Below are 288,358 nucleotides of genomic sequence, written 5' to 3' on the forward strand. Positions count from 1 at the left end.
GTCATCTTTCACTTCATGATATTTTAAATGACAATAGCGATGCATCTCGCATTTTTAAATTCATCAAAGCCATTGGTTTTTATGACAAATTATAGTTTTTAAAATTTATGTCATTGTTTTACGTTTCATGTTCCGTTTTATATGTTTTAGTTTTTTGACATGACAGAAGGACATTTTTCTCATTTTTATGTCTTGCTTTGGCGCAGTTTGACCAAATTGGTCCTTGCGCCAAAAAATTCAAAATCCAATCCAAGCCAGTGATGTTTTAACTGTATCATTAGGTCTCGTATGGCCGATCCATCGTTTAGGAATGCGATTGTTCAAAAGTTCTCGAACGTCCGAGCTCCAGTGTGGTGGTACCCAGTCTTGCTGGAAAATGAAGTCATCTGGATCGGTTTCCAACTGTGGGAAAAGCCAAACACTGAAGTGGCGGCCGAAGGAAGAGCGTTAGCGCTACCTGTCGGCAACTGCGTGAATCTCGAGATTTCCCTCTTTCTACCTATACATCATTCGATCAAAATAGATTAAAAGCCGAATAATTACGATTTTTTAAATGGGGTGATTCTTTTTGAAACACCCCGTATTATGATGACTATAAATAATTCAACTAAAATTCAATCTCATATATTTTTGTCATTTCTGACATTTAATTTTTTTAGTGCAACACACTATACCTTTTTATTTTCCACCCGTTCGCAACTTTTGTCATATTGGGAAATTCCTTTGGCGATATCTATTTACGGCCTCTATTTTGCGTACTTTTCTCAATGAAATATGGCCAGCTTAATATTTATATATGTTCTTTCTCTGTGAAAATCTTATTTTTACGGACGTTAATTGAGAAAGCAAATAAAAAAGGGGGAAGGAAGAACCGTTTAAACACACTCCTCAAACGTCACGAGATGAGGAAAATGAGCAAAAAGCAGGCAACACATAGCGACTCAACTCCCATCACGCGCGCACACACGTTACTTCTATTCTATGGAACGAACGTGGAAGCTGTGCCAGAAAATTCTTTTCTCTCTTCCAAGAACAACAAACCAAACAAATGTGTAAAGACAGAACGAATGCAATTAGAGAGAAAGACGTTCAACTTTCGATAGCGTGCAATAAAAATTTAAATTGCTTTTTGCTTTTTGGTCCTCCCGTTTCGTTCCGAATCAAATTGATCTGACACTAGTGGGCGTCGCAAAATGCAAACGAGGAGCATTTTTCTCATTTTATTCATAGCGTGGATAACAACGATCTTCTTCGCCTCTGCAAGGTACGTCTCCTTTCCTCATGTCATTTTTAGTCGCTCCCGAATTACGTTAATTGGATTTCCTTCAACTTATTCTTTCAAACTTGAGCAAGGTACGACGAATTCATGGGAACACTTCGCGTGATGAAGGTAATGCGATCCTGTGTTTTCTGCCACAAAATGTACCATTAGAAATCCTTCGTACATCATGCCCTGTTTTGTCACCTGAATTTTTTTTTTTAACTCTTTGAAAGGGTTTTTTTCTTTCCTTATTTTTTTAGAAGTTGAAGGAAAAAAAAAGCTTAACAAAAAATTAATCAAAACAACAAAACCTTTTTTGAATGTCCGTCTCTTGTTCCTCACAGAGAATTTTTTTTATTTTTTCTTATATTTACCTCTACACGGTGCCCCTTAACTCATAGGCCCACCTGGGCCTCAAGTGCAGGGAGACCGTCAGGCCCCAAATCGTAATATTTTGCATTCTTCTGCAGCGAGCTGCCGGCTGACTGGAAATGTTCTTGCAGTAGAAATTACCATATAAAAGTGCTTCTTCACTACACTTTTCTCAAAATTCTTCCACATTGTTCTGTGACGTACGTCGCAGATTTCTGCACATTCTGCTTTGGGGCCGTCAGGATAACGAGATCTGGACGCAAATTTTCGAGAGCTAGTATCTAAGTTGGTAGGCAGGTATCTCTAGCTAGGTAGAAGGTTTTCAGAAAATTCTCTTTGCTTGAAAGCCTGTGATGCTCGACGGCCTTGCCTCTATAAAGCAGGCCACGTTCTCCAAAATCTGTGGAGTCACATAGGTTTACGGTATGTCTCCAAGGATTGAGGTAAAATTGTAGGGATTTATTTGAAAAATCAACGATTTTTCTAATCTCTTCTATTCACAGGAGTGTAATCAGACTATTTGATCGTAATAAACGTGACAATATTATTAACCGATAATTCAACAGAAATAATAATATATTTAAAAAAACGATTCAGTTATCAAAAAATGGTGTAAATATTTAATTTCGGTATTACCGCTGGTATTGGTAAAGTTGGCAGCTTTTGATGGGCAGCAGTTTTTGGTAGTTTATGTTTGAAAAAAAGGGGAGGTTTAACGGACACAAATTTTAAAATTCCGCATAAGTTTGTTTACATTAATTGGATTCGAAGACCACGACATCCGGAAATATTTTCTTATTTCAAGTGAATTATTTTTTTCAAAAATGCAGTTGTTAAGAAATAACTCCAGGATGGAGATCTTTTGCTGGATAAGTGTTGATTTTTCCTGGGATGAAAAAAATATTTCGTATACTATCACGCTTCGAGACTAATTTTCTCATTAAAACATTCATGTGAATTTCTGTAACCCGAACGGGGGGGGGGGAAATCAAATATTTACCAAAAATTGAAGACCACATAACTCAATAGTTGTAGAAAGTTTTTTGGCATTCGGTTCTTCCGTAAGTTTGAATCGATTTAGAATGAAAAAAGGTTTCGCAAAAGGACGCTTCGCAAAGGAGCAAACAGGGCCCATTTCAAAGAGAAGTTTTTTTTTTTTTTTGACGGCGTGGCAGTTTCTTTTGATGGGTTCAGCCAAAGAATTGTGTTTCAAAGCATTGAACCAAATTTCTGTAATACAGAAGGGGGTGCAGTATCCACGCATGATGGGCTGCATGCCCTTTCTCGAACACCTGAAACCACGGGTAGTAAGGAACAGCTTCTGTGGTCTGAGACATTGGGTAAATTGCCGCCCCCCACACAACTTTAAAATTAGATAATTATATGACAACATTCCGCGCTATGAGTTCCTTCGGTATGTCCATAGGCATCGGATATGGTGAGCGAACCCACGAACGCATTCAGCAATCAACTGACATCCACCTTTCGTTTCCTCTGGACTCAGTAAGTAGTAAGTTATACGTTGAAAATTGGCAGAAAGGAAGATGTTCCGATTTCTACCAAACTTGTTCCGATTCTACCAAAGTGAGGCTACGGAAAGAAGGCCTAACTCAATAGGAAATTACCCGAAAAGCAAGATGTTCTCAAGCAAGTGTAAGTAAAATTTTCAGCAATGGTAGTTTTCAGAATAATCGTGGTTATAGTGGTCGTTACCCAGCGACTGCAAATCGTCAAGATAAACTGTTGAAAAAAATCGGGAAGAAAAACCACTTCAGATGTTTGCGACTTATTCACAGAGAGTGGAAAGAGGTAGTAGGCCCTATGGGTAGTATTCAATATTCGGGTAGATTCAGTATATCAAGCTGAGCTGCTCGCTATATTTGCAGCAGCTCTGGATGCAGCTACCAAAAGGACGCAGGCTGTAATGAGATCGGATAGTCGTTCAAGTATCCATGCCTTCTAAACCCGCTCTCTGAAAACGCCGCTGTGGTGGTCGAGTGGTTATAGTGACGGACTCGCGATGCGAGGATCCGTGTTCGAACCCCACCGTGGTGGTCGGCTGAAGTTGGTTTTTTGTGGTTCCCAACTTCAAGGTGCGAATGCGAGCCGATCTTCCTGTTAAAAAGTCTCGCCACAGAGAGCAACAGACCTACAACGTTACAAATATTCATCATTACACTTCGCTCACAATTTGAAGTATAGATGGCAGCACTGGAATATGATACACAACACTAGCTACACACTCAGACTGTTGGGTGCACACACTCACTTTGTTCCAGACTCTGCCACGAAGCTGGGCTGGAAGAGATCTCGGCAACGGGATAAGTCCGGTGGCAGAGACCCTGGCATTCATTCATTCATGCTCTCTGAAAACGCAATGGTCAGAAGGATCAGGAGTATACTTTTATCTCACCCATCAATACCCGTCTCCTGGGTAAAAGCCCACAACTGTCAGTGGGGAAACGAGCTAGCGCATGCGACTGCCAAAGAAGCGACCAATACTGAAGTCTTTTGCGACAAACTCTTATATCCAGCTTCTCACGCCAAGTCACTCCTCTGGATGGACATGATAGCAAATTGGCGACTGGATTGGGATATGCCGGAGGCGTCAGGAAGATCAACTCATCAAGTCATAAAGAAAGTAGATACTAGGAGCAGGGGCTACTACTTTACACGCGCCTCTGCTCTACGCCCCATGCTGTCCAGAAACGACGCCCTTTCACTTCCGTTCACCGGCTGCCCATCTGCACAGACCATGGGTGCTTGGCATACTATGTCGATAGGAATAATAAAAAAAAAAAAAATTTTGAAATTTCTTGAGGAACATCCTGAGAAGATAAGGGATCCGTTTCCTCCAGCTCCTATTACTTCGGTACCATCGCCTCCGTTAAGGAGATAGCCGCGTCTTCACCCTGACAGTGCGCTAGTGGCACTGTTTGTAAGCGAGGATCAAGATGAATCCCAAATCTAATGAAGTCCCGGAGAAATTTTAAAGATCTTCAAAAGTTATCAAAAGTGAATTAGATTGGGTGTATAAACTGCCTGAGCGCAATGGGGTGCTCTGCCGTTCTGTCATACAAATACAACGCCATAACAGGCGAGATGCCTAACGAGGAAGGCTGAGAAAAAGATGCCCATAACAAATATGGATATCGTGGATCAAAAAATCCTTGATCAATCAAACTTCTGATTGCTCCTTTTGCGATATGATTTTATACAACTTTCTGTGATTGTTTATTATCGGTATGCCGTCGATATGTGTCGGTGCCTGTTGCACTTTGACTTCTATTTGATTGATTTGATTTTTCGATTTACACAATTTTCAATTACCTTGCACTACATATGATCTTCGACGTATCAATAAATTTTTGTTTTGCCGGAGATTCCCTGATCCCCCGGGGGAGGGGAGCCGAAGTGCTTACGTTGCTATTGCGACAGATCCTGGGTGTCTCGTGGTTTCTCCAGACCATTTCAAGCTACCATCATCCGAAGACTTATTTGAATACAATTTCACTTTCCAATAAGATTCTGCATCTAGTCATACTTCAAAGACGACAAAGAATTGGCTGAGAACAAATAAAGGGCTTCCCGTCCTTCAAACTCACCCGATTTAAACCCAATGGAAAATCTGTAGGCCATCATGAAGAGACGCCTGCAGCAATTCGCCCCAAAGAACAAAAAAAAGACCTTTTGTCTACCTTGAAATCCGTATAGGCCATTATCTCTAGCGATGACTGTAAAAAACTTGTTAATAATATGCCAAATCGTTTACGAGATGTTATTAGGGCAAACGGGGAATGCCACCAAGTATCGAAGGTTTCTGAATTGTTTGTTTCGAAAAATCTATGCTCTTTCTTTCCAGTTTATTGTAATTTTTTGAATCAAATACTAAAGTATTATAATTTTATGATTTTTCGGAAAAATGCATTTCGTTTTTATTTTTTAATGTACAATTTTTCTTTTGTGATACATTCTTCTACAAACTATATAGAATCTGTTCTACTTGTTTGAAATTTGTAAAATGATGTCTTCGTTGAAATATAATACAAATTCGAAATCAAATTTTACGTTTTTCTCGGTATTCTAATTTTTTGAATGGGAGTTGCATATGATATAATTTTTGTTTTATACTATCTTCCATAACAAAAAATTTAAATATTAATTAATTTATCTTCTAATTCTTTTCCTACAGTTTTTGCAAATAAAATGAGGAAAATCTGCTAAATAAACACCTGTATTCCAACTTTATTATAAATAGACTGTTAGAAATGATGATTGCTTTTCAACAACCGAAACGAAACACATGGTGTTTTCATATTTTGGTTATGTGTAAAAAAAAAAGGAAACTGCTGTGAGAAAAGGTTTTTTTTTCACTTGTTTTCTGACTAAACAAAAGGGAACAGAACTCGGGAGATTTTTTTGTATGCTTTTAATAAATGATTCATAAATGAGCATTCATTTTCATTCCGCATACAGATGTCGGGTGCTTTTTTTGGGGAGGTTGCTTTACTTTCTGATTCCTTAAAGTAAGTTAGAATACTAGTTTTTAGTAGAGCTAGTTCGAATCGTTAATCGCGGTAAAAAGTTTTCGATCGGTTAATCGACTGAAATTCGTTGAAATGCGTTTGTCAAAACACGTACATCGAAACTCCTCTAAGACAGCCACTCGGCGTTCCGCAGAAAAGTGACCGCCGAATAGAGGGTGTATGACGGGAAAACACATTTGAGGGAGAGAGAGGTGTGTCAAAATAACGTTTTTCAATGTCACAAAAAATCTTACGCTGAACTTATTTACAATGCCTGAAAAACAGCTATATATACATTGAATAAATGTATCACTCCCTAAAACGATACTCGATATAACGGTAAATCCTCCTACAACGGTATTTTTTCAAAGGATACTTTTTGTATGATACACAAAAGAGTATTGAGATAAACCCCTTTACACAGGGACCACCTGAAATTTCGTGTATCAGCTAATCAATAAAATATTTTGCAGCGAATTAATGCTCAAAGCGTATTTTTTGGGGGGTACTAACCGATTTATATAAAAGTTCCCAACAGCAATTCAACACGTGATGATAAGGTGGTACCTCCCAATAATTCCTCTGTAAAGATGGATTTTCTTGGTCTGGTATCGTTATCCTTATGTATATCGAGGTTTCGTTGTATTTTATATTCAGAACTTTAAATACCAAATCATCCGATCAATTCCTTAATCTGTATTGCCCGGGATCTGGTCTTTCTTTATGGCAAGTACTGTACATGTGTTCTTTCCTCTAATTTATTTTACTCCCTCATGGTTGTTCTACTGAATCTCTTTGTGCTAAAATCTGAAGAAAGCATCCGCAAAACCAAAACATCCTTCATCTATTTAGTAAAGATCATAGGTCATTTGTCCGGTTTACCCTGTCATCCCGGGAGAAAATTTTTAAACTGTCTTATCAGCTTGCAGCAACCATAAAGCATTTAGCCGCGCGTCGTCATGCTATTTACAAATGTTTCCAACTTGATAGTGTTACACGTAATCAGAAAATCCGATTGATCCGAAAAGGTATTTATGCTGACATATAAAGATTATAAGGTTACCCAAAGAGAACTATCAGCTTTGAATGCATTGGGAAGGAAGAAAAAGTTTATCCGGGGAATAGAGGTGGCCGCCTATGGAAGTTCCAATATATTTTCAATTTTTGAATTTTTACAGTACTTTGAAATTTTCTGCGTCCAACCGTGTTTGAATCAATTCAAATCAATCCAACAGTTCAATCTGTACCATAAGCATTTCTAATATAATCCAAAAGTTCTTCAAAAACTATTTTTAAATCTACATACACTATGTTTCCAATAGTCTGCATCTTTTTTTGGAGTTTAAACGTTTTTCTCAAATTTCTAGAAAAATACTGAACGAATCGTTCTGAAATTTTGCTCATATATATATACCGTTTATTAGTACTCAAGATTTCCACTGAAAATTTGGTCACGAGAGCATTTTGTAACCGACAAGGAATTAAATAAGAAAAAAGAGGTTTTTGACCAACCCTGTATCAGAAAAAGCTGTTAATGACTTGCAAGTTTGAAAAAAAAATATTCTACTTATTTCGTGAAATACTTCTGTGCATCTTCGTGCGGTGAGCACGTACATTCACGAAAATATAAATGTTTTCTATAAAAATAGCATGATTTTTCATTGCATGATTTTCGCTTATTACTATTATTATTCCTATGTATAGATGCATAGGAATGGCGTCGTTTTTTCTGTATGTTTCGTGAAAATTGGTTGGAAAGAGTCGACACATCATAATGTTTACTGATAAAAGAAGAGTGTTCAAGAAAGCGATAAGGGATGGTAAAAAGGAGAAGTTGAATCTAGGTTGGCAGATAACATTGGCTCTGACCCAAAATCATTTTTTCGATACGTCAACAACGGATGTAAGGGGACAGTTGGCCCTCTCTCGATAGGAGACTCTAGGTTAGAGAGCAATGCAGGCATGTGTAGTGCTTTCAATGACTTTTTCGCGTCGGTTTTTAATGGAGATAATGATATTCGATATACGGGTGTTGCATGGGGTAATAAAACCCTCAACGATATTCAAGTAGAAGGCATGGAAGTCCTAAATCTTCTAAAAAATGTATGTGGAAGCAAAGCACCAGGACCAGATGATATCTATCCCAGGGTCCTCAGGGAATGTGCTAATGAATTGTTGGGGCCAGCCGCACAGATATACAGGAGTAGTGTTGCTGAGGGGATCGTCCCAAGGGATTGGAAACTTGCTAATGTTGTTCCGATATTTAAGGAGGGTAGTAGAGAAGCTGTGTCCAATTATCGTCTAGTGAGTTTGACGAACTCCCTCTCGAAAATTTTGGAAATTATCATCAATTTTGGAAATTATCATCAATTTTGGAAATTATCATCAATTTTGGAAATTATCAACTTAAACAGGATTGCAGCATGGGCAAATGAATGGAGCATGACGTTTAGCGTCGATAAGGGTATGGTCGCTCATTTTGGTTCGAACAACTCATGGTTCTCTTACGAGTTGAATGGTGTCACTATCCCAGATGCAACTAGGTTCACCGATTTGGGCATTCTCATTGACAGCTTAGGTTATCTGAACATTGCTCAGCGGTGGTCAAAAAAGCGAATAGAATGCTTGGTCTCATTTTCAAAAAGGTCTCTTCGCGTTCTCCTAAAGTCATTCTTCCAGTTTTCCGAGGCTTAGTTCGTCCTGGACTGGAGTATGCTGTAAGGTTTTAGAGACCATACCTACAGAGGGACATAGAAGGGCTTGAGTTATGAAAAGAGACTTCATTTTTTGAATATGTTTACATTGGATGAACGTAGGTGTCGAGGAGATATGATCGAAGTGTTCAAAATTTTCAATGGGATGGATAAGATGGACCTAGAACTTTTAGTACACCGGCAATCGACTGCTTTTACAAGGGGACACCAGTATCGATTGGTGAGGGACAATGCAAGGCTATGGTGTCGCAGGGAATATTTCTCTAATAGGGTTGTTAATAAATGGATTAGCTTACCCCGGAGGTAAATTGTAACACAATTAACACGTTTAGAAAGACATACGATAAACATATTGGGGTAAATCGAGAAGCTATCCATTCTTAGAATAAGACAACCATAAATATTCTTTATGGGCATTGTATAATATTTTATGTATATATTGTTTATAATTTGTGTTAATTGCATTTTTAATTTGGTTTCTGTATTTTTGAAATATATGACATCCAAATTTTTATGGGCATCTTTTTCTCAGCCACCTCGTTGGGCATTTTGCCTGTTGTGGCGTTGTATTTGTATTTGTATAAGCAAAAATCATGCGATGAAAAATCATTCCTATACAGTATGTATAGTAATTTAAATTGCGAGAAACTATTACTCAATGAGGCAGAGATTTTAAGTAAATTATTATTAATTGCGCATGGGCAAGATATATAAATTTTATTTTCCATAATTTGATTGCCAGATATATAGTGCAACTTAAGTAAAAATTCCATCTGAACGTCGTGAAAATTTCAGAAACATATACACAAGCTGTGATTTGAAAATTTGTTGAAAGTAACTGGGATTTTCCACCGTCATTTGATTATTTCGAGAATAAGTTCACCGCATTATACGAATGAGCAAAGACACGTGTCTGTGAGAAAAGTGTTTAACACGCGTTTAATGCCAAAATAAACAAGTTAAATTCAAAAATGAGATAACAGACAATAATCATATACTAATTTATGGAAAGTCCTTTATTCTTTTACTACTTTCAGCTAGTTTCAAAATTACAGCTCACAATACCACGCTTATCTGAATTTTCATGACATTCATCTAGAGTTTTTATATAAGTTGCAGTATGTATCTGAAAATCCAATTATGAAAATAAAATTCACATTTGTTGGGCATGAGTAATTAATAATTTCATTTACTAAAAATACTCATAACTCATTGAATAATGATTTTTCACATTTCAAATATCTATACATACGTCACGTATGGCGTCATGTTTTCTGTACGTTTCGCAAAAATTGCTTGAAAACTCGGCATCTTATAAGCGAAAATCATGCGATGAAAAAAAATTGGATTTTTTATAGAAAAAAAATTATATTTTCGTGAATGTGTACAAATACAACGCCACAACAGGCAAATTGCCCAACGATGTGACTGACTTAAGAACGTCATGGATTCCCGAGCCATTTTTTGGAGGCCCTACCTACTACTGCTACACCACACATGCAACCCCCCCCCCCCGCGGAACCCCCCAACGAATCGGTACATGCGGGAATGTGCGTGTACGTGTAGTGCAACCTGACGTAAAGTTTGTTTCTGTGTAATGCTTGTTATGTGTAGTGCTGCCATCTGCCACCAGTTTTTCTAACTGTGAGTGAAGTGTTATGGTTGAACGATTTATCGTTGTAGGACTGTTGCTCTCTGTGGCGAGACTTTTTAACGGGGAGATCGGCTCGCATTTGCACCTTGAAGTTGGGAACCACAGAAAACCAACTTCAGCCGACCACCACTGTGGGGTTCGAACCCGGATCCTCGCATCGCGAGTCCGTCACTATAAACGTGCTATTCTCACGAAAATGTATAAAAGTATTGTAAAAAATCAGTACAATATTTTTTCAAACTTTAAAGTCATTTGCAGCTTTTTTCAAAACTTTTTTATTTAAGTTCTTATCTGTCTCCTAAATGCTCTCGTGACCAAATTTAGACTGGAAAGAGTGATATATATATATAGGGTATATACACCCTATAGGGTATATATATATATAGGGTGTATGACCAACATTTCAGAACGATTCGCCGAGTATATTTTTAGATATTCGAGAAAAAGTGTAAACTACACGAAAAGAACACAGACTTTTGGAAATACAGTGCATATAAAGTAACAAGTCCTCTGACTGCCTGACTTTCCGAACACGGCCAGCTTCGGTCGCTTGCACAATTTAAGCACATTGCTCCGGAGGGCGTGGCCGTGTCGGAAAAATTTTATTCATTCTCTCAATTTACAAATAGCAAAGATATACACAAATAAGTTACATAAAGTCAAGAACATTTGCTGCAAAATGATATGAATCATCTTGACATGTGCAGACGAGTCGACTAATGAAAAAAATTAAGATAGTGTACAGTCAAATTGCTTGTTAAATCAAATTTGGGTGGGGGACCATGAACACAGTTAACCTTTGACAGTAATCAATGCTCGATTCTGCAGAACTTCTGCTAGTCAGAAGGCGAGTCCTCAGCAAGAAGGAGCTGTCGTTTTCCCCCTCAGTCTGGCCAATCGTCTAAGCTCTACCGGAATGATGCTGTCCCCCTCCTCGTCTAGATCCGGTTCGTTCATCTTTGCTTTCTCCGGGTTATTTTCTAGATATTTCACCATTTTTTCGCAGGCAATTTTCCGGGGTTTCCTTCATCTTACACAATTCATTATCATCGAACAGTATAAAGGCAACCATCGCCATCCGATCTAAGGAAATATTTTCTTTTTTAGATGTTCGCAACACTGACTACAACTTGGTCACTGCACACATTTCAATAGAAGGTACAGATTTCTCTCCTCTCTCTTGCTTTATTATTTTTAGCAAGCTGAACACTCCGGAGATATCAGTAAACTTTCTTCAACTCTCTAGAGCAGTAGTTTCCAACCTTTTTCAGTCCGCGTATCCCCAGCTGGCTCGGTTCCTTTCCGCATACCCCCAACCCCGAATCCTCCGGACACCCCCCCCCCCAAAATCTGTTTCACCCATTACAGTTTTCGGAAAACTTTAAGAAAAAAGGTACATGTTGAATTAAATTAAATGGTCTATTTTTTTCATTATTTAGCTTTTTTTATTTTTCAAGTAAGCAAACAAAGATTGCAAACACAAAGATTGGGGAAAAAATTAATGTGATGTTTGGGACTGTATTGAATTACAAAGTTTTGAAAAATTAAGCTCAAAAGAGGATAAATACAAACTCACAAATCGCGTTCAATTTGCTTCTATATTTATTTTTCATGTAAAAGTTATATGAAGAAAACTCCCGTTCAACAAGCTCTGTGCTAACGGGAACGAAAATATTATGGCTTTTCTAGAAAGTTCAACGTATTCGTCACCGCGGCAAGCCCAAAAACTGACCAGGTTCACCATCCCGTCATTGAAAGGATGTTCAGAGGGGTATCTCATTGGAGCTCTAGCAATTTATCCTTTTCTGGAATCGACAATCAAAAGCCGGTTCAAAATACTCTTCTTTGAAAGGATTAGATGTCCACCGATCACCTACTTCCGGCTCTGAAAAATATTTTTCAAACGAGGATTTTAATCCGTCCAAGTGGCCGACTGTTAAGTTTAGCTCGGCTTGTGAAAAGAAATCGTGAAGTGTTTTAAACACTTCCTAAAAAAGGGCTACCTCGTTTCGAAGTTCGAACAGCAACATCAGGACTTAACCCCGAGACAGCCACGTAACTTCTGTGTACAAAAAGCAAAGCGTTGTGAGGGATGTCTATGTCTTCCCACAACCAGGGCCGTCTTAAGAGCATCATGGGGCCCCCGGGCCAAGTGGTTTTTCTGAAGCCCTACCAGGTATATTCTGGAAAATTTCAACCAGATCTCCTTTTTGTGAGGCCCCTCTTCTCTTGAAACCCCGCGCCGTGCGTTAAGACGGGACTGCCCACAACAATTTAAACAACTTGTAGTTGATAGGATTCACCTTGACAAAGTTGAAAACCTTGATCGCTTCATCAAGAACGTTTTGCAAATTTGGAAGCAACGGTTTCGTTGCAGGGCCGTGAATATATCAGTGAGTCCATTTCGTTTTGGGGGCGACTTCTGCCACGCGTGCACGACGGCCTGAGTAGCAACCTTCCGTGGATTTTCCTCCATCTGTTGTGAGCCCAATGCATTTTGACCATTGAATTCTTTTTCAACGAAATAATGATCAATTGCTTCAAATAAGTCTTTAACAGTCGTACGACCCCTTCAATGGGTGACAAATAAAAAGATTTACTTCGAATTCTCTTTCAAGTGCTTAGCAATTACAAGTAGCACAGAACATTGCGCACAACGTCTATACTTTCGTCGACTTGAATAGAAAAAAAATTCACAACCTTTGACGTGACTTATGACTGTGCTCTCAACATCGTCTGACATGCCCTGTATTCTTCGAGACACCGTATTATTTGATAGAGGCATTAAACTCATTATAAGAGCACTTTCCTCTGCAGACATGCATCTGACATCATATTTTTACCAATAGTGTGATTTTTTTTTTCTCGTCTCGCAATACGATAACTGATGTAGTTGGAGGTTTCGGTAGCTTTGGCAGAATCACTTTTGGAAGATGCAAAATGTTTTCACGTGTACAGGTACTCGGTATTTCATTTTGGTGTTTCAGTCAACTTCCGCGCAGATCTAGTTTTTAGCCACTGATTCATAGCGCAAATCGCATGAGCAGTAGGTGCTTGGTAGAAAAGTTGACGCGGAAAATTTTGGGAATAACACGCACACGCCTTAATACAAACGTCCACAACAAAAGTTAAACACAACACGAATTAATTCTTCACTTTTATGCACAGCCAGGCATGTGTCAACAATCAAATCTAAAACACCGAAGAAAAGTGAGTCGAGAGGAAGGAGTTCACGAATTCCGATCATAGGTTGGGGGCGGGAGAAGGGAAGGCCGAATCTTCCAGCAGACTCAACCCCTCTGTTATAGAAGATTTTATTGATACAGAAGGCCAATATATTACATCTGGCAATATTAGTAAAAACCTCTACCTACTTTTAAAAATTCTTTTTAATGTTTTTTAATTATTTTGTTCTTTTTTAGATGGATGGCCGCCATTACCATTTTCTTTTCGCGTACCCCCGGTTCTCAACCTTTTTTTGTCCATGGCCCCCTTTCAACAAATTCTCATTCCTATGCCCCCCCCCCCTATTGCGAACATGAATAATTTTCTACACCCTCCCCCCCCCCCCTGTTTTTCCATTAGAAGATGGTTATTCAAAAATTGTCTGAAGTATATAAATATGTTTGAATTTAATTTGATTAATTTTTAATTTATGAAAATGACGAAAGAGCAAAATAAACGTAATAGAATAGAGTAAAAAAAAAATAGAATAAATTATTTTCAATCAATTTCAATTCTGTGTTTGAAGACGACATAATGTCATCAAGTTACTGTAAATACAAATAAATACAAATACAACGCCACAACAGGCAAAATACCCAACGAGGTGGCTGAGAAAAAGATGCCCATAAAAATACCGATGTCATATATTTCAAAAATACAGAAACCCAATTAAAAATGCAATTAACAAAAATTATAAACAATATATACATAAAATATTATACAATGCCCATAAAGAATACCTATGGTTGTCTTATTCTAGGAATGGATAGCTTCTCGATTTACCCCAATATGTTTATCGTATGTCTTTCTAAACGTGTTAATTGTGTTACAATTTACTACCTCCCGGGGTAAGCTATTCCATTTATTAACAACCCTATTAGAGAAAAATTCCCTGCGACACCATAGCCTTGCATTGTCCCTCACCAATCGATACTGGTGTCCCCTTGTAAAAGCAGTCGATTGCCGGTGTACTAAAAGTTCATGGTCCATCCTATCCATCCCATTGAAAATTTTGAATACTTCGATCATATCTCTTCGACACCTGTGTTCATCCAATGTAAACATATTCAAAAAATGAAGTCTCTCTTCATAACTCAAACCCCGTGTGCCAATCAGGACACGCGTAGCTCTTCTCTGCGCCCCTTCAACCAAGTCTACGTCCCTGTGCAGGTATGGTCTCCAAAACCTTACAGCATACTTCAGTCCAGAACGAACTAAGCCTCGAAAAAGCGGAAGAATGACTTTAGGAGAACGCGAAGAGACTTTTTTGAAAAATGAAACTAAGCATTCTATTCGATTTTTTGACCACCGCTGAATATTTTTCAGAAAACCTAAGCCACTCGTCAATGAGAATTCGCAAATCGGTGACCCAAGTTGCATCCGGGATAGTGACACCATTTACCTCGTAAGAGAACCGTGGGTTGTTCGAACCAAAATGAGCGACCATGCACTTATCAACGCTAAACGTCATGCTCCATTCATTTGTCCATTCTGCAATCCTGTTTAAGTTGGTCTGGAGCAACTCCCTATCGCATTGATTTCCGATTACCCGCATTAGCTTCACATTATCTGCGACTTTACTAGTAATCTCATCGATAAAAAGTGAAAAAAGTATGGGGCCAAGGATACTTCCTTGAGGAACTCCATTTGTGACACCTGTGCAACCGGAGAATTCCCCGTTCACCATAACTAGTTGCGACCTATCTCTTAACCACGATTCTTTTATCCAATTCAGCAAGTTGCCCAAATTCCAATCTCGTGTAAACGCTTCAAGAGGACCATGTCCATGTTGGACTCGATCGAATGCCTTCTGGAAATCAAGGTAGACAACATCTACATTTTTGCTCTTACCCAAAGCCTTAGCCACGTGATCATAGAAGCAAAGGAGGTAAGTTACACATGACTTCCCCTTCCTGAACCCATACTGATTATCCGACAATACTCGTCTCAATTCTCAACAATACTCGACAATTCTCGTTTATCCACTTCACAAACTGCCTTTTGATGATAATTTCCAAAATTTTCGAGAGGGAGCTCGTCAAACTCACTGGACTATAATTGAACACAGCTTCTCTACTACCCTTAAATATCGGAACAACATTAGCAAGTTTCCAATCCCTTGGGACGATACTCTCAGCAACATTGCTCCTATATATCTGTGCGACTGGCCCCAACAATTTATTAGCACATACCCTGGGATAGATATCATCTGGTCCTGGTGCTTTGCTTGCACATACATTTCTTAGAAGATTTATTACCTCCACGTCTTCTACTTGAATATTGTTGAGGGTTTTATTACTCCATGCAACACCCGTATATCGAATATCATTATCTCCATTAAAAACCGACGCGAAAAAGTCATTGAAAGCACTACACATGCCTACATTGCTGTCCAACCTAGAGCTTCCTGTCGAGAGTGGGGGCTAACCGTCCCCTTACATCCATTATTGACGTATCGAAAAAATGATTTTGGGTCAGAGCCAATGTTATCTGCCAACCTAGATTCAACTTCCTTTTTACTATCCCTTATCGCTTTCTTCAACACTCTTCTTTTATCAGTAAACAATGATAGGTCACGTTGTCCACTTTTATACTCTCTGAATGCTCTTTTCTTTTCAAGATAAAGGTTACGCACGCTATCCGTGAACCATAGAGGGTGCGATGTACAAACACGCCCTTTTCGAACAAAGGGTATAACGTCGTGCACAACAGAGGACATCTTCGTACTAAATTCTTCCCATTGACTTACCACCCCTACTGATTCCAACCGGTCTTTGAAAACTTCCGCTAACCTTCCTCTCAAAACATCAAAGTTAGTTCTTCGAAAACAAGGAACCAGTCTTTTGTTATCAACCTTACCCAAGGAAAAGTTAGTAAAAACCTCTACCTACTTTTAAAAATTCTTTTTAATGTTTTTTAATTATTTTGTTCTTTTTTAGATGGATGGCCGCCATTACCATTTTCTTTTCGCGTACCCCCGGTTCTCAACCTTTTTTTGTCCATGGCCCCCTTTCAACAAATTTTCATTCCTATGCCCCCCCCCCTATTGCGAACATGAATAATTTTCTACACCCTCCCCCCCCCCCCTGTTTTTCCATTAGAAGATGGTTATTCAAAAATTGTCTGAAGTATATAAATATGTTTGAATTTAATTTGATTAATTTTTAATTTATGAAAATGACGAAAGAGCAAAATAAACGTAATAGAATAGAGTAAAAAAAAAATAGAATAAATTATTTTCAATCAATTTCAATTCTGTGTTTGAAGACGACATAATGTCATCAAGTTACTGTAAATACAAATAAATACAAATACAACGCCACAACAGGCAAAATACCCAACGAGGTGGCTGAGAAAAAGATGCCCATAAAAATACCGATGTCATATATTTCAAAAATACAGAAACCCAATTAAAAATGCAATTAACAAAAATTATAAACAATATATACATAAAATATTATACAATGCCCATAAAGAATACCTATGGTTGTCTTATTCTAGGAATGGATAGCTTCTCGATTTACCCCAATATGTTTATCGTATGTCTTTCTAAACGTGTTAATTGTGTTACAATTTACTACCTCCCGGGGTAAGCTATTCCATTTATTAACAACCCTATTAGAGAAAAATTCCCTGCGACACCATAGCCTTGCATTGTCCCTCACCAATCGATACTGGTGTCCCCTTGTAAAAGCAGTCGATTGCCGGTGTACTAAAAGTTCATGGTCCATCCTATCCATCCCATTGAAAATTTTGAATACTTCGATCATATCTCTTCGACACCTGTGTTCATCCAATGTAAACATATTCAAAAAATGAAGTCTCTCTTCATAACTCAAACCCCGTGTGCCAATCAGGACACGCGTAGCTCTTCTCTGCGCCCCTTCAACCAAGTCTACGTCCCTGTGCAGGTATGGTCTCCAAAACCTTACAGCATACTTCAGTCCAGAACGAACTAAGCCTCGAAAAAGCGGAAGAATGACTTTAGGAGAACGCGAAGAGACTTTTTTGAAAAATGAAACTAAGCATTCTATTCGATTTTTTGACCACCGCTGAATATTTTTCAGAAAACCTAAGCCACTCGTCAATGAGAATTCGCAAATCGGTGACCCAAGTTGCATCCGGGATAGTGACACCATTTACCTCGTAAGAGAACCGTGGGTTGTTCGAACCAAAATGAGCGACCATGCACTTATCAACGCTAAACGTCATGCTCCATTCATTTGTCCATTCTGCAATCCTGTTTAAGTTGGTCTGGAGCAACTCCCTATCGCATTGATTTCCGATTACCCGCATTAGCTTCACATTATCTGCGACTTTACTAGTAATCTCATCGATAAAAAGTGAAAAAAGTATGGGGCCAAGGATACTTCCTTGAGGAACTCCATTTGTGACACCTGTGCAACCGGAGAATTCCCCGTTCACCATAACTAGTTGCGACCTATCTCTTAACCACGATTCTTTTATCCAATTCAGCAAGTTGCCCAAATTCCAATCTCGTGTAAACGCTTCAAGAGGACCATGTCCATGTTGGACTCGATCGAATGCCTTCTGGAAATCAAGGTAGACAACATCTACATTTTTGCTCTTACCCAAAGCCTTAGCCACGTGATCATAGAAGCAAAGGAGGTAAGTTACACATGACTTCCCCTTCCTGAACCCATACTGATTATCCGACAATACTCGTCTCAATTCTCAACAATACTCGACAATTCTCGTTTATCCACTTCACAAACTGCCTTTTGATGATAATTTCCAAAATTTTCGAGAGGGAGCTCGTCAAACTCACTGGACTATAATTGAACACAGCTTCTCTACTACCCTTAAATATCGGAACAACATTAGCAAGTTTCCAATCCCTTGGGACGATACTCTCAGCAACATTGCTCCTATATATCTGTGCGACTGGCCCCAACAATTTATTAGCACATACCCTGGGATAGATATCATCTGGTCCTGGTGCTTTGCTTGCACATACATTTCTTAGAAGATTTATTACCTCCACGTCTTCTACTTGAATATTGTTGAGGGTTTTATTACTCCATGCAACACCCGTATATCGAATATCATTATCTCCATTAAAAACCGACGCGAAAAAGTCATTGAAAGCACTACACATGCCTACATTGCTGTCCAACCTAGAGCTTCCTGTCGAGAGTGGGGGCTAACCGTCCCCTTACATCCATTATTGACGTATCGAAAAAATGATTTTGGGTCAGAGCCAATGTTATCTGCCAACCTAGATTCAACTTCCTTTTTACTATCCCTTATCGCTTTCTTCAACACTCTTCTTTTATCAGTAAACAATGATAGGTCACGTTGTCCACTTTTATACTCTCTGAATGCTCTTTTCTTTTCAAGATAAAGGTTACGCACGCTATCCGTGAACCATAGAGGGTGCGATGTACAAACACGCCCTTTTCGAACAAAGGGTATAACGTCGTGCACAACAGAGGACATCTTCGTACTAAATTCTTCCCATTGACTTACCACCCCTACTGATTCCAACCGGTCTTTGAAAACTTCCGCTAACCTTCCTCTCAAAACATCAAAGTTAGTTCTTCGAAAACAAGGAACCAGTCTTTTGTTATCAACCTTACCCAAGGAAAAGTTAGTAAAAACCTCTACCTACTTTTAAAAATTCTTTTTAATGTTTTTTAATTATTTTGTTCTTTTTTAGATGGATGGCCGCCATTACCATTTTCTTTTCGCGTACCCCCGGTTCTCAACCTTTTTTTGTCCATGGCCCCCTTTCAACAAATTCTCATTCCTATGCCCCCCCCCCTATTGCGAACATGAATAATTTTCTACACCCTCCCCCCCCCCTGTTTTTCCATTAGAAGATGGTTATTCAAAAATTGTCTGAAGTATATAAATATGTTTGAATTTAATTTGATTAATTTTTAATTTATGAAAATGACGAAAGAGCAAAATAAACGTAATAGAATAGAGTAAAAAAAAAATAGAATAAATTATTTTCAATCAATTTCAATTCTGTGTTTGAAGACGACATAATGTCATCAAGTTACTGTAAATACAAATAAATACAAATACAACGCCACAACAGGCAAAATACCCAACGAGGTGGCTGAGAAAAAGATGCCCATAAAAATACCGATGTCATATATTTCAAAAATACAGAAACCCAATTAAAAATGCAATTAACAAAAATTATAAACAATATATACATAAAATATTATACAATGCCCATAAAGAATACCTATGGTTGTCTTATTCTAGGAATGGATAGCTTCTCGATTTACCCCAATATGTTTATCGTATGTCTTTCTAAACGTGTTAATTGTGTTACAATTTACTACCTCCCGGGGTAAGCTATTCCATTTATTAACAACCCTATTAGAGAAAAATTCCCTGCGACACCATAGCCTTGCATTGTCCCTCACCAATCGATACTGGTGTCCCCTTGTAAAAGCAGTCGATTGCCGGTGTACTAAAAGTTCATGGTCCATCCTATCCATCCCATTGAAAATTTTGAATACTTCGATCATATCTCTTCGACACCTGTGTTCATCCAATGTAAACATATTCAAAAAATGAAGTCTCTCTTCATAACTCAAACCCCGTGTGCCAATCAGGACACGCGTAGCTCTTCTCTGCGCCCCTTCAACCAAGTCTACGTCCCTGTGCAGGTATGGTCTCCAAAACCTTACAGCATACTTCAGTCCAGAACGAACTAAGCCTCGAAAAAGCGGAAGAATGACTTTAGGAGAACGCGAAGAGACTTTTTTGAAAAATGAAACTAAGCATTCTATTCGATTTTTTGACCACCGCTGAATATTTTTCAGAAAACCTAAGCCACTCGTCAATGAGAATTCGCAAATCGGTGACCCAAGTTGCATCCGGGATAGTGACACCATTTACCTCGTAAGAGAACCGTGGGTTGTTCGAACCAAAATGAGCGACCATGCACTTATCAACGCTAAACGTCATGCTCCATTCATTTGTCCATTCTGCAATCCTGTTTAAGTTGGTCTGGAGCAACTCCCTATCGCATTGATTTCCGATTACCCGCATTAGCTTCACATTATCTGCGACTTTACTAGTAATCTCATCGATAAAAAGTGAAAAAAGTATGGGGCCAAGGATACTTCCTTGAGGAACTCCATTTGTGACACCTGTGCAACCGGAGAATTCCCCGTTCACCATAACTAGTTGCGACCTATCTCTTAACCACGATTCTTTTATCCAATTCAGCAAGTTGCCCAAATTCCAATCTCGTGTAAACGCTTCAAGAGGACCATGTCCATGTTGGACTCGATCGAATGCCTTCTGGAAATCAAGGTAGACAACATCTACATTTTTGCTCTTACCCAAAGCCTTAGCCACGTGATCATAGAAGCAAAGGAGGTAAGTTACACATGACTTCCCCTTCCTGAACCCATACTGATTATCCGACAATACTCGTCTCAATTCTCAACAATACTCGACAATTCTCGTTTATCCACTTCACAAACTGCCTTTTGATGATAATTTCCAAAATTTTCGAGAGGGAGCTCGTCAAACTCACTGGACTATAATTGAACACAGCTTCTCTACTACCCTTAAATATCGGAACAACATTAGCAAGTTTCCAATCCCTTGGGACGATACTCTCAGCAACATTGCTCCTATATATCTGTGCGACTGGCCCCAACAATTTATTAGCACATACCCTGGGATAGATATCATCTGGTCCTGGTGCTTTGCTTGCACATACATTTCTTAGAAGATTTATTACCTCCACGTCTTCTACTTGAATATTGTTGAGGGTTTTATTACTCCATGCAACACCCGTATATCGAATATCATTATCTCCATTAAAAACCGACGCGAAAAAGTCATTGAAAGCACTACACATGCCTACATTGCTGTCCAACCTAGAGCTTCCTGTCGAGAGTGGGGGCTAACCGTCCCCTTACATCCATTATTGACGTATCGAAAAAATGATTTTGGGTCAGAGCCAATGTTATCTGCCAACCTAGATTCAACTTCCTTTTTACTATCCCTTATCGCTTTCTTCAACACTCTTCTTTTATCAGTAAACAATGATAGGTCACGTTGTCCACTTTTATACTCTCTGAATGCTCTTTTCTTTTCAAGATAAAGGTTACGCACGCTATCCGTGAACCATAGAGGGTGCGATGTACAAACACGCCCTTTTCGAACAAAGGGTATAACGTCGTGCACAACAGAGGACATCTTCGTACTAAATTCTTCCCATTGACTTACCACCCCTACTGATTCCAACCGGTCTTTGAAAACTTCCGCTAACCTTCCTCTCAAAACATCAAAGTTAGTTCTTCGAAAACAAGGAACCAGTCTTTTGTTATCAACCTTACCCAAGGAAAAGTTAGTAAAAACTGACTATACGATGATCACTGGAAGAAAACTCTTCCTCCACCGAAACATGTTCAACTAGATCCTCAGAACTAGAAAGAACTAAATCCAAAATAGCAGTGCCCCTAGTGGCTTCTGATACATGCTGATACAAAAAATTTTCGAGCACCAACTTAAGAAAGTCTCTTTCATCTCTAGATGAAAGGTTCTCCCAATCAATACCTGGGTAATTGAAATCCCCTAGTATGAGAACCCTCTTTCGCTTACACATGTAGGAAAATTCATCATGGATGAAATTTGTATTACTTCAAATTAGTTTATTTTTGTGTAAATGGTTTCGTTGAGAGAATGTCTGTTGTAGCTTCCAAAATACGCATTCCTGTAGTGATAAAAATCGCAAAAAGTGGTAGCAAGCAGTTTTATTAATTTTATTCTCTTCATGCGGATAAAAGTAGTAATGAGGGAGTAGCCACACAAATGAATCACAATTGAAAAGTTCAACCTTTCACATCGTTTTCAACAATAATACATGTATCAAGGATATAGGTTCATATTGTAGCCCTACTATAAACTTAAAAAAATGAACTAAAATACGTGTGAAAAATATTTAAATATTTGTTTGAAACATTCATATTCCAGAGAAACCATGTACGCAGTAGTCACAGGGACGGATTAACCATTGACCAAAATAAGCACGTGCTCAGGGCATCAGTACAAAAGGCGTAGCACAAAAAAGATGTCATATGGTATTTCTTTTAATGCACGATTTTTTGTTTTCAACATCGATCATCCGACAGAAGATCCTAAAATTTTAAGAACACTTGATTGTAATAGTTGATGATCATTATCACAAGGATGGCACAAAAGATGAGAAACTAATAATATTGTAAACTAGACTACATTATTTTGCTGAGTTTTTCGATTAGCTTTTCACAATTTTCATAAAGTACACCCAGGGCTATCTCTTAACATTATCACACGCCCACATACAAATCGATTTTTCTGAGAGAGGCACTACTACCTATAGCTAAAAATTCCTACCTACCTATTTGCATATTTACTCTTGAAAATCGGAACTAGATCTAATTGTCACTTGGTTGCCAGAAGTGCCCAGATGGGCTCATGCAGTAAACCAAGTTCTACAGAATAAGGACATGATTTTTGTGGGTCATTAGTAGATCAACTGTATAGTTTGATCTATAGAAGTAAAAGAAATGCTACCAGGTGTAAATTACGAACTTGAGAATGTATCTAAAAATAAAAAATACCCACTATATATAACGGTGATTCGTCAGAAATAAGATACCTACTGGCAGGGCCGCAACTGGATACTTGGTTAGCCGGGGCAACCACTCATTTAGGCACCCCCCCCCCCGTAATGCTGAAGGATAGGTTGAATGGCTAAATCTGCGCCCCCTTTTTAATGCGCCCGGGGCACCAGACTCGCCTGCTCCCCACAACTAGTTCCGGCCCTACTTATTGGTAATATTATGGCCATTCTAAGATTCAATGTTTTCTCCTTGGAGTGTTGTTACAGCCTTTATATCATCAACCGTTCGTCGTAGTGGTATGGTTCTAATTTTAAAAATTCTCAAAATGTGACCAGAAATTACCCTGTACGAGTTTTGAGGATGAAAATACAGTGTACACAAAATAAAAAATGAAATTTTTATATGATTCCCCCCCCCCCGTCCTCTAACTTCCCATTAGACAGTTATTGCTCTTTCTCTTCTGAGCCAGACAAACAAATTACATGTTTTTAACTGCATTATTCCTTGAGATATTTAAATTCAAAAATCGGAGACAAGTCCGGGCTTAGGAGAATTTCACGGCCCAATGCAAAAAAAGAAAAAAATTTGTGGCCCCCCCCCTCTAAAATTTTTTTATGTAGTTGCTCCCCGACTTACAAACTTTTCGAGTTACGAACATAAATCTTGAAGGGGTTATTTAGTTTTCACGAAAAAAACGAATTCTATCACACTCATTTTTTTTTTCATTATTTCAGGTACGCGTTGATGGTCTGGATCGTAATCAAACACGATCCATTGAGAGGGAATTACATCTAAATTAATTTTACAAAATTCATAAATTATTAATAATAACTAGCACGTGTTCCACCTGCTGACACTTCATTGTGGCTCGAACCGTATTGAACAGACATAAACTTTTGTCAGGCTTTTAAAGCGCTTCATCATCTCTTTATCAAATATACGTTGCGATTTGATAACATTGATCGTTTTTCGAATTTTTTATTGCATTTTTTGTTTAATTAATGTAAATTAATAGAAGTAAAGGAATCAAGCACTAGAATTCCATGGACCCCCACAAGAGTGGGCTGATAGGCAGGATCGTCGTAATAGCACCATAGGCCCCCGAGCCAAAGGATTTTTTGGAGGCCCTAGCTGAAAAATTCTCGAAAAATTCAACTACGTCTCTTTTTTTCTGAGGCACCTCTTCTCTTGAGGACCTTCGGGCACGGCCCGGGGTGTTGGAAGCATGCGTTAAGACGGCACCTCCTAAGGTTCACACCAGGCGTCCTCCTTTTTCAGTTTTGAATCTGGTAACCCTATCTGAAGACCACACAATCCGTATTTTCACTTATTTATTCGATCATCCATATTGTCCGAATGTTTTTGTGGAAAGAAATAATTATTTTTTCTACATAAAATCGATTTTTGCAAATGAACGAATTTTGTGTGCGTTGAAATTTTCGTCTCATAAAAACATTTTATGCCAAAAAATAACAAAGAACTCTCTATCTCTCCCTCTTTCATCATCGCACGAGTTGCCTGAAATTTCGAGATTACATGGCAGCACCAACAGTATATAAATCAAGCCTCCATCGAGCTTATATTACTGGGGAGAGTATGACGTCAGCGGTCTCCGTCTTGGCAGTGCTGAGAACTGCGTCCCCCAACATCTTTCGTCGGAACATCACGTGACTCGGCGAAAACAAATACGATTCCCCCGTTATTTTCTTATGGCATAAATAGGAGTTTAAAACAATAAATGAAAAAATAATTTCAGAATGGACGAGATAATTCCAAAATTAATGGAAGAAAATATTCTAGAATTAATGGAAGAAAATATTCTAGAATTAATGGAAGAAAATATTCTAGAATTAATGGAAGAAAATATTCTAGAATTAATGGAAGAAAATATTCTAGAATTAATGGAAGAAAATATTCTAGAATTAATGGAAGAAAATATTCTAGAATTAATGGAAGAAAATATTCTAGAATTAATGGAAGAAAATATTCTAGAATTAATGGAAGAAAATATTCTAGAATTAATGGAAGAGATAATTACAGTATTGATAAAAGTGATAATTCCAAAATTAGTGAAAGAATTGATGAAACAGATAATAATAAAATTAATGAAAGATAATTCCAGAATGAAGGAAAGAGATAATTCCAAAATTAATGAAAGATGATTCCAGAATTAATGAGATATAATTTCAGAATCAATGACAGAAATAATTCCAGAATCAATGACAGAAATAATTCCAGAATCAATGACAGAAATAATTCCAGAATCAATGACAGAAATAATTCCAGAATCAATGACAGAAATAATTCCAGAATCAATGACAGAAATAATTCCAGAATCAATGACAGAAATAATTCCAGAATCAATGACAGAAATAATTCCAGAATTAATGAGATATAATTTCAGAATCAATGACAGAAATAATTCCAGAATCAATGACAGAAATAATTCCAGAATCAATGACAGAAATAATTCCAGAATCAATGACAGAAATAATTCCAGAATCAATGACAGAAATAATTCCAGAATCAATGACAGAAATAATTCCAGAATCAATGACAGAAATAATTCCAGAATCAATGACAGAAATAATTCCAGAATTAATGAGATATAATTTCAAAATCAATGACAGAAATAATTCCAGAATTAATGAGATATAATTTCAGAATCAATGACAGAAATAATTCCAGAATTAATGAGATATAATTTCAGAATCAATGACAGAAATAATTCCAGCATTAATGAAAGAAACAAATCCAGAATTGATGAAAGCAATTACTCCAAAAATTTATGAAAGAAAATTCAAGAATCAATGAAGGAAATTTTCAGAATTAATGAAGGAAAATCCAGAGAATTAATGAAGGAAAATCCAGAGAATTAATGAAGGAAAATCCAGAGAATTAATGAAGGAAAATCCAGAGAATTAATGAAGGAAAATCCAGAGAATTAATGAAGGAAAATCCAGAGAATTAATGAAGGAAAATCCAGAGAATTAATGAAGGAAAATCCAGAGAATTAATGAAGGAAAATCCAGAGAATTAATGAAGGAAAATCCAGAGAATTAATGAAGGAAAATCCAGAGAATTAATGAAGGAAAATCCAGAGAATTAATGAAAGAAATTATTCCAGTATTAATGAAAGAAATTATTCCAGTATTAATGAAATAAATAATGTAATCTTTTTTCACCTTTAGATGAGTTCTCTATCCTTTTTTTAATCCTTAAAACCCAATATTTAGAGACCGAACTGTACATTTCTACGGGGAAATTGCCAGGCGGGAAGTTTGTTTTGACCGAGTGACGTGATTTCCTTGCATTTGATGTCGCTGCAGTCGCGGTGGCTGGATGCGTCCTCCTGTAATATATAATCTCTGTCGTCTGCTTCTCTCTAGGTTACTTGTTTTGGGCGTCTCCTTGTGTCCTGAGAAAATAACTGAACTGGCAGTTTGGACTTCCAGTTCCGTTCGTGAGCTTAGCTTATAGGGAACCGAACAAACCGACTTCTTGTCTGTCGTCTGCTCATTAAGAGGTTCTTTGTTTTGGACGTCTCCTTATGCTCAAATAAAATAACCGAACTTATAGTTTAAATTTCCAGTTCAGTTTATGAGCTTTGTTTATAAGGAACTGAGCGGAATAAAGAATATAGTTTTTTTTTTACTTTAAACTTCATCATCACCACATTAGTCGCTTTTAAATTTGACATTAGATGGCAGCACATTACTATAAAGTGGAGTGTGGAAAAATTCACTTTTTACGATCTTACCTGTCGTCTGCTTGTGTGGAGGTCCTTTGTTTTGGACAAAGGTCTCCTTAGGTCTTGAAAAAATTACTGAACTGGAAGTTTGATCTTTAAGGTCAGTTTATAAGTTTTGTTTACAAGGAGCGAAGCTGAATTTAGTTTTTTATACCCCAGCTTCGCCATCACCACATAAGGCACTTCTAATTTTGAAAGTAGGTAGCAGCACCAACAATATTTTTAAAAATGAATTTCTTGAAGTATTCTAGAGTATTAAATTAATTTTAATTCCCTTTTAAAATTGTTAGTGCCATTGTGAATTCGCGGCAAATGCTACAAAGCAAAAAAAAAAAAACCGCTTTGGCGGACGGCGTAACATTTCGAGTCACCCGATATATACGGGTTTTGTCATTGCGTAACGCAGTGACAAAACTTTTCATGTGAACATAATAATGATTCATTATCAGGATTTAAAGCCCATCGGAAAATATAAATAAGGGGCCATTCAAATATTACGTAAGCATATTTTCAGCCATTTTTGACCCCCTTACCCTTATTGTCAGCAAAACACTGATCCCCCCCCGTCAGCAGCTTAGAATATTTCATATCTTCAAAAAGGGGTGGTTGATGACGTAAGCAGCCTTCGAAACCCCCCCCCCCCCTCCTTGTCATCAAAAGTCAGCAAATCCGAAAACCCCTCTTATCAGTTTGTTGACTTCAATTTCGATACGGTGAAAATCTGATACTTCGTTGGATGACAAGTTACCTTCAAGTGGCTTTTTGGTTCATAATGTGACCGCTCTCTTCCAGGCGGACGAAGCAACGTGCTAGTTGGCTTAAACCAACACAATTTCACATAATAGTCTGTACTATATTTAATATACAAGGCGCATAGGTAACGGGGCATATGGCATTTTACTGACGAACCATTGGTCCTAGAGGCATACTTCCAATTGAAAAAAGTACCCGAATAATGTGTAGTACTCAGATATTTGATTCATGTTGCCAGGGGGTTATATAGTTATTAAAATAAAAATATTAACTTTTTATGTGGACACCCTGTGCCCCAAAACCCAATTGGAAAGTTGTTTCCCGGTCTCCAACAAAAAAATTCATCGTTTCTAAGTGCAATATTCACTGAGATATTCGAAGAAAGTTGGAAAAAAACAATATTATTAAATACGGGGAAACCATTCTACCCGCATTTAATGCTGTTTTTTCCCCCAAATTTCCTCAATTTTTTGAATTCGCATATCTCGGCGAAAATTGCTCTCTTAGAAACGTGAAATTATTTTAGTTGCCATCGGAAAAGACAGAGCAACAACTTCTTAATTGGGTTCTTTGACACACGGGGATGGTATAAAAATTTGCTTTTTTTTATTTTATAACTAGACAACCCCTTACAACATGAATGACATCTGAGTTGGACACGTGATTTGGATACTTTTTCTATAGTTGGAAGCATGTCTCTAAGACTAACGGCTCGCCAGTAAAGTGCCATACGCCCTGTTACTCATGCAGTCTGCATATATATACACGTAAAAAAATAATTTGAGACGAAATACAGTCGGCTCTCGTTTTAACGAATACCGTTATAACGGAAAAAAAATATCGTTTTAACGAAAACTTTTCTAATGCCCCGGATAAGTTTACATAGGAACAATATAAAAATCTGGAATTCCTTTGTAACGAAATTTCTTTATTACTCCGGTCTCTTGGAGTTCATTATAATGGGGGTTGACTTTATTCCCACCAAAAAATCTGATATTTTTCCACTAAAGTAATTGAACTTTTGCAATTTGATCTGAAAACAGTCCTTTTTATAGTGATTATGTCATTTTACTTTTATAAATTTCGGACGGAAACAAAAGGAAGAAAGAGTGGCGAGAAAAAAAGAAAAATGGCCAAGAGGGGCTGGGTTGTGCGTAAATGCCTTGAAATTCCACTTGTGCGCAAGGGGGATTCGGGCCTCACTCTCAGTTTTATGACAAAATTTTACATTTATGAGACGTTTGACTATGGTTACGATTAACCACTATATGTAGCTCTTTCAATATTAAAATATTTCATTTATACGAAGCACAATTTCAATTATTTGACATTTTCATTTTGACTCGAGCTCCAAATCTTTGGCATTTAGACATAATTTCCATCGATCAAATCCACGAGGTTTTTACAGATTGTGAAAAATGCGTCGTTGAATTGGTTTTGCATTCGTATTATCAACATTAAAAACCATAAATTTTAGGTTGACAGATACAAAGAGATATATTCAGCCGGTTACTGACATTTCAAAGTGAAGACTTACGTGAGAATTTATTGCACTTTTCTGAGAAATCAACAGACGCAGTGAGTCTCAAATAAACGGATTTAAATTGCTTTAAATGTGGTCATACGCCCTTTAAGAATTTTTTTTCTAATGTCCACAACATTGCTCTTGCAGGATAGGAAAATTGCATTGAAATTATTTGGGATGTTGCAGGCCAGTAGTAGGCCAGCAGCAGGCTTACATAGTACGGCAGTTAATAGGAAGCATTACAGTATAGATTAAAAATACTTTAAAGATGTGGTGTCAATCTTAGAGGAAGTCCCAATACATTATCTGCTTGGATTGCATATGGAAACCGATCAGCAAATCAATTGACGTTAAGACCGTCTTAAAAATGTTTAAAATCACGTTTTTCCTGTTAAATTGAAAGGAATGACATGAACACTTGCGATTGAGACACAACAGCAAATTTATGCAATTACAGTTTCTTGATATACAGCAATGTAGTTTAAAAAAATTTAATTTCGCGGGTATTTTTCCTCATATATGATTTGGTCTCTTGGAGTTAGTTATAGTAACTGAATTCGACTTTATTTCTTTTCAGTGTAGGCAATGAATTGGCACACCCCCTCCCCAAATATTCATAAAAAAATACCCCAGAGCAATCATTCTTTATTCGGTTTTTATAAATATATTCCCCATCAGACCACTCAGGTTTAGAGGTGCCGCGAGTTCGGTATCCGGTTCGTGCTTGTCAGAAAACTTTCCTGACATAGGGGGTTACAACAAAAAATGGCGACTTGACCGCAGCAAAAAATTGCTACCGCAGGGAGTCCCCCCATCGAGGGGTTAGCGCACCAACCTCTCGATGAGTATAAGAAACAAGCCTACCGTTCGGAATCGGCAATAAATTGTAGGTCCCGGTCTAATTAGCCCTCGTGTGCAGAAAATGACCGTGGTGCGACAAAAATGATCAATGATCAGACCACTCAGTGCCGGTTGAAGATAGCTTCGAGCTAAACTAGATGGCTATCCGTCTGTAATTGCATGAAAACGATGGGGGTTTTTTACAAGCTTTCATTTTTCACCCATCTACTTCTTGGATTGCATTTACTACCAGCACTCAAAAGAATGTCAATGAATGGGCAACAAATCTTTGTCTGTTTTCTTCATGGCAGCCCTCTTTGAATGAAAAATCTTCGAACACACACACAACTTTCTGTCTTTACAGTTACTCCATTTTGCTTTAAACCTCTTCTATAGTTTTTGTCAGGGCCTACTGTCACCCGCAAGTCGTAAACCCACCGAGATTGCATGCAACGCTTTTTTTATTTGCTTCCTCATGTTAAAGTTACTTGAATAGGGGAAAAATTGCGAAAAATATATTCTATGCATTTTTTTGTTCGAAATTAAATATTTTTTTAGTCAGAGTGACTAAAAAAAATTTAATTCCACAAACTTCTTCGTGGCCGCCGTATCAGTAGCCGTGGCTCCCCGTTTGCGAGATTTTCATCCGTGGCCCCCCTGAGGTCATATGCCCCCCGGTTGAGAATCACTGCTCTAGAGCATGAATGTTATTCGACTTATTTGGGGAATGGATGTCAATAGTAAATCAAATCTGTGGCACAGCTCTAATACTGGTTCTAAACGACTCATATTCACAAACTTCTTTTGCACATGGCATCTCGTTGTAAATGAGGACTATGGTCCAACTTTTGTTGGTACTCAAGGGAGCAGTAATATCGATGTCACCGCTGTCGGAGAAGAAATTCTATGACAAATCATAGATTAGATCATTTCAGATATGGATTCAATGTCTGATCTTCTCTCAAACAGAAGAGATCCGCTACCTCCTTTGATGACGAAACTCTTTGACACCAAGAGAGCAAAGTGGAGCCTTTTCAAAACCCTTTGTGCTCATTTTATGAAAAGGATTTCGTTCGAAGTCTACGTGGTTGTTTTAATCCTGAACTATTGGAGGTTTTAGTTGAGAGACTCCATGACTTAATCATCAGTGCAGCAAATGCTTCTATCTCTTTTAAGAGAATAAAAGAACATATTGTTCCCTGGTGGACAGCTGAAATTTCTTTGAGAAAGCAGCTTAATGCCATTAGGCGAAGATTTCAGAGAAAACATTTTGCTTATTAAAGATATCTACAAGTGAAAATATCTTGAAAGCGGATATACAGTCGGCCCCCGTATTCGCGGGGGTTACGTTCCGGGGGTGACTGCGAATACGGATATCCGCGAATAAACGAAACCATAGTTTTTTTCATATATCTTGTTTAGTGAACATCGTGATAAAGAGCAGGGTGACACAGAGGTAGAAGGGAATATGAAAGAGGGGTGCAGCGATTGTTGGCGATGTTTTCTGAGAGAACAATGTGATTTCTGTTTGCCGTTTCTTCTTTACATCATCGAGTATTTGGACCATTCCCAAATCTCTCCCACTTCAACATGCCGACTTCTTACTTGTTTCACAAGTTTTTTCCACACTTCTTTTGAAATCCCAGGCTGCGGTCTCCGGCCCTTATGTGACACTAGGCGCACGTGCAACTCTTCTCTCTAGTCATTGGGTTCAGCTATACACTTCAGTCAAATGGCTTGCAAGTTACATCGATATAGCTGTCTTCATGGGTTGAAAGATGTGAGTGATTTGATACTTGCGAGCAGGGGAAGGGGGCGAGGGCACTGCTATAAATCTTTGCTAACTTTTTCCGACATAACCCTGCCTCTTTTTTGATTTAACGGAAGTAAGTTATTTTGCATCAGTCCGGGGTTGTGAGTGGTTCTATCTATTTATCTATGAAACCACCCTTTACGCGCATAAAAAACGTTTCACCAGCCCTTTTCTTTATAGAACAGTAAAACTTTTTCTCCTTTTCTGTAGCAATCTTGTACCAACAAAAAAAAAAAACACAGCATTTTCTGTACGAGAAACACATGGATCCTGTAGGCGATGGATGCAAAGTTTTCACTGACAAAGGTGCAGCTACAGCAACGGTTGCTCGAATTTCAGATTCCTTTTTCTTGATATATCTTACCGTAGATTAGTTAATTCCGTAATGGCGGGCCACAGCAGCAATTGACTTACTTTCGCCAAGCATAGTCAATATATCCAATTTTTCTTGTGTTTTTCACTTTTTCCCCCCTTTTCGAAGCATTATCAGCAGCACTAGAAAAATGAGCCATCCTAAACACACACAACTGAAATTTCTAATAAAAGAAAAAAAAAACCGCGCATACGGGTGGGGGGGGGGTGATTGTAATTATAACATAAAATTAAAGGAAGCAAAACTAAACCTCCTAGAAAAGATTTCTGTCTGATATTAATACTCATAATGTTTGAAGAAAAATTTATAAATCAATTAAAAATAACTTTTCGAGGACTGTGGGAATATCTGGTATTGAAATTGTATCCAGGAAGTTTTACTGCAACGAATGGAGAGTCCATCAGTGCAATCATTGATAAATTTTTCCCTGCAGACCAGAGAAATGACGATGATGATGCAGAGCCATCCGGTCTGATGCTGCACTTTCATTCGAAACGGCTGATGATGTGCCTTCTACGCTTGATGAGGTAAATAGTGTTGTTAAAAATTTGAAACTAGGGAAGTCCCCAGGTTTTAACGGAATCGACAATGACATTATTAAACATTTCCACCAACCTTTTCCAACGCTATTGCATGTGTTATTCAATAAATGTTTACAACTCGGTGTATTTTCGTTTCGTGGAAGAGAGTGAGGGTGGTATTTATACCGAAAAACAGAGCATCTAAAACAGAAATCAATAATATCAAATGCATCAGTCTTCAGTAAAACGATTTTCGTTTACCTGTTTTGAGTTTCGCAACACTCAAAAATCTTGTTTGTACGACACGTGGTATAAACGAAGTTCCGTTATATTGAGCCCAAGCTTCACACCCCTAACATTTTTAATAACTTTACATCCATGATTCTTTATACAGGTTGAAATACTGTAGTTATTTCATCATCCATTTTAAAATTTGTAATGTGTGTATCATACAAGTAGTGTGCCATCTTTTGTTTCCCCCCAAATTTGTGTGAACTATAATAAAGAATAAAGTTTGATTGATTGAATAAACTGGTAATATCGCAAAACAATGTAATTTTTTTCAAAACTGAATGAATACCAATCCCAAAATTATGTCTGCAAGATGAATTTTTTTTCTCGAAAACTGCAAATGTATACGGAAAAGATAAAATATTTTTATTTATACTTTCAGTGTTCACGAAGAGCGTGAGGGTGATGGAAAACACTCGATCATTTCGAGCAAACAACATGACAATGATGAGATGTCCCCGCTTGGGACAGTACTTAGTAGAGATGGATATTCCGCTGCACTCATGCATAAAAGGGTCGACGCTGATTTGAAGAGGGAAGAGTATGACATAGATAGAAACTCAAATGAAATGGCGAAGTATTACTTTTCTACTGATCACCGTCCGTCCTACAACAAACATGTTGATATTTCTTCAAACCGAAAGAAGCGACACGTAAGAAATTTGGAGTTCTTGGACACGATGTTCGACAACTACGACAAGAGAGCTTGGCCAACATATGGGACAGGTAAAACATTTTGATTAGATCACGAGGGGTCTACCATAGAGTGTACATTGTGTGAGATAAATAATTGTGTTTTCCGATACAGTGGGACAGATGAGAAAAATTTTCACCTAGATAAATGTATTATTTTAGAAAATTGGGGTTGGTGCACGCACACACACCCACACATAATTTTATTGTGTGAGTGGCCTTTGATTCCAAGGTTAGAACTATGAAATTATTGCGTAAGAAATTTTTTTTGCGAAAGAGAAAAATATTTTTTTCATACCATTAAACAAATATTAATTATATATTAATGTTTTTTACCCCACCACGTAATGATGGATATACACATCCTTTCCCGGTCGTCCGAAATCATTTGCGACGATCTATCGAGGGTGTAACTGCTATGATGTCAATGCGAGAAACAACTGTCAAACTCGTCGCATTATTGACGAATCCCCATTGACCTCTAGTATCGTATTTTCGACACGTTTTCTATCGTCTAAATCAATCACATATTTTATGCATTCATTTGCAATTATTTAATTGCAATTTATAAAATTCTCAATGCCATTGTTGTTTCACTTAGACAAGCCAACCGATGTGAATGTGAACATCAACATCAACACACTTGGACCAGTGAATGCTGCCCATATGGTGAGAGAATGAAATATCATAGATTAATGTAACTGATAGTTCCCAACTTGTGCTCCGTGGGGCCCTAAGGGCTGCACGTGCACTTTGCAGGTGCTCCACGGCTGCTTCAGGAAATTGAAATGAATCAGTAAATATTTCGCGCATAAGTGAAAAAAAGCCCAAGCATAGGCCAATAACTATGGATATTGATTCCAAAAACGGGCTCTGCGTACCAATAAAGTTGGGAACTACTGGATTATGGATTGATTTGATTTCACAAATTCTGTCTTTTTTGATACAGCTATCATTTAATTTTATTATCTTGGACATCTGAGTTCCTTTCTCTTTTTTACAGCTGGGAGTTCATTACGAAAAAATTATTTTTAATAAAACTATCGAGGCTGCTGCTCATATACAGGGTGCATAGATAACAAGGCGTATGGCATTTTACTGGCGAACCGTTGGTCCTAGAGAGGCATATTTCCAATTAGAAAAAAAGTATCCAAATAACGTGTGGTACTCAGATATATGTCATTCATGTTGCAAGGGGTTGTGTAGTTATTAATATATAAAAAAAACTTTTTATACCTTTCACGTGTGCCAAAAAAAACAAATTAGAAAATTGTTGCCCGGTCTCTTCTGGTGCCAACTAAGAAAGCTTCCACGTTTCTAAGTGCAATATTCACTGAGATATTCTAATTCAAAAAACGGAGGAAAGTTGGGGAAAAAACAGCGTTAAATGCGGGAAAACCGTTTTACCCGTATTTAACAAAAGATGACGGTCCTCTTGACCGGGAAAAAAATGGCATGACTTTGAACTGTGGCAGTTCAAGGTCATGCCATTCGGCTTGTGCAATGCTCCGGCTACCTTCGAACAGCTGATGGAGACCGTTTTACATCGCATACTTGGACGATATAATAATAGTAGGAAGAACATTCTCGGAACATCTAAAGAATATTAAGAAGACTCCAACGAATAAGGCAAATACACGAAAATACAAAAATCCTTCACCAGTAAAATAATCCTGAAAACTCGCTGCTGTGCTCCCAGCCTGATGAAATGCATCAAAAATCACAGTTTTCTCTGCGAATCATTGAGTTCAGTTCGCTTTTATGGTTTAAACTTTTGCATAACTTTTTTTCTATTTTTTTTTTTTTTTTTGCAATGTTTATAATTATTTTTAACTTTCACTCCTAATTCGGCGCTCCGTGAGTCCACATAGGTTACACAGCCTAAACCCACCATTTTGTGGTTTGATCCCATAGATTTTAGGTACTCCGTGATTGTGGTTCACCAACAATAAGGTAACTAATCCATGGGAGAAAATATCTTAAACTACAGTCTTTTCTGTAACAGACTCACGGCCTCACAATGAAATTTCGTATTTTGTATTTTATTTGATGAGTAGAATCTGTGACAGTTTATTCAAAACTTTTTGAAGACGTCACCTACCAGTGCCGTCTTGACGCATGGGCTCCCGCGGGCCCCTCAGAGGGAAAAAGAGTTCTGGTTTTAGAGAGTAAGCATGTAAATTAGAAGGCACAGATTTATTACAATTTTGTCCAGGGGCCCATGATGCACTTAAGCATGGGCGGAGATATGAGGGGGAGCATGACCAGCGTCAAAGGTGTAGCCTGCTGGTCTAATGTATATGCGTATATATGAACTCACATTATCGTCATCCTGCCAACCCAGCAATCGTCATAGTGCCTCCCATCCCAGACTTTAAAGTCTATCTCTGCCTATGCTATTAAGACAGACTTCTTTAGTGCGTCCTTGTAGAACTACAGAAACTAGCTCCAAAAATGTTTTTTTCCAGTAAGTATAATACGTTTTATTATTTTATCCTTTTTGGAACAAAGAAGAACCAGGGCCTAAGTAGCCCGTGTTTATGGTATTATATAAAAGTGAATGCATTTAATATGAAAAGAATTTTTGCAATCTAAAACTTAATCCGAGTATTCGTTTACATATGTAAACAAAATTTCGTGGGGGGGGGGGGAGGGTTGAATTGAATCCAAAAAGTATTTCTTAATACATATCATTCTCGTCTTGGCCAAGGTAGGGATCAGACGTGCTTTTACCACGCTACGCTCGCCAATCAATATCAGTAGGTATATCCGGAACCGTTGTGAGGGATTACCGAAGGACTATCTATCGCGTCGGTGCGCCATTTTGTGTTTTTCTTTGCCCTCGTGAATCTTATTTGGTGTGTTTTTATATTTTTTGGGTAATACTCTGCGGTGTTTTCTTTATTTTCCTAGTTTGTGTGTTTAATTTACTCTTTAGCTTGATTTTGTCACCGAATTTTTCGGACTGCACATTGTTAGATGTGCTATAAGTGTTTTTTTATTGCTCTCAACTTTTCTAATTTTCTTTGTGTATTTTCGATCGACTGAAACTTTTTTTCTCGCTCCCATTTCATTTCCATTGTACTTTCACCAGGTGATTGTTGTTTCTTTGTCGATAACCAATTTCTTTGCCGTGCTCGTATAAGAGGGAATATCTGGTTCTTAGTTTCCCGCCATTTATGTGTTTCCCCGCTTCTTTGATATAATTTCGTGGATTTTTGGGCGTTAGTGTTAGCGAATAGCGTATACCTTTTCCCGGATATTCTCAATAATTTTTGTTTTTCATTTATTTTGGTCTTAGTGAATAGATAGTAAATAGTAATTAGTATAAATTGTACTTTGTCTGTTAATGCTTTATATATATATAGGGGTGTGTTGGATATATATATATATATATATATTTCTTCTTCATCATTTATCGTAAGCATTTTATTTTACTTAATTTTTTCGTACAAATCTTTTACGTATATTTTGCATTGTAATGTATTTTATGTTATTTTAATTTTCTACTAACGTTTCTCATCCTATTTTTTTTCAAGTGCTAGTGTCTAATTATTTTGCAATAGTGTTGGTATGCCTCGACCTCGACTGGTGTTGTATAGAGCTTGCGACGGGAGGTTTCCTTGGTCTAGGGGGATAGTGCCTGATAGTTTCAAGTGTAAGGGGTGTTTTGATAGGGCAAGGTTGGAACTCGAAGTCGAAACGTTACGGGAGAGAGTTATGGATTTTAAAGGGCACGGTTGTAACTGGCCAACATCTCGTCGAGCCACATTTCGATGAAGAAGCTACAGGTGTGTAGGGATTTTCGGGGTTTCGAGCGCTGTTCGTAGCAACGTTCGAGACGTTTTTCATCGTCGAAAGTTGCCTTTACGAATAATCCTGTTGGTGGGAATGAATCAGGTACGAGCGGATATTAGTGAGTCTGTCAGAGTACCGGGGCTTACTATTATGCACTCGGGAGGGGAGTTCAGATGTGGCAGTGATTCCAGTACGGCCAAGGGATAGTAGGGATATAGAAGTAAGTTCCACCATTTCAATTTTTCTCAAGAAAATTTGCTTATCACTTGGGGGATCACATTCTTGGAGCTTCGTACATTTGCCGCCAGATGTCTTCGTCGGGATGGGATTCATCTGAATAGGAGTGGGGTCTGGGACGTTTAGGCTCAGGTTAGGTTTTTTACTCCCAGACTACGTAGGCGGGAATGCGGGTTAATTATGGTTAATAATAACATTATAGACTGGAAATTACCCACCCCTGACTTGGATGACTTCTCGATTCACAATAAATCACAGGGCAAATTAAAATGTGGCGATAGAGAGTTCAAAATCAAAGCTATAGGGAATTGGGAGTTGCTTCAGACCAATTTAAACAGGATTGGGGCATGGACAAATGAAGGGAGCATGACGTTCAGCGCATGCAAGTGCATGGTCACTCATTTTGGTTCGAACAACCCACGTTTCTCTTACGAGTTGAATCAACACCACCTATAGAAAACAAGGCCTCCGCACGAAGCTTGTGACGTCAATGAAGAAGGCCATTTCTCCTATTGCCATTGGATATACTGCAAAAAAAAGGTAAAGATATCGCATGCGTCGGCCTGCTATATGCAATGGCAATAGGTGAAATGGCCTTCTTCAGTGACGTCACGAGCTTCGTGACGCATGTTTGGCTTAATTCCACTTAAGTCGACTACGATTTTTGCCCCTTTACCACGACTGGTTTTTACTATTGCCCGTGTGTTACCAGTTATAAGAATTCTTCAACATTGTTCGTGGGTATTTCGACAATCTTTCGATTCTTTGTTGTCTACGTTGGGTCTCTTTTATGTGTTGGGGGTGGGGGGCATGCTTGTGAAGAATGAATGTTTGAAACCTCTTGATCGGCTTATCATTTTCGTGGCGTTTATAGGAAAGGTCTTTCATTCTTTTCATGGTCAAGAAAAGTGTGGATATTTACAACATCCAAAAAGGATAAAAATTTCATCCATTGAGTCTTTTGACATTGCCTGTTGCGGCGAATGTTTTTGGCGGAACGCAGTCTTAGGAAGTTGTGTTCTTGGAGTGATTTCTTGGAAAAGTAGTAAAGAAAAAGAGCTAAAGCCTGTGGTTAGACGCTGTATCATTTGGTTTTCATCGTGGGTATAAAGATACAGATGTGTTTAATTGTAATGAGACCGGTTTATTTATTTTTTTTCGGTTTTTGCCATACTCTTGCCTTCAAAGGAGAAAAATGTGAAGGATGTAAAAAACACAAAGATCGTTTTGACAGAGTTCTCTTGGTAGGAAACTCTCAGGGGTCGGAAAAATAAAAACCATTAGTTATCGGAAAATCAAAAAAAAAAAATCGCATGCTTTTAAAAATGTTAAAACTCTTCCTGTGGGCTATGATGGCAACAAAAAGGCATGGATAACATCAGATTTTCGAACAATTGTTGAAGCAGCTAGATAGAAAATTTTAAAATGTGAAAAGTTTTATTTATTTTGGATAAACTGCACATCCAAAAAAATATACTTGATTATTTTTCATGAGGTAAATTTTTTTTATACGTTTCGATTATATTATGAAACAACTCCGAATCAAAATTAATGAGAATTAACATGTTATTTAATGGAATTGCTCGAATGTGTATAATTACGTACACAAAAGCGATCAGACAAAAATTTAGAGTGAAATCCCGTTAACTCTCGACATTCGCTTAAGTCGACATGTTTGTCGATACTTTTGGGGTGTTGAGTTACCGAGAGTCTACTGTATAATGAATATAATGAATATATGCCGTATGTTCTTGGTAATGGGAGAACTGAACTTTCGAACCAAAGAAGGTCCGGACTCGATAGCCGATCGACAACATGTAAGAACGGAGGTATGGTTAAACTCCTCAGCGTGAATGATGGGAACCGTTAATCTACGCCTCTTCAAACCCCAAGCTTCAAAAACAGCTAAAACAAATATTTATTGATTTCATGTGTTTCTTTAGTCTGACTGTCTAAACACTAAATAGTTTAACCACGGCGAAATGTTTAGTTAGATGTAAACTTATTATTTACAAATTTAAAACACAACATTATATGACTCATAACAGGCATCAGGAATTGGCATGTGTGAGTTTTTTTACGCAGTGTAAATTATCAAATGGATCAATATACAGGGTGTTCTATTAATGGACTGGCAAACTTAGAGGGTTGTTAGTAGGCATCAAGAGGAACAAAAATTGTGATGGAACAGGGTGTCGCAAACCACGTCGAGAGGTGAAAATCGCGAAAAACGCATGCAGGCTCTGAGTCCAGAGTAGAAGAAAGGTGGATGTCAGTTGATCGCTGAATGCTTTCGTGGGTTCATTAAAAACTTTAAAAATTCATAAAAACCGGAAAAATAACCAAAATAAAAAATGGTTTGCAGGGTTAGCATTGCTAGGACACGAGCATTTTTTTAAGACAGAAAAAAATAATAACTCAAAAAACAAGCGATAGGTGGTGTCGACGTACACAAGTCAAAGAAAAGATACGCAAATAACGAAGAGAATGCATCCAAATCGTTTACTACAGCAGTATCCACATGACCACCACCACAGGGGATAACACATTGCAGGCGAGTCACAAATCTAGCAACGGCAGAGTGCAGTAGGTCATTATACACGGTTTACAACGGTGAACTGGTTGTGAATTAGGAGCGCAAGTTCTTATAACCGTCTCGTTTGCATATTTCCACCGAAGTTCACTCGTACCAGCACCACCTATCGGCTGTTTTTAGTTATTTTTTTCCTGCCTTAAATAAAATTCTCGTGGCCTAGCGATGCTAACCCTGCCAACCGTTTTTTATTCAAGTTATTTTTCCGGTTTTTATTCATTTTTTTTTGGGGGTTCCAAAAATCCTCAGTTGTGTGAAGATAAACCACTGCATTCGCCTAAAGTTACTGCATGGGCTGCGGTATGCGCCATGTGTGCTGACAAATTGTTCCAAAATTGTGACGTAACGTTCAGTAGTAATCGTTTCTCTCACGAAGAAGGGGCCGATAATGCCTCTGGCGCATACCGCAGCCCATGCAGTAACTTTAGGCGAATGCAGTGGTTTCTCTTCACACAAATGAGGATTTTCGGAACCCCAAAATCTCCGGTTTTGTTTTTTTTTTAAATTTTAAAAAATTAAAAAAAAACTAAATTTTCGAAATTTCTGTATAACATTCTTACAGTTTTGCTAATAAACGTACCGTTTACCGCATAATTCTATTGATCTTTGTTGTAGAGATATTTAATTTTGAAATAAGGGCTTATTCGCTGATCACCCTGTATGTGTACCTCTTGAGTGAAGATGATAATATTATATTAGAATCACATCATCGTGCGAACCCACCCGCCAGCTCTTTGAATCCATGATTGACTTCCAGTTTTCCTTATAAGCCGACAATGCTATGCAATGGTATTGGTGACATAATGACTGACGTGTCATGTTTAATGGAATGGAATAAATTTATAGAACACCAGTTTCTTGTATCTTCACTACTTTTATCATTATTTGCTTTTTAATCAATGGGTTTGTTGCTTTCGTAGGAGTACGGGATGGATATATATTTGCGACAGTCTTGGAGAGATTCACGCCTAGCTCTTAGCAAATACAAAGTAAGTAAAGAAGTTACTCTCAACGCCGAAGATATAGCTCCTATGATATGGAAGCCAGACATTTTTTTCAAGAACGTTAAACAAGCCAATTTTCATAAAGTGACAGTTCCGAATAAGCTGATCAGACTGTCACCGGACGGAAACATCTTGTATAGCATGCGGTTTGTATCAAACTCAGTATTTTAAAAATATTTTTAGATGTCTATGAAGTTGACGTAGTCTGAGCTCTGTACAGTCTCAACTACCCATCAGAAAGCTATAAAACTTTGGGAACCTTGTGGTAAAAAGGAATGGAAAAGATCTAGAGAAAATATATATATATATATATATATATGCCCGTGCAGGAAATCGAACCCCCATGTCCTTTCTCTTTCTGGGTGAACGCACTAGACTACAAAGGCAACGAATATCTCATTCTTTCCTTGGAGCTCGGGGGAGTACGGAACCGTACATGGGCGGTCGCCCGCGACGGCAATTGAATTTTCTCTCTTTCCCTCTTTCCAAAATTTATCTTCGCATGAGACAGCTGTTGAAAACCTTCATATGGATATCATCCTCTGATAAGTCACCATCTGGTGGCAGTGTCAGCAATTGTGAGCTTTAGCCTGAGTTAGGTTCGACCGTCCATGTACGGTCCCGTTGAGTGCACACAAGCAACAACGAAAGAATGAGATATTCGTTGCCTTTGTAGTATAGTGGTCAAGGGCGTTCACTTTCCGTGATTGCCCAATCGCGGCATGATACAGCTATTAGCAAATACCTGAAACGAAAGCTGACCTTATGTATCCAAGTTTAGATTTGCATCGAAGGCTGTTGTTCTCTGGGTCACCAAATGCGAAGGCTCGTCGTTCAGGGAGGCAATTTGACTGCGATTATTTAGAACATAATTAAAAAATATAAATTTTATTTGCATCGTTAGATATTAACGGTACGCAGGCCTAACAGGCATTTACACGCTTCGATGTTTACTTCGATCGACTAACTCTTCTGTTATTGCTCCTTCGCACGCGCGCGCGTCAGCTAAACCAGGTTTTCCTAGAAGAAGAATTTCTGCGCCGTGTGCAGCGTGAAAATGCTGATTGGTTAGAAACACGAAATTCAGGTTTTTTTTACCAATCAGCGTTTTCACTCTTGCGCGCACCATAGAAAACCTGGCTTTACAACATAAAAAATCAATTATAGTAATATGTTATCTCAAATTGCCAATGCATTCATCAGTTTTCCCTTCCAGAGAATAGCCTTTGGTGATCTTTTAAATCATAGTGTATTTCAAAAGTATTGAATGCCATAGATATTCAAACTTTTTCATTGCTCATTCATTGCATTCGTTGCTTCATCCATCTAATTAGAACGAAGAGATGATAAAGCTTTTTTTTTTCTTTTCAGAATCACGCTGAAACTGGCTTGCCAGATGTCATTCAAACATTATCCATTAGATGTGCAAAAATGCCAAATAGTACTGGGAACTTGTGAGTATTTTAATTGAAATAAGAATGTAGAAAGAGATTTTTTCTGGTTGTTATGCCGATGCAAACCTTTAGGAAGAAAAGTTAGCTTTCTCTTTCGAAAACCGAACCTGGATCACTTTTGCATTTAGCGCAAGTGCGCTACCTATTCACCCCAGGGACACAACCTTCTTTTCTTCATTGACTTAAATTCTTTTTTTTTTCCCCTTTACAGTTCACCGAAAAAAGTTTAGACGCTATTTGAAATCACACGCTGTCCGAAAACTACTAATGGCAAAATCACAAATTAATTACCACTTATTTGGGTGAACATGAAATTTAAAGTAATAAAATTACGCACCTTATAGTAACAATGACAAAATAAACAATGGCATATAAACAATTGAAGCAGAAGTTTTGACAGAATCAAATTTTTAGCAAAATAAAAATTGTATAAAATTTTGTCGGATGTGTCTTTCCTTCAATGAGTTAATGTAGGTTTTCATCGGATAAATTAATTTTTGAATTATCTGCGGCTCAAAATCATGCCAATAACTCTCAGTGAAAGCTCCAAGATATTTTACAGACGAATACGATCGGTTTTTTTCATAAGCCTCTCGCCAAATCGTCACAAAAATCAATAGATTTTTAGATCGGAGCCACATGCTGCGAGGCAAAAACTTCGATAATTAGCACTTGTACGACATATTTTGTGTACAACTTGCCTACGACTACGACCTCCCTACATTATCTTGCTGAAACCCCCACTGGAGACCAGCTAGAGATTCACCAGATAGTAATACTGTGAAACCCTTCGATATAGCAATACTCTGCGGACCAAGAAAAATATCGTTGTAGAGGGTCTATCGTTATACTGTGAGAAACATTAGTTTAGCATTACAGTATAGACTATTAGCATTACAAGACTTGAAGCGTGGCGAAAAAATTAGGGACACCCTCCTCATTCAAACTTCGACTCGTCCGTGCAGCACGTGCGCTGACGTAATAAACCAGATTTGCCGATAAAAAGCTTTCTCCTGGTAAGAAGCACCAGTTAACATAACATAACTTAATGTTGCATTTTGCCTGTTTATGGGGAAGTTTGAGTGACTTCGAAAGCGAGAGGAGCGAAAGGCTGAGAGCAAGGGCAGAAGCCAAAGACAGCATCACCAGAACACTCTCCCAGGAATTAGAAGCAAGAGAATACGACACGGAGGGAGAGCAATCGGAGAGAAAAGAAGCGGTCGAAATATGGGAAGACTCTGACTTCGAATAGGATGATCCAGTGAGGAAGCAACCGAGAAACAGGTGGTCCGGGATTTGACCTGGCCACGTCGAGGGCCCAACTAAGCCAACAAGCCAAGGAGGGATGATGTGGGTCCAGGACATGGCGCCTGGCCACAGAAAACAACAACTAGAGCTACAAAAACATAATAAGGGACATTAAAACTGGACAAAAATTTTGTATAATAGAAATTTTTAAATCTGGATATACAGTCGGCCCCCCGTATTCGCGGTTTTTTCCTTTATTGGAATTTTTCTCTAAAATATTCAGCAATCGCCGTTCACGTGTTTTATTTAAAAAATTTGAGTTGTGCTTGTTTAGGATGGCTCATTTTTCTAGTGCTACTGATAATGCTTTGGAAAGGTAAATCAAAATGAAAACTTGACAAGAAAAATTTGATATATTGACTGCTTGGCGAAGTCAATACCTTCTGTGGTCCGCCGTCACGGAATCAACGAATGTTCGGTGAGTTATATCAAGAAAATGTAATCTGAAATTCGTTCAGTCGTATCTGTAGCCGCACCTGTGGCAGTCAAAACTTTGCAGCACCCATAGGTGCTGCATGTGTTTCACGTACAGAAAATGCTGTTTTTTGTGGGTACAAGACTGACACAAAAAAGTATTTCAATTGATTGTAATATTATAACAGAAAATGCGAAAAATTTTACTATTCCATAAGGAAAGGGCTGATGAAACGTCTATTTCACCAGAATCTTATGCAAGTAAAGGTTGTTTCATAGGTTTAAGAAACGATTCGGATTGCGCAATGTAAAAAGCTCTGGCGATCAAGCCTCTGCCGACCAGGAGGCAGCTAGAAAATTTCGAAAAATTTGTAGAAAACTATTAAAGAGAAGGATTATGCACCTCACCAGGTGTTTAACGCTGACGAAACTACACTATTTTGGAAGAAAATGCCGCAAAGAAGTTAAGCAACAGGAAGAAAGCGAGCTCCTGGTTTTAAGGCAAGTAGAGATAGACTTACTATGTTGTTTTGCGCAAATGCGTATGAGTACATGATAAAGCCCACCATCATTTTCAAATCTGCGAATTCGCGAGCGTTGAAGGGAAGGATAAGCCAAAGCTCCCAGTATTTTGGACGAACAATAAAAAGGCTTGGACTATGAAAGCACTTTTCCTGGATTGGTTTAAATGGTGTTTCGTTCCGGAAGTCAGGAGGTACCTTGTGAGTGAATACATGCTATTCAAAGTTCTTTTGATATTGGGTTGATCGAGAAGGAGTTAATGCAGCTAACTGGTACTGAAACTGAAGCAGTACCAGATAAAGAAGATGGAGATAAAGAAGTAGAAGACAAGTTCACCACAAGTAACATAGCAAAAGGGATTCGCAAGCTGAAATCAGCAATAGATTATTTTCATAACATAAATCCCTCTATTTTACGTTCTTCACATGTAGAAAAATTAGTAGAGGAAGCCTTGCCAACATACTCCGACATACTTAATGATATGAAGAAGACACGGCAAACAGAAAAATGACAACAACAACAACATTCTTTCAAAAAACATCGCCAACAATCGCTGCATCCTCTTTTACATTCCCTTCTACCTCTGCGTCACCCTGCTCTTCCTCTTGATATTCAATAAACGAGATATACAATAAAAAACCTATGGTTTCTGTTATTCGCGGATTTCCGTATTCGCGGTCACTCCCGGAACGTAATCCCGTGAATACGGAGGGCCGACTGTACTTGTATTTAGCTTTATTTTTATTATTATTATTTTAATAATGTTTTTTATATTCATGTATTTTATACATGCATAATAAAGCACCCGACATCGCCCAGCCCCCTCATCCGGGGCAATGGCCAAAATTAACAATGGTCGATACAGCCTTGGCGGTGCACGATATGAAATGAAAATGCATTAATTGCAGAAGATGTGCGTTAGAACATCCAAGTGAAACGTACTCATCCAGTTTCGAAGCACCAGACGCGACGATGATCACCATGAAACGTCCAGTTGCCACCACTTATGGGGAAAGACTCCAACTGGTCTATTAATCCCAAATGTTTTGTAAATCAGAAGGTATATTTTTGCGTAGCTGGTACTCAGTTGAACTGGGCTCGATAAAATATGAACTGGACTGTTTAAAAAATTGAAGGCCTAATCAAAATTCTCATGCAAATTTAACATATATTACTCAGTTAAAATCATATAATGAATTATTCAACTAATAGCCAAAAATTAACATTACTGGCGTGACATATCACTGCCAACAGCGCGACCGACTAGATAACAGATATTGCAGGTATGGCAAAAAAGAAAGCAAAAGCAAATTCGTGGGTCATGAGTATTTATACACATTTCAAAACATTTCTGTTGCCACTCAAATAAACTTCTGTAAAAATATAATATTGGTTCGGCGTAACTAAGCAGCGCCAAAATACCACAAGGTTACATACCATTATTATACCTTATTATTACCATACGTCATTCTACCGTTCGGTGAGTGACACGAAGAATCACGGGTTACTATTTTTACAAAATCCACAGTCAAAACCAGTTGTGGGCCAGGGCAGTATCTCCTAGAGATAGAAGGCCTCTGCACTGTTTTCAATAAACGTCATTCAGACTACCTAGCAAGTTTGCCATATTTTGAAACACAGCATTTGAAACACACATATTTCGTTTCTTCTTATTTTGGCGTAGAATCTTCCTGATTGACTCACAAATACCGCGTAGTGATTGGATGTGGGGCACAGAAATCGCCAATTGTGAGCCCGATCATTTCTTTTTCCTCACAACGATGATACTGGCACGCGCTGGGAATTTTTTCCCCTGAACATTCTGAGGGAAAATGGACTACTTACTGACGTCACAAGCAGACTGCGGAGGCCTTCTAACTCTAGGAGGTTCTGGACAGGGACCCTAAAGTTGGGGAATCATATACACGGCAGTTCCTGTTGCGAATGACATTTAATACCGTTTCGTCATGCAGCATTTTGTAGACAGTCCCACTTTTACCTGAATGGTCTCGTGTACACGCGCAAAATCCGTATTTAGGCGACAGATCTGTGTAAAAAGCTACGAAAATCCTTGGAAAAAAGTACGTCGTAAACTTACGTCATTGAATTTCCATCAAGTCAGTAAGCTAATCAAGTTTCTAGTGGGAAAAAAAACACGCAAGTTTTTTACAACGAAAATTCCTGAGAGGAATGTTTACGAGATGCATGTGAAGTTTAGTATAGAAGTTAAAAGAAGTTAGTTTTGGATGAAAGATTAAATTAGATTTGGTTTATACTCTTTTGCGCAGCATCTGCTAATATTTTTCGCAATTATTGTTTTATTTTTCGCACTTTAGACGCACAAACAACCGACCAAGTAATCATAAGGTGGAGGGATACTGAACCGGTTCATTCGGAAGAACCTCTTGAACTTCCAGAATTTACTGTCGTGGAAACATTATATTCCAATTTCATCCGAAGCATTGACACGGGTAAGTCCAGTTAACTGCAACTTCGAAGCGACCATACAAGTGTGCAATATTTTTGTTTCACATCTTCCCTCTATGTATTAATTTTTTTATTAATATTCAATCACAGTAAATGTTCATTGCCTACGAATATCTCAATCGTTCCTTGGAGCTCGTGTGTATTGAATGGGACCATGTGAAAGTGAGAGGACGTGGGTTCGACTCCCCTCAAGGGCAGTTGAATTTTCTCTCTTTCCTAAATATATCTTCGCATTAATCAGCTGTTAAATACCTTCGTTCAGATAGTGGAGAATGACATCATCCTTGGATTTCATTGCCTAGATTTTCATAGCTAAGCCCTAGCTGATAATAGTAAGGATTGGTGTGTCTGCCCAAATGCAATGATTCATTTTTCATATTGAAATAGGGAGTGTATACTGACAACTCCACTGGAAAAGTTGTTGGCATGGAATTTTTAGGCGCTTAACGTTTTCTACGGGAGAAAATAGCTTCACGTCATCAGCGAATTGCATTAGAGCAGTGGTTCCTAAACTTTTTGAAGTGTGACCCCCCCCCCCCCTTTGACAAGCATCCACTTATGATGTTATTATATCACATACAGTATATATTTCTTGAGTTTTTGTTATTGAATGTAATTTAATTACCATAATGAATGACTAACGAAATCTAATTATTTTTCAATATTTAGTTGACAGAACTATTTCATTAGGAAATTTCAACCTACCAACGTGATTTTTATCCTATGAATGGTGTCATAAACACAGCCGCAAATTAGGTCGGAATGCGTATCTTCTGGATGGTAATGATGTGCTGAATGGATAACTTGGTAACCAAATTCAGGGGTTACCCTTACCAAACGCAGTGTCCAATGCAAAAGTATCTCGGGTTCCTCTGCTCATGAAGAATAATTTTAGTTGATTTATTATATTGCTTTTTTGATTATTCGAATTATTTTCATGGCTGTGGCCGCCTACCTTGCTGTACCAAGTAAACTATTTTTCAATTACAGTGATATTTTCTATTATAGCGAGTATCCATCCAGTGTAGTCCCAACAATATTTTTAAAACTCGTCCCTTCCCGATATCCTTCTAATAGTCTCAATAACTTCATTTCATCATCGAAAGAGCTTCATAGCGGTAACCCCTAGTGATTATAATTATTCATAATCCAAATTCAAAATTCACTCCAGCTAACTATAGTGATCGTAACATCATCATCACCATCAAGTCAACACTTTTTAAGAGAAATAGATAGGATACATACATACTGCTATGGCGTCAATAGCCATCGCTATCAGATGAAGCGGGAGAGGTCCAATTTCCAGCCCAATATAATATAATAAAAAGGGAAAAGGGGACTTGAGCCATTTAAATTGTAAAAAACATGCTCTTTCGCCTCCATCAACACTCCTTAATTTTATGGCCACTTACTTAAAGGGCCCCTTGAAAGTTTGCGTAATAGCCGCTTCGTATTCTTCTTTTCTCTCTCTCTCTCTCCCCTATATACTGAAGCCTCTTGACCTTTGTAATTGCCACCTGCAGGCGATTGACTTTATTTCATCTATTGTACGCATCCCTTCTTGGGAATATGTGCCTTCTGACTTTCTTGCTTCCTCTCTACTTTTCTTTTCCTTCTTTTTTTGTACAACTTCCCCCCCCCCCACAGAAAACGTCTTCCTCCCATATGCTTCGAAAGATCGTAGGGGGTGAACCCCTTGACCAATGATGTCAATTTTAATACAATTTGCACCTACGTAATCCTCATCACCCAATAGAAGGATCTTTCTTTGAAGCCGGACTACCAATTAGAAATAGGGGGTTGGTACCCCTCAAAACTTTACTTTTTGGAATCTTTGAAAAATTAAAGCAGATTGATTAGTGAAAACTAGAAATCAAGTTGAAAAAAAAATGTAGAAAGAGGAGAATTTTTTTGAAAACACATTTTTCAACTGTAGCATCAGGAGCGGCGATCATCCGTGATGAAAGGGATGGAGGAAAAGGTAGGGAAGGAATTCTTACCACAATTCTAGTAAATTATAGACGTTTAGTTAAAACCTAAATTAGGAGGAATTAACCGGGGGCAGAGATGGTGAAATTAGGTATAAAATGTGATTAAAAGAGAGATATTCCAACATCAAGTTAAAATTATTATAATTGAACATACAGTATTTTGTTTATGTATTATGCAGAATTTGATATCGTGGAAATGGATTTTTCTAATTGACTTTTATTTTGTGTGAATATAACTCGTTCGTTTCATATGATCATTTGATTAAATATTAATGCTAATGAAATTTAACTGATTCTTTCTTTCATGAGTCATCGTTTTATTCTAAATGTATATTGGACCACTAGGAGCCTGGGTTAATCTGATAATTACATATATATATATTCTTCCAGTGGTTCGATATAACAATACGTACTTTCATTGATTTGGCTGTGGAGCCAGTTTCAAGGTAGTTATCAACACAAAACACATTTTCATATTTTGGCACTTATATAACAAGGTTAATTTGAACAAAAAAAAAAAACAATTAGCAAATAATATCAACACGAAACAATTAGCAAGTAGTCTCAACATGGAAAAAAAATAGTATGTAGAAATAGTATCAAATAGATAGGATGGGAAAAGAGATGGAGTCTTAATATACGTGAAATCATGTTTGAAGGCTAGAGAGTGTAACGTGCAGAAAAGTGATATTGAAACTATATATGGGTTGAGCTTGAAAACAAAAGGCGTCGTAAATTTGTTGTTGGGGTTTGTTACAATCCACCGAATAGGGATCCCAACTATATCGCCAAACTTCAGCCAGTCAGTCGTTGATTTTATTTAGTACAAACGTTGCAAGGGTTCCTGTCCTTTCCACTGCCGAGCCCGAAGTTATTACAGTGATGTTGTCTGCATTAGCCTGGACCTCAACATTATTAGGCCACCTTTGCTTCAGTTGGTCATTTATAAACAGATTCCACATCTGGGGATCAAAACATGATCCCTGCAGGCATCCTTTTGTCATCTTGTGTGAGACTGAACCTAGTGGAGTATTGATTTTAACCATCCTATTCTGAAAAAGACTCTTCATTATTTCCACAAGGTTAGATGGGATAGGGAGCTCAGACATTTTATGACCAATAATCTGATGATCAATGTTGTCAAAAGCTTCCTGAATATCCAGTGTAATAACCACAACGTTATGCTGTTTTGCCCTTTGTTTATGGATTTCCATCAAGATTTCGAACAAAGCATGATTAGACGATCTGTCGTGAAGGAAACCATATTGAAACGGACTGAAAGCAGAGGATTTATTAAGAAAAAATGAGATTCTTTAGAGCAAGATTTTCTCGAAAAGTTTCTCAAATATAGACAGTCCGTGTATAGACCTATATGAATTAATTAGTGAGGGATCTTTATCTTTTTTTTCAAGGAGAATAAAACCTTGCTTTGCTGCTTGAGTTATGCAAACACCAAACATGGCTCCGCTCTGTTCCTTGTGGGATATAAGCAGGCTACATTAAAAGCTTGAGTTATGAAGAGAGACTTCATTTTTTGAATATATTTACATTGGATGAACGTATGTGCCGGGAAATATGATCAAAATATTCAAAATTTTCAACGGGATGGACCATGAATTATTAGTACACCGTCAATCGACTTTTACCTTGGGACACCAACAGTATCGATTGGTAAGGAACAAATCTAGGTTATGGTGTCACAGGGGTTTTTTCTCCAATAGAGTAGTTAATAAATGGAATAGCTTACCCGCAGAGGTAGTAAATTATAACACAATTGCACGTTTAAAAAGAAATACGATAAACATGTTGGGGGTATATGGAGTCGCTATCCATACTTGGAATTAGACAACCATAAGCATTCTTTTATGGGCATTGTATAATATTTTATTATGTATATATACTGTTTCTACTTTTTGTAATTGCCTTTTTATTAGGGTTGCTATAATTTTGAAATTTATGGCATCCATATTTGTTACGGGCAACTTCTTCTCACCCACCCCATTGAGCATTTTTCCCGTTGTGGTGTTGTATTTTCAAGTCTTTTCCTCTGCCATCATCATCATCACCTTCACGCTTCGGCCTCGTTTCAGCTGCGTGATTTGTTCAAGCGAGTAGTCTGCGCTATAACAGGCTTCCTACCACTGAAAAAAGGCGCTATAATAGCCTCGAACAGCTGTTTAGTGTTTGAAACCTTCGTTATTTTGAACTTCAACGTTGTACTGTCACATATTATTGAACTGTGCTCAAAAGGTATTTTCTTTCCTTTATAACCGTTTGACTTGTTTGGAATATATTTATATCTATCCATATAATCGATATTGCTAAATTAGCCAAGCGGAAACGGCGCACAACCTCCTTAATTGTTACATTCATGGTTGCAGCTCACTTGGTAAGACAATATCTGCCAGTATTGTGCACTGAAGGTTCCACATGAAGAGATTGTACGCCCGAGTACCGCGTTTTTATGTTCCACTAACCGTCGAATCCAAATTGGCAAGATCAAAGTAGCGTCGTTATTTTATATAAGCTGGCACGCGCATAACTTTTAAAAGACAGTGTATTTAAATAATGTGGGTATTTTCGGTATGTCACTTCGTTTATACTAGGAGCCGTGTGAATGTACCGAGAAACCAAATCAAGTTTTCATATGGTCTCCCTGTCTTCTACGTTTTCTAATTAGAAAGTTGTTGCCTGTCTTTTGTGAGCCCGACAAAAAAAATCATGTTTCTAAATGCAATACCAAGATTACATCAATTGATAATTCAGTATCAAAGAGATATTTGAAATCAGAAATCTGAAGGGGAAAAAAACCCTGAAAATGAGAGCAACTTCTTTGCACCTGTAATTGCAAGTCACTTACATATAGTTATCACTAATGATTGGCTTCCTAAAACCTGCAGTAAGCACATAAAGTATAGTATTGATATTATACTGTACTTATTGATATTAGCTCTTCACCTCGTCACTTCCAAAAGCAACACTAGTTTTCCAAATTGGCGATAAGCACTGGCGTATTTAACTATAGTTTTCAATCCACTGCGTCCTCCAGTGTGACAGAGGACCCGGGTTCGAACTTCGAATCCCACCGTCACCATAGGGGTGGCCGGCTGAAGTTGGTTTTCTGTGGCTCCCAAATTCAAGGCGCGAATGCGAGCTGATCTCCCCCTTTAAAAAGTCTCACCACAGAGAGCAACAAACCTACAAACAGTACAAATGTAATTCAATCATAACACATCACTCACTTCCCTTCTGAAATATATATGGGAGCACTGAAAAATCAAACACAATGCAACACTACATACGCACTCAGACTGTTAGGCACACACACACAGTTAAACTTCCGGCACAACTCACTAGGTAGTAAATCACCCATAGATGGTGATAGACCTGACTTGTGTTCGGTTTAAAAGACAGAAAGTGTGGCAGGTGAATTTGTTATTTTATTACTGTTCCGTGATTGTGAAACAAAATTTTTAAAAGAAATTTTTCACTTCTCAACTATATCAGTGACAGCACATGAATTCAACTATTAATCGTTTGATTTTCATGTTTAAACTAAAGAGATGCGACATTATTGTTTGTTTCTCCATCAGGTTCTTTCAGCTTTTTGAATGTGACATTTGTTTTGATGCGACAGAATGGTTACCACCTCATTCAAACGTATATGCCTACTTTTCTGATTGTCATGATATCGTGGGTGTCATTTTGGTTAAATATTGATGCCACAGCAGCGAGAGTTACACTGGGCGTAACGACGTTACTTACTTTAACAACGGTTGCATATGGAGTGCGCATGCAGCTTCCACCTGTCTCTTATATCAAAGCGATGGATGTATGGATTGGAGCTTGCTCTGTCATGGTATTTGGTGCACTACTAGAATTCACATTAGTTAATTATTTGTCAAGAAGCAAACTCAGTTCCGAACAACTTAGAAATTCAGTCAACATATTTCATGTTAGTATGATATTTCGTATTCCATATAATTTATATACTACTTAGATGTTACGTAAATCTATTACATTTTTTTATTGTCATAGCGAGGCAACACACGTGTTGCGTCTAATGTATTTATGTGCGGTTTGTGATTTCGGGAGGGGGGGGGGGAGAGCGTTGGGTGCGCTATCGACAAATGTCCTGCTGATCTTTCAAGTGATCTGGAAATGTGTCCGATGCCGCTCAAGTGTTCTAGAAATGTGTAGCTGGTCGCTTAAGTGCTCTGGAACTGTGCCGCGCCTCACTCAAATGATCTGTAAGTATGCCGCAGATCACTTAAATAATCTGGGATACCCGCGGGTAACTTGAGTGATGTAGAACTGCACTGCGGGCCGCTTAAGTGCTACAAAACGATGCCACATAATTAGGACGGATCTAGAGTTCACTGTTGGGTGGGATGTTTTCTCCAACCTTGTTGTGGTTAGGGTGACCAACGTCCCATATTTTTCTGTATTTTTTGGGACAGTCACGGTTTTCTCCCTGCCTCGACTTTTTTAAGAAAATGCCCGGTTTTTTCTGTTTTTTAGTCGAAATTTTCTTGAATTGGTTTTATTTAATCAAAAATATTGATACAAGCATTTTTCAACGGATTTATTAAATGCAATATCATCATATTCGCATTTCGCTTGGAGGGGGAGGGTGATCATGGGGCATAGAAATTGCTAATTCTGAGCCCGATCATTTCTTTTCCTCACAACTATCCTGTAAGGTCAGACTTTTAACGGGCCCCTTCTGTAGTTAATTTATAGCGTAAAAAAAGCAAAAAATGATGAGAACCGTCCCGGGCCCCAGGGTTAGAGCCCTGTCAGCCCCCCCCCCTATGTGGGGGCCATGCTCACAACGATGGTACTGGCACGGCCGTTAGAGTATTTAAGTCTCTCCCACCCCTTCAGTAATTTATGAGTATAATGTAACGAATGGTCACCTCACATGGCCGCCCTTCAGTCACATGTATAAGGGACGTCTGGCGTCATATGTAACCATGGCTCGCATATCCTGGTGTTTCACTCGTTTTTGCGCTTCTGTGCAGAAGTAGTGCGATAATATTTCACGTAAATACATTGCAATTTGACACTGTAGTGCCTATTAAATAAGAGTTTTGAATACGTCTCGGTTTTTAACATTGATTTCCGGAATTTGTCCTGGTTTTTCATTCACCTCATCTGGTCATCCTGGACCAGATGAGGAACTTAACGAGAAACCCCGAAACTTTTCTCCAACTCCCAACCCATCTTGTCTGCAATCACCACAAAATTTGTTAATCGCGATAGTACCCAATTGCCCGGGAAAAATAGGTTGTAAATGTTTTTTTTTAACACAAAATAAAGTGTTCCAGACTCTGCCCCAAAGCTGGGCTGGAAGAGATCTCGGCAACGGGATACGTCCAGTGGCAAAGTTCTGGCGTTCATTCATTCAGTTTTTTTAACACTGGAATCGTTACTCCCTTCTCAACTGTGAGTCCACGAGTCCACGCGTGGACTCACTTACTTTTTTCGACCATGCACGGAGGCCGTGGACTCACTGGCCTCCGTGCGTGCATGCTTCACGTACAGCCCCAAAGCAGAATGTGCCACGTTCGTCGCAGAACAACCAGTGCTGTTGCAGAACAATCTGGAAGAATTTTAAGAATAGTGTAGAAAAATGCTATTATGTATATGCGAATTTTTACCGCAGAACATTTTCAGTCAGCTGAGGGCTCGTTGCAGAACATCACAAAGCATTCTGCTTTGGGGACGTACAGCAACATGATGCTGCAGTGCCATCTATTGGTGAAAATCCGTACATGTATTAAGATCCTCCCTCACTCCCTCCGTTAATACAACAGGTTTGAAAACTGACTGAACGAAGAGATATCACTGTTTCAGTTAAATAAAATTCACATCTCTGCCCTCACGCACACTTGAACCCCGTCTCTCATTTGCTTCAGCCAGTATTCCCAATCTGTTGTATTAACAGGGAAGAGTGACGTCTTTCTACATATACGTTGCCATCTGGTGGCCCTAATGTCGTTTGCGAGCTATTAGCTGAATGTTGTCGCCGCGCAATTGCGCAGAGCCATTCAGCATACGCTCCGGGAGGGGGGAGAATCCTATCAGTCAGTATAACTTAGTTGGTAGAACACTCGTCCGGCAAACGAGAGACCGGAGAGCTAATTTCGTAATTGCATGCACCGCTATTCCGCGATAACACGATTTCAGCCAACCACGTTTCTTCTTAATTCAAGAAATAATATTTCTGTAATCAATAATTCCGACTACCTTAATATCGTACGATCTGTTGTGCTTTCGGTTACAAGGTGTCTTCGTTATGTAATTATTGGAATGTATTCTGAAAGATTAACACGCTGTATGCCAAACAAAATAGTTTATTTTAATTCGCGTAAGGAAAAAATTAAAATTCCGTGGTTAATTGGTAGCGAGGGATGGTGGTAATGCATTTCGAAAATTTTGGTGCTAAACAGTTTTAGGACTTTTCCCGTCAGCCGAATTGGTGTAGGTGATAGTACATCAGACTGAGGACCAAGGTTCGAATCCAGCTCGTAGAAGTTATACATGTTTTTTTTCCACTCCTCGCCAGAAAATGATTTAAACATTCTAATTTTTTTTGCTGATACAATACATTTTACAATATGTTTTGCGGACTCTTAAAATACAAGTATTGCATGTAGTAAATGAGTTAAATATTATAACAAAAGCATGAAGAAATTAAGACCAATAACGTTATAAAAAAACGTAGTTGTCTTTTAGTATATTTTCATTTGCCAAGTTCCAATTTTTAAATATTTTAATAGTTGTTTACACCTAATTATAACGTGCACAATATATATATTTTTATACTGTCATTTTTCCTGTTTATTTTCAGTCGATTTGCTATCGAAAAATGCATTGATAAATTCGAGAAATATTTTACTAAAATTTGCAAGGATTTTTTTATAGCATTTTCAGAAACTTAAAATCGTTATCCGCCTTTAACTGTGTGAATGTTTAAGTTTGCTTTCAATGTATAAATTTGTTGGTTTAAAAAAAAAATCGTTTATATATTGCATTGAACACAGCGCGATTGAACATTCGTGAAATGTCTCGCGGAACATCGGTGGAAATGTTTACCTTGTTTGCACCACTGTTCCGCGACCAGATACGAAAATGAAGATATCGTAGAGTTACGCAAGTTATCGTAGAGGCTCAAGCAACGTGATCGGCTGTGTGGAAAAAATTACGAAAAAAATCGTGTAATCGCGGAATAGTGGTGCACATTTGCGAAATATGCGACCGGAGAGACCGATATCTTTTCGTTCAGCCAGTTTTCCGAATCTTTTGTGAAATCTGTACAACCTAAAAGAATATCTATACTCAGATAAAACTTAATGATAATGCATATCATGCATTGTGATTGAAATATTAATTATAATTGAAAAATATTAATAATGTTTTTGTTGCCTGTAAGCATTTTTTATCCTCTCAATTTTTATGATTCATTGTATGTTTTAATTTTGCAGTGGAGCAAGAAAATGGATCTCGAGCAAAACCGCGAAGAAACTTTTTCACAGAATTCTCAAATAGCACTCAACTCGAAACGAGCACAATATGTAGACAGATTCAGCCGTGTCATGTTTCCATCGGCTTTCACAATTTTCAATATAATCTACTGGTCGTATTATTTGCTTCTCACATAACTTTATTATACAGTATGAACAGTTAAATACAGTTTTATTCTCCCTAATCCGGCACATATCAGACCGGGGTGTGCCGGATTACTGGAAGTCAATTGAAAAGTCATTTAAATAAAATAAACTTCTGAGCAAATACATAGTGTAACAAGTTTTCCTTTTCTATGCTCGAAGGAAACCCGCCTGAAAACGCCGGATCACTGGATGGGCCGGACTAGCGCACGACCGGATTATCGAGAGTCTACTGTATTTATTGATAATGACTGAATAAACTGATATGCCGACACCATTATATTTACTATTTTTCCAAAACCTGGCTCATACTTTCTGTAATTTGAATTAATTCAGATCATCGATTAGCTGCAGTGATAATAAAGGGATCACCCTTCTCCCGAAAATTTAACAAAAATACCCAGTGATAAGATCCATAAGAAATATCTAACCAATCAACAAACTGTACCTTACGAAACGTAATGTTTTGTTTGAAATAGAACTAGGCTATGGAAAAGTTTTATTGTTACTTTTTCAAACACGATCTCCCTTTTTTAACCCTGAATAACTAAACTGAAACCAGTGTTAATCAGTAGCTAATGTAGTTATTCTATTAGATGAATGTTTAGTTATATAGGGTTAATAACGTTTCATTAATAATAATAAGGTATTTGGTGACCAAAAAATATCCATACTTAACAGTGGTGCGTTTTGCGAAAAACCCGGTCTAAAGTTTTCACTCGAATTGAAATACGTTGCATATTCCTGAAAACTGTTTGGAACAAGAAATATTATGCTTTTTTAACGGCAGGGTGCAAAAAAAATTGTGTGATTGAAGGGAGTTTGAGGAAGTGAAATGGACAAAAAATGGTGTTTATATTATGCCTATTGAGCGAATTGCGAAAAAAACATAACATGGATTTTTTCATGATATCCCATCACATATACAGGGTGGTAACAATTTAACGCGGAAGTGTTTTTAGTTTTTCGATCTGACCCATAATCAATGAGTAATGACTTTTTGAAAATTGATGACGTCACTTCAAAATCCTGCCAAATTCACCGCACATACACCAAACATATAACTTGGTGTATTTTTAAACTGAACAAGGATATAATCCTAAAAAATTGAGAAAGCAAACTAGTTTTTTTTCCTCTTTTTATATGTGTGTGCGAACACTTTTCAAATGTTTACGCGGTTGTTGATTATCACGATTTTCTAAGATTGCAGTTTCTGAGTTCATCTGTGTGATTAAAAACTACTATCACTCCAAAAATGTTCACTTGCCATGTGTTAGTAAAATGAACTTCAGATTTAGAAAGTAACCCATGGGAAATAATTTTTATAAAATTGAAGAATTAAGATTTTTGAAATTTATACATTTTTTCAAAATTTAAAATTCATAAAATTCTAACGAATGATCAGGTATCGAAGTTCATTTACTAACACATGTAGTATAAATATTTCTATAAAATTTCAGAATTTTCAGTGTAGTAGCTTTTTTTAAATCTTACGGATGAGCTCAAAAAACTGCAATTCGATAAAATTGCGTTCAAAGTGTTCTTTCTTGTTTTCGTTTACACTATAACTCATTAGTTTTTAATTATATTTTTAAAAAAACAAAGTAACCCGATTGAAACGATTTTTTTTTTTTTTGCATTTTTTGCAATTGAATGAAATATTTTTTAAAATCATGTTTGAAAAATCGACTTCAGGGGTCGTGACATCACTTAAATGAATAAAGTATTACTAACAATTTTTTGAGTTAATTTTTTTTTAAACAACTCAAAAAGTATTAAGAAGACTCCGACGAATAAATCAAATACACGAAAATACAAAAATCCTAATGCATTTCGACATCAATGGGTGTCGTCTTCAGAGGAAAAATATTTAACTACTAGTCACGCTGACCGAGTTTCCCACTTGGGTTGAAAACCAAATCTTAACGCTCGGTTGCTCAGCGGAAAAAGTACGTCTGTTCACTTCAAACGTCGTGGTCAGAATGAAGCTGTGAGCCTGTGTGAGATACTAATGCAGCATTCTGATTGGACGTTTGCGCAATAGTGCTACCCGATGTTGTCGAAATGCATTAGAATTTTTGTATTTTCGTGTATTTGCCTTATTCGTTGGTGTCTTAATATTCTTGGGCAAAGTTGATCAACTCTTCCAAACTCAAAAACTCTTGCCCCGTTTTATTGACCAATATGTGATCTAATTCAAAAGACTGGGCAGAAAAAACAATCGCGCAGTAAACACTATGCGACTCCCCTCCAAAGTTTTCACTAAACAATGAAGGAGAGCAAATTACATTTTGGCAAAAAGTGTTGATTTGGTTAAAGAAATAGATCTCATTTGGCTAACACTTTACAAATTTGCTGATAAATTTGTCAATATAGTGGATGAAGCTGACACGTAATTACACGTAAGCTGCACGTGATAACAAGGTTATAATATCATACTGCATTGAGAGAAAAGTGCCGATCGTGCAAGAAAAATGTCGAAGAATCGTGCAAGAAGTCGGCTTCTATCGGGATTGAATATTTCAGTTCATTTTCAAGAAGTGGCAACCCGCTGCTGGCAGTGAAACTTACTTTTTTTGGTGTTTGGCACGTAACTGACCTTTAGAAAAATGACACGTCACAAAAACTCAAAACGTTATAACTCTTTTAATATTCGTCCGATCCTAAAACAGAAAAACTTTTTTATATTTGTTTTTCACAAGAAATCACGTGAGTTATTATTGGGTGGTCGATAGTTACTACACTGTATGATACAGTAAGACCTCTTTTACGGTCACCAACGGGACATAAAAATTCGTCCGTGAAAAAGAGAAGACCGTTAATCGGGGGTTTGAAATACATACTTTATATATATTAAGATATTATTTGGCTGCACAAGAAGGGTGACCGCATATGAGGGGTGACGGTTAAAAGAGGTTTTAACCGTTTTAATGCATTTGAATTGAAGTAACGTGTTAGAATTTTGCTGATTGCTGACATGGCATCGAAAACGTAAAATATAAGATTGCTCCATAAAACATTTAATTAAGAATTCATAGAGAATTCACATTTAAAAAAAAAGTAAAAAGCTGAAGTTAAAATAAGCATGAAGCTTTGAACACAGAAATTTTTATTAAACAGTTCGTTAGGGATGAAAAAAATTTCTAATCTGGATGTGAGTGAAATCTTATGGTCACACAACTGTTACGGCCGTATTCACCACTCAGTGTGCTGAAACACGGATCGGTTAAAACCCGTTCCAGTTTCAACTCGAAATAGGTATTCTCCAGACCAGACCAGAATGAAATTTCTTTTCCCGGGCCTGGCCCTAATGGACCATCTGCGAGCTTACAAATTGCAGCCTCGGGGACTACGTATGAAGAGAAAGACAAGAGAGTATATGTTTTTTATTTTTTGGTGCATGTGTAAGAGAAAGTTGGTCAAATTCGGGGTGGTCAGTTAAGTTTAACGACTGGTCTGGTAACACGATATGCAGGTAAATTGCGCCACAACCTTCTGTTAGTAATTTTAACAGAAGTAGAAGACAGTGAAAATGAGCTGTGAAGAACGTACCAAGTTTTTTTTTTTTTAATTTTTGTGGTGTGATCCATTTCCGCCGGACAATGCGACAAGTTTTGTGGTATCAGGGGGGGGGGGAGAAGACAGGGGGGGGATAGAGGAAAGGTGTTAGTATTTTGTTATGGGTTATGTTAGTATTTTGTATTCTCGAACAGTACCAAGTGAAACTCGGTTCAGTTGGCAAGTATTTGGCGTATATTAGCTTGGCGAGAGTAGACTCGATGCTGATTGGATGAGAGATGAAATAGGGTTTTTGGTCTTCTAATGAAGTGGAAAACTTGACTAGGATTCTTGTGTTTACGTTTCAGCAATTTTCGTTTTCTATAAGCAAAATAAAAATAATATTTTTGTTCTTCACCCCCACCTCAATTTTCAATGAAATTCTACTTCACTCGAGCTACTTTTTTTCCCACCCCGAGATATCGATCATGATGGTTTCCATTTCACTACAGAATTGCGAACTCGCTCTCGCAACTGTACGAAATTTATATTTTCAAAAATATTTATTAATAGAAATTTTTTAAAAAATTTCCAAATATATCTGAATTCGTTTTCTAATTATGATTGTTGCGTAATTGAAACCACAATTTTGCAAATAACAATAAGGTGAACACGATATAATTAAAAGTTCAAAATTCAGTAAATTTGATTTAGAAAAAAGAAAGCAATTAGTTTTAGTGCTAATATAGTAATTCCTCGTGATATTCAAAACGGAAATTTCTCTATCCTCCTTAATTAAATGCGCCTTTTCATGCGCCAGTGGCGGATTACCGCACAGGCGCGCGCCTGGGGCCTCAGCAGAGCGGGGGGCCTCCAAATAGTTGTGTGCTTCATCCTACATATGAATTTACATGCGTATCAACAAAGCTCTTGAACTAAGTACAGTATCTGCTCTCCCTTTTTTTTAGAGTTATGGAAGAAAAACGGGAACTGAAAGAAAAGAACAATTTACAAGACGCAGCTCTCAAGGGCCAGTTCTTCCCCGACAAAGAAAGAAGAGACATTGTAAAGCGATCATTCAGGGAGGGTCATTTTCAAACAGTATTTCCCTAAGGGCACAAGCAGGAGGAGGGGTGAGAACAGCAGGTCCTAATGTCTGTCCGAAATGAAAATTGGAGTGAAGGCATAAACAGATGTCTCATTCCACAGTATTAAATGCTTTTATGGGCGCCGATAATACGACAGCTTTGGTGTAAGCTTTTGTATACAGTATAATGGATGGCAAGATGGCTATCGGCAAGCGGCGACATCGACAGGAAGAGACACTCGTACTAATTAAAATGAATGTAGTAGACAAAGCTGTAGTAGAGCTCTTATTGTGATTTTGTCTCCCATTTGTTTGAATGAAATACTATAAGCTGGTTCAAACAACATATACATTTGCAATCTATGACTGTAACCATACGACCATATGACAAAAAAAAAGTGGGGTTTGAAATGAATGCTGAATGACATGCATTCTGAATCACGTGATTTTTCTGTTTCTCTTTTAACACTCCCTCCCCGGCTGAAAAAAATCAAGGGGGTTTCTTTTCCTTCTTTCTAAAAAAAAGAGCTACATTTTTGGATTGGTCAAGGAGGCTTGGGTAGACAACATCTTTGTGTCAGACCGAAAAGTGTTTACTGTTAATGTAATTGTAATGTGTGTTATTGTAATGAAAAAAATTTTCATGCCGATCCTCAAGATTTCCTTTAGGATTTAGATTGCAGAATCTCCAAAAATAACGGTAAGCAAAACTAAAAATATATAAATTATCTGATAAATTTTTATTTGAGCATTTCAATTCAACTACAGTAGTCTCTCGAGAATTCGGTCGTGCTCTAATCCAGCACGTCCAGTAGTCCAGGATATTTAGGTGGTGTGGTGTCACTTTTCTCCTGATGCCCTAACCCCTAACACGTTCTAATATTTCTTAATTGCTGATCAAGTCCTGACTATGTCTTTGCACGAAATTTCATATATTATTTCAATGGGTTTCTTCAAAGTATATCCAGCAATTTCGGTAAAATCTGGCACACCGTGGTCTAATACGTACCGGATTAGCGAGAGTCTACTGCAGTGGTCTTCAACCTTTGAGGCATAGCAGGCCATATTGAAACATTTTATAAAGTACGCGGGCCACAATGTTATACTGTGGCATTTTTCGTTATTAAACGAAACGGGGGGGGGGGGGGCATAATAGATTTTTATTCACTCTGAATACAAATAATACAAAGGCAAAGGCCACAACAGGCAGAGTGCCCAACGAGGTGGCTGAAAGAGAAAATAATAATAATTAATTTAATAATAGTAAAAATAAAATAGAATAAACAAATAAAAAATAATAATTTCTAAAAAAAATTTTTAAAATAATTTCTTTCATTGACAATAATTTTAATTCATTCTGAAATAATTTCTTTCATTAAATTTTATTCATTCTGAACTAATTTCTTCCATTAAAAATATAATTCTTATATTTACTCTGATATAATTTCTTCCCTCTATTGAAGAAATGTTTTTCTATTAAATATTATCAGTATCTTTATATCAAATCAAATATATTATATTTGAGATATTATCAAATCTTTATTAATCAGTAATATTAAATTACTAAAACTATGACGGATCTCCATTTTTGCCGTGTGGCTGAAGGCACCAGGACGGACATCTTAGATTACTAAAAATGTGATGCAGAATTTTACTGTAATTTTTTTTTTTAATGGGAGTATGATTATTTTTCATCTAGTACCAGAGAATATCATTATATTTCCTTATCTTATTTTTGTGTTTATGGTTTTGGTGATGCAAAAATAAAAAAAAAGTTATGATTTTCATAATATTGTTCATTTTAGTGAACCATCTCGTTCTTATTAGGGCTAAAAGGGTGCAGTGGTGGATAAAGGCAAATTTGTGGGTGGGGGCGGTGGTTGTGACCATGTGTTCCATTTTTCAGGACGGTTCTGATTTTTTTTGGAAAAAATTCTGAATTTTCTCCCTTTTTTAAGCAAATTTATTTTCTTGGTTTGTTATTCAGTCAAAAACGTAGAAAACATTTTTTTTTTCCATTTAATTTTTCTGCTCTCGGGAGGGGGGGAGGGGGGTGACAGCCCCTACCTTTATTCCGCCCCTGATAGGGGGGCCTCCAGATCAGGTTGCGCCTGGGGCCTCCCAAAATCATGATCCGCCACTGGTTCCCAAGGCCAGCTTGGCCTGTCTGCAGTCACGCCTCGAGTTCCATTGCCAATAATGTTTATTTTCCATCCATTGATTGACATCTCCTTTTATGGTTGACATCGAAACAGGAAAGAAAGGTTCAGGTCCAGATAGCTTCTGGTTCCCTGCCTCTTTGGTCTGCAAGTTCATTTCCCTGAAAATTTACATGTCCAGGAACCCAGTAAAGGTTGATGTGTTGTTGCCTAATACTACCAAGTTATTCAGCATGTCAGTGCAGTATTTGATGCACAGTTGAAACTTGAGGAAATTGTCAAGAGCCATTAATGCTGCTTGGTTGTCAGAGAAGATAACAATTTGTTTGCCATGATACCCTTTAGAAATCAGGCTTTCAGCCAGTATGGCTATTGCTAGTACTTCTCTCAGCTTGGAAGACTAGTCATTTTGCCAAGATACAAATGTATCTTATGGTAGTCATTATTTTTAAAACGTGGGGTTTAAATCCTGGAACCACCCAATGGGCTTACACCACTATTGCACGCCCAATGTTGAGCTATGGATGTGTGGTATGGCAACGGGTGTTAGTAAAGACCTTATGAAACTGCCTACAAAAAGTGCAAAAACTTGTGTGCATTCTTATCATGGCAGCTTTACCCAGCTCCCCTTCCATTGCCCTCGAAACTGATCTTAAGCAAGAGATGTGGAAAATTGCTCCAGCCCCAGATGTGGTTATCCTGGAGCCCCATCAGTGTAACATTTGATAACTCCCGTTGAGATGTTATCAGTTATGCTAGCAACTTCATTTCTCCCAGGTATGTGGATAGTGTAATTTTTAGTAAATTTTTTGTTTTCGAACAGAAGTTTTTTTTCTCATTAGTAGAGAAAGGATTTCTACACTATCCAATAGACAGCTGTCAAAATGTTTTTTTAAAGAGGGTTTGTATCCTATATAAGGATGGTGACACCAAGTACCATTTCTTTATAGCCTGTACATGGTCCTAAAAGCATCTCCTTGTAGATACCATCTTAGACGTGGTTGCTTAAGATCAGTTTCGAGGGCAATGGAAGGGGAGCTGGGTAAAGCTGCCACGATAAGAATGCACACAAGTTTTTGCACTTTTTGTAGGACAGTTTCATAAGAGGTCTTTACTAACACCCGTTGCCGTACCACACATCTATAGCTCAACACTGGGCGTGCAATAGTGGTGTAAGCCCATTGGGTGGTTTCAGGATTTAAACCCCACGTTTTAAAAATAATTCTTTTGCACAGCATAAGTATAGTAGTGGCCCGTTTAGCTCTTTCTTTAATATATATGGAATTTCTAAAAGAGCTTAACACCCTAATGACATCCAAGGTATTTCACTTTGTCGCACATGGTAAGTTCTTGTCCCTTAAATACAGATATCCTGTAGACAGAGGTAATGTCACCTAATACGATTTTCTAAAATCAAATTTTCACCAAAATCTGTAACTGCCAGTTCCGAATTTTCATTGAATATCTACTTCAACAAACGCTGATTACAGTGATGTATTGGGGACAAAAGACTGATATGATTTGTTGTAGCCTCTTTCGAAAGCTGGCACGATGGACAAGTTTTCAGTAGCTTTGACCGATTGTAGTAGCAGCAAAGGGTGCAGAATCGATGATTAAAAATTTTGGCGACAATTTGATTTTGAACTTCGCCAATCTTTTAGCGCTTGTAGCTCGACATTAAATCCAGCTATTTCAACGAAATCTGTGTCACCTAATAGAATTTTTTGTTTTTTCCAAATATGTGCTTAGTTTTGAAAGTAGTAGTCCTCTGAAAAAAACCCGAATTTGTGAAATTTCTCAGACTCGATGCATTTTTTTTTCCATAATCGATTATTCACAATAACTCGAAAACGGTTTGAGATAGGACAGGGTTGGTGGGGTGTTTCATGATCGACTTTGGCTCATCTATCTCTCACTCCTTTTCGTACAAAGATTTCTGAAGAAATTTTTGAAATGAAAAATTTAATTTTCAAAATAAAAGTAATTGTACAAAAATTCACCCCCTCCCCCTTTTCGCAATAAAATCAACAGATTTTTATAAATCATGTATCAAACTCAAAAAAAAAAGAGAAAAATACCATTTTCCGTAAAACGTGTTTAGTTTTTATTATAATGAAAGGGAAAGAATTGTTGTGGATCAATTACAAAAGTTTAACTGCATCTCAACAGTAGTTTATTTGACGTAAAACCGCAACACTAAAGTGGGCGTAACTTTGGTTCTAAGCATCATACAAACAAAACAAGACCTGTCTTGGAATTGAAAAAGATAGATAGGACTTACATAAAAATGAATAAGTAAAATATATATGTATATTTTTTTTCTTCTAAACTGATGTATTAAACGCATTGGGATACCTTAATATGATCCAATTGCCCAAGTTACCATTTAATACTCAAGGGAGGACGCAATTAGCCTGAGCCAATGAAAACAGTTTCAAACGTTGGAAATATCAGATTGTGACACAACAGTAAAAATGCTTATTATAATTCTGAAGTAATCAATGGATATTTCAATTCCAAAATATGTTTTATACTTTTTAATGTTGATATTATTATCTTTTTTAATATTAAACAGATATTCTCATTGAGCATAAATTTTCTCAGGCCACTTGACACAAACACAAACAAATAAAGAATATGTTGATTTAACGAAAAAAGTTTTCATCATGTGAAATATTTAGTGTTAATTCATTCAAAAAAGCTACCTTTTGTGTGTCCATATAAGATACTGAGAAAAATAAAACCCATCAGTTCAGCTAACAGTATTGATTGAGAGAGTTTCATTGATAATTTAGTTTCCATGTCAATTGGTAAAAGCTTCACAGAAAACTACTTGACCTCCTAAACTGGGAACAACCAGTGCAATCTTTTCACAGAATAAAAAAATTCACTTTATTTTCAAAATAGATTCTGGAAGGTTCTTATTCCCCCCCCCCCATAAAAACCCTCTGTATCACTTGAAAGAGGTTCAGGTTCTTCCATTGAAATATCGTGGTAAGACCAGGGCTTAAAAAACATAAGAATGTATCATAAGAATCCTGAAAGGAACAAAAATATTGCATTTATGTAACTTCTCCCCAGTGTGAACTCTTGTGTGTGTTCAAATCAAATGCTCGAGAATATGTTTTACCACAGATATCACACTCATGCGGCTTCTCTCCGGTATGGATCCTATAGTGTAACTTTAAATGATCAAGTCGAGAAAATGTTTTGAAACAGATTTCGCACTTGTGTGGCTTCTCTCCTGTGTGAACTATTTTGTGTTTGTTTAAAGTGTCTGTTCGAGAAAATTTTTTACAACATATATCACATTCATGTGACTCCATCCCCGTGTGTACACTTTTGTGTTTGTTTAAACCACTACTTTGAGAAAATGTTTTATGACAAATATCACACTGGTGTAGCTTCTCTCCCGTGTGGACTCTTTTGTGTCGGTGAACACCATTTCGGTGAGAAAATACTTTCCCACAGATTTGACACTCAAGTGGCTTCTTTCCAGTATGGACCCTGTTGTGCACTTTTAAATCGCCAACTCGAGAAAATGTTTCACCACATATATTACAAGTATGGCGCCTATGGTGCAATTTCAAATGGTCAAGTCGCGAAAATGTTTTAAAACAGATTTCGCACTTGTGAGGCTTCTCTCCTGTGTGAACTATTTTGTGTTTGTTCAAAGTGTCTGTTCGAGAAAATTTTTTACAACATATATCACATTCATGTGGTTCCTCTCCTGTGTGTACACTTTTGTGAATGTTTAAACTGCTACTTTGAGAAAATGTTTTATGACAAATATCACACTGGTGTGGCTTCTCTCCCGTGTGAACTCTTCTGTGTCTGTGGAAATTACTTCTGTGAGAAAATACTTTACCACAGATTTGACACTCAAGTGGCTTCTCACCAGTATGAATCCTGTTGTGCACTTTTAAATCGCCAACTTGATAAAATGTTTTACCACAGATATTACATTCATATGGCTTCTCACCAGTATGGAGCATATGGTGTAATTTTAAACGGAAAAGTTGAGAAAACGTTTTATGACAGATTTCACACTCGTAAGGCTTTTCTCCTGTGTGGACTTTTTTGTGCCTATTTAGATAGCCTACTACAGGGAATGTTTTACCACAGACATCACATTCATGTGGCTTCTCTCCTGTGTGAATTTTTATGTGAATGATTAAACTGCTCCTTCCAGAGAATATTTTATGACAGACATTACACTTATGTGCCTCCTCTTTTGTTTGGACTCTTTCGTTCATATTCAAAATGCTGCAGCCAGAAAACGTTATACTAAAAATGTTCAAAAATGTGAATATTTAAATTACTTACAAGAGAAAATGTTTTACCACACATTTTACATTCGTGTGGATTGTTTTGTGTTGGTAAAAAAGGTGATGTCAGAAAACTTTTTATCACTGAGTATCACACTTATATAGCGGTTCTCTAATATGGACCTATTTTTTGTTATTTAAGCTGCCTACTTGAAAAATATTTTACTACAGAATTCACACACTCACATGCATGCGTGGACTTTTTTGTATCAGTTCAAACCGTTGATGTCAAAAAATGTTTCATCCTCATGTGGCTTCCCTCATGTATGAAAAGTTTTGCATATACACAAAAAAAAATGTGAATATATATTCACATTTTTAGTAAAACAATTCTTTTTCCACAAAATTCACACTCATGTGGCACCTCCTTGGTGTTAATTTTCATGTGCTTGTATTAAAGTGTTGATCTGATGAAATGTTCTTCCACAGATGTAGTTTCGTTTTGCGTAGATTTAGAAATTGCTCATTTCACTGAGATGTGTGTTTTCTACAATGTGGACAACAAATCTCGTACTTTACGAACATTAGTCATTCCTTTTCATCAATACTATTCTGCAACACACTGACTCGCATGTGAGTTTTCTTCACAAAGAAATCAGTTAGGAACTATTGAAGCTTTCGCTGTTTTATCCTGCAGATTATGATGGGAATCTTCGATTGCCTGCAAAAAAAAAATATTATCATCACAAAGTCTAAATCTATTACAATCAGGTTTTGGTTCATATAGAAAACCTTTGGTATTTACCATCGTGTTCAAAATACACACTTCAAATACCAAACATGAAAAATGAAAGTAAAGGTAATGGGAGGCAAAAACAGGGAAATGCTTTCAAGCAAAAGGGTCAAAGTAAAAGCAGAAACTTCAAGTAAAAGATAAAAGCAAATCCTCCAATCCCTATTTATAATGATTGGAAGGATTTACTTGCATGTAAAAGGTAATCTATAAGTGTAAGGCCCTCCTCACACGGGGAAACTAAAATCGAGCTCGAGTTGCTTCAACTTGAGAGTTGAGTTGACTAGAACGAGTCAAGTTGCTCGTTCTCCCTCACATGGCGCTACTGAAAAAATATTCAAAGCCCGGGAAACTGAGTAAAAACAGCACAGTCTATAGTTTTCCTTCTTATCTTCCGGTACTATCTTGTTAGCCGGGTTAAGAAAAATAATTTCTATTATACGTGAACTTGCTACACAGAATTTCAGTTCACAGGTAAATACAAAATTTCATTATTTAAATTGATATCATTTTGAAATGACAATAAAATGGTAAAAATTAGATAATTTTTCAGTATAATTTCGCTTCATTTGGAAAAAAAAAAATCTTGTTTTTCCTCTATAAATATGCCTTTCAGTACCTATATATGTTGGATTACATATTTTATTAATACATATTTTTATTGTTTATTAGTTAAAATATTGTCACGCAGAATTTTAAGTAGTTTCATGAAATGAAACGACCAAAGCTGGTTCCGAGAGGCAAAAAATAAACTATAGGCACAAAACTAGAGATAAACAACACATGAATTGTTGTTTATGTTTCAGGGAATGATTTTCCCCAAATACTCCCACACACAGATGTGCGTGTATGTGACCTATATAGATTAGACATTCCAAGCAAGGGGGAAAATCGGGGACCATCCCTATGGAACACGTGCTTGTTTAGGTACATGTAAAAGTAGACAGTGTTTTGAAATTTTCTGGAGGTTCTTATCCAGGGCCGTCTTAAGAGCAATATGGGGGCTCCCAGCCATGTATTTTTTTTTTCTGAGATCCTACTTGGCAAATTCATTTGGTTATTCCTGAAATTTTTTACCAGATCTAATTTTCGTGACGCTCCATCATCTTTTGAAATAGCCCCTGGGGAGTGCCCAGGTGGGCCCATGTGTTTACCACAGACCTGTCATCTTGGGAGGATCAGGGGGGGGCTATTTCCCCCGGCTTTAAAAAGTACACTAGAAATAGTATATATATGTACATACAGTGAGTATATGTTCTTTGCCCCCCCCCCCCAAAAAAGTTTAAATGACAGTCCTGGTTTACCATTTCATTCAGAGGCGTCAGAGCCAGGGGTGCAAACTCAAGCACCCACGGTAATTTGTGGCATGGATCCGAGCACCCCAGAATTGATTAAGAAATTAAACTTTCCGACATAAAACGAAAGACGAGCACCCACAGTTTCGAAACAATTCCCACGCCCCGATTTCATTATAATTTCAAAATAATATCAATTTAAATATAGAAATCGTGTATTTACCTGTAAACTGAAATTCTGTAAAAATTTCATTATATAATTTCAACTGATAATTTATTATATATATATCTATACTCTGGATTGCTTTTCAATTCGGGTCCAAACTCGCATGACGAAAATATGAAGGAATGCTATAAAGGCAGTTTTTAGTTTCTTCAACAAAAGTTGGCGGCGACTAGCATGCCAGTCACCAAGTGATTGAGTCGCCAAGACGCTAATTTCTTCGTGTGAGGGCTTCTAAAACAATATGCGTGCTGGTTTTCGGGAAACGGTTTCTCTTATCAGTTGCCGAACTTTAGTTTCCCCGTGTGAGGAGGGCCTAAGGCACACCGGAGTCACTACCTGGAAATCCACTGATTATGCAGATCAGTAAATGGTCAATAACTTTTAATTTTCTTTTTTTTAATGACAAGAGTGAAATTAGTTTATTTAGACAGATTTCAGGGTGCTGAATTAAAATAAGACTGCAAAAAAAATCTCTATCACATAGTTTTTTCTATATTAATTTGTCATTTCTTTTAAATACAAAAATACACAATGAAAAACTTGCATATCTAGAAAATGAAGATAAATGGCATATCTACTATATATTAAAAACAAATTGTAAAACATTTATTACGACAGTTATTTTATCATATTCATTCATCGTTTTACATGAAACATATATGGATCATTCCCTAGGCAATGTTTCACACTTTTAAAATAAAAAATTTAAATTTAAAAATAAGAGTAATCTTGGAGAAATGTGTCAAACGTAAAATTTACTCTTCTGTTCTCTTGAGTGCAGCTACTGTAGTGTTAAACACACCCTTGCCTGTCCTGGTGTTACTTTACTTGTACAAAAATGTCTCTCAATTTGAGTTATGAAGATGAGATCAAATACTCACAAAAGTTTTTGAAGATGCTTCTATGGATGAAAAATCAATAAATGAGTCAGATTGGTAATGTGTCATAAAAGTTGTACTCTCTCCCTCTTCTGAGAAAAATCTTGCAAAGATACGATAGATGTTGTAGATGAAATGGGCATTCCATATTCTAGAGCTAAAATTTCAAACAGATGACCTATGATAATTTTTTGTATTACTGACCATCGCTGCAATCAATGCAAGGGTGTGAAAAAAAAGACAGAAAAACAAAAACGAGTTGCTCCAAGTACAGCAAGAATATTTCTCAATAATACACTATCAATCTTTGCGTGGAGTGAGTGGAATAATTAAGAGAATGTAATCGAGAATAACCTCCAAGTAGGTTCGCAAGCCCCTGCAGTATTTCTGGAAGGGCTAAGCGGAATACAATAATAAGACACCATTTTTAATTAAATTTTAATCTGTGACCTGCTTGCCCAGCCCTGGCAAGCGATGGCCAATTTCTCATATTCCTGGTTCTTAACACAATAAGCCTGCTCATTGGAGTCTCTTTGTCTGTCCTATGCAATCGCCTGATGGAATGTACTAGATACTGCATTGTTTATGTGGCAAAAATGAGAGTAAGGCTTGTAGGATATAAGTAGTATATAGGCAAGCTGACTATTTTTGTAAAAAACATCATAAAAACTGGGGTATTCATTACATTTTATATGGTATGATTGCCTTCTGGGTTAGATAGGATATAGACGAGGATACCTTAATAAGAAAACTTGATGTTTTCAGAATCTTTGATACTGGAAATCTTGAGCAGAATTAGTTTTGAGTTGGGACTACAAACGTAAGCATAGTAAATTTGGATTAACTGTACTGCACTTTGTTTTGGTTGTATTTATTTCAACTTTTAGAACAAGCTTAGTAAGCTGCTCGTAATTTTTATTGTTGATTGACACCTTTCCACATACGAAAAATAAAAATAGCTTTATTTGCAGTCAATGTGAGCACTCAAATAAGTTTCTTCTTTGCAAAGTACAGTAAAGCCTCTATAAGTCGTCACCTCCAGTTATCGAAAAATTATGATGGCTTAAGCTGAGTTTCGTCAGTTTTAATGTGCGATATTATGAAAATAGTATAAATTTAAAGTAATATGACATTTATTAAAGTATGAATCAAAATAACAATATTAATAAAATTTATAGATAGCAAATGAAAAAAATGATAGCACTTTTTATCATTTTTTTTTATCTCTTATTACTTATTGTGGTAAAATGTACTACTTTGCTGCACACCCATTCCAGTCATATATCGCCATTCTGCAATTTCCAACCAGTGGAATTGGGTGGGAAATGAAGACTCCATCCAGTGGTGGTCGTCCTAGGCTCGGTAGGTAAAGAACTTGTTTCTGATGATGTTCTATACCCGGATTCAAACCCATGGACCATGATGGTAACCTTCATAGTGGAAGACGAGCATCTTTACCACAGTGCCCCTCGGGCACTGGTAAAATGTACTGGCACACTTTGATTTAAACTAGTAATTTTTAATTTAGACTAACAGAGCAACTGTTAGAATAGGTAGCTTTGCTTCATAACAGAACTCTATATTGCAAATTAATGTTACATGTACATCAAATTAAAAAAATTTTAGTGTTTTAATTCTTCATCAGTAGTTCATGATACAACTACAAAGTAATCTCGAACACTTTTGACTTGGTGGAGGAGCCCTGGGAAGGGAAACGTAAACAGAAGACCTCAACTTGGGAAAGAATGTCAAATTTTTTTTTAATTTCAAGCCCTAAATTATTAGAGCCCATGATTTCTATGATTATTTATTATCCGTGCCCGCGTTGCACTTTGATTTGATTAATTCGATTCTTCGATTTACATAATTTTTGATTTCCTTGCACTATGTGTAATCTTTGAGGTATCAATAAATTTTGGTTTTGCCAGAGATGCCCTGAGGGGCCGAAGTGCTTACGTTGCTTCTTGAGACAGAGCCTGGGTGTCTTGCGGTTTCTCCAATAGAGCCCATGCAGAAATGAGATCTAGCTTGAACAGTCCCCAACGTCCCATAAACCTTATTCGGCAAATGAACTTCCCCAGCATAACTTTTGTTACTTAAACTGTTCCGTTTGGGTATATAGGATTTTATGGTGACTTTTAAGCATATGGCAATGCTGTTAACAAGCTCTTATTTTAATGGGAACCATAAAAACAATCTGTTCCTCTTTCTCAAACTTTTTCATAGTGACGACTTAACCGAAATTAGCTACGAGTAAGCAAGGGTTTAATAACATTGTGGCCTATGAGAGGTGGAAGGGCCTGAAGAAAAATGACGACTTAACCGGAGTGACGACTTAACAAGGTTTTACTGTACTTGCAAATTATTGGCAGACAATTACCTCATTTGTGTGCTCATTCATCTTAAATACTGTGGAGATGTATAAAAGTTTTCCAATTGAAATACAGTAGAATCCTGTTATTACGAACTCCAAGAGACTGGAGAAATCACTTTGTTATAATAAAATTTTGTTACAAACGAATTCCAGGTTTTAGCATTGTTCCTATTGAAACTTATCTGGGGAATTAGAAAAGTGTTCACTAAAATGAGATGTTTGATATAACTGTATTCGTTAAAACATGATTCGACTGTACGTTTATTATGTAAAGAAAAAGGAAATAAAAATTAAAGAATGAATGAATTTAAAAAGAAATGAATAAATGAAAAAAAATTAAAATTAAAGTAAATTTTATATGTACAAGGTAATATATTAATCATCCTTCTCCATCTTTTTCTGGAATGCCTCAAAAATGGCTAATTGTGTTTCTAAAATTTTTTTCTGGAATTCATGTAGCTCATTGTGCGCTGCCATTTCTTTCTTTCTCATCTGCATAATCTTTTCATGCTGTTCTATTTGTTGTTGTTTTTGTAGTTCGTGCAGTTCGGCTTCCCTTTTCAAATTTTCCTGTATTGCTTCCAATACTTTTTTTGCTGACACCACAGATGGTGGAACAGTTCTCTGCTTTCGAACTGGGAGCCATTTCACCACTCTTTCCATGGAGGTGACTCGTTCACCTAAGAAAGCTCTCGTCTTCTTTGCAGGTGACTGTGCTGCTGATAGTGGTGGCCCAAACAAACTTTTCTTGCACAGTTGAGAGGATGTTCCCTCTCCAGGGTCATATTCCTTCCGATACGAGTTGTTTTGTTCTTTTTTGGAAGGTGGTGTCAAGGCTTGTGACAATGACACGCCTGCCTCGAAAGACAGTCCTTCCCCAGGATTGTAAATATCCTGCAACGACACATTAGTTTCATGAATACAGACATAAACGTTATGTTGATAAATTGCTACTTACACATCAATGCCCTCATGCCAGAAGCATAAATGATACTTTCCTCATTGGGAAAAAAAACAAGTGGGGTAAATGACATTTGAATGTTGACTCTACCCAGGTATGAAGTTATTTGCTAAATGTTTTACCACACAGGTTACAATCGGGATACACATTTGTGTTTCAGGCACAACTTAAGATAGGAAAATAGGGTCTCACACGAACCAGGCAATAAAAGAAATGACAAATTAGCACATTCGTGCTTCTGGCAGGAAGGGGACGAGATACAAGAGCAAGTACAATAACAACACATGTATAGCTGCGTTGCTTACAGAAGCAACACCAGGGGTGATTAGAACATATTTTTTTGCCTGAGAATGGGAGGGGGCCAATGAGAAAGATGCAGAGCTATGGAAAAAATTACGAAATGCATTTGATAAATATTAATGATTAATATTCCAAACACATTCTTGAATAGATATGAAATTATCAAATACTGCTTTGGAGATTAATCTTGTCAAGAAAAATATTCTAAAACTTTTAATCACTTTCAAAAATTTTTTATAATATTCAAAAAGTTTCATAATGAAAAGCGAATGCAACCACTCACAATAACAGACAGAATATTTTGGAACTAAAAGTAGTGTTGTTTTTATGTTTCAGGAACTCAAAACTGAATTATATTTCATGATGTAAGCAAAATTAGTAATTTTTTAGAACAAGCACAGTCTTAAATTATTCTATTTTAACATCTGGGAGAATATTCCCACTTCACATCTCTATGAATAGCTACATTATCTATGAATAGCTTTTCTTGTTAATTTTTCTGTTTTCCCTTTAAGTTTAAAAGTGAAACTTTTTCCCAATTGGATCCAACAATAATGTTTTGAATGTGTATAATTGCATGAAAAACTTTTCATTGGATAACTTACAATGCAAGCACAAAAATATTTTCTCTATTATCAACTAATAAATGTAATAAGTAAACTGAAAATACTTTTGTGTGCATTGTAAGAGAAGGTTATTCAATACAAATTTTTGTATCCTACTACATACAGTCTAAATTTTATTGTGAAATGCAATTACAGAAAGTTGCATTAACAAAGAAAACTTGATATATGTACATAGATATCATATGAAAACTCTCAATATATGTACATAGATATCATATGAAAACTCTCAATATATGTACATAGATATCATATGAAAACTCTCAATATATGTACATACACTGAAGAGCCAAAAAAACTGGTCCACCTGCCAAATATTGTGTAGGGCCCCCGCAAGCCCGCAGAAGTGCCGCAACACGACGTGGCATGGACTCGACTAATGTCTGAAGTAGTGCTGGAGGTAATTGACACCATGAATCCTGCAGGGCTGTCTATAAATCCGTAGGAGGAGTAAGAGGGGGTGGAGATCTCTTCTGAACAGCACGTTGCAAGGCACCCCAGATATGTTCAATAATGTTCATGTCTGGGGATTTAGGTGGCCAGTGGAAGTGTCTAAAGTCAGAAGAGTGTTCCTGGAGCCACTTTGTAGCAATTCTGGACGTGTGGGGTGTCGCATTGTCCTCCTGAAATTGTCCAAGTCCGTCGGAATGAACAAAGGACATGAATGGGTGCAGGTGATCAGACAGGATGCTTACATGCCTGTCACCTGTCAGAGTGGTATCTAGACGTATCAGGGGTCCCATATCACGCCAACTGCATATGCCCCATACCATCACAGAGCCTCCACCAGCTTGAACAGTCCCCTGTTGACATGGAGGGTCCATGGATTCATGAGGTTGTCTCCATACCCGTACACGTTCATCAGCTCGAAGCAATTGGAACCGAGACTCATCAGACCAGGCAACGTGTTTCCAGTCCTCAACAGTCCAATGTCGGTGTTATCGGGCCCAGGCGAGGCGTAAAGCTTTGTGTCGTGCAGACACGAGTGGGCCTTCGGCTCCGAAAGCCCATATTGATGATGTTTCGTTGAATGGTTCGCACGCTGACACTTGTTGATGGCCCAGCATTGAAATCTGCAGCAATTTGAGGAAAGATTGTATGTCTGTCATGTTTAATGATTCTCGTCAGTCGTCGTTGGTCTCGTTCTTGCATGATCTTTTTCCGGCCGCAGCGATGTCGTAGTTTAATTTTTTACCGGATTTCCGATATTCACGGTACACTCGTGAAATGGTCGTACGTGAAAATCCAAATTTCATCGCTACCTTGGAGATGCTATGTCCCATCTGTCGTGCGCCGACTATAACACCACGTTCAAACTCACTTAAGTCTCGATAACCTGCCATTGTAGCAGCAGTAATCGATCTAACAACTATGCCAGACACTTGTTGTGTTATATAGGTGTTGCCAACCACAGTGCTGTACTCTGATTGGTTCCATATCTCTTTATTTGCATACGCATGCCTGTACCAGTTTTTTTGGCTCTTCAGTTTAGATATCATATGAAAACTCTCAATATATGTACATAGAAATGTGTGAGGAGAGGACATTCTCCTGAATAATAGTAAACATTCATATATCTTACCTCATCGTCATCAGGGTAGCATTGTGCCTCCTCTGATTCTGTGAAGATAACAAAATTGAGTTTCTGAACAAAGATTTTTAATTTCCACACGTTGCTTATTAATGGGAAACAAAAGTTTAAACAAAGAATGATTTCTTACCTACAACATCAATGGGCTGATAGTCAGCGTTGGAATCATCTGTATTTGGTAGGGGAACTCTACAGGCACTTACAGATATTATCCTCTCCTGCAGTGCAACCCGCTAGTTTTGATGCATTCCTTCTTTTCTTCTGCAACACTCTTCAAAAATTGCTTTGTCATACTGCGGTACCGATCATGCAATTGCTTGGTGATCCTGGGGAACACCCCTGCCAATGCATTAAATTTTTCCCTCAGGACCTCCCAAACATTTTCTTTTTGATTGTTGAAAACCGTGTTCTTTTTTCATTTTGAATAATATTGCTAAATTTGTTTATAAGAGCGACCAAAAAGATTTAATTTTTCACATCTGAGAAATTTTTTCTCACTTACTTGTCCATGACTGAAAAAAAAGAAATTCCATGTGTAAAAACCAGGAGAGCGGAGAGTATTTTTTTAGCTTTAACACATGACTTTCTTCAATGAATGAGCGTGAAGCATCAGCATCAAATCTTACTATTTGAGTTGGGTAACTTTTTATGGAGAATACCGATCCCCTTTTACCATGGCTTCTACCATGTCTTACCCTACTCTCCTGTAGCTATAGAATGGTGAATATGGCCGTTAGATGAGTTTCACTGTCCATTCATAAGCAGTTGATTGGTGATTTTGCACGTCAGTCTTCTCATTATTAGAATATCTTGACTATGAAATATTTATTTATATTTGTTGAGAGTTTTTCACATATAGATGGAGCACCAATTCTCACGCTTCTGTTTTACATGAATCTGGTCATTATTAGATAATCTTGTTCACCATTTTTGTGTCAAGATCTCCCTTCAGACTTTTTTTTTGCTAATAAATGGTCAATTTTCAAAAACTATGTCTCATCTATATTCTCACTATGTACATGGACTAATATATTCTTGAAATTGTGAAGAATTTGTCATTGTGTAAGAAACTAAAAAGAAAAGAATTTTTCTTCAGTCTTTTGAAATGTTTTCAGCAGCCGTGTTAGGGAAAAGGAGCAACTTGAGTTGTTCATTTAACCAGTCACTTTCGTCTTTATGCCACTCAAGTCTGATTTGATGGCGACTATTGTTATACAGGATTTACAATGATTATTGTTAAATTACAATTTATTTATTACTAAAGAAATAAAATGCCTTACTCTTACTGGTGCTTGAGGGTGGAGCCTTAGACCAGAAGTTTGCAACATTCTAATTTGTATGCAGCCATTGATGGTTTTAAAACTGTTATGGAACTCCAATGTCTATAAGAAAAATTAATATTTCTTTAGTATAAAAACCAATTTAATTACAACACCAATAAGATAATTCACAGCTATTCGTGTAAAACCATCGGCTCATGCAGAAAACACCCATGTTTTACCAACCACCAGGTTATGGCATCATTCATACCAGGAGGGGAGTGATTGGCCATTTCTTTTCAACCCATTCATTTTCCTTTACTTGTGTGTTTGATCAGGTCTTTCACTTACAAAAAATAAATGAAACCACGTCACAAGCTTCCCAAGGTTGAGAACCACTGTTAGTGAATATAGGTCCCATTGGCAGCCCAGTTAGAGGTCGAATTAAGATGGTTTTCTGAGGTTGCCAACTTATTTAATTCATTAAAAAATCTCCCCACAGAGAACATCACGCCTTTAATGAATAAAATATTAATCTCATTACACTTTACTCATAGTTTGAAAAATAGATGACAGCAATAAAAATTCACTCAAACTGTTAGATACACATGCACACTTTACAGTAAAACTCGAACAGCAATAGCGTAATAACTAGTTGGCGATTATTGGCGAAGATTTTCCTTTGTTGTCTGTTAACGCTTTTCTTCCTGGTCAGTGATGGTCAGCCATTTCATTCCATTGGCATTTTCTTTTCTGCCAGCCATTATTATCATTATTTACCTTTTGCTATTGGTCTGAAAGTAACATCACCTCTGAAAGTTCACTGTAATTATATATAATAGGCTGCAGAGCATTTGAATTTAGTCTGTTAGTGTACGCATGCACATTTTCGGAGCTAATTTTTTCATTTGTTTGTTACATGTTCCGTTCACAGATTGTTTTTGACAAACACAAACATCTCTTTTGTCACAAACAGTTAAAATAGAGTGTGTTTGTAAAGAAAATTGGTAAATTATTAATTTAATTATTTCTACATAATACTTATATTCCAAAGAATATTAATTTACGCATAACAAGAGGGAGACGATTGTTTAATGCAAGTCCTGATTTTTCTTATTTTCAATCCCGTATCTGATTCAAGGATGTTTTATTTTCAATCTTGATCCCTTATTTAGTCTGAGAATGTTAGCCTATTGCTCGTGTTGCTCCTTTTTTTATCGTTATTCATTTTCCATCTTTAGTTGGCGATTTTCGGCAACTATTTCCTTTTTAGCTCTGTCCTCTTAATGAGGTTCAGGACAGAGCAAGGATCCTTGATGGGTGATTAAATGGGGCTGATAATTATTGAGATCTTGTCTCGTTAACACCCATACGTTTAATCAGGGTCGTATTTTAACTTTTTCCGGGGGGGGGGGGGCAAAGACATGTACTCAATGTATGTGTATGTGTGTGTATATATATATATACACATCATTTTTTGTGTATTTTAAAAAGTCGGGGGGGGGCGATCCCCCCAAATGACGAGCCTGCTTTTAATAAACAAACTAAGTGTAAGAGACACTCCTTTTTTCCACAACAAAAAAATTTTCCTTTCTCCGAATACGGGCCTACAACTACTGACCTGTTCCCTGACCTGCACTTGAAGATGAACTTGACATGAATGAATCCGTCCAAGGTATAGCTGGATCCACGCCGAGAAAGGATCCTATAGTATCCCTTAATGACTAATTACGACTATTTATAATCAGTGAAAGAAGGATCAGCCAAATTCATCGGATAAATTACCCGATCGTCGACCGTGACCAAAGCTGGTTGAAGAGCTCAGCTCTCTTCTGCAATTATACAGAGCTCAGCAAAGCTGCTGCATCTTTCAAGTGGTAAGCCGCTTTGGGCTCAGATCTCCAGATAAACAAAGGATGAAATTCGTAGTGGTTGTTCTTCCAAAAACCACCAAAATTTTTTGAAGAAATTTGATTAGATTCATCCTAACAAGAAAAATTTCAAAGAACGTTCAATGAAGATGAAATTAAACGTTTAATGGGAAAGAAAACAATACCGTTATTATTTATTCAAAAAAAAATAAAACTGTAACAACCCCTACGAACTTTATTCTTTGTTTATCTCAAGAGTCAGGTGCAGTCACAGACGACAATGTTTACCCTACGGTTATTACCGTTGGGATCTTGCTCTCGTCGATGTTGATCGTTAAATGGCCATAACTTGTAATCAAGGGATTCAATTAGGATTCCCTCTTGTGCGGATTCACTAATTGCTCGGGCGGCTTCATTCGTGTCAAGTTCGCATTGAAGTGTAGGTCAGTATATTTTTACTGTTCCGGGAGATTGGGAAATAATATTTTTTCGAGGGTACTATATATTTTGTAAAGATTTTGCTTCACTTGTATCAATGAAAAAGATGTTCATTATTTCTTATTTTTTGACTCGAAGCTCAGGGCCTTGGCCCCCCACACGTCAAATATCTTGCTGTCTTTGTGCCCATTTTCAGTCCGTCATTTGATGTTGAAATGCTAACGGCTATCTTCATAATCGATTTCTTTCTTTTTTTGTGAAGAATCATTTACACCACCCTTCAGTATTTGGTGCCATTGTAAAAAAAAGTGTCAATGAACCCCTTCAAGGGGACGATGATAAGAACTGGTTCAATAAATATGGAAAGAAAAATTATAGCAATGCAACGATGCATAGGCCTAGCAATGAAAATGATAGAGATGTGATGTGAGAATATTCTCCTGGATTTAAAAATTGGAGAATAATCGAGAATATTCATTTTTCTTTTAAATAATGAAGTTTTTTTACTAATTTTGTTTATATTACGAAATATTAACCAGTTTTCATTGCCTGAAACATTTAAAACAAAGCAATTTTTGGCATAATCATCCCCCAATGACAAATTTTAGTTCGAGAATATTCTCTTGGTCATGATGATTCCTTGAGATGGGAACAGGGTGTCCGGTCCTTCAATGGTCATGATGAGAGATTTTAGAAGCCTTAAGATTGAAACCTCAAAAATTTATTTTAAAATTAGATAAATTTTCAGAAATAAATTCAAAACAAAAAATTAAAGCAAAGGTGATTGATGAAGGAAGCTATTCTTATATAATCACCTTCATTCTAAGAGTTCAAAACTGTTGTTTTCTTCAATGTACATGCACTTAATTCTTGTATTGCTTAAATCTTCCTTGCAAGTTGTGCAATTCAGCCATGTTGGTTTCATTTTCTTGCTTTCAAGCCTCGATATTATAGACTACAAACTTGAATTGGCTATTCCCGTCGGAGAGAGAGACGGGAACAGAGAATATTCTCTCAAAGAACTACTATTATAAATTACTAAAGAGTATTCTTATCAAAAATAATAAGAATTGTTTTAGTTATTTCTAGGGATTATTTATTATCATACATGTTATTGTATAACCTGGAAAGTGAAAACATGTGGGTTTGATGCCCGCAAAGGCAGTTGAATTTTCTCTCTTTCCAAAAATTCATCTTCGTTCAGCCAGTTGTTAAAACCTTCCTATGTTAACAGAGAGTGATGTCATCCTTGCATAAGTTGCCATCTGGTGACAGCATCAGCAGTTGTGAGCTTGGCCTGAGTCAGGTTCAGCCGTCCATTTATGGTCCCGTTCAATGCACATGAGCTCCAAGGAAAGCTTGAGAGATTTGTTGCCTTTGTAGCATAGTGGTCTAGGACGTTCACCCTGAAAATGAAAGGACGTGGGTTTGATTCCCTGCAAAGGCAGTTGAATTTTCTCTCTTTCCAAAAATTCATCTTCACAGCAGCCAGTTGTTAACCACTATTATACGTATGGGGATTTTTACTGCAGAACATTTCCAGTCAGCCGAGGGCCTGTCGCAGAACAGTGCTAAATATTCTGCTTTGGGTCTCATAATTAATTTTGAAATATCCTAATCCAAATGAATTTATGCAGTTGAATGTCAAAAGACAATACGGGGACATTAATTTTCATACTTGAGAAGATATAAATGAAAAGTTGAAATCAATGTTATTGCATGAATATATCCAACTACAAAGTAGGTCCGGCTAATTACTTCATATTTAATCTCCTGGGCTTCGTATATCTCTAAGCGAACTTAATGTTTCAAAAATTGAGAATTCTACACAATTTTTTAAATTATTGGCATGGCGGAAAACCCCACCACATTTCCACATTTCTACAGTGAAATCAGCAATTTTAACACTGATTTCTATGAGGACCATCCTTTGCCTTACCCTCAAAGTTATGCTGATGATGGCGTCTATTCAAAAAGCTCTCATTACTGGGAGGATTCAGTGGCAAACCATTATAAAGGCATAAATTATTATAAATATACTGGCAGCATTATGGGAATGACAAACCATTGTAAAGGCATATACACGTCTGAAATGCATTGCTAGGGAACCACGGTAACCAAAGTAAACGTTCGGAAAATGATTGTTGAGGCCTAGAAACCATTGTTGCCCTACAGTTTTTTGTCCATTTGGGATATTTGCCCTGCTTTGACAAAATTTTAAAGTAGCCTATAGTTCAAGTCGGGTCCCATTTGGTATATATGCAAAATTTGGCAACGATCGATCTAAAATTGTAGATTTGTGTAGAGCACACACACACAGACACACAGAAAACCAATTTTATATATAGATTAGAAGCGAGATAAATGCACAAATGTGTGTGTATGGCTAAGAAACATGCGGACATATGATATTTTCATTTACATTTGTGTATATGATTTATTTCTGATCTTTAAATGACAATGAAAATGCTTATATCTCAAAAATGTGATTTTGGAGTTATCATGTTCTGACCAAACACTATAGAAATAACTTCACCACATACCACCTCTGGCCATTTCTCTATACTGTAATTTGCTGTGTTAACGAGTTGGGCTGGAAATGAAGATGTCATCTATCGTTGGTTTAAGATTTGGTATTCAACCCTAGTGGGATCCTCGGTCAGCGTGATTAATCTATATTGTTACGAGCTATGGGCGATAGATGGCGCAATCCTTTATCGCAACCTTCCGTTGGCAATGGGAGCTGACACCGGTTTCGGTAAAGCGCACAAATGCATGATTGGTGGAGAACTGGCAGGGCGTGTAGAGAAAAATCCAGAAAGTCCCGCCCCTCCAGGCATTGGTTCAACCCATGGAGGAAAGAATAACAGGAGGTGACGCGACCAGCGCCTCCGTTGAGAAAGCACGGGGAATCTGGGTTGCCAGATGAAGCCAGTGATCGCTCTATTAAAGGGACCAAGTAAGCCCAAACAAACCGTGGCTTCCCATGCTTTCCTATGAGAAACATCCCCGTTTTTAAAAATCATTTAAAAATTTACTATTCACTTTAGGAACTCTATTTTTTTTTCTCAAATTCTTTGGATATATTTATACAATTGAACGAGAGCTTTTACAATTTTAGTTGTTATTTGTTTTCGAATATTAACTTCAACAACATGGAACCTATTGCAAAAATAACCAAAATTTACCCATATCTTGTGCCACAAAATTTCTTCTCGGCATTTTAATTTAAAAAAAATTATGCCAAAGTATGTAACACCTCAGTGCCGAGAGAAAGACAATGTTTAAAGACACTTGAACAAGCAGTGTTTCAAAAAATCTGACTTGTTTTGCGAAAAACATTATATATGCAAAACATTAGCATATGTAATGCCTTTCAGCTGTTTATATTAAAATCTTGTAGAAATATTTCTCCATTCCAGGCAAAAACTCGAACACAGACACAATTTTAGATTTCAAATTCAATTCGAAACTTTTTTGTCAAATTTTCGTACACATGTCACTTTAAAACCAAAGTAATTGGTACACAATGAAGAGGGGAAAAAAAACAGCCCAGATTATTTTTCTAAATACTATAGGCCAGAGAGAGATGTCTTATCGCGGCTCGTAAAAAAAGTTTTTTTATTTTTTAATATTTTTTTCTCAATACATCTACATAGCGGAAAGTTCGCATGGGCGGCATATATTTCCAGTAATACGTATTCAAGAATATGAGAGTGGAACGGAAGAAGGGTGGTGAAATTTGTAAAGCCTACAGGCAGCAAAACCATAAATACACAGTGGCGGAGGACACTCGAGCACTTCCAGTACTTTGAGGCACGGGGGCGGCAAAATGCTGTTTGCCCCGGACGGCTGAATCATGTTTGCCCCGGGTGGCAAAAATCCTAGCTACGGCTCTGTCAGAAGGTGTTCGAGCACCTCAGAACTGATTCAGAAATCAAAATTCCTCATGTAAAGCTTAAGACGAGCGCCCACGGGCCTGAAACACTTTCGAAATGTCCCGGATCTATCATAATGATGAACGAAACAAAAAAAGCAAGATAAACAGTTGAAAAAAAAAAAAATTATGAAAATTGAATTTTATTGGAGCTTCATATTATTTTAATTAATCATATTCCCATAGACATTAATGTGAGGCATGAAATTTTTAAAATAAATTGAAGCACTGAACTAAAAACTTATGACGAGTCCAGAGTGAAAAATGATCTTCCCCTTTCAAAAATAAATTAAAAATATAAAAACCCCTTATACAAGGATAAACTTTTATCTTTCCCCATCATTGGATCATGTAGATTACCTGAAGACGCATTAAACAGTCATGGTGCTTAAATTTATTTAGATATTAATATTTTAAGAGAATTCGATCCGGCAAAACACGTTAAGTATAGGGAAAAGAGCGGTTTGTTTGGGCTTACTCGTCAGCCCATAGGGTTGCCACAACGGCTTCAATTTTCGTTCCTGATGTCACCTCCTGTTATTCTTTCCTCCATGGGTTCAACCCCTCCGTACGGTGGTGCTGCCGACTAGGAAACTAAAATAGAATTTTGTGGAATGTTCTTTTTCTCGAAGTTTCTCCGGGGTTATATAAATACTGTGGCGCTCACAAGATGGCAGGCTCAGAGAGGCTAAAAGAGACTCGAATAGAGAGAGACTGGATGAAAAGTCAGTCGTGATTTAACTTTGTGAGTAAGTTGTTAGCTCTCTGATTACATTGTAAATACGTTTAAATTGCTGTTCTGTAAATAAATCTGTGTTTGTCCGTCGAACCGCTTCTTGTTTTGCAATCCCGAAGTCTTGTGAAAAATTATCCGGAACAATATATATAAAATTGATTTTCTGTCTGTGTGTGTGTATATGTTCTCTATACAAATCTACCATTTTAGATCGATTGTCGCCAAATTTTGCGTATATACCAAATGGGACCCGACTCAAACAATGGGCTACTTTAAAATTTTGTCAGAGCAGAGCAAATGCCTCAAATGGGCAAAAAACCGTAGGGCCTCAACAATCACTTTCCGAACGTTTACTTTGGTTACCGTGGTTTCCTAGCAATGCGTTTCAGACGTGTATATGCCTTTACAATGGTTTGTCACTTCTTTAACGTTGCCAGTATATATGTATAATACTTTAGTTTATGCCTTTATAATGATTTGCAACATGAGGCTTTTTGAATGACGTCATCAGCATCGCTTTGAGAGTCAGGCAAAGGTGATCCCCATAGAAATCACTGTTAAAATTTTTGATTTTACCTTAGAAATGCGAAAATTTAGTGGGTTTTCGGTCACATCAATAATTTTAAAAATTGTATTGAATTCTTGATTTTTGAAATATGTTGAGTTCGCTTGGAGATACGAAGCCGAGAAAATTGAATATGAAGTAATTAGCCAGACCTACTGATTTCAACTTTTTATTTATATCTTCTCAAGCATGAAAATTAAGTTCTCCGTATTGTTTTTAATATTTAACTGCATAAATCCATATAGTTTAGGTTGTTTTAAAATTAATTATGGGTCCATAAAGTACATCAAAGAAGTTACACAGCTTTAATTTAGCATTTCTTGAAGCTGAAATAGGCAGATGCATAACTCGAAGTTCAAAAGGGGGGAATCAAAATACTTAGCACCCCTTAAAAAAGGAGAAAAAAATATATTCATTTCTACATTTCGTTAAATCTAGATTTGTTTATTTCATGAGTCGCGCAGTAAGTCGCTATATTGGTTATCTAAGACACGGTTTGCATGTCCCTCAAAGAAAGAGGGTGATATCACGTGATCCAAAAAGCCTCATTAGAGAAAACCCGGGCAGCGCCGGGTATTATAGCTAGTGGTTATATATTCTTCATCTGAAGACCACATACGCTGTGTGTCAAAATGCGCTATGAATGTTGTAGGTTTCATATATTTGCCTTATTTATTTATGATTTCTTAGTATTCTTGAGCAAAGTTTATATCATCTTCCATGGTTCAGATGGCAACGGGTCTATCGCGATGAATACTTTTAACATATCTTCGCATCTACAAAGGAAGAGTGAGCGCCTACGGAATAGAATTTGTTCCGATATTGAAAAATCATCAGGGATCACCACAAAATTTTTGAATCTATCCTGATCATTCGACAACTCCCCTCCATGTAACTCCTCCAGTTAGAGAGTGGCTCCTGTGGACTCAGGAGTAATTTCAAAGGCTCGGTGTAAGCGAGGAGGACGTATAAATAGTATAATGTTTATTATGAAAAATTATGATTAAACCTAGTATTATATATAAAAGTAGCAGAGAGTGCTTATGATTGTGGCAATCAGTCATTGAAAACGAACCCGACATAGTGGTGTCAGCAGTGCGGTCAGTAGAACTATACTGAATGAAAAGAAATGGAAACTGTCTATTTTGTGCGAAGGTGATCGCAGGAATAAATCATCGTTGAGCAGTTGACAGAATAGAAGGATCAGGACTGATCACTTAGCGTAGCTGATCACACATTGGGTGGTCACCAATTTCTCAAGACATCGGAATATTTATGTGAAAGCTCGACCATCGGCAGAAACGAACGAACATCAGGACTTTCGCCTATACTGAGGTGAGCGGTCACATTTTTTTTGTTGTTAGGCGAAACCGAACTACATATTTTCGTACAGTAGTTTCATCCGATACTGGTTTAAAAAAAAGAAAGAAAAATATTAAAAATGGCCGTCTTTGCCAGGGGACGAAAAGAGGACCTGCTGATTTTAGCAGATGAGTTACGGGTGGAAGTCCCCAAAGACGCGAAGGTTGTGGATTTGAAAGAGCTAATCATGAAAAGCCCTCATTATGAACCAGAATTTGTGAAAGAATTACTAAATAGTATAATCGATGAAAGAACAGAACGAGAAGCAAGAAACCACGAATTAGAGGTAGAAAGAGTAAAACATAATGACAGACGTGGAACACGTGGCAATAATGATTTTATTGGGTATTTGAATTTAATGAAAGGTGTAATGCCAGAGGTGACGGAAAACATAGAGGATTGGCCTTTTTTCTTCATCAAGCAGAAACAATGTTCAAGTTGTATGAGGTCCCGGAGGAATACCATGGGAAAATTATATTATGTACTTTGAAGGGGAAGGCTGGATGCATGAGTATGAGACGATTTTGATGATTACAACAGAATCAGAGAGATGATTTTGAAGGAATTTCAAATCACCCCCATTGAACATAAAAAGAATCTAGACACGATGAAAAGGAAAACGGAGGAAACGTGTAGTCAATATGCGGTCAGGGTGGAAACAGCTGTAGATTTATACCTCAAGTCGAGGGAAGTTAGCACGTTGGAGGGTCTGAAACAATTGGTCATCGTTGATAAAATTAAAGAAGGCCTGTCTCCAAACATCAGAACTTATATACAGTTGAAAGAAACAGACGGATGGTTCAATGCAGTCAAACTCGCGAAAGAAATAGATAATTACACTAGTGCGACGAATAACAGCGGTTCACAGTCAGAAAATGACACTCATTTTTCTGACAAAGGATATAATGACAACCAACAGAGTAAATATTTTCGTGACCGTGACCATGGAAAGAAATGTTCTGATCAGAAGCCACTTCAACAGGAAGGCTGTTTCGTTTGTTCGTCAAGATTCCATGTAAAAAGGAACTGCCCTGAAAATACGAACAGAGTCAACATGAGTAATAGAAGAGCAGGTAATTTTGATACTAAAGTAAACCAGATAGAAACGGAAAGTGTACCACAAGATCCAGAAGCGTTTTCAGTAACAGGAATCGGTATTAGTGACGATATTAGACAGGATTCGAGATATATCCAATCTATCACCGCATTGAACAGAATTAAAATTAGCATTGAGGGAAAAATTGTGAATGCATTGATTGATTCAGGTTGCCAAATTTCTGTCTTAAAAGAAGATTTGGTACCTCGCCACAAGACAGAATCTAAAGCAAAGACGTATTTGAAACCAGCATTCGGAAAGCCTATTTTGGCAGGTTTGAGACAGATCAATCTGGCCATTCCCAGAACGGACAAAACAAGTGTAGTCCACCACAGAGCTACCTTGTGCGCTATTACACCCCACATAAGTGAGGAGGCCATATTGCATCCACAAATTATCAGCTTACTCAAAGGGGAAGTGAAAGCCCAAAAGTTCGCAGCTGTGAACAAGAAGGATATAACGAACCGACCCACTGGTTGCCGAATGGGAGGGTAAGGAGGAATGTTTGCTCTTCCACAAAGAGAAAATGGGGATTGGTTTTACCAAAAGAAAAAAAGTTTTTTTTCCTTGGAAGGGCTCATAAAACTTCTTTTGAGGGACACAAGAGTGCTAAGAAACAAATGACAGAATCCGGTACTCATTTTATTGGGAGGGGATCGTCAAGGATACAGAGAAATTTTGTATGTGCATGTGAAGCTTGTCAGTTGAGAGGAAAGAATGAAATCTCAGACAGAGCTCCAATTACGCCGTTAGCAGGGGCAGAACAAAAACAAACTGGCTGACCATCATCACGGCACCTGGAAGCGGGCACGCCAGGGACAGACAATGTAAGCGCAGACGTGATATCACGTTTACGAGCAGAATGAACTGCGTGAACTGTGTGTTTACTTGCGTTTTATAGCAAATTATGTAAATATTTATTGCTATCAGTATCGTGTTATTAGATCATATCCTAGCTTCTATTATCCGTATCAATGTATGTAATCAGATTGTCTTGTAAAATATGTTATGCATATTTCACGCTTAGGAAGGGGGTAATGTAAGGTTTTCCCCCATCGGGAAGAGGCATGATGGGATTAGAAAGCGTGGGTAGGGGAAGAAGGGCTCTCGCCGAAGAAGAGAAAAGAAGCTTAGTGTGTTTTCGGTAGTTAGAGAGCGGCTCCTGTGGACTCAGGAGGTAATTTCAAAGGCTCGCTGTAAGCGAGGAGGACGTGCAAATAGTATAATGTTTATTGTAAAAAATTATGATTAAACCTAGTATTATATATAAAAGTAGCAGAGAGTGCTTATGATTGTGGCAATCAGTCATTGAAAACGAACCCGACAGTGGGGAAGTGAAATATAAATTAGGAAATAAATGCCAAATTTATGGTTTCATTCATTTGTATTTTGTGAAGGGTCCAGAAAACGGACCCAAATTTTTTTCCTGGTTTCTATTTTTCCCACAAGCATCTCAACGCATGGGCTTTCACTGTGCTTCACCATTCTCCCTTAGCATTAAACAAAATTCATTCTGGTTTCCGGTGAAAGAGTTCAAACAACACATCAGGACACCTTCAACAAGAAATTCTCTAAATTGGCATCTAATACGGTTTTCTTATCTGTGTCCCCCATCAGTCAACAAACCTAACACATTTGATTCAACTGACAACCAACTGACAGGAATGCAAACTAAACCTTAGCACTGGGAATTAATTTCTGCGACTAACCTAAATTCAACCCAATTAATTTATATTGCCCATATAGAGAAGTCGGTTTCACAAAGTAAGATCCAACATTTTGGTGAACAATGAGTGGATGAACAATAAGAAGGTAGGTTATTCACCACACGAACGTCATAACATTAAACAACTACAAAGAATATCGTGATTTCTAGAGCACATAAAGGGACAATTTGTGGTAATGCCCTTGATCTTTGAAGACCGGACACATCCTACCTACCATACCAGGCAGATATCGAAGTGTTCTCGAAGGATTGGTGTATCCGGAAAGTTTTATTAAGTTACAATGAAACATAGCTGCCTCAGACCGCAACAAAATAAATTGATATGACCATCTTGGAACATCAGCAATCATCAATATGAATCATATAACACATAAATGAAATACAAACAATCTACGCGAATGGGTACTCAAAATTAGAAACATGATTATAAAGTGATGGCGTTCATCCCAGAAGAATTCAGTAATCTTCAATTAATCAAATGATCTTCGATAACCTTGGGATATAAAATTTCGAATGATTGTGAATTAGCTAATCACGGCCATCCAAGTATTATATTGTCTGGCTTCCTCATATCAGTTTGATTGTTGTCATTGGGTCTTCAGCAGTCATAGGTTCTTCTCAATGGTCACATCAAGTTGTCACTGCTGTGATGAGCAATCGTTTATTGCAGGTCGCCGTCATCGAGGCCGCAAGTTGAAAAACTCTCACCTAACTGCTGCACTGCTTTGAGGGCACATACGTGGGGTAGGTGTCTCCTCTCGGTTTGCTTGCTTCTCCTTGTCTTGTCGTGCAGCTGATGCAAGTTCTGCTCCAGGAACCTGACAAGACCTATTAGGCAGCGGAAGTTCATAGGACTACCAAGGGTTCTTACCTTCCGGGCTAAGGTATGAGGCTCTGACATCTTACCGAAGTGGAACTGGGCCGTTTTTGGACACTGCGTTGCATAGTGCCAGAGGGATCTAGAAGTTCCACAATTAAAGGCATAATGAGTTGAGAACTTAAGCCTATCTTAATAGATCGGAAATGGGCCGTGCTCTGTGATACTATTAGCTTTTCTCTGGGCCAAACATGATGACACTGGACCCGTCGTTGAATTTTGTAGGAGTCTTTCGCCACATTAGAATCCCCACTAGATTGCCACGTCTTCAGTAGATACTTCTGCAATAATCGATGGGCAAACTCCTCAGCTATAAATGTTCAGCTGGAGTTTGAAGGTTAGTGGCCTTAGCAAGTTGATCAGCTTCTTCATTGCCAGGTAAACCAGAGTGCGCCTTCAGCCAGGCCAGCCGTATTCTTGGATTTCCACTGAGGATGCAGTGGATCTCTCTGACATTGTTGAACATGGATTTTTTTTTATTGCGCACAGACTTTATGCACTGTCTGAAAATATGAGCACTGGATGCTGCTCGGATTGAGTTCATTGAACCGCATGTAAAATTGCATGTACCTCAGCCTGAAAGACACTGCTTTCAGTTGCAAGCTGTTACTTCCAAGCTTCTTCACGAAAGTCATCCTGCCGCAAGACCACAAATGCACTACCGGTTCCTTCAAGAGTCTCAGCCATCCATAAAAACCAGTCTTGTATTAGACGCTATCACAACATTACTACTGGATAGCATCTCGTTTACCACCATGTCCATACTTTGTGGTAATGCCCATAGAGCAATACTCGGAATTGATGACATCACATATTTCGAGTGGCCGTTATGAAGAATTAGCGCCGAAGTTCCGGTACCGGTGCCAATGATGATTCCAACTAAACCAGGCTGGTAGGCTGTTGATAGTATAGTGAGTATGGAACGATGAATCGGCATGAAAAATTGAAAAAAATCGTGCAAATTCTTCGTGATTCAATGGTGGCATGTGCTGCAAGGCCGACTTAATGCATGGGTCCGACCCGGGAAGAAATGTCTCCGTAAATTTTTTTCCCACTGGTTGGATTAATGCAGTTTAATGTGAAAACAAAAAACGTCCGAGATTTGCTTCGATATACATGTTATCATATCGAAAAACATTTTTCTTTTTTCATTAAAAGAGAATATATCTCCCATCAGTAGTGGGAAAAGGGGGGGGGGAGGGTTCTGGAACAAAGGACTTAGTACAGTCAAGGCTAGGACCGGAAAAAGGCGCAAAATACGTTCGATGTACTCATGCGCGTCAGGTGCTTCTTGGGGGGGGGGATTATTCATAGGGTCCTTGAACTTCGGGAATATATTCTACAGGATTTTTTTTTTTCATACGAAAATTATAATTGATCCGTTATAAAAGAATAACCAATATGATGTTCTCAAGAAAATCGCACCTGTTCCCTACTTTCACTTTCGGAGAAGATCGTTATGCACCTGTTAACCCGGGGGACGTTCTCAAGAAGGTGCACCTTGCTCGACCTACTTTTACTTTCGATATTGACCACCTGTTAACCTGTGGAAATATAGCATATATATTTTTTCCAAGAAAACTTTCACCGCTGAAAAAAAGGAACTTTTACTTTCGGTCCGAACACCTGCTAAAGCACTAGTATTCTCATATTAAATCACCGCATTTTCTTCCGCAAGCGGATAACGCCAACTACCTATTTATACAGGTGCTACCCTCACTTTCAGTTGCTTCATCTGCTGCTCCTGAAGTAATTCCACGTCTTCACGAACTATCGTGTAAGTAAAAATTTAATGTTTCTTATGTTCTGTTTTCTTTTCGTTTTAAATAATTATAGATAGACGATAAAATATTTTTCATTATATTTTCAGTTATCTGCCATGGAAACAACATCCAGCAAGGATACTATGAACGCCGTAAAACGTGCTCAGAAGGAAGATGAGACCAACTCGATCAAACGTCCGAAAATAGCACCCAACGAAGTGAGCATGTTTCCCGTATGTGATGGCGTACACCTATCGGTAGTCATCTTCAAAAATACTTTAAAAGTTCACTTACGAATGTTTGAATCTGGCGGAGATGGATCCCTTATCCCTACAAAGAAAGGGATATCGATGACGCCCTACGTATTTAAGACTTTACGGGAGATGATGTCGAATGAACCCCGAAAAGTATTCTTTTTTGTGGTATGCGAAGATCTGTTGGTGAAGTCAGACGGAGAAAATGTGTTGTTTCAACCGATTTACAAAAAAGAAGACGGTACATTCAATACGGCTAAGAACTTTATAACATTTTACCGCGATTGTTTCATGAAGTTAGCTGATCCGGCAGCGAAGTGCTCGTCGTATTTAAGACGTGTGAAGTGCATCGACTTCATGCAGGATTGCATGAAGAAAAACGGATCATTTTCAGAGACCGCGGATCCTGAAATTACATATGCCGAAAAACTCAGTGACATGCTCGAGGAATGTATCAACGACATCTTCCAGTGTGATGGATGTGATCTTGATGCCCCGGGTCAGAGTTCTCATGATTGTTAAAGCCAATCTTTTGACATACGACTCGTGCGATATTTTAATCGGGCGTTCGCTAAGATTAACATGAAGAGTATTGCTAGGGATTTGAATGTTCATCCGAACTTGTTAAACAAGTTAGATTTTGAAAACTTTATTTTACGCGTGAAGGACCTCTATTCACGTAAAGATCCCCTACCCTGTTGGATGCTATGAGGGAAATAGCCCCATCAACTTTGTTCCCCCCCCCCTCCCCCACCGTAGGTGAATAAAAACCCCATCCGCTTGATGAACTCTCCTCACTTGAAAGATGTCGGATCTTAACGAAGATTTTCTGGACTTTGGCATACCTCTTGACGAACTGAACGCGTTGTGCGACTTCTACGAAATCGAAGAACATTTTAGCGAAGTGCAACCAGACTTCTTCGATACACCGTCGTCTCCGAAAAAGCAGAAAGTTACTGTAAGTACTTTTGATATTATTACTTCAAATTTATTTTACAATTAATTCTAATTAGTATTACTTATTAGTATATATTATGTTTGGGTTTGAAGAAAAACTTAATTTTGAAATGTTTAAATTTTCCGGTTCAACTACAGGGATTTTTCTCTAATACTGGATTACACGTTACCCATATGGAAGACTGGTTGAACTCTAAACATTATATCCAACCCAGTAACATTTTAACTTTCACAAATCAGAGTTCAAATAATAGGAAGAAAAACATTTTTCGTAGAATTTATGAAATTCTGCCATTGTGCATTTAAATCAAAATATTTTAATCGACAATGAATTCCCAAGTTTCTAGAACATTGCAAAGCATTGACGGTTACTATATTATGTATCCAACTGAGTATAAATTCTCTTATATTTTATTGGATAATGAATATTTATCAACACCGAAAAAAGGGTTTTATAATGGGGAGGGGACTAGTTTGATTCAAAATCAGGGGCGTCGGAAGTGTTTCGAACCTGTGGGTGCCCGTCTTGAGATTCATGTAGGAAATTTCGATTTTTGAATCAATTCTGTGGGTGCTCGAACCCGTTCTACAAACTTCCGTGGGTGCTCGAGCACCCACAGCACCCCCGGCACCGACGCCACTGTTCAAAATAATCATACTTTGGTCACATGAGATCTCAAGTATTGGGGGGGGGGATATCATTATATATAAAATTGATTTTGTATGTGTATATTCTCTATGCAAATCTACAATTTTAGATCGATCGTCGCCAAATTTTGCATGTGTACCAAATGGGACCCGACTTAAACAATAGGCTACTTTTGTCAGACCTGGGCAAATGGGTGAAAAACTGTCGGGCAACAAAATGGTTTTTGGGTCTCAACAATCACTTTCAGAACGTTTACTTTGGTTACCGTGGTTCCCTAACAATACGTTTCAGATATGCCTTTATAATGGTTTGTCACTTCTTTAGCGCTGTCAGTGTATGTGTAATAGTTTATGCAATAGTTTATGCCTTATAATGGTTTGCTACATTTTCAATACTCCCAGTAATGAGGCTTTTCGAATAGACGTTATAATCATCATCAGCATCGCTTTGAGGGTCAGGAAAAGGGTGATCCTCATAGAAATCAGTGTTAAAATTGCCGAATTTACTGTAGAAATGCAGAAATTTAGTGGGGTTTTCCACCACATCAATAATTTAAAAAATTGTATTGAATTCTCAAGTTTTGAAATATTGAGTTCGTTTAGAGATACGAAGCCCAGAAAAAAAATCAAATACGAAGTAATTAGTCGGGGCTATTTTTTGAGTTGGATATTCATGCAATAACATTGATTTCAACTTTTCATTTATATCTTCCCAAGCATGAAAATTAATGTCTCCGTTAATATTCAACTGCATAAAGTCATAGTTTAGGTTGTTTTAAAATTAATTATGGACCCATAAAGTGCATCGAAGAAATTCCACAGCTTTAAATAAGCATTTGTGGACGCTGAAATAGGCAGATGGATAACTTGAAGTTCAAAAAGGGGAATCGAAATACCTAGCGCCCTTTAACCGACCGATGGATCTGCACGTAGATATACGTGTAAAAATGTCTGCGTCGAAAAGGTTCTGCACGTGAAAACACGACTCATAAAATCCGTTTCTAAAAGGTTCTGAGCGTAAAAAACCGATTTTCCTTCTCCCCCTCAACGTCTTTGTTGAAATATGACAATGATGGTTCAGCACACGCCTCTCTCATTTCTGCGCACAAACACTCCCAAAGCCATTGGGCTCCCCACGGTATAGAGCGAGAATCGCTGTCGCCACATGTGTGTGGTCAACTCGGAAAGTCAATTATCCTTTGCGGCTTATAGCATTGTATGTATATAATTCAAATTTATGTGTAAATCCAGGTTATTTAGAAAAAGAGAAGAGATGCTCTATTTTCTTTTTTCCTTTACAAATATTCACCTAGATTTCAAAACAGACTCGTTCTGAGCTTATTTAGACATTCTTAATTCTATTGTATTTGAATGTAAGAGAAAAATTCTTTTTTCTTCTTTTTTAGAAGCGAAATCTCACGCTGTACGTTATCAACCGCAGTACAATGAGGGTATGTTGTTCCGCGAAAATTGTAGACATCTCTGTAACGATCGGGGCAGTACAAAGAGAATCAAATCTCACAAAAACTCCTCGCTGTCCTGCTGTGCGTACGGGGGGAAGGAAAAATAGCCAGAACGTTTTCAAAGCTATTTTAATCCTGGAGACCAAGCATTTTTTAAGTGGTTTTGTGCCAACACCTCGAACCGCCAGTCGGTTAAAAAAGGAAAAAAAATATACATTTCTACGTTTCTTTAAATCTAGATTTGTTTATTTCACGAGTCGTCATATTGGTTAACTTAGACACGGTTTGCATGTCCCTCAGAGAAAGAGGGAGATATCACGTGATCCAAAAAGCTTCATTGAAGAAAACCCGGGCAACGTCGGGTATTACAGCTAGTATTTTATGAAGCGCAAAACTTTTCCGGATTGACCACTACGTTTGTTGGCGTTAGATTTTTCTACTCGTTTAATCAAATCTATTAGACATATTTTCAAAATTCGTATTTACTCATTAACGGAGAGTAACATAAATAATGAGGATACCACTTCCGCCATTTATTGACAAAGGAAAGAATTAAAATTTCGAATGGCAAATTTCCATACCAACAGTTGTTAATGGGTTGAGAAACGAAGTAAAAGTTTTATAAAAAGGACCGGCATTTTCTGGTAAACCAAGATCTGATCTTGGAGAATGAACTCCAGTGTTTCCCTAGGATAGTATTCTTGTGAAAATTACTTCAAAGTCGCTTATATACTCAGTGACCCAAATCGATGTGCTATATGAGAGATGTGAACAACTTAAGAGCTACATTAATTGAGAACAGGTCAGAAATATTTTTTTCTGACGGAAGAAAAAAACTTAAAAACCATAAATCAAAATTCCACATTTTTATGAATATTAAACAGATAATAATTAACCAAGTCTGCACAATGCAACTTCAGTATGGATAGTCAATGATATGTCTGACATAAGAATGAGATAAAAATCACATAACGATAAAATTAATGTCTTTCTCCCATATCGTCAACCATGACCGTTTCTTTCATTATAGTGTTTGATGTTACCATTTAATCTTATGGGCACCTGATGTTTATGTATTTTGTTTTTCCATAAGACAACTATTTTTATTTATATGAATAGTGTATTATTTTAGATAAAATTGAATAGATTTTTTTTGTACCCACTTCGTCAGGTATTTTATCTGTTTGTATTATTATTTCTCAGACGTTGTTGCATTTCTGCTTTCAGGATGCGCAATCGAACTCTCATGAACAAGATGGTTACTCGCCGGGCACATCGAAACAGACGGTGAGTAATCGAGTTTATAGATTACTGAGGAAAAAACTTAAAACACATGAAAGGATTCGAGAATTTTATTATTATTTCTCAGACGTTGTTGCATTTCTGCTTTCAGGATGCGCAACCGAACTCTTGCAAGACTTGTGGTAAGGTGTTTAAAAGGCTACATGATTTGCGTCGACATACAAGAATCCACTCAAAAGAAAAAATTTTTACTTGTAGAAAATGCAGCAGACGCTTTGCCCGAGGCGATAACAGGCTAAATCACGAGCGGCAATGCTTTCATGGGGCGGGTGCTACCCCAAACCAACAGGAAGATGCGTTGGACACTTTCACAGTTATAGTAATAGAACCAACTTCCGATAACGCATATGACCCCATTCTTTTCTTTAACGAGGTTCGAGCCGAAATACAAAACATCATACTCCGGGAAGTAGGTGTGAAAAAGGCTTAAATTTTATATTGTGCTGAACGTTCTCTTCTCAAGAATAACAGAATCCAATGAAATTGAATTTATACAACCTTTTTTCCGCTCGAGAGTGGAACTCATATATTCTGAGGATGAACTCGGTGATAAGATAGATTCAGCTATCAAAAAAATTCTGTCTTCGCTCGACGAGTTTACAAGAATGGGCAGCGGGTGGGTCTTTGATAAGGTTTTAAAATTAGACCTGAATATAGCTGCCTACAACCCATTAGCAGCAGCTTCTTACTTACCCATACCTCCATCAATCGTGAACAGAAAAGCGATTATAAACATCTCAAACACGGATAATAAATGTTTTATTTGGAGTGCATTAGCAGCCCTTCACCCCCAAGACGAGAATCCGCAACGAGTATCAAAATATCTACAGTTCGAGCATGAGTTGAACATGAGTGGGATAGAGCTCCCAGTCAAAATAACCCAAATAAATCGCTTTGAAGAACAGAACCCACACATTTCTGTCAATGTCTATGGGTTAGCGGATAATGAAATCTTCACGATGAGGGTGACAGAGGCAACCCAACGTCTTCACCACGTTGACTTGCTATACATATGTAACAAAAATACCAGTCATTACAGTCTAATAAAAAACATGAGTAGGTTGCTATCCCCTCTAACTAAGCATAAAGCTGCTCGGTTCTATTGTCCTTACTGTCTACACAGGTTTTCTAGAGAAAATTTGTTGGTCGAACATAAAGAGTATTGCAAACCTCACGGTCTACAACGAATATGTATGCCTAATGAAGATGAAAAATGGCTTAGATTCACTCAGTACCAGTATCAGCTACGTGTTCCTTTCACGATTTACGCTGACTTTGAGTGTATCTTGGAGAAAATTTCTTGCTGTACTCCGAACCCAACACACTCATCCACTACCCACACAGAAAAACATGTACCAAGTGGTTTCAGTTATATTATAGTAGGCCCTGACACCAGACTTTATAAACCCCCAGTGGTGTATAGAGGAGAAGATTGCGTGCAGGTATTCCTACACATGCTGGTGAAGGAGAACGTTAGCATTCAAAACGTTCTTAACACCGTGAAGCCCCTTAACATATCCCAAGAAGGCGAGAAAAAATTTCAGGATGCCGTTGTATGTATGACGTGTGAGAAACCGTTGGGTGGTGATAGAGTTTGACACCATGACCACATATCGGGCGAGTTCGTTGCAGCGTTGCATAATGCGTGCAATTTACAGCTGAAATATTCTAACCATGTACCTGTAATAATACATAATTTGAGAGAGTATGACAGTCATCTAGTCATGCAGGCGGCAGGGCTCTTCAAAGATCAGGATATCTCAGTCATCCCCAATAATTTGGAGAAATACATTTCTTTCTCGATTGGGGATTTACGTTTCTTAGACTCATTTCAATTCCTACCGGCTTCTTTAGATAAGTTGGTTGGCAATCTTACCCGTTCAGATTTTCGATTGACTGACAGCATTTTCGAAGATGCCGACCTACTTGTGAGGAAAGGGGTGTACCCGTACGAGTACATCGACTCGTTCTCTCGATTTTCAGAGACTGAATTACCACCCCGCGAAGCTTTCTTCAGCAGTCTAACTGGAACCGAAATAAGTGTGGATGATTACACTCATGCACAACTCGTATGGGAAAAATTCGGCATTCAACATCTCGGTGATTATCATGACCTTTACGTAAAATCGGACGTGCTTTTACTAGCAGACGTGTTCAAACGTTTCAGGAACCTTAGCATGAGCTATTACAAAATTGACCCTGCGCATATGTATACAGGCCCTGGTTTGGCTTTTTCGGCATGTCTGAGGATGACCGATATTAATTTGGAACTTCTCACAGACATAGACATGCATTTGTTTTTTGAATCCGGTATTAGAGGAGGTGTTTCTATGATCACCCATCGTTACGCTGAGGCTAACAGCCGATACAGCGAACAGTTTGAACCCAATCAACCGACCAAAGAAATAGTGTATTGGGATGCAAATAACCTATATGGTTACGCTATGTCCCAATACCTACCATATTCAGGTTTCCGATGGTTGAGCACAGAGGAAATATCTAACATAGACATCGCAAACGTTCCCGAGGACTCTCCGAAAGGCTATGTCTTGGAAGTCGGACTAGAATACCCCAAAGAACTTCACAATGATCATAACGATTATCCGCTAGCACCTGAATACATGGTGATAACAGAAAAGTTGTTTTCAAACCATATGAAGAGCGTGTGGGGAAAAATTAACCCGGAGGGGAAACCGTCCGAATGCACAAAGCTAGTTCCCAACTTATACGACAAAGAAAACTATGTAGTACATTATCGCTACCTCCAACTCTACCTCACCCTCGGTCTCAAAATAAAATATATTAAAAGGGTTATAGAGTTCAATCAAAAACCGTGGTTGAAACCGTACATTGACTTTAATACCGAACGCCGTCAAGCAGCTTCGAACGATTTCGAAAAATCGTTCTTCAAACTGATGAACAATGCAGTATTCGGGAAAACCATGGAAAACCAGCGGAAGCATGTTAAAGTAAAAATTGTGCATAAGGAGAAAAAAAGCTAAAAAATTAATTGCATCCCCAGCCTTTGAAGCCTTCAGAATTTTTAACAATGGATTGGTTGCCATAAAAATGAAAAGAATAAAACTGAAATTAGTTCGTCCTATGTATATGTGGATTTTGTAGTACTGGACGTGAGTAAAATCAAAATTTATGATTTTCACTATCGGTGGGTTAAATCACGGTTCGGAGAAAAAGCTCAACTTCTCTTCACCGACACAGATTCGCTAACGTATGCAATCGAAACCCAAAATCTACACCGCGTGATAAAATCCAACATGGACGAATTCGACACTTCCAATTTCCCTCCAAATCACACCCTTTACAACCCTCATAACAAAGCAGTGCTCGGGCTGATGAAGGACGAATGCCCCGGTGACCACATTCTATCGTTTGTCGGTCTTCGTTCAAAAATGTACAGCATTGTTACGGCTAAGGAAAACAAGAAAACGGCCAAGGGAGTCAGCAAAACCGTTTCCCGCAATCAACTGCATCATGAGATGTACAAGTCTTCGCTTTTCGATCAAGTGCGGTACAGACATACGATGGTAAAAATCACGAACACTAAGCACCAACTCCACACAACCATGGTACGAAAGTAAGTCTTTGTCCCCTTGATGACAAACGCTATATATTAGATGATGGAGTCTCAACATTAGCTTATGGACACCACGCGATTAATCCCCACGGAGAAGAAGAAAGTTGATGTAACCTACAGAAAAATAAATGCTTATTGTGCATGTTTGTAAACGATTTTGTGTGTGTGTGTGTGTTTTTAACAACAGGAGACACAATTCAGAGAAGAAAATCTTTATTTCCAGTACGGTTTTTACAACTCAAGCCATCTTTTCATATATTTTTTATTTCTTATGTAATAATGCGGTAAACTTATCTCGTATAAACCTTGAAGAAACTCTTTCTCACCCGGAACAGGTTCCTTTTTTTTGAATGCTCACGACACTGGATAACAGTTCGGAAATATTTGTATTGTCTATCTCCACCCCTTTATACACAAGCTGACCGCTCGGTGACCATTTGATAACATTTGGGTAATCTTTAAGGTGACTTATAATTTTTCCCGATATTTCACGGTGAGATTTCGGTAAATTTAACAATATATAAGATGTTTCACTTTTCTTTAACGGCGGTTTACTGAGATCGCGTATTTTAGGTTCTTCTTCTTCATCAAAACGGTCGAGTGGCGAATTGTTTCCTAAGGCAGTATTCCTCTTGTTCAAAATCTGTTGATAAAACTTTATTTTAACCTCTTCGGTAATTTACTGTTCAGTATCTTCGCCATTTCAGTGTCTAGTTCCGTAAGCTGTGGCTCTTTAATAACATGGCGGTTCATTCTATCTTCTGGAACAAGTACCATAACTTTTTTAGCGAATTCCATGTCCAATCAGACTTGAAATCAAACCGATTGCAGCGGGTAAAAGAACTTGAAGGAAACCACCTTTTTGTATGAGGATCTTTCTCGTCTTGTAAAGAGGTGTTTTCCTCTTTGCTAACGTACGGAGCAAACCTTTATACTTTTGAAGTTTAGCTTTTTGGTGGGTGGATATTGGGATATTACCATGCAGTAAATTCAATGCACATTCACAAACGGTTTTGATGTCAGAATTTGGTAACCGCTTCAATAATTCTTTACGTTGTCTTTGAGCACATCCGCTTAACAATCTCAGCACTTGTTGCTTCCTCGCGGACATATCGTTGAATAAATAGTGCCGCTGATGTGCCCAGTCTTTTAACGTCTCGGTTGATAGACATACTGCGTTTGCGTGGGTAACACGTTGGTGCGTAAACGCATTTTTTCATCCGTTTCTTGCCTAAGATCGATCGATAAATATGAATACGGAGATTTCGTTGCATCTGCGTAACTTTCTTCGAAAAAATTTAATTTCGTAGGATACAACTGTCTCCCCAAATGGGTGATTTGGTTCAAATCCCTCCGGTTTTTAAACAGGAAAATATAATGCGCGTTTAACGTTATTTCCCGCAGTTTCTTATGAAAGAAATTCTGAGTTACAAAGATAACCGATAAATTTCGATGGTGGCTATACTTAGTAAATAGCTTAACCATTTTCTCTTCTCCCGATAACTCTGACATAAAATCATCGAAAATGAGTAAGGCATTGGAGACTCCCTCGAAATTACAATCGTCTCGGAATTCAACATCTCTAATTTCCTCGTGCAGTGGCTGAGATTCTCCGTAAAACCATATCACGCGTTTCGGTAAAGGTTTGATAAGCCTTTCACGATGTTCGAGCAGACCCTTTAAAAAATATGTTTTCCCGCTACCGCTTGCACCTGCACAGACGGCAGTGAATGGATGGTGTAACGTTAACGGTTCCATCGTGAAAAATGATGAGACATGAGTTATGCAAATCAATTTTATTGAAAAGAAAAGTATTTTCGTACAAAGTTAAACACACGTAAATCGTTGTTCACATTGAAGCGAGATACAATAGAATTCATACTTTCCCCCATACATTTACAGTATACGTAATAAATAACATAATACCCACAAACTTGGGTATCAGCTGACTGCAGTGCCACGTCATTGTAGGTGAGTCGTTGATATCTTCTCAGGAATTTTGTGATATTACCTTTCTGAAAGTTTGAAGGATGTCTTCCGAATGAGTCAAAAAACTCCACGGTCAGATTGTCATGAAGATATATAGTCAACCAATGTGTTCCAGACTCTGCACTGGTATCTGTGTTAACGATCACAGCTGTAGGATAATTTCGTATTCTCGAAGGCAACGCGTCACTAGCGTAAACGTTCCTGAAAACTTTTTTCGTTTTCGGGTCTCTACGGAGTGCTCTACGAATCTGTTCGGAATCCATCAGCCAGAGAAATCGCACAATACACTTCTCGATTTTGTTATCTCTATAAGGTTCTGAAACTCACCATATATGATTACCGAGATGGTTTTAGGTAGTGTTTTCGCAAACTTTAGTTCCACACGTAGGTTACTATGTTTCACCAAGTGTAAGTGTCCGCAGTCGCTCTGGTCGGGGAGTAGGGAGAAACAAAATAGAGTGTAACCACTATGAAATTCTTCTCTGGTTATGTCTATGCCGCGATCTTTCTCGACTCGAAACAAGTTATTGTAGGCTCTTACGGTGTTTCCGGTCTCAAAGTTAGGCTCTAGGGGTTTGTGGGGGACTGGTCGACCATCAAAATATACGGAGACGAAGTTGGGATCGTAATGCTTGAAATCGAACGGGTTGCTTCTAAATGTACCGTTGAAAGATTCATTGTCAACTAGGTCGATGATAACTCGTTGAGGCATTGCACCCAGATACACATTGTCTTGGACGAATGACATGCTTCCCTGTGCCACAGAGTAAACCTTACAAAGTACTCTATTGATAGGGTATTTGGCAGTGGTCTTCTCCAATGCTTTAGCATGTCCGATGGCAACAGCTGGGTTAACTCTCACCTTCCTTACAAAGAGGCTAGCATGGTCTATGTGCACGTTATAATCAGCTGTCGAGGATATTAGAAAAAATGATGGTTTCGAACGAATGGTTTCTAAGTTTAACGTCTACCAAGTTGAGTAACAGTCTTTGTTGAAAAAAAAGTGAACAGTGTACTCTTCCCAATAGGTCGTAAGATCTGCTGTTTGCAATGTGTTTGCGAAGGTATGAAAGTGCGGTTGCTCTTTCATACCTTCGTTATTTTCGTGGTCGGCCATGGAACCTGCAGTGTCCTTGTGGAAACCTTCCATAGTGAGGGGGCCCATCTTCGCATCTCGATCATTGTTCAGCAAAGTTTCGATATAGGCTCTGTAAGGGTAGGTGTGAGACGAATTCGTGATATTCCTGCCATTGAGAGAGACGTCCACTTGGGAGAAGAGGGAATGAAGCGGTAGATTCGCAGGAGAAACTAGGTCGGTATCAAGAAGTTGTTTACCGTCCTTCTTTGTGACCCTCAACTTGACGTGTAGTTGCGTGGAAGATAGGTCTATGTAATCTTCGGTGCTACCTGTAATATTGAACTCAATCGGACCGTCTTTAATACTAGAAAGTGGGAGAAATTCAATCCATTCTCCACCTTCTATGGCGGTTTGAGTAGGGGGTAAAGCGAACAAATCTACTTCGCTTTTCAGACACTCGGGTGAGTTTGTCATGATGAGAGCCATCTTCTCAATCGAAAATATTGGGTGCTGTCGTCTTCCTAGCTTTCTTACGAATGACGTTTTTTCTCGCTAAGCGTTTCCTTTTATGTCCTCCGAGCATTGTTTTAACTTTCGTTGAAGCTTTGTCACTCAGCAAGCGACCAGCCTCTTTTGCTCTTTCCACCGCAGCTGTTTTCAAATCTCTACCTTGTACGACGTCATTGGCAAAATCTACACCTGACCTGAGAACCTGACAGCCAAGAGCCTTCGCTCCTTTTTTGAACAATGGCATAGCCGATCGGAAAAGGGGAGCTGAATATTGAACCGAAACCGTAACCCCGTTGCAGTGGTACACCCTGATAATATCCAAGACCTTGACCCGCTTGGTTGACGTAATAATCAGAGTTACGTTGTCTATACAACAGTGATACGGGTGGTAAGACATCAAACATGTTTCAGTCGGAAGTGGAGTTTAACTATCACCTTCCCACGTTCAAATGACACGAGATGACCTGTGTGAGTCCTTATATGAATGTGAACTGTTTCAAAACTCCTTCGGGCTAGAGGGATGTAATGACCCCTCTCGAATGCTGCGTTGACGATGTCGCCGTCGTGTCCTTCGGTTTTTACGATTCTTAATAACGGGGCAAAGGTGTTGCCGACAATCTGCGGTTCGACTATATCACAATAAACGTATAACAGATGAAAGTCTAGTTTCGGATCAGCCGTGAAAGGCCCCTCTGTCATCTTTCCCTTTATCTCACCGGGTTCAAAACCTAGATTCTCTGCTATTCCTGTATGTAGAATTAACTTAGCACCTTTCCTCGCAGCCACCTTTACTTTTTTCGTGGTTTTGTTGAAAATCAAATCAATATCCTCCTTTCTAAAATTTCTCGTTATCACCTTAATGAGGTCTGTGGAACTGTCGTAGAAACCACAAGGGATGACACCTATTTTTATCACTCCATCTCCAGAATTAAATTCAAAGCTATTAGACCGTTCCGTTATGTTGTGGAAAGAATGGGGAAATATCAGCTCTGATAGAGCTACTTCCATATCCGAATCAAACTCTAACGAGCTGGGGAGTTTTGTGACGAAGTTGGAAAGGGTGTTATCAGGAAAGAAATTCATGCTCGAATCGCTTGGGAGCGTTAAGTAGAACGAAGCCATCTTGTTGAAATGAGTAAAGATGGACTGAGTCGCTGTATTTATATCCATGATATAAACTTTTCTGGATAATGCATCCACTTTACGAGTAGCTCTGTTTTACCTTTCCTCTTCCTTTTTCTTAGAATTTTTTCTATAGGAAAGGTGTCTTCTAGTGTGGTCTTCGTCATTTTATGTTCGTAAAATGTCCCTTTAATTGTTTCACACATCAAATCTTTTAGTCTGTAGACGGGTATCTCCCTCGGTATGTATTCATCCACCACGAAAACTTCATGTGTAAAATTAGACTCGTATCCCTTTTCAAAAGGGTGTTTCGTACGACAAATACGAACGTGGTCACCGATAAAAAAACTTTTGTTTTACTTTTTTAACCTTTTCCTTCCCATAGAGGTTGTCCCACGCCCTCTTTTCGTTTTCTTTATTAACTTCGGTAGGACTCATCATTATACTCCTGTGAAACTTATTATTATACCCAAAAACCAGATCTTGTAACACGTCTATGTATCTATACGTGTTATTTTCTGTGAAGTATCGCCACATCCTCGATTTCAGCGTTTTATTGAACTTTTCCGCTATCGCAGCCTTTGTAACGTCATCCTCTGTCGTAAAGAACTTGACCCCTTTTTCCTTCAGAAACTTTTGGAAGACCTTATTCTTGAATTCGGTGCCTTTATCCGTTTGCAGAACATGTGGTTGCCTTTCGACAAATATTTGATCAAACGCTTTCACCACGCTCCGCCCCGTTTTGTCTTTGAGCGGGATGCCGCAAGCATATTTAGACAACACATCAATACACGTTAAGATATACTGATAACCGTCGTTGTATTTTACCAGGTTTCTCATGTCAACTAAATCAGCTTGGAATTGTTGATTCATTGCACCAACTATAATACGGTTCCTGGGGAACTTTTTTCTTCTTTCACGATGTAGTGTGTAAGATTTTTCCCCTTCTAACCACTTTCTTATTTTTGTTCAAGAAAATTCCCCTTTTAGAGCTCGATATAATGGTTCGACACCACCATAACTACCCTCACTCTTCGGATTTCGATATACATCCTCCATTTTTTTTTAATCGGAGTGAAAGTGGAACACGGGTTCATTCCTCATTTATAACGGGGGGGGGATAAAACCTGGGACCTCCTGTCGCGCATGCGTACATCGAACGCTTTTTGCGCCTTTTTCCGGTCCTAGCCTTGACTGTACTAAGTCCTTTGTTCCAGAACCCCCCCCCCTTTTCCCACTACTCCCATCTGTAACATTAATAAATTTTTGAAATACTTGAGAAAATTACATATCTATTTTCTAACCTTTCCGCAGAGCATAGTTTAGGGTCCCCGGAGCTATACCTTTGTAGCGTGTTTAAGCTACTGTCTCGTGATTTTCAGATCCCCATTATGTTGACAGGCAATATCAAGGGAAAACAAAGGCAAGTTGCAAGTCAAAAAACATTATTTTGTATATTATTTATTACTATTTTTATATTATTATTACTCACACAAATTACATTTAATAATTCAATCAAACTTAAATTATCAGATAACGTTACTATTAGGCTCCCACGGAAATAGTCGTTAAATCTAGTCATTTTATTGTCTTACTTTTATTTTACATCCGGGGATCGATCTGTGGGATCGCATGCTACCGATCGGCCGCTATGTTTACATTCTGAATGTTGCCAGATTTCATGTCATTGTATGCAATATTTTATTTCTGAACACATTTTTGAGCATTTTTTAAAATTGGAACCATACCTCTACGACGAATGATTGATAAGATAAAAGCCGAATTAATTAGGACTTCCAAGATACCCTGTATGCATACAAGTACATGCATAATCAAACTTTAAAAATTGTCAAAGATGAGGTTAAATGAAACCTCGCTTACTTCTCATTGCTCGAGTTGGTATGTTTTTCAATCCCCGTAGATTTTAGAGGTATCAGTGTTCCACGCGGTATATTTCTCAATATATCTTATCAACTTTAAAGCGTCCTAAAAAAACCCATGGGACATTTACCATCTGAATAGCAATGAAAAAAAAAAGTAAATGACTGCAAACGCTTTTAACATAATAAATATATTGCCATGATTCACTCATGACTCATTGTTATATTCATCCCTCTGTAGGCGTTCAAGATAAGTTGATTCCACCTGCTGACAAACAGTGGCCAGAAGTGGAATCAATCTCGCACTCTTGTGGACCCTTGCTTGTGTTATTCAAAGATTTGAATTCTATTGCTGTTAATATTTTGGTTCATAATGAAAATGGAAAAGTCATCTTCAAGTGAAGGAGAATCGAACAGTCCTACTCACACTGGCAAGAAAACCTGTAAATGTGGTGTTTGCAAGAATGTATTTTTACCAAAAAGCCATCTAAAACGCCATGAATACATTCCCTCTGGTGTAAAACAATATGAATGCAGTGTTTGCAAACAGATATTTCCAGAAAAAGATGAGCTAATGGTGCATGAAAAGATCCACTTTGATGTGAAACCCTATGAATGCAGTGTTTGCAAACAGGTATTTTCACTAAAAAGTGTTCTATCATCCCACAGGAGAGTTCACTCAAAGAGAAAACATGAATGTGGTGTTTGCAACCGGATATTTTCCCGAAAGTGTGATCTGAAAATCCATGAAAGAATTCACTCTGGAATGAAGCCTTATGAATGTGATATTTGCAAACGTGCTTTTTCAAAAATGGGTAGTTTGAGAGTCCATGAAAGAATTCACTCTAATGCCAAACCCTATGAATGTGGTGTTTGCAAACGGCAGTTTTCACAGAAAACTCATCTAAAAATCCATGAAAACACTCACTCTGGGCTGAAGCCCTATGAGTGTGGTGTTTGCAGGAAAACATTTTCAGATAAGAGTTACCTAAATAAGCATGAAAAACTTCATGCTGGGGTAAAACCCTATGAATGTAGTGTTTGCAAACGGCAGTTTTCACAAAAAGTTCATCTAAAAACCCATCAAAACACTCACTCTGGGCTGAAACCCTATAAATGCGGTGTTTGCAACAAAGAATTTTCAATTAAGGGTAATCTAAGTAAGCATGAGCAGATTCATTCCGGGTTGAAACTCTATGAATGTGGCGTTTGCAAAAAGGTATTTCCATTCAAAAGCGGGCTAAACCGTCATCTAAGGGTTCATACTGGGGAGAAACCCTATGAATGCATTATTTGTAACCAGGCATATTCAAATTATACATCTCTAAAAAACCATGAAAGGGTTCATAACAGGGAAACCTAATGACTAATTAATGGGAAATGCACAAGCAAACATACTAAAGTCAGTTTAGCCTTTATGTCACAAAAAGCTTGTTTTCACGTAAAAAGCCTATACAAATGTGTTATTTTTGTGGCCTTGTATTTACTCATACAAGGGCCACAATAGGCAAAAATGCTCAACGAGGTGGCTGCAACAAAAATATGTCTGTGGCAGTACGCTAACTTCTGTCACTGCTAACCTACGTCATCGCTTCAGGAATGTTCTGCTTGTAGTGACGTACAAGTTACTTGTGCTGTAACTGCATATCATGTGGCCATAATAGTCACCCTCCCCCCCCCCCCACTTTAACTTCTATAATTTTGTATTTCGTACAATTTGTAACTGGATTGTTTTTCTATCTATTTTCATGTAAAAATTGTGTATTCTACGATATTTGGAAAGCAACAGACTGGCATATGTACTCATCTCCTTGTCACTCATTTTGTATCCCTTCCGCAGATACACAATTGCATCTTTTCTCAATGTAGATTTTTTTTTTTCCGATACTTTGGTCCTATCACATTCAAAGATACATTGTATTTTTCTCCAAAACTCCCCCAGAATATTCTCGATGTATTCGCATTATTAACTGAAACCTGCTTCTCACTTTTCTTACTTTGTGTAGTTTTGAAACTTTACATGCATATATATGCTTTGTATACTTCCCTTGTAACTATGTATCTGTGCATCTTGCGACCACAAGTCACACTTTTTTCCCTCTATAATTACTCGCGGACTAGGAAGTGCGTAATGCTTCCCCTAGCCGTTTGCGCTTTACAAATAATTTAACTTTTTTTTTAAAAATCTATTTTCATGTAAAAATTGTGTATTGTATGATAATGATACTTGGAATGCAACGGACTACCATGTGTACTCTTCTCCTAGTCTACATTTGTAGCCATTCCGTATTTTTTTTCAGTATGTCGTGTATTTTTACACTATTCAGTAGTGTAATTTCATGTATAGCCAATTTTGCAAGCATACATTTCTTTTCCCCTGCCCTTGTTTTAAACTGTACGTGCATTTTTTCCCAGCAGCCCTTGCTTTTAAGTGTACGCATGTATTTTTCGATACGATACTTTGATTTTTCACACCTTCTTGACACACTCTTCCTGCCCCTATCATACTCTTTTTACCCCGGCGGTGACCTATCGGCTAGAAATTCTTCGGAATATGAACTGGGTTGCCGTTTCGGTTAGTAAGTAAGTGACGTACAAGGAGTCACTGCCAACCTTCGTCACAACCGATCCACGGTTGTGTGTTGCATGGATCCCGTCATTTGCATATCCTCGAATTGTGAAATGTGCGCTGTGTATAAAAGGTCTGAGCTATGTTACGTTGTCGCTGTTTCACTTCGTTCACTCGCTAGTTATAATCGTTAATTCTCAGATGTAAATTTATATTCTGACTGCTCGCAGCCCTTAGAGCTGTGTAACATATCTTAAATTCTAACGTAATCATATTTAACTGTTAATTGTTGCAATAAACCTGTTATTTGTTACCGCTGTGTCATCCGTCTTTCCGTGAGTGCCTTAATGCGTTGTGAGAGATGAACCCGCTTAATCTTGTCTGAGGGTACTTCCATACTGCACCGCTTCCCGCTTTATTGCTTAAACCGCGGCAGTTGTAGAAGGCGAGATGATCCCGCTCGATTCTAGCCGGTGTTGGTTATAGTGCACCGCTCGTGGGAGCGTCTGCCTGCATGAGCAGTTGGCATTATGGAGCTATCACGTGGGGATCTATTGTGTGTGTTTTTGTTGACAACAAAAAATATTTATCATAAATTAAACATGAAGGAATGACGAAAGTACATGAAATGAATAGGACTCGCCTTGAAGTTGCAATGGGTTCAGTGTAATCGCTAATTATAGTTAATTAATTGATAAATCAGCGATTTCACTTTTAGTGCCACAACAAATTTTCGATTAGAAAAACGAGAATTAATCGTTACAAAATTCCGCTTGATTTAGTTTTATCGTTAGTTAGTTTATTAACGATAAAACTAAATCATGTTTGATAATTAGTTAATAATCTAATATCTATGGTTATCGTTAATTAGTTAAAATAATTAACGATAAAACTAAATCAAACGGAATTTTGATTAATTAACGATATCGTTTTTATTATGCCATATCTAGTTAACGATTAGTATTAACAATAATTATTCGTCATAAAAACTTCGTTGGATTCACTATAATTGTTAATTTTCCTTAATTACTTAATGATTAACGATTTCGCTTTTATTATGTCATAATTAATCAACGATTTGTAATAACGATAATTAATCGTTACAAAAACTCCGTCGAGATTTATTATTCCACTATAAAACGAGCACTTAGAGGAAAGTATCCGTTTTAAAGTGCAAGCGGTGAGCCGGTCAAGCGAGAAAAAGAAATAATAATTCATTCCGGTTAAAGCGGGTAGGCGGGCGCACTATGGCCGCCTCAATGAGTTTTCACGATCTTCTTTCAGCCGCGATAAAGCGAGTAGCGAGAAGCGGTTCACTATGGACGTACCCTGACATCGTCTTAGGATCCTATTTTTGGGAGCACCTATCTACTTGAGATATCTGGCCCCCTTCGACAACGAGAAATGTCCATAAAAAATATGGATGTTAATTAAATATATAAACAAGAATTCAATATCCAAAATAAATAGAAATTTTCATGAAAAAAAAAAACTATATGATAAAATATAATACACTGCCCATCAGGGTTGATAAAAATCCTGAATTTAAAAATTGATTTTTTTTTTCCATCAAATTATCAGTTTAAAATATTTACTAATAAAACATTAACTTTTATTTTATCAACAGCGGTTTAAATATTGTGTCTTTAAAAATATAACTAAACAATATTAAATTAATATGACTAAACAATAATAACATTTTCTGATAATAGTCATTATTTATAGCACTAAAGACGACCAAACGTTGACTAATATGATTAATCAAGATTTAATTAAAGTACGCAACTGGTTTTCAGCTAATAAATTAACTATTAATGTATCCAAAACTAAATTAATCTATTTTTCATTACTCTATTTTTCATTATAATCCTCTTGAACAAGTACATTCTATCAAATATGTTGGTGTTTATGTCGACTCTAACCTTAAATGGAATTCTCATGTCACAAAACTTTACAGCAAACTTCGTTATTTGTTGTACAAATTTTTTTACCTCAAATTTTATGTCAATTCCTCTTTTCTTATAGTTTTGTACTACTCATTTTTTCACTCTCAAATATTCATGGTCTATCCGCCTGGGTAGTGACTACATTACTAACTTGTATCCTTTGATCACTTTGCACAAAAGAATAATTAGACTGATAACTAATAATTATTGTACTCCCTCACTACAACTTTTCCATTCTCTAAACATATTACTACTTCGACATCTCTATTTCTTCAAATCAATAGTTATTTTATATAAAAACAACATTCTGTTTCTTTACCTTTAAACACCTTTCGTTCTTCTGCAAGAATCAACTCCATCTATTTACTCCCTAGAATCTATAAAACGATTGGTAAGAAACATTTTTCATATCTTATCCCTAAATTCTGTAACTCTTTGCCTAATCAACTCCTTAACAATAATACTTCATTATTAGTTTTAAAAAAAATTAAAATGCTACCTGTTTTCAATGAATAATATTGAACAGTTTTTTAGGATGTGTTTCCCACCTATAACTAATCTTTCTTTTCCCTTGCTACATTTGGACCTACTTTACATTTTAAATTTACTCCCCCCCCCTTTTTTTTCCTCTACAATCAAAATATTATCACCACATTCCTGCGGCCACCATGACCTATTATGTTATATTGTGTTTAGTTTTTTTTTTTTGTTTTACTTTCTGTTCCGTCAATTATTTTTAATTTTTTATTCATTTATTTATATGTTTATAAGTTTCATATCAAATTGTGATTGCCAGTAAGGGCCATTTGGCTCACATTAGTAATTTTTTTTCTCTCCCCCCCTTTTTTCTGTATTCCTCATTTCTCACTAATAAAGTATTGTATTGAAAAAAATTCCAAAGATCAAGTATATTTTATAAGCATAGGAAATAAGACTAACACTAACTAATTTTTATACAATGTCAAACTTCATAAATAATAAAATAAGTGCATGGTCGTCGTGGGAATGGACATTTATTAATATGCAAAGAGGGTAGAATTATTTTTGGAAAAAACTTCTGCTAATTTATCCTCTCGGAAACAGGGGCGTCGGAAGTGTTTCGTAACTGTGGGTGCTCGTCTTTAGTTTTATATCGGAAATTTTAATTTCTGAATCAATTCTGGGGGTGCTCGGATGCATGCCACAAATTATCGTGGGTGCTTGAGCACCCACAGCACCCCCGGCTCCGACGCCACTGCTCGGAAAGAAACACAAACCTATCTGCTTTTTTATTCCTGAATCTATTTCTTAAGCCAGGTTTTCTTAGGAGCAGGTTTCCACAGCGCGTGCACATATCTCCTTTATTTCAGAAAGAAACGGAGGGAAAGACGTATGTGGGTACACCCTATTGATGAACAGGGACCTTCATATGGTGTTTTTAATGGTATTTATGGCAAATAATTTAAAAAATTCCGTGTGCAAAATCACCTTTAAAAAGTAGCCAAAGATGCGGACTAATTCGACCCGCATGAGCATCGTGTGAATAGCTCCGACTAACCCAAGGGACCATTCAAGTATTACGTCAGCATCGATCGCGGGTTTCCGATTTGCTGACTTTTTATGACAAGGGGTGGAGGGGGTTTGGATAATGCTTACGTCATCAGCCACCCTTTATGAAAATATGAAATATTCTTGATGGCATCTTACTCGGTGGGCCAAAAACGAGAAAAACCTTTCGATAGTTTGTGGGCACTTGAAGTAACATTCCCTCCATTGATAAGTGCCCTACAGAACCACTTTAGTGATCTCTAAATGTTTCGCGAATCCAAGTGATCTGGAAATGTGTCCGGGTCGCTTAAGTGCTCTGGAACTGTGCCACGCATAATTCGAGTGAACCGTAATTGTATGCCGCGGATCACACACTTAAATCCTCTGATAATTCGCCGCGGGTAACTTGACTAATGTAGAACCGCACTGGGGGCCGCATAAGTGCTCTAAAACTATGCCACATGTCACTCAAGGGATCTATAAATGTGTCACGGATCGCTTAAGTGTTCTGGAACTGTATCCCGGGTCATTTAAGCAATCTGAAAATGTGCCACGGGCCGCTTAAATGTTCTGAAATTGTAGTACGAGACACTTAAGCGATCTGTAAATATGCCGCTTAGTTCATTTTTACAAAATTAGGTTTGAGGAGGCAGGCCGCATCAGATAACCGTCAGGGCCATATTTAGACCGCGGGCCTTTATGCGATTTATCATTATGTCTTAGAGGGTGGGTCGCAATAAATTTCTTAGAGAAATTTTGGGTTCACAGGCTTCAATTAAGATTGAAATTAACAGAAATTGATTATAACAACATATAAAGATATTTTCTTCCGAAATTTCAATTTAAAAAAAATATTTTTTTACATTAAAAAGTAATTTTTTGATCGTCAGAGGGGGCGCACGAGTCCCCTGTGTACGTCTGATCCCTCCAATATGCGTTAGGATTCAGAGGCACAGAGCTGATTGTGGGGGGGGGGGTGTCAAAAATGGCTAAAAATTTGTTTACGCAATACTTGAACGGCTAATTTTCAAAACTTCTATGTGCGGAGCCCGGACCTGCATGAACACTTCGAAGATGCTGGCGAATTTTCGAGGAGGGGCCCTCCTCCTATAGGAATTATCACGTGATCGCGAGAACACTGCTTTAGGGGGAATATTAGATATTGAAAGGTCCAGACAAGCAAAGAAAGAAAAGTTCTTTTTTGTTCATCCCCCCTTAAGTCTAAATAGCTTTTTCCCCTCACTCAAATAATGTCTGTAAGCATTTACGTAATTATTACGTAAACAGATTTTCAGCCATTTTTTACCCCCTCCTCCAACCTTGTCAGCAAAACACTGACCCCCCCCCCCAGCAAAATTTTGTGAGCAGCTTAAAATATTTCATATCTTAAAGAAGGAGGGGGGGGGGGTTGATGACGTAAGCAACCTTCAAACCTCCCTTGTCATCAAAAGTCAGCAAATCCGAAACCCCCCCCCCTCGATGCTGACGTAATACTTGAATGACCCCTTACCACTCAACCATCCAAATAATATAGAGACCTCTCACACAGAATTTACTATAAAGTAAAATGTTTGATACCGAGTTACAATATTTTTTTAAAAAATTACAGCCTGCTGGCACACTTACCCTGGTTGACCCTACATTTCTGATGTTATGATGTCCCCAAAGCAGAATGTTTCGCGATGTTCTGCAACGAGCCCTCAGCTGACTGAAAATGTTCTGCCGAAATGAGCGACGTATTTCGGCACATTCTGCTTTGGGGGTTATGTATAATGAAATAAAACCCAATCCGTAGGACTCGTCAGTCCATTTAATCAAAGGCACAATGTTTATTCAAAACTTACAAGTATAAAAATTTTTATTCATCAACACAAAATAACATTTCGTTTGAAGGCTTCATAGAAGAGTTTTTAATTTGAATTATATATGTGTGAAAAATCGCACACATGCGGTACCTTCCCAGCGTGCAATCTCTAGTGAGTATTCAAATGGTTGATTTGAATAAAAAACGGTTTCAAGACAACTGTCACATTCGTATAAGTTCTTTCAAGTGTGAACTCTTTTGCGAATAATTAAATTGTGAACTTGACCCCAAAGAGTTTATTACATAAATCACATTTACGGCTACTCACCAGTGTGAACTCTTTTGTGCGTATTTAAATTGTCGATTCTAGAAAACGCTACATTACAAACATCGCACTCATACGGCTTCTCTCCAGTGTGAACTCTTTTGTGAGAATTTAAATTGTCAATTCTAGAAAACGTTACATTACAAACTTCACACTCATACGGCTTCTCTCCAGTATGAACTCTTTTGTGCGTATTTAAACTGTTGATTACAGTAAACATTTTCCCACAAAAATTGCATTTGTACGGCTTCTCACCAGTGTGAATTCTTTTGTGATAAGTTAAAGTGCTGGTTTTAGCAAACGTTTTACCACAAGAATTGCACACATATGGCTTTTCCCCAAAGTGAACTGCTCTTTTGTGAGCATTTAAATATTTAATCATAGAAAACGCCTTCCAACAAAAATCGCACTCGTACGGCTTCTCACCAGTGTGAACTCTTTTATGTGCATTTAAATTGCTGGTATCAGAAAACATTTTTCCACAAACCTCACACTCATACGGTTTCTCTCCGGTATGAACTCTTTTGTGCTTATCGAGACTGCTGATTGCAGAGAACATTTTCCCACAAAGCTTGCACTCGTATGGCTTCTCTCCAGTATGAACTCTCTTGTGTGTTTTTAAATGGCCGATTTCAAAAAACTTTTTACCACAAACATCACACTCATGTGGCTTCTCTCCAGTGTGATATTTCATGTGTCTCTTTAATTCGCGAATTTCATAAAATATTTTACCGCAAAATGTGCACTCAAGCATATTGTCAGTGGGAAAGCTTTTTTGCGTGGTCAAATTGGAATTGTTTGATAAGATTTTCACGTTACTGCCACACGTAAGCACAATAATTTCACCGTGGGAGATATCATGACAGATGGGTTCGGAATGCTTTGCACTACATGTTGCTGGGATCGGAATACAACTAGAATTGTCCTCATTTACAGCATTTTGTCCATTATGTGATCTCATAGAAGCTGATTCGTCCATTTCGATAGAGTTGGAAGAATGTCCACGATATATATGAACTGAGAGCAGCTCCTCTGTTATTTATTACGTCTCTTGTCTGATTCAATATTGCTGAAAATGCCGTCGTTGCTTGCCGACTTGCACAGATTCAGAAGTTTTCTTATTCAGATTTGGATAAATAACTGCAATTACCTGAAAAAGATAAGAGTTGTCAGAATCTCTTCTATATTTCCACATATATGACAGACAAGGTATCAAATTCCCCCCCCCCCACCAATAATTTTAATAAATAACGAGTCCATAAATGTAATTCCACATTTTTTCTAATGTAGAAGTTAAACATACTTTAGTAGCTTTAAACTATTCCAATTGATCAATCAAATGTTGATAGCGATTACAATGTCAGCTGAATAAATCGACTCAATCAATCTGATTAAAATTATAGATAGATTAAAAATTACAATTAAAAGTCAGCAAATAAATTTGAGTCGTTTCAAGAAAACTGGATTACCTCTCACAAATTATGTAACAGTTAACTAACCTTATTTACTACTTCTATCAATAAGGCAATTCACGTTAAATAAAATGACGGAACTACGATTTCAAAATTTTGTGAAATAATAACAATTGTGTCTTCTGGAAAAAAAGTCGATATTTACACTCGACCATAAAATAAGCCTGAAAAAAAATAAGCAAATGTGATTTGAAGCATCGAAATGCTTGAAAGGAAAAATGTAGGTATGAACACGGGCGCACGCAGAATTTTCTCAAGGAGGGCGAGGGTTTTACGTTTTTTCCCCCTGCAAAATAAAACTATAATCTGGGCTTGAAGTGGGGGTGGGGTTCGAACCCCAAAACATCCCTTCCTTTGCGTATACCAATGAGTAGACCTGTATATAATTTTGTGATTCCATGTACATTAAATTTTACTTGCTCACCGATAACAAGCATAAAATAAATAAGGTACGCTCATAAAAAGGCTATTTCTCATACAAAAATCATGTATAAATAGGTGCATGTGTTCAGTACCCGTTTCATTCGTAATAATGTCAGTCGGGATATTTGTAGGTCAATTTCACGAGTTTTGAGTGCCCTTCAATTCTGATGCAGAGTCTTGACATAGACCTGGCACTTTCAACCGTTGGCTCATCGCAGGCCATGTATGACATTTTATATCACACACATATACTGTACTACACGCGTTACCGAAGAACAGAACTAAGCTTGTCAAAAGCGGATTGTGAGCCATGCGTTGAATACTAAGCATATGCATACAACAAGCTTATTGGTATTGTTTGCTCGAATGTTACGAATACGCTGGTTGATTGCATTTGCTCGAAAATGCCACACATCTGATTTTGGCACTTCAACAGCATCATTGTGTGAACATTGCACCTTTTATCAAGATGAACATTGAGCCAGCTGCTAAAGAACAATTTCGGGAATATATAACAGCATAACACAACACCTGGCCACCATGCTCAACTAACGTTAACCCTTGCAACTTTTGGATTTGGGAGTACCTCAAGAATGTTGTATAAGTTACTGCCAAAGCCCTAAGTTGGCTACTTCGCAAACTGGAAGGCCCAGTTGACTCAATCAATGTCCTGTCTGAAATTCAAGCTTTCGCCGGCCACTATTATATATCCCAATATATGGATCATCAAGATACAAATACAACGCCACAACTGGCGAAATGTGGTGGACGAGGTGGCTGAGTAAAAGATGCCCATAAAAAATATGGATGTCATATATTTCAAAAATACAGCCACCCAATTAAAAACTAAAATTATAAACACTAAAATTATACACGTGATAAAATGTTATACAATGCTCAAAAAGAATATTATTATGGTTGTCTTATTCTAGGTATGGATAGCTGCTCGATTTACCCCAACATGTTTATCGTATTTCTTTTTAAACGTGTCAATTGTGTTACAATTTACTACCTCCGGGGGTAAGCTATTCCATTTATTAACAACTCTATTAGAGAAAAATTCCCTGCGACACCACAACCTTGCATTGTCCCTTACCAATCGATACTGGTGTCCCCTTGTAAAAGCTGTAGATTGAACCATGAACTTTTAGTACACTGCCATTCTATCCATCCCATTGAAAATTTTGAACACTTCGATCATATCTCCTTGACACCTGCGTTCATCCAATGTAAACATATTCAAAAAATTAAGTCTCTCTTCATAACTCAAGCCCCATGTGCCAATCAGGACACACATAGCTCTTCTCTGCGCCCCTTCAACCAAGTCTAGTCCCTCTGTAGGTGTGGTCTCCAAAACCTTACAGCATACTCCAGTCCAGGACGAAAATCGAAGATATCGATATTCAGATTCCTTTGATAGTTAGGGTTGCCATAGCTAACCCTAATTACTATGGTTAGCTATGCCTAACTATAACAAATGGTCAATTACCACAAAAAAATACGCCAACGTGACGATGACCCCGAATCATAGAAATTGATATAATTATATAGGGACGGCGGAAGCCAGAATTTCGGACATTGACAAGCTCAACTGGAGTCGCCTCCTGGTGACTCTATAGATCAGCGGTTCTCAACCTTTTTGACTCGCGGAGCCCTTTCTGGTATATAATTTCTATGGCAGAGCCCCGTAGGCCTATTTTTTATTTATTCATTAATTTACTGATTTATTTTTTTATATTATTTAAAATATATATTTTTTTCAAATTCACTGGTTCTTTTATTTTTCTCGAGCTGCCGCGGAGCCCCCAGGGGGGTCTATTACGCTCACGTCGTTATACAACGAGGTCGTTAGTGACGTCACGCCCTTAACGCAAATTCTCAACGAGCCTGATAACGCAAATCTCAGCGACCATCGTCAAAAACTTGATTTTTCTCAGCAACCCGCGGTATGTCGTTATCTATTTTACGAAAAACTCCCTGGTCCGAGAGTTGCGTTAGCTCCGAATGGGATGGACCAATCGGATAATTTTTTCCGCTGCTGATAATAATCATCACTATTAACGAGTGCTGCAGCACGTGCGTTATTATTATTTTATTTACTCGTGCGCGTTGGTTGTCCCTAATTTTCTAAGCTACATTTTTTTTTAATTCATCCGGATTCTTTTTATTTCCATCAAATATTTGAGAAAAAGGTAGGCTATGCACGCACATGATACTGGCGCGGGGAAATTTTCTAAATTATTACGTTTAAAAAATGATTTTCTATTGAAGGGTCAATGATGTTATGAATTTCCAAAACGACTATCAAAAATATCATCATCATATATTACCATGTTTTTAACACATTTATCTACCGTCTTGATATTAAGTCAAAATCAAGAACAAGTAACCTTTTATTTACATCATTAATTAGACAATTGGTTCCCTTGTTTCACACATGAAAATGAAGTGCCACCAAATTTACACTGTTGTTGACATCTTTTTTATACTCCGATCAGAAAATGCACTAAAGGATTAGAAAAAATTTATTTGTTGATTAATAAAATTTACTTTGATTTTTTATATTGTACTTAGTGCGCAGAGTATAGTGTGTGTGTAATGGTGTTTACTGCATTACGCTTCTGTGTACTGCACAGAAAGTAGCAATACTTAATTGATATCACAAAATATCAATGTTATTAAACAAATTAAGAAGGGGAAAATCTGGAGACGTTTAAATATATATTGACATCGATTTTGAACGAGGTGTAAAAAAAATATTGAGCGAATTTCAAAATGTCTTGAAGACATCGCGATAGAGAGATTTAGGCCTACCAGTTAAATGATATTCTTATATTGAGATGTTAATAATAATTGAGATGTTTATAATTTGTGTTAATTGCATTTTTAATGGGGTTGCTGTATTTTTGAAACATATGACATCCATATTTTTATGGGCATCTTTTTATCAGCCACCTCGTTGGGCATTTTGTCTGTTGTGGCGTTGTATTTGTATGAGTTTAAGATTAGAATGAAGGCATTTCCATGCAAGATTTTTAAAAAAAAACCGTTTTGTAGAGTGATTTATCTTTGTACCGAGTATAATAATTTATAACGATTTACCACTATGAATAATTTTTTCCAATCAGTATGTGTACAGATAACATTTTAAACGATAATGCTGTCTCTAAATCATGTTACTAAATTAAGTAATGTAATTCAGAGAATTATTATTCATTATAATGAACAACTTGATAAATTAATAATGAATGAATAATTTCCAATTCTAACTAATTTGTCTCCGTTGCTCTCACCTTCATCGAAAAATGTACGCGTGAGCGGCCATGTTTATTTCCATAACGCGAACATAACGAGTGGTCTCCGGTTCTCGTTAGTTAACGTTTTACGTAGCGATGCCGATAACGAAAATCGCTAGTAACGATGTGAGAAAAATCAACCATTAGCGATGGTGACGTAAATCTATCCCACAATGCACCGCAAACCCCAAACACATTTGAAACGCGAGCATAACGACATGAGCGTAATAGACCCCCAGGGCTCCTTGGGAGCACCAGTTGAGAAGCGTTGCTATAGATCATAGCTCCCCAAGCTCGTTCACAGCATGACTCAGTTGCACTAGCTTCATTCCAGTACTTAGCAACAATTCCTTTATCCATCTGGTGCTCAGTCTGCCTCTTCCTCTCTTTCCTTGCCATTGTTGAAGAATAAGATGACGACTATCCAATTGGTTTCCTGAATGAGGGACCGTGTAAAAAATTTTCAAATTTTAGAGTTTTTATTCCCCTGCGGATTATCTCCCCTCCAATTACGCACTGGAAATTACGCTATTTTCGTTTCTATCTGCTGGTATTCAAAGACAGCATCTGAGAACGTTCCTTTCACACGATTCGTCCGTACGGAGGCATACGTTAACAATTGGATGGTAGTGTTATGAACTATAAACGATAGATGGCGCAATTCTTTATCGCGGTCTTCTGTTGGCAATGGGAGTTGATACCGGTTTTGGTTAAGCGCACAAACACGCGATTAGTGAAAAACTGGCGGAGGGCGTGTAGAGAAAAATTCCAGACAGTCCGTACGGTGGGGCCGCCAACTTGGAAACTGTAAGGCGGCGATCGTTGAGGGTGATGAGGCAAAATTTGGAAAGCAGAAGTATAATAAAGGCAGTAGGGTAGAGGGTCAGTGGGTTTTTGGAGGGGTAGAGGGAGGTGTTTTTTGGTCGCTGCTCGCGACAGGTCCGCAGATACGCTCGTTGGGCTAATCAAAACGTGGATAGAGAAGGGTAAAACCATTCTTTCAGATTGCTGGAAAGCCTACAAGCGTTTAGACGAAAAAGGGTACTCCCATTTCACAGTCAACCGCAGCGTTGAATTCAAGAATCCTGAAACAGGTGCTCACACGAACACCATAGAAAGCACTTGGCCCCAAAGCAGAATGTGCGACGTACGTCGCCGAACAATCTGGAAGAATTTTAAGAATAGTGTAGAAAAACGCTATTATGTATATGCGAATTTTTACAGCAGAACAATTTCAGTCAGCTGAGGGTTCGTAGCAGAACATCGCAAAACATTCTGCTTTGGGAGCACTTGGCGACACGTCAAGAGTACACTGCCTGAATACAACAGGCAGGCTGATTTTAAATTTTATTTGGCTCAATTTAAAGAAAAGTCAATGTATTCAATTCATTTTTAGAACTAGTTAGGGTAGTCCACTGGGAGAATTTCAAAACCGTCTAGACAATTGTAGGCTTTCCGCGAGTATTTATTTATTAATCCAGAGCTTATTCAGAGTATTTATTAATCCAGAGCTTATTCAGAGTATTTATTAATCCAGAGCTCATTCAGAGTATTTATTAATCCAGAGCTTATTCAGAGTATTTATTAATCCAGAGCTCATTCAGAGTATTTATTAATCCAGAGCTTATTCAGAGTATTATACCAAAGCTGTTCCGAAATAGTGAACAGTTTTTTCATTAATATACGTGTAGCAAAACTTTTATAAAATAATTTGAACTCAGGAGACCCTCGAAAAAATATTATTTCCACTCTCCCTCAGAACAGGAAAAAAAAATACCCTAATAATCTACTGACCTGCACTTGAATGTAAACTTGACACGAATGAATTAGTGAATCCGAGCAACGTGGAATCCTAATTGAATCCCCAGATGACAAGTTATGACCATTAAACGATCAACGAAGACAAGAGCACCATCGCAACAGCAAGGACCGTTTGGGTAAACATGTAAGATGTAAGCATTGTCGTCTGACGCTCGAGATAAACAAAGAATAAAGTTCGTAGTGGTTGTTATAGATTTAAAAAAAAAAAAATTAAAATGAGTTAATTGTTTTATTTTTGATTGTTTATGACATTGCTTTCGTCAAAAACTTTCGATTTCATTTTCATTAAACGTTCTATTAAATTGTTTTCGTCAACTCAAAAATCTAATCTACAAAAAATTTTTGGTTGTTTTTGGAAGAACAACCACTACGAACTTCATCCTTTGTTTATCTTGTGAGCTGAGTTCAGTCACGGTCGACAATATTTACCCGATCAGTTTGACTGATAGTGCTTTCGCTGATCTGGATCCCCAGTAGGTATAGAGGACACTAATCATTCAAGTCAAGTCAAGCTGATCTGGATCGTTTTAATGGTTATTATAAATAGTCATAATTAGTCATTAACGTTATTATAATAGCATCCTCTGTTGGCGGGGATCCACTAATACCTTGGACGGATTCGTTCGTGGTAAAGTTCATCCTCAAGTAAAGGTCAGTAGATGTGGGTCTGTTTTAACGTATCCGTAGGAACGAAGCATTTTAACCTTTTCCGGGATGTGGGGGGAGAGGCAAAAAACGTATACTCAATGTATGCATATATATACACACACACACCATTACTACTGTATTTTTTAAAACCGGGGGTGCCCCCCAAATAACGGGCCTGGAACGAACGCTGCTTTTTGGGGGGGGGGGGGTCTCTTATATTCAGTTTGTGTATTAAAAGTATGGGTGTTAAAGAGACAAGATTTCAATCATTATCACCCCCGTCAGTCAATCTCCCGTCTCGAATCTTGGCTGTGTCCTGAACAAGGCCATTAGGAGAACAAAGCAAGACCATGATGAGAATATCACTTCGGAACTGCTATAATAATAATAATTAAGCCAATGGAATAAAAAAACCGCCAGTGAAAGAAAATGGCTGACCAGGGGAAGAAAAACACCAACAAGAAAAGAAATCGCCAAAGAAAAAAATGGTATTATTTATACCAGGAGCACTCAAACATTTTTGACCCGTTGTGTCCCAGATCAGTTTAATGCAGAATCTCCTTGAGAAACCTTTGTCGGGACATCCGTGTGCCTCTGATAAAGTTTGACGGTGCACAGTTTGAGAACCCCTTGATACTACTATAACTGTCTTTCTTTCTTGATTAAGAAAATAAATCGCCAGAATGAGTTTACACTCAGAAAAGAAAAAATTATGGTCAAAGACGGACAATGATAGAAACAATGACAATCAAAAAAATATTCTTAGACTAAATTTGGGAGCAAGATTGAAAGTATATCTTATTCCTGATACGAGATTGAAATGAAGCAACATATTACAAAATGAACAACAGGTTATAAATAGAAGCGTGATTCCAGAATAAAAACTGAGACTCTCTTCTAAATAATAAAATGGCCAGGGCAAAAAATTCTCTCTGGGTTCAATAAAAACATGGTGCAGGATTAAACTACAGGTATAACAAAAAATTTTATATTATGCTACAAAAGCCTGGCTAGTATACAAACAATATACAACCTGAGAGAAAACAAGATATTTTGACACAAAAACTGAAGGTAACATGTTGGGAAAACAGTGTATATACCATATTCTACAGTGGTAGTCGAGTGGTCATAGTAATGGATTCGGAGGACCGTGTTCAAACCCCACTGTCGCCACGGTGGAGGTCGGCTGGAGTTGGTTTTCCTGTGGTTCCCAACTTTGCTTTGAGCTCCCCCCCCCCCCACTTAAACCATGCCGATCTGTGCCCATACATTAAGATGACACTGAAATATATTCCCCTACCCACAACACGCTTGAAGGTAATCTTTCCGAGGCCGGAATTACACTATAAAAGTTTGATAAAAGATATTTTTCAAAACTTAAAAAATGCAACCAATAAGTGTATACGTTAGTGCTTACGTTAGAGAGAATGTAATTAGATTACAAGAGCACTGGGTTTGTGATTCCTGGCGAAAACGAGTATACTTTTCTTTCAGAGTTCACCTCTGCATAAAATCCAGAAAAAGTTTTTCCTTCATATATTGGACTGAGAAAAAAAAATCAAAATTATCTCAATTTCGCTGATATCTGTTGTATTTTAGCATTGTATCACTGTTTTGAAATGATGCTTCCGTGTACAATGCTTGCTAGCTATCACTCACTGCATTGCGGTTCAGCTTTTTCTTCGTTGTAGTTTCATGAATTTCATCTACTTCAGAGATGCATTTAATCCATTTATATACACTTATGCATTCTTTTGTGTGACAGAAAGTTATCTCAATGAAGCTGCTACAGTAAAAATTATAATCTTCCATAGCAACAATATTTTGTTGTACTTTTCCGTCTCATTTGTACTTTGGATTTTTTTTAAATATAAATTTTGACTGATTAATATTTATATACGGACACTGAACTGATTGAAATTGAGTAAGACCACCTCCAAACAACAGACAGAGAGTTGGGAAAAAATATGATATCACTATGAGAAAGATAATTTCAAGGAAGTTCACCCCCTCCCCCTGTTTTCTTTCCCTACATACAAATGCTAGATGGGTATATTGAACGGGGCAAAAGGGCCACTTTAGTGATCTGTAGTTGTGCCATGGGCCACTTAAGTGATCTTTAAAAGTGCTGCAAACCACTAAACTGGAATGTGAGAATGGGCTGTGAGTCACCTAAGTGATCTGAGAATGTGTCAGAAGGTAACTGAATGCTTTCCTGCATTCTTCTTATTAGTTGCTTGTGAAATATAATCAGACCGTTTTATTAGACTTGCACATGCAGGCACTCAGCCTCATTCTGACCACAATGTTTAACTTGCACAGACATGTATCTTCCCACAGAGCAACTGGGAGTTAAATCTGGTTTCCTAGCCAAGTGGAATCCCCGGTCAGCTTGATAGTGGGGATATTTATCTTCTGAAGATGGCACTCATAATGTGTGCATAGGAATAGAAATGCAATATGAATTTTTTGTGTTTTTCAGTGTATTTGGCTTTTCGTTGGTCTTTTGTGATTATATCAAGCGCAATGGATTATTTACTCTTCCAAGTGACATCTATTCTTATACATCATGTAGGATTTTGGCACCTGAAGGCTACTACTCAACCACACATGCACCTCATCCACATTTGTCTGTGGAATTTCTAACTAATTGGTACATGTTGAAATGTGCGTGAACGTGTTGTGAATCTAACATAAAGGTTGTTACTGTGTAATGCTTGTTATGTGTAGTGCTTCCATCCACCATCACTTTTTTTAACCATGAGAGTGAAGTGCAATGATTGAATAAATGTATCATTGTAGGTCTCTTGTTGTTGTTGTAGGCACCTGGAGGCTATGGATATTTTTGGACTTTAGACATGTTGCACATCTGCCATCGATGGATCCATACAGTTTTTCTTTTACCTGAATGTTTTGTATTTTTTAGGTATGCTGAAAAATATGGTATTATTGAAGAAAAAAAATCTGTTGCTCTTTGATTTCTATTCGGGCACTTTGAAGTTTCTGACAGTTCTCTAAAAAACGTATAGGCAATTTTTTTTTTCATCTACTGGTGGTTTTTAGAAGGTATGTTGGCATCAAAGGAAATTTTGTTAAGCCTACCTTTCTGAAATGCAGCTGGTTCAGTCAGATGGTTATTTTCAAAAATGTATTCACTTCGAGCAATGGAAATTTTTGAGATTAATACAATCATTATATAGGGAATAATTGAAAGGCTGTCTATTCTAAATGAATAGTAACCATATTTTTTATCAGCAGTGTATATTCATTTTTCATAGTTCTAGTTTCTCAACTTATTTCCATTCTTTGTTTTGTATCCATTTTGAGTTTCTGTAATTATAAATAACATCCATAGTTGACTATTGGTCACCTCTTTGAGCAATTCGTCTGTTGTGTTGATGAATTTTTATTCGTATTTGTGACTGGCTCAGGGCAGCAACTCTTTAAATAAAGAGTATCAACACACCATGTAAAAAGAAATTAAAAACCACTAGCAGGTAACAAAAATTATCTGAAATCCTTGATAGTGGATCTGCAAAATGCCCAAAACGTCAAACTTACAATGTATGACATGAATACAGTGGCCTTTTTCTTTTTTGATACTAAGGCATAAGAGAAACTACAAAAATATTAAAAGACTGTCTAAATATAAAATAATTTTTCCCGAAAACTTTAACATCTGAAAGTGCCATTTGGTTTATGTTTTTGGTGCTTTGTTACTACTTCTGTCATGTTGATGGTTTTAACCCCTTCGCTTACAAGCGAATTAGAAAGAAATTCTGATGTTCTCTATTTGATGAATTGGCAATAAATTCAGTAACCTTATCCAAACTTAACCGCACATTAGCAAAAGGGAAGAAAAGAAAGCAAATGAAAGATTAAGACAGTATAATAGATGACGTCATAAGAATATAGGTACAAAGTTAGATTTCTTTTCACCATCACCCTACCTGTTCTCTTCAACTCTCATCAGAAAGATACTTTGTATGTGAGGAAAACAGTCACTATCATGGTATACAAAAAACCAAAAGGAAAAAAAAATGTAAGGTTGCAACAAAGCTTCAAGATTATCAGGAGAGAGGAAAGAAAACAGTGAACTTGTTTGAATTCATTCCACTGGCGTTCGGGCGCAATATTACGTCTTTTGATCATAAAGTGGTCAAGCTGATAAAATCTAGATAATAAATCGATATATTTATATAACTGTTAGCTTTAATTGTGTTAAAGTTCACAATTTTCTTATTTGGTTTTTGTTTTTTAACTTCACTTTCATTTCATTTTTCATGTATGGTTTTTGAGGTGGGTGCATTTGACAGTAGCGTAGCTTTTACCAAATTGCCCAAAATATTTCCAAATTTGATTGAAATAAAACTAGACTTTATGACTATAATAATTTTTCTTTTGCAGATTATTGAAGATTCCCATCATAATCTGCATAATAAACAGCAGAATCTTTACAAGCGGATATGTGGAGAAAAGTTTCTGAAAAACTCTAAACCTCGTAAGAATCTTACAAACTATAACAAATTTGGTTGTCTACACTCTTCCTATACTTTACATATCTTTAAGAGTATAAGGGAATCACCTGCAAGATCATATAACAGGAATGATGTAGATGAAGACAATGCGGTTTTGTTCCAATTTAGAAACCATTTATAGCTTTTAATTGATTTTGCAAACTGGTGAAAATTCATGTGAGTGTCAGTGCTGAAATGAAAGCATTTAGAATTTAGAAGAGCATTGATGAAATGAAATGATTTAGACATAGTGTCCATAAAGACTGAAATGTTTACACTGTAGAAAACACACACATCAGCTTGATATCTGTAGTAAAACATATTTACAAATCAGCAATTTAAATCTATATAAAAAATAGACACACGAAAAAGGCACCACATCAGTGTGACATCTGTGGAAGAATGTTTATTTCATTTTAAAAGGCACAAATACATTCCCACTGAGGAGGAGCCGCATCAGTGTGAATTGTTTTTGGACATAGTTAAACATTCACAAAACATCCCACACACAAGAGAAACCATATAATTATGATAATTGTTATAAAATATTTTTTGACATAAATTACAACCGACACAAAAATATTCACAACGAGTGAACCCACACGAATGTGATATATACAGTATATATGTATGTAGTAAAAAGTTTTCTAGCTATACCGATTTGAACATGCACAAAAGAATGCATGCGGGAGAGGAGCCACAGCAGTGTGATATCTGTGGTAAAACCTTCCCGCGAGTATCTCACTTAAAATTACACTACATAGTTCATACTAGAGAGAAGCCACACGAGTGTGAAATCTGTCATAAGACATTTTCTAAAAGTAGCAGTTTAAATATTCACAAAAGAATCCACACGGGAGAGAAGCCACACGGGTGTGAAATCTGCGGTAAACTGTTTTCTCAAGTAGGCAATTTAATTTCACACATTAGGGTTCATAGTGGGGAGAAGCCATACGAGTGCGATATCTGTAGTAAAACATTTTCTTACATAAAGGTTTTAAACATTCATAAAAGAGTTCATACTGGAGAGAAACCCCACGAATGTGATATCTGTAGTAAAGGATTTTCTGCAAGAAGCAGCTACAACCGACACAAAAGAATTCACGCCGGGAAGAAGCCATTCGAGTGCGATATCTGTAGTAAAGGATTCTCTGACAGAAGCAGTTGCAACCGACACAAAAAAGTCCACTCTTTGAAGGAACCACACGAGTGTGAAATCTGTGGTAAAATATTATCTCGATTGGATCATTTAAACCGACACAAAAGAGTCCACACGGGAGAGAAAGTATACGAATGTAATTTTTGTTACCGGAAGTTTTCAACCAGTTCTTATCTGAAGCAACACAAGTTGATTCATTATGAAGGAAGTTCAAATGAAATTGCTAGCGTCGAGCAAATCGCTTAGCACATAAGAGCATGTCTTACCACCAGTGTTATCGGCAAAAATAATTTTCTACGGCATTATTTCTCCTCAACAAAATTTTGAGGAGTGAAATAGAATTTTGATGCATATATTGGTGAACTCTGCCTTCCCATGATATTTTAGTGGAAGAACATACAAGTGATGGAGAGGTTGTTAAAAGAAAAGAATACAGAAATGTAGAGGAATTTAAAAGAACTTTCCGAAAATCTATTTTAAATACAAGGGGGGAAATGAAGTTTTTATTCTGTGAGAAGTTTATGCAAAGTTTATTGTCACTCGTTGAAGTTAAGTTGTTTTCTGCGAATTTTTCATGGACTGATACGGAAGTTAAATTATTGATGAAAATCAATAATTTCTCAATGCGTACTTCTAACTATACCGATGTGTATTTTTTTTCCGTATGTCATAAGGGCATACGAAACGTTTCGTATTGAATGTGCTACCGCCATGTGTTTCAGCTGACATAAATTTCTTTCGTTGGATCACCTTGAGAAAATTGAAGGATCAACTTTTTTAAAATGGTCCGAAAATATTGTTCAAAAAGAATGTATTTGTTGTGTGCAAAATGTTTGAATAAAGGTTCTGTCTTCACGTGCCAATAGCGGTAGTTTTAGTACGTTCTCTATATACAGGGCATCCATGATTAAAAGACTATTTTAAAGTAGCCTGCAGTCGAAAACAGTCATCAGAAAATTTTGTGGAGGACTTCATGAAGTGATTAGAATTTGTTTCAGGGGTTGGGGGAATTACTTGCGCATGGCGCCACCACAGGGTGTTTTATTAAGAAATGACACATTTAGCCAAACGTTTACAATTTGAACAATTGTTAAACACTTTTACGATTGTTACTACAACAAAACATGTTCCACATGATGGCCATCATTTTCAGGTACCATGTGAGATAGCATGCTCCACAACTGACCGAAGTCCATGTGGAGAAAAGTTCAGCACTTGCTGTGAAATGCTGTCTTTATGATCGGGTAAAGTTCTTGGATTGTCACGACTTACCAGACGTTTCAAATGCCCCCAAAGCCAAAAATCGCATGGATTAAGGTCCGGGGATTGGGGAGGCCATAGATTAGTGAAGTGCCGGCTGAGGACATTCATCTGTAAAATGTGTTTCAAGAACATTCTTAACAGACACTGCAATGTGTGGAAGAGCTCCGTCTTGCATAGATTGTGTCTGCAAGGCAGTGACATGCTTGCTGAGAGGGAACGATTTCGTTCTGTAATAACAATGCATATCACTTCCCGGTGATCGAGCATGTCACTGAACCTGTAGAACGTAACTCCTTGTAAATAGAAGTAGGGACCGAGAATAAATGATGCAGTAAATCCACACCATACCGTCAAGGAACCTCTAAGATAGCGTGCAGATTTTCTGGTTCCCAAATTGTGAGTTTTGACTGCACCATCCAAGTGAAATGAGCTTCGTCTGTCCAGAGAATATTCCAAGGCCATTCTGAATCGACCTCAACGCGAGCTAAAAACTGCAGTGAGAACCGGAGTCGAGCGTCATAATCGTGTGGAAGCAACCACTGCACAAGTGAAAGTTTGTACGGATAATATCGGAGAATATTCCACATGATCTTATGGGCAGTTGAGCGCGGCCTACCTAACGCCTGTGCTACACGCCTGGCACTACCACCTGAAGCGAAACCTCCTGTACTGCGTCTATAGAAACGGGTTTTCTTCCTCTTCCGGGACGAACAGCCAACGATCCTGTGGTTTCAAATTTCGTTATCATACTCCAAAGGTTTTAACATTCATTGGACCTTTTCAAATCCTCTTCCAAGTCCGATATTTCCGTAGAGCAGTTACTGCGGCATTGCTGTTTTGGTAAAACAATTTGACCAGGGAAGCGCGATCTCGTAAACTTATCGTTATTTTGAGCAGCAAACACCTTGAAAAACAAGATCTCCGTGAATGTTTCAAGGTTTTATAACAACTGCTGCGTGACATCACATAAATTTACATGTTTACTACAGGTATTCAAAGTGAAATGCCCTCTGGTGGTGACATCTGCAACTAATTTTTTATCTCCGAAACAAATTCCTATTACTTCATGTAGTCCTCCACAAAATTTCACACTTTTCGGATGACAGGTTTCGTCTGTAGGCTACTTCAAAATATGGTCTTTTAATTATGAACGCCCTATATATAGAACTTTGGATTGAATGAATTTGAGTCTTCTTAATATTTTGAAGATTATGGGATAAGGTGCATTGTTTCTGTCTGCTGTCAGACGAGGATGATAAGTGATTCCCAAGGTACGTAATTCTGTGACAAAAGTTTCAACCGTAGATTTCATGTTAGAAAACTCATTTCTGAGGTCATCAATTATCTTAATAAAGTCCTTGTGATGAAATCTTGTTCATGATGGGTGATTCTATTGTCCTTGATCATGTCCAAGTCCTTATGTAACTTATCAAAAGTTCCACTGTAAAATATTATGTTGTGAAAACATTAAAACAGAAAGTATAGTTGTGATATCAAAATCAGTTATGCCTTAGCTTGGCACGTTCTGATAATGAATGAGTAAACTGATCCACAATACATGAAACACGTAGGGGTTCCATTAGTTGTTGTTGAACAGATGAGTCGGCTGGAGATCCAGGTTTGTTCCGACGAGGCAATTGTGATTCCCCAAGGTACGTAATTCTGGGACAAAAGTTGCAACCATAGATTTCATATCTTAATAAAGTCCTTGTGATGAAATCCTGGGGGTGAACTATCTCTGCGGTCCTTAGCCGAAAAAAAGTAGTTAAGCCCCGATTTGTCCTTAGATGGCCAGTAGTTCGACTTTTCGATACTATCTCTAAGCTAAGGACTTTTTTTTAGTAGTTACTTAGGACCGCTGCTAAGGACTGCCTAGCACCAGTCCTAAAGCAGCAAGAAAAGTAGTTCACGGCGGCCATCTTGGAAAAGAGGAAATTTTGCCTCTGGCCGCGAGCTCTCGCTGTGATATTTAGCGATGAAATATGCTGTTTTTTTTCGAATTAAAAAATTTTTTACGATAATAATGACAGATAAAACTTGGATTATATCTTCGGTGTCATCAAAGTTGAAGTGATTCATCGTTATATCCTCAAAAACCTGCTGTAGTATACATACGTGTATGTTGACATCGGCGATCGAAGCCACGACGAAGTGCTAGCATGTTCATTACTGAGGTAAGAATTATTTTATTGCTATCGAACTATATAAGAAGAGTGTTAGAGATATTATTAATATTTTTTTGCTCGGTAAATGCGTTATTTAAAAATATAAATGGACATAATGTCACGCAATCAATAGGGCAGTGGATCCCACTTGGTAATGCTGAAAAATATCAAATAGCCCATGTATATTTTGGGTTGTATTGAAAATATTTACATGGCGAATGAAAGATGAATCTTCTATTACGATAATATCAGATTGAAATTTTACATTCTATGTTTTTTGCTACATTAATTTTTTTAATGAAAAATTATGTCTAAATGAATTGAGCACATGCGTAAATAAATAATAACAAATACAATTCATTGATAATAAATTATAGCACCTAAATGGCAAAAATTTTAATTAATTTTTTTGTGATGAGTAATGGTGAAATTGAAATAAAGCATGGTAAAAATTGGCAGTAATGTTAAATATTAAATTTTGTAAAACTTGTGCACTAAATTTAGTGTAAAGGATTAAAATATAGATTTGATATTTTGAACTGTTCAAATGAACAATATTGTAATACTTAGTGAAAGTTAAATTTTCAGAAAAAAATCATATGCTGCTACTTTAAAAATTGCACTCTGTAACTCACTCTGAGATGAATATTTAATAAGGAATCATTATATTGTTTTGTTGATATAAAAAATGAAGTTCGTACAATGGGACTAAAAAACAAAGTTTTAATTTCACGCACAGTTTTTAGTGTTGAGGTATATATATATTATAATGAAAGGAAGCAGATTAGTGTTTGAAACATATTACTACTTCAGTATTTGGGTTATGGCCTTGCTGTGTGTGTTCAAATTGAATTTTTTGCCAAAAATTGTTTTTGATTTTGTGTGTATGGGTAACGACAGAAAAAAAATTTCCATGTCGAATACTTAAGAACTTTAAAATATAACATTTTGAGATGTTGTGGAACTGAAACTTTTAACAAGCATTTATTTTTTAACGATGTTGTTAGTAAACAGCTGATATATATATATTGTATATACATTTGTGAGACTTTTCTAACTCTTGAAAAATTTTGTTTCCCAGGAAATTGGCTGTAGGTAGCTACGAAGTAATGTGAAGGTTTTTAAGGTTACCAAAAAACTCTTCCCAGAGCAAACAAAGGTAATTTTAATTCTTTGTATTTGACTTTGAGCAACAGTTTCCATTATTATTTTCATGTAAAATAAAATATTTCCATGCATGATTTAATGACATAAATTTTAACATTGTGTCGCATCATTTTCACTGATTTCATTTGTATCAACAACCCTAGGGGAACAAATACAGTCGAACCCCCGATTTAATGCCACCATCCCATCCAAAGAATTTTGGTGTTATATCAGATCGCAGACATAACAGTGTTTCGGAGAGGTTGTATTACATAAATTCACATATTTATTAAGAAATGTTGTATTTCAGTGTCTTATTTATGTTGCACCATGATTAAAATAACCTATTTCATACACATTCAATTTTAAGTTGAGAAAATTCATAAAAATTGTAAACTGTACAATCACTTGAATATTTCTCAATATAAAACTTAACAGAAATATACTTCCCTCTGAAATTATTGTAATTTCAGCAACTCATTTTATGTGTGCAAAAACAAAATAAGCAGGGGGGGGGGAAAGGTGGCATTGTTTTTAGTCCATACCATATTGGTTTTTCTCGAGAAATATCTTTTTATGAGTAATTTTCTTTATAATCATAATTTTTTCAGATACTATTGAAAGAACAACTCTTTTTGACATAATTGAATTGAGCAAATTAAGACAGATTTCTTAATGGCTACCTGTACCACTCAAAATTTGACCAGTGCAAGTAAAAACATGTATACTGTAGAAAAACCTGTCTTGGCTATATAAATGAGAGGGAGGGCATTAAAAAAAACCTTTAGAAGCTTTGCTAACTGAAAAGCAATATTAATTCTTTGAAAAACGTGTTATATTTACTGATGAGCAAATTTTGTGAATGGAAATATTAAAACAATATGTTTGACGACAAATAATATTATACTTTTTAACTAGTAAGACCATACAACACTGCAAAATTTCTATGTTAATTTAAATAGGGTTCCCTGATCCACAAGAGGTTGCTAAGGATGTGTTTTAGAGCGAAGCTGAAAGTAAAGTGAAAATTTGAAGTTAGCTGCGTGCCAATAGGTTTTTTCACTTCATCTGTCTGACCAAAATTTTAGGGTAGAACCATGGCTCGAAAAATTGAAAAACATTTTAGGTGCCGGCCAAATTTCTTGGCAGCCAAGCATATTTTTAGGAGAAATAATCCAAAGTAAAAACAAATTATATTCAACTTTTTTAGCACTTGGTGATGATCTTCACATATCGGAAGATGCAGACATAAACTCAAAATATTTTGTGATCTGCATAGAAAATTTTAGGTGTCAGTATGGTTTTCTTTTTTGCAATGTTGGCTCCTAAGATTTGTGAAGCCCTAGGTAAAAAGATCTAGACATGAACAAGTGCATCTGTGTGCAATGCCAGGCCTCCCTTGTAAAACACAGTTGATGCATTTTGGATCCTACTGTGATAAAATGGTGGCGAGTCAACAAAGTGCTATTGTGCACGAATTATCTCTACTTATGCAAATAAAGACTGTTATAATTTGAAATCAAATATACAGTACATTTAAAGATTGATAAGCATAATAAAGGTGTTTTTTTCTTCCTCTTTCTAATTTCAGGTAAATCAACATTTGAAGATGCAAATGAAAATTAATGAATCTCAAAAAATTATATTCTTGAAGGATGCGATTTCTAAGAAAAGTACAACAAATAAATTGTGATTATGATAACTTTCTATGAATATATGTTTGAAATAAAATGTTTTTGTATGACAAATCATGTGTGCAAGTTGTTATTCAATTCATGTTTCTATTAATCAACTTCAATCAATCATTCATCTTCTAATCAACTGAAATGAAATATACGATCAAATGAAAGTTATCAGGTGAAGTTATTTGTTGGAAGCTAAATATGAAACAGATAAATTGATGAAAGATCTTTAATATAGAAGTATTCACTTGCATTAACAGGTAAGTGCTCATTCATAGAGAATCATGTTCTGATAATATTTTTTAATACTGAGGAGAAACCCATAGTTTAAAATACAGAACTACAATACGCAGCAAGGCAGTTAATTCTTTTAATTATAAATTATCAATAATTTATTATTTTAATTGCTCCAGAAAGAATTTGCAATTCGTTGTTTCAATGAATTTAAAAGGAATAAAAATGGATAATTAAAAAATCATTTAACAAATTGGTTTTTAAAAAAAAGTAGCACTCAATATTAAAAACAGTATTCAGCTGGGGCCTCAAGTACGGCTCCCGAGGTGAATAGGGGGCCCAAAAATCTATAATTATTTTGCATAATAACCCTTTCAAGAAGAGGCGCCCCCCCCCCAAAAAAAAAGGGAAAGTCTGCCCCGAAAAGGCACATTACGGCCATAGGCTCAACTAGTGCCGGTAACCTTAATTTAAAATCTTACATTTGGTTGTAAGAATTTTTTTTTCAAATTTTGATTTCATCAGTATGCGACCCGCTTATATGCAGCTGGGGTCCCATATACTCGCTTCTTCAAGCATCCAAAAGTGGGGTCCATGAGCTGGGACAAGAAAAATACTTTGACTAGCCAGCGATATTAGAGAAAAAAAAATTGCAAAACACGGGTGACAAAAAAATGTATGGCGAGTCCTTCGGAAAAAAAAAGTTTGTTTACAACATGTTTGTTTGTAAACATGAAATCGCTGCCACAACCCACTGCGGAAAAACGATTGTTAAATAATTAGTAGTAGTTGTAGGCTTCAAACGGCATCCCGATTGGTTAGAGATCTGTTACTCTCGAAACCAAAAATTTTCTCCCCCTCTAACTACTGTTTCACGTCACGTGACCTTAAGGACTGGTAGTACATAGTACCTCTTAACTACTAGTAGTTGAAGCGGTCCTTAGCTTCAGTCTTCCGACCGGTAGTTCATTAGGACTAGTAGTTACTAAGGACTGCAGAGATAGTTCACCCCCTGTTTATGATAGGGGATTCCATTGTCCTTGATTAAATCCAACTCCTTGTGTAACTGATCAAACATGGATTTAACACTGATTTTGTGATCCATTCCAGGTTCTTAAGAATGTCAAGCCGATTTGATTGTGAAATCCTTTTACCCAGAGAATTGTTTCTGTCTTTAAATACTTTCCTGGCTCGCGCGAGAGATAAAGGAACACAGTTTTGACATTTGAATTCCAGTATTTTTGTTCCAATTTATATATTTCACAGCTATGGTCAGATGCCATATGATGAGCATTGCAATTCGAGCAATTGAGATTTTCAGATGCGCAATGATTTGAAGAATGGGATTCAGATGCGCAATGATTTGAAGAATGGGATTCAGAACCACATTTGATGCAAATGGGTGCTGTACGGAAACAATATTTTGTAGGGTGGGTAAATTTATAGCATTTTAGGCACTGTCTCGGTCTATCAATGAATAATTTGATATTTCTTCTGATCAACCATACTATTTTCTGGCACATAATGACCCAAGATGGCGACCAGGACATTAATAGTTGATTTACATTTAAAAGTGAATCTCCTTACTTCCAATACACATAAATTATTCCTTTCTTCAATTTCTGTAATTAAGTCTTTCAAATCTTCTTGTGCTTCCTCAGTAAAAATCGAATGGATAATTTTTCTAGAAGTAACTGGTTTCATATGAATGTCCAGAAACGATTTCAAATTCAGAATATTCATAGCCGTATTTATGTTTGATGTTTCCACAACCGGATGGTTTTGTGGACGTGAAGTGTGTTGAAGTGATGTCATTGGGTGAACGATTATTTTCTTTCAAAAAATTGTTGAAGATTTTTGGGCTCAATTTCAGAAAAAAAACCCTCAATTTCCTTCCATTTTAGCAGAATGCTAAATTTTTCTTCACCAGAATTCGAGGCCTGTTTAAGAATGTCAAAATTTGTTTTGTTTGATACCACGTGGGTAACAGAGTCTACTCCCATGTTAATTGAATTAGCCATTACTGAAGTTTTTCCATTTGATGACATAAGACAGCGAAGAAAGGAAAAAAAAAGTGACTTACTTTTCCAAGTCTCCACAAAAGACCGCTTACGCGGCACCCTAACAAAAAATTTCTAATAGTTACTAATTAGAACTGTGAAAAACATCAATTAACTAAAAATTGAATTAAGGCACAACTGTGCTAAAAAAATAAAAAAAGTACTCGATAAATACGACACACAACCAAAAAAAGACAACCGACCACTCTTACCCGCGATTAGGGCGAAACTCATTTCATCAGTGAGAGCACGATCCCAACATCAAAACCTGTCTGGTAAACATTCTCGACTTTGGTCAGAAATCGTAGCCGGTCAATTTGTCGCTCCTCAGTTCGTCGCAGTACAAATTCGTCGTGACATCAAATTTATCATTAAATTAATTCGTCACGACGTCGATTCTTCACTGTACACGTTCCACGCAATCTTGTATGTAGGTTTTGTTTTATACGTAAAATAAAAAACGTGAACAAAAGTGTACACGTAGTTTACTAAAAATAATTAATTTTTGTCATTTTGGGAAGGTCATCGAAATTAAAATTTCAATTGATATTAATATTTTATTATTTAATTATTGTAACTAATAGGGCTAGGATTATTATGCTCTAAAAACTTTTAAAATATGCTCTATGAAAAATTCATTGATGATCTTGAAAATCTGTAAACATACCCTATAAAATGAAAAATATATATGTCCTAAAATTTTTTTCATTCCCATCTCAAATAACATTAGTTTTAGAAAAATAATATGATAATGAGAAGTGTTGATGCAGCCTAAATTTTGGAACCATTACTTATTGTATGAACAAAAATTCTTCGTTTTACTAACTGATCTAAAAAAGCCAAAATTTCCCTCAAAAACGTCCCTTTTGAGTAAGTTCTTCCCTACAAATGCAGAATTAATGTGCTGCCATCTATAGGTGAAAATACCTAGCCAAGCATTCAGCTTTAGAAAAGCATTGCATAAAATTAAAATAAATAATTCTTTTTAATTGATAAAACTCTCAAAATTTCCCACAAACGCTAAACCATTCCCCCCATCTACCAATTTTAGCCAATTTTTCCCACGAGTTACCATTACCGATTCAGATGATTAATCTATTTTTAAATATAGCCCCCCCCCCTCCTTGCGTACACCTATGTGAGCACCCACGGATTGGAAATACTTCCGACGCCTCTGCCTCGTTTTGAATCATCGGACGACATTTTCGTTGTTTTTGGTCCTGTTCGAACGACACATGAGATTACGCCAGATTCCGGAAGAATTGTGGATAACGTATCTCATCAACAGCTTACCGAAGGAGGTGGCTAGGATCTGTGCCAGGGAGTCTGACGACAAGTTCAAGGACTATCGATCAAGCAACTGCTGTTGAAGCGATTTAAGCTACATCACATCAGTATACCTGAAGGGCTAGTATTTTTAAGCTCCAAAGATTCAAGGTCATTGCTGATTGGTTGAAAAACCTGAATTTCAGGATGTTTTACCAATCAGCAATGACTCCATTTTTAGTGCATATAAATCCAAGCCTTTAGAGATCTCGTCAGAGGCGGAAACTGTAAAAACCAGCCTGAAGCGGGATTAGAATAGCGAAGAAAAAACTGTTATCTTTATCTCGATAAAAATTATGAAATATGCAAAATATGGCTTAAAATTGTGAAATATGCAATATATGGCTTAAAATTGTGAAAATATGCTCTATCCCGTAAAAATAGCGAGATATGCAAAAAAAAAAAAAAAAAAAAAAAAATGCAAAGACAGAAATCCGAGCCCTAGTAATTACCATATCAATTACGTTAAAAATTTAACTATATAAAAATTGTGACGGTCGGTGTGGTGTATACGGAGCAGTGAACTTGAACAATTTCTTTATTCTACATTAATACAGAACAACTCTACGTTAAAATGCGAAACTGACAACCCTTCGTCATGAAGGTTAAAATCGAACTCCTCGAGAACGTCTTCGTCTCTCGATACAAGCTTAAACCTCACGTGTCTCGTGAATAAAAGTATTATTGTACGTCCTTGTGAACAGCTTGCCTGCTACATACTCCCCCCTCTGGTTTCGTGGACGTCCCGGCAAGGAATGGGAGGTTGTCTCCTCTTCCTTGATGGCACTTCGGATACAGCATCCGGTTCCCTACTTGATGTGAGAGGGAGGTCAACTTTTGGGAGTCTTGCCATTTTCCGTAATGGCACTAAAGAAACAGTAATCGGTTTTCCGCATGGTGTGTGGTATACGCCGCGAGAGAGAGAGACCCGATTTGGCCGGATCAGCGACAATGCACCTCGTAGGCGATTTCTGGGCTAGCACAGGGTACGGTCTATATCGTTGTGGCGTGAACTTAGTCGACCAGTTCTTCCTTCGAGAACCCTGCCTGGGACCGTTGTCAGCATAATCTTTGCGTTCATTCCGTTTTCGTTCCATCTTCTGCTTCACAGAACCTCTAGAAAGGCTTCGCATGGGAGTCAATCTGTTTTCACGACTTCTTTTGTCATGGCTGCGACCTTCTGATCGACGTGCGTTAAGGTTTTTATCAGAATACTTAAAGCCGCTCCCCCTGCATTTAGTTCCCATTGCTAGCACTGCTTATACTTGCTTGGGTTCTTGACTCACGGAAGCTATTGTTAGACGTTATTGTTTGGCTTGGCATTCTACAATGATGCCGTATGTGAAAATATCATGGTAATCCTGGACCGCGTCGCCTGGCACCGGAAAGTTCGACTCGTTCGTTCTCGCAGAAACGTGAGTCTAGTACTTTCTCGTCTGTCAGAGTAACTCGTGGTTGCCCTTGCAACGGTTGGTGATGGAAGCTTCCTGCGGATCGTTGGATTTCGCTACGGACAGCAGGACGTGGATGGCCTGAAACATTACGTGGATAGTCACGAACGCAACCCGTTTGGTTCCTGAGACGTCTAGACCGATCCCACCGCTGAGGTTCGGATTCCATATCACCATAGTGAACTTCACCTTCGGGAGTGTCCCCTCCCCCTGGACTGAAAATAATTTCGTCCTGTTTCCATTGCTTACCTTCAACTCGACATAGTTGGCAGGAATTCAAGTTGACATGCTTTACTACATATTGAACAGTTTTAACCCTAGACTCGTTTACGAAGTGGAATCGCTTCCGAGTATTTTTCCCGAAGAACCATTGTCTTCGCTTGAGATCCAACACTATACCAGCTTTCTCCAGAAAGTCGATTCCCAAAAGAGTGCTGTTACCGACGATTCCAGGAAGAACTATGAATTTCGTGCTTAGTCGCTTCCATTGGATGTTGACCAATACCGTTGTGGTCAACGCATTCACCGTTGATTGCTGTCCGTTTGAAGAACGATTCTCAAAGTTTCTTGACAGAATTTGGCGTTTTGCTCTTTCAAAATACGATGCAGAGTATCGCTTGCAATAGCAATCCTTGACAGACCTGAATCTACAAGGAAGCTGGTGGAAATGGTCAGATTCCTGAAAAATCACCCAGAAAAAGCCAAACTGGATGAAGATAACAGCCCAGATGAGGAGACGACAACAGCAAACAGGGGCCAACTCAGGCGATCTGCCAGACTGGTCAACAGACGAGTCGAATATGCAGAACAAGATCTCACCGACGAAGAAGATGATGCGGAGAACCCGAAAGAGTCAAAGTTCACAGCACTTCACGGAATACCTCTCTCGGCAATGGCTGCAGACGACCAATTTAATATATCTGTAGTATTTTTTGATGTGGCACATGACTTCGGCAAATTGCAGCTTTGACTGTTGCACCCGCATGTAGTTCCTCGGGTGAAAAGAGGGACGGGAGGCCAGACCGTTCGGAGGTGCGGGAAGAGGCAAGGAGGGCAGGATTGGGTGTCGGCGGGTCAGATGGCTTCATGCGTGGTCGGAAGTGGCGCGCCGATTGGGGCCCTTGTCGCGAGGCGTTCCATGTTTTACTTGATGAGGGGTGGTGTTCTCGTCCTGTGGCAGGTTCTCTCTCGTGTCCGCAGTGGAGGTTCCTGGGGGTGGAGGTGGTCGGGGTCTCCCTTCGCGGGGCGTGTTGGGGCGCTGTGGACCACGCCGGTGGGGCCTTGTCGCGGGTGTCGGGACTGGGGCTGGGGTCACGCCCGCGGTGCTGTCCTGACTTTGTCGAGCGGTGATGTGCCCTGGGATTGGGGGTGTGGTTGTGCTGCTTGAGGGTTTGGCGGGATGTTAGTTCTATACTATACTATACTATCGCTTGCAATACAATCACGTAGCACCGCTGTCGGCACAGGCAGTTCCCACTTTGCCATTCACATGAATTGTCAACAACGCTACGGGTTTTGCTACAGATGTACATAAATTCAGTTCCATTTGACCAATCTGAGCGGTAATCTCTGTGGTTTTAGGGTTACAGGTTGGACACTGCGTTCTAATTACTCCCAGGTATCCACATCCATAGCAGCTTACAGGTCGCTATTCATCCAGACTGATCATAGGAGGTGTCTGTTCATCTGCACGAAAGGTCTGGGGAATCACTGGTTTTGATGACGTCCGTGGATATTTTCTCGGTGTTTGCTTTCGACGACCCTCGACATCGTACTGCTGGTTGAATTTCTTTGTAAAGGTACTCCTGGCATCTTCATACACGTTCCGATGGGGAGATCAACATGGCCCATACATCGATGAAATGTTCTTTCACTTGTGGAGGGCACTACTTCATCTGATAAGCTATAACTAGATTGATCAAGTCCTCGAATGTTATGACCTTAACTTCTGCTAACCACTCTTCAAGATCAGGGCCGTCTCAAGAGTATCATGGGCCCTCGGACTAAGTGGTTTTTCGGTAACCCTACCTGGTAAATCCTAGAAAATTTCAACCGGATCTCATTTTTGTGAGGCCCGGATGGGCCCATGCGTTAAGACGACACTGTTCAAGATACGTTTTCAACTGGAAATAAAAGTCACGCCATGAACTCTCCGAGTTCTTACGATGCTCTACAAAAATTTGTCGAAATCTGTCCGCATGTAGCTTAAATCGCTTCAACAGCAGTTGCTTGATCGATAGTCCTTCAACTTGTCGTCAGACTCCCTGGCACAGATCCTAGCCACCTCCTTCGGTAAGCTGTTGATGAGATACGTTATCCACAATTCTTCCGGAATCTGGCGTAATCTCATGTGTCGTTCGAACAGGACCAAAAACAACGAAAATGTCGTCCGATGATTCAAAACGAGGCAGAGGCGTCGGAAGTATTTCCAATCCGTGGGTGCTCACATAGGTGTACGCAAGGAAGGGGGGGGGGGCTATATTTAAAAAAAAATATATATATATATTGAATTTTTTTATTTTTGTTATATTTCTATAGAAATACTGTATCACAGTGGTTCTCAACCAGTGCTCCGCGGAGCCCTTGGGGGCTAGGGCTCCAGGGCAATAAAATAAATCTGTGAATATGATAAATAAATAAATAAAAGGAAGCTTCTCTGCGAGGCTCGCCATGGAAATAATATACTAAAAAGAGCTCTGTGAGACAAAAGGTTGAAAACCACAGCTGCATTGGCGTACGCAAAGGGGAGATTCTCCCCCCCCCCCTAAGCCGTTTCAATTTGCAGGAAAAAACCGAAAAAAATTTGCGTACGCCTATGCACGGCTGTATATTACGGGCAGGGTGGGGTGAGCCAAGAGACAAAGTTTTCATCTATGCGAAACGTTCGTTCAGCGTCCGAAAATTCGCAAATGTGTTTCCAGCTATGTATAATTAATCATTTTTGTTGCACTACCTTCATTTTCTGCACACGAGGGATAATTAGACCGGGACATACAATTCATTCCCGATTCCGGACGGTAGATTTTTTTTATACTCACCCAGAGGCTGGTGCGCTAGCCCCTCGGTGTGGAACTCCCTGCGGTAGCAAACGTTTTTTGTGGTCGTGTCGCCGTTTCTGTTGTTCCCCAGTGTCAGGAAAGTTTCTGACAAGAACGAATCGGGTATCGAACACGCGATACCTCTAAACATGCTTTGGTATTTTTTAGGTAAGTATCTTATCAACCTCGGCTACCGCACCTAATGTATCAAAATTTATCAAAAATTAGTTTTCACCAAGAATCATCAATCCAATAGTTAGAGTTTCACAGTCGAACTTTTTTTTCCCTTAAGATGTGAAAGAGGTCTGGTAGAATTCCATGTGAGAAATGACCGATTGACATTCGATCATTTTCTCACATTTTTTTGGGGGGGGGGGGTGGACCCACAAGTCCCCCGCTACGCCCTTGTAATCAAGTAAATTGCATGTTATTACGAATCAGTTCTGAGCATCTAGCAAGCATTTTCCAACAAATATATTTTGCATGATACAAGCGAAAAGACTAACTACACTGCTCAAAACAATTAGGGGAGCAAGCAAAAAAGTGAAGAAAACCGTGCGAGACAGCCACGTATTGGCATACAATGGATAGTACACGCGTATCAATGCGCAATACAGAAAAAAGACGTAAAAAAATTTGGAATTAAGCTTTAATTCTTTGAAAATATGGAAAAAACATGAAAAGATGATTTAGGGCAACAATTTGGTTACATGTAAACGATAAAAAAAAGTACTGTTTAGACATGATGCATGAGTTGTAATAGGGCGTGTGGTCTCCTCGAACAGCTAAGACTGCTGCACACCTGTTTGCCATGGATGCGATGAGGTTATCGATCAGACTTTGGGGAATACTGTTCCACTCCTCAAGAAGTGCAATCTGCAAGCCTCGGACAGTAACAGGCGGCCTTGGTCGCGCAGCAATGCGTCATCCGAGCATGTCGATTGGATTCAGGTCAGGAGAGCACGCTGGCCATTCCATACGCTGTATTGTTTCAGCTTCAAGCATGTTCTCCACCAGACGAGCTCTATGCGGTCGGGCATTACCATCCTGGAAAACAAAGGAATCTCCAATGGCTCCAGCGTAAGGGATGACATGAGGTCGCAGTATCTCGTCTGCATACTTTCGGGCCGTCAAAGTGCCATTCCGAATGATATGCAGGCCCGTAGGTCCGCCTATGCTGATTCCACCCCATACCATCCAACCAGCTCGTCTGTATTGTGACCTTTCACGAACGAATGCGGGGTTATTTCAAGTGCCCCTGTCCCTCCATACCAGAACACGTCGGGTGTCACACTCCAGACTGAATCGGGACTCGTCTGTAAACAGCACTTGGCTCCAATCATGTTGCTCCCAATCTCGATGTTCAGCAGTCCATCTTCTTCGGGCCGCACGGTGGCGTGGGGGTCAACGGAATGCAGACCATTGGCCTACGTGCATAGAGCCCTCCCTCATGAGGCCGATTACGTACTGTTTGGCTGGACACCCTTCGTCCTGTTGCCAAGAGAAGCCGTCTTTGCAGCTGCGTAGCATTCTCTGTTCTGTTTCGACGGGCTGTTAACCGTATATACCGGTCATCAGTTGCTGTAGTGGCGCGTGGCCGACCTTGCCCTGGTCGACGTCTAACATTTCCTGTTTCTTGGAATCGATTCCACAGCCTTGCAACAACACTTCTGGCGACTCCAACAGCGTCCGCGACACTACGTTGTGTTTGCCCGGATTCCAGTCTGCCTATAACACGCCATACCATGGATTCCGGTAAATCACGTTGTTGAGACATCCTCAAGTCACCTTGTCTCAAAAAAAAAAAATACTGCGCAATCGAATTTCACAGTTACGGCAGTAAAACAGACGTTTCTGCAACATCCCGATTTCTGCCCTTATCTCCTTTTTCTGGTTTTTGACGTCATGAACTTTGATTTGCATATGAAGTTTTCTTCTTCCGTTTCCTGCTAGGCTGTAAATTGTGGATGATCCATTTTATGTTACTTATCGGAATACATCTTCACGTAATTTTGTTAAAACCATGTGCTCCCCTAATTGTTTTGAGCAGTGTACTTCCGGCACCCTTGGCCAGTGAAAGGCGCCGACATGAAGAAAATGAGGGGGGGCTGAAAATTGCCATTCATTTCGCATATAAGGGACTCTCTCTCAAACCCGTACGCAGGACGCGGAATGGTGCATTGCATTGTATACTCATGAGTTATTGGGGTGGGGCGGGGGCTCAAATGGCATCAGCCTCCAGGTTCTGGTGCCTATGGCCGGAGTGTTCGAATATTATTTCGGCATAATAACACAAGGTGATTTGAAATGTACATTGCATTGCAAAAAAATAACTTAAAAATAAGACTTTTCACAGCTGTTGTACATAAAACTTAGATACATTGTCAATAAAAAATTCCTCAGAGATGCATTCTTTACATGGATATATTCAATAGTGAATTACGAAAATTGTGCTGGGAGGGAGGTGGCACATTGATCGCAATCTTGGTGTGCGTCTCGACGCCCCTCGCTGCAAGAAATGGAAATTCCGACAGAAAGCGGAAAGCATGGTCATGGCTTATACAGTAAAAATTTAATTTTCAAAATTTATTTGATCCTAATTTATTATCTTGGTGTGTTCAGGGCCATCTTAAAAACATCATGGGCCCCGGGACAAACGATTTTTCTGAGGCCCTACATAGTAAATTCTAGAAAATTTCTACCAGATCTCATTCTCGTTGGGTCCCCCCTCTTCTCTTGAGGTCTCCGGGCCGTGTCCGGGTAGGGCCATGCGTTAAGACGGCACTGGGTGTGCTCCCCAACTTCCCTCACTGCGAGGAATGGAAATCCTGACAGAAATGCGGCTTATATGGTGAAAAATTAAATTTCGAAAATTTATTCAATCACAATTTATTATCTTGGTGTACGTTCCAACGTCCCTCGATGAGTTCAATTAATACTTTTCTTCATTTGTTAAAAATTGAAATAGGGAGGGGGGGGGGGAACATTTCCAATAAATGAGAAAAAAAGTATTTCCATATTTTTATGCCTAAAGCAAATACCCTGTTTATAAAATCACAACAAACATTTGTATTTTAAAGCAATTCAAATTTGTCGCGACAAATTTGAACCGCGACGTGTTTGAAGCACGATGAATTGACGCTGCGACGAATTGACCTAGACCACGACCTCCTATATAACCTATCTAGGTGGTTATCTAGGTGGTCGTGCCTAGACCCGCCAAAAATCAACACCTGAGACAAATCAGGGACAAAGTTCGTAGTCAAAGGCGTAGCGGGCTCCCCCACCCGAATTGAAAGTGGTCCCCGAACGAAATTTCTGGCTACGCCCCTATTCGTAGTTGTAGTTTTAATATTTTTCGAAATCATTTTTCTTCAAAAGTCATCACGGTCTTCTCATTTTCCTTTTGAGAATTTTTTTTATTTCAACCCCATTAAAAGTTTTATTTGAAATTATTGTTAGAATAAATCTAATTCAATTTTTCCTCTTCCAATTATTTTTTCATTCCACTGCACAAGCGCCATATCCTGAGAAACTGCTCATCATGGATGGATGTGTTAGTGGCTCTACGATAATTTTCGGAGAGCATTATGATAAATATCATATTAGACTTTCCTGTTGGGATTCAATTTCATGTCAGACGACGATTCATTTTTTCGGAAGATGGCACACGCGTATCTAAAGCCGGGTTTTCCTAGGAATAGGTTTCTTGCGCCGCGTGAACCGAATTAGACCATTTCACGCCGGGAGAAACGTGTTACATAATTACGCTACGCGTTTGTGTTTTCCTAGCGTGGCGCATCAGATCAGGGCGGCTATACTATAGCATATGGCCTTGGCATCAGCTACTATGTCGTCTGCATGCTACATGGCATGCTCTAGTTTGAAGGGAAGGGAAAGAAAATACACAAGAGTGAACAAGGGCGTCGGAAGCGTTTCGAGTCTGTGGGTGCCCATCTTGAGATTCATGTAGGAAATTTCGATTTTTGAATCAATTCTGTGGGTGCTCGGACCCATTCTACAAACTTCCGTGGGTGCTCGAGCACCCCCGGCTCCGACGCCACTGAGAGTGAAGAGAATATCGGCAAAACCGCGGCACACGACGCATTGACTCCTCCAGAAGCAGTCGGCCAATCACGCCCGACGTAAAGCTCTGTCGTGAGCCGCGTTGCGCTCTGTAGGAAAACAGTCATGCTGCTTTCCTTATTGGTGAGTGGACGGCGTGTCGCGCTGTGCGCGGCACAGAAAACCTGCTCCTACGAAAACCCGGCTTAAATTTTAAAAAATAAGTAAAGAAATGGTGCGTTGGAGAATGCCCTAAAAATCGAGAAAAAAATTCAAAATCACAAAAAGATAAATGTTTCATTCAATATAACTATTGTGAAAGGAAATTTATTTGAGATGAAAAAAAAGTGTGAAATGGTCAGGGAATAGGACGATGACATCGGATGAAGGTGATTCGAAAGACAACAACCACTACGAACTTCTTTCGTTTACCTCATGGGTTTAGTGCAGTTATAGTCGACAATATTTACCGGCTTCTGTAAATGCTTTTTAATTAAATAGTTTCACACCTTAGTGTGTTTAATATATACATGATGGTAAATATCTCATATATCAAATATATTCCAATTATATAGTGATTTTTTTTTATGCTTTAAATTCTTTCTCACTCTAAAAAACAATTAAATACACTGGCTTTGTATTTTAGTTTGTTTTCTTGTCCTAAAGCCCTAGGTTGGTAAAAAAAGGACATGTGGTAAGTCAAGTTGTAAATGCTGTCGTCCATCTTGAGAAGTCAAAAAGTCCAAAAGACACAATTAGGATTCAATCTTTCATGGATTCACCGATTCCTCGGACCTTATTCATTTGCCGTCAACACTTCAAGTATATAGGTCAGTCTAGCATGTGGATTCAGGGAGGGACCCCCCCCCCCCCCGCACAAATATTTTTCGTGATCTCTTGAGCTAAGTTAATTCATTAAAATTAATGAATTAATTTAGTTAATTGCTTTGTGCTTTCTTTTGGCTCGAAGCCCAGTAACAGCTGTCGTATGGTCCGCCACTTGGCGATTATTTGGCGCCACACATGTCTGATGGCCCGACGAAGAGTCGCCAAGGCCGTCAGACACTACGGACGCCGAAAAAAAAAACATCAGCGTGCAAAACATAATAGAAACCACCAAGCATAAAAATAGAAAAAAATATCAGTTAAAAAAAATTACACCTGGCCAATTTTTTTAATAATAAAAAGATCGGGGCATAAGGAATTCCGGGCATAAATATTCTATGTATTAAAACTAAAACCCGGACCCTTTTTTTTAAATAAACGGATCCGGGCATGAAAAATTCTGTAGGTTCATTTTAAATAATAAACCGATAAAACAGAAGGCACGGCAATGGATGAATAACTAATAAATACAACGAAATAATAAAATGGTATGATACAACCTGAGCAGTAGATAATCCAAATAACTAGAGCTACAGAAGGGAGGAATAATAATGAGAGAGAGAGAGAGACGCGCTGGAAATGGAACAACGGCTGCTTAGAATTTTTGAAAAAACGCGGTAAACAAAAGAAAAATACCGTTTGGTGAAGCCAGCGCCATCTAGTATCACCCAACGAAACCGGAAAAGTGTTAAAAAATACGGCAACCCAGAGAAGCATTATGACGGTCTTGGCGACTTGTTGCGAGAACAAAGTCGTGGCGGACCATACTGCATCTGTTCCCCCAAAATGATTATAAACGTGGAAATAAAAAAAAAATTATGCATATTAAACATAAGGGTGAAAAGCAGTATAGGCACCCTTCTTGGCACTGCTTTGGTGCCACGATGCCAAGCAGTGCTGAGTCCGATGTAAACCCGCAAAAGGGAAATAAAAATGTTTTTTTTTTCCATCATTCACCTGTTTTTTTTTTACATCCTCCACCGCACAGCAATAATCCCATAGAAATTGAATAATCCTTAAGGCACAAACACGTGAGATAATCCTTAGGGCACAAACACGTGAGATAATCCTTAGGGCACACATATATGAAATAATCATGGATTTTGTAATCTAAAATGCACGTAATAAATTGAAATGATCCACGCGGAATTGAATGGGCGGTAAACTCATGCTACCAAATTTTAAAAAGAATCATGACAATAAGAAATTAAAAATCACTCAAAAAATAAATTCCAAAGTTATTGAAGTTACTAACCCTCGGCTCAACAGAAGCTATTTAACACGTCAAGAATTTAAAAAATCCATGCTGAAACGAAAGGCGTTGAGCAGAACATCCTGCAACAATGCGTGATGGAAGTGAAATGACACGTAGTTCAACAATGCATTAGCGCAGAAAATGTTTCCTACAATCGCTAACATAGGTGCATGCAAATATGCAAATCAGTGGCTGCACCTGTAGGCAGAACTTCATTCGGTGCGGGCCCCCAAACGGCTTTGCTCCTCCTGCCGTTAAAGGGGCCCCTACACCCGGACTGAAATTATCAACTCTGTTTTCACCACATTTGGAAACATGGCAATTCTCTCTACATGGCAATATTTCACTAAGCAGAATTAAAGCCCTAGCAGACCTAGAAGGCAGTATAATCCAGTTGAAGCAGAAGGTAGTTTCAGAGGTGCCACAGTTGGCGTCTTTCTGAAGGGGTCTAAACTGTATCCCACCCATCATTCAAACTTCTAATAATTAAAATAAAATGTTTATTAATGTAATTAACACTTTTTAGTTAATCTAAATATTTCTTACATTTTAACAAAAACATATGGTATATTTTATAAATTTCAATGAAAATTAAATTTTCTCCCAGCTATTCTGATTCTATTTCAGACTGGTTTTTTCAGTTACCATCTCTGACGAGAGCTCTTTATTAATATTATTCCCTGATATTCACAAAAACCTCAAAAACGTACCATCCCTCCCATCAACCTGAGCCATCTACGACCATTTATTAAAGGGTCAAACTCCCACCAAACACCAGAAATATTTGCGTCAACTGATAATCTTAACAACCTTTTTGAAAATCACGCACAAGCGCAGTAACTGTTTACAGTGTATCATTTACGGCTAAGATTCAAGCTAAGCACTAAAAATGAAACATTTCTGATCTGTAAAAGACACTGAAATTCGGATATTTCAACCAACCACAAACGACATTGAATTTTCAGAGCTTAAAAGTACTGGCCCTTTAACGACACTGGTGTGTGGGGCTGTAAATAGATTGATCATCTGAATCTTTGAATGTAACTCATGGGAAAAATTAGCTAAAATTATACCGATTAATTCTAATTTCTGAATAATTCTTTAAATTCGGCTGCATTTTTCCAGCAAAACTTTCGACTAGCTCCCAATTGAACAAATTCTCTAACACTACATTACTGACGTACATGCAAAACCTGGTCTTTTTTTCACACATCCCTCACTGCAGTTAGTAAGTTGTCTGACAGCCCCAGAGGGCTAAAAAATGATGTAAAGGTTAAATTAGTTAGGTTAGGGCTAAAATTGGTCCATGGGAGAAATTTTTTAGCGTTTGTAAGAAGTTTTATGAAATAGAACGTTTTTTTTTTTTTTTCAATTTTGTGCAATAATTTTCTAAAGCTAAATTGATTATTCATTGATGTAATGAATTATTTGCGTAATTTGGTGAACAAAATTCAGTTAGTTGTTTCACACTGTGAAGTGGTTTATCGTACAACACTTTTGTATGCCACGCAGGAAGAAGCTTCACTGTAACTTTATTTATGCTTTCAAAGGGTAACATTGTTAATTAGTACAATATACCAACATTATTAAACATGCTAGAAAGAAGAAGAAAAACACTATAAGGAACATAAATGAAGGTGATTTTGAGCGAAATGCAAAAAATATCATTGTAGCAGATGATAAATCTGAAAATATATTATTATGGAGCTATTTATTGCTGTAAAGGATATCTTTGTGTCGAAAGGAGTTTAACGTTAAAGTGCCTATAGACACTTCCAAACAAGATATGAAAACATATGTTGTAGAGGGATATATCATTATATCGAATATCTTTGTAGCGAGATTTCACTGCAATACAGGCTACGACTGAACAAGTTCAGTGTCCACTTTGACGGCATTTTAAAAATATTACCAGAGCCAAAATTCAAACTGGGAGGGGGGCATGTTTTTTTGAATTTGTTCATTGGCATGGATTTTTTTTTTCAAACATCATGGATGAGTCTCTGGAGCACCTATCACATTTTGTATATTATTTCTGAGAAAGTGAAAGTATAGATATTTGATAGCCTGTTTAGAATAGCTTAGAAAGCTCTCTCACTCGAACATTTCTGTGCAATCTGTTATGGGAAGCATTTTTGCTGTTCACAGACAAAAACTTAACATTTCAAACCAAGATGTTAAATTATAAATTACCAACCCATTGTCTGTCCGAAATAAAAAGTTTTGATTTCAAAATATGTTATTTCGAAAAAACTATGGAAATGACAGAAAAAAAGGTCAAATACTTTGTTGTACATGTCTGAGATGCATTGGCAGGCAGACATACATATGCCTTTACAATGGTTTTTCACTTCTTTAATGCTGCAAATATATGTATAATAGTTTATGCCTTTATAATAGTTTGCCGCTTTTTCAATCCTCCAAGTAATGAGGCTTTTTGAATAGATGTCTGACGCATCATTTTGAGGGTCAGGCAAAGGATGATCCCCATAGAAATCAGTGTTAAAATTGCCGATTTTACTGTAGAAATGCGGGAATTTATAGTGGGATTTTCCGCCACATCAATAATTTCAAAAATTGTATTGAATTGTAGATTTTTGAAATATTCAGTTCACTTAGAGAAATACGAAGCGCAGAAAATTAAATATGAAGTAATTAGCCAAACCTACTTTTGAGTTGGATATCCAGGCCCATAACATTGAATTCAACTTTTTATTTGTATCTTCTCAAGCATGAAAATTAAGTTCTTTGTGTTTTGTCTTTTGATATTCAACTGCATAAATTCATATAGTTTAGGATGATTTAAAATTAATTATGGGCCAGTAAAGTACATGGAAGAAATTCTGTAGCTTTAATTATGCATTTATGGAAGCTGAAACAGGCAGATGGATGACTTGAAGTTTTGGGGGGTGGGAATCAAAATACCAGCACCCCCTTAAAAAGGGGAACATATTAATTTCTACGTTTCTTCAAATCTAGACACGGTTTGCATGTCCCTCGAAGAAAGAAGGAGATATCACGTGATCCAAAAAGCTTCATTAAATAAAACCCGGGCAGCACCAGGTATTATAACTAGTTATTGATACGGATGGAAGGTTTTACCTTTTACTTGAAGCTTCTGCTTTTAATTTGATTCTTTTGCTTGTAAGCATTTCCTTCTTTTTATTAATGGAGCCCATTATCTTTACTGTGATTTTCTTTTTTTGTATATTGTTTTTGAAGTGGGTGTTTTGGACAGTATGGTAAATACCAAGGGTTTTACAGTATTTGCCCAAACCTTCCCAACCTTGATTGTAATAGATTTAGACTTTGCGATGATGATATTTCTTCTTTTGCAGATAATTGAAGATTCCCATCATAATATGCAGAGTAAAACAGCATAAGCTTTACAAGAGGATATGTTGAGAAAATTTTTTGAAAAACGCCTGATTTCAAAAGAGTTGCAGAAACTATGAAAAATTTGGTTGCCTGCTCTGTTCAGAAACATCTTAAAGATGCAAACAAGTAAATCATCCGCAAGATTACATAATGAAGATGATGTGGATGATAGAAATGGCAGTTTTATATCGATTTAAATACTATATATAGCTTCTGATCAAATTTGAAACTGAAGAAAACTTGCATGATTGCCAGTGCTAAAGAAGAACATTGATAAAAGGGAATGATTTACATTATGTACATTAAAAGAACAGACTGAAATGTCCTTATCGTAGAAAACAAACATCTGTGACAAAATATATTCATGAATTAGCAATTTTTAAATCTACACAAAAAGGAGCTACATCTGTTGAACGTTTCATCAGATCAACACTTCAAACAAGCACGCAAAAATTCACACTGATCAGGTGCCACATGAGTGAATTTTATTGAAAGAATCTGTTTTTTTTTTGCAAAAATTTCAAATGTACAGAAAACTTTCTGGATATAAGGGAAGCTATACAATTGTGATGAAACATTTTTTTTGACATCAGCAATTTGAACTGATACAAAAGAGTCTACACACAAGAGAAGCTGCACAAATGTGAATTTTACAGCAAAACATTTTCTCGAGTAAGCAATGTAAATAATCATTATGATTCCGTAGCAAAAAAGGCCATATAAGTGTGATGTTTAGTGATAAAAATATTCTGACATTTGCAGTTTTTACCAACACAAAACATTCCACACTGAGGAAAAGTCACATTAGTGTGAAAAAAATCTACGGTAAAACATTTTCTCTTGTAGGTAATTTAAAAATTCATAATTCATGATATTTGTAGTGAAACGTTTTCTTGCTGCAGCAATTTAAATATGCACAAAACAGTCCGGACAAAAGAGGAGGCACATGAGTGTGATATTTGCCATAAAACATTTTCTCAAAGTAGCTATTTAAACAATCATAAAAGAGTGCATACTGGGAAAAAGCCATTCGAATGTTATATCTGTCATAGAACATTTTCTCGAAGTAGCAGTTTAATCATTCACATAAAAATCCACACAGGAGAGAAGCCATATGAATGTGACATCTGTGGTAAAAAATTCCCTGTAGTAGGCGATTTAAATAGGCACAAAAAAATCCACACTGGAGAAAAGCCACACAAGTGCAAAATTTGTCGTAAAACATTTTCTCGAGTAGATTATTTAAAATCACATAGCAGGGTCCATAGTGCAGAGAAACCGCATGAGTGTGATGTCTGCGGTAAAACATTCCCTGTAGTAGGTGATTTAAATAAGCACAAAAATGTCCACATTGGAAAAAAGCCACAGGAGTGTGAAATCTGTTGTAAATCATTTGCTAACGTTGCCAGCTTAAAAATGCACAACAGGGTTCATACTGGAGAGAAGCCACATGAGTGTGAAATCTGTGGTAAAATATTTTCTGACCATAGTAGTTTTTACCGACACAGAAGAGTCCACACTGGAGAGAAGCCACACAAGTGTGAAATCTGTGGTAGAACATTTTCTAACATTAGCAGTTTGAGAAAACACTATAGGGTCCACACAGGAGAGAAGCCACATCAGTGTGAAATTTGTGGTAAAACATTTTCTATCTTTGGCAATTTAAAAGTACACAACAGGGTCCATACTGCAGAGAGGCCATATGAGTGTGAAATGTGTGGTAAAGTATTTTCTTACCAAAGTAGTTTTTACCGACACAGAAGAGTTCACACAGGAGATAAACCACACCGGTGTGATATCTGTCACAAAAGATTTTCTCAAAGTAACGATTTAAACATTCACAAAAGAGTCCATACTGGGGAAAAGCCATTCGAATGTTATATCTGTCATAGAACATTTTCTCGAAGTAGCAGTTTAATCATTCACATAAAAATCCACACAGGAGAGAAGCCATATGAATGTGACATCTGTGGTAAAAAATTCCCTGTAGTAGGTGATTTAAATAGGCACAAAAAAGTTCACACAGAAGAGAAGCCACATGAATGTGATGTCTGTGGTAAAACATTCCCTATAGTAGGCTATTTAAATAAGCACAAAAAAATCCATACTGGAGAAAAGCCACACAAGTGTGAAATCTGTCATAAAACTTTTTCTCGAGTCGATAATTTAAAATCACATAGCAGGGTCCATAGTGCAGAGAAACCGCATGAGTGTGATGTCTGGGGTAAAACATTCCCTGTTGTAGGCGATTTAAATAAGCACAAAAAAGTCCACATTGGAAAAAAAGCCACAGTAGTGTAAAATCTGTGGTAACTTATTTTCTAATGTTGGCAGTTTAAAAATGCACGGCAGGGTCCATACTGGAGAGAGACCATATGAGTGTGAAACGTGTGGTAAAGTATTTTCTCAAGCCAGCAATTTAAAGTCTCACAACAGGGTGTGTCTTTCTCCATAGTGGAGAGAAACCACACAAGTGTGATATCTGTGGTGAAACATTTTCTAACATTAGCAATTTAAAAGTGCACAACTAGGTCCATAATGCAGAGAGGCCACATGAGTGTGAAATGTGTGGTAAATTATTTTCTTACCAATGCAGAAGAGTCCACACAGGAGAGAAACCACACCAGTGTGAGTATCTGTCATAAAACATTTTCTGAAAGTAGCAGTTTAAAGTGTCACAAAAGGGATTCTCTCCCATCACACACGGGAGAGAAGCCATACGAGTATCAAATATGTGATAAAAAATTTTCTCAAGTAAGTTGAAATCTCAAAACATTGTCCATATTGCAGAGAAGCCGCATGAGAGTAATATCTGTGGTAAAATATTTTCTTAAATAGGCAATTTGTACATACTCAAAGTCCACACTGGAGTGAAGCCACATGAATGCGATTTTCATTGCCAGAAATTTCCAACCAGTTCTCATCTGAAGAAGCACAAGTTGATTCATTCTGAAGGGAGTCAAACAAAATTGGTAGTGCCAAGCAAATGAGAATATGTCCTAACCAGGGCTTGATGAATCCTAGGTCGCCATGGCAATTAAGAAATTGGCATTTGTTTTCAAATCGACGTCGGAGAACTATTTAAAATGTTTGGAACTTATATCAGCATATGTACAAACATGAAAAGGAGTTATTATGTTCTTTAAAAGAAGAAAAAACATTGTTTTGGACGTATTTGTCTCAGGAAAAATCATTAGGTTCCTAAAAAATTGTTTTGGCCCCTAGACTTTTTTGTTTTGCGATTTAATCGAGCTCTTGTCTTACCACAATATTTCAGTGGAAGAATTTGCTCTCCTCTCAAGTGACAAAGAGGGAAGTTGTAGAGGAGGAAAGAATAAGCACACACACATAAAAGAAATCCTCCTCCAAAATAAATTTAAAAAATGAAGTGAATTTTGTTATTCTGTTGAGAAGTTTGCACAGGTTTTTGCCAATGGACGTGGCTAAGTTCTCTTATTGAATGTATTAACACTATAGGTATGTCTCATGATAGAAACTTTTTTCATTGGGTCAACATTTTCTTTGTTATTGTGTCGAGGGGCCTGAGAAAATTAAAGGATTAATTCTATCTCAAAAATGTTGAAAAATAATGATAGATAACAATATCTGTTGTGTGTGAATTTTTCAATGAAATTTATCTTTACAAGGTCCTTGTGAATAGTCAGGAACAGGATTTCTGTGGGGGAGGGGGGGGAATTTTTCCAACTCCACATTTACAAGATCCGATGAGTTTAAAACAATATTTTTGTTCTTAAAAATTTCCTTTTGCCCCCCCCCCTTTTAGTTCCGGCCCTGGCTATAGTTTTAGTATGTCTTTGTGAGCCTATATGTACTATATATATGTATGATTAATATTAAAAAGATTAAGCATATTTCGGAATTGAGATATCTATTGATGACCTCGGAATTCTGTGGTGTTTGGTCAGAATATAACAACTCCAAAATCACATTTTTGAGATATAGCATTTTCATAGCCATTTAAAAATCAGGAATAAATCATACACACAAATGCAAATGAAAATATCATACGTCAGAATGTATTTGTGCATTTATCTCACTTCTAATTAGTTATAATTAACAAGACCTACTACTAGATCAAAAAGACATTTTTTGGAGATATCATGTTCTGACCAAACGCCATAGAATTATGATAAACATTTTTATTGTTATGTCTCACAATCGAATGTTTCTGAAATCAAATATTTAATTGTTTTCATTGTATTACGTTAATTGTGTCCTTCCTTGTGATGTAGGGGCGGTCTTAGGGTGGTACGACCAGTGCAATTGCACGGAGCGAAAAATTATAGGGGTGCTGAATAGTGCCGGTCTTTGACAAAGTGGTGCCTTGTGCAAAATAAAAATTTGGCGCCCCGCCCCTCTTCTTTTTTTTTTCACTGTGGTGATTTCCAAATGTTGTGTCACGGCTCCGTAGACAGATAGATAGAATCGTTCGCAACCCCGGACTGATGCAAAGCTACTTACTTCCGTTACCGCAAAAGAGGCAGAGTTGTGTCTGAAAAGTTAGCAAAGATTTATAGTAGTGCTCGCAAGTGTCGAATCACTCGCGTCGTTCACCCCATCAACTTGATAGCGTACAAGCCATTTGACTAAAATGGATAGCTGAACCCAATGACTAGGTAGAAAAATTGCTCGCACGCCCAGTGTCACATAAGGGCTGGAGACCGTAGCCTAAGACCTTCTCAAAAGAAGTGTGGAGAAGTCTTGCTGGGCAAGAGAGAAGAAGTTGGCATGTTGAAGTGGGAGAGATTTGAGAACCGCTGGTCAAGAAAACCAGATACACAATATATAAAAAAATATATACCGTGCCTCCACTGTGACGGGAAACGAAGAAACAAAACCAAAAAAAAAACAGAACTGCCCAGCACTGGCTGCGCAGTTTTGCTTCCCTTTCTTTTTACGGAATTGCAATATACAAACACGCATGAAAGCGCACAGCCTCCACTGCGACGGGAATAATCAAACAGCCTCCGTTCCCAGTGGGCATTCACATTTGAATTACTCACACATGCAGGGACGAAACTAGGATTTTTGCCGACCGGGCAAATATTTTTCCGCCTTTAGAACTTTAAAATTCAATAATTTTATTATTGTGTTGCCACCTAAAACTGCCTCCCGGGGCAGTTGCACGCCCCCTCTAGTTTATGGCCCTGCTCACATGTATATTAACATTATATAAATTTTTCCCTTTTTTATATAGTTGGGAATGCGCACAAACATTACAATGAATGCAATACATATTGAGAACAAATATCATTATGTGCTCATACAAATATTCAAGGTTACAATATATTATCATGCTATGCACGTGTATATACTAAAATAAAACATCAGTATTATTCTTCCGGTTGTTTACAACATGGTCGCTGAGTCAGAGCCGTCTTAAGAGCATCATGGGCCCCCGGGCCAATTGGTTTTTCTGAGGCCCTACCAGGAAAATTCCCGGAAATTTTAGTTCTTATGTTTGTGAGGTCCCTTTTCTCTTGAGGTGCCTGGTTGGGCCCATGCGTTAAGACGGCACTGCGCTGAGTGTTACCTTTAAAATAGGGTGTGTGAGGACATTAATTCACTTTCAAAAATAGCTTACACACAGATGTCTTCGATTCCTCATCATAAATCATACAGTGTGTATTACTTATATATTATGGTATAGGAGCCTATAAAAGTTGGCTCCGTTATCTTGAATCTGCTTGTATTTCAGATTCTACTTCCGAATAACTCTAGTATGTTCACTACTTTCAGTTATTATCAAAGTAGTTTATTATTCGCTAGATAGTTCAAAACTTGTAGTTTTCTCGTTGCAGATCTTTGTAAAATAATTTTCCGTCTCCATAAGATTCACAGCTCGCTCCGTAGGGTGCCCAACATCAATCATAAAAAAATTTTCCTATGCACCATATAGGATCAAATCATCTCGGCATACTGTTAATACAAGGATTCTCTCTCAACCTTTTCCGACCCAAAAACCTTAACGAATCAAAATCAACAACACTATCCCCTTTGCGATTTTGCCCATTGATCAAACTAACAAATATAAAAATCGTTTGTTAAATATTTCTGATTAAAAAATGTTTAGTTTTCGTTATCATTAGAATCAGTCTGTTACGATCTATAGACGATAGATGGCGCGATTTGTTCGATGGCTCTCAGAAATATCAAAATCTGTTGATACCGGTTTCGGTATTGCGCAAAGGCATGCAATTGGCGAAGAACTGGTGGAAGGTTGGACATAAGGTTACGCCCATCCAGACAGTGACGTCACAAACCTGGTACTAAGAAGTATAAATTTGTGGAATGTTCTCTTTCTCGAAGCTTCGATCAGACCTATAAATAGTAGCCAGATTCGAGAATAGAGAGAGACTGAATGAAAAAGTCAGTTGTGATTGAACTTTGCAAGAAAGTTAGTTCTCTGATTAGCTTGTAAATTCGTGAAAAAATTGCTGTTCTGTAAATAAATCTGTTTGTCCGTCAAACCGCTTGTTTTTTGCAATCTCGAAGTCTTGTGAAAAATTATCCGGAACAAGTCCATATCTTTTAAAAAACAAGTGGGGCAACAAGACCTGATCCCAAAGACCCGAATCAAACAGGTACCCCTAAATTGATGAAATTTTTTATCAACTAAGCAAAATTTCGCTCATTAAGTTTGAATTTAAATTAATTTTCGAATCATTTATATCATTAATTTTCATTTTATTTCGCCTTAATTTTAGAATTGTTTTTCCTCAATACTCGAATCACTTTCCATCAACTAGGGAAATGGTTTTCATTAAATCTGGAATAATGTTTTTTGATTAATGTCAAACTTCATGTACGGCCGCGTTAATTGACCTTATAGCTACCGGGAACCGCAATACGCATATGGGGAGAAAATTCTGTTTTAATAATGATTTGTTAAATACTCGCAAACTTTTAATTTTTTACTTTTTTTCTCTTCTTTTTATTTTTTTTCTTATTTCTCTTCATGATCATTTCTAGAACAATAAAAATATTTTCAACCATTTTTTATTTTGAAATTTTCAACGCGTTAGCGCATCACCTCCTACAGATAGAAGGTCTCCGCACTCTGCCTGTGACGTCAGTAAGTAGTCTATTTTCCCTCAGAATATTCAGGGGAAAAAATTCCCTGCTCGTGCCAGTATCAATGTTGTGAGGGAAAAGAAATGATCGAGCTCAGAATTGGCGATTTCTATGCCCCACATCCAATCACTATGCGGCTTTTGTGAGGCAATCCGACGCCAAAATAAGAAGAAACGAAATACGATGCTATGTGGCAAACTTGCTGAATGACGTTTATGGCAAACACTGAAGAGGCCTTCTATCTAGGAGGTGATGGTTAGCGCCCCTATCACTCGGTACCCTGTGCATTTAAACCAGTTGCACTGCCCTAAAACCTCTGCTATACCCCATGCCCGTCCCACATTCAGCAGCAGGTCCCCAGAACAGACTTTTTACGGGCCCCTTTGTAATTAATTTATATTGTGAAAAGAAAAAAATAAATAAAAGAATCGTCTCGAACTGGAGCCCTGTCAGCCCACCCTTGTAAGTGGATCATGCTGATGTCCAAAGAACTCGGGATGCGTGACTTTCTCAACTTATTTCGACTCCCCTTAACATTCAGTATATTCCAATTGTTAAAACTTCTTCCGGACCCGCGTCCGCATGAAGTTTTAACAATTGGAATATACTGAGCCTTTCAGACGAGCCCAAATTTCTCCGCACCTGGGAAATGTCTGGACGTCGGGGGTCCCGTACCGGGACCCGTCCATGCGGGTCCGGACGTCCGCATGTGTCAAAACCTAAGTGCGGGCTCCGCATCCGCAAATAGAAGTTTTGGCAATTGGGTTATTCGGAGCTATTCACACGATGCGGATGCGGAGTGAATTCGTCAGCATCTTTGACTACTTTTTAAAGATGATTTTACACGGAATTTTTCTAATTATTTGCCATAAATACCCTTAAAAACACCATACGAGGATCCCTGTTCATCAAATATGATGTACCCACATACGTCTATCCCTCTGTTCCCTTCTGAGATTGAGATATAGAAACTTTAACTGCCTTTTGTGCATAATTTACAATTTTATACAATAAAACTTGTCAACAATGACCACTGACGGGACCAAAATTATTAGCCGTTCTGTAATTCATTACGAATATTTAATTGACTACATACTTTCATAACTTTTAAATTTAATTTAAAATTTTAATTTTTTTCTTTTTAAATTTTTAATCTTTTAATTTTTTTAAACTTTAAAAAAATACTTTTATTAAACAACGTTATCCACGTACGGTGTTCACTCAGGGCCGGATTAAGACGTTTGAAGACCCTAGCACTTGAATATTTTTGGTGGTTCCCCCGATACCTACAAGTTTATTTTACTCGATAATCAGTCTAAAAACTGAAAAAAAAAATGAAATTTTATCATTTGATCATTTTTGTCGCACCACGGTCATTTTCTGCACACGAGGGCTAATTAGACCGGGACCTACAATTTATTGCCGATTCCGAACGGCAGGCTTGTTTTTTATACTCATCTAGAGGTTGGTGCGCTAACCCCTCGATGGAGGACTCCCTGCGGTAGCAATTTTTTGCTGCGGTCAAGTCGCCGTTTTTGGTTGTACCCCTGTGTCACAGGAAAATGAAATTTTATGTTTCAAAAATGACTAATCTAAGGATGAATTTTCACTTTAAAAGGTTTATGAAAGTTATTTTATAAAACTTGGAAAAAGCAACTAATAAATTTATCGGTTGCATTCGAGCAAACGCAACCGATCAGCTTATTGGTTTTTGAAAAATTCAACCAATAGGCGCATCGGTTGCATTTGCTTGAATGCAACCGGTGATCTTATTGGTTGAATTTTTCACGTTTTTTCGAAGTGCTTTTACAAAACTTTTATAATGTAATCCGGGCGTAAGACAGAATTGTGATGTGAATATTTCTAAGCACAGACATTTTGAGTCTCCACCCCTCCCCTTCTTTTCTACTTGCAAAGTCTTTGATATCTCGTAATTTTTTTTTTTTTTTTTTTTTTTGGAACATCATTGGATGTTGTTGGAATTTTTCTTTCATATTTTTCCGAAAAGACAGATTTTTTTTTTTCAAAATCTTTTGAAAATATTTCAAGATATTTTCTCCCATCGACTACTTGTGAAGATCGGAATGAAGGCATCTTTATACCCATATTCTATGGGGCTCTAGATTAAACCACCGAAGAATGGCTCTAGGCTGCCTATGGGCACTGAATCAAGGTTGAAGGAGAAAAATAATTACAAAAATATTTGCGAAAAAATAGTTTTTATGCTCGAATTTCAAACTAAAGATGCGGGTGAAAGGACGTGGGTTCAATTCTCCGCAAATGCAATTGAATTTTCTCTCTTTCCAAAATTCATCTTCACAACAGCCAGTTGTTGAAAAACCTTCGAAAGAGGGTATATTAGAAAAAAAATAAATAAATAAAAGTGATTTCTGTCCACTCTAAGAGGGGCGCTAAAATCCGTGAAGAAAGAGCAAACAAAAGTATATTGACTGAAAAAAAATTGCGGAAAATATTTTTTGCTCATTTATATAGGAGGGCCACCAAATTCAAAGTGCAAGAGTGGAAATAATTTTAAAGAACCACAAAAAATATCCTGCGTCCGCTGTACGAGGGGGCACCAAATCCATGATGAAAAAGGCAAAAAAAATCTTTTCGAATAAAAACAATTAGGGAAAATGGTTTGTGTTCGCTCGGAGAAGCGCCAAATCCAGATTGAAAAAAAATTTAAACCACCAAAAAAAAGAAAGGAAATGGTTTTGTTCGCTTAGCAATGGCGCCAAATCCATGATGAAATGGCAAGAAAAGTCTTATTGACAAAAAATATTAGGGAAATTGTTTCTGCTCATAGGAAATGTCATCAAATCTGAAGTGAAAATTTGAAAAAAATAGATTAAATGATTTCTATCCACTGTAGGAGGGGGGTTGATAAGGCAAAAAAATTAGGGAAAACAGTTTTTGCCGCTCTAGGAGGAGTGTCCAATCCGAGATTAAAAAGCGGAAAAAGAAATTATATTGATCAAGAAAAGGAAAATTAGGGAAAATGGTTTCTGTCAGCTCTAGGAGGGGTAACAAATCCGAGGTGATGAGCAGGGCCGTCTTGAGAGCATCCTGGACCCTCACCCTCAATCCAGGGACGCAACTAGATACTTTTTGAGCTGAAACAAGCTCGCATTTCTATGCCCCCGTCGTGTAATGTAGAAGAAACAGTTAAAGGGTGAATTCGGCGCCGCTACTAGTCCAGCGCCCACGGGCACCAGATCCACCTACTCCCTCACCCCCCCCCCCCCCCTGGAGACGTGCCCTGGTATGCCCATGATTAAGATTGCACTGGTTAATGGGCAAGATAACGATAATAATAATAACGAAAATGATTCGGTCCCTTCCAAGAGGTAAAAGATCGAAAAAAAAGTAGAAAAGAAAAAGAAACAAACCAGGGGAGGGGGGGGGGACATAAAAACTTTTTGCACACAAACCTTGCATAGGAGAAAAAAGAAAAGGTGACCAACGCGTTCTCAGAAGGGAGGGTAGGACCACTGAGCTATAAGTGTATTTTACTCATAAGTTTGCTATAATAAGTAAGTTTACTTATAGCTCAGTGGGCGGGACTTGTGTGTGGGAGGACACCAGTTGTACGTTACGTTCTGAAGAACAGTGGCGAGCGAAGCGGCTCACAGTTTATTTCCGAGCCTTTTAACACGAAACGGATCGATTGAATTTCCGCCGCTCGGAAACGGTTCGTTAGTAGCCAATGAGGCTTTTCTAATAGACGTCATAATCAGCATCACTTCGAGGGACAAGCACAGGATGATCCAACACCACCTATAGAACAAGGCCTCCGCACGAAGCTCGTCACTGAAGAAGACCACTTCACTTATTGCCATTAGATATAGCAGGCCGACGCATGCGATATCATTACCTTTTTTTGCAGTATATCCAATGACAATAGGAGAAATGGTCTTCTTCATTGACGTCACAATCTTCGTGCGGTGGCCTTGTTCTATAGGTGGTGTTGGATGATCCCCATGGAAATCAATGTTAAAATTGCCAATTTTAGCGTATAAATGCGGGAATTTGGTGGGTTTTTCCGCCACATCAATGATTTTAAAAATTGAATTGAATGCTGCATTTTCGAAATATCCAGTTCGCTTAGAGAAACGGAGCCCAGAAAATTAAGTACAAAGTAATTAGTCGGATCTACTTTTGAGTTGGATATTCATGTAATAACACTGATTTCAACTTTTTATTTATATCTTTTCAAGTACAGAAAATGAAAATGAATGTCTTCGTATTGTCTTATACACTCATGTCCATAAATTAAGGATAATGCCAGCTCCGGCAAATAAAGGTACAGAAACAAAACAAACGTTACTTATTCATAAAGCCCATTTATTAAACAAAAGATAAAGAACAAAAACGATGGTCTCTGTATGATACCATTCAAAAAAACTACGATTTTTGCTCCCTGGAGCAATTGTAAAAAATATCTCCTTTACAAAAACTTACTATTACATGGTTGGTATGATGGTTAATACATTGTATGTCTTCCATGCGATGAAATACAGTCCGTACAAAGCCTAGGCATGCTGAGTATCAAATTATCGATCTGATCTTGGGGAAGATCACTCCACTCAGCAAGCAATGCTCTCCGAAGTTCCGGTACACATGTAGGAGGGGGTTGACAGGCTGCAACTCGTCGGCCAAGCATGTCCCACACATGCTCTATCGGATTCAAGTCAGGTGAGAATGCTGACCATTCCATACGGGTTATATCCTCACATTCGATGCATTCGTTTACGATGTTTGCTCGGTGAGGACCGGCGTTGTCATCCATAAACACAAATTCTGCACCCCTAAACAAACGTACATGTTGTTCCAGAATGATGTCCCGATAAATTTGGGCTTTCATGGTTCCGGTTTGAACATGCAGATCTGTTCTGGAACCCAGTATAATTCCACCCCAAACGAGCATTGCTGCACCACCGTAACGGTGTCGTTCAATGATGTTGTCTTGGTGGTAACGGGTACCTATCGTTCTCCGTATGAAAGTCCGACGTGAGTCAGACTGCAAGCTAAACCTGGACTCGTCGGAAAACATCACACAAGCCCACTGTGACCACATTGCATGTTCTCTACTCCAGGCTAATCGCTGCCGACAGTGAGTTGCCGTTAGCGGAACACATCTGACAAGCCTGCGAGCATATAGACCAATATCTCCCAAACGTCTATACACGGTTTGCCTTGAAACTGTGGTACCCGTGGCTGCAGATAGCTGACAAGACAGGTCGGATGCTGTACTCCGTCTGCTTCTTTTGGCGGTTACTGCCAAATACCGGTCTTCATTCAGCGTTGTAACTCGGGGGCGACCTGTACGGTAACGTCTACTGACATTTCCGTTACCTTGGAATCGTTGCCAAAGCCTAGAGATGACACTTTGGGCGGTTCCAAGTACCTCGGATACTTCCATCTGAGTACGCCCACATTCCAGGCGGCCGATAATTCTACCACGTAAAAAATCATCCACATGCGTCCTCTGTGTCATAACTATTCGCTTATGGCACTGAGCGCCTTACAGAACTCTTGTGAACAATTTCACTTCTTTGCCACCATTCCTTATATACCCCCCTCTTACACTCTCGTCATTGTGACGTACTATCGGCATCATCTGGTGGCTTCCTGAAATTTGCATATCATTCTTGCAGATGTATGTGATAATTCTACAGGTGAAATTTTTACTTTAGATTTCGATTTCCGTGTGATTCTGAATTATCCTTAATTTATGGACATGATTGTAATATCCAACCACATCAATACATATAGTTTAGGATGTTTTGAAATTAATTATGAGCCCATATAAATTACATTGAAGAAATTCCGCAGCTTTACTCAAGCATTTTTTGAAGCAAAAACAGGCAGATCAATAACTCGAACTTCAAGAAAATTTTCGAAATATCTGGAGCCCATCAAAAAGAAAAAAAAATTCATGTTTCTTTAATTTAGATTTGTTTCTTTCATGAGTCGAGCAGGAAGTTGCCATATTGTTTACCTTGTAGGTCCCTCAAGAAAGAGGGGTCATGTGATCCGAAAAGGCTCATAGGAGCAGGCAACTGCTTCGAAAAAAGCGAAGCGGTTCACGGGTCATTTCCGACCAATTACAGGATGCGTTTCAACGGGAAACGGTTCACTCGAATTTCCGCCGCTCGTGGTTGATCACGGTTCGCTAGTAGCCAATAGGTGCCGACAGTATGAGCCATCACGGTTCTTTTCACAACGTTTACGGAAACCTGCCTCTTCGTGGTAGTTTCATGTGTGCGGTGGAAGTGTAAGAGCCGCAGTTCTTTTTTTAAGAACCGTCACACATTCGCTCTTTGAAAAGAGCCGCTCTTCTAAACGGCTCATGAGCAGATCACCCATCTCTAGTTAACGGTCAAAGTCGACGATATTTACGGCATTAAAGCATTGTTGGCAAGCAATAGTTGGGATCGTGCTCATGTTGTCTCGATCGTTGAATAATAATCAAATTTTCATAATTGAGTATAAAAAAGGTTTAATTACGATCCTTTTCCGGCATGAGTTCACGAATTCCTCGGGCGGATAAGTGCAGGTTAGTGTTAGATTCACGCGGGACCGTTTTAACCGATTCGCGGGGAGGGCGCTTCTGTGTTATTTAGAATACCCGTAACGCAATTTATTCATTAATTACTAAATTTTATCGATTTTCTTGAATGGTTATTTATCAAAAAATTATTTTTTTGTAATTTTTCTGTTTTTGTTTCGGTCGACCCACCCATTAAAGAATTTGTTCTGTCGGAATCATCGGAGACAGTCTGCACAGTTATAGCATAATCCCATCGAGCTTATATTACTGGAGCGAGCATGACGTCAGCGGTCTTGGCCTTGGCAGTGCTGAGAACGATGTCCCTAACATCTTTCGTCGGAAGACCACGTGACTCGGTGCAAACAAACACGATCCCCCATAGAGATCAATGTTAAAATTGCCGATTTTAGCATAGAAATGCGGAAATTTAGTAAGGTTTTCCGCTGCATCAATAATTTTAAAAATTGAATTGAATTTTTGATTTTCGAAATATTGTGTTCGCTTAGACATACGAGAAACCTAGAAAATTAAATATAAAATTATGAGCCAGACCCACTTTTGAGGTGGATATCCATGCAATAACATTAATTTCAGCTTTTTATTTATATCTTCTCAAGCACGAAAATGAAAATTAATGTTTTATATTATCCAATTGCATCAATCCATATAGTTTAGGATGTTTTGAAATTAATTATGGGCCCCATATAAATTAATTGAAGAAATTCTGCAGCTTTAATCAAGCATTTTTTTAAGCAGAAATAGGCATATCAATAACTTAAAAACAATTTCGAAATTTTAACCAAAGATAATTTTAGCATTAATGAAAGATAATTCCAAAATTAATGAAAGAGATACTTTCAGCATTGACAAAATTGATAACTTCAAAATTAATGAAAGTGATAATTCCAGAATTAATGAAAGATAATTCAAAAATAAATTAAAGTGATAATTCAAAAATAAATGAAAGTGATAATTCAAAAATAAATGAAAGTGATAATTCAAAAATAATTGAAAGTGATAATTCCAGAATTAATGAAAGTGATAATTCCAGAATTAATGAAAGTGATAATTCCAGAATTAATGAAAGTGATAATTCCAGAATTAATGAAAGATAATTCAAAAATAAATTAAAGTGATAATTCAAAAATAAATTAAAGTGATAATTCAAAAATAAATGAAAGTGATAATTCAAAAATAAATGAAAGTGATAATTCAAAAATAATTGAAAGTGATAATTCAAAAATAATTGAAAGTGATAATTCCAGAATTAATGAAAGTGATAATTCCAGAATTAATGAAAGTGATAATTCCAGAATTAATGAAAGTGATCATTTCAGTTTCAAATTAATGAAAGAGATAATTTCAGTTTCAAATTAATGAAAGAGATAATTTCAGTTTCAAATTAATGAAAGAGATAATTTCAGTTTCAAATTAATGAAAGAGATAATTTCAGTTTCAAATTAATGAAAGAGATAATTTCAGTTCCAAAATAAATGAAAGCGATAATTTCAGGATTAATAATGAAAGAAATAATTCCAGACAAATTAAGAAAAAGGGATAATTTCAGTTCCAAAATGAATGAAAGCGATAATTTCAGGATTAATAATGAAAGAAATAATTCCAGACAAATTAAGAAAAAGGGATAATTTCAGCATTAATAATGAAAGAAATAATTCCAAAATCGATGAAAGAAGTAATTTCAGCATTAATAAAGTGATAATAATAAAATTAATGAGATATAATTCCAAAATTAATGAGATATAATTCCAAAATTAATGAGATATAATTCCAAAATTAATGAAAGAGATAATGCCAGAATTAATGAGACATAATTTCAGAATCAATGAAAGAAATAATTCCAGCATTAGTAAAAGAAATAATATCAGCATTAATGAAAGAAATAATTTCAGCATTAATGAAAGAAATAATTTCAGCATTAATGAAAGAAATAATTTCAGCATTAATGAAAGAAACAAATCCAGAATTGATTAAAGCAATTACTCCAGAAGTAATGAAAGAAATAATAATTAATAAAGAAATAATTCCAGAATTAATTTCAAAACACATTGATTCAATTGGATAATATAAGACACTATGGAGACATTAATTTTCATTTTTGTGTTTGGAAGATATAAATAAAAAGCTGAAATTAATGTTATTGCACGGATATCCACCTCAAAAGTAGGTCTGGCTCATTATTTTATGCTTAATTTTCCAGGCTTTGTATCTCTAAGCGAGCTCAATATTTCAAAAATCAAGAATTCAATACAATTTTTAAAATTATTGATGTGGCGGAAAATCCTACTAAATTTCCGCATTTCTATGATAAAATCGGCAATTTTAACATTGATCTCTATGGGGGATCATGTTAATTTGCACCGAGTCACGTGGTATCCTTGCATTAGATGTAGATGACGTAGCGGCGGCTGGATGCTCCCTCCAGTAATATAAGCTTGATTCATAATCCCTTTCGGGGATGTGTTGACAGTTTTTCTCTTGGGGGAGAAAAACATCCGAAAGTATGATGAAATGTCACCAAGAGTAGAACAGAGTCCTGTCAATCATATTCTCAGACCAAATTAGGGATAGAGTTTAAAAAATACAACATCCTTAGGCCAGAAACGCGATTGAAAATAATAGGAAAAACCCTTGACTCTCTTTTAAATAATGCAATGGTCAGGGCAAAAAAAATCTCCCTTGGTTCAATAGAAGGGTGATTGCGGGATCAAAACACAAACAGCTTGTATGCAAAAAAAAAAATAATGAAAATTTAAATATGAAATGCGCAACTGGAGAGAATAAAGTCCAGAATGTGATATTCCAACATTATCACCAACTCTGGCCATATTGCTGTACATAATTTACTGACATTAGCTAGTTGGGGTGGAAATGAAGGTGCGACCTATCGTTATTCGCCTCAATCTCCTGAGGAAAAATATCTTGTTATCTTTAGTCTTTTCCCATAATCAAACCTGAAATCTTCACGGTGTTAGACAAGCATCTAACCACCAGACATCTTTCCAACAAGATACCTAAATGTAACATACTGGGACAAATGGTAGCCTATATAGTGACGGACTCGCATCGTGAGGATCTGCATTCAAATCCCACTGTCACCGCAGTGGTGGTCGGCTGAACTTGGTTTTCTGCGGTTCCCAACTTCGAGGCGTGAATGTGAGCTGATCTCGCCGTTAAAAAGTCTCGCCTCAGAGAGCAACAGGCTACAACAGTGTAATTATTCATTCATTACACTTCAATCACATTAAACTATGAGTTGAGAAACAAATTGATTGCAGATGGCAGCACTATACATAAGAAGCATTACACAGAAACAAACTTCACGGGAGGTTCACTATACATTTACACACATTCCAGCATGTACCAATCCGTTAGAAGTTCCACAGAGGAATATGGACGAGGTGCATGTCTGGTTTAGTAGTAGTAATAGCCTAGTAGTGGAGCAAAAAAAATAAGTTCAAAATGCTAGCGTCTCAATTGATTCTAGCATGACTCATCTCCATACAAAACTACCTCTGGACGGCAACATCATCTTCATAAAATATTCAATAGTTTAGAAATGGCAACCAGAACGAAACAATAATAAGAGCCATTGGATGAAAATGGTTGACGAGGAAGAAAAGTGGCAACATGCTACAAAGGAAATTGCCAAAGAAAAAAGGGACTATATACTATAGGTGTTCCAAGAAGCCGCTATGGTGGTCATAGTGACGGACTGGCATCGTGAGGACCTGAGTTCGAACCCCACCATCACCATAGTGCCGCCACAGAGAGCAAAAGACCTACAAACAGTACAAATTTAATTCAATCATAACACATAACTCACTTCTCTTCTAAAATATAGATGGCAGCACCGAAAAATTAAACACAACTCTACATATGCACTCAGACTTTTAGGTACACACACAGCTACACTTCCGGCACAACTCACTAGGTAGTAAATCACCCATAAATGGTGATAGACCCGAGTTGTGCTCAGTTTGAAAGAAAGAAAGGTGTTCCAAGGTGTACTGGCCTGCAGGGATCCATATGTCCAAGGACATTTTTTCATTGATTTAAATAGGAAATATTGAGCTACATTTTTGTGTGGCAAATTAAATTTTGTGGATGTCTTGGAGGAAAGACCTATAGCCAGATATATTTTTCTGGGGATGGGGAGCAAACGCATAGAACAATGTACTTAACCATGTGATTACAAATACAATGAAAATTCTTCATGATTCCCACATAACAATAATGACCTGTTCATTGTGGAACTTTGGCTTATGAACATGAATCGTTCTATAAACACGCGTTTAATCAGAAACACTAGTATTATATTATATATATACACATACACCTCTCTCTCATTATATTTGTTACAATGGGGTTGGAGCCTCTATTAATTCATGGGTGTACATTGTAACGCATCCCTTCTCCACACAACATCTGCTTCAGGACACCATAAGTATGAGACAACTATCAATGAAAACTTATTATGCTCTGCATTGTTAGTTTCTGGTGAATGCTAGCAGGATTTTGGTTCGATTAATTTAGTCTGACATCATCAGACTGTCAAACCCTTTGGGAAAGAGTGAAAACCATCTGAAGATGGTCTCTCTAAGTGGTCAGCGGTCATGTCTGTCTGTCAATGAAAACCCTAGGCTCCCTCCCGAAATATTATTTCTATTGCCCTTTTTACATGTTCAATAATTGCACTGCAAAATACGGCTGATGTAAGTACAATACTTTTTTTATTTAGAAAGAGTTGATTCTTTGTCAGTGTCATTTTTTGAGAGCTGAAGAAATTTCCCTTGTTCAGAGATTTGTAAAATCATACCAAATATTGCGGGAATTGGAAATAAAATTCAAAGTAACAAATTGCAGTAGCATTAGGAGTTTTATCGCCTGCTTGACAACTTTTTTCCCTTGTAGGGAAAGAAAAGGGGAGCTAGAATTGCCCCTTTTTTTGGGGAGATACTTAAGGAGTGTAACCTTCTTTCCCTTATAATCCTTTGCACGGCGAATCGAACCAGCCAACCCAGGGGATCTCCGACAACAGCTGAAAAGTGGGGGTTAAAATGCCGTGTTCATGTAAACAAGTTTTTGTGAAAATCCACGAAGCGGTTCTCGAACCTGCTTTTTCCCCCATTTTCCACCACGTAAACAGTGCTTTATTGTGAGCAAACTCCTATTGAGTTCCATGCAAAGTAAGCTTTACAGCGCAAATATCTCAAACCAGAAAATTTTGAGTTTTTGCAGTTTTGAATTGGGCTGCCGATATATATTTAATTTTTATGTTTAAAAGTTCATCTTGTGTTTAGTTGGCGTTTTATTATTTTTTATTATAGGGCCTGCGCCTTCTAAAGTATCTCGCAAAGCTCTATGTTTGGTTTTCGAAGTGAAGAACTTTTCTTAAGATTTTGTCCCTTAAGAAAGACAAGTTATTTTCTGCTTAGAGCTCTTACTTCGTGATATGAATGTGTTGTAAACATGAAACTCTGTTCTCACAAAACTATGAAACAAAGGTTTTTTTTTTTTCAAAAATTTGAAAATTTTATTCGATCTGGTATATTTAAATTCATTCTTTAGCCCTATGTTTGGTTTACGAGTATGAGAAATTTCATGAAGATTGGCTGAAAAAGCTCTGAGAAATAAATTGTGTGATGACAGAAATTTGCATTTTGAGTGATTTGTGATAAAAAATTGAGAAACGTGAATTATTGTATCACAAACCTAAAACAAGAGGTGAAAAGAAGAGAAAAACCCCTAGAATGTTTCTGAATTAATTCATTTGTACGTGTTGTCATCATGTTTTACTTCATTTTTTGTGTTATGTAATGAGTGAGAGACTTGCAGTTTCGTGCACTGAACACACACCAAATTAAGAAATTTAATCAACTGTGATTTGTTTTTTTATGGTGTGGTTTACATTTTATTTTCTTGTGCAAGTAACATCTTATGCATTTCCATATAAACAGGCAAAATAATATCATCTGGTGGACATTATACATGAAGAGGCTCAAACTCATTCGTTTCTTCAATTTTCATATTCAGAAACACGTTTCGAGGTATTTTGAGTAATTTTTTTTTTAAATGTCAATGTTTTTTCAAAATATTTTGTTTGTTTTGGTTTTGAAACATTCTTTTTCTCACAATTTGTTTTATATTTGGCCTGTTCAGAAACAAGAATGCCGTCCACAAACACATCACATGGCTCACGAGAATAATGTGTACAAAACTGAAGCAATACTGCCATATTTGGCTTCATATAGCCTATTCATGATTAACAGTATTTGCAGAATTCATGTTTGAATATTACAGCTTATAATACTTCTCACGTGCACAGACTGAATTACATTAAATAAAATAATGTGAGTCTGTTAATTTATTTGCTTTCATAATCTTTGAATCTACATTACAGGAAAAATAAATAAAATGGGCAATATACATCCTGTATTGCAATCGTTGTCACACTGATTTCTTGGTGTTTCCGATAAAAAATACACAAAATATTTCACTGTTCATTAAACACAGTTCTCGTTTCTCCCCTGGGCAAATGGGGCATGTGCCCGAGGCCTACAATCTTTCATGGGTTATTTATTTTTCAGGGACCCTCAAATTTTGCTGTATTATGTATATTCTATAGCCCATTTTTGTCAAATATTGCATCTTTTTCATCTTGTCAAATTTCATAAATTTGACAGATACAAATTCATGAAATTTGACATTGATGTGTAAAATAAACAAAGACAGCAGCATATTTCATTATGGATATTGTTACACAATAATAACCTGTAACTATGCTTCAAAAAATGTTATATAGGAGGGAGGGAGCATGAATTTCTGTTTTCCCAGTGCCTGAACCTCAGAGCAACAGGCTATTCATAAGCACATTGATAAAAATTTGTTTCTTTCATACTGAGGAATTTGCAATAATTTTGGAGCAATTTCAAGGCCTTTTATACTAAAATTTACATGCAATTTGAATGGCAACTTCATATTTCAGTAAATGTGAAATAACGTCTCAATCACGAAAATGATAATACAGTGGAATTTCAATAACTCGACACGTGGATAACTCGACATCTATTATTCCCTTGGTTGGCACAATACTAATGTCAATGTAGGGGAAACTCTCTAAGTCAACACATGTTTGGCTTAACTTGACTAAGATTTTTGTTCCTTTACCATGACTGGTTTTTACAATTTCCTGCGTGTTACCAGTTATAAGAATTTTTCCATATTCTTTGTGGGTATTTCGACAATCTTTAATTTTTTTTTCTCTATGATGGGTCCCTATTATGCGTTGGGGGCAAGAGGAAGGTCATGCTTGTGAAGAATGAATGTATGAAACCTCTTGGCCAGCTTATCATTTTAGTGACATTTATAGGAGAGGGCTTTCATTCTTTTTTGTGTTAAAAAAAAGTGTGGATATTATCAACATCCAATAGGGATAAAAATCTCATCTATTAGGAGTTTTGATATTGTCTGTTGCAGAGAATGTTTTTGGCAGAACTCAGTTTTGGAAAGTTGTGTTCTTGGAATGATTTCTTGGAAAAGGAGTAAAAGAAAAAGAGCTAAAGCCTGTAGTTAGATGCTGAATATTTCATTTGATTTGATTTTCATTGTGAGTATTGACAGCTGTGAATGCAACAGCTCTCTGCAGTAGTCAAAACACGGTGTCGCTAAATCGTGAACAACAGTTCAGTCTCCTTCGTTTATTACTCTCTCAAAATTATCAAACTTTGTCCAAGAAATAGGAGTATTTTCTAATGAAAGTCCCCACTTTCTACATAAATGAAATGCTAAGCAAGCTTTCACTAAATTTTGTCTGGTAAACCCATTTTTTTTCAGAACCAGTTCAGATAGGTAATAAGCATTTGCATCTTTTTTCCAAGAAGTGAAAGAGTTTGCCTAACAAAAAGGGGGGGGGGATCAGAACGACTTAACTTTCCTCCCATCCAAAGGACAAAAACTTGCACTCAGTCAAAACTTCTTCAGTTTTAGCAGATTTTGTATCTACAAATAGACTAAATATGTCTTCTGTTTCCACATTAGACAATTTCTGTCTTAAAGAGGTTTCATATGATTGAAAAGGCATTAATTATTCACAAGACTATATATTTGTTCCGTTTAAGACAAGTTTCCGTCTCATACAGTGTCCATCTTGGACAGGTTTCACTGTGTATGTATATACTGTGGTAACTTTTATAGTATGTTGCATAGGTGCCAGTGGACAGTGTATATCTGCTGTTTCAGTCCTTTATAATTTTAGTTTCTTAACTTGTTTACATTCTTCCTTATTGTTTTAATTTAGGTTGCTGTAATTATAAATGACATCCATACTTGTGCCTTTCAGTCACCTCGTTAAAAAAATTTGCTTGTTGTCTCTATGAATTTCTGTTTGTGTATGTGACTGGCTCAGGGCAGCTAGTCTTATATAAATACGTAGTACTATCGTTGTCATGATGAAAAAAAAAGTTAAAAACCACATGCAGGCAAAAAAAACTGAAGTCCTTGATAGTGGATCCTCAAAGTGTCCAAAATTTGTCCAAGGCATCAAAATAACAAAATATATGAATGTTTTATGTATATATAATATACATAATATATAATATACATAAAACTTTTATTCCATGCCTGCACTTTTCTGATGTGGAAATTCATAGAAAAACTGTCTAAAACCAAAATCTGTCAGAAGATCTTTAACTGTCAGAAAGTGTCATTTGATTTTTGTCTTTAGTGTTTTGTTAGTGCTTCAGTCAAGTTGATAGTTTTAAGCTGATAAAATCTGTATATACCTATTTATATAAATCATATTACTGTTTGCATCAAGTGTTTTAAATTTCACAATTTTCTGTTTGGTTAGTGATATTTTCTCTTTACTTCGATTTTCATTTTTCATGTACGGTTTTTGAGGTGGAAGTTTTGGACAGATGGTAAATACTGTGGTTTTTACTTGTACACTCCAAAACATTGCAAACCTTAATTTAAAAATATCTAGACTTTGTAATGATGATACTTTTTTTTTGCAGATAATCGAATTATAAATCATCATCTGTGCAGGATAAAGCAGTCGAATCTCTACAAGAGTGATATGTGAAGAAAAAATTTTGAAAAACATCAAACTACACAAGAATTGTAGAAACTGCAACAGATTCAGTTGTCTGCTCTACATTCACACGCATGTTTGAGAGTATGGATCTACAAGATCACATACGTGGGTTAAGGCAATGCCACACACTTTTTTGTTCCAATTTCTTCATAGTGCTATAGTTTTTCTTTTGTTATAGTTTTTAGCTATAGTTTTTCCGATCATTTCAAACCTACGAAAATTATTACAAGTGTCGGTGATGTAGAAGAACCTTGATGAAAAGGAGGAATGCTTTAGACTAGTGCCCGTATAGATATTAGACTGAAATGCCCACTGTAGATGATACACACATCAATATGACATCTGTAGTGAAACATTTTCTCAAGTAGACAATTTAAAAATCACACCACAGGGTCCATACAAGTAATGCAAGTGTGATATCTCTCGTGGAATGTTTTCTAACAGTAAAAATTTGAACATGTACAAAAGAGTCTACACTGGTGATAAGGCATATTCGTGTGAAATCTGTAGTAAAACATTTTCGCAATTAAGTGATTTAAAATCACATATCAGGGTCCATATTGAAGAGAAGCCACACGAATGTGATATTTGTAGTAAAACATTTTCTAGAACCAGTGAATTGAACCTACACAGAAGAGTCCACACTGGGGAGAAGCCATATTCGTGTGAAATCTGTGGTAAAACATTTTCTCGAGCAGGCAATTTAAAGGTGCACAGCAGGGTCCATACTGGAGAGAAGCCACACAAGTGTGAAATCTGTGGTCAAGTATTTTCTAACCCTAGCAGTTTTAACCGACACAAAAGAGTCCACACTGGGGAGAAGCCACTTGAGTGTGATATCTGCAGAAAAGTATTTTCTGACCATAGCACTTTTAACCGACACAGAAGAGTCCACACTGGGGAGAAGCCACACAAGTGTGAAATCTGTGGTAAAACATTTTCTCAGGTAAGCAATTTAAAAACTCACAACAGGGTCCACACGGGAGAGAAGCCGCACCAGTGTGAAATCTGTGGTAAAAAATTCTCCGACCACGGTAGTTTTAACCGACACAAAAGAGTCCATACTGGGGAGAAGCCACATTCGTGTGAAATCTGTGGTAAAGCATTTTCTCGAGTAGGCGATTTAAACATTCACAGAAGTATTCACGCGGGAGAGAAGCCACTCGAATGTGATTTTTGTTACCGGAAGTTTTCAACCAGTTCTTATCTGAAGAAGCACAAGTTAATTCATTCTGAAGGAGGTTTGAATGAAATTGCTAGCACCAAACAAATGGCTCAGCTTAAGAGTCTGTCTTTCCACTATATTTCAGTGGAAGAACCTGCACCTCTTTCAAGTGATAATGAGGAGCATTGAAAGGAAAGAATAATTAAATGAAAGAATCCAATAAGCACTCTTCTAAAATCTAATTTTAAAATTGAATATTTTATTCTGTGAGGAGTTCGTATCGGTTGTTGCCAATCGACGATACTAAGTAGTTTTCTGTGAATCTTTTATCGATTGACATGGAAACTAAATTTTCAGTTAAACATTCTCAATACATACTGGTAACAACACCGGTGGTTTTTTCAGTATTCCATATGGACATACAAAACGTCTTTTATTGAATTTATTTAAAGCTAGGTATTTTAGGTGTCAAGTGGCCCGTGAAAATTTGAGGTTTTATTCGAAATTTTCGAAAACAATGCTCAACAAGATTATCTTTTGTGTGATTTGTTAAATAAAAAGCTTCTGTCTTCATAGGTTTATTGTGTAGTTTTATTATGTCTTTGTGAGTCTGTGATTGATATAAAGAAAAGATTTATTATTTTGGAATTAGGGCCTCCTCACACGGAGATACTCAATTTGAACTCCAGTAACCTCAACTTGAGAGTTGAGTTGCCCGTTCTCCCTCACACTAGAAAAAAATCTCAAAAACCGGGAAAATGAGTAAAAATGTCACAGTGTTTAGTTTATCTCCCTGTACATTATGAACCGAGGTTGGAAAAAAAAATCAAATTTTTAGCGATTTCAGCTGTGATGAAGTTGATATTTTACTATAAACAAATATCACATCCTACACTATTATTTCTGCAAAACAAAGAATAAATTGAAACAAAAATTATGGGTTGAAAATAACATTCATCGTACACTATTCGTTTCAACCAACTGCAATTGGATTATTTGTGTTATACGGAATCATAAAAAAAGACACAGTGAATTTTTTTTTTAACTAATTAGCTGATCCTTGATTAAGGTAAGTGAAATTCATGTTGCGAATATCCAATATTTAGGAGGAGTTTTAGATCTAGACCATGAAGCTTTATTTCCTTTTATAAGCTGACTATACTATACCGAGAGAGAAAAAAAAATGACTATCTTGAAGGGGTGCGGGATTTTCCCATATACTCCCACGCGCACGTGAGTGCTGTGCACGTATATATATGGCCAGTCGCCAAGTAACTCCGTTGCGTAGAATATTTCGTTGCCAATACGGCAATATCCTCGTGTGAGGAACTCTATTGAAAGGTAGGTGTTGGTCCGCTGGATACGGTGTCTCCTATCAACTGCCAGACTAGTTTCCCCATGTGAGGAGGCCCTTAAGATATCTATCGATGAGTTCAGAATTACTATAGAGAGGTTTATATTACAGTTGGACATTTCCCATATCGAAACTGTTTTCATTGGATCTCGTTAACTGTGTGCTTCCTTGTGATCTCTTGCATGATACATGATAACGTATCACTTCGGTAGTAATCGAATAATATAAATAATATTGTCCGAGATTGTGCTAGTGTTGTTTTCCATACTATCGATCATCTCTATTGCATTTGAATACATTAAAACTCCAAGATTTTGAATATTTGTGCAGAACAAATACATTGAGTTAATGCAGTCAAACTTAGTTGATGCCATTCAAGGGACAGAATGATTACTTTCATAAAAATTGAAGTTTAGGTTTTTTCGAGACGCAGTTAAAAAAAACCCATCTCGGTTTCACTATTTGATTCTATGCCTTCTACAAGTGTTCATATAAGATGTCCCATTAACTTTCGGGACCAAGCGTAGATATAATTTCTGTGAGAAATGTGACATGCCGAAAGGACTATCAAAGACCCTGGAAAGGTTTTTGAAATCTTTTTTTTTCAAAACATTTTTTAGTACGTGATGATACATGGTATGTTTTTTAAAGTAGTTTCAGTGCTTACCTACTGGGAAATAAGGAGTTCTCAAATTGAATCTGAATTTCAGTAGGCAATAAATATGATATAATATGTCTTTAAATAACATGAAAGTTTGTAGATCCTTATCAACATCAAGGGATTGAAATTTTTTTTAGAATGAAAAGTGTTTCTTTTCATAAGATTATGCTGATTTGAAAGAAAGATGTTTGGTGGCTAATCATATATTGTGCGGGAGTCCTTGATTCATTTGGTGTGAAACCAGCGCCAGGCATATAAGGCGGTGGCCTAGGGCAGCATGATTACACGGGCAGCATTTTTTGACAGATTTATTATGTCGGTGTTTTCACTTTCGAAAATGTTTACACATAAGATAATTTTTAACAGAAATTTAGAATGGATAAATAAGCTCAGGTAAATACAATACTTTTCAGTATTGAAATGCTGCTATCCAACTCTTTGTTATTCAATGCCTAATTCACCTCAACACACACTCTTGCCCTTCTAAAAAGTGCTACCTATCTCTAGAGAAGTTGGTTCATGAAAAAAAAAATTAGGTTCTTTTTGTTTTTGTCCAGGATCTTTTCGCTCTTTATGAAAATTTTTCCAATTGACCTTTTCTTAATCCCCAGCACAGGTTTGGATTTCTTGTTCCCCTTCTGGCAAATGCCTCTTTTAGATAACACAATAACAGCAGAATCTCCAGTGTGGTGCTGTTTTGCTCTGGAATGTTCTGACTGCTCATTTCTGTATACCTATATCTATTTTCTACAACAGGGGGTTCCAACGTAAAGTTTCTCGCAGAGCCCTTGATAGTTATAAGTCAGTTCCGCTGAACCCTTGATGATAATGGTCTACAGAATTCAAACAAATATTTGAATATTTATCCAAAAAAAGTGTGTCCCTACTGCCGTCCCAACAACATCATAGCCCCAGGGCAGAATGGCAGAGGACCTAGGCAGCACCTCTTAATTTACATATTTATTGTCATAAATCATTGTGACAGATCTTATCTTCTCTTTATCTGAGGTCCCTGCTAAGGAAGTGGGTCTGGCAGGAGCTCCTGCCCGGCTGCTCGAGATGATTCTCATCAGATGTAAATTCTATTTTTTTTTTAACATTACAAATTCATAATAGACGGGGCCCGTGAACTAATATCATATGTTATTGCTTTTTGCATCTGGCACATTAATCAAAATCTTGTTGCTAATTTCAATCGAAGAATTTTCACAGTTTTATTTGATAGGTGGCAGAAGGGGTTCCAGATCACTGATATTTCTCACATGGAATATAGGGTGATTCTAAATACATGGGATAAACTTTAAGAGGTAATGTAAGACACCTAAAGACAAGCATTTTTGGTCATGTGCAGTTGAATCGCAATAACAAAGGCGGTAGAGGGTGATTTTAGAGAGTTCACAACAGCACTTCACCATAAATGAATATCATATTTTTCTGACGGATTTGTTGTTATGTGTCATCAACCAATGGAGGATTGGTTTGGAGTTAATTTTTGATTGGTGCACACACACACAAGGACCATAAAGGTTGTGCTACGCCAAACAATGATCAAGCGGTACAATCACTAGTGGTAGAATTTGTGTTACCCAAGTTGCACCATGAGAAGACCTACAACATTACTATATCCATTATTACCTACCACATTACAATATCCTGCACCCTGATCACGAGTATTGGCGTAAGCAAGATCGACCTTTAGAGGGGGCGCATTGAGTTTGGGGAGCTCAAGGAAGTATTTTCTTCCGATATTTAAATTTTTCACTAAAATATTAGAAATTTTTTTTAATTGTTGTTCGTCTTGGGGAGGGCACGGGCCCCTATGTTCTTTCCTGCTTACGCTCCTAGTTACAAACGTATGAAATCGGGAATATTATTTCGCAGCAACGTATAAATAACAAGGTAGAAAAACTTATCTTTATGCTATGCAAACATAACGCGGAGAATTACGATTTCAAAAACTGGGAAATGAGGAGAGTGATTCTTGGATTTTCAAGAAATAAATTTTGTCTTTGTGGATTCAGAATAAATATTAATTTATTAGTTTTTATGTTCACAAAAGCACATTTGTGATACTTTTGATAGGATAAGATTTTTCTTCAAGTGACTTCTAGTAAATTTTATGTAGAATTTTAATGCTTTATATGATATTCATGTGCTAAATAGTTCAATTAATCTTTTGAAAAGCAGACATTTTTGCAAAACCCATAGGAAAAAATATAAATTGGTGCTCCCACTATGGAACCTAGCTCCCTCTTCACAGAAGAGTTATTATGTTGATTTCATATATTTGCTCTCATCAAAACGTTTTATTCAGGAAATTTTATCGCAACATCTTAAATCATCAACGTTACCTCCGTCCTGGGGGGGGGGGGGGGTCATGATCAACACTTCGGGAACCACTGTATCAAGATAATAGAGGCGAAGGAAGAAAACTCTTTTCAGATAGTCGTACCTTAATGGCAGCAAAATATTATTCGTCTCAGGCGGCAGAATTTATAGGACCGGCCCTGTGTGAAACCATGAACAAATTGGAAAACATATAGACAATTTTTTTTTTCATACGCAATTAGTATATTTGTTTCATTTTTACTGACTGCATCGTTGACGATTAATTAGATTAGAAATGTATTCGGTTTTTTTAAACTGAAAACATAATTTTTCAATAATACCGAGTTAAGTCTTCTGACAGACCACTAATATATATGCCATATTCTTTGGGATGGATTTACGATAGCAGAAAATGCTCTCAATGTATAAAGAAAACCTCCATAGGTTCCAGAAACATGATTGTTATTCATAAACTGCAACTGGAAGTATTGTTTACATTAATTTTAGCGTTCGTGTGTGGGTATCTGTTTCCTCTGTGGGGAGTCTTTTTGAAAAGAAGGACGGCTCGCATTTGAGCCTCAAAGTTGGGAAACGTGGGCCGTCCACTCTCAACATTGCAGAAAATCACGCCGAAAACCTTACACGTGAATAACATCTTTATACATAATCGTCATTTAACAAAGTAATCTTTTCAAAATATAATCTTCATTTGTAAAATATCACAACACTACGTTCATTTGTAAAATATCACAACGCTACGTTAATTTACAAAATATCATCCAATTATATAAAAGAATATTAACAAACTATCATATTGAAATACAGTCTTCGTTTTGCATTACATCGCACAGGTAGCTTTGGCACATTCAACGCTTTTTTCGTTTGATGAGTACACTGTAATCTTCATGAACGCTTCAAAAAGGTTACAAAGATCAATTAGGAAAAAAAAGGTAAGTAGGGTTATTTTCTTCTGATGTAAAAATAAGTGTCCAAATTCTATAGCATTACTCGATAACGTTGTGATACGATAGATAAAAATTAAAGACAACGCTCGATTATGTGTCTAGAGTTTAATAGCTATGCCATGAATGTTGTTGTATTGCTGTGTAAAAGTATATGTTATTATTGCTGTTATATCTGTTCGTTTGAGAATTGATTCCTCTCGGGAAATCTCGAAGCCAAATAAATAAAAGTTCGTTTTTTGCGTGATATTAAAGTTTTCGTCAAAATTCAACTCGGGGGATCTTCGGAAGTGCTTTGTGTCTTCTTGGAGGCAGTAAGCTAACGATGGCATCAGCCAGACCTCTTGGCAAATGTGATCCGCCACGTGCTTGTGGTTGGGCGGATTGAAATCCTTGATATCCATACCGTGGTGTGGTGGATTGAAATCTCCGAGATCCATTTCGAGGCTGGATGGATCGAGATTCGTCTCGTAGTTGTGTCGATCGAGATTCGTCTCGTAGTTGTGTCGATTGAGATTCGTCTCGTAGTTGTGTCGATTGAGATTCGTCTCGTGATTGAGAAAATTTATGTAGTTGATTGATAGAAAGCTGACGCTCATCTTTAATGCTGCACATTAGATGCGGTGAACGAGATCTGTATCCATCACTAGATGGAAATTCACTTGTCTTTTGCGAGTTTTGAATTGTACCAGCCATCGTTTCACCGATTTGAGATGTGTTTACGCTATGACTTTCTATAGCAGACGGTAATAATTTATTATTTCCAGTGGTGCCATTATCGGAGTCATGAACACCCGGTGGCTGCACGATGTTACTTTCAGTTGCACTAGGATGGTGATCGTGTAACGAATCAGATTCTGATGGCCGGCTTTTTCTAGAATTGTTCGTATCCGATTTTCGGATGCTCGTTGGTTGCACTGCATCACTTTGATCTGCAGAAGAACGATGATCCTGTACCCTCTGACATGCTGAAGCCATGTTTTTAAGAGATTTGTTGCTATCGTCGGATTTTTGCAGGTTCGATGTTTGTACCGTGTCATTTCCCGTTGTTGCAGAATAAGGACGATCTTGTACCCCTTTTGATCCTAATGCTCCACTCTCTCGAAGTTTATTCCTATCGATTCTTACAATGCATGGTGAACGTAATACGCCGACTCGACTTTCAGCAGTAGAATGCACCCTATGCCACGCTAAAGATCTCTTTCTTAGAGGTTTGCTCCTATCATCAGATTTATGAAGGCTCGATTTTTGTGATGCGTCATTCCTAATTGCGACAAAGTTATCATTTTTAGACCGCAATGATCCAATTAAACGAGTTATATTCTTATCAAATTTTTCAACGCCTGATGATTTCACTGCATGAACTTTATTTACCTCAGCTCGAGGATATTGTACTGTATGAGACATTGTTAATCTACTTTTTCCGAATTTGCTCGTATCAGTCTTTTGGAGGCTCAATGATTGCGATACTCGTTCGGATGGACTAGTCGAATGAATTTCAGATTGCTCTACGGTTACAGTTTTTGGTTGTTCCACGGTATCATTTTCGGATCTATCACTTATTACTGGCCGTCTCAGTGTCAGTAACCTCTGAATGACAAGTTCCAGGTTTTGTGATTGTTTGGATTTAAGAGGAAAATCTACTAGCGAAAGAGGGGCGGCATTTTTTGTGCTGCTTGCATTTTGCATGCCCGATTCATTTGACTGTACATCCGTTGTTTTATTCAGTGAATCCGAAAATGTTTTTTCTCTTTTATCGTAGTGCTCAGATAAACAAACCTGACTAACACATTTTGCATTTTCATCAGTGCATTTTTTCTTTGAAGCAGTTTGTGACTCCGATGCTTTGAATGTTGATTCTCTCTTTCCATGGCGTGAGGATTTTCGATGTTGTTCTTTTCTTTCTATATTTAAGGAATCTGTACCAATAACTTTTCGACTTGTAAACTTCTCACTGGCATCCTGACTCCTTGAGTAAATTTCAGGTTGCATAACTGTTCCTATATTCCCTGAATAAGAATTTTTTTTTTTATCTAAATTGGTGAGTTGGAATAATTCTATGTTTGAACAAAAGCGTTGAGTACTATCTACATTGCTTTCCTTTGTTAGATGGATTGCGTTTCTAGTGCTAGAAGTTTCAGGTGTATTTGGTCTCTCTCTGTACTTCGAAAATTTACGCACAGAGGCTGCATCTTGTTGTTGTGCTGTAATGGTGGGACTTGGGGTATTTTGGATCGGTTCATTTAGTATGGTGTGCTGCGTATCTCGATAGATTATTTTGTTAACATCGGAGAAAGAAGTCGAACGGCACGATACTTGTTCTGCATGTATTTTTGATTCGCCATGATTTTCTTCTGCAGGAGCATGTGAACTACCTGGTGTTTGATATTGTGTTGTAATGCTGTACATTTGCAACAACTCCATCGGTTCATTTCGCATTGTACTTCGTGTACATGGAAGAACAGTAGCTATCGCTTGAGAGTGAGGAGTGGAACATGAAATTTCGTGATCTGAATGATTCGGAATTACTTGCGTTGATGCTATCGAGATTGCTCGCTCTTGCTTCTGCGGATTTGCAATGGACGACATACTGCTCTGTGTACTTTGATACAAGGTTGTATTCACGTCAGAAAAGCTATTTGACGTTTGCGTTTTTTCCTCTGAACTTTTCGGTACAGCTTCACGTAATTTCGGTGCTGAATCTGCAAATCCCGTTGGTTCTCGTAGTTGTGCAGTTGCGTTGGACTTTTTCAATATTGGCATATTTTTCTGTGTACCTCGATAGAAGTTTGCAATTGCATCAAAAAAGTTTTTCGAAGTAAACGTTTCTTTCTCTGAACGTTTTGGTACATTATCACGCGATTCCTGTTCAGAAGCTGCAGAGCTCGCTGGTTCTCGCTGTTGTGCATTTGCGTTAGACATTTGCAACGTTGGCATTCGATCAGTCGACTTTGTTTTCTGTATACGTTGATACACGGTTGAATTTTTATCAAAATAATTTCTACAAGTTATTATTTCTTGCTTCGAATGTTTTGGCACAGATTCAAGAAATATCGGTGCCGAAGCTGTGGAGCTCGTCAGTTCTTGCAGTTGCGCATTTCTATCGAATGTTTGAAGCACTGGCATCCGATCAGTTGACATACTGCTCTGCGTGCTTTGATGCGTTCCTTGCTCTGAATGTTGTCGATTTTCTTGATGATTTGTTCACGTTAAAGCTGATGAACTCATTTGCTATTTTCTCCAGATCTTGATGTTCTTTTTCATCTTAATGAACCTAAAAACGAAGGAAAATTTTATTAGAATGAATCACGATCTTGTCGTTCATAATATTAAAATTTTTAATGCATCTCCATCGTTCAAATTGTATCGGATTTGACTGAACACATCATTATACGATTTTTTAAATTTCTAAATATTAGTTTCAGGTGAGTTATAAAATACGTACAAAATGAAACCGCTCCCCTATGAAGGAGTTATCTTAGGAAAAATTAGATATCGTGGATAAGAAAATGAGAAGAAAGAAAAACCTATCGGAACACACCGATACTCATTGAGCTTTGTACGACACCATATAATAAAAACATCAAAAACTCGTCATGACAGGTTTTACTGTTTCTTGCGGGAACACTCTGTGGTATCGAGAGGGAGCTGATTTTTTTTCTCGGCCTAATCAATGAAGGAAAGACTTTTTTTTTTTTCTGGATGATATGCAGAGTTGAGATTGGAATGAAAAGTCATTTAACCTTCACCGGAAATCCAACCCAGTCATCTTGCAATGAGGTCTCTTGTAAGAGGACTGGGTTCGATTCCCGACGGAAACTAAATGACGTTTCTTTCCACGTCCAACTTGCCATAATATCCAGCAAAAATGTCTTTCCTTCACTGAATGGATATCTACAACTTGTTGTATATCAGAGGTGGGCAACAGTTGGCCCGTGAGTTGATTTTGTGTGATCCTAAGCTAGGTAAAAATATTGTTTGATAAATCAAACTTCTGATCAATATTTGAGCTATTGGTTGCAACACCATACTGCCTTTTTGAACACACATTTGCTCATAAGGTTGTTATGGAAATTATTTTCCCCATATTTTTCCCGCTACCTCGTTGAGCAAGTTTTTTGGTTGGTCGTTGTATTATATCTGAATAGTATATGTGGTGTTCTGCTCACTGTGACGAAATTGTTTCGAAGTATATTTTAACTTAACACCTCAACCAACTAGGCTCGCAGACTCTAATAATCTCAAAGGGCAAAAATGTGTCATATTTGATAGTACGGTTTATATTGTGTCATTGACGGGGTAAGACACAAGTATTATTTCCACCGAAAACAAAGAATCATTCATCTAAATTTCGACATGGTAAATTGGTGACATTTCACGCTGCACCAGACTGGCACTTCATCAAACCGAACCGTTAACATTCTAGTTAAAGAAGGTAACTCACGTAATAAGACTACACGTGTTGCAAATCTGGTTCCATTTGATCTTATGGACGTCAGGGCCGTCTTAAGAGCATTGTGGCCCCCCGGGCCAAGTGATTTTTCTCAGGCCCTACCTCGAAAATTCTCGAAAAAATAAACTATTTCTCATTTTTCTGAGGCCCCTCTTCTCTTGAGGGACCCGTTCCGTGCCCGGGTAGGCCCATGCGTTAAGACGGTGGATGTACAGGAACGTTAGGTAATGGTCCTCGTGCATCCTTTCACTTCTACAGGTAGTCTAACTCGTTCATGCGAAGCTAGTCTATCCAATACCATACTAGAGATATATCTCGAGTAGAGGAAGTCTCCAATGTGATATTAGTCCATCTTATCTTGGTACCACTACGTGTTTACTCATTTCGTATGGTCAATACTATTCACGCGAATGGCTTTTGGCACGCTTTCCATCTCTCACACTTTCCGAAGTTTCACACTTTGAAAAGTGTGTCTCTGGTGTATTGGTTAGCGCACTTGCCCGGTATGCAGGGGGGTCAGGTTCGATTCTCGGAGAAGAAAAATCAAATCACTTTTCTTTCCAAATACCAGTTTCGGCATAACATCCAGAAAATTCAATTTCTCAATATATTTCAGGCCGAAAAAATACCATCTCTTCATACGAAGGAGATAATATCAGAAAAAGGACGTGGTGTTACGATTCCGGGCCTGTTGTGAGTTCTAAATGTGTTATAGCGTGACAATAGCTATCTCAATTATTCTATGTGAGGTGTCCGTCCATTTCTGAAAAATACTGAATGCTATCATATAGTCAAACATGCATCATCATCAATAGCAACCATTTTCAATCCACTGCTGGATGGAGGTGTCCTCTAAATTTTTCTATTTTGCTCTGTCTGATGCTTTTGCCATCCAGTTTACTCCCGCCACTTTCCTGATCTCGCTGATCCATCTTGCGTGGGGACGCATTCTCGGACGTTTAACACCACGGGGGTACCAGTCTAGAATACTTGTGGTCCATCTGTTGCCCTGTCTTCTTGCAATATGTCCAGCCCATTTCCATTTTAGACGTTTAATTCTTTCCATGATATCATATACCTTTGTGTGGTTATCCAAGTGTCTCTTCTTGTGATGCCTAACATACATCTTTCCTTGCTCCTTTGTGTTGTCTGTAGCCTTTGTATTGTCTTGCTTTTGAGGGTCCATGTTTCAGCTCCACAAGTCAGTGCTTGGAGTACACGCACTGGTTAAACACTTTTCTTTTCAGACATAATGGCACGTGGCTCTTCAGAATTACACAATTTTTGCCAAAAGTGCTCCACCCAATCCTGATCCATCTGTTTATTTCATTAATGATTCCGCTGTGCATGGTAATTTCTTGTCTCAGTTAAACATAGCTTTCTACTTCTTCTATCTCTGTGTTGTTGAGCAAAATTGTATTCTTCAACGCAATGGGATTGAAAATAACTTTAGTCTTTCGCAGATTAATTTTCAAGCCCACTTGAATATTTGCTTTAACCAGTTCTTGTATAATTTCTTCTAGTTCGTCTGGATTACTGCTGATAACAACAATGTCATCTGCAAAACGCAAATGGTTGAGAAATTCTCTTCTCCATTTATTTTCATTCCCTTTTTTATCCCAATCCAGTTTTCTGAATACTTCTTCTAAAAGAGTTTTAATGAAATATTATCACCCTGTCTGACTCCTTTTCGAGTTTAACCTTCGCTTTTCCTTTATCCAAACGAATCGTTGCAGTTGCTTCGGCATATATTTTCTTGATGATATATACATGTCTTCTCGACCCCATTTACATCTGGACCTTTAACAACAGCAGATGTGAAGACAGAGTCAAACGCTTTCTCAGAATCAATGAAGGCCATACACAATAGTACGGGCATCTTTTTCTCAGTCACTTCGTTGGGCATTTTGCCTGCTAAGGCGTTGTATTTGTATTTGTAATTCGTATTCTTTGTGTCTCTCTATAAGTTCCCTGATTATTTGGATGTGATCCATTGTACTGAATCCTCTTTGAAAACCTGCTTGTTCTTTTGGTTGAGCTACATCCGAAAGAACATTCTAAAACTACATTCCTCTCTTTCTTGAAGTGTTATTTCTTTTAGATACTCCTTCAACCCATGCTTTTTGATATGGATATTCAAGCTAATTTAAGCCTATATGTCAGCACTTTGGTGAAGATTTTATAAATTACTGATAAGGGGACTGATTGGTCGATAGTTCTTTGTATCTTCTTTTCACACTTTTTGTGAAGAAGAACCATCATGCGTAATATGCATTACATCCATAAACATGCATAATACCTAGTATATTTTCCTCACTCATCAGCACCCCTGAATTTATGGCGCTAGTTAAGGACCCCTTTTCCCATGGAGAATAATTGCATAACACCCACCAATACTTTCTTACCTTTCCACTCTCTGCAACCTCTTTATTCTTAAAAACTTATCCTTTTCGCCTAACCACCTACAAGGGACTGAGAGAGGAAGTTTTATGGCTTTACGATGTCCATTTTGGTGCATATTTATTTTCCCTTCCCTGGGAAAGTTTTTCGTTCACATTTGGCCCCCCCCCCACCCCGTTTTTTAAGCAATCCTACAGGAAAATAAAAGAGCGATTGCGGGGGTTGCCTTTTTTTCACTTTCAAGTGGGATGACCACTGTCCACGATCCGCGTTTAAAAAAAACCTGATGTACAAGGGGGGGGGGGGGAGAGATCACTTTATACAGCTGACGCTACAAATCTCAAACGTTTTGACGCAGTTTCAAACGCAGAATTCTCGAATGCTTATTATGTGTTAGTGGGTACGAATTGTTATATTTATCAGTAATGATTAAGAGTGATGTATAAGCATGTGATCAGCATAATTGGAATGAGGCCATCTTAGTGCTGCATAGGCAAGTAGTTAGTAATTCAAACTATACGAAAGTTAAGGCATTCCCCCCACCCTTTGCTATAATTTGCTTTTTTCTATTTTCTGTAGGAAAATGAGAGAAAATAAAATTTCATGCTGCGTAAATTTAATTTTATCTGCAACAGGAAAAATATGAAATTGTATAAATGTTTCGAAGCCTGACCAAACTACAATGAAATTTGGGACTTGGTGATAGGGCCTCTACCAAGAGTTGAACTCATAAGCACGAGTGCAAATTCACCCTTTTACGCAAAGGTTTTTGTACACCTTCTACGTTTAACTGCATTGATCATTAATGTTATAATAATACAAATATAATGATAATATACTATCAATTAATTATAAAATTTGGGACCAGTGTCGTGAAAACGTCGTGCAATTGACGTTGCGTGGTGCGTGAATGAAATATTTTACGTTTAAAAAGTATAGAGTGAGGTCGAAAATAACGTCGTATAACCAGAAGTCGTGTAAATGGGGTTCCACTGTAAACGAGTGATTTCAGGAATTTCCGAGAGTTCTCTGGAAATTCGGTCTCCCTGTTCCCAAGGGCGTAGCGAGGGGGAATTAGGGGTCCGTTCCCCCTTCCCCCCCCCCCGGAATGTGAGAAAATGACCGAAAAAAGGGAAAAAGATGTCCAAATCTATTGTTCTATCACTTTGGTCCCCCCCCCCGAAAGAAATTTCTGGCAACGCCCCTGCCTGTTTCCAATTCCCGAGGACATCAAAATGTCGTAAATTTGAAAACCCTACGTTCTCCTATTGTCATTCTTCCGCTTTTCCGGGGCTTATTACGTCCTGGACTGGAATATGCCGTGAGAAGTTCTGGAGACGGTCATTATTGCTAGGGGGGGGGGGGAAGATGATGATGATGATGATGATGTCGATTCATCTATACATATATGCATTAGATCTGTCGACTTCACCCTTGATGCTGGGGGGGGGGGCAATGCCCCACCACGCCCCCCCCCCCATATCTCCGCCCATGGCTTCTAGGATAATGAGTGACGACATTTGATACATTTTCGTTAATGGAAAGACTAACGCTTAGACTCCAGGACTAGTTTTCTTCCAATTAATTCAGAAATTTTAATTTCTTTTAATTCAGAAATGTTATTTAAAATAAGATTTTCATCGATTTTTCATTACATTAATGAGTATGATAAATACGAACACTAATATAACAAGCATTACACAAAAACAGACTTCACGTTAGGTTTGCAACACATACATGCACAGTTTCCAGCATCGCCCAGGTCTTCTTGATCACCTGCTAAAATCTCTTCGTTGAGACAGAGTGGCAGGCAATGATCTGGTTGGGAGGAGAAGGAGGAGCTATTACATTACTTATACTTACTCCATACCTCAAAGTAAATGGCGTATTTCATTTTGCGGACAACATCAGACTTCAGTGGACCACCACAGAGTTGAGATTCAGTCTGGACACTGACCTCCCACATCAGAGAAATGGACCCATTTTAACATATATGGTGGTGTCATGATCTGGGCAGGCATTATGGCGGACGGCCGCAGACAACGGCATGTGTTTGACAGAAGGTCTCTGACTGCTAGGAGGTATAGAGAAGGATATCTTAGAGCCCTATGTTCGACTTTTCTGGGGCGCATTAGACCTTGGTTCCAGTTCATGAACGACGCTCGTCCACGTCTGGCTCACCTAGTCAACGATTATCTGGAAAGTGAGAATATTCGGCGTATAAATTGGCCAGCCAGATCTTCTGACCTAAACCCTATAGAACATAGTTTCCCAAACTTTTTGTTCCATTTCTTCCTTCATCAGAATTTTTCCCTCCCTCATCGCCCCCCCCCCGAACTCAGGTGAACCCATATAGAATCAGTTGTTAAATCCATAGCTTCTATCGCTCCCCTGGACCATTACATCACCCATCAGGGGTGATATTTCCCACTTTGAGCAACACTGCTGTTGAACATGTCTGGGACGCTCTTGTAAGGACAATTTATCGCCATCCCCCTTCGAGAATCATTCCGCAGCTGAAAACTTTGTTGCTGCAGAAGTGGGACCGATTGCCTCGGGGTTTCCTCAATTGCCTTGTGTCCAACATGCCGTCGCGCTGTGCAGCCTGTCTGATTGTGAGAGGGGATCATACCCCATGTCAGACTCGTTTTTGGTTCGGTCTCGCAACGTGGATTTTGGACATTCCTGCAATGATGAGCTTTACAGACAATCACACGTGCGTATTATGGCTTTTGTAGGGTACATCTCATTCTCTGTTATAACTGTGTATTCGTACCAAATTTCATCAAAATCTGTCCATTAGTTTTTCAGAAATTCGACATAATGTGCTAATTCTCTTAATTTTGCACACGAGCGTATTGTGTTGTTAAAAAAAAGTGCAATATTTCAATACTTCGGATTTTTTCCCCTTTATACGATAATAAAGTATAACTTCAAATAACAAAGTACACAAACTAGTACCCGGTTTACATTACGATTACTATATAAATAGAGAGCTTCATGTTGAAATTTGAGATGAAAATTGCTATAATTGGAGGAAACATAATTCACACGCAATGGTTTTATTATTTTCCTCACTATTTATTACAGGCAGTTCGTTTATTTAAAAAATATATATACTTGAAAATATCGTATTACAATATACAGCATGCGTATAAAAAATGAAATTTTATTTTACTCAGCAAATAAATTCCATTTCACACTCTATCTGAAAACATGAATCGATACAATCCAACAATATAATACATACACACAGTACTGTATTTCTGTAATTATTAAATGAAATGGGTAATCATGTGGAAATTAGAAACTCAGACAAACATTTAAAACGCAATAATTATTTCTCAAGTCCCTTAAATTTTTGTGTTTTACAGAATGAAGATGTTATGACAACTTTTGTTAACTCAATAATTTCAAGAAAATTGAATTTTAAATAGGCATTGGGTGATTTAAATTTCAAAAAAATTTCCTTTATTGTCTAAGAGTTGCCTACCCTATAAATATCTGAAAAAATATTCCTCTAATTGATTTCTGGAACAATATCGTATTAAAATACACCATATACACGAACGAAATACCATTTGTTTCAATAAATATGTGGAAAATTTCAGGGTGAAAACCCTTCACCGGCGACAATGATCATAAATCATAATTAATATTCATCATTTTCATGTCTCAGTACAATATTTGAACATTTGGAGGCAATAAATGACCAGATGGAAATGATGAAAGTAGATCATGATATCACATAAGAGAAAAATTAATAAAAACTTACCAAATTTTTTCTGCTATTCTTCAATAATAAATGAAACCGATTCTGATGGAATTAATATAAGCAATTATAGCGATGATGAATATTCAAGCGGACCAACTATACGTGAGTAGCATACACGCTCCAACAGAGAAGTGAGCAGAGACTGGGCCATTCTCATACTTTTTATACCCGATGCTGACGCGCATAAAAAACTATCTTTGATGTCGTCACTGCGCTCATCAGTCTGTAATGACGCCAATGTATTTATTCCCATCCGGAAAACAAAATGGAAGGAAATGTTCGAAAGTTCTAGACCTTCTATTTCATCTTATAGAATCGCTTAGGTTCAAAATATAGTTTCGAATTTTATTTAAAATCGCACCTCGATTTAAAATAAAATTTCAGCTTTTAAGTGAAATAAAACATCGTACTGTATAAGCAGCATTAGTGTAATTAATATAAACGTTTCTAATTTAACAGGGAAATAAATTAAACAGAAATAAAAATATGCTTTTTTAACAAATATTGTTTGAATCCTGATGTAATTTCAGATATTTTACATCTAGAACAGGGGTGGCCAACCCTCGGCACGAGTGACATACGAAAGCTTAAGAAATTCTCTCCAATTATTAAAGAATCCTTTTCTAAGGCCGGGATTACACTATAAAAGTTTGGCAAAAGTCCTTTTATAAAACTTGAAAAATACAACCAATAAGGTCACCGGTCGTATTTTCAAGAATGCAACCAATAACCTTATTGGTTGGGTTTTTCAAGTTTTATAAAAGGACTTTTAGGAAACTTTTATAGTGTAATACCGGCCTTATGCCGGGATTACACTATAGAAGTTCGATAAAAGATCTTTTACAAAACTTTAAAAAAACAACCAATGAACCCATTAGTTACATCCGCTCGAATGTAACCGATACGATCATTGGTTGCATTTTTCAAGTTTTATAAAAGAACTTTCATAAAACTGTTATAGTGTAATGACGTTATAGTGTAAGGCCTTAGGTCGGAAATACACTATAAAAATTTGACAAAAGATCTCTTACAAAACTTGAAAAAAAGAAAACAACCAGTAAGCCTATTGGTTACCAATACGGTTATTGGGTGCATTTTCATGTTTCATAAAAGTTTTGTAAAACACTTTGATAAAAATTGAATAAGCCCTCTTTAAAAGTTTATTTCGGGCAGGGAAGGGAACTCTGAGACCTCGGGTCCCGGTGTGCATGTCCAACATGGTGTAGGTAAGATGAACTTTTATCGAGTACTTACAAACACAATACGTGACTTAAAAGTAAGAACAATTACAAACTGAACATTTTTACGGAAGTAAGAGGATAACCTAACAATATTTTATAAATATAAGCAAGGGATAGGGAAAGAATGATCGTGAGCAGTAAAAACGGGACGTGTGGTCTGCGTGTTGGAATTCGTAGAGTGAAACCACCATCGAAAATATTTTTGACTTGGCACGGCTTGGAAAAAGGTTGGGTGTAGTCAGGGACAGTACTATCTGCTCATGCTTATCAGGAATCTGATCCGTATTCACGCTGATTATGAAATATGAGGATAAAAGGAAAATTTTGGTACTATCGGCATTCCTCCTTCAAACACAAGCATTGTTTTTCTCAGAATATTCCGTGGATGATATGGATAGGGGAGACCCACTCCCCTTTTCAGCATAAATCATAAAAAAAATATTTTTCTATTTTATTTGAATTAAAATGTGCCGCAGAATAAAGACTGACTTTGGATTGACTTTTCTCGAAATAGAACTAAGTAGGATTTTCCAAGTCGAACTGTGCCGACATGTATATATGCTGGTATAATATACGTTATCGATAAACAACGTCGAACGACGTTGACAAACGTATGCCATTCTCACGTCGAACTGTACCGCAAATAACGTCGGACGATGTCGGATTCACTACGTCGACAAATGTATGACATTTTTACGTCCAACGGTATCGGTAAATGACATCGAACGGTATCGAAATCTCTACGTCGTTCTATACCGATATGCTACTGAGTAATCCATGATTCATCTGCGGATCCTCAGAATAGTTTGGTAGATATTTTCCCACCATAAAAGAACTACTTCAAATCATAAAAATAGACTCACAAATTAACATCTCCAGCTTGCCGTGACGCCCCTGACAAAGGTTAGGGGCGCTCCTTGGAGCCGCGATATACACTTTGAGAAACACCGGTCTATGGGTTTCACCATACGGATCTGAAATAGCTCCCATATTCAGGTGTGAAATATGTGGCAATTAAATGATTGTAGGCTACAGCTGTGGACTATCCGGGAGGGAAAAGAAATAATTCTAGCTGGAAATTGCTCAAGATTTCATTTATATGAATCGGAAGGTGATCACATCAGAATTATTTGCCCCTGGACGATGAAGATAAGCAGAAGATATAATTGAAGCGCTAGGTTTTCTGAAATGAAAAATCAATCAGAAGAGAACTTATAGACTGATTTATTAGTAACTGGAATACAATATGCCTTAATTATAACTTAATTACATTTAGAGAGATATAGATGGCTTTTTTCTCAGCCAGAGATATCAAGGAAACAGTTGTTTTAAATTTGTTGCACATGTAAATTCCTCAGTGTTGATGGGTCCTTGCAATATTTTTCTACCAATAGAATACTTGGCGATGAATGTAACTATAAACCTAGTTATACTAGTAAATTAAACTTTTTTGAATCTTTGGATTGAACATGTTTGTAGAAATCGATTATTTGATTCACACACGGTACACCTGCAAATTAAATTGGGGGGGGGGGAGGAGAAGCTCAACTTAATTTTTTTCCGAGACGGACCCACCTCAACTGAAAGAAGCATCCAGATTTCGGCAATAACCTGGGTTCCGGAGCCCAGATAAATTAGAGTGGAACGGCATCTCTGTGTATGAATGGGAGGGGGGGGGGGATAAAGTGGTCCATATCTATCTCCGTATAGCTGGTCACTCCACTTAAGGATTCAAATTTCCACTATCCGGGCAGTAACGCCTTAACGAGATTTGACTGTATACTTAACGTATCTGGTCAAGACTGCGTTTACAGCAAAATGATCGATGATCTGCAAGATCTTTGTGCCTAAATAACAGCTGTTATAATACTACTGTCAGTTCGCGAATGCTGCAGAGAACAAGGCTGAAACTCGGTTATCGATTGTATACTATCAAGGGCAACAGAAGGAGCACATGCGGAAGTGCACCGATTTTTCGCAAAATCTCCGTGAGTGTATTTTTTCGATTTGACCAGCTTTCTTCATCCTTCCAAACTTCTTGCAAAGTGCAGGACTCGCCCAAAAGAGACATTCGAACCGGGCACCCTACAGCAGCATTTCTCAACCTTTATGAATCGAAGAACCAGTAAAATATCTGAGATAATTCGACGGACCTTTAACTTACAACAACAGTGGCACACGCTATCTTGGGTCTAAGAACTCCCTGCCTAACTAGAAATGATTGCTCAGGGCTTCAACTATGTAGATGATTGGTCAGCCGGGGCCAAAGTGTTATCTTATAAAGGAATTGGCAAAAGTTAAAGAAATAGACACACAAGGAATAGTGAAAGGATAGGACTTTGAAATTTTGTATTTCAAAGCCATACCAGCCAGGTGTTATGCAAGTGTTAATTATAAGTTAATTAGAGCCCCAATGAATGTAGATCATGAAAGAAACGTATAAATTTGGCGCGTAGCACGTAAGGAATACAGAACCAAAGAAGTAGTATAAAAAGTATCGATAAACAGATCTATATATATAAATATGGAGACTGAAATAAAGGGTGCAGGATATTATGAAAGAAATCGGTATAAGGTGGATGTGGTAACAAAATTCAGCGGCCGCGCTCATATTTCAATAATATTTGCAGCTGGTCAGAATTATGTATACACCTTAAAGCGTGAGAAAGTTCGGGGTCAGAACAGATAGTATAGGTAAAAGGAGACTTGTGAATTACGGGAATAGTTCCTACAGGAACGTCAACCGAACCAAAAGGATAGCAGTAGTGTTGTGAAGTCACACACCTTTCCCGCCAGTAAACCTGCGCGCCGTCGCCAAGAGGCTGGTTTGGACCCCAGTAGCACAACGATATAGTACAATATCTGGACCATATTGTTACATATCGAAATGTCAGAGGAATATCAGATGTCATAACTATGATATAGAACGATCTTGTCCTATATGGTGCAAATTATTTATGACATTAATTGATCAAGTCTTTAATTTCTCAGTCGAATATGTATTTGATTCCATGTGAATAATCTCTACTTTGAACGACAACAACTTGGGACAATAAATTATTTTAATATAGTTTGAAAAAAATAGATCTATATCGTGAACCTGATAAAGATCTACATCAGATTCTCGATATAGACCTGATATATATCTATCAAAGAAGACATGGCTCTATATCATGAACATGACATACATCTATATCGTTAACCTGACAAAGATGTATATCAGATACACAATATGCTGATATATCAACATATCGTGTGCCTTTAAATAAAAATATTGCCTTCAAATAAAAATTTGGAGAAAATTTAAAGTCGAGCGTACAATTTTTTGTTTGAATGAATAATTGTTCTTATGAAATTTTGTTTTAAATAGGATTAATTATGTTGATATATCAAAACTATTTCATAAGTTATAATTGAATCCTTACTCTGTATGTTTTACATCGTAGATGTTGGTATTTTAGGAGGAGCAAGAACTTATCCACTGTAACTTCAATTGCCACTTTATAATTGCACATATTTTTGAATTTAGAAAAATTTGCTCTTGTTTTTGTTTTATATGTGTGTTTTTCTTAAAATTATTTATTATTTATTTTTTTCCTTTGATGTTTTCATTTTTTACCATACTTTGAGAATTTTAACTTTTTTGTGTTGCATATTTTTTATGCTGTATTTTTTATTTTATTAGCATAAATTAATAATTTTAAATAATTAATATACTACACAATACATTAATTTGTTTCTTCTGTTTTTTGTATTATATATAAATTTCTTAATTAAAATATAATTTTTCAATTATCTGCCTCAAAATGATAAATGTGTCATAATTTCTATTTTGTAATTTTTGCGCATACATGAAAATGAATAAATTCGATTGAAAATACAAGTAAAAAAAACTATTATTTGTAAATTGATGTTACTGAAGTGGTGGGTTGGTAAGTTACAGATGGGAAGAGTTCAGGGTACATGGGTTCAAACCCACATACTTCTAGTAAATTGAACGTTTTTTTTTATAAATCATTTCTTCTGAAAGGGCGCCATCTATCGTCCAAAATTTGAAGTATTTGAATATATCACATTCACGATATAGATCTATTTATCTCTGACTATGCCTTTTTTTTTAGCTAGAAAGATATCGTGGCCCGATATAGATCTACATCTTTGTGCTACTTGGGGAGCAAAAGAAAATCTGTTCTCGAGAAACGAGCAGGAAGAGTGAGAAAAAGTCGAGTTTTCGGTCTTCTGGTTTTTGCCTTGGTGTAAAGGAGTCGTTGCGTGAGACGTTCGGCCTCGCTCTGAATGTCCTGTGGAGAGCGATGAGCTAAACTATAAAATTTATGGGAGAATAATTCCCCTATTATATTGATCATGTCAGCTGATGATCCTCCGTGCCTTTCAGCCGTATCTACATGCCACCATTCAACTGTATCGACATAACATCATCTAACCGTATCTACATACCACCATCCAGCCTGACGTCCCCTAATAAGGTGGTGAAGGACTCTGAGGACATGGTTATCGTCTGTGTCGTCCAGATGAGGTAATAGATGGACAGTAACACCGTGAGTACCGATTTGTAATAACCATGTTCTTATCGTTCGGAGCCAATTGTAATTTCCCCTCTTATGGGCTAAGTTCCCATTCTCATTGATTTAAAGTAATTCGGGGCTCCCCTTTCTATTCCGAATGTAAGAATTATTTTTTGTATATCTGATTGCATCATGTGTTTTAAGGTTCAAACTCTGACCTGACCGGAATAAAACTTTTTTCGGCGGTTCCGCGGCACATTCGCCGTTCTACCACTCTTATCTAGCGAGACAATGGGGTGGCCTAAACTGTTTGTGTAGTGCATGTCTGACGTTTAAAGTGTGTGTAAGATGTCTGTGTAAAAAGAAGTCAAATCCGGGAATTTGGAGTTCGCTTGCTGTTGTGTTTTACTGGGGGAAAGGCTGAGGTCTAGATACCTGCCGCCACAACCTTTGATGTCTGGAATCTGGAAAAGAGAGCTGAAAAGAGAAGTCCATTTGCTTGAACGCCATTGGCTCGGGGCGGCCTCGTCTGGACTGGCTGTTTGGATGACCAGGGCTGTCTGGATACCTCAAAATGATAGGAAAGGTTTGAAGGTTCAGAGATGAAAGGAAAAAGAGAAAGATAGTGAGATTTTTATTTTTTAAGAGTTTTTAGATTTTTTTTTGAGATTTTTCGAGAGGTTTTTATAAAAAAGAAGAAAACAAAATAAGTAAGACATATATGAAAGAGGACATCACAAAAGAGAGAGGGAAAAATTTGCTGCCGGAGACAGGAAAGGCAGTGAGAATTACACCGTCTTCTCTAGGGCTAGTGAGTTCTTGAGCAGCGCCATCGACTTGTCTATGCTTTGCTGGATTTTTTCTGCAACCTGCTCGAGGCTGAGTCCTTCTTTTTGCATTAACTTGACCATGGTAGCCTGAAAAGAAATTGCCAACTCGTCGACCGCGCCAGTTTGGGTCTCGTCCGTGCTGGTATCGGGAGAAAAAGAAATCTTTTTCTCTTCTGGGGCTGGCATCCGTTTTTTCGTTGTTGCCTCCATCTGGATTCCTTGCGATCTTGGGCCTCTCGTCTTTCTTGCTTTTCCTGCTGTAAGGGGAAAAGATGCAGTTCCTGTAGTTCGCAGTATGATACTGCAAACAGTTCACACACTGTGGTCTGTCTACACCACGTATGTTTGGACAGTCCTTCGTGGCATGTGGACGGATGCATTTGACGCATCTTACAGGAGCAATACAGCTAGAAGAATGATGCCCCCAGGACTGGCAGCGATAACACATCGTGTGTTTCGGGGCTCCTCGGGCTCGATACTTTTCTACTTTGACGCGGAGTCGGTCCAGCGTGGTTAGCTCCAAGATTTTCGATGATTCCGGGACGCCTGGCATATCTACTTTCCATAATGGTAACTTGACACCATCCCGTCGTCGGCTCATCTGCTGGGCTTTAATCACCTGGAAGCCTTTCTCCTGTAAAGATAAGAGTACATCCTCATTTGAGGATTCGGGATCTAGTCCTCTGACTAAGGTTCAAACTCTGAACCTTTCCGTGTTAATCATTTGGTTTCAAGTAATTGTCTTCAATTGTGTTTTCCCTATACGATCACGAGCCTCCAATAAAATCGGTCCCTCCTTCTTAACAGTAGCCAATGAAACGCACGTCAATAGGAAAATTTTATCTAATAATGAAAAGTGAAGAGAAGTTTGGTAAAGAAAATTTATAGGAAAGAAAAAAATCGGAATTAGCAAATGAGATGAAGTTTATTGAATATAAGGAGTTGAGAAGAGAGTCGAAAAAGGTCAGAAAAAGAGAGTGAGAGAGATAGAGTGAGTTCGAAAGTAAGAACTTTGAGAATTGTCACCAAAAAGTCAGATATGGGAGTAGACAAAGTAATTGGCGAAAAGAAGTACTGGACTAGAGAATTGGGGTAAGTCACACTTCCGCCTTTACGAACCAATGTTAAATAATCACTCTCCATATAAAATTCGATTTATGTAATGCGTGATTCCAACTTATATTGTACATCATATATATGTGCCATTATTTAGAGTAGCCTAATAATTGAAGATAATTAACTGTATGAACTTTGTCGATTTGGACTCGTCTTTCACACGGGCCTGTGGTTATTGATTTCTTTAACAACGCAATGTACTGTTGGAGCGTAAATTCGTAATAATATAAATTAATCAGATTAACCGAGGATGACGTCACTCTCCGCTATCCATACAAAGGTTTTTAACAGCTGGCTGATGCGAAGATATATTTGAGAAAATTCAACTGCCCCTGAGGGGAATCGAACCCACGGCCTTTTACTTCGTTGCCTCTATAGGCTAGTGGTCTAGGGCGTTCACTTGGAAAGTGAAAGGACGTGGGTTCGATTCCCTGCAGGGGCAGTAGAATTTTTTCTCTGTTTCAAAAATATATCTTCGCATCAGCCAGCTGTTAAAAACTTTTGTATGGATAGCGAAGAGTGACGTCATCCTCGGATAAGTCGCCATCTGGTGGCATAGTCAGCAATTTTGAGCTTGGCCTGAATTGTGTCCGACCGTCCATGTATGGTTCCGTTCAGTGCACACGAGCTCCAAGGGAAGATTGAGATATTCGTTGCCTCTGTAGTCTAGGGCGTTCACCCGGAAAGTGAAAGGACGTTCGATTCCCCGCAGGGGCAGTTGAAAAAATTTTCTCTTTTCAAAATATATCTTCGCATCAGCCAGCTGTTAAAAACCTTTGTAATCAGATCATGTTATTGGGAAGATTACTTCTGAGGGAAGATGGATATAAAGTCGCAGTTATTAAACCAAGACTTGTAGGTGAACAACAGGCTAACAAGAGTGCCTCCTTTTAATATTGAAAGATAGGTTAAAGGTTGAAATTTGTGCGCCCTTTCTGGTCCGGTACCCAGGGCACCAGACCTGCTTGCTCGCCTCTAGTTGCAGCCCTGTGATTGCGTACCAATTTGCATGCTTAATCTAAAAATCTTAATGAGATCTCATTACCATGAGGACCCCTTTGCACGTGAGGCCCCCGGGCCATGTCAGGTTGGGCCCGTGAGTTAAGACGGCACCGGGAAATTGCGAGATGATATTTTTTTCTACTGCAGTAAAGAAACGAACGAAAACCCCTTGGGGAGATAGAAAATGATGACATCCCCGACGTGTTACCGCCCCTTACAAATACAACACCACAACAGGCAAAATGCCCAACGAAGTGGCTGAGAAAAAGATGCCCATACAAATATGGATGTCATATATTTCAAACAAAAATATAGCAGCCAAATTAAAAATGAACAAAAATTATAATCAATATATACACATGATAAAATACTATACAATGCCCATAAAGAATACTTATGGTTGTCTTATACTAAGTATGGATAGCTTCTCGATTTACTCCATGTTTATCGTATTTCTTTTTAAACGTGTCAATTGCATTACAATTTACTACCTCCGGGGGTAAGCTGTTCCATTTATTGACAACCCTATTAGAGAAAAATTCCCTGCGACACCATAACCTTGCATTGTCCCTCACCAATCGATACTGGTGTCCCCTTGTAAAAGCAGTCGATTGGCGGTGAACTAAAAGTTCATGGTCCATCCTATCCATCCCATTGAAAATTTTGAACACTTCGATCATATCTCCTCGACACCTGCGTTCATCCAATGTAAACATATTAAAAAAATGAAGTCTCTCTTTATAACTCAGGCCCTGTGTGGCAATAAGGACACGCGTAGCTCTTCTCTGCACCCCTTCAACCAAGTCTATGTCCCTCTGTAGGTATGGTCTCCAAAACCTTACTGCATACTCCAGTCCAGGACGAACTAAGCCTCGAAAAAGCGGAAGAATGACTTTAGGAGAACGCGAAGAGACCTTTTTGAAAATAAGACCAAACATTCTATTCGATTTTTTGACCACCGCTGAACAATGTTCCGAAAACCTAAGCCGCTCGTCAATGAGAATTCCCAAATCGGTAACCCTAGTTGCATTCGGGATAGTGACACCATTCAACTCAAAAGCCCATGGGTGCAGTGGCATCCTACTTGGGAATCAATTTCAGTACATTACAACTGTTTTAACAAGCTCACACGTGTTATGTTAAACAATTATGCAAGACATCTGCAAGCGTACATTGCCTTTATTTGAGTGTTGCCGAGTTCAAAATAGTAAACAAATACCGTATAACCAAGAGAAGATTCTTTTTTTTTTCAATTCAATCAAAATTATTACTCTCTTTTAAATGTGTCTAATGTTTTTTTCCCACGCAGACGCATTTCTGATAATTTCCCTCTCGTGGAAGACAGAAGCTGCTTCCATTGGTTTAACATTACATGAGTTGGGAAAAAAATTCATCAAAAATCAATTAAACTAAAAAAAATATCTTGGCAATACGGGATTTTGCAACATCAGCTCGAAAACAAAATATGTTTTGGCAGGGTACACCGATTTAAATCGCGATTTCAATCACGATTCAAATCACTTGATTTAAAAAAAAAAAATCATTGATTTAAATTACAAAACTTGAATCACTTGTTTGTTTTTTTCAATCAATGATTTAAATCATGAAATTTAAATTCCAATTTTTTTATTTGACTTCACTGATAATTCATTTTTAATGAGTAAAAAAGTATGGTATGCATGATATTGAAATGTAGTAAACTTCTATATTCAGAGAAATATAGAAGATACAATAAATATAGACTTGAACCTAATTCTTAAACTGAAGAGCCAAAAAAACTGGTAAAGGCATGCGTATGCAAACAAAGAGATATGGAACCAATCAGAGTACGGCGCTGCGATCGGCAACACCTATATAACACAACAAGTGTCTGGCATAGTTGTTAGATCGATTACTGCTGCTACAATGGCAGGTTATCGAGATTTAAGTGAGTTTGAACGTGGTGTTATAGTCGGCGCACGAGAGATGGGACATAGCATCTCCGAGGTAGCGATGAAATTTGGATTTTCACGTACGACCATTTCACGAGTGTACCGTGAATATCGGGAATCCGGTAAAAAATTAAACTACGACATCGCTGCGGCCGGAAAAAGATCATGCAAGAACGGGACCAACGACAACTGACGAGAATCATTAAACGTGACAGACGTTCCACCCTTCCGCAAATTGCTGCAGGTTTCAATGCTGGGCCATCAACAAGTGTCAGCGTGCGAACCATTCAACGAAACATCATCGATATGGGCTTTCGGAGCCGAAGGCCCACTCTTGTACCCTTGATGACTGCACGAAACAAAGCTTTACGCCTCGCCTGGGCCCGATAACACCGACATTGGACTGTTGAGGACTGGAAACACGTTGCCTGGTCTGACGAGTCTCAGTTCCAATTGCTTCGAGCTGATGGACATGTACGGGTATGGAGACAACCTCACGAATCCATGGACCCTCCATGTCAACAGGGGACTGTTCAAGCTGGTGAAGGCTCTGTGATGGTATGGGGCATGTGCAGTTGGCGTGATATGGGACCCCTGATACGTCTAGATACAACTCTGACAGGTGACAGGCATGTAAGCATCCTGTCTGATCACCTGCACCCATTCATGTCCATTGTGCATTCCGACGGACTTGGACAATTTCAGCAGGACAATGCGACACCCCACACGTCCAGAATTGCTACAAAGTGGCTCCAGGAACACTCTTCTGACTTTAGACACTTCCGCTGGCCACCTAAATCCCCAGACATGAACATTATTGAACATATCTGGGGTGCCTTGCAACGTGCTGTTCAGAAAAGATCTCCACCCCTTCTTACTCCTACCGATTTATGGACAGCCCTGCAGGATTCATGGTGTCAATTACCTCCAGCACTACTTCAGACATTAGTCGAGTCCATGCCACGTCGTGTTGCGGCACTTCTGCGTGCTCGCGGGGCCCTACACGATATTAGGCAGGTGGACCAGTTTTTTTGGCTCTTCAGTGTATATACAGTGCATATAAATATAGGAAGCGAAACTTAGACATTAACTGCACAAAGTCTTTGCAATGAATTACAACGGGGCACTAGGTATTAAAAATATACATGAATACTTGGTATAAAGCCATGAATTCTAGGCTCTAATTGCTTATTTAATTATAGATGTTGCACCAACATAAATACTGAACTTGAAACTTTAATATGAAAAGTGAAAAAAAGTCCAGAAAAAAGAAATTGCTCCTTTTTTTCACCAAAACTTATTACCGTATATACTCGTGTATGACCCCCCCCCCCTTCAGGACCACCAAACCCGCAATAAATTGAAAACTGTGTATAAGCAAGCCGACCCCAAAAAATCCGTGCATTTCAGAGAAAAAAACTTTCTTATAGTTTCATGCAAAATGAACTTAATGCAAATGAGATTACGGAAATTTACAATAGAAAATGATTCAAACTTTTTAATCCATTTCTTCTGTCTCCAAGCTCATCGTAATCCATCAGATCATCATAGTAGGTGCGGCATCTCCGTTTTTATCTTCATCTGGGCTGTCATCGCTATTGTAATTTTCAAAGAGGATATCATCTTCAGTTCCGTCCATCGCATTGTTGATGCAACACTTTTTGAGGGATCGGATGATAATTTCGGTCGAAACAGAATTCCACGCCTGATGTACCCATTGGCACACTAGGCCAATGTCAGGTTTTTTTCAAGGCACCACTTTTTGTAGTTTCTTTATCATCGGAACTCATCCATTCACAAAATCCTCAAATAGTCTTTGAGAAGCTTGTTGATGCTCATGTGGTGAGATTCGATTTGTATTTTATCTCACAGATGGCGGCACTTGTAAAGCCGACGCCATTGGATTGTCGCGCGGGAAATCGCAAGAGAAGCGATCAAACCATCAAGAGCTTAACATGTCGCTCCGTAGATTTTTTATTTCGTCTTATGTTTCGTGTTGTAAATAAATAATTATTTTAAGAAATTAATCAATTATCCTGAATCCATCATTTTATCCAAATCACGCAACTTCATAACCCAAAGTATGGTGACCGCGGACTTCAAACAAGTTCCAGTTTCTTCACTGCAGCACGAGGCAATCTACTGGCGTTTCCCGTGAGTGAACTTTCGCTTTCCGGAACTTGACATCACTTTTCCTGGATTTTCATCATGGAAGTAAGTGCCGTTCAGGTACCACTTTTTAACCACCATGATCCAGCGCTGTGGTTTATCATGTGTGAAAGCACTTTCGCTCTCGCTGTTCCGAAACCGATAACCGAATCTGTCACAAAGTACAACTATGTTGTCGCGAATCTGCCTCCGGAAAGTGCGGCTCTTGTCAGAGACATTCTCATTAATCCGCCGGCCACGGATCCGTATGAAAGGCTGAAATCGGAACTGATTAAACGGTCGAGCGAGTCGTCGTCCACTCAACTTCGAAAGCTCTTAACATGCGGGTCATTGGGAGATCGGAAACCATCCGACATTCTCCGCGAATTGCGACGACGAGCGGAATCGCATTCTGTCTCCGACGAATTGCTGATGGAGCTTTTTTTCCAACACTTACCGGCATCAACTCAGTCCATTCTCGCTGCTGTCACTCCACTCGTTCTCGAGAAAGCTGTTCAACTCGCCGACAAAATTCATGAAGTGAACCCTCAGCATGTTGACGCAGTTGAGAAACCGCAACAGCCGGATTCCGTCGCGCAACTTCGGGACGAAGTGGCTCAGTTACGCCGCGAGTTGAAAAACGTCCTGCGTTCGCGTAGCAACTCTCGCCAACGTACCTCACGTGCGCGCAGTCCGCATCCACGATCGGAAAACTGCTGGTATCACAACAAATTCGGCAACAACGCCAAAAAGTGTGAGTCGCCGTGCAAGTTTCAAAAAAACGGGGCGGGCGAGGAGTAATCGCGACATGCTCCTTGCCACAGGCATCTCGTCGCCTTTTTGCCATGGACAGAAATTCCAAAATTCGATTCCTGATTGACACTGGATCCGATGTTTCTATCCTTCCGGCATCACCATCACAACGACGCCGCGACGCCACTATGAAGCTCTCTGCTGCTAATGCTTCATCCATTAGTGTTTATGGTCAAAAGAGGGTGACATTAGATTTCAATCTCCGTCGTAATTTCACTTGGACTTTCCTACTGGCTAATGTTTCCACACCCATCATTGGGGCAGACTTTCTGTTCAACTTTGATCTTGTTCCGGATCTCCGACGACGATGTTTGCTGGATAGGACAACAAAACTCAATACTGACTGTGATCTTCACATTGCAGAAGTTCACTCAATCAAACTCATCGAAGGTGACACCATCTACCACAGCCTTCTCAGCAAGTTTCCCGACATCATCAAACCACCACAACCAGGACAACCTGTGAAACACTCTGTCGTGCATCATATTGAGACTGTTGGTCCACCTGTGCATGCCAAACCAAGACGTCTAGCTCCTGATCGATTGAAAATCGTGAAGCAAGAATTTCAGCAGATGCTTGACCTCGGCCATTTACGACCATCTAACAGCTGCTATGCATCACCTCTGCACTTGGTCCCGAAAAAGGACAGTGATGAATGGCGTCCAGTTGGTGATTACCGAGCTTTAAATGCACAGACTGTGAAAGACCGGTACAGTGTTCCAAATGTTCTGGACTTTACATCTGAATTGCATGGTAGTAAAATCTTTTCCCATATAGATCTCATTAGGGCCTATCATCAGATTCCTATACATCCGGAAGATGTCCATAAAAGTGCTATTGTCACACCGTTTGGGTTGTTCGAGAGCACTCGAATGCAATTTGGCCTTTGCAACGCTGCAGCCACATTCCAAAGGTTTATTGACGAGGTCACTCGTGGACTTCCATTTGTATATGCCTTTGTTGATGACATACTGGTAGCCTCGAAATCACCAGAAGAGCACATCGAACATCTAAGGTTGTTATTCGAACGTCTGCAAATATATGGCCTCAGCATCAAGCCCTCTAAATGTGTATTTGGTGTTTCATCAATTGAATTTTTGGGTTACCAAGTTTCTGGATCTGGCATCGAGCCTTTAACAGATCGTGTTGATTGCATCCTGAACTTTCCTAAGCCAAACACCATCACTCAATTACGACGTTTTCTTGGTCTCTTCAACTTTTATCGTCGTTTTGTGCCCAGAGCTGCACACATCTTAACACCTCTACACAAGTTTTTGGAGGGAATAAAAAACAAAAAGAAATCCAAAAGAGCTACTCAAACCAAGCCAGCTGATATCCTTCAGTGGACTGATCCAGCCGAGCAAGCATTAATCGATGCGAAGCAAGCTTTAGCGGGTGCAACATTACTTCACCATCCAATTCCTGGTGCCAAGCTAAGTCTTTGGGTCGACGCCAGTGATTTAGCAGTTGGTGGTTCGCTAATGCAATCAAATGGAAAAGGATGGGAACCCATTGCATTCCTGTCCATGAAACTGACAAAGAGTCAACAGAAGTTCTCCACTTACGACCGAGAACTGTTAGCAATGTACACTGCTGTCAAAAGATTCCGGCACATGCTAGACGGCCGTGAGTTCATAATTTTCACCGATCAGAAACCTCTCGTCTTCGCCTTCAAGCAAAATCCTGATAAATGCAGCCCACGTCAATGGCGACACCTCGACTTCATCTCGCAATTCAGCACTGATGTTCGTCATACTAAAGGTGCAGATAATGTGGTAGCTGACGCTCTTTCAAGAATAGAAATCAACTCGATTTCCAAATCACCATTCCTGGATTTTGACCTTTTTGCAACTGCTCAACGAGAGGATCCTGAATTAAAACAGTTACAGCAAGACAACTCTAATTCACTGACTTTCAAGTCAATGCCAAGTCCATTTACCGCAACAGAACTGGTGTGTGATGTGTCTACAGGCTCACCAAGACCATTTGTTCCAGCGAGCTTCCGCAAGACTATTTTTCATCATTTCCACAATCTTGCTCATGCAGGTGTAACATCATCTACTCAGCTAATATCTGCAAGATACGTTTGGCCTAACATGAGAAGGAACATTAAAGATTGGGTAAAGTGTTGCAATGAGTGCCAACGCTCAAAGGTTCATAAGCATACCAAAACACCTTTAGGCACCTTTGCAACACCCGATGCAAGATTTTCTCATATTCATATCGATCTGGTTGGACCTCTGCCTCCTTCAGAAGGAAAGACATACTGTTTAACAGTAATTGATCGCTACACCAGATGGCCGGAAGTCATACCTGTAGCAGACATCACAGCAGACACAGTTTGTCGTGCCTTGTTCGATGGTTGGATTTCCCGTTATGGATGTCCATCAACCATAACAACCGATCAAGGACGGCAGTTCGAATCATCACTCTTCAGAGAACTGATCAACCTGCTTGGCACTAGCAGGATTCGTACCACTGCTTACCATCCACAGGCCAATGGCATGGTCGAACGGTTCCACCGTGTCTTAAAAAGCTCATTGAAGGCACATGAGAATCCAAAGTGGACCGTCACATTGCCAGCCATCTTACTTGGTCTCAGGGCAGCCGTCAAGCCGGATAGCAAAGCCTCTAGTGCCGAGTTAGTTTTTGGTACATCTTTGAGATTACCTGCAGATCTCTGCACGGATACACCCGGTCAGCTCTCATCAACATACACATACGTACAACAGCTCAGAGAGCGTATGAATAGTATCAAACCATGCAAAACATCAGCTCATGGTCAATCCAAAATTTATGTGCATCCTCAACTGCAAACTTGCTCACATGTGTTTCTTCGAATTGACAAGATCACACCACCTTTGACACAACCATATACTGGACCCCATGAAGTGATTTCTCGTAATGAAAAAAATATCACTTTAAATGTAAATGGGAGAAAGACCTGTGTTTCACTTGACAGAGTGAAACCCGCATTTATCTTTAACGATGTCTGTGTGGAACTTGACAAAAACAAGCTCGAAGAAAAGAAAAATGACACTGTGCCAGTACAACCATATGTCACTAGGTCTGGCAGAAAAGTCAAATTCAGTCCTAGGCTGATAACCGAAATTAATTTTGTTTCGAATTGTGCATCATAATATTTTTTTGCATCTTGTATTTCATGCATCTCATTTATAGTATGCATCCGATGTATATTTTGTACAGCTTATTGAATTTTTTTTTAAGTGTATACTTATTGCACATGATTTCCTGCATCATTGTATTATGTCTTGCACATCTATTATTCTGCATCTTATGATTAATTTTTTGTATCTCATTTATCGTTCTCTCACCATGTTCCTTCACTGGGGGGAAACTCATGTGGTGAGATTCGATTTGTATTTTATCTCACAGATGGCGGCACTTGTAAAGCCGACGCCATTGGATTGTCGCGCGGGAAATCGCAAGAGAAGCGATCAAACCATCAAGAGCTTAACATGTCGCTCCGTAGATTTTTTATTTCGTCTTATGTTTCGTGTTGTAAATAAATAATTATTTTAAGAAATTAATCAATTATCCTGAATCCATCATTTTATCCAAATCACGCAACCTCATAACCCAAACTCACATCTAAAGTCTGTACAATCAACGCGTTAGCCCATCTGGTATAAAAGCCAATGATTTTTTCCATTTCCTTGCCTCGGCTTTGACATTATCTCTTCTGTGGGGTTTGAACATATCCCATACCAATAATGTCGGTTTCTCGAACACTGATACAAAAATTGCTACTGATTACGGGGGTCGACATTTGCTCATCAAAAACTGACCCGAGTATAAGACGACCCCCCCCCCCCACTTAGGGAACAAATTTTTCCACAAAAAAACTCGGCTTATACACGAGTATATACGGTAAATCTTCGAAAGAATAAAAATGCCTAAATGCTAAATTATTAAGCAACATCGTGCAAGTTAGAAACACGTCACAAAATAAATGCATCCATCAACTGGGCAAGAAACGATCCTGTCAATAGAATATGTTTTTAATTTAGTTGATGCTGAATGATCCTTTGATTACGCATCGAGAAACCCTGCACCATATGCGATACTGAGTCGCCACCATGCTGACGGGTGTGCCCTCATTAATAAAAGCCCATCAATACAAGAAAAATTTTAATCCATGAAGTTAATTTGGGCTCAACAACCTTTCATGTTACATAAACACAGATTTTGCATGTTCATATTTCTTGCTTGTGGTTCGTTTGTTTGTTAGCACTTCATTAATGCTGGATTAAATTTCAGAGATTAAATAGGTAAATGATGTGAAAATTATTGTTAACAAGATTTGTTTCAATTAATAAGCAGTCAATTGATTTTAGTCAAAAAAATCCGATTTTTTTGCTTTTTTTTAAAGAATCGTGATTTTTTTATACCCTGTATATTGAGCATGAGCACTGCGAAAAATTCATTAAAAGAATAGCAATTTTACATTATGCTCCCGTTCGAGTGGGTCACGTGATGAATCGAGTGACATCAAAACGAGTTTCATTCTAAAGAGAGCGCTTGTTAATGGCTAACCTTATATATTCTAGAAATCTTGGTTGTAATCCTCTCTCCGTAGGATGCATAGCTACATGGCCAACTGTCATGGCTCAGCCTGGGGGGCCCCGCAACAGGATGTGGAGGCCATGCCAACTGTACAGTATATTTGAGTATTATGGAATAGTCGGGTAGTATGGAACACCGGGTTTTCTCCGCCTTCAGAGATGGCCCCAAAAATTGGAACGGTGATAAATAACTATAAATGCCCCTGTGACGTTACAAAGTCAATGTCACTCGGTTGTCACCATCATCATTGCTACTATAGGACATAAGACAAAGCGCTTGAAGAGGTGCAAGCACTCTGCAAGCGCTTTGGGTGGAGATAGACTTGGAAGTCTGGGGGGCAAGGTCATTTTATTGCTGAGGGGGCACGATGATGATGATGTCAATTCATATATACACATATACATTAGATCTGCCCACTCCACTTTTGACGCTGGGGGGGGGGGGGGGGGGCAATGCTACCTCCCCATCTCCGCACATGCTATAGGAAAATACTTGTTTTTTCGCTTCCAGAAATTTGCTTAGGCAAGTTTCCAAAACCGACCGTGAAACAGAGCGCCAGACCCATTTTTTATATATTTCATCTTGAACCATTTTTAGTGCCTTTTGCGGATCATCTTCTGATGTCATCAGGATTACATCATCAGCATACATACCCAGGAGTCATGGGCCATATTTGGGAAATCATCCATGAATATGTTGTGAATGTATGGTCCCGAATTGGACTCCTGGTTAATTCCTGCTGTTATCTTTCCCACTCTTGATTTTTCTTCTCCAATTTGTACTTGAAAAATTCTATTTGAAAAATATGAGGATAAAAATTTGATAATAACTGGAGGGTATCCTCTGGTTAGCATTTTGTGAAGTCGGCCTGCTTGCCATATGCAATCAAAATATCAAAAATCTGCCTTGCTATAATCCAATGCCACTGCTACTGTATGTTCTATTTTTATTCTTGCACTTTGAACATGTTCTATTACCCTAAGTAGTTGGTGGCATGTTCCATGCATGGTCTTGAATCCAAATTCTATACGACCTAGCTTGAGTCTGTTTGTAGTTTCCACAATTCTCGCTGTAATCGATTTTTCCAACAACTTGGATAAATGTGGTAACAAGGCTATTGGCTTGTACGAGCTAGCTTCTTCTTTGGGTTTCCCTGCTTTGTGTATTACTTTTATTATTGCTTTTTTCAATATGCTTGGAAAGTATGCTATTCCCATGATTAGATTAAAGACATTTGCTATTGATACAATGACATTTGGTGTAATTTTATGGCTTTTGATGTGATGCCATCATATCCAGGTGACTTCCTTGGTTTGATACTGGCCATATTTTCTTCTATCTCTTCTATTGTAATAGGTCTGAATGCTATAATGTCTATTGAAATTTCATTTTCCAGAAAATCATGGACCTCTGATTCAATATTTTGGACAAAATTTTGATTTATAGTTCAATTTGGAGAATTGTTTTGCATAAATCTTGACAAATTCTTTAGCCTTCTCTGCATTGTTATACATTAGAACACCTTCTGAGTTTTTGATGGGTGGCAGTTTATCTCTTTTATTTTTCATTTTGTGATAAACTTGAATTAGAAATGCACCCAATAATTTGAAACTAAGCACAATGTGCATAGCAAGTGTTGTATTTTTTTGTGCTATTCCCATTTTTTTAAGCTAGAATTCTCTCAGGTTAGATGGGGAACATGATTTTTTTTCACAGATGGTATACTGGATAATATGGAATATTATAGGCGTTTTTATACAACTCCAACGTACTATATATTGGAGTTGGGCTAGCACAATGGAAACCCCTGTTCTCTGTGGGTCCATTTTGACACTTTTGGGGCAGAATAGGAAGATTGCATTTGTAACTCTTTTAAATAGACTATAACACCACATCGCTTATCAACTACAAAAACAATTAAATTTTTATTTTTCATTGTCAGAGACTCATTAAATCTTACTTTCAATCAATTTGAATGAGTTTTCATCATTTTGAGAACCCCTTATTTCATATTACTCAATTATTCCCTATTAATACAAATACAACGCCACAACAGGCAAAATGCCCACCGAGGTGGCTGAGAAAAAGATGCCCATAAAAATATGGATGTCATATATTTAAAAAATATAGCAACCCAATTAAAAATGCAACTAACAAAAATTGTAAACAATATTTACACAAAAACCGACGGAAATGATTTTATTCAAATGCCTTTCTTCTTAATCACAATCTCCATTTCTTAAATATGACACAGTTTTCAATGCAAAGACAAGAAACCAAATTGTATTGGAATACAGGTTCCAAGTTTCTCTACCATGTTTTAAATTGGGGTAATTGAAAAAAATAAAAGGGGTATTTCGTATTACCCTAATGTACTGTATTAATGGTCATATCCGTGTTATTCTGACACATATTTTATACTTCAATATATGATTTATATTAAAAATGAATTTTCCTCCTTTAACATTAGTATTTTTTATCTTTGTAACTTTACCCTGTTTCAAGGTACAACAGTGCATGCTTCCAGGTACGAGATTTCTTGTTGTACTTTGGAAAACTTTTGCTTTTCTTTTTCAAAAATCTGTGTTAGATGAAGTATTTCATTATAAATATTTGTAATCGTCAATCTTTTTTTTTTATAATGTAAGGATCATAAAGACGTACTAAAACTATGATTATTGGCAATGACCTGTGAAGACAGGAACTTTATTAAAAAAATAAATACACAACTGATATTCTTGTTGAGCATCATTGTCAAACATTTTTGAATCAATCCTTTAATTTTTTCAGGCCACGTCACACAATCTCAAACAAATAAAGAATATGTGATGATCCAATGGAAAAAAAAAAAAAAAAACATGCACGCACAGTTTCCATATTAATCGATAGAAATAACATTGACGGTAAATCAATATTTTTTAAATTCAGTTAAAAACCCTAAAAATATATATACACGCGATTTTATAAAATATTAACCAATTAGTACTTTAACAAAGGCTGTTGCATAAATCCAATTAACTCTCCAATTTAATTTGTATACCGACTGGAAGGACTTTTAGTCCCTTGGGGTCACAGGGTGTCTGTGCCAGCATAATAACATTTTTGTGTTTTTCTCAGTTGTTTTGATTGTATGTTTTATGTGTTGTGCAATAAATAAAGTCCATAATAAAAAATAAAGTCCAATAAAAAAACCATAAATAAAAAGATTCACAGAAAAATACGTAACCTCATCGATAAGCAAAACTTTATGCAAACTTATTACAGAATTTAAAAAAGTAAAAAATCATTTACTTTATTTTAAAATAGATTTTTGAAGAGTTCTTACGAGATATCATTCATTTACTTCCTCTTTCCTTTTATCATGTTAAAGAGATGTAGGTTCTTTTACTGAGATATCATGGTGAGACACACTATCATGCTAAGTCATTTGCTTGATGCTATCAATTTCATTTGAATTGCCTTCGGAATGAATCAACATCAACTTAAGCTTCGACAAATAAGGCCCTCCTCACACGGGGAAACTAAAATTGAGCTAGAGTTGCTTCAACTTGAGAGTTGAGTTGAGTTGACTAGAACGAGTCGAGTTGCCTGTTCTCCCTCACACGACGCTACTAAAAAAATATTCAAAGCCTGGGAAACTGAGTAAAAACAGCACAGTCTATAGTTTTCCTTCTTATCTTCTGGTATCGTGTTAACTGGGTTTGGAAAAATCGAAACAAAGAAATAAGGAAAATAATTTCTATTATATACGTAAAATTGTTACAGAATTTCAGCTCACAGGTAAATACAAAATTTCCTTATTTAAATTGATATCATTTTGAAATGACAATAAAATGGTAAAAATTAGATAATTTTTAGTATAACTTCATATTTCATTTGGAAAAAAAAAAATCGCAATAAAATGTATGTTTTTCCTCTATAAATGTGCCTTTCAGTACCTATATATGTTGGATTTAATATATTTTTATTGTTTATTAGTTAAAATATTGTCACGCAGAATTTTAAGTAGTTTCATGACATGAAACGACGAAGGCGCTGGTTCCGAGAGGCAAAAAATAAACTATAGGCAAAACTACAGACAAACAACATGAATGGTTGTTTATGTTGCAGGAATACTCCCACACACAAATGTGCGTGTACGTGACCTAGATTACAGGCATCCCAAGCAAGGGGGAAAATCAGGGACCATCCCTATGGAACACGTGCTTGTTTAGGTACATGTGAAAGTAGACAGTATTTTGAAATTTTCTGGAGGTTCTTATCCAGGGCCATCTTAAGAGCATCATGCCCCCCCCCCCAGCCATGTATTTTTTTTCTGAGACCCTACCTGGCAAATTAATTTGGTTATTCCTAAAAATTTTTACCAGATCTAATTTTCATGACGCTCCATCTTCTTTTGAAATCCCCCCTCCCGGGGAGTTTTGGGCCCCATGTGTTTACTACAGACCTGTCATCTGGGGGGGGGGGGGGAATCAGGGGGCTATTGCCACCCCCCCCCCCAGCTTTCAAAAATACACTAGAAATAGTATATGTTATTTGCTCCCTCCCCCCGAAAAAAGTTGAAATGACAGTCCTGGTTTACCATTTCATTCAGTGGCGTCAGAGCCAGGGGTACTCAAGCACCCACGGTAATTTGTGGCATGGATCCGAGCACCCCAGAATTGATTCAGAAAGTAAAACTTTCCAATATAAATCTAAAGATGAGCACCCAGTTTCGAAACAATTCCGCGATGCCCCTGATTTCATTATCATTTCAAAATAATATTAATTTAAATAAATAAATCGTGTATTTACCTGTGAGCTGAAATTCTGTCAAAATTTCATTATATCCTTTCAACTGATAATTTATTATACATATACTCTGGATTGTTTTTCAATTTGGGTCCAAACTCACAACTCACATGACGAAAATATGAAGGAATGCTAAAGGTAGTTTCTTCAACAAAAGTTGGCAGAAAATACATGGCTGGGGGCATGATGCTCTTAAGATGGCCCTGGATAAGAACCTCCAGAAAATGTCAAAATACTGTCTACTTTCACATGTACCTAAACAAGCACGTGTTCCATAGGGATGGTCCCTGATTTTCCCCCTTGCTTGGGATGCCTGTAATCTAGGTCACGTACACGCACATATAAGTTGAGCATGCCAGTCACGAAGTGACTGAGTCGTGTTCGATATTTCGTCGCCAATTTCCTCATGTGAGGGTGTCTAGAGCGATATACGTGCTGGTCTTCAGGAAACGGTTTCTCTTATCAGTTGCAGAACTTTAGTTTCCTCGTGTGAGGAGGGCCTAAGAACTGGTTGAAAAGTCTCTGTAAGAAAAATTGCACTCGTGTGGTTTCTCACCAGCATGGACTCTTAGGGCTTATCTCCTGTGTGGACTCTTTTGTGCATGTTTAAATTCTTACTTTCGGAAAATGTTTTTCCACAGACTTCACATTCGTATGGTTTCTCTCCCGTATGCACTCTTCTGTGACGATTTAAACTGCCGCCATGAGAAAATGTTTTACAACACATTTCACACTCGTGTGGTTTCTCTCCAGTGTGGACCCTGTTGTGTGATTTTAAATGGGATAGACGAGAAAATGTTTTACCACAGATTTCACACTTGTGTGGCTTCTCTCCCGTGTGGACTCTTCTGTGCGATTTTAAATGGGCTATTCGAAAAAATGTTTTACCACAGATTTCGCACTTGTGTGGCTTCTCTGTTGTATGAACTCTTCTGTGAATGTTTAAATTGTTACTTTCAGAAAATTTTTTTCCACAAAGTTCACACTCGTATGGCTTCTCTCCCGCGTGGAGTTCCTTGTGAATCTTTAGACTGTTACTGTGAGAGAATGTTTTACCGCAGATTTCGCACTCATGTGGCTTCTCTCTCGTGTGAACTCTTCGGTGAATGTTTAATTTGTTACTTTCAGAAAATGTTTTTCCACAGACTTCACACTCGTATGGCTTTTCTCCTGTGTGGACTCTTCTGTGTGATTTTAAATGGACCAGTTGGGAAAATGTTTTACCACAGATTTCACACTCGTGTGGCTTCTCTCCAGTGTGGACTATTTTGTGAATATTTAAACTGCTACTATGAGAAAAGGTTTTACGACAGATTTCACACTTGTGTGGCTTCTCTCCCGTGTGGACTCTCCTGTGTGATTTTAAATGGGACAGCCGAGAAAATGTTTTACCACAGATTTCACATTCGTGTGGCTTCTCTCTCATGTGAATTCTTCTGTGAGTGTTTAAATTGTAACTTTTAGAAAAATTTTTACCACAGATTTCACACTCGTGTGGCTTCTCTCCAGTGTGGACCCTGCTGTGTGATTTTAAATTGACCAGTTGAGAAAATGTTTTACAACAGATTTCGCACTTGTGTGGCTTCTCTCTCGTGTGAATTCTTTTGTGAATGTTTAATTTGTCACTTTCAGAAAATGTTTTACCACAGATTTCACACTTGTGTGGATTCTCTCCAGTGTGGAATTTTTTGTGAACGTTTAAATCAATATTACTGGAAAGCATTTCACTATAGATATCACACTCGTATGTCCTCTCTCCACAATAGACTCTGTGACTTAAAATTGCCAACTTAAAAAATGTTTTAAAACAGAGTTCACACTCCAGCGGCTTCTCCAACAAAAATGCTTTGCATAATTATTACTCATAAGACTACTCTCTTGTGTGACATGTTTTAGATATGTTAATATTTCTCAAAGAAAACATTTCACCAGCTTCACGTTCATGCTGCTCCTCCTCAGTGTGAATTTATGTGTGCCTGTATAAAGCACTAATTAGACAAAATGTTCTCGCAAAGATGTTACACTAATGTGGTTTTCTTCCTTGTGTTTATCGAGTGTGTTCAGCTCTTAATTGCTGATTTGTGAAATGCTTTATCACAGATATACCACAAATGTGCTTCCTTCAGTATGGACATTTTAGTGTAATATATTTATGGACACTATTCTAAATCCATCCATTTCATCAATGTTCTTCTTCAGCACTGACACTCATATGACATTTCCTCAGTTTGAAATCGATAAGAAATTATACATTTGGCTAAATTGGAACAAAACTGGCATTGCCTTCATCTGCATTATCCTTATTATATGATCTTGCAGATGATTCACCCTTACTCAAGATGTGTTTGAACGGAGGGTAGGCAACCAATCTGTTATCATTTATACAGTTCTTGTGAAGTTTGATGTTTTTCGAAAACCTTCGGCTGCATATGTTTTCTCAACATCGCGTAAAGATCCTGCTGTTTTATCCTGCACACTATGATGGGGATATTCAATTACCTGCAAAAGAAAAGTATCATCATCACAAAGTCTAAATCTAATTTAATCAAGGTTTGCAAGGTTTTGGGCAATTCGGTAATATGGAAAATGCCCATTCACCATACTGCCCAAACCACCTGCCTCAAACACCATACATGTCATTCCTAAAAAAATTGTACAAACCATTTCCGAGACTTTATAATTATTTTTACAAAATATCAGAGCACTCAAGTAGTAATTTCAATTTTTTTTAGTTCATTTAATTCTCCATCATGAAAGTTGTTTCTTAATTTGTTTCAGAAAGTACGTAATTTTTTTAAAAATCATTGTTTGCAGCAAAACCTCAAAATCTAAATAAAGTGCTAAACAAAGAGACTTGGTGCAAATGTGGAATTTTCTTTCAAAAAACTTGGAATAACATTTTATACATGAATGAAGTAGATGAATAAAACTGACAGTAAAAATTTTGAAAAAAAAACTTTTGTTTTGTTATGGAAAAACTATTTTTTGTTCGTGTTTCGAAATTTTGCTCATCATATGTCCACTCTGTTATGCTCGTTTGGGAAATACATTTTTATCGCAGAATAAATCTGATAACACTATTGAACTCATTGAAAAGTTCACTTTTAATGCTTGATCAACTTTTTTGGGTTTGACGTTTGCAAAATGACTTAAGATTCATGTTGTGCCTTTAGTACCAGATTTTTCACTGTGGTATGTCCCACTCTGTTACATCATTATCATAAATAATTAAGATTTTTTTCTCTTTATCGACATCAAGTTCATTTTCCACATGGAAATATGCTTCAAAATGTAATAAAAGTTTTCATCATTTATTTAAATTTATAATTAAAAAATAATAATTCAGGATAATTTGTCTAATCTGTTACGTCTTCCAAAAACTCACGCAATGCAACAGAATAGAAACTATGATTTAAAGTAAATTTTTCATAGTTAAAAGGTTTTGAAAATTTATATTGAACTTAATAAGTTCTCTTTTAATTAAAACCCATTACCACATTATCTATCATGTTATTTTTTCAGTTAAATACAAAAGCTAAGTAGTACATATCGTTAAAATCACTGCCAGGGGCACAGATCCATGGAGATGTGTCACAGGGGGCATTTTAGTATGAGTAAAGGTCGTCATATGACAATACATGCTGTACTTTTATAAGACAGCAACACTATTTTCCTACATTATTTTTGTTTCCAAGCTCAATTTCCCCGATTCCACCACGTCTACTCTGGATCACTAATGTGAGAGGAAAAAATGTGAGATTTATACCAACACAAAATTAATATTCAATTTCAACAAAAAATTTTGGAGGAAAATAAAAATCATCCTGATGATATAATACAAGGCTCCCACTCGAAAAATTAGAAAAAGTAGGACGGGGGAGGATACACTGCTTAGACAACATAACATAATCACAGCATAATAAAAAAAATTCCCAAAAATGTTTTTTTCTCATTTCAAAATTATTATTTTCAAAGCACTATTACAGTAGCCTATTAGATTGATTCCAGCCCAAACCAAACTGACAGAAATGACTTTGTTACAAATGTTTAGCGATACAATGTTACATTGATTACGAACGAGAACATAACAAAAACTTTAATAATCATCCAGTAGAGTGGACATTTGAATGCCATACTGTTGTCATTCTGTGACTTGTTATAATAATAATGATAATAAATTAATAACATCTTCAATGGAAACAATTTTTGGCCAAAACAGGGTACAACCGCAGATAATTCTTTTCTGTCTCTCCTCACACTATAAATTACATTCTTTTTTGGAGTCTTCAACAGTCTAATCTGCCAACTATCTTTGACAATGCCCAGAAAATTATGAAGGCATGTAAGCTTTATAAGAATGGTGTTCGTTCGAGACCACTTCTAAAAGCACTGCACAAAATGTGCAAATTAGCAAATTACAAGGTCCGATGCAAATAAATCAAGGTGAACCGGATGGTTATATTGAATTGTTCATCCTTTTTTTTTAAGGGATTAGTTTACAATTTACTGTTCAATGCCAGTGTAATCAAATGAAGCACTTTCATTTCTAGCACTTTGCTGAGCATTATAAGTTTTGTTTATGCCTCTGTATGCCCTAAAAATACAAAAGACAACTGAATGCTAGAAATTCAGAACAGTCCTATGTATCTGCTTTTGATCCAAACAGTTGTTTCACCTACACACAAAATGTGGACCATAATTTTGAATGATGAATGTTAGTTACTATCCAAGACCATTAAGTAATAAATACAAAAAATATTTTTGTCATCCAGACAAGTTTTTACTGACTACTCTATTTGTTAAACCCCAAACTAAGCAAAGAAAAAACTAATAAACTAAATTATCCACATACAACCCCCCCCCCCCCCATGATATAACCTTAAAAACGATAAAATGTCTGCTTTAGCAGAATTGCACAATATATAACATTTTTAATATTTGGCACTACATCGATGATTCCCTCCTCAATTAAAATCAATTACACAAATTTCTTTGATAAGATTTGGTAAAAAAAAGTAGGACAAAACCGAGAAAGTAGGACATTTTACCAAAAAGTAAGATGAGTGGGAGCCCTGTATAATGTACAAGTTCAGAGTGTACTTCGACCAGGTTTAAAAAATTTTACCAGACCAAAATTCAAACTATGGGGGGGGGGGCGGCATTTGTCTTTTGAATTTCCTCATGGGGATGGGCATTTTTCAAAGGTTATAGAGGAGTCTCTGGGTCTTCTTTGGCGGTTATTGATTTTATGTAGAACTAACTATAATACCCGTCACTGTACATTACCTTTGTAATGCGCATGTTCAGGAAAGGATACAAGTAGCCATATAGTCACCATTATGGGCGAATCACTGGTGTAGAAATGGGTGTACTGGCACTTAAACTAAAGCAGGGATTTATCCATAGGTAGCTCAACTTTGACTCCACAATAATAACCTAAATTCCAGAGAACGGCTAAACATAAAGTTTATTAATTTCATGAAACACATGGTACGTTATACATATAAAAAGAAACGTGTACCTTATACAAGGACACATAGAAAATAACATATTGGCTCTCTAAGAAACGAAAGCCTTCTCTCTCGAACAGCGAAAGAGAGGTAAAGCAAAGGTGTGCTCACGAAAACAATGTGTTGGCAGATTTATGATATTAGAGTGTCAGCACCTGCTTATATACATTTGTCGACAATGCCGCCACAGTCATTTGTGGCACTAGATACTTGTAGGAAGGTTTTCTTCTGCACACACACTTCAGTTTTGCCTTCAGCTCAATATCAGTGCTGTGCGCTTGTGAAGAAATGTCTTAACCTTTAATTGTTTTTAATGCACCGCATCATGTTATACTCATTGAATAAATTAATACTTTTTAAACTACTGCATTTCCGCCTCTTAAAAGCTGTGAGAAAAAGAGATGCCTCTGTCATCTGATGGAATTAATTTACCACCAAAGAAAGTTTTTTGTCCCAAAAAATGGATAACTTTATTTTCAAAACAAGTGATGCAGAGAAGAAAAAAAAGATATACAACTTGCGAAGTCACTTTATGCATGCAACATCAACCTCATTTTTCACTTGTTTCATGACCCTTTTCTCCTTTCGTTACTTTTCTGGAATTTCATCACTTTTCCATGATCGTAGAGACCCTGAATTTACCAACGGCTTTTGCATCGCAACTCCTGATAGTGAAGACAGATTCATTATTGCTGTTTTTCCAGTGTGATAATACGTTCTTTCACAAACTTTTCTGTTCTGTTAAAGGACATATGACTGTTTTGTCAAGTACAGTCAGTCAGGAAAAATCGATGTAATTTAAAAAATAATTAATGTAAGGAAAACACAAATCAAAGGATTCAACCTTTTTTGTTAAAAAAAATAGCTGGAAACAGCAATTGACTGATCTTTTTTTGTCACTCTGTGGATGAGCAGCGATTTGTATAGTTTGATCCCATTTTATACATTGTCAGAAGCCTGGGTGCCAATTCCTCAGGAGGGGGCCTCAAGCTAATTGCATTTGTGGCCCCAAGAAATCAATTTGTGGGGAGGACAAATAATGTTATAAAAAACAGTTTCTATTGCGATGCAACTTCAGTTTCTTAAGGGAAAATTTTGTTTTTGGCACAAGATGGTGCAGAATTGAATAATTTTGGCATTTTTGTAGCAGAATGTAACAAACGCCAGTATTGTAGCAAAATGTAACAGACATCAGCAATTGTAGCAAATTTTCCACCCCCCTGATCTTGCCCCTGCCCCCTTAAGAGAGAAATGCATCTGCGGACCATCTTATTTTCGGTATCTTTCAAGCTAGTTGTTTACACGTCTTTGGCAAATTTATGATTTCTCTTTTTTCTTCCCTTTATATCACTGATCAAAGTTTTCGTGGGGTCAAAATGACTCCCACTTCACAACTTGTATAACTTTTTTTTTTGTCTGATGGCAGGTGTGTTCAGATTGAAATGGCATATCGAAAGAGCACCAGTTTTCTTGATAACAGTTTCAAATTAGTCGTGAAACATTGGATATCTGAAGTGATGATATCAAGATATCAAGTGAGCATGAGGATAGTGTTGTTAGTGAATCGTATGTAAGATCTGTGTGATCAACATGTCATAAGTTGTTTAATACTACTGCGTTACTGACTTAGAATAAAATTAATTTTGGTGCTTGAGAAAATATAGTATTTTCTAAGTATATTTCAATCATATCTGTTCAGTTTTTCATCATGAAAGTTGCAAAAGTCTAAAAATTTAATAAGTAATTTCAAAGAATTTTCAAAAGAGAGAGGGTCATACATCCCTCAATTTCTTTCAAACATACAGGGTGATTATAATTAAAGTTCGTTTTTTCAAAAGGCTGTAAAAAAGAACCATTGGTCATAATGACCTGATATTTCACCTGAACATATACATGAAGCAATGGGATTTTGTCTGGCACAAGAAAAAAGTTAAAAAATGGATCGATAGATGGCGCTGTAGTCGTCATAAGATGCAAATTAAAAGACGTTATCATAAGAAATATCATAGAAAAGCAAACGGTCATGAAACCATCAGGAAAAGGATGCAAATTAGCTGCTACTCAAGAAATGTTCAATATGCTATCCACCATTTTCTCCTATAATCTGAAAGCGCACAACAGCATGTTCCACAACAGATTAAAGTGTATAAGGGGTGATGTTGTGAATGTGTTACGTAATGTGGTTTTTCAACTCAGCTAAGTTCGTAATCAGACCATTGTACACAACATTTTTTAGATGACCTCACAGCCAGAAGTCATAAGGATTCAAGTCAGGTGATTGTGACAGCCAAACTGTTGGAAAATGGTGACCGATAACTCTGCCATTGCCAAAATGGAGATTCAACAGTTGCTTCACTGATGTTGCAATATGCAGAGAAGCACCATTGTGCATGAAAATTGTGCTATCCACATATCCGCGCTGTTGCAGTGCTGGAATGAGCTGGTTGTGCAAAAGAGATTCATACTGTGTCCCATTGTCGGTACAGGTTATAGGACCTGAAGGATCTATCTCGAAAAAGAAAGGGCCAACGATAAATGCAACTGTAAACCCACACCACACAATGACCTTTGGAGAATGAAGAGGCAATGGTTGCATTTGCAACAGATTCTCTCTTGCCCATATCCTGCAATTTTGTGTATTGACAGAACCTTGGAGATGGAAATGGACTTAGTCTGGCCATAAAATGTTCTATGGCCATGCATGGTCCCCTTCCATCAGAGCAAGAAATTGCAGGGCGAAATGCTCTCATATTGGCAGGTCTGCGGGAAACAACTCTTGAACATGCGTAATTTTGTATGGATAGCATTGCACGTTTCATAAAATTTTATGAACCGTGCTGACAGGCATGTCTAAAGCTCGGCCAATTCCCCAAGCACTGCTTGACGCTTCCTGCAATGCGTATGTATGTCTTAATAAAAGAAAATTTTTGGGAAAACAATTAAAAGAAATTCATAAAAATTAGCTTTGATAAACTTGATATTTTTCTCAATTTTTTACTCATAGATTTAGTACAAAATGTTATTGATCTTTCGAGAAGTGATCACACTCAAGTGCAGCGGGAAAAGGTGTATGGAGGAAAGCGACCAAAATATGAGGAATATTTCCGTAGTTATGTTTAAAAATAGTGATATTCACGCAACACTATTATTTCGAAACTGTGTTGTCTGAGCAATGGTTTTTACAATTATGAAATTTTTAAGCATTCTTTAATTTAAAAAACAAAGCTGATTTGATTTGAGCTGAGTTTCTATTTGATAGTCTCTGCTATATCAAACGCCCCCACTATGTTATGCTATGTTATGTGCTATGTTCGCAGCTATATTCTCATCTCGCTTCTCTTCTTTCGGTACAGCTTCGATATAGGGGACACGCCAAGTTGGCGACTTTTTTCCGGCGATAAGTTGCCATCATTGGCGCGCTCTGGTTTGTTGCTGTTCTGCTGGGTTGTCGTTGTTCCAGAATATTCGAAGAATTCTGTGAGGGAGTGGCGCTGGTGGTTGTTTTTCCGTGTTCCTAGCGCGTCTTTCAAACGGGTTTTACTGCCATTTTCAAACTGGTTTTCTCTTTTTTCCATTCTATTCTCTCCCTTTTTTTCTTCCAAATGACGTCACCTTATAGCCGCGGCGTTTTGAAAAACCGTTGGGATAGTTCTTCATATTTTCTCTTCCTTCCATATATACGATGTAGTGTGTGTGTGGGATTAATTGGAATTATTTTGGATATACTTTCCCTCAGGTTGTACCTTTAATATTTTCCAATATTTATTCTTTTCCACATGCAGGATGCCCCTGCATCATTATTATTTTATTTATTTATTTTACCGTTGTTTATTTATAAGAACCCGGATTCCCGAAAAGAGAGTCCGGGTTTTAATTATTTTTTTATTATAATTATGCTTGTTGGTTTTAGCATTTTTATGCTCGCCCAATTCAGCTGTTATTTACGTTTCCATTTCTCTTGTGTTTCATGATATTTTTCATATTGTTTTCTATGCTGGCGATTTTTTTTTTCGGCGCTCGTAATGTGTCTAACGGCCTTGGCGACTTCTGATGGAGTCGTCGGACATATTTGGCGCCGAAAAAAAAAGTCGCCGAAAATCGCCAACCTGTCCCCTATATCGAAGCTGTTCCCTTCTTTCTCATTCGTCGCTTTGCAGCCCCCACTATGTTCTTAACCTTAGCTTTTAAGAGCGAGAAAGAATTTGATGCATCAAAAAAGATAAAAACCACAATATAATTGGACGATGTTTAAAATATATATGAGATATTTACCATCATATATATAGGTAATACACACATACAGGACTGTACATATTAATCACACATAGGTGTGAAACAGTTTACATTTACAACCATGATCAACCAGATAACGGTAAATATCGTCGACCGTGACTGTACTCAACTCATGAGGTAAACAAAGTATGAAGTTCGTAGTGGTTGTCGTTCTTCGAATGAACTTCATGTGACGTCATCGTAGGCTGACCATATTTCCTCAAGAAAAATACGGGACATTGGGATTCAAAATACGGGACATCGCCAATTATTGCCAAAAATGACGCCAAAACCGAACAAAGTCGCCAAATATTGTTGAAATAATGGAGAAATGACCGGAAATGCAGCATTACTGCTGTTTGCAGTGGATTAAAATGAATTCCACGAAAAAAAAAATTTCACTAAGACAAATGTGGGAGATTCATATACTCATTTATAGTTGCAGTTATCATAATATAATTTATAACTTGAAAATAATTTCAATCTTTGACTTCAATAAAGAATAAAAATTCAAGTAGGCTTCGTGCAAAATACTTGACCGGGACATTTTTGCGAAAAAGTCGGGACAGCCAAAAAAACAGAAAATACCGGATATTTGGATTTATTTGTGCGCGTTTGTGTGTGTTGATTGTCCCTAATTTTCTAAGCTACATTTTTTTTAAAATTCATCCGGATTCTTTTTATTTTCATCAAATATTTGAGAAAAAGGTAGGCTATGCACGCACATGATACTGGCGCGGGGAAATTTTCTAAATTATTACGTATAAAAAATGATTTTCTATTGAAGTTCAATGATATGAATTTCCAAAACGACTATCAAAAATATCATCATATATTACCATGTTTTTAACACATTTTTATCTACCGTCTTGATATTAAGCCTTATCAAGAACAAATAACCTTTTATTTACATCATTAATTAGAAAATTGGTCTTCTTGTTTCACACATGAAAATGAAGTGCCACCAAATTTACACTGTTGTTGACATCTTTTTTATACTCCGATCAGAAAATGCACTCAAGGATTAGAAAAAATTTATTTGTTGATGAATAAAATTTACTTTGATTTTTTATAGTGTACTTATAGTGCGCAGAGTATAGTGTGTGTGTGAAATGGTGTTTACTCCATTACACTTTTGTGTACTGCACAGAAAGTAGCAATACTTAATTGATATTACAAAATATCAATGTTATTAAACGAATTAAGAAGGGGAAAATCTGGAGACGTTTAAATATATATTGACGTCGATTTTGAACGAGATGTAAAAAAAATATTGAGCGAATTTCAAAATGTCTTGAGAACATCGAGATTTACCAGTTAAATAATATTCTTATATTGAGATGAATTTAAGATCAGAATAAAGGCATTTCCATGCAAGATTTAAAAAAAAAACGTTTTGTAGGGGGATCTATCTTTGTACCGAGTATAATAATTTATAATGATTTACCACTATGAATAATTTTTTCCAATCAGTATGTGTACAGATAAATATTTTAACGATAATGCTGTCTCTGAATCATGTTACTAAATTAAGGAACGTAAATTAAGAGAATTATTATTCATTATAATGAACAACTTGAGAAACTAATAATGAATGAATAATTTCCAATTCTAACTAATTTGTCTCCGTTGCTCTCACCATCGAAAAATGTACACGCGAGCGGCCATGTTTATTTCCGTAACGCGAACATAACGTGTGGTCTCCGGTTCTCGTTGGTTAACGTTTCACGTAGCGATGACTATAGCGAAAATCGCTAGTAACGATGTGAGAAAAATCAACCTTTAACGATGGTGACGTAAATCTATCCCACAATGCACCGCAAACCCCAAACACGTTTGAAACGCGGGCATAACGACATGAGCGTAATAGACCCCCAGGCTTCATCGGATGATAAATTGAGAGAAGCGGTTAGCTTCAATAGGAGCATTTCTGAAGGTGTTAAAGACAGACATAGTTCAAAGAAAAGAACTTAACCTTTTCTTATATTTGATTTTATGCCACATTTATTCATCATCAAACAAATTTATAAATAGTCACTTAAAAAATTTACTTAAATATTTCATTTGAATAATGACCAACATTCATCGAATACTTCAATGGAATTGCAGAAGCATCGAAAATAAGAAATATCACATTCTTCGTTTTATCAATAATTTTGATATCATGTGTTTCCAAGAAACATTTTTATCTGATGAAGAATTATATTATTTATTCCAAATATACAGATGTGATAGACTCGATAGTGGGAGAGGAGGTGTGTTAATAGCTATCAGAAATATAAGTTTCCGTCAAACATTCTGTTCAAATGTAACTCATCTGGTGTTGAAGCTCTTATTATCAAAATTTATTTGCAGAATTTTCATTTCACCATTATAAACTTATATACAGCGGATACTTCAATTTTATTAACATCGTGAATGTACTTTTTGATCAAATCTCTCTACCTTTTGTTATTTTGGGCGATTTTAACAGTTCACATTCTGCAGGGGAAGGCTCATCCAGAACTGATAATGCTGGTTATCAGCATTATAATTGGTATCTTTAGAAATCTATTGGTCTAATTCAGCGGTTGACAACCGGTGCTCTGCGGAGCCCGGGCTCCGCGGCGGCTCGAGAAAAGTAAAAGAACAGTGAATTTGAAAAAAAGTTATAAATATTGTAAATAACATAAATAAATCAGACAGACAGATTTATTAAATGTATTAAAGGCCGTCGGTCTATTACAATAAGTGGTACAAAAACAGAGAAAAAAAAGATTACATTTGTATCTAATAAATACAAAAATATAAATATCATCAATATCAATATCATCGGGGAAAATCAATTACACAAAACAATCCACAAGGTAAAGAAGAAAAAATCTCAGAAATGATCGCACAATAAGCTTCATTCATAAATTTCAAACAAGTTCAAAAATAATTGCACACAGGGGGTGGCAATACAGGTTGCATCGGGGAAAGACACGTTTTCATTTCGCTCTCTACGATTTGTTTTATTTATTTATTTTTGTGCTATCATAAATTGCCGGTTCTAAATATTTTTTTTCTCTTGAGTTAATAACAACACTATGAGTTCGTCGGAGGTTTCATCGTTTTGCTCTACTTGTAAACTGAAATGCTCTTCTTGCTCACTGAATTTCCACGGTAAATGTGAGAATCACCGGAAAGCTGTCGGATTCTCAATCTGTCCACTGGCGCTGCCCAAAATGCTCTTTGGGACTAATAATAATGGACTCGACAGACTCTAACAACCAAATTAGCAAACATCTATCTGACAAATTGAGTGATAACCAAATTAATCCTGTAATCACTTCTGGTTCTGCTCCGGATGCTGTTACTGAAACTTCAGGTGATTCGATCATACAGGAAGGTCCTTTTGACGACCATGTATCTGCAGCGGAAAAAAATCTCAGGAATATTGACGCAATCGCCGGAGGATTTCGACATTGCGGTTGCCATCAGGCTTGTCTTGTCTCTGCAGGTTGACTCAAACGCGAAACCGAAGTCTGTGTATGAAAGTATCAATTCATTAGATACCCGTATATATAAGATGGAGAGCTCCATTAGAAACTGTGAAATTCGAATGGAAGATGTAGGTGCTAAACTGAGATGCACGGAGCAATCTTTGAGTGACGGTCGAATGAAGCTTGATGAAATTATACAAGAGAATGCATCCCTGAAGCAGAAGATTACTGAATTAGAGGATCGTAGCCGGCGCGAAAATTTGGTATTCACGGGTGTACCGGAGGAGGTTTCTGAAAGTAGAGAAAAGCTGGAAAATAAGATTGTGAAAACATGTGCCGATCATCTAGGTGTCGTTCATGTGTCTTTCGATAGGGTCCATAGAATCGGTAGGAAAGGTGATAAATATCCACGACATATGATTAGTAAGTTTTCAGTTTTCAAACAGAAAGAGCTTGTTTTTAAAAACCGATTGAAGCTCAAAGGAACAAATATATACATCGACGAGGATTTTTCTGTGCATACCCGCCTGGTCCGGAGTAAGCTGCGATCGTACGCCCGTGAACTCAAAGACAAAGGTGAGACTAATATTCGTTTGAATTATAACAAACTTTACTGTGGTGATCGCATATTTACGTATGATAGTCACTCCGATCGTATTGTTGATATCGTTGGTGACCGTGATCAACAGACGCCAACCGAACTCGATGATCAGTCGTTAACTGATACTCCAAATTTGGAGTAAATGGCCGTCCCCTATAAAAAAATTATAATGTTCCTTCCAGAATAAATAACAATGTCTTGAACTCTAAATATAAATTTGTAGATTGCCAGTATATACGAAATAACAATCATGGTGTGCCGGTTCAAATCTTTTGTTGGAACATTAATGGTTTACTATCAAAAAATACAGATTTACTAAATCAGATATCTAATTTTGATGTATTCATTTTGATTGAAACATGGGTACCAACTATTTATACTAATAATTTGATTTGACATAATTTTCAAGTTTTCCAGAGCCCGGCATCCAGATCCCATAACTTTGGCCGACACTCGGGGGGGGGGGGTATCATCGTTGCCGTTCGTAAATGGAGGGCGAGGGTGATAACGATTACTGATAACTGGATCGCGATAGAAGTAAGTTTGGACATTTTAACATTTGTGCTGATTGCTGTTTACTTCTCACCTTCATCCGATTTTACCAGATTATTTATCGAACTACAAATATTAATTTTTGATTTGAATGAGAGAGGAAATCAGGTATTTTTATGTGGTGACTTTAACGCAAGGACAGGGAACGATGATGATTTTTTTCCCCCGGAATGCTTGGAAGGATTTGCTGCTGAAAAGCTCAAAGTCAGGTGCTGTTCACGGGATCGTGTTAAAAATAACAGCGGGAGACTTTTTTGGATTTCTTGCAGGAATGTCCCCTTAGTATTCTTAATGGTAGAATAACGGGCCACCTTGAAGGTCATTTTACATTTGCGGAACAGTGTAATAGATTATGTGGCTGTACCACCTTATTTACTTACTAATATTACTAAGCTGGAAATTTTGGATTATCCCGATTCTGATCATTTTCCGACCCTCACCACTTTTCTTGTAAACTGAACTTAAATGAACTTAAGATTAACCATGACATATCGACATCCTGCTGGCAGAACCTTGTTTTTTAGAAATAACTCAGAGTGCAATGTTTGCAACAGACGCGAGGCCAACGATCTTGTCCACGTAATTTCTTGTTGCCCAATGTACATATCTTTCCGCCGGAAACGTATCTCACAGTATATTAACTCCCTAGAATCAAATGAGCAGTCTCTCATACGCTTGCTGGATACCCATGTTTCTAATCGACCTTTTATTTTCGGATTATTTAATTTTTTTTCGAGATGTGCAATTATTTTTAAACTTGTTTGAAATTAAATAAATCAGTTACTTTGATGAATAAATAAAAAATAGGCCTACGGGACTCCACCATAGAAATTATAGACCAGAAAGGGCTCCGCGAATAAAAAAAGGTTGAGAAAGACTGGTCTAATTCAGCAGCTTTACTCCAACTCTTCACAATCTTCTAACTCAATTGATTTTGCAGCACTGATTTAATGCTTCGTCATGTGGTAGCTCTCTGTATGACAGTAACCATATTCCAATAACATTATAGAATTTAAAACTGAAGCAAGATCTACATCCAGTATTTATAAATATACTAGTTGGAGAAAATTTAATGACAGTTTGAAAAAATACGATGAAAATATTCCTTACTCTAATTTTGTTCAAAATAAACACAATGGACACTCAAAAATCGTTAATTTTTTTTAAAAGATCTTTTAGAAAACTTGAAAAGACAACCAATAAGTCTGAATGCTTACTTACATTCGTTCGAATGTAACATATATGTTTATTGGTTGCATTTTTAAAGTTTTATAAAAAAAACTTTTATCAAACTTTCATAGTGTAATCCTGGCGTTTGATGAGAAAACGCTTCAATTTTTGACAGAAGTTGCCATGATATCAGCAAAAGATGTCGCAAAATCGCCAAATCTGGCGCAACCCCGCTTATGGAATCTTGGCCTTTCTTTCAAACCGAGTGCAACTTAGGTCTGTCGCCATGGACAACTTACTACCAAGTGCAGTGTTTCCCAACCGGTGTGCCCCGGCACCCTAGGGCGCCGCGATATTAACTAAGGGGTGCCGCGAGATATTAAGGAGATATATTATGGAGATAGCCAAAAAAATATTATGGTCCACTTAAGGTCTTAATTAATTACTCTCATGCGTGACAGACTTATTGAATAAATCGCCATCTGGTGGCAGTGTCAGCAATGTGATCTTCTGCCTGAGTTAAATCTGGCTGTCCATGTACGGCCCCGTTCAGCGCACATGATCTCGAAGAGGATTCGTTGGCTTTCTAGTTTAATGGTCTAGGGCAGTGGTGCGCAAACTTTTTGAAGCGCGACCCCCTTTTGACCAAAAAAAAAAAATCATCAGTGACAGCCGCTGCGGTGGTTGAGTGGTCATAATGACGGACTCGCGTCGCGAGGATCCGGGTTCGAACCCCACCGTCACCGCAGTGGTGGTCGGCTGAAGTTGGTTTCCTGTGGTTCCCAACTTCGAGTCGCAAATGCGAGCCGATCTCCCCATTAAAAAGTCTCGCCACAGAGAGCAACAGGCCTACAACGATTAATTATTCAATCATTACACTTCACTCATAGTTAGAAAAACTGGTGGAAGATGGCAGCACTACACATAAGCATTACACAGAAACCAACTTCACATCAGGTTTCACTACACGTACACGCACATTCCCGCATGTACCAATTCGTTAGAGGTTCCGCAAAGGAATATGGACGAGGTGCATGTCTGGGTTTAGTAGTAGTAGTGACCCTTACACATAGGCTGACCATATGTTCTGGTTTTCCGGAACATTCCTATTTTTTTGCCAGTAAACGTGCTGTCCGAAAGCCCTTTTCGGAACGCTTGCTCCGATTTTAATTAGGCGATATTGACTTCCAAACGTATTCAATTTTTTTTAATATCATATAAATATTTACTTTGTTTTTTTTCATGTACTTATTGTCTCTTATGCAAGATGGAAATGTAGCGAGGTGTATTGTCCTTGGTTTCCATATATAGGGTGATTAAGAAAGAATCATCCGATTTCAAAATGATTCTACACTTAAAATCGACTATTAACAGAAATTTTTCGTAAAACGTAGACACATTCCCCCCCCCCCGGTATATTCACATATAACTTATTCTGTGTTTTTAATTTTTAAGAAATATACAATTTTGAAATCGGGTGATTCTCTCCAAGTCAATCCTGTAAAAGTACTAACTTGATATTGTCCACCGCATGCCAGAAGCACGAATGTACAAATTTTCCTTTTTTTTTAAACAGCTGTTTGGATGTGTCTGAAACGCGAACGTGTATCCCTATTGAAACCGTGTCCGGAAAATTCACCACTAGGAAAATTCACCGCTAGGAAAATTCACCACCATACAATTCACCGCCGGAAAATTCAGCGCTAGGAAAATTCACCGACTAACAATTCCCCGAAAACAGTTCGATGTGAGTCAGTTAGCGTGGGAGTGAGCGATTTTGAGTTACTGAGTCAGTGAGAGAGGAGTGAGTGAGTGAGCTAATGAGTATGTGAGTGAGTAAGTGACCTAGTAATTGAATGAGTGAGTAAGTGACCTAGTAATTGAATGAGTGAGTGACCTAGTAATTGAATGAGTGAGTGAGTGACCTAGTAATTGAATGAGTGAGTGAGTGACCTAGTAATTGAATGAGTGAGTGAGTGACCTAGTAATTGAATGAGTGAGTGAGTGACCTAGTGAATATGTGAGTGAGTGAGTGACCTAGTGAATATGTGAGTGAGTGAGTGACCTAGTGCGTATGTGAGAGTGATTGAGCGAGTAACCTAGTAAGTAAGTGAGTGAATTAGTTAGTTTTAACCTAGTAGTGTCACAAATGATTGATTCACTCCCTCACTCACTCGCTCATGGACTCAGTAGCTCGCTCACTCACTCAATCACTCACTCACTGACTCAGTAATTCAATCGCTCACTCACTCAATCACTCACTCACTGACTCAGTAATTCAATCGCTCACTCACTCAATCACTCACTCACTGACTCAGTAATTCAATCGCTCACTCCCTCGCTTTCTCACTTGCATCGAACTGTTGTCGGTCAATTTTCCTGGCGGTGAATTTTCCGTAAACCTATTGAAACACACGTTACAAAACATTTTAGGAAAATTACTTGCATAAATTAACATGGGTAAACATGAGTAACATTCAAACCCGTCATATACATTTACAATTACAAAATACATTCCTGATACGGACCTGTATCAAAAAGCCGACGTTCCTATAGGTCCCTGTGGGTTTGATGCAATCGAAAAGTTTGCCACAGTTCTAGACGTTCAGATAATTGTCAAGTCCTTGGAGGAATTTTATAAGGTATTGGTTTTAACTATCGAATGACTATAATTTTTTTTACTTATGTTTAAGCCAAAACTACGTAAAGCTAATATATCGATACTATTATATATTTTTACAGGTTGTATTCAAGACGGCCAGGAGGGACGAAAAAATATTTTTGTTGCTTCACAATGGACATTATGATCTGATTACATCTCCCAAGGGTTTCCACGGGTCAATTTACTACTGTCCGGATTGCGACAAGGCCTACAATAATATCCAGAGACACAAATGTGCTACGAGATGTAACACCTGCTTCGACGAGTCTTGCATCACCACTCACGCTCAACACTGCAAAGACTGCCATAGAATTTGTAGATCAGATGGTTGTTTTGCTAGGCATAAGAACCTTGGAGGCAAGAATGCCAGTTACTGTCAGCAATTTTATGAATGTCAATCTTGCAAAAAATTTCTCGTAGAAAAAGAGCGACCCCGTGGTGAGCACGTCTGTGGGGGAAAAATATTGCAATAATTGTCAAGTTTTTCATCTCGATGAAAGTCATCTGTGCTCACTGAAGCAGAAGAATCCAAAGTCTCCATCGAAAAAGCTCATCTTTTTCGATTTTGAAACAGACCAATCTTCCGGCGAACATATTATCAACTTTGCTATGGCACAATATTCAGATGGAACGGAGTTCGTTTTTCGTGGCTACAACGCCATCGTTGATTTCTGCATCTGGCTCTTTTGCAAGGAACATAAGGGATTTACAGCCATCGCACACAACATGAAGGGGTTCGATGGTCAATTTTTGCTCAAGTAAGTTTTTTTGTCAAACCTCTAATTTTTAGATATATCATTCTCATATATATATGTATATTTAGTTCAATGTTTATATACATGCATGCATTTTATGTGGTTTTTTTAATGTTAAATTTTTTTTACATGATTTTTTTATAGATATCTCTTGGAGCAAGGAGTCAAGCCATCTGTTGTACCTTGCGGCTCCAAGATCATGGCTTTGCGTCTGGACAGTCTAAATATTCGAATTATAGACAGTCTCAACTTTCTCCCCATGGCCTTATCCAAATTTCCAAAGACTTTTGGTTTTGAAGAGTTGAAGAAAGGGTTCTTCCCCCATCTCTTCAACCGACCAGAAAATCAGGACTATGATGAAGCGCTTCCCGACAAAAGGTTCTATAATCCTGAAGGTTACGCTGTCGACATCAAAGCAAAATTTGACGTCTGGTATGAAAAGAGAAAATGTGAAAAATTCGTCTTCCGAGACGAAATGTACGAATACTGCAATTAAGTTTTTTTTGTGCTGCATATGATTTATTTCTTTATCGTTTTCCAAAGCTATAATGAATATTTTTATTTTTCTAATTTCTTTTAGGTCAGACGTTGATATTCTTCGGCGATGTTGTTTGAAGTTTCGAGATGAGTTCTTGGAATTAACGGGTGTTGACCCCTTCCAATATCTGACCATTGCCGCGGCCTGTATGGCGACCTATAGGTCTAAATACATTGATGAGGGGTCAATTGGAATGGTGCCTGTATCAGGCTATGTCAACCAAACGAACAGCAGCAGACTAGGCGTTGAATGGTTATCATATCTCAATCACAAAAATGGCATGAAAATAAATCATTCAAGAAACGGAACAGGAGAAAAACGAATTCTCGGACTCAGCGTGGACGGATTCTGTGTCGAAACAAACACTATATTTTTGTTTCATGGTAAGCGACATTTAAGTTACTTTTTGTTTTACTACATTTCTTAGTTTATTTTCTGAACTATTTTCACTAATTATTGTTTTTTATATCTTTTAAGGTTGCTATTGGCATGGGTGTCCTCAATGTTTCGAGAAAGACATGATGAATCCTACCACACAAAATTATATGTGGGAACTCCACAAAAAGACCATAGAGAAAGAAAAAAAGTTACGACAAGGGGGTTTCAATCTTGAAATTATATGGGAGCACGATTTCAGTGCCCAGAAAAAAACGGACACAGATTTGAAAAATTTCTTGACGGACTTCAACTTTGTTGGTAGGTTAGAACCCAGAGACGCATTCTATGGTGGAAGGACCAATGCTACCAAGCTCTTCTATCAAGGCACTGCAAAATATATTGACTTCACGTCTTTGTACCCGTGGGTCAATAAGTACTGCAAGTGAGTACTTTAATTATTTTTTTATAAATAAATTTTAATGTATTGATTAAAAAAAAGATTATCGATGGTTTTTTCCATTCCAGATATCCGGTCGGACATCCACGGATTGTCACAGAAGATTTCGATGACCTATCATCATATTTCGGTATAGTAAAGTGCAAGGTTTTAGCACCCAGAGGTTTATACCTACCCGTTCTCCCATACAGGTAAATAGAGCGTGTTTTTTCCCCTCTAAATTATTATTATTTGAGTGTTTTTTCTAAATATTTATTTACTCATTTATTAAAAAATGTTTTTTTTTCTAGGTCTAATGGAAAACTGACTTTTCCCCTATGTCGTTCGTGTGTTGAAACATTATCTAAAGAATGTCAGCACAATGATGAAGAGAGGAGTCTCACAGGTACATGGGTTTCTGAAGAGATCAAAAAGGCCATTGAAAAAGGCTACATTGTGAAGAAGATATACGAGGTAATTGTTTTATTCATCACTTTTTTTTTTTGTAGTTTTTAACGTTAATCCATATAATGTGATATTGTTTTCAATCCGTAAATTGTTTTTTCCAGGTTTACCATTTTGAGCAATCGCAGGAGGGTCTATTCGCCCCCTACATCAATGCTTTCCTCAAGATCAAACAGGAATCCTCTGGTTGGCCGACTAACTGTGTGACAAACGAGGAGAAAACCGCATACATTAACCAGTATAAGCAAGTCGAGGACATAGAACTAGATCCCAAAAACATCCAGGTTAATCCAGGTCGACGCCAGGTGGCAAAGTTATGTCTAAATAGGTAACTTTTAACTTTATCATACATGGTTTGATAAAAGTCACGATGTTTTTCTCTTTTTTTCATGATCATATAGAATCACTGGTAAACTAACGGTTTTTTTCTTAGCTTCTGGGGTCGCTGGGGAATGCAAGAAAACAAGACCCAATTGACGTATGTAACCAAAACATCCGATTTTTATAAGATGATGAATGATACTGCGATAGAGGTAAATATGTTTTTTAGATTATTCTTCATAGTTTTATAAAACATTCAGAGTTATAATTTTAACTAGTTAAAAAATTCAAATACTCATTCATTAAACCAAAAACTTTTGCAGGTTAAGGACTTGTATCTACCAACCGAAAACATAGCAGCTGTTCATTGGCAGTACAAGACTGATTGCACACCCCAAACAGATAGGACAAATATTTTTCTCGCTACATTCACAACAGCGTGGGCTCGGCTAAAGTTATACTCGGAAATGGAGAAGCTAGGAGATGCCTTGTTGTATTTTGATACAGACTCGTAAGTTGCTAACATATTATAAAAATTTTGATGAAACTGTTTAATTTCATTAGCAATCATTTACTTATTGATTTTTATTTTTTAAATTTCAGAATAATCTATGCCAGTAACGGGGCCAACGACCCGCCACTTGGTGATTTTCTTGGACAGTTCACAGATGAACTTGATGGACATACGATTACTGACTTTGTATCAGGTAATACCCTTTTTTTAAAAAATTAATATTCAATCCATAAAAAAAAAAAGGTTCTCATTTGAATGAAGCGTCATTAATATTTTTTTCCATAGGGAAAACTGATATTTGTCAACGTTTTTATTCTATTTTCGTAAATTTTATAGGTGGAGCAAAAAACTATGCATATAGAAGGTCGGATGGACGAGTGTTTTGTAAGATTCGCGGTTTCACACTGAACTATAGGAATTCAAAAATCCTCAATTACGACACGATGAATGCCCTGGTTCAATCCCTGTACCTCACCGCAAAAGTCGTCATTCGAGACGAATATAAGATAACCAGAGAGGTTAAAAGAAGACGAATTCTCACTAGAAGTATGGCCTTGTCTACGACAAAAGAATATTGAAGGATGACTTCTCCACGTTACCCTACGGATATTGATAATGTTTCCACAATAGGGGAAAATCCCCTATCTCCCATATGTATATACGCTCCTATTTCATGAATAAATTATTTTTGCTATAGATTTGTTTCCTGTCTTGTGGGTTTTTTGCATGCATTCTCTTATTTTTTATATGTATCATATAATTTCATAAAAGTAATATAAGAAGTATTAAAGAAATGAAGAAAACATTAAGTAAATAACAATATTGAATTAATATATTACAAATATATAGAAAAAAGAATCAGTTTAAAAGTATTTGTTTAAAGAGTTGAATTGAAAAACTTTGTATAGAAATTGAAAATATAAAAAATTAAGTACGTTAAAACATATTTTTAAAACTTTTTAAACTTTTAAAAACTTTTAATAGAAATGTATAAAAAATTTCAAGTGAATGAAATAAAAAGTAATAGTTGAAACATAAATAATAAAATAACTATGAATAGACAAAAACTCGAGATAATAGAGAGATTTCGTTCGAGATACCGAAAGTGGGGATAAACATATAAATACAGAGACGGAGGGTCCTCGGAGTAGGGAAGACCATATCATACTATATCTCAGTAAATACCTAGAGACGGAGGGTCCCCGGAGATGGAGCGTGCCAAAAAAGCGCGGTATACCGCTGCGTATACTACTAAACTCATTTGTCAACACCTATCAAGATTGCAAGATGCAATACACATGTACTACCCACTGAGAATTTCTACTGGTTTGTTTGACCATTTGATTTCGCAGACAGTGCGGAGGAAATGGATTTCAGTGCTTGTGGACGAGGTGAATTTATTTGATCTCCGATTCCAGACTCAAAGGCAAGTTCACCAAGAGTGAGGCGTCGGTGGCTGCTTTTTTGGATTGGACTGAGAGGAGTATCCTAATCTAATGAAAGCAATTAATGCGCTTTTGCCCTTTTTAACATCATATCTACGCGAGCAAGCCTTTTCTGATATGGCGACAATAAAATGCAAAGCAAGAAATAGACTACTACTACTCAACCGTACATGCACCTCGTACACATTCCTCTATGCAATTTCTAATGAATTGGTACATGCCGGAATGTGCGTGTATGTGTCGTGAACCTAACGTAACGTTTGTTTCTGTGTAATACTTGTTATGTGTAGTGCTGCCATCTGTCAAGAGATAGAATTTGAGAGCAATTTAAGTATTTCGTTGCCAACTGGCCTGATTCCAAGTATCTGTTCTCTAAGCATGAATCACAAGTTTCACTTTAATGATTAATCAAACAAAACTCTACTGATGTATTTTTACTCAGTGATTTTTGTTGTAGTAAATTCTGTGTTCAAGGAAGGGAATGTCCGGTACGGAGGGAGGCTTACACCTGCGTAGCGTGGACCGCGCGGGTGGCAGCATGTGGTGCCTCTTGCTCTTGGAAATTTTTTGAGGGTTTATCGCCTTTCCGGTACGCCTCCTATACGTTCGTTAGAAGTTATGAAGAAATATTAACATAGAGGTGCGTGCGGTTTTCCTGTATTCAAGGAAGGGTGCCCCAAGTTTTTGATGTTATTCCGAAGGGTGCTGCGAACTTCAAAAGGTTGGGAAACGTTGACTTAGTGAGTTGTGGCGGAAGTGTGTGTGTACCTGAACAGTCTGATTTTCCAGTGCTGCCATCCAGGGCCGCAACTAGGAGAGAGCAGGCGGGTCTCGTGCCCTGGGCGCTGGATTCGAAGGGGCGCCAATTTTATTCTGAAACCTCCTTCAATATCACAAGAGGGCGTCAAAATGCGCGCTTGCCCCGGGTGACCAAGCATCTAGTTGCAGCCCTGCTGCCATCTATATTTCAGAAGTGATGTGTAATGATTCACTGTTGCGTATATCGAACTGTAATTGAATGTGAACTCGACCACTGACGAATGCCTCCGTCAGAAAAATTAATGAATCCACGCAAGAAAAGATCCTGTTTTTACCCCGAATGACCAATAAAATCAGCACGATCTCACCAGCAACGCCCGCCGGGTAAACATCGTCGACTGTGACCAAAAATCAAGTTCGTAGTGGTTGTTGTTTTCGAATTCTTGCGAATTATTTTTCTTCCTGGGGCATCATCGTTTTGAACATTGCTGATTTTCTTTTTGATTGTCTGCTGTTGCAAAAAAGTATCCATCTATTGCAAAGGGGACCAAAATGCGTAATTAGAATATTCATGACCAAAAAAAAAAAAATGTTCCAGTTGTTTAGATCACGATTTCAGATACTTTTTTAATGAGAGTTTTAAAAAGTTTGATTTTTTACTGTTGGCAACGCGCCATTTCTACCATGACTCTTTTTTATAAACAACGCAACGCTTAATGCCAGTTGGAATTGAGACACGTAAAAAGAGTATTCAAGAATCTTTATTGTCGAGATGTTCGTTGATTGAAGTTCCGGATTCGATCATGACGACGACCATCGAAGATTTGGCTCCAGAGTTGTTAGTGCAGATTTTCTCGCATTACATCGAATCCGAGGGACACATGGAATTCTCAAGGAATGTCATACTCGTGTGCAAATCCTGGAGGAACATTTCGTCGACACCTTCGCTATGGAAAAGTATACAAGGGGATTTGAACTACTTACTGTCTCTCGCCAAGAGAGGATTACTCTGGCATACCCAGAACCTTGATGTTAGCTGTGTTACACTCGAACCCGATCGTCTATCGGCCGTGCTCTCAAGTATCTGCGACCTCAAAGCTCTTGAAATTTCATTCATCGACATCGAGGAAAATACGATGATGACCGTGGATGAACACTGCCCGAATCTGGAACATTTGCATATGGAAGACGTTTCCCGTCATAAATTTTGGCCAATTTTGGCTCCAAGAACTGGACCCGATCCTCACCACATGTGGACCGAAATTGAATCATCTGAGATTTGCCTGTGGTCAAATAGAGGACAGTGAACGGCTGATTACAGAAATTGCTGCAAAATGCACGTCAATTGAAGTATTTGAGTGTCGCAATTACTACAGTTCTGAGTTTCCGATTTATAAACTTGTGAGTGGCTGCCCCCGATTACGGAAATTGGAGTTGGAAGCATGTGAGCTTGTTACCACGGGTGGAAACGATTGCTTTGGATTCAAAGATTTGATAGTGTTCAACGCCGAGGAATGTGATTTCCATGGATTGGACGTGTGCTATTTACTAAAGAATTCAAATAACTTGGAACATTTAGAGTTAGTTTGGAATGACGATTTGATTTTCAGTGATGTCTCAAAGATCCCATCCAATAAAGTCAGATTTCTCGACATTGCTCTCAACGATGATAACGATATGAGTTTGGAGGCTCTTGAACAGGCGGTAAACAAGTGGAAGCACACCTTGTTGCATCTCGGAATCAGGGGATGGCGATGCAATGTCACCAGTGTTCTCAAAATTTTTTTAGAAGGAAATCAGTGTCCTTTACTCGAATATTTGAAGATTCCCGAAGGGCATGTCGATCAGAGTTTCCTCAAGATATTCATACAAAAGTGTCAAAATCTGAAAGAATTCAAAACTTTTACAAATTATTGTACAAATCGTGAGGAGGTTATGAAGTTCTGCGATTCCTTATGAAAACAAGATGTACCTTATATCAGGATTTGACAAATCCTAGGTCACCGTGGCGACTAAAAAAAATTGGCATTGGTGGCTGAATGAATATGTATAACTAATTGGAATCTGTGACAACACAAATTTTTCGGTAATTATGTAAATATGTCTGCCAACATGGAAAAAGTCCTTAAAAAGACCAAGTGAACATGATTTTTAGAGTTTACGGAAAATTCACCGCCGGAAAATTCACCGACAACAATTCACCGCCATGCAATTCACCGCTAGGAAAATTCACCGACCAACAATTCACCGCTAGGAAAATTCACCGACCAACAATTCACCGCTAGGAAAATTCACAGACCGACAATTCACCGACCAACAATTCACCGCCATGCAATTCACCGACGACAGTTCTATGCGAGTCAGTTAGCGAGGGAATGAGCGATTGAGTTACTGAGTGAGTGACCCAGTGAGTAAGTGATTCAGTGAGCGAGTGAGTTACTGATTCAATAAGCGAGTAGGTCAGTCCGTAAGTGAGTGAGCGATCTAGTGAGTGAGTGATCTATTGAGTGAGTAAGTGCCATGTCCTAAAGATATGGCGGAAAGTTTAAATAATGACTTTATGAGAAGAAATTCAGATGATACGGATTTGGGTTGCTGTATTTCTGAAATATATGACATCCATATTTATTGTGGGCATCTTTTTCTCAGCCACCTCGCTGGGCATTTTGCCTGTTGTGGCCTTGTATTTGTATAAATTACAAATTGCTGTTGCCCAATACAAGATAGTATATTCAACAAAATTCCATTAACTCGGTTTTACTCAGAAACTTCTAATGAAATGTTAAAAGGGATAGTAACAGAATTAAAAGATAATAAAGTAGGTGGATACGCGATGAATTAACTTCCTGAAAATGCTTAAAATCATCTCCTGTTATCACTTTGATGTTATAAAAAACATCGCTGATCATCAGTAATCAATGGATTTTTTTTATGCTGAACTAGCTGTTACCCGCGATTTCACGTGATGAACTTTCAGGAATCCCGCCTTAGTGCGTATCTAGTATATGTACTCTATATTTACTATATACGTATATATATACTTCCTATGCAACGGAAATTAGTGACGATTTTTTTATTACGGGAGTCGGTGACGTTTTTTGAGTGATGGAAATCTGTTACGTTTTTGTGTTACGGAAGTCGGTTACGATTTTGGGGTCAAGTTTTCATTTAACTCTTGCATATATCGGGACCAAGTTATGTGCATGTACCCAGAGGTTCCCACATCCTACAGCAGGTCCCCTAAGCTGAAATAGATGGCGGGCCCCCAAACCAGCGTTTTCACGGGCCCCTCTGTGCTTAATTTATAGTGTGAAAATATCACAAATGATAAGAAACGTTCCGGCCCCTGTCAGCCCTGCCATCGTGGGGGGTCATGCCGAGAGGTAAGTATACGTAAAATATACATATATCACCAGTGCTCCCAACATACAGGGTCGGGGTACCCGGGAGATTGCACATACACCTTCATGGGGAAGTTAAAAGGTTTCATTTCCAGGGGTCCTTGATGGAACTCATTGTTTTCTTGCTGGTTTAACATTGACAAATTTGCGATAGCGGAAGCCCAATGTATACCCAGTCTCAGGTCCCATAAAATTTGCGAATTCGGTCACGGGTAATTGCGTGGGGGGGAGGGGGGCTGGATTTTATTCGTTGGTAAAATGAATATTTGCAGTGGCCTTCACAGGGGATGCCAGATTAGCTTCCGAGTCAGGGATCCATTTTGGGGGCACTGGATGAATCTCATTCTTTTCTATTGTTTAACATTGTAGAATTTTCAACAGCACAAGCCCGAGATAAATCCAGTGTCTGTGTGCCCCACTAAAAATCTGCGTATGGGGTCCCCGTTACTGGATGTGGGCCCTGGATTTTATTCGTTTTAAAATTGATAAAAATTAAAAATTTTCGTGGCCACTCACAGGGGGGTATGTCCGACAAGCCTTCAGGTCGGGGCCCCATGGAAAAGTTGATAGGTTTCATTTCGGGTGTCCCTGGATGAATCTCATTGGTTTTTGTTGTCTAACATTGTGAAATTTGCAACACATCGGTAGCCCGAGATAAATCCAGTCAGGGCCACCCCCCTAAAATTCAACAATTTGGAGTGTGGGGACCCCCATGTGGGGAAGTTTTCTGGGGTTACTTGATAAATCACATTTGTTTTTTGTTGCTTTATTATTATAAAATTCGCTTCTTCAGTAAGCTGGTGCTTTCACGTGTCCCTTTCCATAGCACGCTGATGAAGTGGGACGAAATAAATAAGATATGTTGTGAATAGAAAAGGGGGGGGGGGTTGACAGATGGCAGGGGGGGGGGAAGAGCTCCCTAGTACTGCATATAAAATAACATGTCATGCCTGATTCATCATCGCCGAGCCAAAACCGCTGAAGCTGTAAATATGACATTAGATCAATATTGTAATATAGACACATTGAGAAGGGATATGTTTTCGGAACAATCGGATTTTTTAATCATTTGTGACACTACTACGTTAAAAAAATTAACTAACCAATTCACTCACTCCCTCACTGAACATTCACTCACTCACTCCCTCCCTCACTCACTAACCAATTTACTCGCTCGCTCAATCACTCACTCGGTCACTACTGGGTCACTCACTCACCCGCTGAATCACTTACTCACTCGGTCACTCAGTCACTACTGGGTCACTCACTCACCCGCTCAATCACTTACTCACTGGGTCACTCACTCAATCACTGACTCGGTCACTCGCTCAATTACTTACTCACCTGGTCACTCAATCACTGACTCGGTCACTCGCTCAATCACTTACTCACTCGGTCACTCAGTCACTCACTGGGTCACTCACTCACTCAGTAACTCAATCGCTCACTCCCTCGCTAACTGACTCGCACTAAAACTGTTGTCGGTGAATTTTCCTAGTGGTGAATTGCATGGCGGTGAATTGTCGGTCGGTGAATTATTGGTCGGTGAATTATTGGTCGGTGAATTGTTGGTCGGTGAATTTTCCGGCGGTGAATTGTTGTCGGTGAATTGCTGGCGGTGAATTGCTGGCGGTGAATTTTCCGGACACGGATTTTTGGCTGTTTTTCTCGTAAATAAAAAATCGTGGCTCCTAATTATTATTTTTTTCAATTGTTAAAAGCCTCGTTTATCTATTGCCAGGGTGTGATGATTGTGACTAAGACCGGGATTACGCTATAAAAGGTTGATAAAATATCTTTTACAAAACGTGGAAAAACAACCAATATTCCTATTACATTCGCTCGATTCTAACTGATGTGCTTATTGGTTGTATTTTTCAAGTTTTACAAAAGGACATTTCTAAAATTTTTATAGTCTAATCCACAGGCGTAAACTTGTATCCGGCCCATGGGCCCAAGCTTCAAACATGTTTGAAGGGCCATCTCGGCTACTCCCCCCCCCCTCCAAAAAAAAAAGTTCTGGTGGACATGTTTATTAAACTTGGCTCAAAAAATTGTTCTAAATAGTAGCTAGGGGTGTGATGCAGTTGAGGCCTACTTCAGTGATCTGAGAATGTGCCACGGGCCACTTAAATGCTCTGAAATTGTGCCACGGGTCATTTAAGCGATTTTCAAATGTGCCGCTTAGTTCATTTTTACATAATTAGGTTGGGGGGGGGGGGCAAGCAACATCAGATAACCTTCTAGACCACATTCGGTCTGTGGGTCAAGGGTTTACCTTGTGACGACTTAAAGGGTGGGTTGCAATGAACTTTTTAAAGAGAAATTTTGAGTTCTTATCCTTAAAATAGCATTGAAATTAACAGAAATCGATTATAATAACATTTAAATTTCTAAAGAAAATACCTTTATAATATTTTTTGAATTAAAAAAATAATTTCTTTTTGTCTGAGGTGGGGGCGCACGAGCCCCCTATGCCCCCCTCTCTCGTACGTTTCTGATCCCACCAATATGCGTTAGGACGTAGGGGGCAGTGATGACGAAATTTTGCTGACAAAGGAGGGAGGGGGTTAGAGTTTTGATGACGTTTGCTGACGGGGGGGGGCGGCAAAAAGGGCTAAAAATTTACTTACATAATACTTGAACGGCCCCCAATTTTCCCAATCATATGATGTAAACCCCCCACAAAAACACGCCACATAATCACTAATTAACATCATCATCATTGTTATTATTATTTGGATATGACATTCAAGGCAAGTGATGAAAAATATAATTTTTATGTCATTCTAACAAATCCCCACGGCACAATGTTTTGTTTCTTCATCACCCTGTATGTAAATCCCACCTGATAACACCTCCCACGCTAATTAAAAGCCTTAATTAGCGCGGGGTATTTTATAACTCCGTGTGAAAATTAAATCGCTCATTTGGCCCACTTAACTCTGTGCGTCGAAGCTGCGAATGGTCTCGTTCGACGGGAAATGAATTGTGATGTAAATTCAAAATTTCAGAACTTTCGACTCGTAATTTCAGCAGGAATTCAAATTCCAATGTAAATTCCAGCATATGAATTTTTGCATAATCATGTTTCACCACGCATTTTGGCTATTTTTTGCTCTGTCTTCCCCCAGTCACTCCTTCTCTTCCCCAGGGGTGAGTCATCATTTTCCGCGTGGTTTCATCTTAGAGGAGAAATAAAGTATATATTTATACTTTAGTACTTATACTATTAGTACTTATATTTCTTCTCGATGGGTTTCACCGAGGGAGCAGCATAACGTGGCGATCTCGTGACACCCCTCCGCGTTCAATCGGAAGTCCGAAAAGTTGGACTGGAGAAACGTTGACGAAAACGAGGATTTTTGTTGAGAGAGATGATACAGTTCGGACACGCTCTCCTCTGTCTTTCCTCCTTCATTCCTTATACTAGTAATTAACTAACAATGCTGACATGTTGAGTTTTTCCTTAGGCAAATATTTAGAAGACAGACATCTAAATTCGTTTTCCGACACGCGTACAAGCACATACACATAACACATACGAAAACAATATTGTCTTTCTCTTCGTACTGGCCCTCCGCGGGCCTATTCAGAGGGCAGCTGTTGCTCGCAAACGAGCAGATACTGCCAGAAATCGCTCCCACATTTCACTCTCCTCTGTATTCGTGAGCCCCTCACCAACCACTCCCCCTTGAACTCTCGTTGTCTATCAAGGAACGGGGGTCTGATGCTGAGGATTACATAAACATAGACAATAATGTACAAACTGAACCTGACACGACAGACAGTGACACCTGGTCGAAAATTTTAAGAAAGGTAAAAAGAACGTAAATGTCGTTATTTTAGAACACAAACAAAACGTAGGTCGGAACTTTATAGAGATGCTGCCAAAACCTAAATTTATTTTCAATTAATTTGTTTAATTCAATTAATTTATTTTTATATGTTATTTCAATTACCTACGAGATCGTTACATAATTTTGCACATTATATCAATTGAACCTTTATTAAGTGGAAACCTGTGCTCAATGGAAAAAAATCTCGGTCCTTTACGATTCCATTGAAGACAGGTTTCACTGTAGTTGCAAAAAGCAATCAAGAATGTGTTGAACTCAATCCTCGGAATGCACTGTTTGTAAAAATTAATTTTACCATTTTATATGTGAAAAGAAATTTCAACTGTTTTAATCCAGGGGTATTCAACCTATCAAACATTGTGAGAAAAACCAGAACTCTCCACGAAGCCCACGGGCGAAAAACTCCGTCAATTAACAACGGCTTAATTCGGCCCACCATGGGTCAACGGAAAACTGGTTAATCAGACGACCAAACTAATTGAAGACATTTAATTAGTTTGAAATGATTTTTTCCGGTACGTAAATGATCATAAAAATGAATTTTCATCATTTATTAGTAATTCACCAATTTTATAATGTAAAAAAATATACGAAAGGGCCTCATGACAATGAGATCTAATCAAAATTTTCGGCATTCAGAATGTAAATTGGTTATCGAATGTTTCCAATCAAGTGAGGCTCAAAAAAAAAAAAGACCCCACAACACCCCTTTGCCTGAGGCAGGGCCAGAATTAGAGAAGGGGGAGGAGGCAACTGCCTCGGACGGAAAAATTTAGGGGGCAGCAGTTTTAGGTGTGAAAACAAAGAACACTTTCGCAATGTTATTGAATTTCAAAGTAATGGGGAATCAAAATCATGTTTGCCCAGGGTGGTTAAAATCCTAGTAACGGCCCTGTGCCGGGGGGAGGGGTTATAATGCTGTTGGGACGGTCCTGGACAGGGCTTCCTTCAACAAATAGGCTAGCCAGGGCAATGCGTACGACCTCGAATATTTTGGAGTCAGCATGGCTCCCACAGGGGTACCAGCCCTGGGGGTCGGGACGACTGTGCGTAATTTTTGTTCTTCATACTTTATAATGCAATGTAGGGGGAGCGAAGATACCAGCCTAACTGGCAGGGGTGGGGCATGGTTGCGCTACCGCTTTTGATTGTAATTCTGCAATACACGCACACAAATTGTCTCAATTTTAAAAGTCGAACAACTACAGTTATACAAAACATTTTTAAGCATCTCCATTTATGTCATGAGTGTGTGTATGAAGCAATGCATGCTCAAAACCATATTTAGAAGAACAAATACTAAGAAATGTCTTTGATTTTGAAAATTTACAGCTGGGTGGGAGGACATGATTTCTGGAAAAAAAAATTAAAGAAACAAAGCATAAGAGCATTTCACATAGGAGCAGCAAAATCAGAAGTGCCTAGGACGGCGAGAGTCTGAGGTTCGTCTTTGCTGAGAGAGGCTCGGAAAAACCGGCCCCTTATAAATACGCATATGAATAAAACGTCATCTGAAAAAATGCCTAAGTTCTGCTCGATTCTCATGTAGACTCATAAGCGCCGGAATCTAGAGGCTGAATCCATTTGAGCCCCCCTCCCCCCCAATAAATTTGTTTTATTCATCAACGTGTGATCTGATGAAAACGAGAACAGCATAAAAAAGGACGCACAATATATATAAATATTATGCCTTGTATTCCCCTTCCTTCAAAAAATGTGACATAATAGTGAAAGCGAGAAAAATGTCACATTTTTTTGGCAAATAAGTCTAGATTTTTGGAAAACAATTTTTCAAAAAAAAATTCATTTGGCAAACACTTTACAAATCTGGTGATCAATTTGCCAATCGAATTTATTACGCGCCACAACCCGCTTGAGGCGACAAACGCAAATCCCGACAGAAAGCGCGAAGTGCGGCTTATACGGCGAAATTAAAATTTGAAAATTTAGTTGATCGCAATTTATTATTCATATCGGCTCCCCAACGCCCCTCGCCTCGAGAAATGCAAATACCGACGAAAAACGCGAAGTGCGGCTTTTGCGGCGGAATTAAATTTTTCAGTTTGACGGTGTCGGGATCCTGACCTGTCAGGATTTCAATTCTGTCGGGATTATGAACGGAACCGGGTCCCCCACATATATGCACACAACTCTTCTATTCGCTGTTGTATGCTGGTTATTCATTGTTGGAGTTGTTGGGTGAGTTGATGCTGATTAATTGTGGCCATTTTGTTGTTTTAGCTATATGCAAACTATTATGACTCATTTTTAGTCATAAGTGACCTAAACTCGTGTTGAGTTCGTTGATGTGATCTATCAATTGGCCTGGCTTTGTAGCACTTGTCGAGACGAGAACTTAAGACACCCAACGCCATTGGGTAAATTACATTAGTCCTCGAGCTATTAGCTTAGCTACTCGATCTAAATGGGGTTCGTTAAGGGAACCTTGGCGTAGAGCCTATACTTTATAATGTCGGCGGAGAGGTTGAGATTTGACACATTCACTTTTAATTTAAACGTCAATTAACCAATAAAATCGATTTCGTATATACCGCGGATTATACGCCGCAAATTAGCTCTCAGAAACAAATTAATTTTTCATAATTCAGTTATTAGGCCCACTCAGTGCCGTCTTAACACATGGGCCCACCCGGGCACGGCCCGGGGGCCTCAAGAGAATAGGGGCCTCACAAAAATGAGATGCGGTTGAAATTTTCTAGGATTAACCAGGTAGGGCCTCCGAAAAACCACTTGGCCCGGGGGCTTATGATACTCTCAAGACGGCCCTGGGCCCACTATCTTATATGCGGTGCGGGTGTGGGCTTTTATCAGAAAGGGCAGCTTGAGTGCCCTATAAATTTTTGAAAATAAAACTTTTCGTCAACTCACCGGGGGACGATGGATTATGAGGAATTAGGACATCCGAAGAGATATCGGACAGAAATCACTATTTGAATAGATTAAGAAATTGGCTAAATCTCAATATGACACTATCCGTGAATCTGAATTTGGACACCTCTCGGAGATTGTAAATTGTCAGGCTGTAATTGTCAGGTATGGCAGGCCACAAAATGTGCTCTGCCGTCCTTGGCAGTTGTAAAAAGATGACATCTTGTGGTTTGTTTTAAATAAACTAAATATGATTTTTAATATGGAGATTTTTTGAGAGATACTATTTTTGCTTAAATATAAATACCACTAATTGACTGGTAATTAATCAAAATGTTGAGCCTCATGTCAGTCGAATAGTATGGTTGGCTATTGAGACGTTTTTGGGTGATGGCGGATCAGGGAGGAGGGGCGTCCTGATCACTCGTGGGAGGGATTGGCTGCTCTCTTTGTCTTTATTGCTGCCTTCCCAATTAGTTAGCTTTGACTTGAGTTGCTTTCCTGTTTTTTAGCTTCGTTGATATTTTATTGATTTTAAATCCTTTATTTACTTTAAACGTTTTATTGGCCCTAGGAAGGAGCTGGCGTTAAAAGGATGGGGAGTGCTTATATCCCGGAGTGTAATTTTTAAAAAAGTTGATTTTAACTAGTTTTCTGAAAAATATTTTGATTTCCTCTTTTTTAATGAAACCATGGTGCTTGAATGATTGAGTGTGCTCATTTATCTAATAAATACGTCTATATTTTCTTACTTGGACATGTCTAAATTTCTTTACGCTACATCTGCCACACACATACACAGTAGGCCCCCCCTCCCCCACAGGGGTGCCCATTGATATGAGCGGCCCAAAAATATGTGCCGTGGAGCCGGCGTCAGAATCTCAATTCAGGTCAGGTCATGATTGATTTTACTAAAAAAAAAATTATATAATCAGGAAAGAAATTTTTTTTTTTTTTTTTTTGCATTTTGAACGTGCTATTGGTATGTTTGGAATACTTTTTGCCACGAGTTGTATGTAGATTCTTACTATCAGACGCAAGGGCACCAGTGGGGATGCTCCTCTGCTAACAGTGTCTGTCCTCCTTACTTCAACATCCACTAACCATAGGACAAGCCCATTCAGCATATCGAAGACAATACATGCCAGTTGTACAATCCAATGAAGAGTTAACTTATTCTAATTAATTATAATGCCCCCACATGATAAGACGGATTTGACTATTGTTTGCTTTCTTGTTCGTGTCATAAACCTCCATACAAGTTATTAATTTTTTTCCGATTTTATAAAGTGATTTTAAAGGTCAGCAAGCAATTCTTTTTTAAGAAATTTATTCACTTTCACTTATACAAGATGAGAGAGAAAAAAAAAAGAAAAGGGAAAAAATATAGGCACAACATGTTACAGACTGAAGTAATTTTTGATACACTGAGTTACATATGAGTTGACAAGGGGTAACTTGGCTACCCGTACTAACAACATACAATGAAGCTAAAACTAAAAGTCTCTAGTAAAATTAGTATTGCTATGTTAGAAGCGTGAAAAAAAAAAGAAAAAAAAAAAAGGCATGTATGAAAAAATATACATATCGGCAAATCAAGAAAATGCATGCGCTGAGTATAAAAAATAGAGGTGGCATACAGATATTTATTTGTAAAAAAATAAGCAAATCGCTTCGGTGAAACATAATCAAAATGAATAAGTTTGTCTGACTATTTAAATAAGTTTCAATATTTGGTATGTTAGCAATGTATTGTTGAAGTTGTAGTTTAAAAGCAGGAAACAGTGTTATATTTTGCAATTCAATTGGTAAAGTGTTATAAATTTTAGGAGAAATGTAAAAAAAAATGTTTGCAAAAAATATTTTTTCTATGTGGGGGAATCTCAGATCACGTGAGATCGTCTCAAGGAAACATTCACTTTGGGTGTGCAAAGATTTTTGTTTTTGTGCAGAAAAATTATTGCTTTATAGAAGACAGGTTCTCGTAGGCTTAGGATATATTTATTATATAAAGAAATATTATTTGAAGTTGAGTATCCTAAAAACTTGAGAAATTTGAATTGAATAAGTTATAATTGTGGTAATAAGTTAGTCTTATAACCACAGCCCCATGTAAGTAGGCCGTATTGTAATGATGAATGAACCCAGGCATAAAAAACAGAGCGCAAGAAAGTGTGATGTGAACAATTCTTTGCAAACCTATACAAGAAAAATCTGAGTTTTTGTGAGGAATTCAACATGAGATTTCCATTTCAAATTAGAATCAATGTAGATACTAATGTAAATATTTCCACAAGAAGACCTCTCCTAGCATTAACAATTACAAGCGTAAAGTGAACAACCCTGTTGCATGAGATTTGAGAACAAGATTTGAGTTGGGACTTCCCCAGAGGCAAAAGTGCATAAATTTTGTTTTGTCAGGGTTTAACTCATATCATTCTGAGCAAACCAATCGTTAATAATTAGAAGATCTTCCTCAATTTGAGATATCAATGTAAATTGATCGTCGCATGAATAAAGAATTAGAGTCATCTGCATATGCAATAATTTTACCGAAAAATTTTAAAGCACAAAAATCATTGATGAAAATAATGAAAAGCAATTGACTCAAAATGGACCCCTGAGGAACTCCTCTACCAATGTTCGAGTAAGAACTAAATGAATTGTTAATTTTAACATTTTGTGTTCTATTTCTTAAGTATGATCTGAACCTCTGACACCAGCATAATACAGTTCACTAAGTGAAATTTCGTGATTTACAGTCAAATGCTTTAGAGATATCAAGAAAAATAGCTAGTTTGTTTATTTCTATCGATGCTTCTGTAAGTGAATTTGAAGAAGTTTAGTAAATTAAACATTTTTAATTATTTAAAAAATAAATATTGATTAGGAGCAAAGAAATTGTTAAGTACAAAACTAACAAGTCTGATTTTCATAGCGGATTCTATCAGTTTAGAAAAAATTGGTAAAATCAAAATAGGACAATAGTTGCTCAAGTTATTTTTATCTCCGGATTTGAAAATGGGAATCACAGTAGCACATTTTAATGAACAAGGAAAGCTATTATGAGTGATGAAATTATTTATAAAACTTGTGAGAAATTGTAAGTTTTTGAAATTGATCTTAGTATTAATCCCATCATAATCCGAATATTCTTTCTACAGATTAAATTTACAATGCTTAGTGTTTCAAAGCCCTCAAGTGGGTAAAAGAAAAATGAAGTTGGAGATTCAGTTAAGAATTTTTTTAAAATCAACAGTATTTATATCAATCAAGGTCCAAAAATTATATATATTTCTCGGACTTGAATTTAGAAAACAAACTAAAATTTAGGCTCCATCACACCATTCAGTCACCAAGGGAACCAGGATTTGTTGCCTTGGTAAGGACATATTTTCATGCTAAGCTATTTGCTTGCCACTACCAATTTCATTTGAACTCCCCTCAGAATGAATCAACTTGTGCTTCTTCAGATGAGAACTGGTTGGGAACTTTCGGGAACAAAAATTGCATTCATGCGGCTTCTCTCTAGTATGGACTTTTCTGTGTCTGTTAAAATTGCTGTGGTCAGAAAATACTTTACCACAGATCGTACATTCGTGTGGCTTCTCTCCCGTGTGGACTCTTTTATGTAGGTTTAAACTGTGAGCATGAGAAAATGTTTTACCACAGATATCACACTCGTGTGGCTTCTCTCCAGTATGGACCCTGTTGTGCAATTTTAATTTGTCTGCTTGAGAAAATTTTCTACCACAGATTAGACACTCATGGGGCTTGTCTCCAGTGTGGAATTTTTTGTGCACGTTTAATTCACCTACTCGAGAGAATGTTTTACCACAGACATCACATTCATGCGGCTTCTCTCCAGTATGCAGCCTATAGTGTACTTTTAAATGGTCAAGTCGAGAAAATGTTTTACAACAGATTTCGCACTCATGTGGCTTCTCTCCCGTGTGGACTCTTTTGTGTAAGTTTAAAGTGTCTGCTCGAGTAAATTTTTTACTACAGATATCACACTGATGTGGCTTCTCTCTAGTATGAACCACATGGTGTGATTTTAAGTTGCCAAGTTGAGAAAATGTTTTACCGCAGATTTTACACTCGTGTGGCTTCTCCCCTGCGTGAAATTTTATGTGAATGATTAAACTGCTATTTTGAGAAAATGTTTTATGACAGATATAGCATTCAAATTTCTTTTCCCCAGTATGGACTATTTTGTGTTTGTTGAAATTGCTGTGACTAGAAAACGTTTTATTACATATTTCACACTTGTGTGGCTTCTCTCCTGTGTGGACTCTTTTGTGAATGTTTAAATGGCTACTCTGAGTAAATGTTTTATTGCATCTTTCACACTTGTGTGGCTTCTCTCCTGTGTGGACTCTTTTGTGAATGTTTAAACTGCTACTTTGGGAAAATGTTTTACCACAGACATCACATTCATGTGACTTGTCAATTGTTTTGTGCATATTAAAATTGCTGCAACTAGAAAATGTTTTACTACAAATATCACAAGATGCGAATGTTTAAATTACCCACAAGAGCAAATGTTTTACCACAGATTTCACACCTGTGTGACTTCTTCCCACTGTGGACTGTTTTGTGTGGTTAAAAACTGTAAATATCAGAAAACGTTTTACCATTCAATATCACTATTATATTGCCTTTCCCTATGATGGAACCTCGTTTTGTTATTTAAATTGCCTCATCAAAAATAAAAAATATTTTACCACTGAATTCACAATTCAGACTTCCTTCGTGTGTGGAAAGTTTTGTGTACATTTAAATTTTTTGCAAAGCAATTCCTTACACAAAATTCACAGTCACGTGGCACCTCCTCGGAGTGAATTTTTGTGAGCTTATTTAAAGTTGATCTGATGAAACGTTCTTCCACAGATGTAGCTTCTATTTGTGTAGACTTAAATTGCTGATATCTGAAAGTTGTACCAGAGATATCTCACTGTGATGTGTGTTTTCTACAGTGTGGATATTCCAGTCTAATATTTTCACAGACACTATACATATTAAAGTCTACATCATTCCTTTTCGTCAATGCCCTTTTGCAACACTGACACTCCCTTGAGTTTTCTTCAGTTTGAAATTAATCAGAAGCTATAAATTGTGCCTAAATTATTATAAAACTGGCATTTTTTTCATCCCCTCATCTTCATTATATAATCTTGTGGATGATTCACCCATACTCTTAAAAATGCATTTGAACGGAGAGCTGGCAAACATATCTGTTATAGTTTCTGCAATTATTCTCAAGTATGACTTTTTCAAAAAATTCTCTCAGCATATCCTCTTGTGAAGCTTTTGCTGTTTCATACTGCAAATTATGAATGGAATCTTCGATTATCTGCAACAGAAAAAGTATCGTCATCACAAAGTCTAAATCTATTACAATCAAAATTGGCAAGGTTTTCATCAATACGGTAAAACTCTTGGTATTTGTCTTACTGTCCAAAACCATACATTAAAAACTGGAAATCAAAGTAAAGATAATGGACTGTATTAATAACAAGAACGAAATGCCTACAATTAAAAGGATCAAAGTAAAATCAGAAGCTTCAAGTAAAAGGTAAAAGAAAAACCTTCAATCCATATTAATAATTACTTGTAAGTAAATCCTCCTAATCTATACTCATGTTGATACCTAGGGGAAATCTGCAGATTAATCAGATTACACTGGTTAACAACTTGATCCAAATACACAGTGAAAAACTTGCATATCTAGAAAATGGAGATAAACGGCATACATAGTATTAAAAACAAATTATACAACATTTATTAGAACAGTTATTTTATCATATTCGTACACCGTTATACATGAAATAGCAATAAGTACATGGGCCATTCCCAGAAAAAAATGTATGTTCCACATTTTTGAGAGCAAAAATTCAAAGTTGAATTTTCGAAATAAAATTTATCTTAACTTATAGCAGGGCTATGATTTTTCTAGGATTAACTAGGATTTTTCCACCCCCCCCCCCTCAACTTTGAATTCAATAATTTTATAACAGAAGTTTTTTTTCCCACCTAAAATTGCTGCCCACTAAATTTTGTTACCCGGGGCAGTTGCCTCCCACCCCTAGTTCTGGCCCTGCTTATAGGCAAAGATTTGAAGTTAAATGTTTCATAAATATTTTGCGCTTTTATTTAGCAATATTTTATTTTTTTGGTTTTAGGTCTGGAAGTCATGGATTTCGTCAACTCTGTTACGAAAAATATTGCTGTGAAAAATAAATATTACTTCTGCTGTTTTTAACCCTTTAAAATAATGTAATAAGGTTATTTCTTACAAAAATACGCTGAAAAAGGGGCAATTAAAAAGAAAAAGTTTATTTCTTTCCTGTCGTTTTGGTTTTTCATGATTTTTTTCGAAATGTCACATAGAAAAGTTTATTTTGTACACACATTGTTAGAGCCAATGAAAAAAAACTGACTCGCCGCTAGAGAGCGTTGCTGATGAAGTACCGAGAGAAAGAGGCGTCTTAGAGAGAATATAAATAATGGAGCGGTAGGTTGGCCGAAGAGATGCCGCAGAGAAAATACAAATACAAGGCCACAACATGACATAATACTTAAATGGCCCTTTATTGGTAGGAATAGGGGTGGCCTGAATCGCAACTTTTTTCTCAGAGGGATGAATTCCATTTTTATGTACACAAAACCTAAAAAAATCTACCTCTGTTATACCAAATAAGCATTTTTCTTTTTTGGCGTGAAGTCCGGAATTTTTCAAACGAGTTAACACTATTTTCAAACGGGAAGCTAACTCTTCACAAGATTTGGCTCTTATGAGAAGGTCATCAACTTACGGAACTACCAACTTAAGACCTGCAAATATGTCTTCGATAATGCTCTAAAAAAGACCTGGAGCCAAATATAAGGCCACAACAGGTAAAATGCTCGACAAGGTGGCTGAGAAAAAGATTCCCATAACAAGTATGGATGTCATATATTTAAAAAATACAGCAACCAATTGAAAATGCAATCACAAAAATTATAAGCATAATTTTTAGCATTTGTGAAATGAGCTGGGGCAACACACAGTTATATCTGGCAACTGATAAATGTTTTATCGACCATACAGGAAGATCAATGTACGACTTTTCTATGTACGACTTGTACAGATTTACAAACAGTGTGGAAAGTGATCAATGCGTAATTTATTTTTCAGCTGCAACCTTGAAGCTTGAGTCGTGGAAAAAAACAAACGGAGGAAATAAAGTTAGCTTGCATTTTCTTACTCTCTGTGATTTATTCCCCCCCCCCCCGATGATTTGAGGGTTGTTGAAATGAGATGAAAGAGCATCGATATTAAGAACAGATACATGTTTTCCTTCTTCTTTAATTTTTTCTCAAACTAGTTGAATTCACTAGAGTTGAAATACGATACTCTGTATATTTTACACTTGAGATTAAATTAAGGCCCAGCTAGTTTTGGCCAGGTGTCAAGTGTATATGTATCTTAAATATTACACATTAAACATTATTATTATATTGAAATTTTACGAATTTTCTCATCTTAAAACTGAACATGCATAAAATAGGTTATTTTATACATGGTGTAATACTAAAATAAGACACCGAGATACAGTAGTTCATAATAAATGAGCAAATTTATGTAATGAAGCCTCTCCAAAAAGCTATTCGAGCCATGATCTGAAAAATGCCAAACTTTTCATACCGCCAAAATTCTTTGGGATGAATAGTGGCATTACAACAGGGTTTGACTGCATTTTAAAAGGAAGCAACATTTTCATCGCAATGCATCGATGCCACGTACAACTTTTTTTTATATATTTATTGAACCCGTTTTCATCATGGGCTCCTTGAACGGGTCAGATGACACCTTTTTCTTTCTTCTAGCATGGGGCCAAATATTGAAGGGGAGTGTAAATCATTCTTCACAAAAAAAGAAATCAATTATAATAATAATCATCGGCATTTCAACATCAAATGACGTACAATGGGTGCCGGAAAAGGGAACGACCTCCTATAGGTTATGCAATAGGTCATGACCAAGCAGGCCCTAAGCTTTGAGCCAAACAATAAGAAATAATGAACATTTCTTTCATTAATATACGTGTGGCAAAATTTTTATAGAATAATTTCAACTCTGGGGGACCCTCTAAAAAATATTATTCCCCCCAGAACAGTAAAAAAATACCCTAACAATCTGCTGACCTGTCCTCGAATGTGAACTTGGCCACAAATGAATCCGCCCAAGGAATTAGTGAATCCGTGCAAGGTGGAATCCCTTGATGACCTGTTATGACCATGTAACGATCAACACATCGACGAGAGATACAGATATGTAATAACGTCCTCTGTGCCTGCTTAGGGCTCTAGGATCGACGACAGCATCATCTCGACAGCAATGATCGTCACGTAAACATTGTCGTCTGTGACTGCACTTGACTCTCGAGATAAACAAAGTTGGTAGTGGTTGTTACGGTTTTTTTAAAAATTAATATGAAGTAATTGTTTTATTTTCGATTGTCCATGATATTGCTTTTTTTCAGACTTTTCCATCTCATCGCCATTAAACGTTCTTTAAAATTGTTCTTGTCAGGATGAATCTAATCGAATTTCTTCAAAAAAACTTTTTTTTGATTGTTTTCGGAAGAACAACCACTACGAGCTTCATCAATTGTTTATCTGGTGCGCTGAGTTCAGTCACGGTCAAAGCCGCTTGAAAGATGCACTCTTAATGCAGCTTTGGTCACGGTCGACCATATTTGCCTCATGAGCTTGGCTTACCCTGCTGCTTTCGCTGATCTCGATCGTTAAATGACTATTATAAATAGCCATAATTAGTTATTGAGGAATGCAATAGGATCCTTTCTTGGCGTGGATCCACTAATTCCTTGGATTCATTCGTGGTCAAGTTCATCTTCAAGTGCAGGTCAGTAGTTGTAGGTCCGTTGGAACAGCTTTGGTATAAGGGACTGGTTGGCGATTTTCGGTGACAAATCCCCATCAAAAGTCGCCAAGGCCGTTAGACACATTACGGGCGCCGAAAGAAAAAATCGCCAGCATAGAAAACAATATGAAAAATATCAAGAAGCACAAGAAAAATGGAAACATAAATAAGAGCTGGATTGAGCGAGCATAAAAGTGCTAAAACCAACAAACATAATTATAAAATAAAAATATTCTATGTATTATAAATTAAAACCCGGACTCTCTTTCCGGGAATCCAGGTTCTTTTAAATAAAATAAAGAAGAAAAATAAAAAAAGACACAGGATGTAGATAAGAATAAATATTGGAAAATATTAAAGGTACAACCTGAGGGAAGAGATATCCAATAATTAATTAATCCAACCCACACACTACATTATATATACGGAAGGAAGAGAAACTGAACTAATCTCCCAACAGGGTTTCAAATCATTCAAAACGTTGCTGCTATAAGGTGACGTCATTTGGAGGAAAAAAGAGAGAGAAAGGAAAGGGAGAAGACCTGTTTGAAAATTGCAGTTGGAAGTTTCAAAAGCTGCGCTAGAAACAAGGAAAAACAACCACCAGCGTCATCTCGCTCTATTTTTTAACAGAAAGAACATTCTAGAACAATGATAACCCAGCAGGCAACGCAGAACACCTCAGTGGGTCGGCACTGGCGACTTATCGCTGGAAAAAAGTTGCCAAGTTGGTGTGTCCCTTACACCAAAGCTTTTCCGAGAAAAGATCTCAGTAATTATCAATACTGTTGGTCAAGGGTCTTCGCTTTGTCCTGAACATGGTCATGAGCATTAGCCCTAAGTTAAGCACAATCATGTGAAATAACGATTTTTGTCTTTCTTCATGTGGGAATCTTACTAAAGCAGGGTCCCCTATACAAAATCTAGGCCTAGATGTGGGAGCCATGATGATATGTTTCCATGAATGAAACTATGAACCTCTCAGCTAATTGTGCAAAGTACATATGACTGGATACCAAGCGAAAATAATTGGAAAGATAAGTCACATTCCTCTTTAGAGAATTGAACCACCAAGGGCGTGGTAGCCTAGGTCGATAAGATACTCGCCTAAAGTACCAAAGGATGTTTAGAGGTGTCGCGAGTTCGATACCCGGTTCGTCCTTGTCAGAAAACTTTCCTGATACAGGGGTGCAATAGAAATGGCGACATGACCACAGAAAAAATTGCTACCGCAGGGAGTCCCCATATAAGGGTTAGCACACCAACCTCTCGACAAGTATAAAAACAAGCCTGCCATTCGGAATCGGCAATAAATTGTAGGTCCCAGTCTAATTAGCCCTCGTGTGCAGAAAATGACTGTGGTGCAACAAAAATGATCAAATGATGATCGAACCACCAACCTCGCACTTTCCGGGCGCGTGTTCTACCACTAAGCTACAGAGGACAGACATTTTCTTTCCTAGAAATATTTGTGTACCTTTGGGCTGAATAGGACTGCACAATAGACAGCCTCCTAACTCGGCAGCAGCTCATAATGAAATTAGCCTCCAGATGGTGACATAGAATATGTCAGTATCCAGTCATCTGTACTTTGCACAATCAGCTGAGAGATTCATCGTTTCATTCTATGTCGTCATCTGGAGGCTAATTTTTATTACAAGCTGTGACTAAGTTAAAAGGCTGTCTATTGGGCAGTCCTGTTCAGCCAAAGGAACACAGTACCCTTAGGAAAGAAAATGTCTGTCCTCTATAGTTTAATCGTAGAACACGCCGTGTGAGGTTGGTGGTTCGATTCCCTTCAGGGAATGCGACTTATCTTTGCTTGGTATCTAGTCATCTGTATTTTGTTTACCTGTTTCAGGAAAATCTTTAAAAACATCCTTATCCATATTCTGTTTCTTTCAAATCGAGCACAAGTCCAGTCTATTGCCACAGGCACTTTACTTCAGAAAGAATTTTGTGGAACAGCTATAATATAATCCAGTGTTTCTCAAAATGTGTGTTGCAGCTCTTAGGGGCATCACCAACCTTTGTCAGGGGCATCATGGAAAGCGGAAGATATTGATTTGTTTGCCTATTTTTTCTATAGGTGAAAATTATCTAAACTATTATAGAGAGCAGCATATCAACCGTGAATTGGGCAAGGGACCTGTACCTGTGGCCGACAAAAGTTTGAGAACTGCTGGTATAATATCTAGTTGGCAATTTTTTTTTGTTTGGTGAGAAAAACGTCTGAAAACATGACGAGAAATTCCCTAGAATGAAACACTCATGCATTTGTGAATTTTTCTTGCCAAGTAAAAAAAAATCTACTACACATCGCCATAACAATGTGACTTGAAAACAAAAAGTTACGATAAAAAAAACAATAACATTCTTAGATTAAGGTATCCGACTACCTTTCTTGTCACTTTTCTTTAAAATGGTACTGGAGTGAACTTTGAATACATTTTTTGATAGAAAGTGTCTCGAAATGGTGAAAACAGTGAAAAATTTTGGTCTATCTATTATATTTTCTATGAAAAGTCGTTTTTATGTAAAATTTTAGGTAAAATTCATGTGATATTCGAAACACGATTGCAAAAAATTTTATAAATGAAATGCTTTGTGATTTTCACAGTGCATTTAGCTAGTAATGTTGCAGGTTATGAACCAAAATTTAAAGGATTGCATGATATGTTCATAAGTTACACCAAAATATGTTTAAGTACGTGTGAATTTTTTGAAATTTCATCCTACATTTTGTCTATAAAACACTGTAATTCAAAAAATGTATGTGATAGACCTTAGATTTTGGTTCATAACCTCAACAATATATAGCAAAATATCACATTAAAATTTCGTAAGGAAGCAATTCACCAATATTTACAAATCATATCACAAAGTCAAGTAAAATGTCAAAAATAGCATTCTTCGTAAAACACGTTTAAAGTCTTTATTCGCGTATTACTTGTATGTAAAAACGCAACACTAAAGTGAACGTAACTTTGATTCTAAGCATTCTATAAACACAACAAGGCCTGTTTTGGAATCACAACAAATAGGGCTTTCATAAAAAATAAAAAAATGAAAATCCATATTTTCTTCCAAAGTGACGTTTTCAACATAGTCCAATACCTTAAACAAGGGATGGAGATTGCAAATGCTATATTCTTAGGTCAGATACAGGATTGAAAATAATGAAAAACCAGGACTCGCATTAAACAACCGTCTCCCCTCTTGTTATGTATAATAAAATATTCTCTGGAATATTATTTAAAAATAATTAATTAATTAAATAAATAATTAAAATCTTTTTTTTGAACCCGGATTTCTATTCTAACCGTTTGTGACAGAATAGATGTTTGTCTGTCTTCATCGAAATCAATCTCTGGGTTCAATAAAAACATGATTGCGTGATGTAACTGCTAGTGTGCAAAGAATAAATAAAAATATGAAATGTGCACTGCCTGAGAGAATCCTACAAACGGTATATGTAAGGTACAACATGTAGCAAACAAAAAAAACTTGAACCTATACTAATGGATAAATTCAAATGCTGCGTCCTAGTATAATTATAGCAAACTTCCAGAGGTGACATCACCTTTAATACTAGAACCGCAGCACTTTTGGTATACCTAGAACTGCGGACTGGGTCTGATTGACCCAAACTGTGAAAAACTGTCATAGCGAAAACAGGAATTTATTTTCGGTTCCTGGGTTTTTCCCTACTTGCATTTAATGTTGTCATTATGGAAAACTATATTTGTTTATGAATATAAAATGGGCTTCAAAATTAGCTAAAGAATGATGTAATTCAGTAAAAATAAGGTTTACTATACATTATTTACTCTATTCAGTCCAAAAACATTTTTCAATAATCCCATAATATGACAAAGATGTAAAATAAGCACGTCAAATTGAGTATGAAAAAGTCTATAATAGGATTCTGTCAAATAAGTATTGATTTATTACTGATAAGTGGAATTTATGATTAGCAGTAGAGCAATGTTTTTTTTTCATTATTCTTACACATTCATTGCCTCTTGAAGTTGCACATCCCATGCAAAAATTAACAGTTTTGTTTCCACTCTTTTATCTTACCTGACATCAGACTCGTTCATTTTTACACTCATGTCCATAAATTAAGGATAATGCCAGCTCCAGCAAATAAAGGTGCAGAAACAAAACAAACGTTACTTATTCATAAAGCCCATTTATTAAACAAAAAATAAAGAACAAAAACGATGGTGTATGCATGATACCATTCATAAAAATTACGATTTTTGCTCCCTGGAGCAATTGTAAAAAATATCTCCTTTACAAAAACTTACTATTACATGGTGGGTATGATGGTTAATACATTGTATGTCTCCCATGTGAAATACAGTCCGTACAACGCCTAGGCATGCTGAGTATCAAATTATCGATCTGATCTTGGGGAAGATAACACCACTCAGCAAGCAATGCTCTCCGAAGTTCCGGTACACATGTAGGAGGTGGTTGACGGGCTGCAACTCGTTGGCCAAGCATGTCCCACACATGCTCTATCGGATTCAAGTCAGGTGGGAATGCTGGCCATTCCATACGGGTTATATCCTCAGATTCAAGGCATTCGTTTACGATGTTTGCTCGGTGAGGACGGGCGTTGTCATCCATAAACACACATTCTGCACCCATGGCACCCCTAAACAAACGTACATGTTGTTCTAGAATGATGTCTCGATAAATTTGGGCTTTCATGGTTCCAGTTTGAACATGCAGATCTGTTCTGGAACCCAGTATAATTCCACCCCAAACGAGCAATGCTGCACCACCGTAACGGTGTCGTTCAATGATGTTGTCTTGGTGGTAACGGGTGCCTGGTGTTCTCCATATGAAAGTCCGATGTGAATCAGACCGCAAGCTAAACCTGGACTCGTCGGAAAACATCCCACAAGCCTACTGTGATGATGTACACATTGCATGTTCTCTACTCCAGGCTAATCGCTGCCGACAGTGAGTTGCCGTGAGCGGAACACATCTGACAGGCCTGCGAGAATATAGACCAATGTCTCCCAAACGTCTGTACACGGTTTGCATTGAAACTGTGGCACCCGTGGCTGCAGATAGCTGACGAGATAGGTCGGATGCTGTGCTCTGTTTGCTTCTTTTGGCAGTTACTGCCAAATACCGGTCTTCATTCGGCGTTGTAACTCGGGGGGGGGGGGGCGACCTGTACTGTAACATCTACTGATGTTTCCGTTATCTTGGAATCGTTGCCAAAGCCTAGAGATGACACTTTGGGCAATTCCAAGTTTTTCAGATACTTCCATCTGAGTACACCCACATTCCAGGTGGCCGATAATTCTACCACGTAAAAAATGATCCACATGCATCCTCTGTGTCATAACTATTCGCTTATGGCACTGAGCGCCTTACTTACTGAGCGCTCTTGTGAACAATTTTACTTCTTTGCCACCATTCCTTATATACCCCCCTCTTACGCTCTCGTCATTGTGACACACTATCTGCATCATCTGGTGGCTTCCTGAAATTTGCATATCATTCTTGCAGATGTGTGTGATAATTCTACAGGTGAAATTTTTACTTTACATTTCGATTTCCGTGTGATTCTGAATTATCCTTAATTTATGGACATGAGTGTATTTATTACTATTGTTATTATTATTTTAATCGCTCATGAACTTCAATAAGAGTTTAGAGGAACTGCTTTCGAAAAATAGTTCTGGCCTTCTGTACTACTATATGCAAAATACAGGAATATTTTTATAGTGAGATCCAGGATGTTCTAGGAAACGTCTATGACGCCACCTTCATCAAATATTTTCTGGGCATTTGATCACTACAACTACGATCGTTACTTTGTTGAATTGTAGTGTGAAATCGTTTCTGTGTGTGTGTGGAAGCATTTTGGGGCTACTACTGCCAATATCGATTGCCAGATGAATCGTGCTGAATAATGAAAAGCTTATATTGTTCTTTCCTTGATAAATTGTCATTGTGGCATCATTGTTCCATACAACTAACTGTAGTTTCCCTATCTTTATTGCGTCAGATAATATTGCTCTTCGATTTTGTCTCACTGTCTCTGCTAAGCTCATATTTGTTGGCTTTTAGCATTTGAGCTAGCTTCAGTTTAGTGAGAAAAGGTGTCGGTTGAGGCATTTCTGTCCTTGTTCTCAAATGGCTTGATCAGTTGCATCACTATGTGCTATGGAAGAGAGAGATTTGTTGGACATTGATACTTCCCAAGGTTTGGAAATCCGTACAAAACGTATTTGGTGCAAGCCAAAATTTTAATCTTTTTCTGTGACATCGTTTGCCTACAGAAATTTCTACACATTTTTTCTAGAGTTAAGCTTTTACTCTCTCAAAATCATTATAGAGTCCCGTCAGAATTCCAGGTATTCAAGTTTACAAAGGAAAAAAATATTTAGCTCTACTTGCCATTCCTCCATTGAAAAAAACTTGCTCTGACAATGAATTGGCTTTGACCTTGAAAAATATTTATTCTCCATTATCTTCATTCACAGATACTTTTTAGAAAGGGTAACCACTTCTAAGAAAATTCTACATCCCTTTTTTCCTATAGAATAGTACGTTACCCCAAACTGCGGTTCTAGGTATAAGTGCTTATAGCACTGAAACACGAAATGTGAAGATAATAAAATTTTAATGAATTAATATTCATATGATATCATGAAAAGTCACGAAATTTTTTTAACATCTGCGTCTAAGTTTCCGAGATAAATGAAAACGAAGTTTGATTTGGGTCAAATTGACCCACTCCATGGTTCTGGTGTTAAATGACAAAAAACCAATAGCAAAAAAAGAAATAATGATAATATTAATTTCTGGCAGGAATAAAAAAATGCCAAGGGAAGAAAATGGCCGACCAGGAAAAAAAGCACCAACAGCCTAGAAAGGAAATAGTCGCCAAAAATCACCAACTAGGGGTTATATTACAGATGTTCAAGTTTCTCCGTAAAGTATGCATGTATACTTAACAGCTTGAATGCATGTATAGCATTGTGCGTGAATTTTTAGTTCTGCCATCTATTTTTCAAACTATGAGTAAAATGTAATGAGATTAAATATTGAAGAATTTTTTTAGTAGGAGATGAGTGGAAAATGTGTAATGTTTGGAAAGAGCTGTAGACATTTTTGTCAATGTGAAATTTATATAGGACAACAAGTCTTTCAGGTAACGGTAAGCCTGCTACCTTTGGTGGGAGATCTTTTTACTGCTAGGCCATTAAGTGTGAGATAAGTTTTTTTAAGACTGTCCCCTAGAGTGCAAGTCATTTCTAAAAAGATTTAAAGCTATAAACATTTTGCTCTATTTTTGTTTGAAGCTCTTTTCAAGATCTCATGTGAAAACTTATTGCAAGATTGGAATGTGATAAGTTGGAGGCTGCAGCTTCCACAAAAGAAACTTCCTGAAATTGATCTGGATTGGAAAGGCAACCCAGTTTTAATTTTCCTAAATAATCAGTCAACATGGTTTTTTTTTTAATCTCACACCCTCAAAATGCTCTTTCGCATCCCTGGTTAAGAACCACTTATTCTAAATTTTGTGACTCTGATGCTACCCAATAGCATTAGATTGTGTTCTGCATTTTTAAGACATGCAGAGGCATAAACAATGTTTACAAAGCTCTGCAAAGAGCTAGAAAAAAAATTGCTTCATTTATCGAAAACTATGACACTGACACTGAACAGTAAAATGTAAACAAATCCCTTTAAAAAAAGATGGATAGTGTTGTAAAACCATCCAATTCACCTAGACTTATTTACATTGGGCCCTGTAATTTACACATTTTGCACTGTGACTTTGGAAGTGTTCGGAAAGGAGCGTCGTTCTTTAAAAACTTGCATGTCTTTGTAATTTGCTGTGCATCAAGGAAGAGAGTTTACACACTGTTTTCTAATTTTTTGAGTGGAAACCCTGTGTATGTGTTTTTGGTCAGGGAAAATTTTGAGTTTGGCCAAGGCAAATCAGAGACATAATCGAGCAGATTTTGCTGGGAACCTTGCTTTATTTCGAAGGCCAAGTCAAGATAATACTGTAAAGAAAAACTCAGAAATTCCTTTTCTTTCATGCAAATCTGGCTTTTCTACAGAGATGAAAGAAACTGATAAGAAAAAATTATATTCTTACATTGTGTTGATGGATCTTGTCAATCATAGGCGGATATAGGCAGCTACTATGATTGATGGGGGGGGGGGATGGATGCCATGTGGATGGCTTCTTCAGCGTGGTAAAAAGTCAGCCAACAGGAATTTCGAAATTTGCATCAAGAAAGCTGGGTTTGGAATCATCTCAGTGATGAAGGATCAGATCTGGTGGTTCACTTGAATTTCAACTATTATCAGAACAATGTTGAAAATAAAATTTCAAAACAGTGGGGACATTACTAAAAACACTTAAAGCTAGAAATTTCCTTTTCCAATTTTGGGGAAATGGACAGTTCACTACAAACTTTCAGCACCTTGACCGATACTGAAATTATTGCTAAGTGTATGGCAGACTGAAATGATGAAAATACAGCAGAAAATGCTCCAGGAAAATTAGAACAAAGTAACGAAATAAAAAGTATTGAGCACATGCTGTAAACGTGCTGTGCCATATTGTGCAGCAAACTGAGAAGATTGGGCTCAAAAAATTTGCAGCTGTTGCTAGTGTAGATGAAATTGTGAAAGCTCAAAGATAAAAAAATATGCATCAATTTAAGCTTATAGATTATTATTTTGAATAGGTTGTGTAAATAAAATTGAAAAAAAAATTAAACAAATTTTAATGGATTAGCATATAGTGTGAGTGAACATTGATTGTGTAATAATTCCATTAGTATGTAAAATATAGTACAGTATTTTTAGTTTTTATCAATTAAGTTTTTAGACATTTTTGGCATGTTTTCTTTACTAAAAAAATTCCACTTCTTGAAAACTCTCTTATCTCAAAATTTTTTTGTGGTCCTGTCAGTTTCGGGATAGAGCAGTTTGACTGTATATGAAATAAGCCATAAAAAATTCAGATAGAACCATGAGTCTGTGAATTTTTTAGCCTTCATAATCTTCAATTCTGTCAGATTTTAATTAAAAAAATAAATTTTATTTAATTTCATCATTCTCGTTGTGACATACTGAGGTAACTACCATGTTTTTTACCATACTAACCAAAACCTTGCCAACTTTGATTATGATAGATTTAAATTTTGTGATAATGATCTTCTTCTTTTGCAGAGATAATTGAAGATTCCTATCGTAATCTGCAGGATAAAACAGCAGAATCTTTACAGCTGAATATTCAGAGAAAAGTTGTGAATAAACAAGATCCACAAGAATTGTAGCATTTATAACAGATTTGGATGCCTGCTTTCTCTTCAAATGCATCTTTAAGAGTATGAATGAATCATTTGCAAGGTCACATAACAAGTTTGATATGAATGATTATAATGCAAGAGTTTGTTTCAATGTAGATACAATCTTTAGTTTCTGACCGGTTTCAAACTGAAGAAAACTCACATGAGTGTCAGTGCTGCAGAAGAATATTCAAGAAAAGGAACGATTTAGACTATTACTACTAACCACACTTACATCTCCTCCATATTCCTTTGCAGAATTTGTAACAAATTGATACGTGTTGGAATGTTAGTGTACACATAGTGAACCTGACATGAAGTTTGTTCCCATGTAATGCTTTTTATCGGTAGTGCTGCCATCAATTTTTGTAACTATGAGTGAAGAGTAATAATAGGAACAATTTAGACAAAAAAAAAAAAAAGATTTGTCTGTAACAATATTAGACTGAAATGCCCATACCATAGAAAACGCACATCAGTTTAGTATCTGTAGTTAAACATTTTCAAAAAGCAGCAATTGATATTTCTGCAAAAAAAGAAGCCACATCAGTGGAAGAATGGGTTTTTTTTTTCAAATCGACATGTTTAACAGGCACACATAAATTCACACTGAGAAAGGAGCCACATGAGTGTTGAAATTTGAAATTTATTATTAAGCAGCAGGTCAAAGCTCCTTTTGCTAGCTATAGCTAGCTAACTATATTCACAGCCATATAGTCACACTGAAAAAATATTAAAATAAACCACATTACTATACAAAGTTAAATTGTTCAAAGTGGTTATTTTAAAATAATGGTACATCACAGTGAAAAAATATTCTAACATAACATGAAACACATCGAGGGGAAAAAAATTAAAATCAATTATGCAGTTCAACATTTACAAATTTGAGGAATTTGGTAAACAATAATGGGTTACGAGACAGTAATTCAACCAAAATAGAGGCTAAGAGAAACCAGTGTGAGCACCAGTCTTTTCATACTTCAACAAAATTAGTGCAACTATAAAAGACGTTAAAAAAATTTAGAATTCACAGAATGAGCAACAAGTCTGAAAACTATTAACATTTCTGACACAGTTCAAACAAGCTTCAAGCAGACATGAAAGAATGTTTTTGTAAGGTTCAGTAACAAAGAAGTTAGTAAAGGTATCTGCAGAATTGATTGAATTCATTAGATTAAATTTTAGATTACAATTCATTCACTGTAGATTGAATGAATGTGTTGGGAAGTAAGGTAAGGCATTGCAGGTTCAGTGTTACTTTTGTGAAAGAATTATTTTTGAAGAAATACAAACATACACACAACATCTCACACATTAGAGAAGACATATGAGTATGATAATTATAATAAAACATTTTCTGATATCAGTGATTTGAATTGAAATAAAGATGTACAAAAGAGTCCACACAGAACAGAAGCCACATGAGTGTGAAATCTGTGGTAAAACATTTTCCCAACTGGTTCATTTAAAAGTACACCACAGGGTCCATACTGGAGAGAAGCCATATGAGTGTGATATCTGTAATAAAACATTTTCTCGATTGGATCATTTAAATGTACACAAAAGGATCCACTCAGGAGAGAAGCCATATGAGTGTGATGTCTGTAATAAAACATTTTCTCAAGTGGATAAATTAAATGTACACCACAGGGTCCATACTGGAGAGAAGCCATATGAGTGTGATATCTGTAATAAAACATTTTCTCGATTGGATCATTTAAACGTACACAAAAGGATCCACTCAGGAGAGAAGCCATATGAGTGTGATGTCTGTAATAAAACATTTTCTCAAGTGGATAAATTAAATGTACACTACAGGGCTCATACTGGAGAGAAGCCATATGAGTGTGATATATGTAATAAAACATTTTCTCGATTGAACCATTTGAACCTACACAAAAGGATCCACTCAAGAGAGAAGCCAAATGAGTGTGAAATCTGTGGTAAAACATTTTCTCAACTGGTTCATTTAAAAGTACACCACAGGGTCCATACTGGAGAGAAGCCAAATGAGTGTGAAATCTGTGGTAAAACATTTTCTCAAGTGGATAAATTAAATGTACACTACAGGGTTCATACTGGAGAGAAGCCATATGAGTGTGATATCTGTAATAAAACATTTTCTCGATTGGACCATTTAAACCTACACAAAAGGATCCACTCAAGAGAGAAGCCAAATGAGTGTGAAATCTGTGGTAAAACATTTTCTCAACTGGTTCACTTAAAAGTACACCACAGGGCTCATACTGGAGAGAAACCATATGAGTGTGATATCTGCAATAAAACATTTTCTCAAGCAAGGAAATTAAATGTACACTACAGGACCCATACTGGAGAGAAGCCACATAAGTGTGAAATCTGTGGTAAAACATTTTCTCAACTGGTTCATTTAAAATTACACCACAGGGTTCATACTGGAGAGAAGCCATATGAGTGTGATATCTGTAATAAAATATTTTCACGATTGGACCATTTAAACCGACACAAAGTGATCCACTCAAGTGAGAAGCCATATAAGTGTTATATCTGTAATAAAACATTTTCTCGAGCAGACATGTTAAATATACACCACAGGACTCATACTGGAGAGAATCCACATAAGTGTGATATCTGTAATAAAACATTTTCTCAATTCAGCCATTTAAATCTACACAAAAGGATCCACTCAGGAGAAAAACCACATGAGTGTGAAGGCTGTGGTAAAACATTTTCTCAACTAGGTGTTTTGAACAGACACAAAAGAGTTCACACAGGACAGAAGCCATATGAGTGTGATATCTGTAATAAAATATTTTCGCGATTGGACCATTTAAACCGACACAAAGTGATCCACTCAAGTGAGAAGCCATATAAGTGTGATATCTGTAATAAAACATTTTCTCGAGCGGACATGTTAAATGTACACCACAGGACTCATACTGGAGAGAATCCACATAAGTGTGATATCTGTAATAAAACATTTTCTCAATTCATCCATTTAAACCTACACGAAAGGATCCACTCAGGAGAAAAACCACATGAGTGTGAACGCTGTGGTAAAACATTTTCTCAAGTAGGTGTTTTGAACAGACACAAAAGAGTTCACACAGGACAGAAGCCATATGAGTGTGATATCTGTAATAAAACATTTTCTCGAGCATACAATTTAAATAGACATAAAAGTTTCCATATGGGAGAGAAGCCACATGAGTGTGAAATCTGTGGTAAAAAATTTTCTCAAGTAGGTCATTTGAACAAACACAAACATGTCCACACAGGACAGAAGCCATATGAGAGTGAAATCTGTGGTAAAACCTTTTCAGACCATAGCAATTTCAACCAACACGAAAGAGTCCATGCGGGAGAGAAACCACTTTAGTGTATTATCTGTAAGAAGCCGTTTTCTCAAATGCAAAATTTAAAGCTACACCCTCATACTAGAGAGAAGCCACACGAGTGTTATATGTGTAGTAAAGCATTTTCTGGAAGTAGCGATTTAAACATTCACAGAAGAGTGCACACAGGATAGAAGTTACACATGTGTGATATCTGTAGTAAAACGTTTACATCAGGAGCAGTTTGAAACGACACAAAAGAGTCCACACTAGGAAGAAGCCACATGAATGTGAATTCTGTGATAACACATTTTCTGGTAAGAGCAATTTTAACCTACACAAAAGGGTCCACACAGGATAGAAACCACCTGAGTGTGATATTTGTAATCAGGACCAGCACTATAGGAAGGGGACAACTTTAGGGGAGCAGAAAATTCCATTATAAAATCAATGAATTTTACAATTATGATGGGTACGGCAAAAATCCAGTTTGCTCCCTCAACAAAATTCCTAGTTACAGTCTTGTCTGTAATAAAATATGTTCTCAACTGGTGTATATATATTCATAAGATGAAATTTATAATGCTGTTATTGTTGTAAAATCAATCATAAAAATTAGATTCTGCTCGGATATATATTATGTATATAAAATTACACCTCGGGATTCATACTGGACAAAAGGCACAGGAGTGTGATATCTGTAGAAAAAAGTTTTCTCGAATGGACCATAAAATTATAATCCTACACAAAAGAGTTGATACTAAGGAAGAACAACACAAGTGTGGTGTGTCTGTAGTAAAGTATTTTCTGACCATAGCAGCACTTCAACCGAAGCAAAATAGTCCACACTTGGGAGAAGTCACGTGAATGTGAAATCTGTGGTAAAACATTCCCTTGAATAAGTGATTTAGACAAGAGCAAAAATTTATAAAAAAGGAGTGAAGCCATATGAGTGGCAAATCTGTGATAATAGATTATAGTAGGCAATTTGAAATCACACAACTGGGTTCATAGTAGCGATACGGGGGGGGGGGGGGCATTCACAGATTTGCTACTCATATGGCTTCACTCCTTTTTTATAAATTTTTGCTCTTGTCTAAATCACTTATTCAAGGGAATGTTTTACCACAGATTTCACATTCACATGACTTCTCCCAAGTGTGTACTATTTTGCTTCGGTTGAAGTGCTGCTATGGTCAGAAAATACTTTACTACAGACACACCACACTTTTGTTGTTCTTCCTCAGTATCAACTCTTTTGTGTAGGATTATAATTTTATGGTCCATTCGAGAGAATTTTTTTCTACAGATATCACACTCCTGTGCCTTCTGTCCAGTATGAATAATACAACAAACAAACGAGAACTATTCGCAACTCGAAGAAGCCCCACAAATCATTTTCTTTTCGAAATAAAGTGCATTGCCCCCCCCCCCCCCCAGTGTCAAAGGTGGAGTCGACTGATCTAATGTATATATATGTATACATGAATTCATATCATCGTGCCCCCCCCCCCCCCAGACTTCCAAGTCTATCTCCGCTTATGAGTAGAGAGAGGCCAGAGGAGTGTGAAAAACTATAGTAAAACATTTTCTTGTGATTAGGCAATTTAAACTGGTACAAAAGAGTCCACACTGGGGAGAATCCACACAAATAAAATTTTTGTTACCAGAGGATTTCAATTAGTTTTCATGTGGAAAAGCACAAATTTTGAAGGGAATTCGAATGAAGTTATTAGAGCAAGCAAACGAACAAGTATATATTATATATATGTGGAATAAGAGTATGTCTCTCATCACAATATTTCAGTGGAAGAATCTGCACCTCTTTCAAGTGATAAAGAGTGTGGGAGAAAGGATGGGGAGAAATGAGATGGAATTGAAACGAACTTTTCGAAAATTTATCTTTAAAAAGGAAGAAAATAGGTTTTGTTTTTTTTTAATTATATGAGAAATTTGCTTATAGGTTTTTGCCAATCAACAAGATTAAATGGATCTTTTATTGGAAACTAACTTACTGGAACGAAACTTTGTCAATACATTCTGCTAACCATGCTGATAGTTGTTTTATTCTCAGTATGCAGTGTGGCGTGTAGAAATACAGAATGTCTTTTATTGAGTATATTAACGCTAGATTTCAGTTCTGTTCATCACATTAGCAACTCATACATTATACAAAACAAAGAAAATCCATCAAAAGGATCTTTGTTGATTCATATTGGTGGACGCAATTATTTTTAGAGTTAATTTTTAAAATATGAATGCAATGGAAGAAAAGTAAATAGAACGTAATAAAGTTATAATAATAAAATAATCTAAAAAAAAAACCCAAAACAAGCAAAGAAATCTGTGAATATACAAACACATACACCAAAGTCCAACATATAGACTGATGTAATGAATGTATGTAGAACATATTTTACCTTCATTTAAATTAACGAGTGATTTTTCTCATTCAAGTAAATGAAATAAATAAATGATTAGTATGCATATAAGTAATGGCAACAATAGAAGGTGAGAATATTTGGAAATATTCTCACCTGAGCAGTGGGGTAGTATTTCACATGATAAAAACTTTTTTCATTTGATCACCATATTTTTCATCTGTTTGTGATCGTGTCAAGCGGCCCAAGGAGATTAAAAGATTAATTCAAAACTCACTGAAAGTGTATTTCAACAAGAATGTCTTTGTTGTGTGTAAATGTTTGAATAAAGTTATGTCTTCAAAAACACCAATAGGTGTAGTTTTACTGTGTCTTTGTGAACCTGTATCATTAATATTTAAAACAAAAAAAATATAGAGGCAATTCTCGGAATTGAGAATTTCAGAATTATTATAGACAGACTTGTTATATAGCAATCAGATATTTCCCATGCTCTATATTGTTTTCATTCTATCACTTCAGTTGCGCACTTCCTTGTGATTCCATGATAATGTATGTATCATTCCTGTAATTGAATCACATTAAGAATGTTAACTGAGTTGTACGTGCATTATTTTGTAGTTTTTCAGAGGAAAGTTCATCTTTTGTATTTGAATACATACATTGTTCTTGAACTTGAAAATTTTAAATGTTTTTTCATCCCGTTGAAAATTTTAAACACTTCGATCATATCCCCGACTATCTGCTCATGCTTATTTTCATCCCATCCGAATTATAAGCATAGGTTCATAAGCATGACTTTAAGAATAATCCGAAAACGTGCGATACCAAGGAATTATTCTTAAGGCGGAAACACTACATTGACGTGATGATGAGATGGCGCGGAATCATATCAGACATTATACAGTGTGTACACTGGTCTGATGTTTTAAGATGCATTAACGCCGAAACACGCCACGATAACGAATTTGTGAAATCTTATTCGTGGAAATTCGGTGGCGTACAAATTATGTGACGTGGAATTTCTAATGAATCAAAATTTACTACGTCTCTGGCATGACGGGAATTTACATCACGTCAGTGTAGCGTGTTTCGGCCTTTACGCCATCAGTCGAAGTGAAGTCAATTTGTGTGTTGGTCGTGATGTTTGTTTTGACTTTTTAAAAAATAGTTTTTTTCTTCAACACTCATGGATGTGAGACGTGTTTTTGGATGGCCTTGATGAGGAAGAAATGACTGCATTAATCGTTGCAGTATAGTGTTCGATAAGGATGTGCATGCATTCCATACAGGGCCGCCTTTACCATGCATGGGGGCCCCTTAGCCCGGATTTTGTTTTCTGTGAGAGAGAGAAGAATCAAAAATTCAGAAAATGAAAATTCGAAATAAATGCAAGGAGATTTTTTTTTTTTTCAGAATTGGTGAAAATATAGAATAATAAAAATATATAGTGACACCTCGCTACAGCATTACTCGATACAACGATAAATCCCTTTACAATGATATATTTTCAAGTCTTGCTCAGGAATGTCTATATTCGAATGTTAAACTGTCCGATACTTTAACAATCCCTCAACAGCTATTCTTCCCAGGTTCGCAGAATATCGTTATTTCGATGTTTTACTGTAGTTCCAGAACTGATGAAAATTCAGAAATTATTTTTAAAAAAAACTTCCAGATATGATGGAAATTCAGAATTGTTTCTTTATAAATGAAAATGTAGATTTCAGAATTTATGAAAGAAACTATTGCTACCGTGAAAGTGGGTCCCCAAAACGCAGGGCTCGGTGGGACCACACCTGTCCCACACCTTTAAGGGTGGCTCTGATCCTCATAAATGCAGATCGACAGCTGTCTGGTGAGCAAACACCTTCTATAACAGAAAGCCTCTGCGTGAAGCTTTGAAGTCGTCCATTTCACCTGTAGCCATTGGATATAGCAGGCCGACGTTTGCGAAATCTTTACCTTTTTGTGCAGTACATCCAATGACTAAATGGAAGACTTCGGTGACGTCATGAACTTCGTGCGGAGGCTTTTTACTATAGGTGGTTCCGTTCATAATCCCGACAGGGTCGAATTGAAAAATTTAATTTCACATTCCATATGGAATCAAATACATATTCGACTAAAAAATTAGACTAAAGACTTGGTCAATTAATATCATAAATAATTTGCACCATATAGGACGAGATCGTTTTATATCGTAGTTAAGACATCTGGTTTATAACGATATGGTACAGATATTGTACTTTGTCGTTGTTCTACTGAGTGCACAAAACAGAGGATGAATGAAAAATCAGGCAAAACGAAACATATTTCGTTCTGGTTGAAAATCAGAGAGGTTTTGAAAAGGGGTCATGCAAGTATTGCATCGGTGGGGGGGCAGGTTTGGGCGACTGACTGTGTTGGTTGATAATGCAGATATGACTCCACTAATATTATAAGGCAGGTCAAACAAATCACACATAAATTTATTTACAGAAATTCACAACACACGAAACGATATCGACACATAATCCCTAATTCGCAACAACTACTCCTTTTTTCTTCTTTTGGTCCCGAGACAACTGGTGTTGCTTGGCACGCGTAATCGGTTTTGACGCCAAGCGTTGGCGAAACTCCGCTACACAAAGTCACCGCCAGTTTCACCAGGGGCGTAGCCAGAAATTTCGTTCGGGGGGGGACCACTTTCATTTCGGGGGGGGACCAAAGTGACAGAACAATGGATTTGGCCATCTTTTTCCCTTTTTTCGGTCATTTTCTCACATTTCGGGGGGGGGGACCAGACCCCCAAGTCCCCCCCCCCCCCCGGCTACGCCCTTGAGTTTCACACTTCATTTGTGAGACGAAACCGAACCTTGCGACCGTATCGGGAGATGTAAGTTTTGTTCTTATCACCGGAACGTGATGAGTCATCCAACAGCAAAAATGCCGACTTTAATCTGTCGATGTTAACCACCTTCTCTTCGTCATTTAGTTCCACCACAAAGTCCTTGGTCAATCTACGTATTACACGGAACGGGCCTTCGTACAGGCACTGGAGAGACTTCTTGAAGGACCACGGTAGATGAAGACATGAATGCAGTTGGTGACCTCCCTTGGGACGAAGATCTTTGGAAGTCCATGCCAGGGGCGTAGCCAGAAATTTCGTTCGGGGGGACCAAAGTGATAGAACAATCGATTTGGCCATCTTTTTTCGGTTATTTTTTCACATTTCGGGGAGGGGACCATACCCCCCACCCCAATCCCTCCCTCCCGCTACGCCCTTGGTCCATGCCGCACAGGATTCGTTGGTTTCTGAGCGCCGATGATACTCTGCAAACGAGCAATGAAGTCGGGAGGGTTGGACAATGACTGATCGTCGTACAGCTGACCAGGAAGACGAAGCGAGGAAGCATAAGTAAGCTGGACTGTTGAGCCATCAAGGTCAATCCTGTATGCGGACTTTAACCCCAGAAGGACCAACGGTAGAGCTTCGTACCAGTCTGAGTCAAGGCTTTGCAGGACTTGTTTTAGCATGTGGCACATCGAAGCTTGCTTGAGTGGCCTATGAAACCTCTCCACCATTGTATTGCACTGTGGAGTATAAACAGTCGTCCTTACTATTTGGATGCCAAGCATTCGGGAAAGAACCTGAAAAAAACCAGATTCAAACTGTCCATCGCATGTTATCCTGTGAGGTGTACCAACGCTCTGGCGACACTTTCGGCCGTCATATCGAATAGTGGCACTACCTCGGGCCATCTCGTGAATCTATCTACCATCGTTAGACAGTAACGGAAACCATGACACGGAGGAAGTGGCCCTATCAAATCTATATGAACATGTGAAAAACGTTTATCAGTGACTAAACATTTTGTTAAAGGCGGTTTTGTATGCTTACGCACTTGGTTTTCTGACACAGCACACAAGCTTTACACCAAACAGTCATGTCTTTATTTTGATAAGGCCATAAGCAGTGCCATCTTAACGCATGGGCCCACCCGGGCACGGCCCGGGGGCCCTCACAGAAATGAGATCTGGTTGAAATTTTCTAGGATTTACCAGATAGGGCCTCCGAAAAAACACTTGGCCCTGGGGCCCATGATACTCTTAAGACGGCCCTGGCCATAAGTAATGGCTATTGATTAATTGTTTAGTGGCATTGATGCCAGCATGAGATAAGCCATGTACCTGTTTGAAAACTTTTTTCTCAAGGTTTGAGGGACATAAATCTATTTTCCCCAGTGGAGTAGACCGGGGCAAGTTTGGTACAGGGGCACGTTTACACACGGATGATAGTTCACATACCGTTTATCAGAGCACGCCGCCAGTCGGGTCAAGAGAATTGCCGCGAATGCCATTTCCACTCACGCCAGTCTGGAGTCAGTCACTAGAGCGGGCAGTGAAGTGGACAACTTTTACTGATTTTTTTACCAGGTAAGTAAATTTTTACTCTTATTTGTTGGCTTTAATAGAGCTCGTACTGTTAGAAAATTAATTGGAAAATTAGAACTGATTATGGATTATTCTCTTAGATTGTCGTTCTGTGGTTATTTTAAGCTATTTAATTGATTATTTGACTTATGAATAAAGCTTATGCGCTGAGTTATAACAAAAAAAATGGCGATGGGGCAAGTTTACACATAGCACACGGGACAGATTTACACATTGCCCCGTGTCTGTATATAAACCTGCCCTCTTCGTAATAATATTCTGTAGGCCTACTATTGTTAGTTTTTAATCATTGAATTTTTTTTCAGATTAACAATGGTTTGGAATTACAAAAGGAAAACTAACAGAAGTCAAAATATTGACCCAGACGTGATAAAGATGGCAGTTGAAAATGTAAGAAGTGGGCAATCTCTGAGAAAAGCAGCTGCAGCTTTTGGTTTCAATTTCAAGACACTTTCTAATTATTGTAAAAAATTCAATGCCCCAGAAGAAGGAGCCAATGTTCCAAAAGATGTGACGCCGACAGTTCCCTCAGCACCACGACCAGTGCCGTCTTAAGACATGGGCCTACCCGGGCACGGCCCGGGGGCCTCACAAAAATGGGATCTGGTTGAGATTTTCGAAAATTTGCCTGGTAGGGCCTCAGAAAAATCATTTGGCCCGGGGGCCCATAATGCTCTTAAGACGGCCCTGACCACGACCAGGGAAGTCTGTAGAAAATTTAGAAACGTTGTTACCGGAACCAGTATCTGCTAACAGCTCGGGCGAGGAGCCTGGACCTTCAGATGATGTGAAGGCGGAGCCAGGGCTTATGGATACTTTGAAGGAGACACACGAAGACTACGGAGGCAGTGGAGTTGGAACCAACACCTGGTGTGGTGTCTTCCGGAACTGTGACAAGACGAGACAACGACCTCGCAGCGCAGGAAGGAAATGTTGAAGCAAATGAGCAAGTAGGAAATGTTGAAGCAAATGAGCAAGTAGGAAATGTTGAAGCAAATGAGCAAGTAGGAAATGTTGAAGCAAATGAGCAAGTAGGAAATGTTGAAGCAAATGAGCAAGTAGGAAATGTTGAAGCAAATGAGCAAGTAGGAAATGTTGAAGCAAATGAGCAAGTAGGAAATGTTGAAGCAAATGAGCAAGTAGGAAATGTTGAAGCAAATGAGCAAGTAGGAAATGTTGAAGCAAATGAGCAAGTAGGAAATGTTGAGTGCAAAAAGAAACAAAAAAAAGAAAGAAACATTTGACTCTGATGAAGAGCATGGCGATGAAAATTGTGTGTGCATTTACTGTTTAAGACCATACAAAAATTCAAGACCTGGCGAACAGTGGGTACAATGCACTCAATGTAAGAGGTGGGCACATGAGGAATATTCCCACAGGGAATTCAAAATTTTTTGTTTGTATAAGTTTTGAGAGCGAATTCGAAACGATGTAGATTCGCCATAATTTAATGTTTGTAATCGTACTACGTACTTTTGAAATAAACTAGGTTTCTTTGGGATTAATTTGTTGTATTTTATTCACAGTAAGCCTCATATTTCATCATTTTCAGTGGTGTGTAAATGTATCCCAGGCTTTGTGTAATCTTGCCCGGTCACGGGGCAAATGTACACAGGTGACATCATGGTAAAGAAAATAATTTATTTGAAAAAATTGAATAATTTAAGGTACATAAAATTATGCACCATATATCTTAAGGCCTAACTAATTAATTTGCAATAAAAATGAGAAAATTTGTGTAATGGCTAAAAGTAGAAAAAAAATAGTTTAAAAAGTGTGTAAACCTGCCCCGGTCTACCCTACTATTATCACAGTATAAGTGAATATCGGAAGCAGGCATTCGTAGTTTCGTTAATTTCACACCACACTACATTCAATATTGCCTTCCAGAATGTTTTTCATTCCCTCATTCTCAGACTGCATTTTGTTCCATAATTGCATATCTGCCAATGAGGAGAATTGAATTTCACAAATGTGGGATAAACTATCCGCTACAATATTACTTTTACCTGGTAAATACTGAATATCTTTGGTAAACTGTGAAATGAAGTCAAGTTGCATGATCCTACGAGATGAACATTTGTCTTGTTTTTGCTAAAACGCAAATATCCGGGGGGAGGGGGGGGGGTCTATGGTCAACAAATAAAGTAAAGGGCCTTACTTCTAACCGATACCTAAAATACTGAATTGCTGAATATGCAGCAAACAATTCCCTATCATAAGCAGAATAATTGCATTGAATGGGTGACAACGGTTTTGAAAAATAACAAAGTGGTTTTGGGCCATCAGGTGTTATTTCATGTATGACAGCACCCATCGCAAAACCACTACAATCTGTGACCAAAGCCATTTCAGCATTCGGTGAGGGATGGTAGAATAAAGTTATTTCAGCCATGGCATTTTTCACCTTTTCGAAACTTGTTTCTAACTCCGAATTCCATTCGATTTTGCACTTGTCATTCTTTTGTGCCCCAACTAGCAACTTAATTAAGGGGTGCCACGATCCCTGAAGTCGAATTTTCAAGCATGACTTCAGAAAATACTGCATTCAATAGCAAATAAAATACTAAAAATTTCGTGTCAATGGGTTAATTTGTTCTTTCATACTAAAAGAAAGAAATAATGAATTATAGTGTAAATGTATACAAGAAAAACACTTTGAACGCGATTATCTCAGATTGCAGTTTCTGAGCGCATCCGTGAGATTAAAAAGAAAACTTCTACCCCAAAAATTCTGAAATTTCGTAGAAATGTTTATTCGACATGTGTTAGTAAAATGAACCTCGGATATAGCAATTGACTGGTGGAAAGTATTTTTTTAAAAAATGTTGAATTTAAATTTTTGAAATTTATATATTTTCTCAAACTTTGAAAATTCATAAAATTCTAACGAGACGTCTGATATTCAAGTTCGAGGTTCATTTTACTAACACATATTGAATAAACATTTCTGCAAAATTTCAGAATTTTTGGGCTATAGTTTTTTTTTTTAATCTTACGGATGAGCTCAAAAACTGCAATCTGAGAAAATCGTGTTCAAAGTGTTTTTCCTAGTATACGTTTACACTATAATTCATCATTTCTTTCTTTTATTATGAAAGAACAAACTAACCGATTGACACGAAATTTTTAGTATTTTATTTGCATTTGAATGAAGTATTTTTTATGTCATTTTTGAAAATTCGACTTCAGGGGTCGTGACACCCCTTAAGGGTGCAAGCATGACCGCACTTTCTGGAATGAAACGGTGATAGAAATTCACCGTCCCCAAAAGTTGTCTAAGTTGACTGATATCACTAGTTTGGTAAAATTCAAGATTGCATCAATTTTTTCTTTAGTAGGAAAATAACCGTTTTGATTGACTCTATGACCTAAAAATTTAATTTGCTCTTTGCCAAATTCACATTTAGTTACTAATATTCCAAAAAACGTTTGAAAATTTCTTCTAAATGCTGCCTATGCTGCTCCAAATTCTCACTGGCAACCAAAATATCGTCAATTTACGAAAAAGCGTAGTCTAAGCCACGCATAACCTCGTTAATACGTCTTTGGAAAGTTGTGCTGCTGGACAGAAGACAAAATTTTGACATGAAAATTCAAATGAACCGAATGGTGTTATTGTGGCAGTCTTAGGTATATCAGATGGATTAACAGGAATTTGGTGGTAGGCGCGAACCAAATCAATTTGAGAAAATATGCACTTTCTATTGAGCATATGCGAGAAATCGTGAATATGTGGTACAGGCAGGGGCGTCTTACGAAAATCATAGGCTCCCAGGCCAATTGATTTTTCTGAGGCTCACCAGACAAATTTACATGCTTACTCTCGAAAATTTAAACTAGATCTCATTTTTGTGATGCCCCTCTTCTCTCGGGACCCTCGTGCCCGGGTGAGCCATGCGTTAAGACAGTACAGGGTACAGTAATCTGGTCACCCGTGGGTCGCCAATCAGACGAACTCTTGGGAACCATGTGTAAAGGGCTAGCCCAATTACTTTTTGAAGGCCTGTAAATACCCTTATCTAGCATATAATCGAATTCTCGCTTGGCTGTATTCAACTGCGCAGGATTTAATCTGCGTTCTTTGGCTGAAACAGGAGGGTCTACCAAGGGCGTAGCGAGAGGGGGGACTTGGGGGTCTGCCCCCCCCCCCCGAAATGTGAGAAAATGAGCGAAAAAAGGGAAAAAGATGGCAAAATCTATTGTTCTATGACTTTGGTCGTCGTCCCCCCGAACGAAATTTCTGGCTACGTCCCTGGGGCCTACGGTAGGTATAAAATGTAATGTGATGTGCTTCACAGTATTTCGAGGTACAGAATTTAACTGCGTGATTTCTTTGTACTTGAGCAAAAGATCGGCATAGATTTGTCCGAGATTGTTTTTACTGCCTGAATGTCACATAAACTGGCACGACCATGAGATAGAAGATTCGTCAAAGGATCAGTTGAGTTGCGTTTTTTAATGTCAACAATCAAACCAAAATGCTGGAAAAAATCAGGCCCTATAATACGTTTGCTGACATCGGCAATGATAAATGGCCACTGCAATGTACGGCGTAATCCCAAATCTAAAGTGAACAACGAGGCTTTTCGAATAGACGTCATAATCATTATCAGCATCACTCTGAGGGACAAACGCTAGATGATCCCCATAGAGATCAATGTTAAAATTGCCGATTTCAGCGTAGAAATGTGGAAATTTAGTGGGGTTTTCCGCCACAGCAATAATTTAAAAAATTGAATTGAATTTTTGATTTTCGAAATGTTGCGTTCACTTAGAGATACAAAACCCAGAAAATTAAATATAAAATAATGAGCCAGACCCACTTTTGAGTCGAATATCCATGCAATAACGTTGATTTAAACTTTTTATTTATATCTTCTCAAGCGCGAAAATGAGGATTAATGTCTCCGTATTGTCTTATATTATCCAATTGCATCCATCCATATAGAATTTAGGAAGTTTGAAATTAATTATGGGCCCATATAAATTACATTGAAGAAATTCCGCAGCTTTAATCAAGCATTTTTTAAAGAACAGATCGATAAGTCGAAGTTGAAAAAAAACTCGAAATATCTCACACCCATGAAAAAGAAAAAAAAAGATTAATTTCTATGTTTCTTTAATTTATATTTGTTTCTTTCATGCATCGCATAGGAAGTCGCCATATTGGCTACCTTGTATGTCCCTCAAGAAAGAGGGAAATATTTCGCGTGAATCAAAAAGCCTCATTTGACACCATATGTTTTTACATATGTTCCATTCGCAACCTAAATATTAAATGTGCTGAGTAGTTTCTTTACCCATGAATGATCTGGAATAACTTGAAACATCGCTATCTGTATCTACCGAATACTCAGCTTTATTTAAGCCTGCGACTTACAACCAAATTCTCAGAAGCCGCAGCTACTTCTGATGGTTTGACTCGTTTTTTAACCCATAGGAACAGGGCGAAACGCACTTAGTTGCCTTTTCTCCAAATCGAAAATGGTACCAACACAGCTAATTTTCTTTTTCTACCGCATTGCGATTTCTAGAATTAGAGCGATATCGACCTCGATTATTGTTAGATCGACTGTGATTCAACGCGGTTAAATTTTCTACTTGTTTTGTTAATTCATTAACCTGATGGTTGAGATCAACTAGTGTTATTCAAATGAGAGACATTTACGGAAGCAACTGAGACAGCAGTGCATTCGCAAATTTTATCTGCCATCTGTGCCAACTTGTTCAAATTTTCAGAACTGATGGCCAGGACGGTTTGCACTGTGATCGGCACACAATCTACGTAACCATAAAATTATCATCAATGTGACCTACACTAAGATCTCTCATTTGCCTTAACAGCATTGAGGGTGAGCGATCCCCTAACTGAACATCCTCAAATAATGTTTGAATTTTTGTCGTGTGAGAAATTTCAAATTTCGAAAGCAAACGGGATTTTAGGAGATAATAAGGCCAGTCTGATGGAAGGTCGCAAACTACGTCCGTAACATGCGACAGGGTTTCTGGGTCTAACGAAGCAACTAATCTTACTAATGTGTCGAATTTTGTCTGCTCAACAGTAATACTAGACACCCTGAAACTGGACTCGAGTTGAACAAAAAATAGTTTCACATTTATTAGGCCAAAAATTTGGTACTTTGACAGAAACACGACCACATTGTGATTCAACTTTCTCATCTCCTGTATTTATACAAATACAAATACAAATACAAATACAACGCCACAACAGGCAAAATGCCCAACGAGGTGGCTGATAAAAAGATGCCCATAAAAATATGGTTGTCATATGTTTCAAAAATACAGCAACCCAATTAAAAATGCAATTAACACAAATTACAAACAATATATACACATGATAAAATATTATACGATGCCCATAAAGATTACTTATGGTTGTCTTATTCTAAGAATGGATAGCTTCTCGATTTACCCCAACATGTTTATCGTATTTCTTTTTAAACGTGTCAATTGTGTTACAATTTACTACCTCCGGGGGTAAGCTATTCCATTTATTAACAACCCTATTGGAGAAAAATTCCCTGCGACACCATAACCTTGCATTGTCCCTCACCAATCGATACTGGTGTCCCCTTGTAAAAGCAGTCGATTGGCGGTGTACTAAAAGTTCATGGTCCATCCTATCCATCCCATTGAAAATTTTGAACACTTCGATCATATCTCCTCGACACCTGCGTTCATCCAATGTAAACATATTCAAAAAATGAAGTCTTTCTTCATAACTCAAGCCCTGTGTGCCAATAAGGACACGCGTAGCTCTTCTCTGCACCCCTTCAACCAAGTCTATGTCCCTCTGTAGGTATGGTCTCCAAAACCTTACAGCATACTCCAGTCCAGGACGAACTAAGCCTCGAAAAAGAGGAAGAATGACTTTAGGAGAACGCGAAGAGACCTTTTTGAAAATGAGACCAAGCATTCTATTCGATTTTTTGACAACCGCTGAACAATGTTCAGAAAACTTAAGTCGCTCGTCAATGAGAATTCCCAAATCGGTGACTCTAGTTGCATCCGGGATAGTGACACCATTCAACTCGTAAGAGAACCGTGGGTTGTTCGAACCAAAATGAGCGACCATGCACTTATCTACGCTAAACGTCATGCTCCATTCATTTGCCCATGCTGCAATCTTGTTTAAGTTGGTCTGGAGCAACTCCCTATCGCTTTCATTCCCGATTACCCCCATTTACAGGTTTCGGATCCGTCATACTGAGTATGCAAACTCCAATACGAATATGAGAATGGATTCGCACTCCTAACACCTCAGAGGACACGAGAAAGTGAGCATAAGAATCTGGCCTACCTTCTTATCAGCTACGTGCCAATAAATTTATGCTCTTGAGTAATATAGGGGTCACTTTGGCGTAATTTTTTCGGCACGCTCACTGTGATGGACCTTCCCGTCTTATCACTTCCCCTCTCCTCCTCTTCGAGGGAGAATTTTCTTTGTGATGATAATGATGCTTTTCTTTTTCTTACGTTGATGATGCTAATTAACCATTAGTATACAAATTATGCTGCTTCGCTCTGGGGCTGTGCCCATTTCCACCGCTGGATGGCGCCAGTGTCGTTTTTCGCGCGTATTTGATCGACTTCCTTTTTTAGCCGGATTTCGCACCTTTCGAGCCAGACTTCCTGTCGCCTAGAATAATGGCGGTATTTTTTTCTTATTTCGTTAGATACAAAATGGCGGTTGGTACAGACCAATTTTATTTATTTGGAAAAAAAACTTTTATAGACACACGTCGGGATTCGAACTCATGACAGCTGATAAAGCCTGATGTGCTAACCACTGAACCAAACAAACTTACTAAACGACAGCCTTATTATCGTATATAAAAAATACGTAGTTCTATTTTTGATGCGATTGGATATTTTGTTCTCGATTTTTCAAAATGTCGGCTTCATGTCTGAACCAAACAGGCTAGCTATCATAGTTGTATATATAAAAAAAATGCGTAGCTCTATTTTTGATGTGGCATAGGATCTAATTATTTTACTTTTCTTCTCTCTCCATAACAATTATTTTCCAGAGGGCACCTTTTTTGTTAAATCGATGTTCTATGCTGGTCACTTGATCAGCCCCCCGGGAGTATCTGAGACCAAAGCCGCTTGTAAGTTTGTACTCTTAACTCTTAGTTGTACTTGTACTCTTAATGCAGCTTTGTCTGAGACAGATGTCCAGTTATTTAAATCCAAAAAAAAGAGGGCGACACCGAATGTTTTTTTTAATTTGTTGTCTCTTTAATTTGAAACAGATACACAAATTAATTTATCTGATTCACATGGCTTCCCGATACCGTCAATGTTACTGTGACACACACATACCTCTTGAATTCCACGGACCTTTCGCAACACCTCTAACGTAATCAATCTTTTAATTGCCTCATTGGCTCATGATTAATGTCTCGTTTTTATTTGATTTACATGCACCGACACGTAAATGTTGTCATCTCACTTCAATCAGACATATAGCAATAACACTCGTTTTCCAATTTCACCAACAATACTTAATGATTTCCACTATTCACTATATGGTGTCATTCCGTTTTGTTATCGTTTCATCCAATCAGAGGGCTTTTAATATACTGGAACTATTTCTTTCATTAATGCTGGAATTATTTATTTTATTAATGCAGGAATTATTTCTTTCATTGATTCTGAAATTATATCTCATTAATTCTGGGATTATCTCTTCCATTAATTTTGGAATTATATATTTCATTAATTTTGGAATTATATATTTCATTAATTTTGGAATTATATATTTCATTAATTTTGGAATTATATATTTCATTAATTTTGGAATTATATATTTCATTAATTTTGGAATTATCACTTTTTTCATTAATGCGAAATTATTTCTTTCATTGATTCTGAAATTATTTCTTTCATTGATTCTGAAATTATTTCTTTCATTGATTCTGAAATTATTTATTTCATTGATTCTGAAATTATTTCTTTCATTGATTCTGAAATTATATCTCATAAATTTTGGAATTACCTCTTTCATTAATTTCAGAATTCTCTCTTTCATTAATTTAACAATTCTTTCTTTCATTAATTTCACAATTCTCTCTTTCATTAATTTCAGAATTATCTCTTTCATTAATTTCAGAATTATCTCTTTCATCAATTTCAGAATTCTCTCTTTCATTGATTTCAGAATTCTCTCTTTCATTGATTTCAGAATTCTCTTTTTCATTAATTTTGGAATTATCACTTTTTTATTAATGCTGAAATTATCACTTTTTCATTAATGCTGAAATTATTTCTTTCATTGATTCTGAAATTATTTCTTTCATTGATTCTGAAATTATATCTCATTAATTCTAGAATTACCACTTTCATTAATTTTGGAATTATCACGTTCAGCAATCTGAAATTATCTTTCATTAATGCTGGAATTATTACTTTCAATTATTTTGGAATTATCACTTTCTTCAATTCTATAATTTTTATTTCATTAATTTGGAATTTTCTCTTTAATTAATTCTATAATTTTTCTTTCATTAATTTGGAATTATCTCTTTAATTAATTTTACAATTTTTCTTTCATTTAATTTTGGAATTATCCCTTTTTATTAATACTGGAATTATTACTTTCATTTATTTTGGAACTGAAATTATCTGTTTCATTGAAACTAGAATTTTTCTTTCATTTATTCTGGATTCATCTTTCATTAATTCCGAATTATCTTTCATTGATTCCGAATTATCTTTCATTGATTCCGAATTATCTTTCATT

General features: G+C 37.5%; 10 protein-coding genes and 3 long non-coding RNA genes across 19 annotated transcripts; 8 read left to right on the top strand and 5 right to left on the bottom strand.

Annotated features, from left to right (window-relative positions):
* The first annotated feature begins 961 nt into the window (after positions 1-961).
* Positions 962-57,679, top strand: LOC149065153 (glycine receptor subunit alpha-2-like). The gene is made up of 8 exons (XM_089254464.1): positions 962-1,264; positions 33,610-33,953; positions 34,522-34,589; positions 41,469-41,698; positions 42,924-43,006; positions 47,587-47,721; positions 53,322-53,683; positions 57,219-57,679. The coding sequence occupies exons 1-8, from the start codon at positions 1,194-1,196 to the stop codon at positions 57,393-57,395; spliced, it is 1,470 nt and encodes a 489-aa protein (XP_089110590.1). The 5' UTR covers positions 962-1,193; the 3' UTR covers positions 57,396-57,679.
* Positions 57,680-66,225: 8,546 nt separating this feature from the next.
* LOC149065154 (uncharacterized) lies at positions 66,226-80,616 on the bottom strand. Of its 2 annotated transcripts, none has more exons than XR_016195678.1 (3): positions 80,347-80,616; positions 78,741-78,836; positions 66,226-69,134 (listed from the first exon to the last, which is right to left on the bottom strand). It is a non-coding gene; the product is annotated as an uncharacterized LOC149065154 (long non-coding RNA). The 2 variants fall into 2 exon arrangements; XR_016195679.1 differs by having other exon boundaries at positions 78,735-78,836; positions 80,347-80,610.
* A 266-nt stretch (positions 80,617-80,882) lies between these two features.
* Positions 80,883-133,264, top strand: LOC149065155 (uncharacterized). 3 transcript variants are annotated; one of them, XM_089254433.1, is made up of 3 exons: positions 80,883-81,027; positions 108,124-108,516; positions 128,121-128,900. In XM_089254433.1, exons 2-3 carry the CDS (start codon positions 108,256-108,258, stop codon positions 128,370-128,372), a joined length of 513 nt encoding a protein of 170 aa, XP_089110559.1. In that variant the 5' UTR covers positions 80,883-81,027; positions 108,124-108,255; the 3' UTR covers positions 128,373-128,900. The 3 variants fall into 3 exon arrangements, 2 of the variants coding, with proteins under 2 accessions (XP_089110559.1, XP_089110558.1); XM_089254432.1 differs by lacking the exon at positions 128,121-128,900 and having other exon boundaries at positions 108,124-109,561; XR_016195677.1 differs by lacking the exons at positions 80,883-81,027; positions 108,124-108,516 and adding an exon at positions 123,486-123,716 and having other exon boundaries at positions 128,121-133,264.
* Positions 94,109-101,417, top strand: LOC149065156 (uncharacterized). 2 transcript variants are annotated; one of them, XM_089254430.1, is made up of 3 exons: positions 94,109-94,296; positions 97,634-97,693; positions 97,800-101,417. In XM_089254430.1, the coding sequence occupies exon 3, from the start codon at positions 99,433-99,435 to the stop codon at positions 100,708-100,710; it is 1,278 nt and encodes a 425-aa protein (XP_089110556.1). In that variant the 5' UTR covers positions 94,109-94,296; positions 97,634-97,693; positions 97,800-99,432; the 3' UTR covers positions 100,711-101,417. Both variants share the same exon structure in this region, with proteins under 2 accessions (XP_089110556.1, XP_089110557.1).
* Positions 103,555-104,856, bottom strand: LOC149065157 (uncharacterized protein F54H12.2-like). Its single transcript, XM_089254306.1, has 2 exons — positions 104,385-104,856; positions 103,555-104,201 (listed from the first exon to the last, which is right to left on the bottom strand). Exons 1-2 carry the CDS (start codon positions 104,854-104,856, stop codon positions 103,555-103,557), a joined length of 1,119 nt encoding a protein of 372 aa, XP_089110432.1.
* Positions 115,730-123,213, bottom strand: LOC149065158 (uncharacterized). The gene is made up of 2 exons (XM_089254434.1): positions 123,039-123,213; positions 115,730-117,203 (listed from the first exon to the last, which is right to left on the bottom strand). Exon 2 carries the CDS (start codon positions 117,030-117,032, stop codon positions 116,049-116,051), a length of 984 nt encoding a protein of 327 aa, XP_089110560.1. The 5' UTR covers positions 117,033-117,203; positions 123,039-123,213; the 3' UTR covers positions 115,730-116,048.
* Positions 133,265-133,273: 9 nt separating the features above from the next.
* Positions 133,274-135,851, top strand: LOC149065159 (uncharacterized). Its single transcript, XR_016195680.1, has 3 exons — positions 133,274-133,976; positions 134,128-134,225; positions 135,555-135,851. It is a non-coding gene; the product is annotated as an uncharacterized LOC149065159 (long non-coding RNA).
* Positions 135,852-148,240: 12,389 nt separating this feature from the next.
* Positions 148,241-157,549, top strand: LOC149065160 (uncharacterized). The gene is made up of 2 exons (XM_089254466.1): positions 148,241-148,355; positions 153,298-157,549. Exon 2 carries the CDS (start codon positions 154,250-154,252, stop codon positions 155,636-155,638), a length of 1,389 nt encoding a protein of 462 aa, XP_089110592.1. The 5' UTR covers positions 148,241-148,355; positions 153,298-154,249; the 3' UTR covers positions 155,639-157,549.
* Positions 157,550-166,825: 9,276 nt separating this feature from the next.
* LOC149065161 (uncharacterized) lies at positions 166,826-177,842 on the top strand. Its single transcript, XR_016195689.1, has 3 exons — positions 166,826-166,994; positions 172,967-173,056; positions 176,024-177,842. It is a non-coding gene; the product is annotated as an uncharacterized LOC149065161 (long non-coding RNA).
* Positions 177,843-216,595: 38,753 nt separating this feature from the next.
* Positions 216,596-226,075, bottom strand: LOC149065162 (uncharacterized). Of its 2 annotated transcripts, XM_089254419.1 has the most exons (3): positions 225,969-226,075; positions 221,522-221,640; positions 216,596-218,685 (listed from the first exon to the last, which is right to left on the bottom strand). In XM_089254419.1, exon 3 carries the CDS (start codon positions 217,907-217,909, stop codon positions 216,755-216,757), a length of 1,155 nt encoding a protein of 384 aa, XP_089110545.1. In that variant the 5' UTR covers positions 217,910-218,685; positions 221,522-221,640; positions 225,969-226,075; the 3' UTR covers positions 216,596-216,754. The 2 variants fall into 2 exon arrangements, with proteins under 2 accessions (XP_089110545.1, XP_089110544.1); XM_089254418.1 differs by lacking the exon at positions 221,522-221,640.
* An 8,880-nt stretch (positions 226,076-234,955) lies between these two features.
* On the top strand, positions 234,956-235,668 carry LOC149065163 (uncharacterized). Its single transcript, XM_089254307.1, has 2 exons — positions 234,956-235,175; positions 235,317-235,668. The coding sequence occupies exons 1-2, from the start codon at positions 235,027-235,029 to the stop codon at positions 235,666-235,668; spliced, it is 501 nt and encodes a 166-aa protein (XP_089110433.1). The 5' UTR covers positions 234,956-235,026.
* A 15,829-nt stretch (positions 235,669-251,497) lies between these two features.
* On the bottom strand, positions 251,498-258,579 carry LOC149065164 (uncharacterized). Of its 2 annotated transcripts, XM_089254355.1 has the most exons (3): positions 258,369-258,579; positions 255,793-255,908; positions 251,498-255,534 (listed from the first exon to the last, which is right to left on the bottom strand). In XM_089254355.1, the coding sequence occupies exon 3, from the start codon at positions 254,642-254,644 to the stop codon at positions 253,580-253,582; it is 1,065 nt and encodes a 354-aa protein (XP_089110481.1). In that variant the 5' UTR covers positions 254,645-255,534; positions 255,793-255,908; positions 258,369-258,579; the 3' UTR covers positions 251,498-253,579. The 2 variants fall into 2 exon arrangements, with proteins under 2 accessions (XP_089110481.1, XP_089110482.1); XM_089254356.1 differs by lacking the exon at positions 255,793-255,908.
* Positions 258,580-258,872: 293 nt separating this feature from the next.
* LOC149065165 (uncharacterized) lies at positions 258,873-271,946 on the top strand. Its single transcript, XM_089254350.1, has 2 exons — positions 258,873-259,089; positions 268,336-271,946. The coding sequence occupies exon 2, from the start codon at positions 269,845-269,847 to the stop codon at positions 271,813-271,815; it is 1,971 nt and encodes a 656-aa protein (XP_089110476.1). The 5' UTR covers positions 258,873-259,089; positions 268,336-269,844; the 3' UTR covers positions 271,816-271,946.
* The last annotated feature ends 16,412 nt before the right edge of the window (positions 271,947-288,358 follow it).

The sequence above is a fragment of the Pholcus phalangioides genome, unplaced genomic scaffold, assembly GCF_987345545.1.
Source record: "Pholcus phalangioides strain wild (caught in Gottingen) unplaced genomic scaffold, Ppha-v1.0 ptg000041l_1, whole genome shotgun sequence".
Classification (NCBI taxonomy): Eukaryota; Metazoa; Arthropoda; class Arachnida; order Araneae; family Pholcidae; genus Pholcus; species Pholcus phalangioides.

Coding starts and splice junctions, on each gene's coding strand:
- LOC149065153 (XM_089254464.1), top strand. CDS start 1,194: ATGCAAACGAGGAGCATTTTTCTCATTTTATTCATAGCGTGGATAACA. Junction 34,590..41,468: donor CAGTGAATGCTGCCCATATG/GTGAGAGAATGA, acceptor TTGCTTTCGTAG/GAGTACGGGATGGATATATA. Junction 41,699..42,923: donor AACATCTTGTATAGCATGCG/GTTTGTATCAAA, acceptor TTTTCTTTTCAG/AATCACGCTGAAACTGGCTT.
- LOC149065156 (XM_089254430.1), top strand. CDS start 99,433: ATGCAGGCGGCAGGGCTCTTCAAAGATCAGGATATCTCAGTCATCCCC.
- LOC149065157 (XM_089254306.1), bottom strand. CDS start 104,856: ATGGCTCTCATCATGACAAACTCACCCGAGTGTCTGAAAAGCGAAGTA. Junction 104,202..104,384: donor CGACCACGAAAATAACGAAG/GTATGAAAGAGC, acceptor TATCCTCGACAG/CTGATTATAACGTGCACATA.
- LOC149065155 (XM_089254432.1), top strand. CDS start 108,256: ATGAAAATGGAAAAGTCATCTTCAAGTGAAGGAGAATCGAACAGTCCT.
- LOC149065158 (XM_089254434.1), bottom strand. CDS start 117,032: ATGGACGAATCAGCTTCTATGAGATCACATAATGGACAAAATGCTGTA.
- LOC149065160 (XM_089254466.1), top strand. CDS start 154,250: ATGCACAAAACAGTCCGGACAAAAGAGGAGGCACATGAGTGTGATATT.
- LOC149065162 (XM_089254418.1), bottom strand. CDS start 217,909: ATGCTTTCCAGTAATATTGATTTAAACGTTCACAAAAAATTCCACACT.
- LOC149065163 (XM_089254307.1), top strand. CDS start 235,027: ATGGCACAATATTCAGATGGAACGGAGTTCGTTTTTCGTGGCTACAAC. Junction 235,176..235,316: donor GATGGTCAATTTTTGCTCAA/GTAAGTTTTTTT, acceptor ATTTTTTTATAG/ATATCTCTTGGAGCAAGGAG.
- LOC149065164 (XM_089254356.1), bottom strand. CDS start 254,644: ATGCACAAAACAATTGACAAGTCACATGAATGTGATGTCTGTGGTAAA.
- LOC149065165 (XM_089254350.1), top strand. CDS start 269,845: ATGTACAAAAGAGTCCACACAGAACAGAAGCCACATGAGTGTGAAATC.